The sequence below is a fragment of the Canis lupus genome, chromosome 1, assembly GCF_003254725.2.
Source record: "Canis lupus dingo isolate Sandy chromosome 1, ASM325472v2, whole genome shotgun sequence".
Classification (NCBI taxonomy): domain Eukaryota; kingdom Metazoa; phylum Chordata; class Mammalia; order Carnivora; family Canidae; genus Canis; species Canis lupus.
The window spans coordinates 97,781,949-98,070,306 of record NC_064243.1 but is presented as its reverse complement, the minus strand read 5'-3'; the positions used below and the strand labels follow the sequence as shown (position 1 = coordinate 98,070,306).

At 44.5% G+C, this 288,358-nt stretch overlaps 5 protein-coding genes, 5 long non-coding RNA genes and 2 pseudogenes across 50 annotated transcripts; 6 read left to right on the top strand and 6 right to left on the bottom strand.

Annotated features, from left to right (window-relative positions):
* Positions 1–44,283: 44,283 nt before the first annotated feature.
* ZNF169 (zinc finger protein 169) lies at positions 44,284–90,077 on the top strand. The gene is made up of 4 exons (XM_049092782.1): positions 44,284–44,369; positions 67,638–67,764; positions 68,229–68,324; positions 85,432–90,077. The coding sequence occupies exons 2-4, from the start codon at positions 67,644–67,646 to the stop codon at positions 86,946–86,948; spliced, it is 1,734 nt and encodes a 577-aa protein (XP_048948739.1). The 5' UTR covers positions 44,284–44,369; positions 67,638–67,643; the 3' UTR covers positions 86,949–90,077.
* On the top strand, positions 68,228–112,312 carry LOC125752346 (60S ribosomal protein L26-like; annotated as a pseudogene).
* A 19,479-nt stretch (positions 112,313–131,791) lies between these two features.
* Positions 131,792–138,708, bottom strand: LOC112644888 (uncharacterized). 3 transcript variants are annotated; one of them, XR_003126859.3, is made up of 5 exons: positions 135,813–138,431; positions 135,345–135,547; positions 133,014–133,327; positions 132,487–132,599; positions 131,792–132,390 (listed from the first exon to the last, which is right to left on the bottom strand). It is a non-coding gene; the product is annotated as an uncharacterized LOC112644888 (long non-coding RNA). The 3 variants fall into 3 exon arrangements; XR_003126858.3 differs by lacking the exon at positions 135,813–138,431 and adding an exon at positions 138,551–138,708 and having other exon boundaries at positions 131,796–132,390; positions 133,014–133,322; XR_003126856.3 differs by lacking the exon at positions 135,813–138,431 and adding an exon at positions 138,551–138,708 and having other exon boundaries at positions 131,797–132,390.
* A 3,340-nt stretch (positions 138,709–142,048) lies between these two features.
* LOC118351342 (uncharacterized) lies at positions 142,049–145,963 on the bottom strand. The gene is made up of 2 exons (XR_007401670.1): positions 142,506–145,963; positions 142,049–142,261 (listed from the first exon to the last, which is right to left on the bottom strand). It is a non-coding gene; the product is annotated as an uncharacterized LOC118351342 (long non-coding RNA).
* Positions 142,171–148,034, top strand: LOC112644884 (NUT family member 2G-like). The gene is made up of 7 exons (XM_025423622.3): positions 142,171–143,048; positions 143,396–144,116; positions 145,016–145,144; positions 145,515–145,654; positions 146,080–146,360; positions 146,848–146,964; positions 147,208–148,034. The coding sequence occupies exons 1-7, from the start codon at positions 143,033–143,035 to the stop codon at positions 147,937–147,939; spliced, it is 2,136 nt and encodes a 711-aa protein (XP_025279407.3). The 5' UTR covers positions 142,171–143,032; the 3' UTR covers positions 147,940–148,034.
* Positions 148,035–148,078: 44 nt separating this feature from the next.
* On the bottom strand, positions 148,079–150,313 carry LOC118351343 (uncharacterized). The gene is made up of 3 exons (XR_004806643.2): positions 150,186–150,313; positions 149,993–150,089; positions 148,079–149,897 (listed from the first exon to the last, which is right to left on the bottom strand). It is a non-coding gene; the product is annotated as an uncharacterized LOC118351343 (long non-coding RNA).
* An 8,524-nt stretch (positions 150,314–158,837) lies between these two features.
* On the bottom strand, positions 158,838–161,736 carry LOC112644883 (uncharacterized). The gene is made up of 2 exons (XR_003126854.3): positions 160,553–161,736; positions 158,838–159,119 (listed from the first exon to the last, which is right to left on the bottom strand). It is a non-coding gene; the product is annotated as an uncharacterized LOC112644883 (long non-coding RNA).
* On the top strand, positions 160,866–169,098 carry LOC112644881 (putative serine protease 47). Of its 4 annotated transcripts, none has more exons than XM_025423618.3 (5): positions 160,866–161,075; positions 161,926–162,088; positions 163,601–163,886; positions 164,280–164,446; positions 168,450–169,098. In XM_025423618.3, exons 1-5 carry the CDS (start codon positions 160,883–160,885, stop codon positions 169,081–169,083), a joined length of 1,443 nt encoding a protein of 480 aa, XP_025279403.1. In that variant the 5' UTR covers positions 160,866–160,882; the 3' UTR covers positions 169,084–169,098. The 4 variants fall into 4 exon arrangements, with proteins under 4 accessions (XP_025279403.1, XP_025279404.1, XP_025279406.1 ...); XM_025423619.3 differs by having other exon boundaries at positions 160,868–161,075; positions 163,601–163,878; positions 168,450–168,888; XM_025423621.3 differs by lacking the exon at positions 168,450–169,098 and adding an exon at positions 164,884–165,099 and having other exon boundaries at positions 160,868–161,075; positions 163,601–163,878.
* An 11,325-nt stretch (positions 169,099–180,423) lies between these two features.
* On the bottom strand, positions 180,424–186,284 carry LOC112644880 (NUT family member 2G-like). The gene is made up of 6 exons (XM_049092565.1): positions 184,338–186,284; positions 183,310–183,438; positions 182,800–182,939; positions 182,097–182,377; positions 181,494–181,610; positions 180,424–181,250 (listed from the first exon to the last, which is right to left on the bottom strand). The coding sequence occupies exons 1-6, from the start codon at positions 185,420–185,422 to the stop codon at positions 180,519–180,521; spliced, it is 2,484 nt and encodes an 827-aa protein (XP_048948522.1). The 5' UTR covers positions 185,423–186,284; the 3' UTR covers positions 180,424–180,518.
* Positions 186,285–189,399: 3,115 nt separating this feature from the next.
* Positions 189,400–250,073, top strand: LOC112644877 (uncharacterized). Of its 21 annotated transcripts, XR_007401291.1 has the most exons (11): positions 189,400–189,561; positions 192,641–192,843; positions 194,867–195,175; positions 195,590–195,702; positions 195,799–195,938; positions 209,122–209,294; positions 223,915–223,980; positions 227,195–227,289; positions 239,930–240,080; positions 245,024–245,717; positions 248,700–250,073. It is a non-coding gene; the product is annotated as an uncharacterized LOC112644877 (long non-coding RNA). The 21 variants fall into 21 exon arrangements; XR_007401339.1 differs by lacking the exon at positions 245,024–245,717 and having other exon boundaries at positions 189,402–189,561; XR_007401332.1 differs by lacking the exons at positions 245,024–245,717; positions 248,700–250,073 and adding an exon at positions 242,082–244,237 and having other exon boundaries at positions 189,402–189,561.
* LOC112644876 (serine/arginine-rich splicing factor 10-like) lies at positions 218,242–223,903 on the top strand (annotated as a pseudogene).
* CDK20 (cyclin dependent kinase 20) lies at positions 241,043–280,347 on the bottom strand. Of its 16 annotated transcripts, none has more exons than XM_025423602.3 (16): positions 280,039–280,344; positions 279,580–279,693; positions 277,461–277,649; positions 277,122–277,243; positions 276,871–276,933; positions 276,015–276,138; positions 275,591–275,746; positions 270,459–270,496; positions 262,999–263,162; positions 262,465–262,583; positions 258,842–259,051; positions 247,224–247,382; positions 246,530–246,740; positions 245,369–245,547; positions 245,157–245,284; positions 241,043–241,588 (listed from the first exon to the last, which is right to left on the bottom strand). In XM_025423602.3, the coding sequence occupies exons 1-16, from the start codon at positions 280,111–280,113 to the stop codon at positions 241,462–241,464; spliced, it is 2,178 nt and encodes a 725-aa protein (XP_025279387.1). In that variant the 5' UTR covers positions 280,114–280,344; the 3' UTR covers positions 241,043–241,461. The 16 variants fall into 16 exon arrangements, 13 of the variants coding, with proteins under 13 accessions (XP_025279387.1, XP_025279388.1, XP_025279391.1 ...); XM_025423603.3 differs by having other exon boundaries at positions 246,545–246,740; positions 280,039–280,342; XM_025423604.3 differs by lacking the exon at positions 241,043–241,588 and adding an exon at positions 244,410–244,684 and having other exon boundaries at positions 280,039–280,345.
* Positions 280,348–288,358: the final 8,011 nt, after the last annotated feature.

The window sequence follows — 288,358 nt, the reverse complement described above, 5'->3', positions numbered from 1 at the left end:
ACATTATCCTAAGTGGCAGGATTTCCTCCTTTCATATGCCTGTAATAGTTGGTGACACATACATACCGCATTGTGTCCATTCATCTGTCAGTGGGCACAGGTGGTTTCGATAACTGTGGCTACCGTGAGTATTGCTGCAGTGAGCATAGAACAGAAAGCTCTTCAAGATACTGATCTTATTTCTTTAGGATAGATAACCCGGAAGTGGGATTGATGGATCATATGGTAGCTTTATTTTAATTTTTTGAGGAACCCTCGTACTGTTTTCATGGTGATTCCACCAGTTTATATCCCTACCAACAATGCAAAGGGTTCTCTTTTCACCACATCCTTGCCAACAGTTTTTATCTATTGCCATTTAATGATGGCCATCCTAACAGGTGTAGGATATTTCATTATGACTTTCATTTGCATTTCCCTGATAATTAGTGATGTTGAGCACTTTGTCATGTACGTGTTGGCCATTTGTATGCCATCTTTACAGAATATCTATTGAATTCCTTTGTCCATTTTCTTAAAATTCTAATTCCAGCATAGTTAACATACAGTGTTATATTAGTTTCAGATATGCAATATGGTGATCAACAATTCTACACATCATGATAGTTCATGTTCATCATAAGTGTCCTCTTAATCCCTTTCACCTAGTTTACCCCTCCCTGCACCCACCTCCCCATCAATTCTCTATCGATAAGTGTTCTTTGATTTATCCTTTTTTTCTATTTGTCTATTTTGTTTCTTAAATTCCACATATGAGTGAAATCAGATGATGTTTGTCTTTCTCTGACTTATTTCACTTAGCATTATACCCTCTAGATCCCTTCCTGTTGCAAATGTCAAGATTTTCATTTTTATGGCTGAATAATATTCTATTGTATAAAGATACCACATCTTCTTTTATCCATTTCATCTATTAGTGGACACCAAAGTTGCTTCCATATCTTGGCTGCTGTAAATAATGCTGCAACAAACAGGTGCATGTATCTCTTTAGATTAGAGCTTTTTTAAAAAAAGGATTTTATTTATTCAGGAGAGACACACACTGAGACGGAGACAAAGAGGAAGAGGCAGAGACACAGGCAGAGAGAGAAGCAGGCTCCATGCAGGGAGCCCAATGTAGGACTCAATACCGGGACTCCAGGAGCATGCTCTGCGCTGAAGGCAGGCGCTAAACCACTGAGCCACCCAGGGATCCCCTGAAATTAGTGCTTTTGTATTCTTTGGATAAATACCCAGTAGTGAAATTACTGTATCATATGGTAATTCTATTGTTTAACTTTTTTTTGTTGTTTAACTTTCTGAGGAACCTCCACACTGTTCTCCAGAGTGGCGGCACCAGTTTGCATTCCCACCCACAGTATAAGAGGGCTCCCCTTTCTCCACATCCTCACCAATATTTGTTTCTTGTGGTTTCAATTTTAGCCATCCTGACAGGTGTGAGGTGATACTGTAGTTTTGATTTGCATTTCCCTGATGATCAGTGATGTTGAGCCTCTTTTCATGTGTCTGTTGGCCATCTGGATGTCTTTCTGTGGAGAGATGTTCATGTCTTCTGCCCATTTTTAAATTGGATTATTTGTTTTTTGGGTGTTGAGTTATAGAAGTTCTTTTTATATTTTGGATACTAACCATTTATCAGATATGTCATTTGCACACATCTTCTTTCATTTTGTAAGTTGTCTTTTAGTTTTGTTTATTGTTTCCTTTGCTGTGCAGAAGCTTTTTAGTTTGATGTAGTCCTAATTGTTTATTTTTGGTGCAGTTGTAAATGGGATTGTTTTCTTAATTTCTCTCTCTACTTTTCATTATTAGTGTATAAAAATGTAAATGATTTCTGTATATTGATTTTGTATTCTGCAACCTTGCTGAATTCAAGTAGTTTATTTGTGTGTGTGTGTGTGTGTGTGTGTGTGTATAGTCTTTTGGGTTTTCTGTATATAGTATCATGTCATCTGCAAATAGTGACAGTTTTACTTCTTCATTACCAATTTGAATACCTTTTATTTATTTTTCTTTTTGTTATCTGATTGCTATGGCTATGACTCCTAGTACTATATTGAATAAAAGTGGTGAGAGTGGACACATTCCTATCTTGTTCCTGACCTTAGGGGAAGAGCTCTGGTTTTGTTTTTTGTTTTTGTTTTTGTTTTTGTTTTTACCATTGAAGACGATGTTAAGTGTGGGACCTTTAAACCTACTTTGTTGAGGGTTTCTATCATGAAAGGATGTTGAACTTTGTCAAATGCTTTCTCTGAATCTAAAATGAAATGATAATGTCTTTTTTATCCTCCTTCTTCTTGATGTGATGTATCACACTGATTGATTTGCAAATATTGAACCACACTTGCATCCCAGGAATAAATCCCACTCGATTGTGGTGAATGACTTTTTTAAATGTATTGTTGGATTTAGTTTGCTAATATTTTGTTGAGGATTTTTTTGCATCGGTGTTCTTTGGAGATATTGGTGGATAGTTCTCTCTCTCTCTTTTTTTTTTTTTTGTAGTCTCTTTTATCTAGTCTTCATTTTGGTATCAGGGTAATCTTGACCTCAGAATAAATTTGGAAACTCTTTGTCGTCGTCATCGTCCTCCTCCTCCTCCTCCTCCTCTTCTTCTTCTTCTTCTTCTTCTTATTCTTTTTGCATAGTTTGAAAAATTAGATATTACCTGTTAAATATTTTGGTAGAATGTTTGGTAGAATTTACCTGTGCATCTGCCTGATCCTGGATTTTTGTTTGTTGGGAGTCTTTTTTTTTTTATTACTGATTCGATTTCATTGTTGGTAATTGGTCTGTTCAAATTTTCAATTTCTTTCTGATTCAGTCTTCAGAGGTTATATGTTTCTAGATATGTATACATTTATTCTAGATTGTTTAATTTGTTGACTTTAATTTTTCATAATATTCTTTTATAATCCTTTGTATTTCTGTGGTGTTAGTTTTTTTCTCCTCTTTCATTTATCATATTGTTTGAGTGCTTTCTCTCCATTTTGATGAGTCTGGCTAAAGGTTTATCAGTTTTGATCTTTTCAAGGTATAGGATGCTGATTTCATTAACCTGTTCTATTGTTTTGTTTGTTTGTTTTTCAGTTTCAACATCGTTTATTTCGTCTCTACTCTTTATTTTTATTTTTTTAAGATTTTATTTATTCATGAGAGACATAGAGAGAGAGAGAGAGAGGCAGAGACACAGGCAGAGGGAGAAGCAGGCTCCCTACTGGGAGCCCGATGCAAGACTCAATCCGGGGTCTCCAGGATCACACTCTGGCTGAAGGTGGCACTAAATCACCCAGCCTGCTGGCTGTACTCTATTATTTCCCTTCTTCTGCTGGCTTTAAGCTTTGTTGTTGTTTTTCTAGCCCCTTGGTTATAAGGGTAAGATTAGGTTGTAAGATGTAAGGTTAGGTTGTTTATTTGAGATTCTTCTTGCCCCTTGAAGTAGTCTTGTATTGCTATATACGTCCCTCTTGGGACCACTTTTGCCACATCCCAAAGTTTTGGACCATTGTATTTTTATTTTCACTTATTTCCATTTTTAAAAATCTCTTCTTTGATCTTCTGGTTGACCCATTCACTGTTTAGTAGCTTGTTATTTAACCTCTATGCATTTGTAGTCTTTCCAGATTTTTTCTTGTGGTTGATTTCTAGTTTCATAGCATTGTGGTCAGAAAAGGTGCATGGTATAACTTTGAGCTTCTTAAATTTGCTGAGACTTGTGGCCTAATATGTGATCTATTCTGGAGAATGTTTCATGTACACTTGAATGTGTGTTCTGCTATGTTAGGATAGAACATTCTGAACATGTCTGTTAGATCCATCTGGTCCAGTGTGTACTTCAAAGCCACTGTTTTCTTGTTGATTTTGTTTGGATGATCTGCCCATTGATGTAAGTGGAGTGTTAAGTTCTCTATTATTGTATGAGTATTGATTAATTTCTTTATATTTGTTATTAGCTTCTTTATGTATTTGGGTGCTCCCATGTTAAATGCATAAATAGTTACAATTGTTATATCTTATTGTTTGATTGTTCCCTTTGTGATTATGTAGTGTCCTTCTTTCTCTCTTATTCCAAGTATATTTGTTTTAAAGTCTATTTTGTCCAATATAAGTATTGCTTCTCCAGCTTTCTTTTGGCATTCATTTGCATAATAAGTATTTCTCCATCCCCTCACTTTCAATCTGCAGATGTCTTTAGGTCTGAAATGAGTCTTTTGTAGGACAGCATATGGGTCTCGTTTTGTTTGTTTTTTTAACCCACTCTATAAACTTGTGTCTTTTGATGGGAGTGTTTAGTCCATTTACATTCAAAGTAACATTTTTTTTTTTTTTTATTTATGATAGTCACAGAGAGAGAGAGAGAGAGAGAGAGAGAGAGAGGCAGAGACACAGGCAGAGGGAGAAGCAGGCTCCATGCACCGGGAGCCTGACTTGGGATTCGATCCCGGGTCTCCAGGATCGCGCCCTGGGCCAAAGGCAGGCGCCAAACCGCTGCGCCACCCAGGGATCCCTCAAAGTAACATTTTTAAAAATTCCAGTATAGTTAGCATACAGTATTATATTAGTTTTAAAATGCTAAAAGGGAAAAATCTACAGAAAAGTCATTATTGATAGGTATGTATTTATTGCTATTTTATTACTTGTTATAGTTGTTTTGAAGTTCTCTGTTCCTTTCTTCTCACTCTCTTTTTTCTTTGGATATCCATTGCTAGTTTTTTTTTTTTTTTTTTTTTGTGGTTACCATTAGGTTTATATGTAACATCTTCTGCATATAGCAATCTATATTAAGTTGATCATTTAAGTGTGAACATTCTTTACTCATACCTTACATCCCTTTGTTTTGTGACTCTTTTGATTGATTTTCACAGAGATACTTATTTTCAATGCTTTTGTGTCACCTACTTTTCTTACTCCTACTTATGGTCTTTCTTTTCCACTCAGAGTCCCCTTTAACATATTTCGTAGGGCTGGTTTAGTAGTTTCTAATTCCTTTAACTTTTATTTGGGAAGTCTTTATTTGTCCTTCTATTGTGAATGATAGTCTTGCTGGATAGGGTATCCTTGGCTGCATGTTTTTTCCTTCAACACTTTGAATATATCATACTACTATTTTCTGGCCTGCAAAGTCCTGCTGAAAAATCAGCTGATGGTCTAATGTCCTTTCCCTTGTATGTAACTGTTTTCTCTCTTGCTGCTTTTAAATTTTCTTTATTGCCACTTCCCCCCCCCCCCCCCACCATTTTAGTTCCTTGCTGTGGACTTCCTTCGGTTGATTTTGTTGGGGGTGCTCTGTGGCTCCTGGGGGGGGGGGCGCTCTGTGGCTCCTGAATTTGGATTTCTGTTTTCTTACCCAGATTTGGGAGGTTTTAAGTTATTATTTCTTCAAGTAAAATTTCTGCCCCCTTTTCTTTTTCTCCTCCTTCTGAGATTCCTATAATGCAAATGTTACTACTCTTGATGGTGTCATTGAGTCTGTTTTCATTTTTTATTATTATTTTTTCTCTCTTCTGTTCAGCATGATTGCTTTCCATTTCTCTGCCCTCCAGGTCAATGATCCTTTCTTCTGCTTCCTCTAGTCTAATATTTATTCCATTGGGTGTATTTTTAATTTCAGTTATTCAGTTCTTTATTTCTGGTTTGTTCTTTTTTATGTTTTCTCTTTGTTTAGGGTCTCACTGAGGTCTTCTACGCTTCTCAATTGAACATACTACTTATCACTGTTTATTTTAGCTCTCTTGCTATGATTTTGTTCTTTTTTTTTTTTTTTCCATTTGAGATATATCCTTCTCTCTCCTTATTTTGTTTAACTCCCTGTGTCTGTTTCTCTGTGTTAGGAAATTCAGCTGTGTTTCCTGCTTTTGAAAGTTATGGTCTTATGAAGAAGAGAAGGGCCCTCCTGTAGAGCCCTGCAGTGTAGTGTCCTCTGCTCACTGAATCTGGTGCTTCAGAAGTATGTCCTATGTGTGTTGTGCATGCCCTACTGTTGTGGCTTGTGCTTGTCTTTAGACCAGTCACCTGCAGTGGATCTCTTTGCCATTGTTGAAGGCAAGGTTTGGTCCCTTGTTGTTAGTGGGTCAGCCTCGGGCTCCCTTGCAGTTGAATTGAGTCAGACTAAGTCTTTGCCAGAGATTCAGTAGCACAAAACTGCAGGGCCTGCAGTCAGAGCCGGTGTCTGATCCTACCTTACTGCCAAGACCTCAGTTGGACTGCTGTGTGTGGTTTTCTTCCCCTCTCTCTAGGGCAGGAGTCACTTGGGAGTGGTGCTGGCCCCTATTAGGGCTGCTTGCACACTGCTAGGTTTGTGGCATCACTTTGGATGGGCTTGGCCAAAAGGTGTATTTAAGAATGCAGGTCCACAGGAGAACATGAGGGTAGGATCCAGTGCTAGCAAGGTCCACTGGTCTGCTGTGAGAGGATACCTGGAACTGAGGCCTGGCTATGGAGGGCAGGTCCACAGGAGAATATAGGGCAGTGCATGCAGTGTTAACAAAGTTTGTGCTCGTCTGCTGTGGGAATGAGGTCAGCTGGAGGAGCTGTGTCCCCTGGGGATCACAGGGGCATACTGTTAGCAGGTAAGGGGGAGCATGTTGGTGCTTCACTGGTTCCCAGAGGTGTCTGTGTGTCAAGGCTGGGGAGGGGGGGTTTGGGAGGGAAATGGCACTTGCCAGCTCTTTTTTTCTTGGAGAAGTCTCCCAATGATCCCTGTCCCCTCAGCACATGCCCTGAGAGGAGTAAACAAATGTCCCTCCCGTATACCCCAGGTGTTTATCAAACTGCTACTTTTTTACTCTATCTCCACAGGGCTGTAGGTTGTGCTATCTTTTTAAGGCCAGGGACTCAGTTTTCCATCACCCTCTAGCTCTTCCAGAGATGAGACTATGATTTTTAAAGTCCCAGGTGCTAAAATCCACAGATTGTAAAAACTCATGAAATTCAGCCGCTCTGGTTTTCAAAGCCAACTATTACGGGATTCATCTTCCTCCTGTGGGTTCCCTGTGCCTGGATACCTGGTGTCAGGTCTGTTCCTCTCCTTTCTCTGCACCCACACCATCTCTCCCTTCTAAGGACAGTCCTGTGTGTCTGCCTTTCCTACCCTGCTCCATGTGGCCTCTTCTCTACATTTAGCTGTGGAGAGTCTCTTCTACCAGGCTTCAGGTCATTTTCCGGATTATTTACACTCATTTGGGTGTAATCTAGTCATATCCATGGAATAGGGTGAGCATAGAGTCCTACTTTGCCATCTTCCCTAAAAATCTCCTCTGCCTATTTTTTAATCAGAATATTTTGCAATTGAGTTCCTTCTGTATGTTGGATATTGACCCTTTGTCAGATAGATGGTTTGTAAATATTTTCTCCCATTCTGTAGGTTTCCTTTTCATTTTGTTGATTGTTTCTTTTGCTGTGCAGAAGATTTTAATTTGGTGTGGTCCCATTTGTTGATTTTGGCTTCTGTTACTTGTGCTTTCATGTCATCCAGAAAAACACGGCCAAGACCAATGTTAGGTAATACTCAAATTTGTATGGAACCACAAAAGACTGTGAATAACAACCAAAGCAGTCTCGAAAAGAAGAACAAATCTGGAGGTGTCACAATCTCAGGTTTCAAGATATACTATAAAGGCACAGTAATCAAGACAGTATGATATTGGCACATTGATAGATCAATGGAACAGAATAGAGAGCCCAAAAAGAAACCATACTTATGTGGCCAATTAATCTATGTAAGAATATACGATGGGAAAAGACAGTCTCTTCAACAGATGGTGCTGGGAAAACTAGACAGCTACATGCAAAAGAATGAAACTGAACCACTCTTACACCATGCACAAAAATAAACTCAAAATGGACTAAAGACCTAAATGTGAGACCTGAAACCATAAAACTCCTAAAATAAAACATAGGCAGTAACTTCTTTGACATCAGCCATAGCAATGTTTTTCTAGATAGTTCTCCCGAGGCAAGGGAAACAAAAACAAAAATAAACTTGGGACTACATCAAAATAAAAAGGGTTTGCTTAGTGAAGGAAATGTAAAAAAAAGGCAACCTACTGAATGGGAAAAACATTTGCAAATGATACATCCTATAAGGGGTTAATACATAAAAATATAGGGGCACCTGGGTGGCAGAGTTGATTGACTCTTGGTTTTGGCTCAGGTCCTGATCTCAGTGTCCTGAGATTAAGCACTGCATTAGTCTCTAAGCTCAGCATGGAGTCTGCTGAAGATTCTCCCTCTCCGTCTGCCCCTCTTGTGCTCTCTCTTTCAACTAACTAACTAAATCTTAAAAATCTTAAATCTTAAAACATATATATATATATATATATATATTACACAACTCAACACCAAAAAACAACAACAAATAATTCAGTTAAAATGGACAGAAGACCTGAAGACACATTTTCTCCAAAGAAAACATCCAGATGGCCAACAGACACATGAAAAGTTGCTCAACATCACTGATCATCATCAGGGAAATACAAATCAAAACTGCAGTGAAATACCACCTCACATCTGTCAGAATGACTAAAGTCAAAGATAAGAAACAAGTGTTAGCAAGGATGTGGAGAAAAAGGAACACTTGTGCACTGCTGGTGGGGATGTAAATTGGTGCAGCCACTGTGGGAGACAGTATGGAGGTTTCTCAAAAAATTAAAAATAGAAATACCATATGATTCAGTAATTCCACTACTGGGTAAAAGGAAAACAAAAACACTAGTTTGAAAAGATATATGCACTCCTGTGTTTATTGTCTACTGTTATATATCTCACGTAATATATACATATATATCACATAATGGATATATGGAGCCATAAAAAATGATAACATTTTGCTATTTCTGACAACACAGATGGACCCAGAGGATGTCATACTAAGTGTAATAAGTCAGACTGAAAAAGATAAATACCGTATGATTTTACTTATATGTAGAATCTAAAACACAAATTAATACATACACAAAAAGCAGAAACAGATCCATAAATACAGAGCAAATTCGTGGTTGCCAGAAGGGAGGAGGATGGAGGGATGGGCAAAATGGGTGAAGAAGGTACAGGCTTCTAGTTACAGAATGAATAATTTGGGCACCTGGGTGGCTCAGTGGTTGAGCGTCTGCCTTCGGCTCAGGGTGTGATCTCAGGGTCCTGGGATCCAGTCCAACATTGGGCTCCTCACAGGGAGCCTACTTCTCACTATGCCTCTGTCTGCCTCTTTCTGTGTGTGTCATGAATAAGTAAAATCAATCTTAAAAATAAAAAAGAATATTCTCGGAGGTGAAAGGTACAGGAAATAGTCGGTGTGTGATAGTGTTATATGGTGACAGATGGTAGCTATACTTGTGGTGAGTATAGCTATAATGTCTGGAGTTGTTGGATCACTATGTTGTGCCCTTGAAACATAACATTGTGTGTCAACAATAGGAAAATAAAGTGACTCTTGTCAATGATCTGTGTCCCTCTGTTTCCTCTAGGAGTTTCACAGGGTCAGGTCTGTCCTTCTGTTTCAACTTGAAGGACTTTGAATGTTTCTCGTGGGCAGATCTAGTAGTAATGACCTCCCTCAGCTTGTTTGGGAATTCCTTAATTTCTTTCTTATTTTTAAGGAACAGTTATGCAAGACAAAATTCTCAGTTGAAATTTTTTTTAGTGTTTATATTGATCCTCCTGATGGTGTCCTGTAAGGCCCTCATATTCTAGTCACTTTTTCTTCATTTTTTTTCTTTTTGTCCTCAGACTCAGTAATTTCAAATGACTTGCCTCAAGTTCACTGATTCTTCTGTCCAAGTCTGCTGATGAACCTGTCTAGTGAATTTTTTGGCTCATTGTATTTTCAGCACTGGAATTACTTTTTGGCTCCTTTCTATTACTATTTCTTTGTTCAGTATTATTTTGCTCATATGTTATTTTCTTGATTTCCTTTAGTCTTTGTCCAAGTTTTCCTTTAATTCTGAGCACATTTAAGACACTTGTTTTAAGGAGCATCTGGGTGACTCAGTGGTTGAGCATGATCCTGGGGTCCTGAGATTGAGCCCCCTATCGGGCTCCCTGCATGGAGTCTCCTTCTCCCTCTGTCTCTGCCTCTCTCTGTGTGTCTCTCATAAATGAATGAATGAATGAATGAATGAATGAATGAATGAATGAATGAATAAAATCTTTTAAAAAGCCACTTGTTTTAAAGACATCGTCTAAAAAATAAATAAATAAATAAATAAATAAATAAATAAATAAATAAATAACATCGTCTAGTAAGTCCAGAACCCGTGTTTCTTCAAGGATGGCTTCTGGAAATTTTATTTTGTTGTTTTGAACATGCCCTTAGTTTCTGTGTATGCTTTGTGATATTTTGTTGGAAATTGGGTGGAAGGGAAAACAGCCACCTCTCCTTGTCTTTGCAGACAAACCTGGAAGAATTTGGTAATTAGCAAGGCATGTCCTTAGCCTTGAGATCTGTCCGACATGAAACTAATACCTTCTCCAGGTTTTTTTCTGACATGCATATTGCTTCAGCCATATGTGTGCAAATTTTCCCTCCAATTTCTCCAGAATAAATGACTGCTCTTAAATATGTTAATTTCCCAAAGGGTCTCACCAAAGCCTCTTAGGGCCTTAGATGTTCTTTTGCCCATAATTCTTGCTGCAGTGTCCATGGTTCTGCATTTTCATGTGTTATTGTGTCCTCCACTACCTTCAGTGACTTCTGCCAATTCTGAGCTATGCTGTTCCCTCTCTGTGCTCTGACTCAGGCATGACAAACCAGTCAGTCAGGTAGCCCACAGGCTAGTCCTTCTGGCTTGAGGGAGGGAATAGAGGATTGGTTTATTTCCTCTAAAACAGGCTATGAAAAAAAATAAAAAATAAAATAAAATAAAATAAAATAAAACAGGCTATGCACCTGGGAGAAGATGGGGTGAGAATGAGTTTAAAATGCCACAACATTTCCTACCATTTCAGTGTGTTTTTTTCTTCACTGGGCATTTGCTTGGTTGTGGTAGTTCAGTTTCCAGAGCTCCTGTAAAATTACATTAATCAGTCTCTAATTGTATTTTTAATGTTTCCTTGGGAAGATGAGGGCCTGGAGCTTCCTAGTCTGCCATCTTGCTAACACTGATTTATTTCAGCCATTCTAGTTGGTATAGTTATATTTTCTTGTGATTTTAATTTGTATTTCTATAATTAATAATGTTGAACATGTTTTCATGTGCTTATGTATCATCATCATTTCCTATTTAATGAAATCTCTATTCATATATTTTGCCCATTTTCTAGTTGGCTTGTTTTTCTAATTTCAGAATTTTAAAATATATTGTAGATAGGAATCTTTTATTGAGTACATCATTACTAAGTATATTCTCCCATCGGTAGCTTGTCTTTTCTTCTTTTAACAGGGTCTTTCACTAAAGCAAACTTTTTTATTTTGATAAACTCCAATTTATCATTTTTTAAATTATTTTTATCAACATATTTAAGAATTATTTGCCTAGCCCTAGATCTCAAAGATTTTATCCTATATTTTTGGTAACATTTCATAGTTTTATATTTTACATTTTAGTCCATTATCCACTTTGAGTTAATTTTTGTGGAAAGTGTGAGGTTTGGGTTGATTTTATTTTTGTATTTTGCCATTCCTTTACTTTTCTACATAGTCTATAATGAGTTTGTCTAAGTCTTCAAAACATACAGCTGGGATTTTGATAGGGATTGTATAGATCATTTCGGAAAGAATTGATATCTTCACTATTTTGTGTAACCAGAACATTTAAAAAATCTTATTTATTTCCCTTAGCAGAATACTCTCTAGCTCCATCCATGTCATTGCAAATGGCAAGATTTCATTCTTTTATGGCTGAGTATATTCCATTGTTTATGTATACCCCACATCTTCCTTATCCATTCATCAGTCAATGGACATTTGGGCTATTTCCATAATTTGGCTATTGTAGATGCTGCTGCTATAAATATTAGGGTTATTGTATCCCTCTGAATGAGTATTTTTCTAACCTTTCAGTAAATGCCTAGTGGCACAATTGCTGGATTGTAGGGTAGTTCTATTTTAATTTTTGAGGACGCCCCTCCACACTGTTTTCCAGAGAGGCTGCACTGGTTTGCATTCCCACCAACACTGCAAGGGATTTTCCTTTTTTCCTCATCTTTGCCAACACGTTTTGTTTCTTGTGTTGTTGACTTTAGCCATTCTGACGGGTGTGAAGTGATATCTCATTGGAATTTTTTTTCCATTGGAGTTTTTTTTTTTTTAAGATTTTATTTATTTATTCATGAGAAACACAGAGAGAGGCAGAGACACAGGCAGAGGGAGAAGCAGGCTCCCTGCAGGGAGCCCGACATGGGACTCGATCCTGGGTCTCTAGTATCACGCCCTGGACTGAAAGCAGCAATAAACTGCTGAGCCACCGGGGCTGCCCTCTGTTGGGAGTTTTGACTTGTATTTACCTGATGATGAGTGATGTTAAGCATTTTTTTCATGTGTCTGTTGGATATCTTTTTTTTTTTTTTAAAGATTTTATTTTATTGAGAAAGAGAGTGAGTGGGGGTGGCAAGGGACAGAGGGTGAGGGAGAGAGAGTCCCAAGCAGGCTCCACACTCCACACAGAGTCTGATGAGGTGTTCAATCTCATGACCCTGAGATCATGACCTGGACCAAAATCAAGAGTCAGATGTTTAACCTACTGAGCCACCCAAGCACCTCCATCTAGATGTCTTCTTTGGAGAAATGTCTGTTCATGTGTTCTGCCCATTTTTTATTGGAATATTTGTTTTCTGGATGTTGAGTTTTGTAAGTTCTTTATATATTTTGGATACTAACCCTTTGTTGCATAGATCTCTTGCCAATATATATCCCCAGTCAGTAGACTGCCTTTTAGTTTTGTTGATTGTTTCCTTCACTGTCCAGAAGCTTTTTATTTTTATGAAGTCCTAATAGTTTATTTTTGCTTTTATTTCCCTTGCCTCAGGAGACATATGTATAAAGAAGTTGCTACAGCCAGTGTCAAAGAAGTTACTGCTTGTGTTCTCCTCTAGGATTTTTATGGTTTCAAGCCTCTCATTTTGGTCTTTAATCCATTTTGAGTTTATTTTTGTGTATGGTATAAGAAAGTGGTACAGTTAATTCTTTGCTGCCCAGTTTTCCCAACATCATTTGTTGAAGGACTGTCTTTCCCATTGGAAATTCTTTCCTGCTTTGCCAAAGATTAGTTGACCATATAGTTGTGAGTCCATTTCTGGGTTTTCTCTTCTGTTCTGTTGATCTATGTGTTTATTTTTGTGCCAGTGCCATGCTGTCTTTTTTTTTTTAAGATTTATTTATCTATTTGAGAGAGAGAGCGAGAGAGAGCGCACATGAGTGGGAGGAGGGACGGAGGGAGAAGGAAAGAGAGAATTCCCAAGTAGACTCTCCACTGAGCACAAAGCCTGACATGGGGCTCAATCCCATGACCTGAGATCATGATCTGAACTGAAATTACAAGTCAGACACTTAACAGATTGAGCCACCCAGGCAACCTAATAGCACTCTGTCTTGATTACTAAAGCTTTGTAATATAACTTGAAGTGTGGAGCCATGATTCCTCCAGATTTGCTTTTCATTTTCAATGTTGCTTTGACTATTTGTGGTCTTCTGTGGTTCCATATAAAATTTAGGGGATGCCTGGATGGCTCGGCAGTTGGGCGTCTGCCTTTGGATCTGGGATCGAGTCCTGCATTGGGCTCCCTGCAAGGAGCCTGCTTCTCCCTCTGCTTATGTCTCTGCCTCTGTGCATCTCTCATAAATAAATAAACAAATCTTAAAATAAAGATGAAATAAAATTTAGGATTGTTTATTCTAGTTCTGTGAAAAATGCTGCAGGTCTTTCGGTAGAGATTGCATTAACTCTATAGATTGTTGTGGGTAGTATAGACATTTTAACAATATTTCTTCCAATCCATGAGCATGGAATGGCTGTCTTTTTTTTTTTAAGATGCATTTATTTATTTTAGAGAGAGAGAGAGAATGTGAGTGGGGGGGGGAAGGGGGAGAAGGAGAGGGGGTAGAGAGAGAGAATTTTAAGCAGGCTCCATGCCCAGCATTGAGTCCAACACAGGGCTTGATCTCACAACCCTGAGATCATGACCTGAGCTGAAATCAAGAATCAGATGCTTAAAAAATCTTAACACTATTTTTTCACTCTTTACCTTTTGTGTTTTGATTTGAATATTTTCTGTTGATTTGCATTGAGTTTTCTATTCTTTCCTCTGCTTGTATAATGCTGGTACGTCTGTTGAAAGGTTTTTTTTTCTTCTCTGATGTATATTTTATTTCTAGTGTTTCTTTTTGGCTCTTTTTGAGGAAAAGACGTTTTCAACTGTATGCTAAAATTCCCCACTGTTTCTGTTGTCCTCTCTTTCCACTAGATTCCTTAAAATAGTCGTCGTAGTTATTTTAGTTCCTGTTTGTTCCACTATTGGGGCCAAGAATCTTTCCTGTGTTGAACTTAACAGCTGTAGAGGCTACTGCCTCCCATTTCTTGTAAGACCCTGAGTGTCTCAGAGCCCCTTCAGCCCTCCCACTGTGCCCAGACTTCAGCAAACACTGCCTGCCCCCTTGGCCAATTTTCTTGGCTCCCTGACCTAACCCCCACTCTGTGGGCCACCACTGCCCCATACCCAGTGTGATGGTCAGAGTTCCTGTGGAGTTCTTCTGTTTTTTTTTTTTTTTTTTAGGAGTCTCTGAGTGTCTGTGCCTCAGAGGGAGTCTCGTTTGGTTCTGTTGCTCGCCCCCAATCTTTCTCAGGAGCACTCAGTGAAAGCCTATTGAAAACAGCTGTATGATGGCTGTAGGCTCCCTTTATATCTGGGCTGCTGAAGATTCTGAACTGTTAAACCAGCCCCATTTGGCCTTTGGAAACTCTTCCTACCCATGCTTATGGCACCCTTCTCCTCTTCTTGCTGCTCTTCCAATAATAAAATAACGGGAATGCCTTTTCTTTGAAGAGGACACTGTCACTTTTTGTATTTTAGCTTTAGGTTTCTTGGTGACCTCAGCCTTCTGATGAGCTAAGCCACCATTATGTTGTTGTTATTGTTTCAAATTTTTGCTTAAATTCTGGTTACTTAACATATAGTGTAATATTGGTTTCAGGAGTAGAATTTAGTGATGCATCACTTACATACAACACCCAGTGCTCATTACATCACATGCCCTCCTTAATGCCCATCCTCCAATTACCCCATCCCCCCATGGACCTCCCTCTGTCACTCCTTAGTTTGCTCTCTATGGTTAAGAGTCTCTTATGGTTTGCTTCCCCTTTCACTTTTTTTCCTTCCCATCATTTTTTTTTAAACCTATAATTTTGTAGCGTATCTGGCTTTTGTTGTTATTGATCTTAAGGGTAGGAGGGATGGTTCTCCATGACTTTATGTCCTAAGCAGGAGTGGGCGCTCCTGATGTCTCCCGAGTCTAAGTCCCAGTTGATGCTGAAGTCCAGGTGCTACTGCCACCCCATCATCCTGCCATCTTTCCCTTTCGCTTAAACTGAGGAGGGTCTGGTTGACCTCACTACAACCCCATGAGCCCTAAGAACAGTGGGAAAGCACTATGGAAGGCTGTGCAGGAGTGGCACTGCACTCCACCACAAATACCTCTGCTTCTGCTTCTCTTCTTGCAAAGCAGGGAATTTAAATTCTGCTTACAGATCTCTTGGGAGATTCTTCTGGAGTATAGATGTGAATGAGCTCTATAAAATTTACAGTCCACATATATATGTTACTGATAATGCTAGAGTGCTTTTTTTTCTGCTGCTGCTTCACAATCCTTAGAGTCCTGGTCTCCTCTCCACTGGTACTTCCATGTTTTGGTTCAGGCCCATCATTTCTCACTTGAAGTTTAGTATCTGATAGATGCCCTGGATGAGCACATTAGGCATCTGTGCTATTCTTATTACGGATGTGGCCTATGGATTCCCGCTACCACCTTTTACCAGCTGTGTGGTGTTAGAGAAATTGTGCAACATCCAAAAGCCCTGATTTATTTGTAAACTGGGAATAAAAAGTAGCATATAATCCCACAGAGTAATTGTAAGAATTAAGTACTATGTTTGCCACACATGTCTGTCACATTGGAAGTGACCTGCCCAAGGCCATGTGGTCAGTTTGCATCAGGACTAGGCTGGAGCCCACATCTGGGAAGCCTACAGCATCATTTGGAATCACTGAGTTCTGTGGTCTCTGATCGGCTTCCCTGGGCTCTCTGCCTCACCTTTGCCTCCTGTTCCAAAAGACCATGCTTTTTAGGTCTTTCTCCTGCCTCCAAACCTTTGCTGGTTCTTCAATGCAGGAGTCTCTCTAGCTTAATTATCTTAGCTTTCAAGTGCCCTGACAGTCCTGCACAAAACTTACCTGTCCGTTAAGCATGCTTTGTTGTTAGGGTTAGTCCACGCATGCTCTGGCTGTGTCTCAAACAGTTGGCAAGCTAAGGTCAGGCAAAGACAGAGGAGCCTGTCGCGGGTTGTGTGGGAGAGAGCATTTCTAGGGGAGAAATAATGGGAGCAGAGGCCAGGAGGCAGGTAAGCAAGGGGGCATGTGTGGGAAGCAGGGAGTAGGCTGCGGTGGTACATGAAAGATGTGTGTCATGGAAGGTGAGGCTAGAGTATCACCCTCAGCTGGACTGTTTGGACCATAAGTGCAGGTCTAGGATACCCAGCTCTTAATAGTAGGTGAAGAGGACGTGGTCTGAAAGGAAGATACGTGGCCCTCTGTATTCTCCTAGTTTTGCTCCAACTTTCTCAGAGGTCACTCAGCCAGAGTAGATTCTAGATGTCCCCCTCCTCCTTTGTTCGCCTCGTGGGCTCTGCGAGGCCCAGCCTCACCCATCATCAGAAAGATGATGTCTGTACACTCACATTGCTGAGACACCGTGGCCTGAAGACCGAAGAATGGCACAGACTATGACCAGAAGGTCTCAGCTTCTCCTGCCTGTCCACATAGATCTCTCTATGCCTCAGTTTCCTCAGTTGTAAATTGGGGCTAGCAGCACCTGCTTTGGAGGGGCCCTATGTGGATTAAATGAGATAATTTAAGAAAAACACACAGCATAGGGTCTAGCATGGAGCCAGCCTCCAGGAAAGTCTTCTGCCCTGGGCTTCCCATGGCCAGTCTCCCCTCCAGCATGTCCCACTCACAGTGTAGCTCGAGTGCACGAACCAGCTTCTCTCTCCTTGTCAGTGTGTGGGCATCGCCTGAGAGGGAAGCTACTCCATTCCTGCCTTCAAGAAATCACACGTGACCCATGCGCAGAGCAGAACTGAGATGACTGGCTGTCCAGGTTTCTAGCTCAATCAGGAGCGTGTAGAGCCTTCCTTCCTCTGCGGTCTCGATAGATTCGCTAGAATGGCAGTGTGACACAAAGGAAGGCACAGCCTGCATCTAGTGACATCTGTGACAGCTCTGTGAGTCACTGCTGGGGAACTTGGGCAGATCTCTCCACTTCTCCTATTTCTTCACTGAAGTTGGGTTGATGTCAGGGCTCAGTGAGGGAATACAGGAAAAGTGCTGCATGTTGGCTGGCCCAGCATCCAGTGGGGCGGCCTTCTCCCAGGCGGATTCCCCATGAGCCCGGACTGCGTCGGAGAGGGGTGGTCAGGATGGTCAGAGGCTCTGTGGTGATCTGGGGTCTTGCTGTGACCTGGACCTCTGTGATGGGGAAGGGGTTCTGTGACTTCCAGGTGCTATGTGGCTGCCCATCTTGGGGCAGAGGCAGGGGAACAGGCTCCTTGGCTCTGTGTGAGGAAGGTTCTACAGGGCGTCTAGCACAGCACTGTCCAGTAGAAATAGAATGTGAACCACATGTGTAATTTCACATTTTCTAGTCATCACATTAAAAAGAGTAGTAAGAAAAAGGTGGAAATTTTAATGTATTTTATTTATACCAGTGTATCTAGAATATTGTTTCAATATGTAACCAATGTAAAAATATTATTAATGAGGTGCTTTATGCTCTTTTTTTCATATTCAGTCCAAAATCCCATGAGTGTTTTCCATGTAAATCTTAATGAGGCCTAGCCACATTCCAGTGCTCAATAACCATCACGTGGCTATTGGCTACCATATTGGACAGATCCAGCGTGAGATCTGGCCTCGGGTACAGAGCCATGCTGCCATCTGGTGGTTACGCCATCAAATAGCAGCCTGCGCGCCCCCGACCCGGGCCAGGTCCTGCCAGGCACCAAAGACGACAAAAGTTACTGCTTCTTGCCGGGGTGCCCTCAACCTAGTGTGACAAAAAAGGTGGCAGAGAGAACCAAACTTCAGAGGCTACCCTAGGATTTTAAAAAACCGAGGATGATACTCAGCAGAGATAGACTCTAGGAGTCACTTCACAGATGAAGTGGATGAAGAGGAATGACCTGCTTGGGGTCGCGTGATAAATAAGCAGCCGCCCCAAGGGGAGGAATCCCTTCACCAGGATGCCAGCACCTCTCACCTGGACCATGGAAATTGCTAAAAATTCTCTTTCTTTCCTTCTTTCTCTCTTTCTCTCTTTCTTTCTTTCTTTCTTTCTTTCTTTCTTTCTTTCTTTCTTTCTTCATCATTTTTATTTTTTTTGTTTTTTTATTTTTTTATTTTTTTATAATAAATTTATTTTTTATTGGTGTTCAATTTGCCAACATACAGAATAACACCCAGTGTTCATCCCGTCAAGTGCCCCCCTCAGTGCCCGTCACCCATTCACCCCCACCCCCCTCCCTCCTCCCCTTTCACCACCCCTACTTCATCATTTTTAAAATAAAGGTTTTACTTATTTATTTGAAAGGTGGGTGGGGCGGAGGAGAAGAGGGAGAGGGACAAACAGACTCCATGCTGAGTGCAGAGCTGATGTGGGCCTGGATTTCCTGACCCTGAGATCATGACCTGAGCTGAAATCAAGAGTCAGATGCTCAGCTGATTGAGCCACCCAGACACCCCAATACTGTTTGTTTTTAAACTAATTAAGAGTACATTCAATGATTCCAAATCCCAAAAGTACAAAAGCAAACAGTCTCCCTCCCATTCCCACCACTAACTACCCTGTTCCCCTTTAGTGAGGCATCCCCAACAATGCCGTGAGAACCCTATGCACAAGCTATACCATGTGTGCAAGTATATCTGTAGAATGTTTCCTGAAATGGAATTACTGGGCCCAAAGATATGTGCATCTATAATTTTGATAGCTGAGGAATAGCTTTAAAAAACAGTTTTATTTAGATATAATTTACATACAATAAATTTGTGGTTTTAATTGTATCATTTGATGAGCATTGAAAAATATATATAGTTGTATAGGCACCACCATAATCAGGATATAGAACACTTCTACCTCCCCATAAAGTCACCTCATGGCCCTTTACAGGAAATTTCCTCACCGCGACCTCAGCCTCCGACAACTACCGATCTGATTTCTGCCCTATAATGTGGCCTTTCCAGAATATCACACAAATGGGAAAGGATATGGAATGTAACCTTTCCTGTCTGGATTCTTTCACTTAGCATATGGATTGTGTGATTCATCCATGTTCTTAGGCATCGTGTGTCAAAGTCATACTCATTTTTATTGTTGATTTGTATTCTATTCTATGGATCCATCACAGTTTATCCACTCAGCAGTGGATGCACATTTGGGTTGTTTCCAATTTGGGGCTATGATGAACATGCAAGTATAAAATCTTTAAGTGCTCCTGGATAAATACAGAGGAGTGGAATTGCTGGGTCATATAGTAAGTGAATGTTTAACTTTATATAAGAAACTGGTATACTGTTTTCTAAATCACTTGTATCATTTGGCATGGCCACTAGCAGTGAGAGCTCCAGTTGCACTACATCCTTTCCAACAGTTGGTACAGATGGTCTTTTTAATTTAATTTCAGCTATTCTAGTAGTATCTCATTGTGGTTTGGACTGCCCTTCGACTGATGCTGCACACTGTCCATGTGCTTCTTTGCTGTTTGTATACATTCTTAGGGGAAGTACATTTCCAAGTCTTCTGTCCATTTTTAATGGAGCTTCTTGTCTTCTTGGGTGATAAGATATCTTTGTATGTTCTTAGATACAATCCTTATATATCCTTTGCGAGCATTTTGTGTCTGTGGTCTATTTATAATCTTTTAAGATTTTGTTTATTCATGAGAGATACAGAGGCAGAGACACAGGCAGAGGGAGAAGCAGGTTCCCTGCGGGGAGCCCAATGCGGGACTCAATCCCAGGACCCAGGATCACGACCTGAGCTGAAGGCAGATGCTCAACCACTGAGCCACCCAGGAATCCCTGTCTATTCATAATTTTATCAGTGTCTTTTGATGAACAAATGTTTTCAATTTTGATGGAGTGATTTTCTGGTTTTCCTCTCTGTTGTCCTTGGGTTGCGTCATCACTCTGGGGCAAGAAAACCTTTGTTCTGGTTCTCACTGTGCTGGGTGGAATGCTTCTGCATTGGTTCTGGGCTGCGGCTGTTGTCTGAGGCCATGGTTTCCATTAACTCCTCCTTCTCAGAGTCCTCTGTTTTCAGAGTTGTCACCTTTTATGGTCAAGAGATAATATTCTCTTTTTTCAGGTTTCATGTTATAATTTTTAAAATTGATAGTCATTGCCCCAAAACCATCAGGAACACACCTGCAGTCAGAGTCATATTTGTTACTCTGCAAAAGTGGAGAACAGAGATCATATGGAACTGCATGGGGCATCTCAGGGTGGAGCAGGGTGTGGGCTGGGAGGGGACGCCTGGGGGCTGGAGTTGGTCATAGATGGTATTGGCAGGGATTATTCAGAACTTATAAATTAGAGACTTGACTATAACAAATAGTGTTCTATTTTTTAGAATGCACAAGTCTCTAGGTCACTCTTGGGCTCATTCATCTGTGGTTCTATCTTAGAATACATGTGGGGTCAGAACAAACAGGTGTTACAGAGTTGCAGAGTTAGTAATGGACATCATAGTTTGGGTTTGGTAGTTTCTTTTGTGAGTCAGAGTGTGTTTTGCAAGCTGTGCTTTCTTCATTTTTATCTATTTTGGAATTCCTGTGGAGTTTTTAAAAATATTTTATTTATTTATTTGAGAGGGAGTGAGAGAGAGCACATATGAGTGGAGGGAGCAGCAGAGGGAGAGGGAGAAGCAGACTCCTCACTGAGCAGGGAACCTGATGCTCCTTGGACCCTGAGATCATGACCTGAGCTGAGGACAGATGCTTCACTGACTGAGCCACCCAGGTGCCCCTCCTGTGGAGATTTGGTTACTGAAGTGCAGGGCTCAGGAATATAAGATTAAGAAAACAAAAATAAGTGGTAAAGACCCAGAGGTTGGTAGAGGCTACTGGGGCAAGTGGATGGCTATTTGGAAAAAAATATATTCACATCTCTACTATCTGTATTCATGATTCACCCCATATATAATGGATTATAAGTAAAGTATCTAAATGAATTAGAAGAAAATATGGGAGAATATTTTTAATGTCAATGTGAGGAAGGTATGTCTAATAGTCACAAAAGCTAGGATACATCTATACAACAAAAGATTAGAAATAGTAATATATTAAAATATATAAAATATATAAATATATATGTGTATATATTTCTTGTTGCTAGTGCTTTTGGAATCATACTCATGAAATTGTGCCTAAAACCAATGTCATGAAACTTTCCCCAACATTTTCTTCTAAAAGTTATACCCATTTAGTTGTTATGTTTAGATAGCTGATCTACTTTGAGTTAATATTTGTATGTGGTATGAGGTAAGGATACAATTTCATTCTTTTGAATGTGGATATTTAGTTTTTCTAGCACCATTTGGAGAAAATATTATCCTTTATTCATTGAATGGTCTTGGCACCCCTGTCAAAAATCAATTGATTATATAAGTGAAGGTCTATCTCTGGACTCTACTCTGTTCCATTCCAATAATCTCCACCTGTCCTTCTGCCAGTACCAAATGATTTAGTTACTGTAGCTTTGTAGCAAATTTTGAAGTTGAAGTTGAGAAGTATGCATCCTTCAACTTTATTCTTATTTATTTGAAAGAGTTATTTATTCATGAGAGACACAGAGAGAGAGGCAGAGACACAGGCAGAGAGAAAGCAGGCTCCCCATGGGACCCTGGGATCATGCCCCAAGCCGAAGGCACATAGATGCTCAACCACTCAGGTGTCCATCCCCTTCCTTTTCAAAGGTCAGTTTTTATGGGTATAGAATTATTGGTTAACATTTTTTTCTTTTAGCACTTTGAATTTTCGACCCACTGCCTTCTGCCTTCCAATGTTTCTGATGAAAAATTGGTTGATAATCTTACCAGGAATTTCTCATATGTGATGAGTTGCTTCCCTTTGTTCTTTCATAATTATTTGTCTTTTTCTTTTGACAGTTTAATTATAATGTATCTTATGTGGGTCTTTTTGTGTTTATCCCACTTAGAGTCCATTAAGCTTTATATTTTATCTTTTATTGATATTTTCATTTTGTTCATACCTTGTTTTCCTGTCCTTGTTCATGTATTCCTTTAGCTCTTTGAATATCTATCTTCAAGACAATTTTTAACAAGTATTTGTCTAGTGAGTCTGATGCCTGTGTTTCTTCAGGGCCACTTTCTGTTAATGTTGTTCTCTAAAATGGGCATATTTTCTTTTTCTTTATGTGCCTTGTGATTTGTTGTTGTTGTTGTAGTTGAAAATCAGACATTTGGCTCTTATAATATGGTAACTCTGAAAATCATATCCTCTTTCTTCCCTAGAGTTTGCTCAAGAAAACCCTGTTCTGCTAGTCAAAGGACTGAAAAAATATGGCTTGAGAGGATAGCAAAACAGTTTTAACAATATATACCTTACCCCAGCCAAACACCATTAAGACTCTCCTCCACCATGGACTTAGTGGGCTGAGCAAGAAGTTGATCTTCCATTCCATGTAGCAGGAGGTGGCATTCTTATCTCACTATTTATCCTTTATTTTTGAAGGATAAATTCACAAGGTAAAAAATTATAGTTTAGTATTTTATTTCTATCAACACTTTATATATTTCTTTTTCTTTTTAAGATTTTATTTATTTATTCGTGAGAGACAGAGAGAGGAGAGAGAGAGAGAGGCAGAGACACAGGCAGAGGGAGAAGCAGGCTCCATGCAGGCAGCCTGATGTGGGACTTGATCCCGGGACTCCAGGATCATACCCCAGGCCAAAGTCAGGCTCTAAACCACTGAGCCAACCAGGGATCCCCAACACTTTATATATTTCAAGTCACTTTCTTCTTACTTGCATGGTTCCTTGAAGAGAAGTCATATGTAATTCTTGTCTTTTTCCCTCTGGCCTCTTTCAGAATTTTTTCTTCATCTTTGATTTTCTTTAATTTGAATTACAGTACCTCATGCTTCCACAGGGCAGAGGATGAAATATGGTCAGCCTGACACCACCGACAAGAATTTAAAGCAGCGACATAAAAATGCTTCATCAAGAAATTACAAATTCTCTTAAGGCAAATTAAAAAAAAAAACAAACAGAAAATATCAGCAGAAAAATTCGGAATGCTGAGTGAAGTAAGTCAGTCGGAGAAGGACAAACATTATATGTTCTCATTCATTTGGGGAATATAAATAATAGTGAAAGGGGATATAAGGGAAGGGAGAAGAAATATGTGGGAAATATCAGAAAGGGAGACAGAACATAAAGACTGCTAACTCTGGGAAATGAACTAGGGGTGGTAGAAGGGGAGGAGGGCGGGGGGTGGGAGTGAATGGGTGACGGGCACTGGGGGTTATTCTGTATGTTAGTAAATTGAACACCAATAAAAAATAAATTAAAAATAAATAAATAAATAAAGCAGCCATGCAGCAAGGCCACCAGGTGGCAACTGATGCATCAAATGCCCTGTCAATGACAAAAAAAAAAAAAAAAAAGAAAAAGAAAAAGAAAAATTCGGAATCACAAAAAAAAAACAAGAAATTATTGAACTGAAATACAATAACTGAAATTAACAACTCATTGATGGGCAGAACAGTCTGCATGTTAGAAGGAAGAATTAATGAAGTCAGTGAAAGATAAATAGGAATTACACAGTCTGAACAACACAGAGAAAATAGAAATGAAATGAAAATATAAATAGAAAAGAATGAGCAAGGTCTCAATTCTTTGGGACAATAACAAAAAACCTTGGTGGTAAGCAATTAAGAGGAAGCGGATAGCCATATAAAAGCAAGAAGCTAATTATAGGCCAGATAGTTTACTAGAGAAAACCAGAGGGAAAACCAGCTCTGAAGAAGCTTCCAGGGGTTAGAGCAAATTGCAAATACTGGCCCCAAAAAATAACTCTTCCTGAATTTAATTATATCTGCTGTGCAGCAGTTTTTCCCGCAGGAATTTGTTGAAAACAATAGAGTGACAAATAGCAATTAGTGGAGTTTAATGGATGGGTGTAATGCCAGTCAAGGGGAACAGTATAACAAAGAGATTGGCAAAGCTTTTCCTTTTCAGCAGTTAACTTCCTAAAACTTTTGTTATCCCAGGGTAACTGTGTGAATGCCCAGGACTATACCCTCTGAGGAGTGACATCAGAGTCTTCAAAGTTCAGAGGCAATAGAATAATCTACTCATTAAATTTATCTAGCCAAATCACTAAAAAAATAAACAAGTAAACAACAACAAAAGAAGCCATAGAGAGGAGGTAGGGTAATTAACATTCACTTATTACAATATATTACCTAAAGTGTTCAGTTTTCAACAAAAAAAAATTATAAAACTTGTAAAAAAATATTACTATGACCCATACACAGAAAAAAATAGCAAGGAAAAAAACTGAGAGAAACTAGATGTCAGATTTAGCAAAGACTTCAAAGCAGTCATTATAAATATGTTCAAAGAACTAAAGAAAAAAACTATGCTTAAAGGAAACTATGATGGCAATGTCATCAAATAGAAAATATCTATAAAGAGAAAGAAATGACCACATAGAAATTCTGGAGTTGAAAAGTCCAATAGGGAGAATGTAAAATTTATTAGAAGGACTCGACAATACATTTCAACTGGCAGAAGAATCAGCAAACTCAGAAATATATTTATAGGGGTTATGCAATCTGAGTAGCAGAGAGAGAAAAGGATGAAGAAAAGTGAACAAAGCCTTAGAGAAACATTGAACACCATTAAGTGCACAAAAATATGCATAGTACAAGTACCAGAAGAGAAGTGAGACAGAAAGAAGCAGAAAACAATTAGGAGAAATGGCTGAAAACTTTCCAAGTTCGATGAAGAACATGTATTCACATAACCAAGAGGCTTAACGAACTCCTAGTAGGAGATTTATACCAACTGCAAAATAGCTAAAATCTTGAATGACAAAGACAAAAATTAGAAAGCAGCAGCCCCCTACCCCAACTCATTACGTGTAAAGGAACAGCAATAAGATCTAACTAGGGGACTTATCAGTAGTAACACTGGAGGTCAGAGCAAATTAACACATTCAAAGAAAGAGTCAAAGGAAAAAACCTGTGGCCAAGGTGAAAGAGGTTGCTGCCTGGGTTCTCCTCTAGGATTCTGATGGATTCCTGTCTCATATTTAGGTCTGTCATTGATTTTTACTTTTGTGTATGGTATAAGAAAGCAGTCCAGTTTCACTCTTCTACATGTGCCTGTTCAGTTTTCCCAACACTATTTATTGAAGAGACTGCCTTTTTTCCAGTGGATATTCTTCCCTATTTTATTGAAGATGAGTTGACCACATCACTGAGGGGCCGTTTCTGGGTTCCCTATTCTGTTCCATTGATCTATGTGTCTTTGTGGCAGTACCATACTGTCTTGATCACTATAGCTTTGTAATATAACTTAAAATCTGGAATTGTGATACCTCCATATTTGGTTTTCTTTTTTAATATTACTTTGTCTATTTGGGGTCTTTTCTGGTCCCATACAAATTTTAGGATTGTGTATTCCAGCTCTGTGAAAATGTTCATGGTGTTTTGATAGGGATTGCATTGAATGTGTAGATTGCTCTGGGTAGCATAGACATTATAACAATATTTATTTCCCAATCCATGAACATGGAATGTTTTTGGTTTTTTTTTGAACATGGAATGTTTTTCCATTTCTTTGAAGGCTTACTTTTATATGGAATGTACAGAATTGGTTAATCCATAGATTAGCTAATAGTCTATCCATAAAGATAGAAAGTAGGCTAACATAGGCCCAGCAGCAGTAAATTTTATTTGTGAATCTGAATCAGCCTCAAGGTGCCTGAATGTTTTGTAAAATATTATTTTGAGTGTTTCTGCAAGGGTGTTTTTGAATGAGATTAATGTTTTCCTTGGAAGAGTAGAGAAGATTGCCGTTCATAATGTGGGTGGGCCTCATCCAGTCAGTTGGAGGCTTACACAGAAACAAAATCCTGATCTTCACCAAGTAGGAGGGAATTCTATGGCAGATTGCCTTCACATTCCATCTACATTACCAGCAATTCTGTCTACTGGACTTCAGACTGGAACTATACCACCGACTCTCCTGGGACTTGAGCCTTCTGGTCCCCACTGCATAGTTTGAACTTTCCAGCCTCCATAATTATGTGAATCAATTTCTTCTGTGCAATGTGTGGGTGTGTATACATAAACGTACATATACATACATATCCTATTCTGTTTCTCTAGAGAGCTCTAATAATGATTCCTGTAATGAGAATGGTTCTGGAGGAATAGAATATTTTTTCTTCCTTTTTAAATTGAGTTAAAATATGCATAAAAATTTACCACCTCCACAGTTTTTAAATGTATAGTTCAGTGTATTAAATATACTCACAGTTTTTTTTAAGATTTTATTTATTTATTCATGAGAGACACAGAGAGAGAGAGAGGCAGAGACACAGGCAGAAGGAGAAGCAGGCTTCATGTAGGGAGCCTGACGTGGGACTCGATCCCAGGACTCCAGGATCACGCCCTGGGCTGAAGGCAGGTGCTAAACCGCTAAGCCACCTAGGGATCCCCACTCACATTGTTTTACAGCTGTCACCACCATCCAAACCTATGACTTTTATAAATGAGACTCTGTACGTGTAAAACAATGACCCTCTTCTCCTCTCCCCCTAGCCTTTGAAAACCACCATTACGCCTTCTGTCTTTATGATTTTTGACTATTCTAAGTACCTCATATAGGTAGAATCATATAGTATTTGTCTTTCTGTGAATAGCTTATTTCACTTAGCACAATGTCCTCAAGTTTCATCCCTGTTGCAGCACATTGCAGAAGTTCCTTCCTTTTTAAGGCTGAATAATGTTCCATTGTATGTATGGATCATGTTTTGCTTATCAGTTCATTAGTTGATGGAATCTTGGGTTGCTTCCATGATTTTCCTTCCACAAAAGGCTGTTGTGAATGTTGTTGCTATAAAAATTGGTATGCAAATATCTCTCCAAGACCCTGCTTTCATTTCTTTTGGTTATGTACTTAGAATGGAATTTCTGGGTAATGTGGTAATTCTATTTTTAGTTTCTTGAGGAACTTCCATACCGTTTTCCATAGTGGCTGCACCACATTGCAGTGGGGCGCCAGGGTTTCAATTTACCCATATCCTTGACAATACTTGTCGTTTTCTGTTAGGTTTTTGTTTGTTTGTTCTGTTTTGTTTTTTTTAGTAGGCATCTTAAGGATGTAGGGTGGCATTGCATTGTAGTTTTGATTAGCATTTCCCTAATGATTAGAGATATTGAGTATCTTTTCACGTGCTTATTGGTCATTTGTATATATTCCTTCGAGAAGTGTTTATTCAAGTTCTCCACCAAGTTTTGAGTTGAGATTTGTTGTTGCTGCTGAGTTTTAGGGGTGTATATTATGAATATTAATCTTTAGGCAGATACATGACTTGCAAATATTTCCTCCCACTAGGCAGCATTTTTACTGTGTAGATAGTGTTTCTTGAAGCACACAATTAAAAAATTTTCATGAAGCTCAGTTTGTCTATTTTTTCTTTTATTGCCTACACCAAGAAATCATTGCTAAATCTAATGTGGGTTTTTTTGCTTTATTATTTTAGATTCTTAGGTCCTTTTTGAGCTATTTCCCTGATCTATTTTGATTTACTCTTGTATATGGTGTTAGGTAAATGTGCATATGGAAATCCAGTTTTCGCAGCACTATTTGTTGAAAAGACTGTTCTTTTCCCATTCACTGGTTTTGGCACCCATGTCAAAAATCATCTGATAATATATGAAAGAGTTTATTTCAGGCTTTGACTTTATTTTATTCCAACATAGTTAAAGACAGTGTTAGTTTCAGGTGTAAAATATAGTGATTCAACATTTCCATACAATACCTGGTGCTCATCACAAAAAGTGCATTCCTTAATCCGCATCTTCTATTTTCCCTAGCCCCCCACCCACTTCCCTTCTGCTAACCAACACTGTTCTCTATAGTTAAGAGTCTGTTTCTTGGGCAGCCCTGGGTGGCTTAGCCGTTTAGTGCCACCTTCAGCCCAGGGCCTGATCCTGGAGACCCGAGATTGAGTCCCACGTCGGGCTCCCTTCATGGAGCCTGCTTCTCCCTCTGCCTGTGTCTCTGCCTCTGTTTGTGTGTGTGTGTGTGTGTGTGTGTGTGTATCTCATGAATAAATAAATAAAATCTTAAAAAAAAAGAGTGTTTCTTGGTTTATCTCTCTCTTTTTTCCTTGCGTATATGTTTTGTTTATTAAATTCCACATATGAATGAGATCATATCGTATTTGTCTTTCTCTGACTGGCTAATTTCACTTAGCATAATACCCTCTAGCTGAATCCAAGAGGTTGCAAATGGCAAGATTTCATTCTTTTTATGGCTAAATAATATGCCATTATATTCTTTATTCATCTATTGATGGGCACTTGGGCTGTTTCCATAATTTAGCTATTGCAAATAATGCTGCTATAAACATAGTGCATATACTCCTTTGAATTAGCGATTTTTAAAAAATTGGGGGGGGGGGTGGTAAATACCCAGTAGCATGATTACTGGATCATAGAGTAGTTCTCATTTTAACTTTTTGAGGAAACTCCATACTGTTTTCCAGAGTGGCTGCACCAGTTTGCATTCCCACCAACAGTGCAAGAGGGTTGGTTTCTTTTTCTCTACATCCTCACCAACACTTGATGTTTCTTGTGTTTTTGATTTTAGCCATTCTGACAGGTGCAAGGTGATATCTCCTTGCAGTCTTTTTTTTTAAATATATATTCGATATTTAATAATACACAACTTATTACATATAGCAGAACCCAAGATTTTGGTCCAACTAACAACGTGAAATATTATCACAATATCTTATTCTTTGGTGATATTCAAATGTCGTAAGACACAATTCTGGTTTCTAGGAAAGAAATGAACATACACCTTTCGGGAGAAAATTGTCCATGGGTCTCTCACATGTCTGCGTGCATTATGAACACAGACACTGACACCCTTTGTTTGGGACTGTCCTTTCAGAGAGACATTCTATAGCAAACGGCCTTGGAGGACAGCAACAGTGTCTCCTTCTGGAACAAAAACAAGATTTACTCTCCAGTGTCTCCTTCCAGTGCAAAGGTCAGGCCAGTTTCCCTCCCATTATAAAAGATGCAGGTTCCTTAAGCTCGGGGTTCTTCTCTGGTGCAACCCACTGGATGGACAAGAGTCCCCTGATCTTGATTTGCATTTCCCTGATGCTCAGTGATGTTGAGTAACTTTTCATGTGTCTGTTGGTTATCTGTATATCTTCTTTGAAAAAAAAATGTCTATTCATGACTTCTGCCCATTTTATAACTGGGTTATTTGTTTATTGAGTGTTGAGTTTCTTAAGTTCTTTATATATTTTGGATACTAACCCTTTATCAGGTATGTCATTTACAAATATCTTCTCCCATTCAGTACAGATTGTCTTTCAATTTTGTTGATTGTCTCCTTCACTGTGTAGAAGCTTTTTATTTGGATGTGGTCCCATTGGTTTATTTTTGCTTTTATTTCCCTTGCTTCAGGAGACATATCTAGAAAAATGTTGCTGCAGCTCATGTTGGAGACCTTATTACCTGTGCTGTCTTCTAGGATTTTTATAGTTATGGGTCTCATATTTAGGTCTTTCATCCATTTGTGAATTTCTTTATGTGTATATAAGAGAATGGTCCAGTTTCATTCTTTTGCATGTTACTTTCTAGTTTTCCGAACACCATTTGTTAAAGGGACAGTCTTTTTCCCACTGCATATTTTTTCTTCCTTTGTTGATGATTAACTGACCACATAATTGTGGGTTTATATCTGGGCTCTCTATTCTGTTTCATTGATTGCTTTGGCTATTTGGGGTCTCCTGTGGTTCCCTATAAGTTTTAGGGTTTTTGTTCCAGCTCTGTGAAAAATTCTGTTGGTATTGTCAATTTTGTTGATCTTTTCAAAGAATGATATATTGGTTTCATTGATTATCTCTATTGTTTTTTCTATTCTCTATTTTATTTTTCTCTGCTCTAATCATTATTATTTCTTCCCTTCTACTAGCTTGGAGTTTGGTTTGTTCTTTTTCTAGTTCCTTAAGTTGTAAGGTTAGGTTGTTGATTTCAGATTTTTCTTTCTTGTTTGTTTGTTTTTAATGGCATGGAAGCGCTTATAGCACTTCTAATCTCTCCTTTAATCCTGCTGTTGCTGTGTCCCATAGATTTTGGTTATGTTGTGTTTTTGTTTTTGTTTATCTCCATGTTCTAATTTCCCTTGTGATTTTTTTTTAAATCCATTGGTTGTTTCAAAGTTTGTGGTTTAGTTTCTACAGTGTCATGAATTTTTCAACTTTCTTTATGTTATTGATTTCTAATTTATCCTCTTGTGGTTAGAGAAGATACTTTATGCAATACGTATCTTTTAAAATATAATAGATTAAATTGTAGCCTAATGTATGCTCTATCCTGGAAAATGTTCCAGGGGCACTTGAGAAGAGTGTGGGCGCTGTTGTTGGTTGAGTGTTCCTTACGTGTCTGTTAGATCTATTTGGTATGATATGTTAAGTCCTCCATTTTCTTATCTTCTAATTTTTGTGCCCATTATGATAATTGGGGGATTGAAGACTCCAATTGTTATTGAAGAACTGTCTATTTCTCCCTTTGATTCTGTCAGTTTTTGCTTCATATATTTTGATGGTCTGTCATTAGGTATGTAAATGTTTATAATTGTTATATTTTCTTACTGTTTTGAGCCTTTTATTAATATATAATGTCCTTCATTGTCTCTTGTAAACTTTTTAAAAATAATTCAGGGTAGTTAACATATGGTGTATTATTAGTTTCAGGGTAGAGTTTAGTGATTCATTAGTTGCATACAACACCCAGTGCTCATTACATCAAGTGCCCTCCTTAATGCCTATCACCTAGTTACCCTATCCCCCTCCATCTCCCATCTAGCAACCCTCAGTTTGTTTCCTATCGTTAAGTGTCTCTTAAGTTAACCCTCTGTCAGGACACTTGGGTGTTTCAGTGGTTGAGCATCTGCTTTTGGCTCAGGTCATGATCCTGGGTCCTGGGGTCGAATCCCATGTTGGGCTCCCTGCAAGGAGTCTGCTTTTCCCTCTGTCTATGTCTCTGCCTCTCTCATGAATAAAATAAATAAAATCTCTTTAAAAAGTTAACCCCCTCTCTGTGTTTCTAACTTTATTTTTTCCTTTCCTTCCCTTATGTTTATTTGTCTTGTTTCTTAAATTCCATGTATGAGTAAAATCATATGGTATTTGTCTTTCTCTGACTGACTTATTTTGCTTAGCATAATATCCTCTAGTTCCATTCACATCATTGTAAATGGCAAGATTTCATTCTTTTTCATGGCTGATGAATACTATATATATATATCATACCATATACCTACCATATACACATGTATATATATACCACATACATATGTATATACCATATACCTACCATATACATATGTATATATCATACCATATACCTTACCTATGTGTATATATATATACTCTCTCTCTCTCTCTCTCCATATATATATATATATATATAATACCATATACCTACCACATACATACGTATATATACCACATCTTCTTTATCCATTCATCCATCATTGGACATCTGGGATCTTTCCATATTTTGAGCTATTGTGGACATTGCTGCTATAAACTTTGGGGCGCAGGTGCCCCTTTGAGTCACTATTTGTGTGTCCTTTGGATAAATACTTAGTAGTGCAATTGTGGTGTCATAAGGTAGTTCTATTTTTAACTTTTTGAGGAACCTCAGTAAATAATCAACAAAACTAAAAGTCAACCTATGGAATGGAAGAAGATATTTGCAAATGACATTTCAGATAAAGGGCTAGTATCAAAAATATATAAAGAACTTATCAAACTCAACACCCAAAACCCCAAAATCCAAAGAAGAAATAAGCAGAAGATATTTCTCCAAGACGACATACAAATAGCTAACAGACACATGAAAAGATGCTCAACATCACTCAGCATCAGGGAAATACAAATCAAAACCACAATGAGATATCAACTCCACTGGTCAAAATGGCTAAAATTAATAACTCAGGAAACAACAGATGTTGGTGAGGATGCAGTGAAAATAGAACCCTCCTACATTGTTGGTGGGAATGTAAACTTTTTTTTTTAATTTAAAATCTATTTTGTCTGATATCAGTATAACCACTTCTTTCTTTTGGGTATTTTTTGCATGAAATATCTTTTCCCACCCTTTCACTTTCAACCTGTTTGTGCTTTTGGATCTCAAGTGAGTTTCTTATAGGCAGTATATGTGTTTTTATCAATTTTGCCAATCTCTGGCTTTTGATTTGAGTTCAATTCATATTTAAAACAATTACTGATAAGGAGGGATTTATTTCTGTTATTGTGTTGTTTTCTATATGCCAGATAGTTTTCTTGTTTCTCATTTCCTACATCCCTGTCTTCTTTTGTGTTTAGTTGATTTTTTTTGTTGTCGTGAACTGTTTAAATTCCTTCTTAATTTCCTTTTGTGTATATTCTGTTGCTATTTTATTTGTGGTTACCATGGGGATTACATTTAATATCCTTAAGTTAAAACATTCTAATCTGAATTTATGGCAGCTTAACTCCAATAAGACAAAAAACTCTGTTCTTTTACAATTCTGTCCCCATCCTGATGTCACAAAATTACATCTTTATATACTGTGTGTCTGAAACCCTGAACTAATAATTCCTTTAAGTGTATTAGTCTCCTAAATTATGTAAGAAACAAGATTTGGAGTTATAAATCAAGGTTATAGTAATACCAGCTTTACATTTATAATTGTTTTTTCTTTAAATGCATTAATCTCAAATCATGAAGAAAACAAAAAAATATAGTTACAAGTCATTGTTACAATAACATTAGCTTATATAACCGTATATGTGCTTACCTTTATGGAAATCCTAATTTCTCCATATGCCTTTGAGTGAGTCTAGTACCCTTTTGTTCATCCTCCAGTGCTCCCTTGAGTATTTTTTGCAAGGCAGGTCTAATGTCATAAATTCCCTCAATTTTTTGTTTATCTGGGAATGTCTTGATTTCTCCCTCGTTTTCATGGACATTGGATTCTTAGTTGACAGGTATTCCTTTTAGCACTCTGAATATATTGACCCACTATCTTCTGGCCTCCAAAGCTTCTGATGAGAAATCTGCAAATGTTCTTACAGAGTATTCCTTGTATGTAATGATTCGCTTCCCTTTTACTGTTTCAATATTCATTCTTTGTCTTTGGGGTGCCTGGGTGGTTCAGTCAAGTTAAGCGTCTGACTCTCGGTTTCAGCTCAGGTCATGATCTCAGGATTGTGGGATTGAGCTGGTGTGAGGTGGCATCTCATTGTGGTTTTGACTTGTGTTTCCATGATGATGACAGATGGTAAGATAAAGAGAACACTGATAGTCAATTATGTGATTTGACAACAGAGCTATATAAAATATTATCACTGGATACTTCTTATTTTATCTTTTAAAATTCCAGCATAGTTAACATACAGTGTTATATTAATTTCAGGTGTACAATATAGTGATTCAATAATTCCATACATTAATCAGTGCTCATCATGATACATGTAGTCTTAATCCCCTTCACCCAGTTCTCTTAGCCCCCTTCACTCGTCCACACGCCCACCTCCCCTCTGGTAACCACTGGTTTGTTCTCTATAATTAAGAGTCTGTTTTTTTTTTTTGTTTGTTTGTTTCTTAAATTCACACATGAATGAAATCACATCATCACATCAAATCATTCATCACATCTAATCAAAATTTATAAGAACTAAGAGTCTAAGTGGTAATGTTCATATTTTCAAACATTTTTGTCAAACTAATGAGTATAATGAATTCGGCTGGTTGCTCCTAATGTTACTGAAGGAAATGGAGGGAAAAAAGGATGAGCTCAGGGATTTAAATTTCTAGCTCAATTGCCACACAAATGACTGAAGAGTGTCTATGTCTTCCCTGTAGGAATCTCTTATCTCCTGTAGCCACAGGGTTAGGAATGCTGGAAATTGAGCCCAGAATTGCATTTTGCAATTGGCTGACTTAGAGTGCACATTGAACTTCCAGCTTTTCAGGATGTCTATTGTTAAGGTGGGGGCATTGATTAGGAAGAAATGGGATCCTTAAAGTTGGCATGGGGATGTATGGAAAGACCTTGATGAAGCTGGGGACACTGAGCCCCTAAATTCTTTTTTTTTTTTTTAGATTTTATTTATTTATTCAAGAGAGACACACACACACAAAGAGAGAGAGAGAGAGAGAGAGGCAGAGATACAGGCAAAGGGAGAAGCAGACTCCATGCAGGGAGCCTGATGTGGAACTTGATCCTGGGTCTCCAGGATCACACCCTGGGCTGAAGGCAGCGCTAAACTGCTAAGCCACCAGACTGCCCTTGATGAGTCTATTTGCCAGTAGAAGCAGCCTCTCTACCCAGTCTGAGGGGTTAACTCTGCATTATTTGAGGAAACTGTAATGGTCTCTCTTGGGGCAGTTGCCTTGCAAAACAATGCTGATTCTCTTCAGAATCCACCACCACCACCCTTCTCTGCTTCCAGACCTATGGCTTTGTCTAGTTGATTGCGGTGTCTTTAGAAGTGAAATAGACTGGAAGCCTACTCCATTCTTAGTTGGTCTGTATAAGTGAGAGAAGTTCTAGATCAAGTGAACAAAACTTGAACATGAATCATGAAAACAGAGAATCACAGTCCCTGAATCCACTTCTAGACTGGAGCCAGATCCAGAACTCCTTGAGTGAAGGGGAGGATGGGTTCCTTTGAGGAAGGACATGGATATACTGCCAAATTTTGTTAGTTGTTCTCCCAGCCTTCCCAAAGGAACCTGTAGTGTTTACCAGGGTGACTGCATTGGGGAAAAGGGAATAATAATAATAGGTATTTTGAGGACTACTGGGCACTGGCTCTGAGCTGACACCAATTCTGGGAGACTCCATGTCACTCGTGTCCACCAGTCAAAATAGGGGGCTTATGGAGGTTATATGATAAATGGAGTTTTAGCTCACACCCTTCCTGCAGTGGGCCAGTGGGTCCTCAAAACCATCCTGTGGTTATTTCCCCAGTTCCAGAATGCATAACTGGAATAGATAAACTCAGCAACTGGGGAATTCCCACATTGATTCCCTGACCTGTGGAGTAAGGGCTACTATGGTGGGAAACAAATCAGAAGCCACTAGAACCACCTCTACTTAGAAAAATAATAAAATAAAAGTAGCATTGCATTCCTGGAGGTATTGCAGCGATTAGTGCTAGCATCAAGGATTGGGAAGATGCAGGGATGGTGATTCACACCTCATTTCCACTCAGGTGGCAATACCCTTCAGGAATGAGACAAGATTCTTCCAAAGGTTGAATATACTCTGAATCAGCATTCAGTATATGGTGCTATTACTCCCATAGCCAGGATTCACAGGTCTGGGGATCAAGGGGTAGAATTGGGAGTGATACCACTCACAACTACTCCTAGTAATGTGCTAACAATAGTCTTGCTTCCTGTACCCATAGTCTTGTGCTCTGCTGGCCTAGAGGTCTTAGTTCCAAAGGCAGGAATGCTCCCACTAGGAGACACAGCAATGAGTGTATCGAACTGAGAGTTAAGACTGTCATCTGGCTATTTTGGACTCCTCTTGCCTCTGAATCAACAGGCAGAGAAAGGAATTGCTATGCTGGCTGGGCTGATTGATTTTGATGACCTAGAGAAGCTGAACCACTACTCCACCGTGGAGATAAGAAAGAGTATGTCTGAAACAGAGGAGATTCCTTGGGGTGTCTTAGCATTGCTATGCTCTGTGATTAAGGTCAATGGAAAAATACAACAATGCAAGATAGGCAGGACTGCTGCTGGCTCAAGCCCTTCAGGAATGAAGGTTTGGATCACCCCACTGGGCAAAGAACCATGACCAGCTAAGATGTTCGCTGAGGGCAAAGGGAATATGGAATCAGTAGTGGACAGAGGTAGTTAGCAATACCAGCTACAACCACGTGAGCAGTTACGGAAATGAAGACTATAATTACCATGAATATTTCTTCCTTATTTTGTCATGAACACATGTGTGTTCTGTGCATGTATATACATAATACAGCATACTTTGCTTTATCACTCTCTTACCCTTTTATCATGTAATGTAAGCTGCATTGACTTTACATTATAGCATTTAAATATTGTTTTGTTTACACTATAGTATTTAAGTTATAGGATATAGCATATATATATATATACACATATATATATTTAAGTTAAGGAGAAGAGTGAACATTATTTAAGGTCTTTGCATCATCTTCTTGAAAAAGTGTTAGTGTCCTCATTTGTATGCAGGATAATTGTATATTTGGGGGAAGTATGGCCATATCATTCCATACTTATGCATGCCTGAGATATAAATTTTCTAAATATTGTCATTTTGATAACCCAAAGCTGTTTTGCTACCTCTGGGCTCTTGTCCTCTCCAAGTTATACAGTGAAACCCATGGAAAATAGGAAGAAATTCAGTATTTGTTCCTCCCTCACAATCCTCACTTCCTCCATTCCTCCTGAACTATAGTTCTCTTCACCATATGGTCCGCCTATGTTCCTACTATCACCAAAATGACCACTCTTCCTTGGACCTTAGTTATAAGGCTGCTAGTTATAATAACCAAAATCATTGTAATTTCCACTGCATAATTTCTTCCTACATCATCGAAACCACATCCTGGTTCCCACAGCCTATATCTCTACCACCATATCCTCATTTTTCTCCTTCATAACCATGCTGCCTCCAAAAATGCCACCTCCAAATCCTCTTCCATACCCATTATAGCCATCCCCAAGTCCACATCTTCTTCCATGCCCATCAAAACCTCCCCCAAACTTACCTCCTGATCCACTGCTTCTGCATTAATCATTCAAGGCAAAATACCTTCATCTGCCACTCCTAGAACTTTTGACTCCCTGCATTTCTTGTCTACACAAAGCCTTTCTTATTTCTGACTACAGATGGTATGGTATTTTCACAGTACAATTTTATCCATAGGGTCATGATCATCAAAAGTAATAAAACCAATGCCTCTCTTCTTTCCAGACTGCCTACCAGTAATGATCTCAAGTGGTATCAACCTTTCTATACACATTTCATAATCTCTAAGGTGGTGTTCCTTAATATCTTCTTTAATTCCACCACAAGTAGCTTCCTTGTAGTTACATGAGTGCCAGGTCTTCCAGATTCTCTTGCTACAGTACACTTTGACTCAACTGCTCTCCCATCAATTGAATGACATCTTGCAGCCATGACAGCACCAACCTCTGCCGTGTATGAAAGTTACAAAATGCAATACTCTAGCTCTTGCTTGCAGGATTCCTTATTGTCACACAGTCTGTAAATTTTCCCCATGGCTTGTAGTAGTTCTTCAAACTTTCTTCTGTGGTTTCAATACTTAAGTTCCAGAATGTCCCTTCTCTTTCCCCATAACAGACTCAGTCACTTCAGCTGGACTTCAGCCCAGAGCAATGAGAGAGAACTCTGCCCATGAGCATGCTTGTCCTGGTGCTACTGTATTGGCCTCCTTTTCTTGTCTCTACTTTGGTGTAATTCATACAAAAACCTTCCATACTACAAGGTAGTTTTCAAAATCATTTATACTCCATCATATAGTATCTTTGATTTCTCTTTTTACATTTGTTTTGTGATCTAGCTTAACTTCCCACAAACAACTATTTTCTCAAGCATTTCAAACCAATTTGAAATCATTCTCACTTTTCTTCTCTCTTTCTACTTCTCCCTTCCTAATTGCTTTACTGACTTTCCCTTTAGTTCCGTTCAGCAGATTTGCACCATCATCACACTGATTATTATAGTTTTATATTGAAATGCTACTAATACAGGAAGTTAAGCTTTATTGTTTATCACCATTGTATTTGTAAATATAGTAATCCAGATAAATATTAGAATTACTTTGTGGGGTTGAAAAGTATGCAGATGTTATTTTAATTGGATCTTATTAAACGTACAGCTCACTTTGTGGAGACCATGAATTTAGGCTTCTTTAAAATTTTATTTTTATTTATGTGTAATTTTGCATATGTAATTCATGCAAAAATGAAAGCGACTTTTAGGATCCCTGGGTGGCTCAGTTGGTTTAAGCGTCTGCCTTCAGTTCAGGTCATGATCCTGGAGTCCAGGGATCAAGCCCCATGTTGGGCTCCCTGCTCAGTGGGGAGTCTGATTCTCTCTTTCCCTCTGTCCCTCCCCTTGCTTATTCTCTCTCCCTCTCAAATAAATAAAATCTTTTAAAAAATGAAAGCAACTTTTAAGATTTCTAAGACATATGTTTTCTCTCCCCAAATTTAATATAACAATTATGTCTATCAAGCATTCAAGCCTAATTTTGCCCCACTATTGAGGCAAAACCCTTTTGAGTACTTTCCTCCATGCCCATGTGAATTATGAAGGTTTTTCAGTCTGAGGGGAACAGGCACTATTCCTGGACTATGTGAGCTCACAGTATTTCCTCCTAATCCTGTCCAAGGGTTCTTTCCTAAGGGTTGCACAAGTGTGACTTGCTCAGCACTCAGCTGATACTTGAAGAGGGAGAGCCTCCACTTGGGTTTCCCTTCTCTGGCTTATGACCTGAAATTTCTCTCCATCCAGGGAAGTTCAAGTGCTTATGTGATTTATTACTTATTCATTTCTCAAGGTCACTGCTCTTCATTGTCTTCTATCAACCATCTTCAAACCTATCTCCTCATATATTTTGTCCTTTTAAAATTTATTATAGGCAGGAGGCTAAATCTGGTTCCTATTACTTCATTTTGATCCAAAGTTAATAGGAAGTAATTTGAAAACATTTGTCAAACTCCTAGAAAAAGAATGTGTGTTTCTTTATAAACACCTTGATATTTCTGAGCTCTCTGTTCTGTTACAACTAATCAATGATTTTTGTATAAAAATAACTTTAAGGGACACCTGGTGGCTTAGCAGTTGAGCATCTGCCTTTGGCTCAGGGCTTGATCCCAGGGTCTGGGGTCAAGTCTCACATCGGACTCCTTGCAGGGAGCCTGCTTCTCCCTCTGCCTGTGTCTCTGCCTCTCTCTCTGTCTCTCTGCTTCTCATGAATAAATAAATAAAATCTTTTAAAAAATAATTTTAATTATTATAGCTTTAAGTGTTTTCACATTTACTTTGTAAATATTGAATAAAAGGAAACCTGGTTTAGAATAGAGTCAGAAGGACAGCAGGGAGCACTCTCACACCCTCCCACATTACCACTCATGGGCGTTGGCAGACCCAACAGGAAGAGATGTATCTTGTAAATGGACTCCTTTACTAATCCAGCAGGAGGAAGGAAGGTTTCTTCTTTCTCTGCCACAGCTCAGCCAATGAGAAGTCACTACGCTGCCAGCTCCCTATTTATTCCAATGGACTTTTAGTTTACAACAATCCCTCCCAAATTCTCCTTTCCTCTATAAAAGGACCTTTCTCTCCTTTGATTTCTGGATTCACTGATGGTTTGCCACAGCTTGCGTGTCCTGGGTTGCAATCCTTTGCTATTCCCAAATAAACCTATATTTTGCTGGTAAAATAACTGACAGTTTTATTTCTAAGTTTAGCATTACTTTTGATCAGAGGTGAGATTCAGCAATGACCCTCAATCACTCCAAGGCTAGTGAGCAAACAGGTGCTGGTGCCCACACAGCCAACTGGGCTCACTGGGTCCTGCTGACCATTTAGTTTGAGTTTAAATTTTTTCCTGGGTTTTGAGCTCTGCTCTGTGTTCTAGCTCTCTGGGCTTTATTCAGGCTCAGTTGTAAGGTTTTGTTGTACCTATTAAGCCTCCAGTCTGATCCCTTTTGGGAACTGGGCTGTCCTTACTGGAACCATGCTGGCCTTTGGTCTGATTCCTTTTGGAGCCAGACTGTTCCTGTTGAAACTGTGTTGTTTCAGGATTTTTCTTTATACTCTAGATAAAAACCTCTAAGAAATGGGATCTCAGTACTTTGAGGGTACCCACTCACCCCCACAAACATTGGGACTCCAGCTGCTTTTATTTTTAAAAAGACTATGATCCTTCCTCATGTGCACCGACTTAACCCAAAAGTAATTTATTTTACCTTTTTTATTTGAGGATAGCTAACACACTCTGTTATATTGGTTTCAGGTGTACAACATAGTGATTTGAAAAGTTTATACAAAAAAAAGAAAAGTTTACACATTATGCTATATTCACCTTAAGTGTAGCTACCATCTGTCACCATACATCACTATCACAATATTATTGACTATATTCCTTATGCTGTGTCTTTTATTCCCATGATTTATTCATTCCATAAATGGAAGTCTATATGTCCCACTCTCCTTCACCCATTTTGCCCATCACTTCACCTTCTTCCTTTCTGGCAACCAACAATTTCTTCTCTGTATTTATAGTTCTGATCCTGCTTTTTGTTTATTCATTTGTTTTTTTTTTTTTAAAGATTCCACATATGAATGAAATCATATGGCATTTGTCTTTCTCGGTCTAATTTATTTCACTTAGCATAATACTCTTTAGATCCATCCATGTAGTTGTGAATGGCATGATCTTATTTCTGGCTGTGTAATATTCCATTGTATGTATGTATGTATGTATGTATGTACCATATCTTCCTCATCCATTTGTCTATTGATGGACTCTTAGGTTGCTTCCATAACTTGGCTATTGCTGATAATGCTGCAATAAATATAGAGGTGGATGTATCTTTTCAAGTTAGTGTTTTAATTTTCATTGGGTAAATACCCAATAATGGAATTATTGGATCTTATAGTATTTCTATTTTTATTTTTTTTTGTGGAACCTCTATACTGTTTTCCACTGTGGCTGTACCAGGTTATACTCCCACCGAGAGTGGATGAGGGCTCCTTTTTCTCCACATCCTCGCCAACGCTTGTTATTTCTTGTCATTTTGGTGTTAGCCATTCTGACAGATGTGAGGTGATATCTCATTATGGTTTTGACTGACATTTCCCTTATGATTAGTGATGTTGAGCATCTTTTTGTGTGTCTTTTGGCTATATTTATATTTCTTTGGAAAAATATCTATTCAGGACATTTATTTGTTTATTAATATTTATTAAATTGGATTGTTTGGTTTTTTGGTGTTGAATCATACAAGCATTTTTTTACATATTTTGGATATTAACTCATTATTGGATATATAATTTGCAAATATCTTCTCCCATTCAGTAGGTTACCTTTTTGTTTTGTTAATGGCTTCCATCACTAGACGAAACCTTTTTATTTTGATATAACCCCAATAGTTTATTTTGGCTTTTGTTTTCCTTGCCTTGGGAGACATGTCTAGAAAGTACAGATTTCCCAGAATGGAAGCAGACGGCACCTGACCACATAGATTTCCCACGATGTCTGGACCAGGCCAGGATACCTTCTCACTGTTGTTTCTTCTCTCTTTTGTAGGATGACAATGCCCCTTTCTGCTTTATCCAGTCCTTGTGAAAGAGGGAAACCTCTTCTTTGTGTCTTTTTAAAACGGCCTCATTATGATCCCAGGACAAGTTAATTTTCACTTGCTTTCTTCAAAGGGTTAGAAGATTCAGAATTCACAAAAGCCTTCTTTCTCCTGAACTGTTAACTGACTTTGGATTCTTATCCAAATTCATGGTCTCTGAATTGGCAGGCTTATAAGCTGTATCATCAATAGCAGATTTGATTCCAAACAGTTCTTTTGAGATAACAACACTGTTTTAGAATGTCTTTGAGTTGTGCTGGTTTTGCAAAAAGTTCATCAGCTGTTGTTTCATATTTATATCTGCATGGTATCTTCCCAAATGTACTTGGTTAATTCTTTCCGTTTGCTCCTGCGCTATCCATGAATCAACTTTTGTGGTTGCTTCTGGCAGAAACTTCCAGGAGGTATACATGACCCCACATTTGCCTTTGTGAGAACCACTCTTCTCTAAGTTGGAATAAATGCCGATAGATATATCAGTTGGCTACTTTTAGACCTAGATTCCTGGTTTAGAACCATTATGAATTGTTATCTTACTTCTGTTGTGTATAATTAAGTTTCATATCTTGTTGCCTGTGAAACCTAAAACAAACAAACAAACAAACAAACAAATTTGATGTACTCAAAAAAGCAATGCAGGCTCAGCCCTTCAAGGTGAGCTTCAACACTTACGATCTTGAGAAGATATGGACTTCAGGTTAGAGTACCTGAGAGTTCTCCCTCCTAAGCTTTCTTGTTACTCAAATGTGGCCTTAAGTGGTCTCCAACTGCTATGCATTTTCCCTCTGATGTAGGCCATGACGACCAGGAAACATTTTTCCTGGCAGAAAGGGACAAAACTACTAAACACAAAAAACCTGACTCTTGATCAGCAGTGCTTTTGAAGAAAGATCTTGATCAAAAGAGGCAAAGGTGGGGCACCTGGGTGGCTCAGGAGTTGAGAAGCTCCCTTTGGCTCAGGGCGTGATCCTGAGGTTCTGAGATCGAGTCCCGCACCTGGCTTCCAGTAGGGAGCCTGTGGCTCCCTCTGCCTATGTCTCTGCCTCTGTTTCTCATGGATAAATAATCTTTAAAAGAGGGGGGAACGTGAAAATAAAAGGAAATCTCATTTAGAATAGAGAAAAAAAATAAAAAAGAATGGAGCCAAGAGGCTGGCAGGGGGAGCTCTCAATTCTTAGCTCTCATGGACAATTGGAGATCCAATATGAAGAGATAAACATTGAGATACTTCTTTACTACTCCAGGAGGAGTTAGTTTTCCTCCCCTCCCCTGCCCCCTGTAGCATCTGTGCCAGTAAGAGATGATCACAGCTCAGCCAATGAGAGAAGGTGACAGCCCAGCCAATGAGAAGCCGCTACACTTCCGGCTCCTGATTTTCTCCAATGGACTTTTACTTTACAACAGCCCCTCCCAGCCTCCTCTCTTCCATAAAAGAACTTCCTCTGCTTTGCTCCTGGACTTAATGGTTTTCCCAAAACCTGCTTGTCTGGGATTGCAATTCTCTATTTCTCAGTGAACCCGTTTTTGCTGGTAAAATAGCAGTTTTATTTATGGGCTTGAGCCCATTGTGGGACTTGAACTCACAAGTCAAGATCAAGATCTGAGCTGAAGTCAAAGAGTCTTACTTAACCGAGACACCCAAATGCCTCTGGCAGTTTTATTCTTTTTTTTTTTTTTTAAGGAATGAATTTATTCATTTGTTTTAATTAATAAATTAATTTAATTAATCAATTAATTAATTAAATTTGAGAGCGCACGCATGGGTGCGCAGGAGCCAGGGGTAGGGGCAGCGGGAGAGGGAGAGGCAGACCCCCTACCCAGCTTGGGGCTCCATCCCAGGACCTCAGGATCATGACCTGAACTGAAGGCAGATGCTTAATCGCCCCTGGCAGTTTTATTTTTAAAGTTAGAATTTTTATTCCATTTTTGTTCTAATTACTATTTTTTATGATCCAGTATCTTCTTTGAAAGAGAACAATGCCAGTATCTTTGGCATTTTTTAGAAGTGCTCTCATTTTTACTGTAATTTAAATGTAAACACAGTGGTGAATCTCTGCAGGATGGACAAGTACACAGTCATGTAACTATTTTATTATTCAGCAAAAAATACAAGGGCCCTAGAAATCAATAAGATTTTCCAGTCACGTGAACCACCCTTCTCTTGTAGGGGAAAGTCAGGTTGACTTGACCTGCCTCATGACTTCCCCACGTCTGCGAAAGCCCAGGAGACTACGCGAGTCCCGGAGTGGAGGGGTCCGGCGAGCGCTGCCCGCAGCCACCGCCTGGGGTCGCCCGCGGCGCGGTGCAGTCGGGAGGCGACGGCGCAGGCGCGCTGCGCACTGAGGCACTGTGGGTAATGACGACCCGCGCCCGGGGCGCTGCGGGTAGCGCCGCCCCCCCGGCCGCCGGCGTCGCTTAGGCGGGGGAGCGCTGGGGCTCTGAGGGTGAGCTCGTCAGCCGCGGCCGCGGCCCGGGGAGGCGGGGGCTCGGGGTTCTCGGCGGGGTCGCAGCGGTCCGCCTGGGAGGGGCGGTGGGCGGCCTCCCCGCGGGCGGGGGTGGGGGTGGGGGCTGCCCGGGCGACCTGCTTGGGGGCGCGGGGCGGTGGAGCCCGTGCGCCCGGACGTGGGGGAAGGTCGGCCCGGGGCAGCCTGGAGACGCTCGGGCCCGCGTGGCCTCGGGCCGGCGGGGTCCCTGGTCGCGGCCCCCCAGGCCCCGCCGCTGGCCGCCCCCGCCGCTGGCCGCCCCCGCATCGCCCGGCGCGGGGGCCGCGGAGGCTAAGACCCCGCACCGAGGTCATGTTTGAATTTCGTTGTGAAAGTGAAAGGAGGCGTAGGCGCGTGCAGGGTGCCAGGGTGCCCGGGTGCCCGCCGTCCTGGAGCCGGCGTCGCGCGCGTCCTCCGACCGCCAGCGCGTCCCGGGGGAGCTGCGGGCCGGCACCCGGTGCGGCGGCGGTGCTGCGGCGGGCTCGGCGGTGCGTGGGCGCGGAGCCGCAGGGGGCAGGCCGGCTTCAGTCGCGAGCTTCCAGCGTCTCGTAGGTGCCCTCCGCCGTGTTCGCAGGGCTTGGGCAGCGAGGGCAGGACCAATACGGGAACAGTGCTGTTTCGGGGACGGTGGTGTGTGTTGGCCGCATTGGGATTTCCGCGGCCGCCCTGGGGACCGCGCGGGGAGCGGGGGTGAATGGCGCGGTAAGGACTGCCGAGGCTCTACCTCACCTCCAGAGTTGATAAAAAAAATTTAAAAGAGGTGCTCTATTTTAAAAGATTATCTCATACATTTAATGCTGATTTAAACATTGATTTTCTCCTGATCCTTGGTCGCCTCCCCTAATGTTACTAACAGGAACCAGGCCGTCCAGTGTTTGCAGTCTGCATATCCCGCCCTTTGTTTATTCATTTTTTTAAAAAAGATATTCCCTTACTTTTTTTTTTTTAAGATTTAACTTATTTATTCATGAGCGACACAGAGAAAGGCAGAGGGAGAAGCAGGCTCCGTGCAGGGAGCCCGACGTGGGACTCCATCCCCGGTCCCCAGGATCGGGCCCCGGGCTGCAGGCGGCGCTAAACCGCTGCGCCACCCGGGGCTGCCCATATCCCCGCCCTTTAAAGTTTCTCCTACTTATTTTGGGGGATGTGGAGGGAGATGGGGTTATTACATTTAAAATTTATTGTGAAAATTTTACAAACACAGCCCAAAGTAGCAAGAATATTGAAAGATCGTGTCTCTACCCCTCACTCAGCTTCAGTATTTGTCAACGTTCTCTTTTTTTCTCCCTTTTGGTTTTCTCTGCTCAAGTGTTTTGCAGCAAATCCCGCACATCATTTTACCTGTGAATACTTCAGTATGCATCTCTTATGAATAAGGAATTTTTTAAAATGTTTATTAAAATTTGTATTAAAGTATAATAAACATAGAATGTTATATTTGTGTACAGCATATTGACTCAGCAATTTTCTACACGACTAGATGCTTACCTTGATAAGTATAGTTACTGTCACTATACAATGTTATTGCAGTATTATTGGCTATATTCCGTATGCTGTACTTTTCATCTCTGTGACTTATTTTATAACTGGAAGTTTGCACCTCTTAATCCCCTTTATCTATTTTGCCTATACCCCCACCCCCACCATTTTGTTCTCTGTATCTTTGAGTCTGTTTTAGGTTTGTTCATTTGTTTTGTTTGTACATTGGTTCATCTATCAGTGGACCCTCAGGTTGCTTCCATATCTTGGCTGCTGTAGATAATGCTGTAATAAACAGGAGTGCGTGTATCTTTTTGAATTAGCATTTTCATTTTCTTTGGGTAAATACCCAGTAGTGAAATTACTGGATCATATGGTAGTTCTATTTTTAAGTTCTCTAGGAAGTTCTTTTTTTCACGTAGACAAGTCTTTTTAACACTAGCCATTCTGACAGGTGTGAGGTGGTATTTCATTGTAGCTTTGATTTGCATTTCCTTGATGAGTGATGTTGAGCATCTTTTCAAGTGTCTGTTGGCCCTCTGGATGTTGTTTTTGGAAAAACGTCTATTCAGATCCTCTGCCAATTGGAAATTTTTTTTTTTTTTTTTTGGTGTTGAGTTGTGTAAGTTCTTATGTATTTTGGATTATTAACCACTTATTAGATATATCATTTGCAAATATCATCTCCCATTTAGTAGAGGTTGTCTTTGTTTTGTTGATCGTTTTTTACTATACAAAAGCTTTTTTATGTTGATGTGGTCAGAATAGTTTATCATTACTTTTGTTTTTCTTGCCTGAAGAGGCATATTTAGTAAAATGTTGCAACAGCTGATGTCAGAGAAATTACTGCCTCTGTTTTCTTGTAGGAATTTTATAATTTCAGGTTTCACATTTAGGTATTTATTTATTTTTAAAGATTTTATGTATTTATTCATGAAAGAAACAGAGGCAGAGACATAGAGGGAGAAGCAGGCTCTTCACAGTGAGCCTGATGACATTTAGGTGTTTAATCCATTTTGAGGGTTTTTCTCTTTTTAAAATTCCAAGACAGTTAACATCAGTGTTACATTAGTTTCAGATGTACAATATAGTGATTCAGTAATTCTATACATTACTTAGAGCTCATCAGGATAAGTGTATAATGAATCATTTTCACCTATTTCACCCATCTTCCCCTCCCCTTCTTCTCTAGTAATCATCACTTTGTTCTCTATAGTTGAGTCTGTTTTTTTGTCTTTTTCCTCCCTTTGTTCACTTGTTTCTTAAATTCCACATATGAGTGAAATCATTTTGTATTTGTCTTTTTCTGACTGGCTTATTTCACTTAGCATTATACCCTCTAGATCCATTCATGTTGTTATGAGATTTCATTCTTTTTTTTTTTTAATGTCTGATAATTCCATTTTTTTCTGTGTGTGTGTATCAAATCTTCTTTATCCATTCTTCTGTCATTGGATAATTAGTTTGCTTCCATATTTCTGCTATTGTAAATAATGCTGCAGTAAACAGGGGTACATATATCAGTTCAAATTAATGTTTTCATATTCTTTGGGTAAATACCTAGTAGTGAAATTACTGCATCATGTGGTAGTTCTATTTTTTTTTTTTTTTTGAGGGACCTCCACACTGTTCCACGGTGGCCACACCATTTGCATTCCCACCAACAGTGGAACCCTGCTTGAGGGTTCATTTTTCACCACATCCTTTTTAACACTTGTTTCCTGTATTTTTTATTTTAGCCATTCTGACAGGTGTAAGGTGGTATTTTGTTGTGGTTTTGATTTACATTTCCCTGATGATTAATGATGTTGAACATCTTTTCATGCATCTCTTGGCCATCTGTCTTCTTTGGAGAAATGTGTTCTGCCTATTTGTAATTGGTTTATTTGGGGGCTTTCTGGTGTTGAATTGTACAAGTTCTTCATATATTTTGGATATTAACCCTTTATTGCCTGTATCACTTGCCAATATACCCATCCAGGATGTGTTTTAGGTTTGTTGATTGTTTCCTTTGCTGTGCAGAAGCTTTTTATTTTGATGTAGTCCTAATAGTTTATTTTTGCTTTTGTTTCTCTTGCCTTAAGAGACATATCTAGAAAAACGTTGCTGTAGCTGATATCAGAGAAATTACTACATGTGCTCTTACCGGATTTTTCGGTTTCAAGTCCCACAGTTAGATTCTTAATCAATTTTGAGTTTATTTTTGTGTATGATGTAAGAAAGAGATCCTGTTACATTCTTCCACATGGAGCTGCCCACTTTTCCCAACACCATTTGTTGAAGAGACTTTTTCCCATTGCATATTCTTTCCTGCTTTGTTGAAGATTAATTGACATTCTAATAATGGGTTTATTTCTGGGTGTTCTTTTCTGTTCTACTGACCGATGTATGTGTCTATTTTTTGTGCCAGTACAATGCTGTTTTGATTACTACAGCTTTGTAATATATCTTGAAATCTAGAATTGTGATACCTCCATTTTTGTTCTTTCCTAAGATTGCTTTAGCTATTTGTAGCTTTTTTGTGGTTCCATACAAATTTTAGGATTTCTTGTTCTAGATCTGTGAAAAAGGCTAATGATGTTTTCATAGGGATTGTATTTAATGTGTAGATTGCTTTGGTAGTATGGAGATTTTAACAATAATTATTCTGATCCATGAGCATGGGATATCTTTCCATTTATGTCATTTTCAATTTCTTTCATCAGTGTTTTATAGTTTTCAGAGTATAGGTTTTTTACCTCCTTGGTTTAGTTTTTTCCTGATTTTATTATTTTTCAGGCAATCATAAATAGGATTGTTTTCTTACTTTCTCTTTCTGCTACTTTTAGTGTGTAGAAATGCAACAGATTTCTGTATATTTACTTTATTTCCTGTGACCATACTGGACTCATTTATCAGTACTAGTAGTTTGTGTATGTGTGTGTGTAGTTTGGCTTTTGTTTTGTGGTTTTTTTGTTTGTGTGTGTGTGTGGAGTCTTTAGGGTTTTCTGTATATAAGTTTCATGTCATCTGCAAGCAGTGCAAGTTTTACATCTTTTTTACCAGTTAGGATGCCTGTTATTTCTTGTCTAATTGGATTGCTATGGCTAGGACTTCCAGTATCATATTGAATAAAAGTGGTGAGAATGGATATCCTTGTCTTGTTTTTGATCTTGGGGGAAAAGCTTTTAGTTTTTCACCATAAGTATAATGTTGGCTGTGGCCTTATTATGCTGATGTATGTTCCTTATAAACCTGCATTGGTGAAGGTTTTTATCATGAATGGATGTCGTTCTTTGTCAAATGTTTTTTTCCTTTTTGCATCTGCTGAAATGATTATATGGTTTTTGTGCTTTCTCTCATTGATGTGATATATTACATTGGTTGGTTTGTGGATACTGAACCACCCTTGCAGCCCAGGAATAAATCCCACTTAATTGTTGTAAATGATTTTTGTAATGTATTGTTGGGTTTGGTTCACTAATATTTTTTGAGAATTTTTGCATCTATGTTCATTAGAGATGCTGGTCTGTATTTCTTTTTTCTTTTTTTTTCTCTTTCTTTTTGTGGTGTCTTTATCTGTTTTTGGTATCAGGGTAGTGTTGGCCTCATAAATGAATTTAGAAGTTTCCTTCTTCTATTTTTTGGAATAGTTTGAGAAGAGTATTTATTCTCTTTTAAATGTTTGGTAGAATTCACTTGTGAAGCTGTCTGGTCCTGGACTTTCGTTGGTTGGGAGGTTTACCAGTGATTCAGTTTCACTGCTGGTTAAATGAATAAGATGCTGGTTTCATTGATCTGTTCTATTGGATTTTGTAACTTCTATTCCATTTACTTCTGCTCTAATATTTATTATTTCTTTCCTTCTACTGGCTTTGGGTGTTTTTTTTTTTTTTTTTTTTTCTTTAGGTGTAAGGTTAGGTTGTTTGAGATTTTTCTTCTTAGAGGTAGGCCTGTATTGCTGTATACTTCTCTTTTGGAAGAGCTTTTGGTGCATCTCAGAGATGTTGGACTGATATGTTTTCATTTTTATTTGTCGCCATGTACTTTATTTTTTTCTTAAAAAATTTTAAAGCCTATTTTTTAAAAAAGATTTTATTTATTTATTCATGAGAGACTCAGAGAGAGAGGCAGATACACAGGCAGAGAGAGAAGCAACCTCCATGCAGGAAGCCCGGTGCAGGATTTGATCCCAGGACTCCGGGATCATGTCCTGAGCCAAAAGCAGACACTCAACTGCTAAGCCACCCAGGCGTCCCATTGCCATGTACTTTTTGATTTCTTCTTTGATTTCTTAGTTCACCCATTCATTAGTAGCATGTTATTTAACTTCCATGTATTTGTGCTCTTTCCAGATTTTTTTCTTGTGGTGATTTCTATTTTCTTAGTGTGTGGTCAGAAAAGATGCATGGTATGATTTTGATCTTATTGAATTTGAGACTTGTTTTGTATCCTAACATGTGATCTCTTCTGGAGACTGTTCCATATGCACTTGAAAAGAATGCATATTTGTTTTAGGATGGAATGTTGTGGATAATTCTGTTAGATCCATCTGGCCCAATATGTCAGTCAAAGCTAATGATTCCTTGTTGACTTTCTGTTTGGGCAATCTATTCATGTAAGTGGGGTGTTAATTAAGTTCCCTTACTATTATTTTATGACTATTAATTTTCTCCTTTATGTTTATTAGTAGCTGTTTTTTGTATTTGGGTCTTCCCATTTTGGGTCACAAATATTTACAATTGTTACATCTTTTGTTGGATTGTTCCCTTTATGATTATGTAGTGTCCTTCTTTGTATCTTGATTTTGTCTGTTTTATAGTCTGTTTTGTCCTAATATATATATATATATATATATATATGTGTGTTTTTATATATATATATATATATATATTGCCACCTTGGCTCTCTTATCACTTCCATTTGTGTGATAAGTGCTTCTCCATCCCTTTTTTTTTTTTTTTAAGATTTTATTTATTTGACAGAAAGAGAAAAGGAGAGGGAAGCAGGGAGGGAGGCAGGCATAAGCAGGGGGAACAGCAGGCAAAGGGAGATGAAGAAGCAGGCTTTCTGCTGAATAGGGAGCCCAAGGCGGGGCTCCATCCTAGGACCCTGAGATCACGATCTGAGTCAAAGGCCAACACTTAACCAACTGAGCCACCCAGGCGCCCCTCCATCCCTTAACTTTCAATCTGTGTGTGTGTCATTAGGTATGAAATGAAGCTCTTGTGGACAACATGTAGATGGGTCTTGTTTTTTATCCATAATGCCATCCTGTGTCTTTTGATTGGTGTATTAGTCGATCTACATTCAAGGTGATCATTGTCAGGTATGTATTTATTGCCATTTTGTTACTTCTTTCATGGTTGTTTTTGTGGTTCTTGTCTGTTCCTTTTTTCTTTTTGTCTCTTAGTTTGCTGGCTTTCTTTAGCAACATACTTCACTTTCTCTTTGTTTTTTGCTTATCTGTTACTGGCTTTTGATTTGTTATTATTAGATTTATAGATCTCATGTATATAGCAGTTTATGTTAAGTTGATGGTCGCTTAAGTTTGAACCTGTTCTTTATTCTTCTCCCTACCATGTTTTAGGAATATATATCATATTTTACACTCCTTTATTTTGTGAATCCTTTGATGTTTTTTAAAGATTATAGTTTTATTTATTTGAAAGTGAGAGTATGCAAGTTGGGAGAGAAGTAGAGGGAGAGGGACAAGCAAACTCTGTACTATGTGCAGAGTCTGACATGGGGCCTGATGTCTTGACCCTGAGATCAGGACCTGAGCTGAAATCAACAGTTGGACACTCAACTGACTGAGCCACCCAGGAGCTCCTCCCTTGACTGATTTTTATAAATATACCTAGTTTTACTGCTTTTGTGCTTCCTACTTTTTTTACTCCTTCTTATGGTCTTTTGTTTCCACTGATAAAGTCCCGTTTAATGTTTCTTGGAGGGCTGGTTTAGTGGTCATGAATTTTCTGTAACTTGTTTGTCTGTTAAACTCTTTATTGGTCTTTCTATTCTGAATGATAGCCTTCCCAGACAGAGTATTCTCCGTTGCAGATTTTTTCCTTTTAGCACTTTGAATATTTTATGCCACATTCTCTGGCCTGCATAGTTTCTGCTGAAAAATCAGCTGATGGCCTTATGGGGTTTCCTTATTTGTAACTGTTTTCTTTTCTCTTGTTGCTTTTAAATTTCTCTCACTGCCTTTTGCCATTTTAATTACTATAGGTCTTGGTGTGGACTTCCTTGGGTTTATTTTGTGGGAGACTCTATGCCTCCTGCATCTGGATTTCTCTTTCCTCCCCTAGATACAGTAAGTTCTCAGCCATTTTTTTCTTCAAATAAATTTTCTGCCTCCTATAATCTCTCTCTCTTCTCTCTCTCTCCTTCTGGGATCCCTATAATACAAATGTTACTACTCTTGATAGTGTCTCTTTGTTTCCTAAGTCTGTTTTCATTTTTTGTTGTTTTTTCTCTTTCTTGTTCAGCTTGATTACTTTCCATTTCTCTGTCCTCCAGGTCACTGATCCATTCTTTTGCTTCCTCTAGTCTACTGTTTATTCCTTCTGATGTATTTTTAATTTCAGTTATTAAGTTTTTCATCTGTGATTAGTTTTCTTTTATGTTTTTTATCTCTTTGTCAGGGGGTCTCATTGAGCTCCTCCACTCTTTTCTCAAGTCCAGTGAGTATCCTTATGACCATTGTTTTAAATTCTCTACCAGGCATATTATCGCCATTTCATTTAGCTCTTTTGCTGTGATTTTGTTCTGCTCTTTCATGTGGGACATATTTCTCTCATTTTGTCTAACTGTTTTTGTGTGTTAGGAAAGTCAGCTATGTCTCCTACTCTTGAAAGTCATGGCCTTTTTTTAAAAAAAAATTTTATTAGAGAGCACAGGATGGTGGGGAAGGGCCAGGAGGAGGAGAACCAGACTGCCCACTGAGCAAGGAGCCTGCTGTGGGACTCGATTCCAGGACCCCAAGATCATGACCTGAGCTGAAGGCAGACGCTTAATGGACTGAGCCACCCAGAGGCCCCTGAAAGTCATGGCCTTATGGAGAATAGGTTTAGTGGTGTCCTGCTGTGTCTCCTGTTCACCAGAACCTGGCACTTCAGGGCTCTCCTGTGTGTTGCATGCACCCTGCTACCGTGGCAGAGCCGCTCTTACCTTTAGATTAGTCATCTGCGGTGGCTCTCTTTGCCTGTTGAAGGCAGGGTTTGGTCCCTGTGTTGTTGGTCAGCCAGTCTGGGCTGCCTTGGGCTTAGTTGAGTCAGACCAGGTGTCTGCCAGAGCTGTGGTAGCACCAAACTGCAGGGTGCCTCTCTGTGTTGTCCCCTGAGAAGCTTTTGTTGGTGGATGGGCCCTGCAATGTGACCAGTTGTCTTACTCCAGCCCTCTGTTGGGGCCGCAGTGGGACTTGTGTGGCTATCTTTCTTTCTCTCTGGGGCAGGAGTCACTGTGGAGGGGAAGCTTGCCCAGTCCCAGGCTTGTGGCACCAGTTTGGATGGGCTCTGCCAAGAGTGTATTGGAGGGGACAAATTCGCAGGGGAATGTGGATATAGGCCCTAAGGTCTCAGCAAGGATTATGCAGGTCCATTGAGGGAAGGGACCTGGAGCTGCTTTAGAAGACTGCTGCCTCACTTCGGGGAGCATGGTGCACAGGGCCAGCAGGAGGGACCAGCATCCCCTGGGCCTGAGGTCAATTGGGTTGGAGGGGATGGATCCTCAGAAGAGTGCAGGGTCAGGCATGGATTGTTAGCAAGGGTTGTGTGGGGCTGTTCTGGGAGAGCTGCAGCAAGGCCCGGCCTGGGGACAGGGGTGGACAGATCTGCAGGAGAACACGGTGGGATGGTGCTTTTAGCACATTAGGTGGCTCGTGTTCATGCTGTGCTGGTTCCTGTAGATGCTCATGTGCCTAGGCTGGGGGGTGAGGAAGGAAATGGTTCTAGCCAGCTCCTTTTTCCTGGAGAAGCCCCCAGAGATCCCTGCCCCTCCAGCACCTGCATGAGATTAGTAAACAGATGTCCCTCCCTTATCTCAGGCATTTCTCATAAAGGTGTTTCCATGCTGTATCTCCGAAGGGCCATTTATTGTGCTATCTCTTTAAGGACAGGGACTCAGTTTCCTATCACCCTCGGCTCTTCCAGAGCGGAGCCCACGGTTTTTAAAGTTCCAGGTATTAAGCTCCACAGGTTGATTGTAAGAACTTGAGAAATTAGGCTCCTCTGGCTTTCAAAGCCCAATGTTACCGGGACTGGTTTTCCCTAGAGGGTCCCCCATGCTTGGGGTGCAGAGTGTGGGGCTCTGTTTTCCTCTCCTCTCTGTGTATCTCTCTGTGTATATGTGTCCCTCCCTCCCACAGACCATCCCGCTGGTCTGTTTAGCGCCTGTCTGTGCCTCCAGCCTTCCTATGCTGTTGGATGTGGCCCGTTCTCTACATGTATTTGTTCTGCCGGTCCTTGGATCCTTTTCTGGGTTATTTGCACTGATGTAGGTGTTATCTAGTTGTGTCTGTGGTACGAATGGAGCTTAGGACCCTCCTATTCCTCCATCTTCCCCAGAACTCTTGACTATTACATTTCCCTTTTGCCAACACTGTGCTCTTTTTCATCACTGCAGCTTTATAGTTAGTTGTGGAATCTGGTCACGTTAGGCTCCTGACTTTGTTCTTCAGTATTGTGTTGGCTCTTTGGGGTCTTCGGCTTCTCATATAAACTTTAGAACGGGTTTGTTGATACCTCAAGATAATTTGCTAGGATTCTGATGGAGATTTCACTGGATATATGGAGCAAGTTGGCCTGTCAACAACATCCTATCTCCCTATCCATAACACAGACCATCTCTCCATTTATTTAGGTATTCTTTGATTTCTTTCAGAAATTTTGTGGTTTTCCTCATAGAGATTTTGTACAAATTTGTTTTAGATCTAAGTATTTTATTTTCTGGGTGCTAATATAAATGTTGTAGTGTTTTGAATTTAAAATCCCGTTTGTTCTTGGCTGGAACGTAGGAAAGCAATCGATTTTTGTATAATAACCTTGTATCCTGAAGCCTTGCTATGCTCACTTGTTAGTAGTGCCAGAAATTTTGTATTGTTTTGTATTGTATTGCTACACTCACTTGTTAGTAGTGCCAGAAATCTTTGGTATTTTCTAAATAGTCAATCAGGTCATCTGCAGACAAAGATATTATTGTGTTTCTTCTTTCCCATCTGTGAATCTTTTCTTATTTTGTATTGACTCGTACTTGCAGTGTGATGCTCATAGGAGAGGCGAGAGGGAACATCCTTGCTTTGTTCTTGACCTTCAGGGACAGCAGCTACTTTCTCAGCACCCAGCAGGGTATGAGTGGTGGCTTTTCCACTCTTTCTTTAAGCACAACCACAGTTATCTGCAGAGGCTGTCAGCACAGCCTGTTCTTAACTTGAGCCTGACAAAATTAGTATCACTTCTTTACTGTTCTCTAACATCTAGCCAGTGTTCATATTTCCTGGATTGCTCAAAACTGCTAACATGGTCTCCACATGTTGCATTTGGTTGCTGGGTCTCTAAAGTCCCCTTTTATTCCATCAGAGTTCTCTCTTTTCATGTTGTTAACTTGTTGAAAGCTTCACATTTTAAATAGATTACACGTATGTCAATTCGCCCCTCAGTATTTCAGCACCATTTCTTAGTAACAGCTTGTTTTTCCCATGTGCAGAGTATCATGATCACAGCTCCCAGTGTTCACAGTGGTTCTCTAATACCCGGTTCATCCTGAACTATCCTCTGTAACCCCCCAAATGCTTTCTAGTTCATTTGTGCAAACTAGGACCTGGCCAAAGCAAATAATCGTAACCGAAGAGTGGTTATCTAATCTTTGCATTCAGGAAAGTCTCTCCTCTTAATAATTTCTTCATGACACTGGCTTGTTGAAGCCCTGGGCCATGTGCTGACTTCTTGTTTCTTAAATTTCAAATCACATTTAAAATCTTGGGAACTCAATCTTGGATATATAAATGGGGGTGGAGGGGCAGCCAGATGTTGGCACCAACCCTTCTTCATGTCCCTGTCCTGGCCCCCCCTCCTTCCCCCCAATCTGCATTCTTTGGAGACCTGTAGCACTCTTTCTGGTTGGGTTTCCTGCAACTTGCCCTTTGGCTTTAGGGCAGATGTGGGTGGGGAATTTCTTTTTTCCCTCTGATGGGTGACTGTCTCTCACCATGAGTGCTCTCCTGTGCCTACTCTGAGGCCCTGTCCTTAATAGAGTCTCCACAGTGAGAAAAGTCTCATCTACCTGCAGGGGTCTGGGCTTTAATTCCTAACTTGAGATTGGAACTGAGTTTACTGCTGATCTGACTCTGGGGGCCCTTTTTAAAAATAGGACACTGGTTACAAATGGGCAGCTCTGATGCCCCCTGCAACCTGCCTGCCTTATCTGTGCTCCCCCGCTGAGCTGGGAGGCTAGTGGAAGGGTACTTCTCCAGAGCGCCCCTTCACCTCTGTTCTTTTCCTCAGCTCTGCCATCTAGGAACGGCACTCAGCTGACCAGGAATATGGCCCCAGGGCTCCTGACAACCAGGGATGAGGTGAGTCCTGAAATTTTTTCTTAGTTCTTGGCAGGATGGACTGATTGCCTTTCTTGGTCCTGGGATTGCCCTGATGGTGTTAGGTCCTATCTAGCCGTGATTTTGGGGGTGTGGCCCATCTTGCCTGGAACCATTTCTCAGATTCCTCTGCCCTATTCATGACTCAGGCATTCACCGAGTAGCAAACCATAATCACAGTTAAGATACAGATACTTACTGGGCACGTAAGCATGGACATACATGCTTACATGCCCAGTGATTCCCAAGGCCTAAAAAAGTGAAGGAAGACTTTTAGGAGACAGCTCTCTTCCGAGCTGTCTGAGCTGCCCCTGATGGACTTGGCAGGTTGAAGAACTTCCAGTGGGAGTATGACAGGAAGTCTACTGTGTCTCAGAAACCGGGTGACTGGCAGGCCGTCCCTCTTCATTTAGAAAGCTTTGAGCAGCCAGTGGCCTTTAGTCACATTAGTTTTCTGTGTGGTGGTGAGGGTGCTGACCTGTTGTCTGTCTGCTTGTGACTCAGGATACATTTAGTTTGGCCAGTCTTGTGTTTTATATATATGTACACACACACACATAAATTGTGTGTGTGTGTGTATTTTTTTAAGATTTTATTTTACTCGAGAGAGAGAACAAGAGAGAACACAGAGGGAAAGGAAGAAGCAAACTCCCCCCTGAGCAGGGAGCCCAATGCAGGGCTCAATCCCAGGACCTAAGATCATGATCTAAGCCAAAGGTGGATGCTTAAGTGACTGAGCAACCGAGGCGCCCCCTGTAGTTTATATTAAATGAGTTTTCCACACTTAAAAATTGGAAGATTATGTCTGAAAGTGTAGATTGCCAACTTCTCTGAGAATAGGTCGTTCATTCACCACTCTCCAGAGTCCACTCTCTTGGCAGATGACAAATAGTTGAAGCCAAACAGTGTCTCCACAGTGTGGTTGTACTCACTTTCACTCCCAGACCCCAAGGCTGAGGAGACTGCTTCACTCATTCCTTTCCTGTCTCCTGAAGGCTTTGCCTTCACCTGCTCTGAGCCTGGACAGCCAAATCACCAGAATCTGGAAAGCTAGGCTGAGGATTGTGGGCCTGAACTTGGAGCAAGCTGGATTTTGAGGATTTTGCCATGTCAAAATCAAGGATTAGGAAATAAATAGTATAGTTGATCCTTGAACAATATGGGTTTGAATTGTGTGGGTCCATTTATATGTGGATTTTTTTCAGTACATACAGGACAGCACTTTAAGTGTATTTTCTCTTATGAATTTCTTAATAATACTTTTTTCTCTAGTTTATTGTAAAAATACAGTATATAATACACGTAACATAAAATATATGTTTATTCATTGTATCAGTGAGGCTTCTGGTTAATCATAGGCTATTGGTTAAGTTTTTGGGGAGTCAAAAATTATACGCAGATTTGTGACTGTATGGTGGATCGGCACCCCTGTAGCCCCGTGTTACGGATCAACTGTAACTGAGTGAATATATATCCTAAAGGAAAGATTTTTATAACCTGTAAGATTAGGCAACAGGTGAACTTGACATAATTGGATAAAATTAACATTTACTAATCACCTAAATAGAGAGCAGGTGGGCTATCTTGTGTTGATTATATCAGTTACACAAAAATAGTGTCAATTGGATTCAGTTTTTCATTGCCTGTCATATCAAATATAGAATTTTTTTGCAAGAAGATCTGAACTTGATCTTAGTACTGGGTTTGTATGGTGGTTATTTGTATGTTACTGTACAAATTAAAATTGATTGGTTATCAGAATCATTAAGAGCTGTATGTCCCTCAGTTGTCAAATATTTTATACCTTTGAGGGAAAATGTTTATGTAGTATATTTAATTCAGCGTGTTACTTAAAGTAAGAGAAAACTTTTGTATGTTTTACTTTACCATTTATGATGTTAATAGAGAAGCATTCCTGGCCAAAATGGAATGTGTCACTGGCTCAATTTTTCTGTCCCTACTGTGCCACTTCCTGTGGGATCCTTAGCACACCCTGAATCTTATCATCCTGTTATCCAAGTGGGGAGGGGTTGAGGAGTGGGCAAATAGGTGAAGGGGATTAAGAGGTACAAATTTCTAGTTATAAAATAAATCATGGGGATGCATTGTATAGCAGGGGAAATATAGTCATAATACTAGAGTATCTTTGGTGACAGATGGTAACTAGATATTGTGGGGATATATTTGTAATGTATAAAAATATTAAATCACTATGAAGTACAATTGAAACTAAGGATATTGTGTGTCAATTATATTTCAATTTAAAAGGAAAAGTTACAAAAGATTAAGAAGGGGGGCAGCTGGGTGGCTCAGTGGTTGAGTGTCTGCCTGTGGCTTTGAGTGATCTCAGCATCCTGGGATCAAGTCCTGCATCAGGCTCCCCACAGGGAGCCTGCTTCTTCTCTGCCTATGTCTCTGCTTCTCTGTGTGTGTCTCTCATGAATAAATAAATAAAATCTTCTTTTAAAAAAACAACAACAAAAACCACGAAAGACTAAGAAGAATATCATATGTTGATAAAAAGTTCACTATGGAGAGAAGATATAACAATTATAAATATGTGCATACCTAGCAGTATAGTCTCAACATATATGGAGTAAAAATGGGCAGAATTAAAGGGAAAAAATGGTTCTACAATAATGGGTGTAGACTTCAATACCCGCCTTTCTATAATGAATAGAACAGCCAGATGGGAGAGCAAAGGAAATACACAATTTGAACTACACTATATATCAGTTGCAACTAATAGGCAAACAACACACACCACCACCACCCAACAACAGCAAAGTAAATATTTCACTCAAGTGCACCTAAAACATTTTCCAGGCTAGACATCTATTAGGCCACAAGGTAGGTGAATTTGAATTTGAAATGATTGAAGTCACACAAAGTAACTTCTGATCGCAGTAGGATGAAACTAGGAATGATCAGAAAGAACTCTGGAGGGCACCCCTGGTGGCGCAGCGGTTTAGCGCCGCTTGCGGCCCGGGGTCTGATTCTGGAGACCCAGGATCGAGTCTCTCGTCAGACTCCCTGCATGGGGCCCGCTTCTCCCTCTGCCTGTGTCTCTGATTCTCAGTCTCTCTCTCTGAATAAATAAATTTAAAAAACCAAATACTTATCTAAAAAAAAAAAAAAAAAAAAGAACTCTGGAAAATTCACAAATATGTGGAAATTAGGTAGTACACTCAAGCAACCATTCTACCCAAGAAGAAAAATCAAGAGAGGGTAGAAAATACACTGAGACAAATAGACATGAAAACTCGACATTCTAAAACTTACGGGATACAGCAAAAATGATGCTTAGAGGGAATTTTATAGCTATAGATGCATAATGTAAAAAGAAGAAAGATCTAAAATCAGCAACCTAATTTTACAATTTAAGAGCAAACTAAACCCAAGCTAGAAACAGGAAGGAAATAATAAAGATGAGATAAAATAGAAAACAGAAACATGATAGAGAAATCAACAAAACTTAAAGCTGGTTCCTTAAAAAGATCAACAAAATTGACAAACCTTTATCTAGATTGACTAACAACAAAATAAGTAAAATAAAAAATGAACTTGGAGACATTACTGTCATTTTTTTTTTTTTTTAAGTAAGAAGGGTTATAAGGGAATACTTACATAAGAGAATAGCTGTATGGCAACAACTTGGTTACCCAAGGTGAAATGGATAAATTTTTAGAAATGCACAATCTACCCAAACTGACTCAGGAAAGAATAGGAATTCTGAATAGACCTAGAAATAGTGAAGATATTAAATCAATAACCCCCCCCCCCCCCAACAGAGAAAACCTCACAACCCGGTGGCTTTGTTAATTCTACCAAACATATAAAAAAAGTTAACAAAATCTTTCTCCAACTATTCCAAAAGATTTAAGAAGACACTTCCTAATTCATTCTATGAGGACAGCATTACTTTGATACCAGGTCTCAAACAGAGACACTACAAGAAGACTATAGGCTAATATCCCTTATGAGCACAGATGGAAAAATCTTCACCAAAATATGTCTAAAGCTAATTCAGCAGCATATTAAGAGTTGTACTTCTTGAGCAAATGAGGTTTACTCTCAGAATGCAAGAATGTTTCAACATGTTAAAATTAATTCTATAATATACCACATTAGGAGACAGCAGGGTAAAAATCACTCATCATCTCTTAGTTGAAAAATCATATGACAGGGACACCTGGGTGGCTCAGCTGTTGAACATCTGCCTTCGGCTCAGGGCGTGATTCTGGGGTCCTGGGGATTGAGTCCCACATCAGGCTCCCTGCGAGGAGCCTGCTTCTCCCTCTATTTCTCTGCCTCAGTCTCTGTCTATCATGAATGAATGAATAAAAATTTTTTTTAAAAAAAGAAAAGTCATGTGACACAACTAAACACCTTTCATGAAAAAACATTCAGCAAACTAGGAATAGAAGGGAACTTTCTCAATGTGATCAAGGCCATATATGAAAAATCCACACTAACACTGTTATTGGTGAAACACTGAATGCTTTTTTCTGAAGAACACAAATGAAATAAGGATGCCAGCTTTTGCTACTTCTGTTCAACACAGTACGGCAGTTCTAGCCAGAATAATTGGTGAGAAAAAGAAAACAGGGCAGCCCTGGTGGCACAGTGGTTTAGCGCCACCTGCAGCCCAGGGCGTGATCCTGGAGACCCTGGATCGAGTCCCATGTCGGGCTCTCTGCATGGGGCCTGCTTCTCCCTCTGCCTGTGTCTCTGCCTCTCATTCTCTGTGTTTCTATGAATAAATAAATAAAATCTTAAAAAAAAAAAAAAAGAAAAACACATCCAAATTAGAAAAGAAGTAAAGTGATCTCTTCACTGAAGACATTCTCATATTCATAAAGCCTTAAAATCCACACAGGTTAAAAAAAAAAGTCAGAGCTAATAAATAGATTTAGTAAAGTGGTGGGATGCAAAATCAACATCGAAAAGCCAGTTTTATTTCTGTATGTTTTCAACAAACTATCCAAATAGAAAATACATATATTTTTAAGTTCCAATAAAATAAATTCCAAAGAATAGATTGCAATAAAGTTTCAAATTACAATAGCATCTAAAAGAATCAAATACTCAACAATAAATTTAACTAAGGAGGCAAAAGACTTGTTTACTGACAACTACAAAATAGCGTGGAAATTAAAGAAGACCTAGGTATATGGAAACACTTCCCTGCTTATGGACTGGAAGACTTAGTATTGCTAAAATGACAGTACTACCCAAAGTAATCCATAGATTCAGAACAATACCCATCAAAATTCTATTCATGATTAAAAAAAAAACATAAATAGAAGAAGCTATCCTAAAATTCATTTGGAATATCACAGGATCTTGAGTCTTGCAGAAACAAGTCTGGAGGAGTCAACTGCCTGATTTCAGTACTTAGTACCAAGAATACAAACAGTGGCAAAATAGGTTCTCACTGACTTAAGGATAAATATATAGAACAATGGAATACAACTGAGAGCCTGAGCGGGGAAAAAAAAACAACCTTCACATATATGGTCAATTGATTTTTGACAAGAGTGCCAAGATCATTCAATTGGAAAGGGATGGTCCATACAAATAGTGCTTAGACAACCGGGGATCCACACTAAAACACATGTGATTAATGAAAAATTAGCCTCTGAAGAAATAGAGATACAATGAATAAACATGGAGATTTCAGAACAAAAAATACATACTTGAAAGATAAAGCTCAATAGATGGGCTTACCAGATTAGAGGTTACAGAGAAATCCGTGAACTAGAAGATAGAACAATGGAAATTACCCAATCTGCACAACAGGGAGAAAATATGCTGGGAAAAAATAATGAACAGAGCCTCAAAAACTGGGAACATAACACAATATCTAATATTTGTGTCATTGTAGTTCTAGAAAAAGGAATGAAAGTAGGCTGGGCTGAAAAAGCATTAGAAGAATTAGTGGCTGAAAACTTCCCAAATTTGGCAAGAGATGTAAACCTACAGATTCAAAAAGTTTGAACATATGCCAAATATGACAAACTCACTGAAATCCATGCCAAGACACCTTATAATGAATCTTCTAAAGCCTAAAAATGAAGAAAACATCTTGAAAGCAGCCAAGGAGAAACAACACATTTCTCATAAAGGAAAAGCTATTGGAATAGTAGTAGATGTCTCATTAGAAACCAAAGAAGTTGGGTGGAAGAGGTGTGATGTTCTTTAGGTGCTGAAAGAAAAGAATTACCAACCCCAAATCCTGTGCCAAATGAAAATACCTTCCAGGAATGAAGGGGAAATTGGATATTCTTGAAAAAGAAAAAACCTGAGAATTTGTCTCCAGGAGTGTGGATAGAGGTGATTTTATAAACAAAAAGGAAACCATAAAAGAGGGAATCTTGGAACATCTGTGTGTGGGAAAGTGTTAACATAACAGGCTATTCTTAGGAAATCCTGCTTGCAAGATTATCCGTTGGCTGGCATTGGGATCTTGCATTTCTGGAGGGTTAGCACCATTCCCAGAACTGATAAGGATGTCTCACCGTGCCTAAAACTATGCAAACTGTAGGGTTTATGCTGAAAGTGCCTGTGTGACCAGACCCCACTAAAAAAGTTGGACACAGCCTCTAATGAGCATCCTTGTTAGACAATATTTAACACGTCACAAGTCCTTGGTGGAGGAGTTAAGTGGGTCATGTGTTATTCTACTGGGAGGGGATTCTTGGAAGTTTGTTCCCGGTTGCCTTTGGACTTTGTCTCTTGTACAATTTCTCTTTGCTGATTTTGCTTTGTATCCCTTTGTTGTAGCCATGGGTAAAACTATGTGGATGAATCTTGCATATCCTAGTAAATATCAAACCAGGGATTGGTCTTGGGGACCCCGACACAATCAGAAAGAAAGAAAACATGGAGAAAATATGGTTATATAGAGGAAACACTCCTTTACACATGAATTTTCTTTTTTTAAGATTTTATTTATTTTTTCATGGGAGACAGAGAGAGAAAGAGAGAGAGGAGAGGAGAGGAGAGGAGAGACACAGGCAGAGGGAGAAGCAGGCTCCATGCAGGGAGCCCGACGTGAGACTCAATCCTGGACCCCCGGATCATGTCCCAAGCGAAAGGCAGACGCTCAACCACTGAGCCACCCAGGCTTCCCTACACATGAATTTTCTAAACTAATTTTGATGGTTGAAGGAAAAATTATTACAGTCTGATGTGATTCTAAATAAATAAAGAGGAAATACTTAGAATTATTGGAAGGGCAAAGGATGTAATGGGAGGTAAAGTTTCTATATACTTCATTCAAACTGGAAAATGAAGATACCAGTAGACTGATTAGTTATGTGTACATAAGGTAGCTCCTAGAGTAACCACTAAAAGAACCTATACAAACAAATATACAGAAAGCACTGGATAAATAAAAGCAATTCTAAAGAAAAGTCCAAGTAACCCAAAAGAAGTCAATAAATAGAAAACAGACCAAAAAGAACAAAATTATCTAATATACCAACCAAAAGAGACGGGTAGAATAAGAAAAAAAGCCACAACAAACCATATATGCTATCTAATGAAACTTCAAATATAGCATAGGCCAGTTAAAAGGATAAAAAGAAACATCATGCAAATATTAAAGGATAGCAGGAGTAGCTATATTAAATCAGGAGTAGCTATATGAAATCAAGTAAGGTAGATTTCAGCACAAGGAGAGTCATCAGACACAGAAGGTGATAAATGGTCAATTTCCAGGAAGATAGTGACCTAATATGTATGCATCACATAACAATTTCACCGTATGTGAAGAGGAAAATGCAAAGAAGGAATAGACAAATCAACAATTGGAGACGTCGACACCCTTCTCTCAATGATGGAAAAACTAGACTCCAGTAAGAGTTTGTTAGCATCATCAACCAATGAAATCTAATCTTTATAGAATAAGAGCAGGATACATATTCTTTTTAGATACCCACGAAACATACACCAAGATAGATGTATCCTGGGCCATAAAACAACACATAGAACATAAGAATTTGTCTTAACAAATATAAAGAATTGATACCATACAAGGTGTTTCTCAGACCACAATGGAATGAAACCTGAAGTCAGTTGAGAGAGAGTTGACAGAAAGGTCTATAAACACTTAGAAAATAAACTACATGCTTCTAAGTAATCCATGCATCAAAAATGAAGTTTCAAGGGAAATAAAAACATACATGAAAGAATGGAGAAGAAAATACAATATATCAAAGGATGTGGAATACAGCTAAAGCAGTCCTCAGAGGAAAGCCTGTAGCACTGAATATGTATGAAAAAAAGTCTCAAGTCAATAAGTTTGACTCAGGAACCTAGAAAAATAAGAGCAAAATAAACTCAGAGGAAACAAATAGAAGGAAATAATAGTGATAAAAGCAGAAATCAGTGAAATTGAAAATAAAACTAGAGAAAATCAGTTAAAGAGCTGCTCTTCTGAAAATAACATTGAAACAACCTCTAGTAAGACTAAGAAAAAGAGTAGACACAAGTGACCATATCAAGAATGAAACAATATCTCTACGCACTCTGAAGCCATCAAAAGAATATCCACCCATAACTCTCACAGCTTAGATGAAATGACTGCTTCCTTAAAAAGCCCAAACTACCAAAACCTACCCAATATGGAGTAATTTGAACAGCTCTGTAATTCTTCAGTCCAATTTACAATCTAAAAATTCCTGCAGAAGAAATCTATCGGCCCAGACGTTTTTACTGTGGAATTCTCCCAAATCTTTAAAGAAGATGTGACACCAGTGCTATGTGGTTTCTTGCAGAAAATAGGCGAGGAGGAAACACTTCCCAGCTCACTCTGGAGCAGGTGTTGGGTTGATAGGAAATAATCATATGTGGGCAGCCCGGGTGGCTCAGCGGTTTGGCGCCGCCTTTCGCCCAGGGCATGATCCTGGAGACCCAGGATTGAGTCCCACGTCGGGCTCCCTGCTTGGAGCCTGCTTCTGCCTCTGCCTGTGTCTCTGCCTCCCTCTTTCTGTGTCTCTCATGAATAAATAAATAAAATCTTTAAAATACTTCATCTTAAAAAAAGAGAAAGAAAATAATCCTATGCTATTACCAAGTACAGTTTACTTTAGAAACGCAAGATTAGTTCCATACTTGAAATTTAGTGTAATCCACCATATTAACAGACTAAAACACCACATGATTGTATCAGCTGAAGTAGTAAAAGCATTTATTTGACAGAATTCAAGAACCACAGTGGGAACAAAAGGCCTGAGAACAGAAGGAAGGTAGGGGAACTCCTCTACTTGCATACGGATATCTACAAAGATATCTGTATCTTTTTTTTCCCCTCAGCAAGGCCTTTCCTGATTACTTATCTAACATTTCTTTTTTTTTTTCTGACATATACATAACATAAAATTTACTGTTTTTAACTATAAGTGTACAGTTAAATAAGTACATTAGTTCATTAAGTACACTCGCACTGTTGTGAAACCGACCCCATTCTCCATCTCCAGCACTGTTTCATCTTCCTGGACAGAAACTCTGTCCGTTAAACACTGACTCATCATTACCCACTCCTCTCAGCTCTTGGTAGCCTCTATTTTACTTTGTCTCTTAGGTTTGCCCATTCTGCATACCTGCTGTACACTTTTTGGCCTGTTACTGGCATATTTCAGTTAGCGTGTTTTCAAGGCTAATCCTCGATGTCAAATATCAGTTTCCTTGCTTTTTTAAGGCTAAATATATGCCAGTGTATGCATATACCACATATTCTTTATTTATCTATTGATAGGTATTTGAGCTGTTGTTGGATAATGCCATTAGCAACGTTGGCATACAAGTATAGAGAGGTAGATAGATAGGAATGGAATTGCTGGGTCATAGGGTCATTTGTACATTTAATGTTAACGGACTCTTCCACAGAAACCACACCAGTTTACATTTCCCACCAGAAATGCACAGAGGTTCCAGTGTTTTTTCACACTCTGCCAGAATCTCTTCTTTCCTTTTTCTTTGGTAATAGCTATCCCAGTGGGTATGGCATGGCATCTCACCATGGAGTAGTATTCTTAATGCTGTGAGACATAACGCTTTCCTCCTTATGTGAAAAATAAAGCAAAGATGTCTGCTTTTACCACTCATTCTTTATTATGCTAGAAGTTCTGTAATAAAGCAAGAAGAAATAGAATGCATACAGATTGTAAGGGAAGAAGTAAATCTGTCCCTATATGCAGACGCCATGCTTGTCAATGTAGAAAATCTCAAGAAATCTAGGAGGAGGAAAAAAAAACTCCTAGAACTAAGTGAGTTCAGCCAGGCTGCAGGATTTAAAATAAACACAGAAACAACTGTATTTCTGTATCGTAGCAGTGAACATAGTGTCACTGAAATTAAAAATATAATACCATTAAATTCACTTAAAGAAGTTCTTAGGCAGTCACCTGGGTGGCTCAGTGGTTGAGCGTCTGCCTTTGGCCCAGGTTGTGATCTCGGGGTCCTGGGATTGAGTCCTGCATCGGGCTCTTTGCAGGTTGTCTGCTTCTTCCTCTGCCTGTGTCTCTGCCTCTCTATCTCTGTGTCTCTCATGAATATATAAATAAAATCTTAAAAAAAAAGTTCTTAGGCATCAGTCTAATAAAACATGGATTTGTCTGCTATAAACCACAAAATGCTGATGAAAGAAATTAACGTCTCAATAAATGGAGAGGCACATCGTGTTCATGGATTTGAAGAGTCAAAAGTAAAAATGTTAGGTCTCCACAAATATAAAGGTTTAAATACATTGTCAAAATTCCAACAAGGTTTTTGGGTAGATACAAATTAAGATTATAAAATTTATATGGAAAGGACATGTCTTAGACTAGCTAAAATAACCTTTAAAATTAAGAATAAGCAGGAGAAATCAGTCTCCCTGATTTCAAGACTTAGTGATATAGCTAAACAAAACTGCATTTCTGACAGCATCACAGACATCCAAGAGAAGAGAGGAGGGGACCCTTAACTAGACCCATGAGCAATGTGAGAAGGGGATTAACAGTCTTGAACACATGGCACTAGAGTTTGAGTTAAAAGCAGGATCTGTGAATCTCCCCCAGGGTGCCCCACACCAGCATTCTTCCTGCCTTGGCCCTGGGTAGTGGTTTGGGTTTGGCCGACTAGTGCATGTGGCTGGCTTCTGGGTGAGCAGGAATGTGTTTATGTTACAGGCAGTAATGGCCTTCAGGGATGTGGCTGTGGCCTTCACCCAGAAGGAGTGGAAGCTACTGAGTTCTGCTCAGAGGACCCTGTATCGGGACGTAATGCTGGAGAACTACAGCCACTTGGTGTCGCTGGGTAAGGATGGCTTGTCTCAGATCTCAGACTCCCTGTGAGCACCTTAGGGTTTTATGTAGCAGCTGCCATGCTTTTGGCTCAGAAAGAAAAGCAGTATTTTCCCTATACCCCCAGAGAACGTCTGGATTCTGTAGAGTTGAAACAGTAAAGGTGTTTGGGGAGGTGTGGTCTGACCCTGAATTGCCATGCCTCTTCCAAGGCTGGGCCTCTGTCCAAAGTGATCTTTCCTCAAATTTGGGAATACTGGTATTCACTTACCCACAGAGGAGAGTTAGTGTACTGCCTTTAGATCGGGATCCCCACCCCCCCTTAGTCATCCTTTCTCGGCACTCTGGCAAGCCTTTGCACATCGTCCTGCTGCCCGGCCCCCTTCTGAGTTTTTGCCTTCGCCTGCTGACCGAGTTCTGCCATTGCCTCTTAAGCCACTAACCCAGGGTCACCTTGGTTTCTTTCCCTGTGAGCAGGAATTGCCTTTTCCAAACCCAAACTCATCACACAACTGGAGCAAGGCGATGAGCCCTGGAGAGAGGAGAACGAATGTTTTCTGGACCTTTGTCCAGGTGAGTGGGAAGCAGTGGGCAGAGTAGGAGACCGGGCAGTGAGGCACTTAGCAGATGAGGAAGGAGAGCCCATGAGCTCCTGGGGAGGGCTCTTCTGCTAGCCTCCCTTCCATGCCTTCTCCACTCACCCAGAGAGTGCATCCCTGGCAGCCTCCCCTCTCCCAGCAGCCTCATCCCACTCATGTGGTGTCTCTTTTCCAGCACCTTTTCTAGTTCTTTCATCTCCCCATTCTTGGGCTTTTATTGGTTGGCCTGATACTCTGCATAGTGTTTGCCCTCTGAGACCGAGTCTGCTGCCCCTGGGAGACACTGTCCAATTTCTCTTCTTAACCTGGTAACATCTTAGTGCATCAGTTCTACCCCACACATCCCCATAACCTTGTTTCTTTTATGTTGATTATTTAAGATTACAACAGGGTGTGTAGAATTATATGATGCCTGTGTGCCTTCCCTGCGGCCTAGAAACAGACATGAAAGACCTGAAAACAGTCCCTGCACCTTCTTCCAGGTGTGTCCTGCTCCTCTGCACTAGCATTCTCATGTGCCTTTCTTTCCCCACTTGATGAGTCCTTCAGCCAGATAGTGTCATTTTGCATGTTTATAAACTTCTCTGCACATAGTATTGTAATATATACATCCTTCTGGAACACGCTTTTTTTTTTTTTTTTTTACCACCTTAATGTGAGAATCATGAGAAAATGAGTAGATTTATACTTTTAAAAACTGTTATATTGATTTCATTGTGAATATTTCAAATTTTTTTTTTTTTAATTTTTATTTATTTATGATAGTCACACACAGAGAGAGAGAGAGAGAGAGAGAGAGGCAGAGGGAGAAGCAGGTTCCATGCACCGGGAGCCTGATGTGGGATTCGATCCCGGGTCTCCAGGATCACGCCCTGGGCCAAAGGCAGGCGCCAAACCACTGCGCCACCCAGGGATCCCTCATTGTGAATATTTCAATTCAGTGCAGTTGAATTATCAGTTCCCTTCTTTTGGATATTTCCAATTTTTGGCTTTTAAATAATGCTGCTATATATTCTTGTTATTTCCATGGAAATAAGGGTAAGAGTTTGTCCAGGATGCAGCACAAAATTTGGTAAGTTTTGACATATGAAGCACAGCTGTGAAACCATTGCCACAATCCAAATACCAAGCATATCTATCACCCCAAAGTTTTCTTGTGTGTTATTATAATCCCTATCTCCTGTCCCTCCCTGTCTTACTCCTTCTCCTCCCTCTCCCCAATACCCAGGTAACCACTGATCTACTTTGTGTCATTACAGACCAGTTCACATTTTCCAGAATTAATATCAAATAATACAGAATATATACCAGATTCTTTCACTCAACATAATTATTTTGAATTCCATCCATAATGTGTGTATTATAGTTCACTTCTTTTTACTGCTGAATAGTATTCCATTATATAGATATTGCAACTTATTTAACTATTCACCTATTGAAAGATCTTTAAATAGGCTCCAGTTTTTTTGTTTTTTTATTTTTTTATTTTTTAATTTATTTATTCATGAGAGACGCAGAGAGAGAGAGGGGCAGAGACGCAGGTGAGAGAGAAGCAGGCTCCACGCAGGGAGCCCGACATGGGACTCGATCCTGAGACTCCAGGATCACGCCCTGGGCTGAAGGCACTTAGGCACTAGGGTTCTAAACCGCTGAGCCACCCAGGAATCCCTCCAGTTTTTTTTTTTTTTTTAATTGGAGTTCATTTTGCCAACATTTAGCATAACAGCCAGTGCTCATCCCGCCAAGTGCCCCCCTCAGTGAAATAGGCTCCAGTTTTGACGAATACAAGTAAAATAAGTGTGAACCTTCATGACAAGTTTTTTATTTCTTTTGGATAAATATCTGGGACTGGAAAGGCTAGGTTATAAGAGGCTTTTCATGGAACTCAAAAACTGTTTTCCAAAGAAGCTATACCTACCATTCACATTCCCACCAGCAGAGTGTAAGGGTTCAGATGCTCCACATCTTTGTCAAAATTTGGTATTGTTATTTTAATTTTAGGCATTCACATAGCTGTAGAGTGGCATCTGTGTTTTGTTTGACATTTACCTAGTGACTGATGTTGAGAATCTTTTCATGTGCTTATTTGCCTTCTGTATGTCTTTACATCTGTATGTATGTCTTTGGTGAAACGTCTTCTCAAATCTTTTGCCCACTTAAAAAACTGGTTTCTTATATTTTTGCTATTGAGTTCTGAAAATTCTTCATATGTTCTGTATAGTAGGTCATTATCAGACGTTTGATTTACAGATATTTTCCCTATGGCTTTCTTTTCATTCTTTTAATAGTGTCTTTCAAAGAAATTCTCAATTTTGGTGAAGTCTAATATTTAGTTTTTTATCTCATGAATTTCACTTTTGGTAGTGTATTTAAGAAAACTTTGCCTGATCTAAGGTGAAACAAATTTTCATATATTTTTTCTTCTAAAAGTGTTATAATTTTTATTTTATATTTAGCTCCATATTTAGAGTAAATTTTTATACTTAGTACCAGCTCTGGATTTAAGTACATTTGTTTGTTTTGCATACAAATACCCAGATTTTCCAGCGCCATTTACTGTAAAGGCAAGCTGTTCTTTTTTTTTTTTAATTTTTTTTAAAGATTTTATTTATTTATTGAGACAGAGAGGCAGAGGGAGAAGCAGGTCCCCAGGATCACACCCCAGGTTGCAGGCGGCGCCAAACCGCTGCGCCACTGGGGCTGCCCAAGCTGTTCTCTATTGATTTGCTTATTTACCCTTGTGGTAAACTAGTTGACCAAATGTATAAGCGGTCTATATTTGGACTCTCTTTTTTTTTTTTTAAGTTGGCTCCATGCCCAGTGTGGAGCCCGGCACAGGGCTTGAATTCATGACCCTGAGATCAAGACCTGAGCTGATATAAAAAAAATCAGATGCTTAATCGAATCGAATCGGTTAAGACTGAGCCTCCTAGGTCGCCCTGGACTTTTTTTTTCCACTCCTTTTTCTTTTTTTTTTTTTTTAGATTTATTTATTTGAGAGACAGAATGGGGTGAGGAGCAGAAGGAGAAGTAGACTCCCCGCTGAACAGGGAGGGCCAGTAAGGGGCTCGATCACATAACTCCAAGATCATGATCTGAGCTGAAAGCAGACACTTAACCCACTGAGTCACCAGGCGCCCCTCTTTGTCTTGATGTCTGTACCACATGGTCTTGATTAATGTAGCTTTTTAAGTCTGGAACTCAGTATAAATCTCCAACATTTTTTCCTTTTTAGTTTATTTTAATTATTCTAGATTCTTCATATTTCCATATTGATTTTAGAATCAGCAACTTTACAAAGCCTGCTGGGATTTTGATTTGGATTGAGTTAAATCTACCTCATTTTAAATATCATTAACATTGTATCACCCAATATGTGAACACTGTTTATCTCTCCATTTTAATTTCTGTCAGCCTTGTTTTATAATTTTTTATTATACAAATCTTTACATCTCTGGTCAGATTTATCCCTCTATATTTCATATTTTTGATACTACTTAAATTAAGCTATTTTCAAGTTTAGTTTGTAACTGTTGAAAGTTTAGAGAAATACATTTAACTTATGGTTAAGGATCTTGTATCTGATAAATTTCCAAAACTTACTTTTTAGTCCTAATAGCTTTTTTCAAAAATTCTATAGCATTTTCTACATAGATGATCGTGTTATTTGTGAATAAGTTTTACTTCTTTACATTCAGTATATTTTTCTTTTTTCTTGCCTCATTGCACAGGCGAGAACATCCAGTGCAATGATGAATTTAAATGGTGAGAGTGGACATCCTTTCCTTGTTCCTAATCTTTTGGGGAATGCTTTCTCCTAAGTATAAGTTTTATAGCTGCCCTTTATCAGCACAACAAATTTCTATTCTTTATTTTCTGAGAGTTTATTGGGAATGGATGTTGGATTTTTGCCAGATGTTTTTTGGGCATCTTTTAAGATGATCATATCTGGGGTTTTTTTAGTCTTTGATTTTTTTTTTTAAGTTTTAGTTTTAATTTTATTTAACATACAGTGTTATAGCATACAGATTCAAGTGTACAGGGTAGTGATTAAGCAATTCCATACATCACCCTGTGCTCACCTCAACAAGTGCAGTCATTTTTTTTAATGTTTCAAGTTTAAAATCTAGCTAGTTAACATATAGTGTTAACATATAGTATAGTATTGTTTTCATCACTTACGTATAACATCCGGTGTCATCACAACAAATGCCCTCCTTAATACCCATCACTCATCTAGCCCATCTCCTGCCTACCTCCCCTCCAGCAGCCCTGTTTGTTCTCTGTAGTCAAGCGTGTCTTATGGTTTGCTTCTCTTTTTTTCCCCCCTTCCTCCCCTATGTTCATCTATTTTCATTCTTAAATTCCATATATGAGGTAAATGACATTTCTTTTCTTGTTAAACCAGCCCTGTATTTTTGTTAACACAATGCAGTGATCTTACTCAGATTTCACCAGTTTTCCCTTTGCTCTTTTGTGCATGTGATGGGGTGTGTGTTTATCTAGTTCTATGAAATTTTATCCCATCTAAATTCCTGTAACTGCACTATATTCAAAGATACAGAACAACAGCTGCATCACAGGGATGCCTTGTGCTGCTTTTTTATAGTGACAGCCAACTCCCTCAACCACCCACCCCTTCCCCGCCTCTCCTACCTTCTGGCAACCACTAATCTGTTCTCTGTCTTTATGATTTCTGTCATTTCAAGAATGTTATATAAAAGAAGTCATATAGTATGTTACATTTGGGATTGCCTTTTCAGTGTAGTGCTCTTGAGATCCATCCAAACCTAGCACGTACCAATACTTCATTCCTTATATTGCTGAGTCATATTTGTATTAATGTACTACAGTTTGTTAAACTATTCACCCACTGAAGGACATTTGGATTGTTTGCAGTTTTTGGCTATTATAGATGAAGGTGCCTTACACATTTCTATATAGGTTTTTGTGTGAACATAGGTCTTATTTCTGGGATAAATGCTCAAGAATGCAGTTGCTGAGTCATATGGTAAATAAATGTTTAGTTTTATAAAAAAGTGGAATACTCATGTCTAGAATGGTTATACCATTTAAGTTCCCACTAGCAGTGTTGGTTTTTATTTATTTATTTATTTATTTATTTATTTATTTATTTATTTATTTATGATAGTGTCACACACACACAGAGGCAGAGACACAGGCAGAGGGAGAAGCAGGCCCCATGCACCGGGAGCCTGACGTGGAATTCGATCCCGGGTCTCCAGGATTGCGCCCTGGGCCAAAGGCAGGTGCTAAACCGCTGCGCCACCCAGGGATCCCCCCACTAGCAGTGTTTGAATAATCATTTCTCAATCTTCTTGCCTGCATCTGGTATCAGCACTACTTTTTATTTTGGCCATTCTGACAGTTTTTTAGCAAGATCTCCTTGGTTAGTAAGAGTGATAAGTTTAGTGTAAGCAGTTCCTCTTAGGGAGAGCTGGATAGCTGAGCATATCTGAGTAAGAGCTCTGTGTCAAGACTTTATTCTTCCTGGAAAAGAGACTATTGTTCTTTCTGTGGGTAGGTAAAGAGCTTATGATGTCCTGGTTATGGGTGGCTATTGCTGTCATTTTGTGAGGTCATTTGGGATGTCCTTGTTCATTTCTCCTTAGATGCTCTCTATCCCTCAAGAGTAATTGACAGATATAAGTGTGTCTAAAGATCTGATCTGACCACTGAATGGATCTGGCAAAGACATTCTAACAAGTGAGAGGAAAGAGAGTCTGCTCCTGAGTTGGCTCATATGGGTGGATGGCAAGCAGGGACCTATGGACTCAGGTCTAGTGTGTCCACTTAAGCATCTTCAGACACCACATTTTAAGAGGGCAGTCCCTGGTAGTTCATCTCAGCAAGGGAGTGCCATGAAAGGTGGTGGGTAGATGTGTATAATTACCTAGAGTAGTGTACTTGTTCTTTTTGGGTGGAATTTACTTAGAGAAAATACAAAGTCTTATGTTTGCTGGTGTATGAATCCAAATGATGTATACATCTCTAAAACCCAAACTCTATCAAAAACAGATCATTACCATCCCAGATAGCTCCCTTCTGACCCATTCCAGTAAACCCCCACCCTATTCCTCAGAGGTGCCACTGGTCTTGATTTTATTTCATGGTAGATTAACTTTTCCCACTCTAAAATTTTGTGTGAATATAATCATATGTACTCTTTTGTGTAGATTTCTTTTGTTCAGTACATAGTTTTTGAGCTTCAGCCATGTTGTTGCATCCATCAGTAGTCAGTTCCTTTTTAATGCTGAGTGGCATCCCATCATATAAATATACGACTATTTATCCTTTCTCCTCAGTAGACACCTTGATGGCTTTTAGTCCATAGTTATTGTGAAAAAGCTGTTATTAGTATTCTTATGCTATGTTTTTGTTTTGTTTTCATGAACCTATGTTTTCATTTCCTTTGGATAAATACCTAGAGTAAGTTTGGGTGTTTTAGTTTCTTAGCATTCCTATAACAAATTACCACAAACTGAGAGGCTTAAACAAAAGAAATCTATTCTATCACAGTTCAGAAGCTGGAATTCCTTCTGGGTTGACCAGGGTTGGTTGGTAGGGTTGGTTCCTTCTGGACATTCTGGGGGAGATCTGTTCCTCACCTCTCTCCTGGCTTCTGGCGGTTGCTGGCAATCCTTAGCATTCCTTGGCTTGTTGCTGTGTCATTCCAATCCATGTCTTTGTGATCACATAGCCTTCTTCCTTCTATGTATCTCTGTATCCAAGTCTTTTTCTCCTTGTGAGGATGCCAGTTGTTGAATTAAGGCTCACCCTAGGGCAGCCCTGGTGGCGCAGCGGTTTGGCATCGCCTGCAGCCCGGGGTGTGATCCTGGGGACCTGGGATCGAGTCCCACGTCCGGCTCCCAGCATGGAGCCTGCTTCTCCCTCTGCCTGTGTCTCTGCCTCTCTCTCTGTGTGTCTCTATGAATAAGTAAATAAAATCTTAAAAAAAAAAAAAAGGCTCACCCTAATTTAGTGTGACCTCTTCTTGTGTGACCTCTTCTTAACCTGATCACATCTGCAAAGACTTGATTTCAAAGTAAGTCTACATTCACATGTTCTAGGTAGACATGAATTTTGGTGGATACCATTCAACCTAATACACTGGGTTCTAGGGTTACAATATATGCAGTTTTATGAGAAGTGACCATTGAGAGTTCCTTTGCCTCACATCCTGACAGTTTTCATCGTATCTGTAATGGGTATGTAGTGGTATCTTACAGGGGCTTTAATTTCCATTTCCTTGATGGGTCAGTGTTGAGCACTTTCTATGTATTTTTTAATCATTCATATGTATATATCATATACTTTGTGAAGTATACATTCAAATCTTTCTCCAGTTTCCAGTTTATTGCATATTTAAAATTGTTGAATTTTGGGAGTTCTTTATTAATTCTGGACAGTAGTTCTTGGGCATATGCACATTTTGCAAAAATTTTCTTAGTCTGAAGCTTTTCTGTTCATTTTTTTAACAGTTACCTTTGATGAGCAGATGTTTAATTTTGATGAGGAAGTCTAATTTTTATTTAAAATTTATTATCATGAAAATACATTTTCTAAATGCTGTAAAGTTTTAGCTTTTACATCTAAGTCTGTGACCCATCTTGAAGTAATTTTTTGTGTATGGTGTGAGGCAGGAATCAAGATTTTTCTCATGCATATGGATACCCAGTGGCTCTAGCATTTTTTGTTGAAATGACCTGATTTCCCCTCCTTAAATTGCTTTGTTGAAAATCCAATGACTGGCTGGCTAAGTGTGGATCTGTTTTACATTTTCAGTTCTGTTTCTTTCATTAATAGGCCTGTCCTTAAACCACAGTCTATATTACTGTAGGACCATTGTCTTGAAGTCAGATAGTGTAAGTCTCTCCCTCTCTGTCAGGTTTTTGGTTTTGGTTTTTTTAAAGATTGCTTTGGGTAGTGTACATCCTTTGCATTTCCACTTATATTTTAGTGTCAGCTTCTCATTAAAAAAAAAAAAAAAAAAGAAAGAAAGCAAGGGGAAAGGAGGCAGGGAGGGAGGGATGGAGGAAAGACAAAGAAAACCTAGATAGTGTTTACTATTGATATTTTGGTGTATCTACAGATAACTCACCTTACCAATATCAAGTCTTATAACCCACTCTCTAGGTCTTTTAAAATTCTTTTCAGCAATGCCCCTGTGTGTTTACAGGGACATTGATAGCCTAAAGTGGTTATATTAGAAGAGAAGGAAGGTTTGTGATCAGTGATTTAAACTTTTTACCTTAAGAAGTCATGCTAAGCGAAATAAGAGACAGTTTTCATATGATGTCACTCATGTGGAATTTAAGAAACAAAACAGAGGATCATACAGGAAGACAGGAAAAATAAAACAAGACCAAATCAGAGAGACTCTTAACTCTAGGAAACAAACTGAGGGTCTCTGGAGGGGAAGGAGGTGGGGGATGGGGTAACTGGGTGATGGACATTAAGGAGGGCAGGTGATGTGATGAGCACTGGGTGTTTTATAAGGCTGATACATCATTGACCTCTACCTCTGAAACTAGTAATACATTACATGTTAATTAAATTTAAATAAAAAATAAAACCAAAATAATAAGTCATAGAGATGGTATGTTATGAAAGTTGTCTGATTTCCAGGGATTAATTCTGATTAATGTTGAAAACCTATCCCTTTTACCTGTGGACCAAGGCTCAGAATTCTGAAACTTGTTTAAAAGCAGTGAATGCATGGCATGCCTTCTCTCAGGGGCCAATGTCTAAGACCATTCACTTAACACACAACTACACTTTTCATTCCTCAAATGCAGCTGCAGAAGGAAAATTTTCTTTAAGGAACCATTAGGCATTGATCTTTTCTCTTTGCTTTGTAAAGTTTTGAGTTCATGTACAATTACTGAAGTATTTACTCGTCTAAAAAGTCAATTAGCACAAGAGCAGTTGGAGATTTTAACAGTTTATATGCTGCTTAATTTTCTTTTTCATCCTGAAAAATTTTATGATTAACTATATTTTGTTGGTAAAAATTGTTTTTATTTTTTAAAGAGGGAGGTTGGTGGGAAGAACAGAAGGAGAAGGAGAACCGTAAGCAGGCCAGCTATCATTTCCATAAAGGTGACACTTAACTATATTTAAATCAGCCACCATATGTAATTGGGAAGACACACAAAAGTGCTTCCTCCACTGGAAGGCTTTATGACCCAGTAGGGGTATAAGCAAGCCAAGGCAGACAGAACACTCTGGTTAGTTATTTGATCCCTTTCTTGTAGGAAAAAAAAAATCACTAAAGAAATTTGTAACAAGTCACAGTTACTTAAATTTTATTTAAATTCCATTTAGTTAATGTACAATATTATATATATATATATTTTACAGTATTATATTAATTTCAGGCTTACAATGAAATGATTCAGCAATTCCATATGTTACCCTGTGCTCATTACAAGTGCACTCCTTAATCCCCATCACCCATTTAATGCCATTCCCCTACTCCCCTCCCTTCTGGTAACCATCAGTTCTCTATAGTTAAGAGTATGTTTCTTGGTTTGTCTTTTTTTTCCTTTGAGCATTTGTTAAATTCCACATAGGTGAAATCACATTAATATTTGTCTTTTTCTCACTGATTTATATTTCACTTAGCATTATACCTAGCTCCATCCATGTCATTGCAAATGGCAAGTTTTAATTCTTTTTTTTGCTGAATAATATCCCAATTTTGTGTGTGTGTGTGTGAAAACACAACATCTTTATCCTTTTATTTGTCAATGAACAGGCTGTTTCCATAATTCTGTTGTAAATAATGCTGCAATAAACATTGAGGCACATGTATCCCTTGAATCAGTATTTTTGTATTCTTTGGGTAAATACCTAGTGGTGCAGTTGCTGGATCAGATGGTAGTTCTAGTTTTCAATTTTGAGGAACCTCCATACTGTTTTCTACAGTGGCAGCACCAGTTTGCATTCCCATCAAACAGTGCAAGAGGGGTGGGTGGTTCCTTTTTCTGCACACCCTTGCCAACACCTATTGTTTCTTGGGTTTTTGATTTTAGCCATTCTGACAGGTGTAAGGGGATATCTCATCATAGTTTTGATTTGCATTTCCCTGATGATTAATGATGTTGAGCATCTTTTCATCTGTCTTTAGGCCATCTTCTTTGGAGAAATGTCTGTTCATGTCTTCTGCCCATTTTTAATTGGATTATTCATTTTTTGGGTGCTGAATTTTAGAAGTTCTTTATATATTTTGGATTCTCTCCCTTTATTGCATAGGTCACTTGCCAATATATATCCCCATTCAGTAGACTGCCTTTTAGTTTGATTGTTTCTTTTACTCTGCAGAAGCTTTTTATTTTGATGTTGTCCTAATAGTTTATCGTTGCTTTTATTTTGCCTCAGGAAACATATCTATAAAAATGTTGCTTTGGCTGATGTCAGACATTACTGCCTATGCTGTCTTCTAGGATTTTTTATGGCTTCAGGTCTCACATTTTGGTCTTTAATCCATTTTATTTTTATATATGTTCTAAGAAAGTGGTCTAGTTTCATTCTTTTGCATATAGCTGATCAGTTTTCCCAACACCATTTGTTGAAGAGAACATCCCACTGGATATTCTTTAATCCTTTATCAAAGATTAACTGAGCATTTAATTGTGGGGTTATCTCTAGGTCCTGGATTCTTTTCTGTTGATCTATGTGTCTGTTTCTGTGCCAGTGCCATACTGTATTGATTACTACAACTTTTGTAACATAAGTTGAAGTCTGGAATTATGATACCTCCAACTTTGCTTTTCTTTTTCTTTTTTTAAAGATTTATTTATTTATGATAGAGAGAGAGAGAGAGAGGCAGAGACACAGGAGGAGGGAGAAGCAGGCTCCATGCCGGGAGCCCAACACGGGACTCGATCCCAGGACTCCAGGATCACACCCTGGGCCAAAGGCAGGCACCAAACCGCTGAGCCACCTAGGGATCCCCTGCTTTTCTTTTTCAAAACTGCTTTGTCAGTTTAAAGTCTTCTGTGGTCCCATATAGATTTTAAGATTGTTTGCTCTAGTTCTGTGAAAAATGCTGTTGGTATTTGGTAGGGAGTGCATTAAATGTGTAGGTTGCTTTGGGTAAGTATTGGCATTTTAATATTTGTTCTTCCAATCTATAAGCATGCAGGTCTTTCATATGTCCTTATGTTGTCTTCAGTATCTTTCATTGGTGTTTTATAGTTTTCACACCACAAGTTTTTCACCTCTTTGATTAGGCTTATTCCTAGGTATCTTATTTGGGGGGCAGATGTAAATTGGATTTTCTTAATTTCTCTTGCTTTATTATCAGTGTATAGAAATACAAAAGATTTCTTCACATTGATATTGTATCCTACAACTTTACTGAATTTATCTATCAGTTGTTTTTTTTGTTTTTGTTTTATCAGTTCTTGTAGCTTTCCGGTAGAGTCCTTATGATTTTCTAAATATAGTCTCATGTCACCTGCAAATAGTGAAATTTTTACTTCCTCCTTACCAGTTTGGGTACCTTTTTTTTCTATATATTATCTAATTGTTGTGTCTAGTACATCCAGTATTATGGTGAATAAAAGTGAGAGTGGGGTGGGGGGTGCCTGGATGGTTCAGTCAGTGTCTGCCTTCAGTTCAGGTCATGATCCCAGGATCCTGGAATCAAACCCCATGTTGGGTTCCTTCCTCATGCTCTCTCTTGCCCTTGCTCTCTTCTTCTCAGATAAATAAATCTTAAAAAAAAAAAAAATGGTTAGAGCAGACAGACATCCTTGTTTTGTTCTTGACCTTAGGGGGGAAAGCAGTCAGGTTTCTCCCCATTGAGGATGAAGTTAGCTGTGGGTTTTTCATGTATGGCCTTTATTATGTTGAAGTATATTCTCTCTAAACCTACTTTGCTGAGGGTTTTTACTATGAATGGATGCTGTACAAATGCTTTTACTGAGTCTATGGAAATGATCATACAGTTTTTCTTTCTCTTATTGATGTGATGTTTCATGTTGATTTCCAGTTATTGAATCACCTTTGCATCCCCAGAAATAAATCCCACTTGATCCTGGGTGAATGATTTTTTTTTTTAAATGTATTGTTGGAATCTCTTTGCTAGTATTTTGTGAAGGATTTTTGCATCTGTGTTCATTAGAGATATCGACCTGTAGTTCTTTGTGGTGGTGTCTTTATCTGGTTTTGGTATCAGGATAATAGTGGTCTCATAGAAGGAATTTAAGAAGAATATTAACTACTCTTTAAATCTTTGGTAGAGGGATGCCTGGGTGGCTGAGCTGGTTAAGCATCTGCCTTCGTCTCAGGTCATGATCTCGGGGTCCTGGGATCAAGCCCTGTATCAGTGGAAGTCTGCTTTTCCCTCTATGTGCTCTCACGTACTCTCTTTTTTTTTTTTTTTTTTTTTAATTTTTTATTTATTTATGATAGTCACAGAGAGAGAGAGAGAGAGAGAGGCAGAGACACAGGCAGAGGGAGAAGCAGGCTCCATGCACCGGGAGCCTGATGTGGGATTCGATCCCGGGTCTCCAGGATCGTGCCCTGGGCCAAAGGCAGGCGCTAAACCGCTGCGCCACCCAGGGATCCCTCTCACGTACTCTCTAAAATAAATAAATAGTCTTAAAAAAAAAAAAAATCTTTGGTAGAATTTGCCAGGGAAGCTGTCTGATCCTGGACTTTTGTTTGCTGGAAGTTTTTTTTTTTTTTTTTAAGATTTTATTTATTTATTCATGAGACACAGATTAAGAGAGAGGGGCAGAGACATAGGCAGAGGGCGATGTGGGACTTGATCCCAGGACTCCAGGTTACGCCCTGAGCCCAAGGCAGACCCTCAACTGCTGAGCCACCTAGGCATCCCTGTTGGAAATTTTTTGATTGCTGATTCGATCTCCTTGCTGCTAATTGGTTTCTTCAAGTTTTATATTTCTTCTTGCTTCAGTTTTGGTAGGTTATATGTTCCTAGGAATTTATCCATTTCTTCTAGATTGTATAACTGGTTAGTATATAGTTTTTTGTAATTTCTTAACTGTATTTCTGTGATGTTGGTTGTTATTTCTCTTTCATTTCTGAGTTGGTTTATTTGAACCTGAATAAGAGTTTGTCAATTTTATGTTTTCAAAGAACCAGATCCTGGTTTCATTGTTTTATTGTTTTGGGGATTTGGGAGTTTTTAGGGGGGAGGGGTCTCTATATCATTTATTTCTGCTCTAAGCTTTATTATTTCTTTCCCTCTGCTGGTTTTGGGTGTCTTTTTTTTTTTTTTTTTTTTTTTTTTTTTTTTAGCTCCTTTAAGTATATAGGTTAGGTATAAGGTTTAAGGTATAAGGTTAGGTTGTTTGAGAGTTTTCCTGCTTCTTGAGATAGGCCTGTATTGTATATACTTCTCTCTTAAAACGGCTTTTGCTGCATTCCCAAAGGTTTTGGACCATTGTTTTCACTTGTTTCCATGTACTTTTAAATGTATTCTTTGGTTTCTCAGCTGACCAACTCCTTGTTTAGTGGCATGTTATTTAACCTCATATATCTGTAGTCTTTCCAGATTTTTTCTTGTGGTTGATTTCTAGTTTCAAGGTGTTTTGGTCTGAGATGCACAGTATGACTTCAGTCTTTAATTTGTTGAGGCTTGTTTTGTGGCCTAATATGTGATCTGTTCTGGAGAATGTTTCCTGAGCCCTTAAAAAGAATGTGTGTATTGTGCTGTTTTAGGATGGAATGTTCTGACTATATCTGTTCCCCGTGCCATTCAAAGCCATTGGTTTCCTTGTTTTTGTTTGATCTATCCATTAATGTGTTAAAGCCCTCTATTATTTTTTTATTTCTACCAAATAGTTCCTTCGTGTTTGTTCTTAACTGTTTTAAATATTTGGGTGCTGCCATGTTGGGTACACAACTATTTACAATTGTTATATCTTCTCGATTCTATAGTATCCTTCTTTGACTCTTTTTACAGACTTTTATAGTCTGCTTTGTCTGATAGAAGTACTGCTACTCCAGCTTCTTTTGACGTCTATTTGTACGATGTTCTCCATCCCCTCACTTTCAATCTTCATGTGTCTTTAGGTCTGAGAGGAGTCTCTGCAAGGCAGCATATAAATGGGTCTTGGTTTATTTACTGTGTCATGCTATGTCTTGTGAGTGGAGCATGTAGTCCATTTTACATTGAAAGTAATTACTGGGGATCCCTGGGTGGCGCAGCGGTTTAGCGCCTGCCTTTGGCCCAGGGCGCGATCCTGGAGATCCGGGATCGAATCCCACGTCGGGCTCCCGGTGCATGGAGCCTGCTTCTTCCTCTGCCTGTGTCTCTGCCTCTCTCTCTCTCTCTCTGTGACTATCATAAATAAAAATTAAAAAAAAAAGGAAAGAGAGTAATTACTGATACATACGTATTGCCATTTTGTTACTTGTTTTGTGGTTGTATTTATAGCTTTTTTTCTGATTCTTCTCTTTCACAGCTTGTTGGTTTTCTTTAGTGATATACCTGGGTTCTTTACTCTTTATGTATTGCTTATCTGTTTCTTGATTTGTGGTTACCACTTGATTATATAGAACATCTTCTGCATATGGCAGTCTGTTTTAAGCTAATGGTCACTCAGTGTTGAACTCATTCCTTACTCCTCCCCTCCCTTCCATGTTTTAGGTGTATGGTATCTTAATTTACATCCATTATTTTTTTTGTACTTTTTCATACTCTCCCTTATCTTTCCATTGAAAAGTGTTCCCTTTCATCTTTCTTCTACAGTTAGTTTGGTGGTCACAGACTCCTGTAGATTTGATCTGGGAAACTCTTTCTTCCTCCTATCCTGAATGATGGTTTTGCTGGATATAAAGTATTCTTGGCTGCAGAGGTTTCCCTTTCAGCACTTTGAATATATAATGCCACTCCCATCTGGCTTACAAAATCTAATAGCCTTAATGGGGTTTCTCTGTGTATGCACATTTTCTTGCACCCTTTAAATTGTCAGTTTGATTCCTATGTGTCTTGGAGTTAATCTCCGTGGGTTGATCTTGTTGGGGGTTCTCTGTGCCTCCTGAATCTGAATGTTTCCCTTCCTAGATTTGGGAAACTTGGAGCTATTATTTCTTCAAATACATTTTCTTCCCTGCCTCTTCTGAGATCCCTATGTAGATGCAAATAGTTACTATGTTTGAGGGAGTCATGGAGGTCCCTAAGTCTGTTCTCTTATGTAGTGTTTTTCTCTCATCTGCTCAGCTTGACTGCTTTATATTCCTCTATCTTCCAGATCACTAATACATTACTCTCTGTCCTGTAGCCTATTTATTCCATCCATTGTATTCTTAGTTTCATTTGAGTTCTCATCTCTGGTATGTCATCTCTGTGTTAAGGGTCTCACTAATAACCAGTTTTTTTCCATCCAGTAGTGTCCTTATGGTCATTACTTTAAATTCTCTATTAGGCTACTCTCCTGCTGTGGTTTTATTATGGTCTTTCACTTGGGACATACTCCTTGGTCTCCTCATTTTGTTTCTGTTTCTACGTGTTAGGAAACTCAGCTGCATCTCCTCTTGAAAGTAGTGCTTCTATGAAGAAAAGGTCCTGCAGTGTTCCCTGTTCACCAGGACCTGGCGCTTCAGAGGTGTCTGTGTGTGTTACCTGCACCCTGCTATTAGCGTCTGAATAGCTTTTCCTTTCAGTCCAGACTTCTGCACTGACTCTGCCTGCTGTAGGATGTGCTTGCTGTCTGTGGTGTTAGGGAGACCCAGGCAGGCTGGCTTTGAAAGGGAATGACCATAGGAGGGCTCAGGGGTGGGATGGTGGCAACCTAATTTGCATGGAGTCACTAGTCCTAGGGCAGATTTCCCCACAGTGTGGTAGTGGCCAGGGGTGTGGCGTACATTAGCGGCAGTGGCCTGGGGGAAGCTCAAGCAGCTGAGGTACCAACAGAGGGCACCTGGGGAACCTGTGGTGGCTGGACATAGGATGCACAAGGTCAGCACAACTTGCACTGGGCCACTAGTTGTAGGTTGATTCCCCCAAAGCAAGGCGACAGCCAGGGGTCCAGTGCCTGGGGTGTGCAGCAACTGGGCAAGGCCTATGCAGGAGCTGCCAGTACAAAACCAGACCCCCTGAAGAAGCGCAGTGGCCACAGAAGTTCTGCTCAGCCCAGGCCTGGGGCTAGTGAACTTGGTGTGGCAGGAAAAGCAGCAAATGTCTGTGCTCCCATTCCCAAAAGGTGGCTGTGTTTCTGCCACGGGGGCCGGAGCAGGAGCAGCGCACCTGCCCACTCCCTTGTTCCCAGAGTCCCCCAATATGCTCCAGGATCAGTAGAAGCCGATCTCCCTCCCCTCGTGCAGGCTGTCGCTTCTATGCTGCTTCTCAGGCTGCTGTCATGTTAGGGCAGGCCCTGGCTTACTCACCACCCAGCGCTGAGTGGCTGACATTTAGAGCTCTAAATCCCACTGGTTACACAAACTCATGGAACTCAGCCCCTCTGGTTTTCAAGGCCCAACATGCTGGGGATTTGTTTGCTCTGTGTGGGCTCCATGGTGCTTTCTCCTCTGTGACCACAGCTCCCCGCTTCGAGCACCTTCCAACTGTGGTTTCCGCTTTCCATAACCTCTCTGATGCAGCTTCTCTGCATTCAGTGCTGGAGTCTGTTCTGCCAGTCTTTAGCTCACTCCCTGGGTTACAGACTAAGTAAGACGTGAGTGGTACCTAGTTGTAAACCTAGGCCTGGGTGTGATTCAGGTCCTCTTACTCCACTGTCTTGCTCTGCCTCCCCCATGAGTCATGTAGTTTTTCAGCAGAAGCACCTAGCTGTGGAGAACACTTGCATCACTTTGCTGACTCTGGCTTGCACAGCTGTACTAGGGGACGTGTGTAACCAACAGCAGTGATTCATAGGGCCAGGCTGCTCTTGATGCTTTCTTGCTGGGCTGGTGTTTGTTTGGAACTGGCTCATCACATGTGTCTTCTGTGCTAAGATATGCATGAGTGTCAGCGAGGGAGGAAAGGTGGGACTGTAAAGGAAGTCTGGGTTGCGGGAACAGCTAAGGAATGACCACTGGGCAGGTGGAACCAACCATTCTGACCAACATCTTCTTTCTAGCAGAACCAGGGCCAGAATTCCAGCCACGTGGCCACTCATGCCCAGTGACCTTTCCTGGTCCACGGTTCCTCCAACAGTATGTGCTGTGTGGTCACCTTCCTCGGATCTTCCCAAGCTCCTACACAGAAAGCCCCATCCCAAGCTGCTCAAGTGAACAAGCAGATGATGGAGAGAGGGAAGGGAGACTCCAGCTGAGTGGGGTTTCCAGGGTGCTCTTCAGACCTGCTCAGGGTCGGCCAGTAGACTGGGTGGAAATTGAGAGAGTTAGGTGTCCTGAGGAGGCATCTGAAGCAGCCATGTGTGGAAAATACCGACTGGCACTTGGTCCCAAATCTAGCCTCTTGAACCTCCAGAAGCATCACGTGTGCCCTGAGTGTGGCAAAGGCTTCTGTCAGAAGTCAGACCTCACCAAGCACCAAAGGACACACTCAGGGGAGAAACCTTACAGCTGTAGGGAATGTGGGCGAGGCTTTGGCCGAAAGTCCTCCCTCGCCATCCACCAGAGGAAACACTCAGGGGAGAAGCCTTACATGTGCGGGGAGTGTGGGCGCCACTTCAGGTACACGTCCTCACTCACCAACCACAAGAGGATACATTCCGGGGAGAGGCCCTTTGAATGTCAGGAATGTGGGCGAGGCTTTCGCCAAAAGATCGCCCTCATCCTGCACCAGAGGACACACTTGCAGGAGAAGCCCTTTGTGTGTCCTGAGTGCGGGAGAGGCTTTTGCCAGAAGGCATCACTCCTTCAACACCGCAGCTCACATTCGGGGGAAAAGCCCTTTTTGTGCCTTGAGTGTGGACGTGGCTTCAGGCAGCAGGCGCTGCTCCTCAGTCATCAAGTCACACACTCCGGGGAGAAGCCTTACGTCTGTGCTGAGTGTGGGCACAGCTTTCGCCAGAAGGTCACCCTCGTCAGACACCAGAGGACACACACGGGGGAGAAGCCTTACCTCTGTCCAGAGTGTGGGCGTGGCTTTAGCCAGAAGGTCTCCCTCATGGGACACCAGAGAACACACACAGGGGAGAGGCCTTACCTGTGCCCGGAGTGTGGGCGTGGCTTTGGTCAGAAGGTTACCCTCATCAGACACCAAAGGACGCACACAGGGGAGAGGCCTTACCTGTGTCCAGAGTGTGGGCGCACCTTTGGCTTCAAGTCCCTCCTCACCAGACACCAGAGGACACACTTAGAGGAAGGGGCTGATGTGTACGGAGTGTGTGAGCAAGGACTCAGCCAGAAGTCTCACATCACCTCTGACCAGAGATCACACTCAGGGGGCAAGCCATGTGTATGCGGTGAGTGCGGGCGAGGCTTCGGCTTCAGGTCGGCCCTTATCAGACACCAGCGCACCCACTCAGGAGAGAAGCCGTATGTGTGCAGGGAGTGCGGCCGGGGCTTTAGCCAGAAGTCTCACCTTCACAGACACAGGAGGACCAAGTCCAGCCATCGCTTCCCACCTCAAAGCTGTTCTCCTAATCTTTCCTTTCCTCATGAGTGTGAAGGTGGCAGGAAGCACTAGGAAATGTTTCACTTCCCTCAAATGCAGTAGAGGGAAAAAATGTATTCTTTCAGTGCTTGAAAGACAGTCGATTCATGGTTTATGTTCTGTGCTAGCAATGTGTCTTAATTTGCCAGGGCTGCCATAATGAAACACCACAAATTTGATGGCTGAAGAACAATTTCTCACAGTTCTTGGCACTAGAAGTCCAAGTCAATTTATGCATGTTGGTTTCTACTGAAGCCTCTGTCCTCGGCTGGCAGATGCCTGCACCCATACTGTGTCCTCACATGGCCTCCGTATATGCACTTTCCTGGTGTCTCCCCCTCCTCCTCCAAGGACACCAGCCTTACTGGATTAGGACCCCACTCTGTCACCAAATGAGGTCATATGTGGGTTGACTTCAACATATGAATTTGGAAAACTCAACCCCTGGGGCCCCAAATTCATTCTTCTTCAGGGTATGTTCTTAACAGCTCCCAAAGTGTTGACCTATCCCAGCACTGACTCTGTCCAAAATGTTATGTAAATCAAGTGTGGGTGAGGCTAGGAATAGGTTTCATCCTGAGACACAGTTCTCTCTAGCTGTGAACTAGACAAGTTACCACAGATGTAGAATTTGCATTCCCTTTCCACAAGGGGGAAGAAGAAAAGATGGGTCCCCTGAACATGTCTATGGCCTAGGAGGCAAATTCTATTAGATTTTAGGGCTTGATAATAATGTCTCGTTGGATGCTTTGCCCTATGGTCCTGCTGGGCAGCAGCAGTGTACAGCCCCCTGAGACCATGGACGCATTCACCCCCCGGGCCCACCATGGGAATGGCAGACCTACTGCTCTATTTCCTGTTGGACTCACAACTCTTCTGTGGTGCTACTCACTAAGAGGTCTTACAGCCAGCCTATGCTGTGTCCTATCTGTACCATCCTTAGTTCAGGCTTGTAGTTTCCACTGAGCATTAACTGGTTCCAAACTAATCTATCAAACGAGTGTCCAGCAACACCACTGGTGTTCTCTCCAGAACATACCTTCTCATTGTCGCAATAGGAATGAGCTAAGAATTCCCCAAATCTTCAAGCTCTGGCTCCTTTTTGCTCAACAGTTCCTTCGATTTACCTCCCTCCTCACATATTTCTATGAGAAGCAATAAGACACAGGTATACCTTTCAACCCCTTGCTTAGACATCTCAGCTAAGAAGTGGTCACTTGTCACCTCAGACTTCTACCCTCTACTAAACAATGGAGCACAACCCGGCCACGTTTTCACTGCCTCATAATCAGGACAGCCTTTCCTTCAATTTCCAGTAACCTTCCACATTTCTGTCTGAGGTCACAGCAGAATTTCTAATCTTCCTGTTCCTACCATGGCCTCTTTGAGGCAACCTTGGCTTTCTCCAGCAAGTACCTCAAGACTCTTCCCACCCTCTACCCATCACCCAGGTCTAAAACCATCTCCACAGTTTGTCATACTTAGTATGTGTTCTTTTGCCAGGGCTGCCATAACAAAACCTGGGACTGCAAGCCCACGATCACCCTGATCTACTGACCCCTGCCTGGCAGGTGGCACATTCTCCTTGCGTAGCTGTTCCCTTGCATGTGTGCTAGAGAGCAAGTGAACTCTGGTGTCCTTACTCTTGTAAGATCAGGGCTCCACTTTTCCAACATCCTTTATCTTTCAGTACTGCCTTAGGTCCTGTACCCAAATACTGTCACATCAGGAAAGGGCTTCATTATCAACTTTTGTTAGAAAATTTAGTTCATAACACTTGGCCCTATGGACCAGCCCCTCCCCCCCAAATTCCTACTTGCCCTGAACCCCCACCATAAAAGGTCATGACCTTTATGTGAAGCCAGCAGGAAGCACTGGGCAGTGCTATGCTTTCCTGAAGCAGAAAGCAGGAAGAACACTGTTCCTCTTGGCGGCCTGGGGGGGGGGGGGGGGGGGGGGGGGGCGGGGGCGGTGGTTGTCAGGGAGTGAGTTGGACACACCTGATTTCCAAGCCTTCCTCCACACCCAGGTCTGTTTAATAAACTGCTCCTTTATAAAGATGAACACCAACCATACACCCTCATTTATTCAGCTGTCAAGAATCCTGTGGTCCTAACCCTCAGGATACATAGAGGGTCATGGTCTATTTGTTCTGGACTCTGGCCCTGTGTGGGGGGAGGGCCTTCATCATCACCCTTTCTTAGGTCCTCCAGTAATGCTAGTGAGGGCATCTTTCTGAACCACCAACCCTGCATCCTATTAGCCACACACCAGTGATTCCACCTGAGGACTCCGGGCCTTTCTTCCACAACCCTCCCTAGTCCACCAGACAGGGGCTAAGGAGCTAGAGCACCTGTCTTTCCACCCAGCCCAAGGTACTGTCCCTTTAGCTTGCTTTGTGCCCAGCCCAGGGCTGGCCTTGTCCCTTTGCCTGGGGCACAGAATGGTCCCCACAGTCATTTTCCCCGGGCCCTGAGGCAATAAAAAATTAATACCCCCCAAATAAAATAACCAAAATTTTACATGGCAAAAAATATATATATCAAAAAACAAATGTCAACGTATTTCACAAATAAAAGGTCATTTAACAGACTTTCAAAAAATCAAAAGACCAGAAATGCCAAAGAAAGTGGACAAAAGACCTGATCAGTTTACCAAAAGAGGTATATTGAGAAGCTGCTGAGCTTCACTCATGATAAGATAAATGCAAACTACAACTACACTCAAATTATTTCACTCAGCTTGATGAAAACTCAAAAGCTGGACAGTACTCTGCCTGGTAGGGCTGCAGGAAAATGCATTTTCATACACTGTTGGCAGGAATGCAAAATGGCATAAGCCTTATATAGGTGAACCTGGCAATATTTAGGGTAACAAGACTATATGTACACCTGCCCATTGCCACAACAAGCACATTTCTGAAAATGTGTCCTGGAGAGTCACTGACAAGTGTATGAATGAATACACACATGCATAGTTATTTTTATAGCATGCTTTCTAGTTCCAAATTCTGAAAACTGCTTGACTAAGCACAGGAAATTGAATAAACAGGTACATACGATGGAGTAAAATGCGAGAAAAAAAAATGAAGATACCAACGAAATGTCATGGAATTATTTTTAAGAAATGTTTTAAGTAAAAAGAGCAAAGTGCCAAACCATATATAGTTTGTTGCCTTTCGTGTAAGAAGGGGAATAATGCACAGAGGATTTGGGCAGGGTTTACTATCCTAGTTTTCTTAGGATGACAAAAAACAAACATCCCTCACCCTTCAGTGTATTTTCTGTAGCATGATGGTGAAGCAGTTCTGGAGCAATCTCCTGCATCAGAGGAATGAGCACAGGCATACATGGGGCTATGCTGTAGTGAGACAGGGTTCTCACCAAGGAAGCAAAGTCATACAAATATACATTGGGGCAAAGCAAGAAAATAATCCTGTGAGCCATTGTGATGAAGTACGTATGTGAACATGAGATTCCTAAGTGCATATGTGCTCACGTGTGTGCGTGGACCTGTATGGGCAGATGTATTTGTGTGTATTTTCTAACCTCTGCTACAAGACCAAGAAGCAAGGGCGGCCCCATGGGCATCCACACATCCAGTGTGCAGATCTGAGTCTAGCACTGTTTTCTTTTGTGGAAATCCTGGCTTCCTGGGTTAATGGCAGCTTCAAGGTTAAGGCAGGGTAGGTATGAGGGGATCCTGAATGTCTGGTAATACCAGAAAGTGAGGAAGTGTTGAGAAACATGATGGAACATGACACTGGGGCCACAGGAGCCGGTCTGAAGGGTTTCCTACCCACTGTCCAAGTCTGGGGCAGTTTAAGCACCAAACTAATTCCATACACTCATGACTTAGAAACTGGGGGAAAATACCATGTCCAGGACAGTAGTAAGTATACAGGTTAGTAGTCTGCTGCTTACGGGAGAATGTCAAGGGCCGACTGGGAACTACATTTTTTCTCCTAATATTAATATCTTATCATAGTGTTATCAGAGCTAAGACATTAACTTTAGGACACTATTAGGAACTGTTCAGATTTTCCATAATTGTCCTTTTTGTGATCTAGGATCCAGGCTAGGATCCTATATTGCATTTGTCCTCATGTGTCTTTAGTCTCCTCCAATCTGTAACAGTTCCTCTGTCAGTCTTTGTCATCTATAACCTTGACAGAGAGCTCAAGTATTTTATAGAACCTCATAATTTGGGATTATCTATTTTCTCATTATTAGATTTGCATTACCAACTTTGTAGAATACCACAGAAGTGAAGTATCCTTACTATATTGTCAAATGGTACATACTAACCAGATTTATTCATGGTAATGTAACCTTGATCACTTGGTAAAACTGGTATCTGCCAGGACTTTCCACTGTAAACTTCCCATTTTCACTCTTTCCATACCCTATTCGTTAGAAGTAATCAGTGGGTCCAGTTCATACTCCAGGAGAAGGGAATTAGCTGTATCTCCTGGAGAATGTTCTATGGGGTTGGGGGGGAGGGGAGGTGTAAGAATCACAAGGTGCAAAGTGGCCCAGCATTTTCTGGCTCCCAAACTAGCAAAAGACAGCCCAGGTAGGTCCATTCCTCCCCAGATGGAACAAAAGTCCTGCTGACAACACTGTGAGTCCAGCAGCACCAGCAGGTGGGAATGATTAAGGGAAGTGCTTTTTAGTCTCACAGGGCTGAGACTCCCCACCCTCACCAGACCCAACACAGACTGGGAGGGTCCTGCCACAGACACACCTGTTCTAGGAACTGTTCTTTATCCCCAGAGACCTGAGACTTTCTATCTAGATGAAAAACACTTAGCAGATGGGTCACACCAGGAAGGCCATCCCTGCTACACTGCCCAGCCCAAGGAGAGACCCATCTCCCTTCTCGCAGACAACAGGTTGCCAGGAGGCACTGGAATATTAGCAGCTCCACCTGCGAAACCTTTGCTCCCCCTTTTGAGCCAGAGCATCCTTTCCCCTATCTAGAGACACCAAGCAGCCTGTTTTAGGGAAACCCCTTCCACGCTCCCAATCCCAGCATGAAAAGGTGGAAAGAACAATGGTACCAAATAAGCCAAGTAAACCTAAATAGCATTGCAAGAGCTCTGAAAGCTACACTGTCATTGGGTTAAGAACCACCTGCAAAATATAGGTTGCAATCTGGGAACTAACCTAAAAACAGGGTGACTGCCTGCTAAAGTCAGTTTTAAGTATGATCCAGAGTCTTAACAGCTAAAGGTGCAGAATGCAATAGAAAATTACTAATCATACCAAGAACCAGGATATCAAAACTTAAATGAGAAAAGACAATCGATACCAACAGTGAGATGAGTAGGATATTGGAACTGACAGGGATATTAAAGCAGCCATTAAAGAAATGCCTCAAGCAATCACAAGTTCTCTTGAAACAAATGAAAAAAGTTACAAGATCTCAAGAATTAAAAAAAAAAAAAACAACACAGAAGTTACACCAAAGTTCAAGGGGGAAGTTACAGAACTAAAAAAATAGATTCAAGAAGCCAAATGAACACCAAATAAAATAAATCCTAAGAAATCCACATTAAAACATCATTAAAATTCTGAAATCTAAAGAAAAAAACTTAAAAGCAACCCCAGAGAAATGACTCATTACCCCTAGGGAGTGACCAATTCAAATAACAGATTTCTCAAGAAATTATTGAGTTCATCACAAGGAGGTGGCACAACATTTTTCTTCCAATTTGTAAAAGAAGACTTAACTGCAAACTGAGTATCTGCCAAAACTATCCTTCAAAAATGAAGGCAAAATTAACACATTACCAGATGAAAGAAAACTTTAAGACTTTGTTGCTTGCTGACCTGACCTTAAAAAATGGCTAAACTGAGAAAGTTATTCAGACAGAGAAAATAATAAAAGAAATACTGAGCATCAGGAAGGGAAAAAAAAAAAAAAAACATGAAAAGAGCACAAATATGACATAAAGCAGGCCATCCTTCTACCTATCATTCAGTTTTTAAAATTACATAAGCAAAAGTTATATCATCTTATACTCTAGACAATGATGTTTAAAAGTGGGAAAAGTAATGGGACCTAAACAAAAACAGCATTTTCACACTTCATTCCAAATGGTAATATACTGACACACTATGATAAAGACATGTGTGTATTATAATACCCAGAGCAACCACTAAGAAAACTATACAAAGAGGCAAGATGGCAGAAGGGTAGGGGTCCTTGATTCATCTGGTCCCCCAAACTTACCTAATTTTCAAAACATCCTGAACACCTATGAATCCAACCTGATATGTAAAGAGAACAGCTGGAATGCTACAGAGGGAAAAATTATCACTTCTGACAAGGAAGAATGGTGGCAAAGAGGAAGGTGAGGGAGGGGAGGGGCGGGAAGCCAGGGCAGGAAGGCAGCAGAGCTGATAATCAGGAACTTTAGAATCCCTGACTGAAGAGTGTTCAGTGGGGAAACAGCGCAGAATCGCAGGAAGGGCAGCAAAGTTTCAATATTCCCAGTGACACAATAAGAATAGAGGTGCCAGGGAAAAAGCTCACTGCAAACTACAGTCGGATAACAGTAAAGGGCTGGAACACAGCAACCCTGCTAGAGCATCCGGGAGAAGCCTGCCAGTTACTCATGCCAGCACCTGAGCTCTCTTTACCCTACAGCCTGGCGATGGACAGAGGTAAGATGTCCTCTGCTCCCTTTGGGAGAGGCAGACCCCAGGAGTGCAGGTCCAGGGGCACAAGGCCCTCCCTCTAAGGGTCCATTCCCTCCAGGACAGGCAGAACTGGGGAGGGCACATGATGGCAAGAACTCTACTGCTGCTGGGCACCCTTCAGTTGGTGCAGATCAGTGCCCCGGTGCCTGCCTCCAGGAGGATCTAGGCCAGTGGGCACAGAGAGACTGTAATTCGGTACATGCAGGGAGCTTTTGGCTCCCAGGCTGGAGATCTGACTGCCACCATTTTTTAGTTTTTTCGTTTTTGAGCTGGAAGAAGGTTAGCCTCTAGGGAACAAAGGAATCACAGGACAGACAGCTTTGCACTTAGCCGACCACCTGGCCAGGAGTAGGGCATCTCTGCCCAGGCACAGACCCTTGAGAATCAGTGCAGCAGGTTCTCCTCCAGAAGAGCTGCTGGAAGAACAAAGGAAGACCAAGTTTATTGACCAAGCAGCACTGGAAAGCTCCAGGGATAAGAGAAAATAGTATATAGATCTCGAAGGTTTTTCCTTATGATTTGTTTATCTCTCAGGTTAAAAATTTCCAGTATTTTTTCTCTTTTCTTGCCTTAACTACAATATTTTACCAACTCTTTGTTTTTAAGCTTTTTCCTTTTTGACTTTAATATTTCTACAGTTACATGTCTTAGATATATTCTTCATTTTTTGGATTCCTTTCAACGTGTTCAATTTAATTTTGGTAGATACAAGAGTTATAGATTTTTGGTTCTTATTTTTTGTCTTGTTTTGTAATGGTGGATGTTAGTACCTTCTAACTCATGGACCAAGATACACCTAGAACACCAGGTTGGTTCATTCTGTGAGACTATATTCTCTATTCCTTCCCATTCTAACCCCCTTTTTAAAAATTTTATTTATTTATTCATGAGAGGCAGAGACATAGGCAGAGGGAGAAGCAGGCTCCATGCAGAGAGTGCAATGCGGGACTCGATCCCAGGACTCCAGGATCATGCCCTGAGCCAAAGGCAGATGCTCAACCACTGAGCCACCCAGGTGTCCCTTCTGCCCCCCTCTTTTATCTTGTTTCTGTTTTTGTGATCGATGTTGGATCTCTATATAAAAGTTTTGCTGGTTATATAAATTTGGAATTCAGCATCTTCTAACATACAGAACAAAATACACCTAGTACCAAGAGGATCACCCTCTAGGTCCACTCTGTGAGACTATATTCTCTCTCCACCACCACTTCCTCCCACTGTTTTCTTTTTTTTTTTAATTCTCACTATTTTAAAAAATTTTCACTTTCATGGTCCTTTTGTTTTATTGTGCCCTATTTTTTATTTTCTAGTCTCTGACCTCTCTGGAATTGTCTAGGGTATATTAGGTTGTGGCTGATATTTTTGACTCTGCTTGCTCATACAGCCATTCTGCACTGGACAAAATGACTAGAAGGAAAAAGTCACCACAAAAGAAGGAACCGTAGTAATACTATCACAAACCTACTTGATATGGATTTAAGTGGGATGTGAGAGATAACAATTCAGAAGTACAATTATAAAATTACTGTGGCTGTGGAAAAAAAGCTTTAGGACTATAGATCTCAATTCTGTAGTAAGAGAATCTCTAATCAGGCTGAAATTAAAAATACTTTAACTTAAATGCAGTCCAAATTGGATGCTCTAACTGCTAGGGTGAATGAGGTGGAAGAGAGAGTGACATAGAAGACAAGTTGATGGAAAGGAAGGAAGCTGAGGAACAAAGAGAAAATGAGGAAAGGCTTCAGGAAATAAATGATGGCATAAGAAGTAATAGTATTTGTCTTATTGGGATGCCAGAAGAGGTAGAGAGAGAGAGAATGACAAAGTGTATTTGAACAAATCATAGCTGAGAACTTCCCTAAACTTGGAATCTAGTTCCCTAAATAGGCATTCAAATCCAAGAGATAGAGGGTATCACCCCAACAAAAAAATATCAAAACCCGATCAAACACCTTGACGTGTAATAGTGAAGCTTGAAAATGTCTAAGATAAAGTTTATATGGAGAGAAATGCCAAATTAACAGCATACCTATCAACAGAGACCTGGCATGCCAGAAAGGGCTGGCATGATATATTCTTCTAAATGAGAAGAACATGCAGCCAAAAATACTTTATCCAGCAAGGCTGTCATTCAGAATGGAAGGAAAGATAAAGAGCTTCCAGGATATACAGAAACAAAGAATATGTGACCATCAAACCGTCTCTGCAAAAAAATATGAAGGGGGACCCTGTAAGAGAAAGAGGGAGCCCAAAGAAACAATCCACAGAAACAGGGGCTGTATAGGTAATATGATAACACTAAATTCATATCTTTCAGTAGTTACTCTGAACCTGAATGGGCTAAATGATCTCATCAAGATGCAGGGTATCAGACTGGATAAAAAAACAAGACTCATCCATATGCTATCTACAAGAGACTCATTTTAGACCTAAGGAACACCTCCAAACTGAAAGTGAGGGGGTAGAGAACCATGTACCATTCAAATGGTCCTCAAAAGAAAGCTGGGGTGGCAATCTTCAGATAGATAAATTAGATTTTATACCAAAGACTGTAGGAGGAGATGAAGAGGGACTCCATATCATACTTAAAGAGTCTATCCCACAAGAAGACCCAATAATCATGATATTTATACCCCTAATTTGGGAGCAGCCAATTACATCAACCAATTAATAACCAAAGTAAATAAATACATAGATAAAAATACATTAATAGTGGGAGACTTCAGCATGGCACTCTTGGCAAAAGACAGATCTTCCAATCAGAAACATTACCAGAGAGACAAGGGCCTTGAATGGCAAACTGGACCAAATGGATTTCACAGATACATACAGAACTTTCCATCCAAATGCAACTGAATACACATTCTTCTCAACTGCACATGGAACTTTCTCCAGAACCACACAGTGGGTCACAAATCAGGTCTCAACCGATACCAAAAGACTGGGATTTTCCCCTGCGTATTTTCAGACCACAATGCTTTGAAACTAGAACCCAATCACAAGAAGAAATTTGGAAGGAATTCAAACACTTGGAGGTTAAAGAATATCCTATTAAAGAATGAATGGGTCAACCTGGAAATTAGAGAAGAATTAAACAGATTCATGCAAACTAATGAAAATGAATGCACAACTGTTCAAAACCTTTGGGATACAGCAAGGAACTAAGAGGGAAATACACTGCAATGCAAGTCTGTCTCAAAAAATTGGAAAAACAAGCTCACCTTACACCTAAAGGAGCTAGAGAAAGAACAGCAAATAAAGCCTAAACCAAGCAGAAGAGAGATAATAAAGATTAGAGCAGAACTCAATGAAATAGAGACCAGAAGAACAGAACAGATTGGCAAAACTAGGATCTGGTTCTTTGAAAGAATAAGATCAATAAACTCCTAGCCATACCTATTAAAAAGAAAAAAGACAAATTAATAAAATCAGGAATGAAAGGGGAGCTCACAACCAACACCAAGGAAATACAAACGATTTTAAGAATATATTATTAGCAACTATATGCCAACAAACTAGGCAATCCGGAAGAAATGGATGTATTTCTGGAAACTTACAAACTACCAACACTGAAACAGGAAGAAATAGAAAACCTGAACAGACCCGTAACCAGCAAGGAAATTGAAGTAGTCATCAAAAACCTCCCAAGAAACAAGAATCCAGGACCAGATGGCTTCCCAGAGGAATTCTACCAAACATTTAAATAAGAAATAATGCCTATTCTACTGAAGCTGTTCCAAAATATAGAAATGGAAGGAAAGCTTCCAAACTCATATGAGGCCAGCATTCCCTGGATCCCAAAACCAAAGATCCCATCAGAAAGGAGAATTATAGACCAATGTCCCTGATGAACAGGGATGCAAAAATTCTCACCAAGATACTAGTCAATAGGATCCAACAGTACATTAAAAGGATTATTCACTAGGACCAAGTGGGATTTATTTCTGGGATACCAGGGTGATTCAATATTTGAAAAATCAGTGTGATAGATCACATTAATAAAAGACAAGATTAGAACCATATGATCCTCTCACTTGATGTAGAAAAACCATTTGACAAAATACAGCATCCTTTCTTGATTAAAGCTCCTCAAAGTGTAGGGATGGAGGGAACATATTTCAATATCATAATAGCCCACAGCAGATATCATTCTCAGTGGGGAAAACCTGAGAGCTCTTCTCTTAAGGTCAGGAACATGACAGGGATGCCCATTCTCACCACTGTTGTTCACTATAGTACTAAAAGTCCTAGTCTCAGCAATAAGATGACACAAAGAAATAAAAGGCATTGAAACTGGCAAAGAAGTCAAACTCTCACTCTTCACAGATTACATGATATGGAGAACCTAACGGACTTCACCCCAAAATTGCTAGAACTCACAGCAAATCAGCTATATGGCAGGACACAAAAATCAATGCACAGAAATCAGTTGCATTTCTAATAATGAGACTGAAGAAAGAGAAATTAAGGAATTGATCCCATTTACAATTGCACCAAAACCCATAAGATACCTAGGAGTAAACCTAACCAAGGAATAAATAATAAATAATCCTAAGATTTGTATGGAACCAGAAAAGACCCTGAATAGCCAGAGGAATGTTGAAAAAGAAAACCAATGCTGGGGGCATCACAATACTGGACTTCAAGTTGTACTACAAAGCTGTGATCATCAAGATAGCATGGTACTGGCACAAAAACAGACATGTAGATCAATGGAACAGAATAGAAAACCCAGGAATGGACCCTCAACTCTATGGTCTACTCATCTTTGACAAAGCAGGAAAGAATATCCAATGGAAAAAAAGTCTCTTCCACAAAATGGTGCTGGGAAAATTGGAAAGCCACATGCAAAAGAATGACCATTCTCTTACACCACATATGAAGATAAACTCAAAATGGATGAAAGATCTAAATGTGAGACAGAAATTCGTCAAAATCCTAGAGAACACAGGCAGCAACGCTTTTGAACCTCGGCCACAGCACTTCTTGCAAGACACATCTCTAACAGCAGGAAACAAAAGAAATGAATTATTGGGACTTCATCAAGATAAAAAGCTTCTGCACAGCAAAAGAAACAAAACTAAAAGGCAACCTACAGAATGGAAGAAGATATCTGCAAATGACATATCAGAGAAAGGGCTAGTATCCAAGATCTATAAAGAACATGTTATGGGCAGCCTGACTCAGCAGTTTAGCACCACCTTCAGCCTAGGGCGTGATCCTGGAGACCCGGGATCGAGTCCCACATTGGGCTCCCTGCAAGGAGCCTGCTTCTCCCTCTGCCTATGTCTCTGTCTCTCTGTCTCTGTGTCTCTCATGAATAAATAAAATCTTAAAAAAAAAGAATGTATCAATCTCCACACCCCCAAAAAACAAACAATCCAGTCATGAAATGGGCAAAAGACATCAACAGTAATTTCTCCAAAGACGACCTACACATGGCCAGTAGGCATACGAAAAAATACTCCCGTCACTTGCCATCAGGGAACTACAAAACCACCATGAGATACCACTTTATACCACTTTAGTGAGAATGACTAAAATTAATAAGACAGAAAACAACAAATGTTGGCAAGGATGTGGAGAAAGGGGAACCCTCTTACACTGCTGGTGGGAATACAAATTGGTGCAGCCACTGTGGAAAACAGAGGTTCCTCAGAAAGTTGAAAATAGAGCTACCCTACGACTCAACAATTGCACTACTGGGTATTTATCCCAAAGATACAGATGTAGTGAAACAATAGGACACCTGCTCCTCAATGGTCATAGCAGCAGTGTCCAAATAGCCAAACTGTGGAAAGAGCTGTATATCCTCTGACAGGATAATGGATAAAGAAGATGTGGTGTATATATAGAATGGAATATTACTCAGCCATCAGACAGGATGAATACCCACCATTTATATTGACGTGGATGGAACTGGAGGGTATTATGCTGAGTGAAATAAGTCAATCAGAGAAGGACAATCATATGGTTTTACTCATATGCAGAATATAAGAAATAGTGAAAGTGACCATAAGGGAAGGAGGAAAACTGTGTGGGAAAAAAATCATAGAGGAAGACAAACCATGAGAGACTCCTAGCTCTGGGAAACAAACAGGGTTGCTGGAGGGGAGTGATGGGAGGATGAGGTAACTGGGTGACGGGCACTAAGGAGGGTACGTGATGTGATGAGCACTGGGTGTTATACTATATGCTGGCAAAATAAATTTAAGTAGGGAGGAAGAGAGAAGGGAGGAAGGAAGAGACTTATAGAACAACAAAGATAGGATATATACATTCCCAATGCAGTATTATTCAGCTATAAAAAAAAGCGAAATCCTGCCATTTGCAATGAAATGGATAGAGCTATAGAGTATTATGCTAAGGAAAACAAATCAGTCAGAGAAAGACAAATACCACATAATCTCACTTTTCTGTAGAATTTATGAAACTAAAGCAACAAGCAAAGGAAAAAAAAAGAGAAAGACAAAAGAGAGAGAGAGAGAGAGAGAGACTCTTAACTACAGAGAACACACTGCTGGTTCCCAGAGAGGATGTGGGTTGTGGGAATGGGTAAGATGGGTGATGGAGATTAAAGAATACACTTAACATGATTAAAAAGAAAAATGATGGCTGAAAACTACCCTTACCTGGGAAAAGAAACAAATCCAAATGAAGGAAGCCCAAAAAACAACACAATGACTCTAAAGAGAGCCATAAAGAGACATTATGATGAAACTGTCAAAAGTTAAAAAAAAAAAACGCAAAGAATCTTAAAAGTAGCAAGAGAAAGTGGCTTGTTCCAAACATGGGACTCTCCATAGAGCTATCAGTAGATTTTTCAGCAGAAATGCTGCAGGCCAGTAGGGAGTGGGATCATGCACATTCAAAGTGGTAGAAGAATAAACTTGCCCTGAGCATACTCTATCCAGCAAAATTCTCAGAACTTTGAGACAGAGTTTCAAAGAGAAAAGCTGAAGACCCGGGTGGCTCAGCGGTTTAGCACTGCCTTCAGCCCAGGGCCTGATCCTGGAGACCCGGGATGGAGTCCCACGTCAGGCTCCCTATGTGGAGCCTGCTTCTCCCTCTGCCTGTGTCTGCGCGTGCCTCTCTCTCTCTCTTTCTCTTTCTCTCTGTCTCTCATGAATAAATAAATAAATAAAATCTTAAAAAAAAAAAGCTGAATAACTTCATACAAGAGTTTTTTTTTTTTAATTTTTATTTATTTATTTATGATAGTCACAGAGAGAGAGGCAGAGACACAGGCAGAGGGAGAAGCAGGCTCCATGCACCGGGAGCCCGACGTGGGATTCGATCCCGGGTCTCCAGGATCGCGCCCTGGGCCAAAGGCAGGCGCTAAACCGCTGCGCCACCCAGGGATCCCCATACAAGAGTTGTTAAAGGGAGACGGGAATTTGCCATTCTAAAATAAAACAACCATGAAAGTATTAAAGTGATAAATGTGTAATTCAGAATAATATTGTAAAGGTGATGGGTAAATCCATTATCACTTTAGTACAAAGACTAAAAAACAACAATAACTACAATACCTTTTTAAGGGATACACAATACTAAAAGATGCAAACAAAATGAAAAGAGTATTAAAATGTAGAGCTTTGTATTTGAAATTATCTCAAAATCATCAGTTTTAAGATGTTTTATCTAAATCTCATGGTACTTTCAAAACAAAACTCTATAGTAGATACACAAATGAGAGAGAATAGAATCAAAGAATACCACTATGGAAAATCATGAACTCACAAAGGAAAACAGGAAGAAATGAACAAGGGATTTCCTAAACAACCAGAAAACAATTAATACAATGCCAATCTGAGTCTTACCTATTAATAATTACTCTATGTGTAAGTAGATTAAAAACTCCAATCAAAAGACAGAGTAGCTAAATGGATTAAAAGAGAGAGAGAGACCCAACTATATGCTACCAAAAAGACTCACGAGCTTCAATGACACATACAGACTAAAGTTGGATAGAAGATATTCCATGCAAATGGAAACCAAAAGAAAGCAAGGATAGCTGTATTTGTATCAGACAAAACAGACTAATTATGTTGAATTAATGTGGCTACAGTGGGCCTATAGAAACAAAGAAGGTGATTATATAATGATGAAGAGGTAAATTCATCACGAGGACATAACAAATATAAATATTTATGCACCCAACACAGGAGCACCTAAATATATAAAGCAAATATTAACAGATTTGAAGGGAGAAACAGCAATACAATAACAGTAGGGAACTTTAATTCTCCACTTTCAACAATGGATACATACTTCAGAAAGAAAATCAGTAAGAAAACATTTGACTTAAACTATATAGCAGACCAGATGGACCTAACATATATACAGAACATTCCATCCAACAGCAGAATACACATTCTTCTCAAACATACATGGAACATCTCCAGAATAGATCATATATTAGGCCACAAGTCTTAACAAATTTTTAAAAACTTAAATTATTCCAAGTATCTTTTCCAATCATAATGATAGGACACTAGAAATCAACAGAAGGAAAACCACAAAATGCACAAATATGTGGAGATTAAACATGCTCCTGAACAACAAATGGGTCAAAAGAAGAAATCAAGGGGAAAATTAAAAAATATCTTGAAACAAATTAAAATGAAAATACAACATACAAAAATTTGTGAAACGTGTCAAAAACAGTTCCAAGAGGGAAGTTTACAGCAATAAATGCCTACATTAAAATATCTCAAATGAACAACCTAACTTTACACCTAAAAGAACATGAAAAAGAAGAACTAAGCCCCAAATCAATGATCCTAGTATAGGCCCACTGTAGCCACATTAATTCAACATAATTCTGGAAGTCCTAGCAAAAGAAATTAAGAAAAAGAATTAAAAGGGAACTAAATTGAAAAGGAAGATTAAATTGTACTTGCAGATGACATGATGTCATATAGAAAACCATTAAGATTCCACAAAAAAAACATTTAAATTAATAAATTCAGTAGATTTACAGAATGCAAAGTCCATATACAAAAAACCAGCTGCATTCCATACACCAACAGCATAGTTATGAAAAGAGAACTTAAAATATTATCTCCAATAGCATGAAAAAAATAAAATACTTAGGAATAAATTTATCCAAGGATGTGAAAGATCTGTATACTCAAACTACAAAACTGATGAAAGAAACTGAGGACACAAATAAATGGAAAGATATTCTGTGTTCATGGGTAGGAAGAGTATTGCGAAAATGTCTATACTATTCAAAATGATCTCCAGATTCAATGCAATCCCCATTAAAATTCCAATAGCACTTTTCCACAGAAATAAGTCCTGAAACTTGGATGGAACCACAAAGTCCCTGAATAGCCAAAGCAACCCTGAGAAAGAACAAAAGTGGAAGCATCACACTTCCTGATTTCAAACCATATTACAAAGCTATAGTAATCAAAGCAGTAGGATATTTGTATAAAAACAGATATATAAATTAATGCAACAGAGAGGCCAGAAATAAATCCACGCATATATATTCAGTTAACTTTCAAAAAGGAATCAAAAAGGCACAATGAGACAAAGATAGTTTCTTCAACAAATGGTGTTAAGAAAACTGGATAAACATATGCAAAAGAAGGATACTTGGACCCCTATCTTACACCATAGGCAAAAATCAACTAAAAATAGATTAAAGAGTTGAACATAGGAAAAAAAAAAAAAAAAGAGTTGAACATAGGCCCTGAATACTTAAAACCCCCAGCAGAAAATGTAGACAGTAAGCTCCTTCACAATGTTTTCAAAAATGTTCTTTTTGATGTGACAACAAAACAAAGGCAAGAAAAGCAAAACTAATAGGGAGGAGTCCTATATCAAACGAAAAAGCTGCTGCATAGTAAAGGTAACTACACACAAAATGAAGAAGCAACCTATGGAATAGAAGAATACAACTGCAAGCCACATATCAGATAAAGGTTAATATGCAAAATACAAAAACTCATACGACTCAATAGAAAAAAATAACCCAATTAAAACTGAAATATGTAAAATAACTAAGACATTTTCCCCCAGAAAAGACAAATTGTCAACAGATAAATAAAGGTGCTCAACATGATTAATCACCTGGGAAATGCAAATCAAAACCCCAATAAGATATCACCTGTTTGGATGTCTACTATCAAAAATATAAGAAATAACAAATGCTGGTGAGGATACAGAGAAAAGGAAATCTTTGTGCACTGTTGGTGGCATGTAAATTGGTATAGCCAATACTGAAAACAGTATGGAGATGCCCAAGAAATTAAAAATAAGACTATGATACAATCTAACAGTTCCACTTCTAGGTATATATATTCAAAGGAAATAAAATCATTACCTCTTGATTATCTCATGTTCATCACAGCATTATTCACAATAGTCCAGATATGGAAAGAACCTAACTGTTCCATCACAGATGAAAGGATAAAGAAAATTTTGTATATCTCTCTCTCTCTCAAACACACAGATATTATTCAATCTTAAAAAGAAGTAATTCCTGCCATTTACAATAACATGGATGAACCTGGAGGGCATTATGCTAAATGAAATAAGCCAAATGAGAAAGGCAAACACTACATGGCATCACTTATATGTGGAATCTATTAAAAAAAAAAAAAAAGGTAGAATAATGGTTCCCTGAGATGGGATGGTGGTGGAAATTGGAAGAGGTTTCTAAAAGGGTAAAACTTAAAGCTATAAGATGAATAAAGTCTGAAGATTTAAGTTATAACATGGTAACTATAGTTGATAATACTGTATGTGTCATTAAAATTTGCTAAGAGAGGGCAGCCCCGGTGGTGCAGCGGTTTAGCGCCGCCTGCAGCCCAGGGCATGATCCTGGAGACCCTGGATCGAGTCCCACGTCAGGCTCTCTGCATGGAGCCTGCTTCTCCCTCTGCCTGTGTCTCTGCCTCTCTCTCTGTCTCTATGAATAAATAAAATCTTTAAAAAAATATTTGCTAAGAGAGTAGAATTTCAGTATTCCTACACAAAAAGCTATATGAGGTGATGGGTGTGTTATTTAACTTGATTGTAGGAATCCTTTCGCAATATATACATGTATCAAAGCAACATATTGTATACTTTAAATCTATTACAATGAGAACTCAACAAGCCAGATAAGCCTACAAGACCAACAACAGGAGGAAACTTTAGCTAGATCAACTGTTGTCTTAAAAAAATTTTTTAAGTAAAATTGGAGTGCATCTATCCCTTTGAATTAGGATTTTTGTATTCCAGAAGTGCTGAATCACTATATGTATACCTGAAACAAACATCTAAATGAAATTTGAATAAAAAGTAAAATTGGAAATGACAAAGGGAACATTACTACCAATTTTATGGAGATAAAAGGCTTAAAACAGTATTATTCACAATTGTACATCAATAAATTTGATAACCTAAAAGAAAGGCACAAACTCTAGAAATTGCATTCTGCCAAATCTTTGAAGAAAGATGTGAAAGTCATAATATTGAATTTATTATCAAAAAAGCCTTGCAACAACTAAATTCTCTGGATTAGATTCCCTCATGTTGAATTCTAATAATCATTCACAGAATTAAGGTCATTCTTCACCAATCCTTCCAAACAACTGAAGAGTAGTGGATGCTTCCTCACTTATTCTAGAGGGTCCCTATTGTACTGGTTCCAAAGCCAGACAAAGACACTACAAGAAAAGAACACTATGGACTATATTTTATTTTATTTTTTTTTACTTATGATAACACAGAGAGAGAGAGAGAGGCAGAGACATAGGCAGAGGGAGAAGCAGGCTCCATGCACCGGGAGCTCGACGTGGGATTCGATCCTGGGTCTCCAGGATCGCGCCCTGGGCCAAAGGCAGGCGCCAAACTGCTGTGCCACCCAGGGATCCCGAACACTATGGACTAAACGTCCCTTATGAATACTGATACAAAAATCGTCTACAAGATAGTAAACAACTCAACAGCACATTAAAGGGATTATATATCATGGCCAATTAGGGCAATGATTATAAGGTTGATTCAACATGAAAACTTGTCAATGCAATATATATACTACAAAGACCAAATGAAGGAAAAAGGAACCCACATGATCACCTTAATGGATGCCCAAAAAAGCACTTGACAAAAGTCAGTGCTCTTTCTTGATTTAAAAAAAAAAAAAAAAAGAAGCCTCAAAAAAAATCAGGAATAGAAGTTATTGACTTTTAGCATAATAAAGGCTGTATGTGAAAAACCTACAGCTATTATATTTAATGGTGAAAGACCTAAAGCTTTCCTTGTAGATCAAGGACAAAGGAAAGATACCTGCTTTCACTACTTCTATTTAGCATAGTACTGAAATATCCTACCTAAAGAAGAAATACAAAAGCATAAAGTTGAAAAGAAAAATAACATTCACAAATTACAAAATCTCATATGTAGAAAACCTCAAGATTTCACAAAAACTACAATTAACATATTTACAAAGTTGCAGGATACAAAAACACTAAAAAAATACTGTGTTTTTATATAGTAAGAATGAAAAGTTTAAAATGGAAATTTAGAAAACAGTATCATTACAGAATTGTGAAAGAGTAAAAATCTAGGAAAAATTTAACCAGGGTGGAGAGGCATAAGACATCAACACCAAAAACTAGAAAATGTTAGTAAAAAATTAATAAAGATATTAATAAATGTAAGGAATCTTGTGTTCATAAATTGATGTTCTTAATGTCAGTACTACATATAAATGCAATCTCTTTCAACACTGTACAGATTAAATGCAGTCTCTTTCAAAATTTCAATTTTTTTCAGAAAAAGAAAAATCCATCTGAAATTTCATATGCTACAACATGGAGCATTATGCTTTTGGCATTACGCTAAGTAAAGTGAGCCAGTTGCAAAAGGACATATACTATATGATTCCACTTTATGAATTTAATTACTCTATGTACTTGATATAGAGACAAAAATATAGAATTGTGGCTTGAGGGTGGGGGAAATGTCAAATTATTATTTAATAATTATAGATTTTCAGTTTTGCAAGAAAACTGGGTGGTGTGATGGTGATAATAGTTGCACAGTGAAATGAATGTACTTAAGGCCACAGACTTGTGCTTTTTTAAATGGCTAAAATGGTAAATTTTATGTTATGTGTATTTTAGCAGAATTTTTTAAGTGAAGGGAAACATTCACATAAAGAAAAACTAAAGAAGTTCATCACTAATAGATCTGCTCAATAAGAAATGTTACAAAAAATCAAGAGAGTTGGCAATCCTTCAGCTAGATGGACCAAGAAAAAGAGACAAGACTCAAATTAATAAATTCAGAAATCAATGTGGAGACATTACCACTGACCTTCCAGAAAGAAAAAGGATTGTAGGAGAATACAATGAACAGTTTTATGCCAACAAATTGTATAACCTAGATGAAATCAACAACTTCCTAGAAACAGAGTACCAAAATGTACTCAAAGAAATAGAAAATCTCAACAGATCTATATCAAGGGATGCAATCTGTAATCAAAAACCCCCAACAAAGAAAAGCTCAGAACTAAAGGGCTTTACTAGTGATTTCTACAAAACATTTAAAGACTTATCACCAATCTTTGAACTCTTCCAAAAAATAAGAGGGAACATTCATGTCAATATTACCCTGGCATCAAAGCCAGATAAAGATATCACAGAAAACATAGACATGATTTCCCTATCCTCCACCCACAGATGTAAAAATCCTCATAAAGATCCCTGCTAGCCAAATCTAGGAGCATATTAAAAGGATTATCCATCATGATAAATTGAGACTTATCACATGAATAGAAAGATATTTCAAGATATGAAAATTAATCAATACAACAAATGACATTAATAGAATGAAGGAAAAAATAAACAAGGCTCTTCCCTTTTACTGCCATTGCTGAATTGCCAGTAGCCAAAATGAAATTCAATCCTTTTGTGACTTCCAACCAGAGCAAGAACTATATAACAGGCATTTTAATCCAGCTTCCCACATTCGCAGAAAGACTGTGTCTTCCTCTCTTTCCAAGAGCTGAGACAGAAGTACAACATTTGATCCATACCCATATGAAAGGATGATGTACAGGTTGTATGAGGACACTACAAAGGTCAGCAAATTGGCAAAGTAGTCCAGGTTTACAGGAAGAAATACATCATGTATGGTGAACAAGTATGTGAGAGAAGGCTGATGGCATAACTGTTCATGTGGGCATTCACCTTTGCAAGGTGGTTACTACTAGACTAAAACCAGACAAAGACCACAAAAAGATCCTTGAAGGTAAAAGCCAAATCTCACCACGTAGGAAAAGAAAAGGGCAAATATAAGGAAGAAACAATTGAGAGGATGCAGGAATAAAGTAATAATATATATGACTTTAGATAAAAACTCTTAAAGTAAAAAAGACATGATTATCTCAGTTAATGCAACAAATTTAATGAAATCACTATTTTTAATTCAGTTTGCCAACATACAGTATAATACCCAATACTCATCACATGCCCTCCTAAATGCCACTATTTTATGTAAATAAAACATATATATACACATATACACACATGTATAGGAAAAATATAATGTAACTAAGTACGGAAGGTAATGTCCAAAGAATACCTACAGAAAACCCACAGCTAACATTATACCCAATGGTGAAAGGATGGATGCCAGCTTTTGACTCTTCTATTGAACGCTGTACTGGGAGTTCCAGCCAGAATAATTAGGCAAGAAAGAGACATAAAACACATCCAAATTGGAAATGAAGAAGTATAATTATTTGTTTGCAGGTGACATGATCCTATATATAGAAAAGCCTAAAGAACTCATGAGACAAGACTATCTGATCTAATTAACAAATTCAGCAAAGTTACAAGATATTAGATCAGCACAAAAATCAGTTGTTTTCTATACCCTGGCAGTGAACAAAAAAGTTTAGAAAAATATCCACTTACAATAGCATCTAAAAGAATAAGATACTTATGGATAAGATGCCAGACTTGTACACTGTTAACTATAAGCCACCACTGGCTAAATGGATAAGCAAAATGTTGAATATTTATCCAATCATATGTCATATGTCTTTCAACCATAAAAGATCTAAACAAGGAGTGACAGCAAGACGGCCGACTAGGCAGTCACAACCTCATCCTTACACAAAACAATACTGTAACAACTACCCAAAATGAAAATAGATCTGGGAGAGTGCCAGATAAAATCAAGAAGCTGCAGTCAGTGGAGCACAAACTCCATGGATATACACACAGGAAAGCCAAGGAAACTTCTACCTGCATCATCACCTGGTCTCCTAGCCCAGGAGCTGGGTGCTCAGTGTGATCCACGTGGCAGCAACCTCCCTCTACAGGCCAATGGACAGTAGGAGGACCCGAGCAGCCCTCGCCATTCACCGCCAGGGACCAGTGCAGACCTCACTGATGCTACCCTAGCTGACACAACTGCCCAGAGTTCATGCCACTGCACTCCTTTGGAGCAGAAGCCAAGCTGTGAAGCCAATGCCCACCTCCCTCCTCCCCCTGGCCCTAAAATTACCACGTGTTCCCACGCCTCCGTCTAATGTGTGTCCATGCCTCGGATCCTGGTGCCAAGAGAGATTCATTAAACTGAGACCTCCTTAGGCAGAGGAAAGGGAGAGCAGGGGAACCCCAGCCACCCTCACTACTCCCACAGAAACCTTTGGGCTTTGATGATGCTGACTGAGCTAAGAAAGCTGAATATGGATTCAACACCACTGTGCCCTCTTAGAGCCAGAGCCACTGCTAGGAGACCCTGGAGCTGGGGCTGCCACAAACAACTCAGCCAGTGCCCTCATACCCACCAATGTGTGAAAGTCTTTCCCACCAAAGGCAGTACACAAAGCCTAGAAGAGGTGACTGCTCCTTCAAGTGTGCAGACAGCAACACAAGACTACAGAAAACATTAAAAAAAAAAATCAAGGGAATATGATACCATCAAAAGAACACAAATTTGCAGTAAATAACCTGAAAGAAGTTAAGTATCTATGAATTGCCTGCAAATACTTTAATTTTTTAAAAGAATCTCAGCAAGGGAGGGGCCAAGCTGGTGATGCAGGAAGACCCTGAACTCACCTCCTCCACAGACACACCAAATCTACAGCTATTTACAGAGTAATTCCTTTGGAAAAACTGAGGATTAAAAGATTCTTCATAGCAAAAGACAGGAAAACCATAGAAAACGGCAGCCATAAAAGTGCAAACTGCAGTGGGAAAGGATGGTGCTGAGGGACCATGAGCTGATTTGTCTTCCTTGAAGCAAAGGGAAAAAAAACAGAATTTAAAAGAGCAACTAGAATATAAAAGACCCAGTCCTAGAACTCCACTAAGTGGTATGAGAGCCACTGGAGCCCTCTCCAGGTTGGAGGAGCTGCCAAGCACCATGCCTTACATTCTCCTTTCTACCTTGATATATGGACAGGAGCAGGGTCTGTGTACCCTAGCTGACCTACTGTCTCAGTGGGCCCTGGGCCCTTAACCCACACAAGCCCCAGCCATCCCAAAAAGGGGGCCCCAGCAGAGCACACAATGGAACATTCCTGGTCAGTGCTCACTACAGCTCCAGCCATCCTGCCAAGGTGACATAGAGAGGAGGCATCCTGGAACATTCCAGGCCCAGACACTTTGGCTTCATCTCTCTTTCAAGGGCACCCCCTGTGCAGAGCTCTCCAGGGCCCCCAAACCCATGCCAGCCACTGTTCCAGCCAGCCAGCTACACACAGTCTACACACAGGAATACTGTACAGTACATTCCTACAATTTCAGGAGAAGTAGATATTCTAATTTATAGAAACAAAGAAAGCCAAGCAAAATGAGTAGATAGAGGAATATGCTACAAATGAAAGAAAAGACAAAACCTCAGAAAAAGAGTTAAATGAAATGATGGGGATAAGTAATCTACCTGATAAAAGTTCAGAGTAAAGTTCATGAAGATGCTCACCAGAGTAGAGCAAATGGTGGATGAATTCAGGGAGAACTTCAAAGGGAGACAGAAAACATAATTGCGTGTTATATGTAACTGATGAATTACTGAACTCTACATCTGAAACTAATGTACTATATGTCGCTAATTAAATTTAAATAAATAAATAATCACAGTTGAACACAATAACTGAAATATGACAGAGGGAATCAACAGTAGATTACAGGACACAGAAGAACAGGTCAGCTATCTGGAAGACAGGGAAAGGGAAGCCCCAGCATAACATCAAAAAGAAAAAAAGAATTTTTTTTTTTTAAATAATTGTGTCTCTGCTGATTGGTTTTGCAAGTCTAACTTACAAACGTTTAATTGAGTAACAGATTTAGGCTTGTGATTTTATTTTATTTTTTTATTTATGATAGTCATCAGAGAGAGAGAGAGGCAGAGACACAGGCAGAGGGAGAAGCAGGCTCCATGCCAGGAGCCCGACGTGGGATTCGATCCCGGGTCTCCAGGATCGCGCCCTGGGCCAAAGGCAGGCGCCAAACCGCTGCGCCACCCAGGGATCCCAAAAAAAGAATTTTTAAAAATGAGGATTACTTAAGAGATCTTTTGGACAACATTAAGTGAAAAGACATTAACACTATAGGGATCCCAGAATGAAAAGAGAGAAAGTAGAAAATTATTTGAAAAAAGGATAGCTGCAAACTTCCATAATGTAGGGAAGGAAACAGACATCGAGGTTTAGGATGCAGAGTTCAATTCCAAACAAGATGAACCCAAGGATGTCCAAAGCACAACACATAATAATTAACATTAAATTAAAGATAAAGAGAGAATTTTAAAAAGAGCAAAAGAAAAGCAACTAGCTATGTGTAAGGGAAACCCCATAAGGCTATATCAGCTAAGTATTCAGCGGAAACATAAGACAATCCCATGATATACTCAAAATGCTGAGAGGGAAAAACCTATAACCAAGAATACTTGGCAAGGTTATCATTCATAATTAAAGAGATCAAAAGTCTCCAAGACAAAAGTTAAAGAAGCTCTTTGCCACTAAACTGGCCTTAGAAGAAATTTTAAAGAAACTTCTTTAAGTGCAAAAGAAAATGCCATAATTAGAAGAAAATCATGAAAAGAAAATTTTCATGAGTAAAGCAAAATACAGTAAAGGCAGTAGACTATCACTTATAAAGCTATACAAAAATAGCAAAATCAGTTACATCTTAAAAATTAGTCAAAAGGATTCACCAAGTAAAAAGATGTAGAATATGACATCATATGCATAAAATGGGGAGGAGAAAGTAAAAACAGTTATTTTGGTATAGGTGCCAATTTAAATGACCATCAACCTAATATAGATTGCTATATACTTAAGTTGTTATATATGAATCCCAAAGTAACCACAAACCCAAAGCCTATACTAGATACACACAAAAAACTTTAAAAAGCCAAGCATAACACTAAAGAAAGTCATCGATCACAAAGAGAGAGTAAGAATGGAGAACTGCAAAACCAGAAAACAGTTAACAAAATAGCAATAAGCACATACCTATGAATGATTACTTTGAATTGAAATGATCTAAATATTCAATTCAAAGACAAGCGCATGTGAAATGATTTAAAAATAGGAAAGAAGAAAAAAATTAAAATAGGAAAGAAAGGAAAAGAAGATATATGCTGCCTAGAAGAGACTCACCCAGACCTAAAGACACATACACACTGAAAGTTAAGGAACAAAATACATTAAGAGGAAAGGAAGGAGAGGGGAGAGGGGAGAGGGGAGAGGGGGGAGGGGGGAGGGGGGAAGAAAGAAAGAAGAAAGAAAAGAAAAGGAAGAAAGGAAGAAAGAAAATATGTTCTCATTCATTTGGGGAATATAAATAATAGTGAAAGGGAATATAAGGGAAGGGAGAAGAAATGTGTGAGAAATATCAGAAAGGGAGACAGAACATAGAGACTCCTAACTCTGGGAAACAAACTAGGGGTGGTGGAAGGGGAGGAGGGTGGGGGGTGGGGGTGAATGGGTGACGGGCACTGAGGGGGGCACTTGAGGGGATGAGCACTGGGTGTTATTCTGTATGTTGGCAAAGTGAACACCAATAAAAAATAAATTTATTATAAAAAAAGCAAAAAAAAGCAAAAAGAAAAAAGAAAGAGAAAGAGAAAGAAAAAGAAAAAGAGAAAAAGCAAGCGGGATAGCAGTACTTACATTAAACAAAACAGACTTTAAAACAAAGACTGTGGGCAGACTGAGTGGCTCAGCAGTTTAGTGCTGCCTTCGGCCCAGGGCATGATCCTGGAGACCCGGGATCAAGTCCCACATCGGGCTCCCTGTGTGAAGCCTGCTTCTCCCTCTGCCTGTCTCTCATGAATAAATAAGAAATCTTTTTAAAAAAATAAAAAATAAAACAAAGACTGTAACAAGAGACAAGGGTATTACATAATGATAAAGGGATGACTCCAACAAGAGGATAAAGCAACTGTAAATATCTATGCACCCAACACCACAACACTTAAATACATAAAGCAAATGTTAACAGGCATAAAGAGAGAAACTGATGGTGATACAATAATCCTAGGTGAATTTAACACTCCACTTAACACTAATAGATATAAAATCCATGCTGAAAATCATCAAGAAAACAGTTTCTTTCAGTGACACAATGACTGGATTGGATATAAAACATGGACAGAAAACATTCTATCCAAAAACAACAGAATACACATTCTTTTCAAGTGCACCAGGAACATTCTCCAGAAAAGATCACTTCTTAGGCTACAAACAAGCCCAATAAATTTAAGAAGACTGAAATCATATCATGCATCTTTTCCAACCACAACAGTATAAAACTAGAAACCAATTACAAGAAAAAAAAAAACTAGGAAAAAGTATGTGGAGGCTAGACAATCTGATATTACATAGTCATTACGTCAGTGAAGCAATCAAGTAAATTTTAAAAATTCATTGAGGGGTTAGAAGATGGCAGAGGAGTAGGAGGACCCTAGGTCTGCCTCTTCCACAAACACAACTAGGTAATTATCGAATCATCCTACAGAACCCAGAAATAGACCTGAAGAGTAGCAGAACAAACTGCACAGCTAAAGGGAGGAAAGAAGCCACATCAGAGAAGGTAGAAGTGTGAAGAGGCATTTTGGGAGACAGATTGTGGCCACTGGTGGGGAGGAAGCCACTGTCATGGAGAAGGGCAGACTAGCACACAGCTCCGGGCAAAACCGAATCCCCATAGCAATTGGCTTGGAAAGCAAAATGGGCCAACTTCATGACTTCTGGCAACCAGTGGGGTTTAAAGCATGGAGTTTTAAAGGTCAGTGGGCTTGGCTGGTAATAGAGCCTGTAGGATGCAGCCCTGCTTTTGGAGAGAAGGCAGGCAAACAACTGCAGATGTACAGTGTGGAAACAGGGATCTGAAGAGCACCTGGAACACACAGTGGGAGCTTATGTGCTCATCTTAGAGCACATTCCAGAGTGGCAGCATTCATGGACAGACCTGTCTAGGAACAAACTGTCTGGGCCATTTTCCTCCCCCTGCCCCTTAGCATAAACACAGGGAAAACTATAGGAACCAGTGCAGCATCAGTACTTGCTACCTAATAACTTGCTTACACCAAGCCCTTCCCCCACACACTCTGGCAGAACCACCCTTCCCAGTCACCAGCCTCAGTCCCAGCTTGACAGGCCCACTCTTCTGGAGGTTTGCAGACTCTTGGTTCCTATGTCAGGGGTGACAGACAGGTCTCATTCCACAAGCAGATCAGAGCACATCTAGCTAAAATGAGCCACATTCAGGCCAGGGACCAAATATTGCCCATACCACACAGAGACAGCCTCTCCAAATGACTGGCCTAAAGGATAAAGTGGCCAGTACTCAACAGCAGAGCACATGCAGCACACACTAGAGACACTCCTGAAAGTGCCAGGCCCTGAGGAATATGGACACTATACTGCAGGGCATCACAGGATCTCTTCTTCATAAGGCCATTACTCAAGAGCAGGACACATAGCTGACTTTCCTAACACAGAGAGAAAAATGCACAGAGATGTAGACAAAATGAGAAGACCGAGAAATTTATCCCAAACCAAAGAACAGGACAAGACCATGGCTGGAGACCTAAGTAAAACAAAGAAGTAACATGCCTAAGGGAGTAATTATCATAAGGATACTCACTAGACTTGAGAAAAGAGTGGAAGATGTGAGTAAGACCTTTAACACAGAAATAATGAATCACATAGTAGAGATAAAGGGCTCAATAAACAAAAGGAGAAACACACTTGATGGAATGAACAGCAAGCTGGAAGAATAACCTAGAAGGTAGAGTAATAAAAAGTAATCAAGCTGAACAAGAGAGAAGAATTATACAAAATGAGAAGAGACTTAGGGAACTCGGTGATTCCATCAAGCATAGTAATAATTGCATTATAGGGATCACAGAAAGAAAAGAGACAGAAAAGGGGGCAGAAAATACATTTGAAGAAAATAATAGCAGAAAACGTCCCTAATCTGGGGAAGGAAATAGGTAGGAATCACAGAGAACCCCTACTAAAATCAATAAAAGCAGATCTACACCAAGATATAATTAAATTGGCAAAATACAGTGAGTAAAAAAAAAATTCAAAGCAATAAGACAAAAGACAGTAACAAGCAAGGGAACCTCCATAAGGCTATCTGGGAAATGTTTCAGCAGAAACTTTGCAGACCAGAAGAGAGTGGCATGATATACTAAAAGTGCTGAGTGGAAAAAAATTGCAGCCAAGAATACTCTATCCAGCAAGGCTATAGTAGAGATATAAAGAGTTTCCCAGACAAACAAAACCTAAAGGAATTCGTGACCACTGAACCAATCCCCCAAGAGATATTAAAAGGGGAATCTTTGGGTAGAAACGGGACCAAAAGTGACAATATAAAGGTGGGAAACACAAAATATGAGTATTTCTGTTAAAAAAACAGTCAAGACATTTTAACAATAGTTTTCTTCCAATCCATGAGCATACAATGTCTTTTCATAGTTTTGTGTCATCTTCAATTTTTTTCATTAGTGTTTTTCATCAGGTCCTTCACCTTTTTGGTTAGTTTATTCCTAGGTATATTATTATTTTGGCTGCAATTGTAAATGGGATTGTTTTCTTAATTTCTCTTTCTGCTGCTTCATTATTGGTTTATAGAAATGCAACAGTTTCCTGCACACTGATTTTTGTACCCTGCAAATTTATACTGAATTCATGTATCAGTTGAAGCAGTTTTTTGGTTGAGCCTTTTGTGTTTCCTGTGTATAGCATTATGTCATTTGTAAATATTGTTAAAATATTGTTAAACAATATTGTTAATATTGTTAAAATGTTTATACTATCCAAAGCAATCTATACATTTAATGTAATTCCTACCAAAATATCACCAGCATTGGGGCACCTGGGTGGCTCAGTTGGTTATGTGTCTGCCTTCAGCTTGGGTCATGATCTCAGGGTCCTGGGACTGAGCCTCACACCAGGCTCCCTGTTCAGCAGGGAATCTGCATCTACCTCTCTCACTACTCCTCTACCCCTCCACCCTACTTGTTCTGTCTCTCTCTCAAATAAATAAAATCTTTAAAAAAAATACCACCAGCATTTTTCACAGGACTAGAACAATTCTAAAATTTGTATCAAACCACAAAATAAGGGATCCCTGGGTGGCTCAATGGTTTAGCGCCTGCCTTCGGCCCAGGGCGTGATTCTGGAGTCCCAGGATCGAGTTCCGGATCTGACTCCCTACATGGAGCCCGCTTCTCCCTCTGCCTGTGTCTCTGCCTCTCTCTCTGTGTCTCTCATGAATAAATAAAACCTTTAAAAAAAAACACAAAATACCCTAAATAGGCAAGCCAATCTTGAAAAACAAAAGCAAAGCGGGAGGCATCACAATTCCGGACTTCCAAGGGAGTATCAAAAAGTTACGGCATTAAAAAAAAAAAAAAAAAGTTACGGTATTCAAAACAGTATGGTATTGGCACAAAAATAGACACATCAAAAGAACAGAAAACTCAGAAATAAACCCACAATTATACAGTCAATTAATCTTTGACAATGCAGGAAAGAATATCCAATGGGAAAAAGTCTCTTCAACAAATAGTGTTGGGAAAACTGGGTTCAACTTGCAAAAGAATGAAACTGGACCGCTTTCTTACACCACACACAAAATAAATTAAAAATGGATGAAAGACCTAAATGTGGGATCTGAAATTGTAAAAATACTAGAAGAGAACACAGGCATTATCTTCTTTGACATAGGCTGTAACAACTTCTTTCTAGATAGGTCTCCTAAGGCAAGGGTAACAAAAGCAAAGTAAAGCAAAACAAAACAAAAAACTACTGAACTACATCAAAATAAAAAGTTTTAGCACAGCAAAGGAAACAACCAACAAGACTAAAAGGCAACCTACAGAAATGGGAAAGACATTTGCCAATGACATATCCAATAAAGTATTAGTATCCAAAATATATAAAGAACTTATAAAACTCAATACCCAGAAAACAAATAATCCAATTAAAAATGGGTAGAAGACACAAAGAGACATTCCTCCAAAGAAGATATCCAGATGGCCAACAGACATATGAAAAGATGATCATTACTTATTATCATGGAAATAAAAATCAAAACTACAATGAAATACCATCTCACACCTGTAAGAATGGCTAAAATCAACAATCAAGAAACAGGTGTTCAATGATGCAGTTCAAGGATTAAATATATATACTCTTAACAAGATATTCATTTAGATTCATACCCATATAGGCTCAAAGTTAAGGGATGGAAAATAGATATGCCATTCAAATGATAAGCAAAACAAAGCATAAGTGGCTATACTTAGATAAAATAGACTTAAATCAAAAACTCCCTACAGACAAAAAAGGTCTGTATTATATAAAGGGTTCATTCAACAGGAAGATATAATAACCATATATGCACTCAATATCAGGACACCTAAATATATAAATCAAATATTGATCTGTGTAAAGGCAGAAACTGATTGCAATATAATGTTAGAGGACTTCGATAATTCACAATAACACATAGAACATCCAGACATAAAATTAGTAAAGAAACAGTTGACTTGAACAACACTATACATAAATGGATCTTATAAACAGAACACAGAACTCACATTCCATCCAACTGCAGGAAATACACATTCATTTCCAGTATACATGTAACATTCTCCAGGATAAATCATGTTAGGTCACAAACAAATCTTAAATTTAAGAGAATCAAAATTATTCAAAGGATCTTTTTTGACCACAATGGAATGAAGACAGAAATCAATAACAGCAAAAACAAATGAACTGGAAAATTCAATAGTATGTGGAAACTAAACAAGCAACCATTCTCTTTGTTGTTTCTGGCTAATCAGGAAAAGAGGAAATCAAAAAAGGAAATGAAAACATATATCAAGACAAACTAAAATGAAACACAATACACCAAAACTTACAGGTTGCAGCAAAAGCAGCACTAAGATGGAATTTTAGAGTCAGAAATGCCTACATTAAAAAAAATCTCAAACAACCTACCTTTATACCTCAAGGACCTAAGGAAAAAAAGAAAAAAACTAACCCTCAAGGTAACAGAAAGAAAAATAATACAAAAAGACTTACAAAGTGATTTTTGAGGTAAATTCAACACACCCTTAGCTCTATTAATTAAGAATACTCAAAATCATAAGGGAAAAAAGACTTGAAAAGTGATGCTGCAAAAATAAAAGGATCGTAAGAAACAACCGTGAAGTATTATGCACCAACAAATTGAATAACCTAGAAGAAATAAATTCCTAGAAACAGCCAACCTACCAAAACAGGATCAAGATGAAATGTAAAGTGTGAACACACCAATGACAAGGAGATTGAGTTGATTTTTAAAAACCTTCCCAGAGAGAAAAGTCCAGGATCAGGTTTCATGGGCAAATTTCCACCAAACAATTATAGGATTAATGTCAATCCTCAAACTCTTCCAAAAAACTGGAGAGAACGGAATATTCCAAATTCCTTTTATGAGGCCAGCATATCCTGATACAAAAGACAGAAAAAAACACTGCAAGAAAAAATATTACAGACCACTATTCCTGGTGAACACAGATGCAAAAATCTTATGATGATTTCAACAGATGCAGAAATAAAATTTGACAAAATCCAGATTCTTCCATGATAAATACTCAAAACAAATTGGGTATAGAAAGAACATTTAAAAAAAAAAAAGAAATAACATGCCTCAACACAATAAAGGCATATATGAAAAGCCCAAAACAAACAGTTTTTCAAAAGTGAAAAACTTCCTCTGATCTTAGGAAGAAGGAAAAGATGCCTACTCTCACCACCTCTATTCAACTTAGCACTGAAAGTCCTAATCAGAGGAATTAGACAAGGAAAACAAGTAAAAGGCTTCCAAATCAGAAAAGAAGTAGTAAAATTATGTTTGCAGATGACATGATCATATATGTAAAAAATTATAGAGTCAACAATCAACATACAACATACAAAAATCAATCACATGTCTAAACAAATATAAGGAACTACCTAAAAATGAAATTAAGAAAATCCCGTGCTCGATTTCAGTACAAAGAATAAAATACTTAGAAATATTCCTTCTGACTACTGGATTCATCATTCTAATGACTTCCTATGTTACAGCCTACAGTATAATTTTAAAGTTTATGCAGGAGAGCAGTGGTTACCACTACCTGCTCATGGCAGGAGACCTAAGTCCTCTACTATCTGCCACTGGCCCTACCTTCCAGGGCTGTTAACCTGTCCCTTAGCACCCAGTCCTTTACACTGTGTTAAAACAGACTTACCTCTCTGCCATTGAATTCAATAAATAAACTTGTGCATGAAAAAAAGAATGCTTAGGAATACACAAACTTAAGAGGTAAAAGACCTGTAAACTGTAAAGTATAGGTAGCTAATGAGGGCACACTGATAATATTGAAAGACATCCCATATTCATGGATTGGAGGACTTAATATTGTTAAAATGCCCATACTACCTAAGGTGAACTATATACTCCATAAAACACCTATTTTTTTTATTAGGGAGAAAGAGAGAGGAGGGCAAAAGGAGAGGGAGAGAGCATCTTAAGCAGGCTCCATGCCCAGCAGAGCCTGACATGGGGCTCAATCCCACGACCCTAAGATCATGACCTGAGCCGAATTCAAGAGTCAGACATTCAACCAACTGAACCACCCAGGTGCCCCCAATACAATCCCTATTAAAATACCAATGGAATTCTTTTTTTTTTAAAGGTTTTATTTATTTAGTCATGGGGGGGGGGGGCAGGAACATACGTGGAGGGAGAAGCAGGCTCCAGCTCCATGCAAGGAGCCCAATGTGGGACTCAATCCTGAATCCCGGGATCATGACCTGAGCCAACAGCAGATGCTCAACTGCTGAGCCACCCAGGCGTCCCAAAATCCCAATGGAATTTTTGACAGAAATAGAACAATCCAAAAAATCATATGAAACCACAAGAGATCCCGAAGAGCCAAAATAATTTTGAACAAGAGCAAAGCTAGAGGCACCATACTTACTGATTTCAAAATATATTACAAAGCTGCAATATATTAGCACTGGCATACAGATCTACAGATCAATAGAACCAAGAGCTCAGAAATAAACCCATCTATAGTGTGATCTTCAAGAAGGACTCCAAGAACTCAAAATGGGGGAAAGAGGAGCCTCTAATAAATGGTGATGGGAAAAAGGATCACCATATGCTCAAGAGTGAAACTGATCCTTTATCTAACTTCATCTACATAATTCATTTCAAAATGAATAAAAAAGACTTAAGACCAGAAACTATAAGATAAAAAATAGGAGCCAAACGTCATTGCCCAGAAATAAAATATAGGAGCCAAACGATATTTTTTAATCTTCTAAAAAAACCTTAACATTACTCTGGGCAATGACGTTTGGATCTGACACCTAAAGTAATGGCAATAAAAAAGTATAAACAGATGAGTGGATACGCAAACTAACCAGCTTCTGCACAGCAAAGGAAACCAACAAATGAAAGGCAACCTATGTAATGAGAGACAAGATTTGCAAGCTACATATCTGAAAAGGGGTTAATGTCCAAAATAGGAGGATTTCCTTCAACTCAACAATAAGAACTCAAAAAAAAAAAAAAATGGACAAAGGACTTGAATAGACCTTTCTCCAAAAAGACCCACCAATACGCTGCCTATAGGAGATTCACTTCAGCTTCAAAGACACACATTAGACAGAAAGTGAAGGGATGGAAAAAATAATCCACGCAAATGAGAACATGAGTAGCTATACTTAGATATATAGACTAACTCAAACACTGTAATGGAAGACTAAGAATAAGAAGGTCACTGTATAATGATGAAGGTATCAATTCCTCAAGAGAACATAACAATCATAAATTTTCACACACCAACATCAGAACACCTTAATATAGTACACAAATATGAACATATTGGAAGGGAGAAATAGACCACAATACGATAATAGCAGAAGACTTCAATACCCCTTCCATTGTTGAAGTCAGACAAAAACAAACAATAAGAGACATTGACCATACTTTAGACCAAATTTACCTAACAGATGTATACAGAACATTCCATTCAACAGGTACAGAATACACATTCTTCTTAAGTGCCCATGGAATGTTTTCAAGGATAGATCATATGCTGGATCACAAAAGAAGTCTTACTTATTAGCATATTGATGAAGATTGAACTCATACCAAGCATCTTTTCTAACCATAATGTTAATGGAGCTAGAAATCAGTAACAGGAGAACTGGAAAACTAATGTGGAAATCAATACACTTCTGAAAAACCAATGAGGCAAAGAAGAAATCAAAAGGAAAACAAGGTATCTTGAAACATATGAAAACGGAAACACAACTTACAGAAACTTAAAGGATACAACAAAAATTCTAAAAGGAAAGCTTATAGGACAGCCCAGGTGGCTCAGCGGTTTAGCGCTGCCTTCAGCCCAGGGCGTGATCCTGGAGACCCCGGATCAAGTTCCACGTCGGGATTCCTGCATGGGGTCTGCTTCTCCCTCTGCCTGTGTCTCTGCCTCTCTCTGTGTGTCTCATGAATAAATAAAATCTTTAAAAAAATAAAAAAATAAAAGGAAAGCTTATAATGATAAAATGTCCATATTAAGAACAAAGATATTAAATAACCTAATTTCACATCTCAAGAAACTAGAAAAACTATGCCCAAAGTCAGAAAAAGGAAGGGAAAAGCAAAGTTGAGAGCAGCAATAAATAGAGTAAAAAACCAACAACAGAAAAGCTCAAGGAAAGTAAGAGCTGATTTTTAAAAGGATGAACAAAATTGACAACCCTTTAGTCAGACTACGAAAAAAGGAGAGAAGACTCAAAATCAGAAATTAAAGAGGAGGGATCCCTGGGTGGCACAGTGGTTTGGTGCCTGCCTTTGGCCTAGGGCGCGATCCTGGAGACCCAGGATCGATTCCCACGTCGGGCTCCCGGTGCATGGAGCCTGCTTCTCTCTGCCTGTGTCTCTGCCTCTCTTTCTCTCTCTGTGACTATCATAAATAAATAAAAATTAAAAAAAATTTAAAAAAAAGAGGAAATATTACAACTGATGCCACAGAAATACAAAGGATCACAAGGGACTTCTGTGAATTATTATACACCAACAAACTGGATATCCTAGAAGAAACAGATAAATTTCTACAAACATACAACCATCCGAGACTGAATCATAAAGACGCAGAAGAGGGATCCCTGGGTGGCGCAGCGGTTTGGCGCCTGCCTTTGCCCCAGGCCGCGATCCTGGAGTCCCGGGATCGAGTCCCACGTTGGGCTCCCGGTGCATGGAGCCTGCTTCTCCCTCTGCCTATGTCTCTGCCTCTCTCTCTCTCTCTCTCTGTGTGACTATCATAAATCATAAATAATAATTTTAAAAAAGACGCAGAAGATGTGAATAGACTAATAGCATGTAAGGAGATTGAATCAGTAATATAAAACCTCCCAATAAAGAAAAGCCCAGGACCCAGGGTTTCCCAGGTGAATTCTACCAAACATTTAAGGAAGAATTAAATGTGAATCTTTCTCAAATGCCTTCAAAAAAAACTGAAGAGGACAGAATGCTCCCAAACTCATAAGACCAGCATTACCCTGATACCCAAACCGGGTTCAGAAGCCCGGTTTGGGTATCAGAGTGAGTGATCTGATCAGGTGAATAAGAGAAGCCCTTCTGAAAAATCATCATATAGTTTCACTCATACGGGGAATATAAGAACTAGTGAAAGGGACTTTAAGGGAAAGGAGGGGAACTGAGTGGGAAAAAATAGAGAGGGAGACAAACCATGAGAGACTCCTAACTCTGGAAAACAAAGGATTACAGAAGGGGGTGAGGGGATGGGGTAACTGGGTGATGAGCACCGAGGAGGGCACTTGATGGGATGAGCACTGGGTGTTATACTCTATCTTGGAAAATTGAACTCCAATAAAAAAAAAATATACAAAAAAAATATACAAAAAAAATGTGATAACATTTAGAAACAAAAAGAAAGAAAGAAAGAAAGAAAGAAAGAAAGAAAGAAAGAAAGAAAGAGAGAAAGAAAGAAAAAGAAAAGAAACACTAAAGAGGAGAAGACTTAGACCAATATCTGTGATGGATATAGGTGCAAAATTTCTCAACAAAATACTAGCAAACCAAATTCAACAGCATATTAAAAGTGTCACACACCAGGAACACCTGGTGGTTGAACAAGTGGTTGAACATCCAACTTTGGCTCAGGATTCTGGGATTGAGTCCCACATCAGGCTCCCTGCATGGAGCCTGCATCTTCCCCTGACCACGTCTATGACTCTGTGTCTCTTATGAATAAATAAAATCTTAAAGAAAAAGACTAGTTTGGCAGGCTTGCATTAAAAAAAAAAAAAAATGAAAGCGTCATATACCACAATCAAAGGGGATTTATCCCTGAGATGAAAGGCAGGCTCAACATATGAAACTCAATAATTTTAATTAATAAGCATTTATAAAAAGATAAAATTATATGATCTCAACAGATATAAAAAAACATATGACAAAACAAAATATCCTTTTACTATAACTATTCATGAATTGGGTGTAGAAGGAATAAAGGTCATTTATGACAAGCCCACAGCTAACATCACATTCAATGATAGAAGCTGAAAGTTTTCTTCTAAGATCAAGAACAAGACAAGAACATCTACTCTCCCCACTCCTATTCAAAGAAATTTTTTTAAAAGATTTTATTTTATTTATTCATAGAGACACACACACACAGAGACAGACAGACAGAGACAGAGACAGAGATACAGGCAGAGGTAGAAGCAGGCTCCACGCAGGGAGCCCAACGTGGGACTCGATCCTGGGTCTCCAGATTCACACCCCAGGCTGCAGGCGGCGCCAAACCGCTGCGCCACGGGGGCTGCTCTCCTATTCAAAGAAATTTTAAAATAATTTCACCTGCTATAGAATCGAAAACAATAAAGTGCTTTGGAATAAATTTAACCAAAGAGGTGAAAGATCTATATACACTTAAGACAGTAAGATTTTGATCAAAGAATTTGAAGAAACACACAAATGGAAAGATAACCTAGGTTCATGGACCAGGAGAATTAACATTATTAAAATATCTATACCACCCAAGGCCATTGTATATTTGATGCAATCCCTATCAAAATCCCGATGGCATTTTTCACAGGAATAGAAAAAATCCTAAAGTTTGTATGAAGTCAGAAAAGCCCAATGCAGTATAGACAATGAACAAATCTGGATATATCAAACTTCCTTATTTCCAACTTTATGACAAAGCTACAGTAATCAGAACAGTAAGGTACTGGCATTTAAAAGACACCCCAGAACACAGTAGACATCTCAGAAATAAATCCATGAATATTCAGAACAGAACAGAGAAGACATCCCAGAAATAAATCCATAAATATACAGTCAACTAACATTTGATAAGAGAGCCAGGAATACTCAATGGGGGAAAGTCAGTCTCTTCAAGAAACGGTGTTGGAAAAACTGGACAATTACATGCAGAAGAATCAACCTGGATCCCTATCTTACACCATTCACTAAAATTAACTAGAAATGGATTAAAAATTTAAATATAACACCTGAAACTGCAAAACTCCTAGAAGAAACTACAGGGAAAAATAATCTTGACACTGGTTTTAGCAATAAAGCCAGCAACAAAATCATAAAAAGATAGACACATCAGAGTTTCTGCATTAGCAAAGAAATATTCAACTAAATGAAAAGAGAACCTAGAGAAATAAGGGTTAGTATCCAAAATATATGAGGAATTCATACAACTCCGTAACAACCGCCCCCCAACATCCCAATTAAAAAATAGTCAAAGGACCTAGATACACAGCTTTCCAAAAAAGACATGTGAATGACTCACAGATATATGAAAAGAGGTTCAACATCAGTAATCATCAGTGAAACAAAAATAAAAAACACAGTGACAACTGATGGGTATTAAGGAGGACACTTGTGATGAGCACTGGATGTTATATGCATGTAATTTATTTATTTTTAAAGATTTATTTATTTATTCATGAGAGACACAGAAAGATAAGTAGAGACACAGGCAGAGGGAGAGGCAGGCTCCCTGCAGGGAGCCCGATGTGGGACTTGATTCCAGGACACCGGGATCACAGCCTGAGGTAGACACTCAAGCACTGAGCCACCCAGGTGCCCAGCTAACTAGAATTTAAATAAAAATTTGAAAAAGAAGAAAAAAAATCCACACACATGAGGTAACACCTCATGCCAGTTAGAAAGGCTATCATCAAAAAGACAAAAGATAGGTGGAGAAAAGGGACCCCTTGTGCACTGTTGGTGGGAATGTACATTGGTACAGCCACTATGGGAACTAATATGAATGTTTCTCAAAATCTTTTATGTTTTATTTTATTTTTTTAAATTTTTGTTTATTTATGATAGTCACACACACACAGAGAGAGAGAGAGAGAGGCAGAGACACGGGCAGAGGGAGAAGCAGGCTCCATGCACCGGGAGCCCGACGTGGGACCCGATGCCGGGTCTCCAGGATCGCACCCTTGGCCAAAGGCAGGCGCTAAACCGCTGCGCCACCCAGGGATCCCCTCAAAATCTTTTAAAAATAGCACTAATATATGACCCAGCAATCTGACTTCTAGGCATACATCCAAAGGAAATAAATCAGTATGTTAGAAAGATATCTCCAGTCCCATATTCACTGCAGCATTATTATCAATAGCCAAGACACAGAAACAACTTAAGTGCCCGTCAACAATTACACAGTAAATAGACACACACACACACACACACACACACACACACACACACAGAGGAATATTATTCAGTCATGAAAGAGAAAGAAATCCTGCCATTTACAACAACTTGGATGGACTTTGAGGGCATTACACTAAGTCAGATAAAAACAAATACTGTATGTTTTCACTTAGACATATAGTGTAAAAAAAGCTGAACTCATGGAAACAGAGCAGAATGGTGGTTGCCAGAAGATAGAGAGTGGGGGAAACAGGATGATGTTACTCAAAGATATAATCTTTCATTTATGAGACAAGTAAGTTCTGGGGATCTAATTTACAGCACCATATTACCTTGCCAAGAAGTAGATCTTAAATGGTTTAACTGTGGAAAAAACTGATGTGAATTGATGGAGGTATTAATTAATCCTCTTCTGACAACCACTGTATACTATATATGTGTAACAAATCATCACACTGTACATCTGAAACAATGTTATATGTCAATCATACTTCAATAGAAATGGAAAAAAAAAACCCAGTGGCCTACTACTGTTGGCTTTGATGATCAAATTCATATTCCAACACAGTCTAGTGTAGGAAGCCTCGCCTTACTCACGTTGGAGGAAGCCTCTGCCTTGTATGTTGGCCCATTATTCTAGTAATCTCTGGGGTCCCCAGCCCAGAAGCTAGGCATGTAGATCTCAGAAAAAAGACTGATGGGATCAACCCTCCTGAGAAAAGCATGAACTAGGGAGTCACAGCCCTTGCAGACCTATACTATAATAACTATCTTTAAGATGCTATAACAAGTTTAGCCGGAATGCCCGGGCAGCATACAGAGGACACAACACAGTGGTAGCAGCCTATGTACAACTGTGCCACCAGCTGGTAGTGCCAGAACCTACCCCGTGGTAATTGTTGGTTGGGAAGCTGAGAGCAGTCCAGAGGTAAGCCGCCTCCACTGAACACTGAATCATGCTGCTGGTTGTGCAAACTGTTCTAAAATTATGCCCAGGATTTAATTTATGGAGGTGACTGAATGATGAGACAAGCACCAATGCTATCGAAAGCAGAATTCATTACTTGCATTTCCCCAAACAGGAGGGCACAGCACACCATGCATGGCCATAGGGAAGCACCATGTTTGGACAGGAGGCAGAAGCAGGAGTAAGAGAAAGCCTATGCCAGATTCTTTATGGGAGTGTCCACAGGAAAGACAAGGCAGGGCAGAATGAACAATGTAGGACTGCCTGGTTTAGAGAGTTCTGGTGGGATTTAGGCTACAGGGCTTGTCTCTCCTTGCCTGGTGCCTAATCCTGGGATGATTTAGGTCAGGAGAAGTATTGGCTTAGTGTATGAGAATCAAGTAAAAGGTGTGGTTGGGGTTATCGGATGACATGAATGCTAAAGCAGTGTCCACCTGCCCACCATACGGACACCTGTGAATCCATCTGCATGAGGAGGAGCCAAAAATCACCAACATTACTGGGGGTGTTGTTTGGCCCTAAAGAACGGACCAACCAATTAGGAGCAATACAATGATTTGGAATGACCAGGCACACATGCCAGGGCCTACAGCCATAGATGATGCCCTGCTCACAATTCACGTAGAGACTCTCTACACATACCCACCAATGCCTGAATACCCTTGCTTCACACACACCAGTGGTAAATTATGGTAAATGTTTAATAAAATGCTCTTTAGGGGTATATTGTAAAGGTGATTGTGGCATTTAACAATTTACCTGCTGTTAATATTCTCAGCATGACTAAATCCACCTGATGTCACAGAATTGGGAAGAAATATGCACCATTAACTATCCCAACCTAGTACAAGCCAGTTGCAGTGCGCCCTATCCCCTTTCATATGAATGTACACACACCACTCACTTGTACCCCAAGTAATACCCTGATCTCTTACCCTGAATATACAAACTACACTACATATCTCTAGAACATATCTCAGAACGTACAAATCTTCCATACATCTGAACACATACATACAGTTGCTACTTGCACCCTGAATACACATATAAACCTTGTCTTACTAGATTTTTACAGACAAAATCCTGCTCACATGCCTCACCTACAACTACATAGACACAAACATGCCCAAATACAAACAAAACCTAACACACTACCCAAAAGTTTACAACTGGAAAGCCTAAAAATACAAGCTTCAAAAAATACCTCATATATGGTTGTTTCATAACCACCCAAAAATATTCCCACAATCTCACAACTCTAAAACACATACTCTACAATTCCTGAACACATACACAACCTACACAGACTATTTCCAAATACACACACTGAACCACCCACATCTTGTAGAATACACATCCCATAAGTCACCAATGAACCCAAATACTTACACAGCCCAATCTAACTTACCAAATCCATAGAAGACTATCCCACAAACACTGAAAGCATGTATAGAAGCAACTCCACCAAGTTCTTCAATCATTACATTCCAGAAGTGATAGAAGCAGATCCCTGAACCCACTAACATACACACTCATGAACTAGCTATAAATATACAATCCCCCTTCACACTCAGATATGCACAAAACAATCCTTGTACCCTACACTTGTGACCCCCGCACACCCATGAACACGCGCGCGCACACGCACACACACACACACACACAATTTCCAACTCTAAATACAGACACCACCCAAAACGCTACACATCATTCCTCACATTTCTAGAATACAACATTACCACCACAATCCCCAAACATTCCTAAAACTGTACAAAAACCCTAGCATTCTCCAAAGGAAATCACTGACTATTCCTGGAAACCCCAAACACTATGAGTAAAATACATAATTCACCCCTGTGCTGATAAATGTACATACAAAACAGTATACACTCCTACAACACAACATCTCTAGCACATCATTTATAAATGCATGTAAAACCCTTCCAAGTCCCAATTTAAAGGTCTCAAACTTCCACCTTCTTTCCTGTCAGCCAGCTTGTCAACTTTGTATTAGCTGATGGTTCCAGTTGATAAAAGGAATAAATCATACAAACTATTTCTTTGGTTCAGATGTCACACATACTAAACCGTGCAGAACTGAAATAACTTTCACTTTTTTCTGGAAAATAAAAAACAAAACCAAGAGCAGTTGCTTCTGGATAACTAAATATTAAATGAGAGAGCTCTTCAGGTTCTTAAGAATTGTCCGAACTAAGTTATGTTCTGTGATAATCAGTTTCAAAGGCACATGGTGCTCTGCTTTAGATTTATCCCATATGCTATTGTTTGATACTGGATTTATGTAACTGTGTTACTGCACAGTATTGAATTGGTATCCTTTGCACAGTTAGCAGTAAATAAAAATTAGCATTTAAAATTGCTAAAAAAAACCATATTACATATCCCAAGTACATACAAATACAATTCTGCAACTCTCCTGCATAAACATATAATCCCATTACTCTATCAGTACAAAAATACTCCCAGATATGTACTAATAACCTAATGAAAAATCCAAATACATACCACAAAAATATTCATCCAATCTTCCATGCTTCACAAATACACAAACGCACATTTCTTATCACAACCCCCAAATATACCCCAAATTACCCAGCACGCTACAAATAAGAAAACATACCTTATACCCTCAAATATATATAAAGCTTCACATTACTCACATACACATAATCAGTCTCAAACACTCTATGAAATAACTCTACCATCTTCCAGAATACAGATGAAGCCCACACCATACAACACATTCATCTTCTCGTGACATATTACCAATCCTATAAAATAGTCACAGACCTGCCCTCACATCCCCAGATATGTGCTCACAGCTCCTGAAAATCAACAAAAGAAATGCATGTAACCAGACAGCATGCCCCAAATGGACAAAGGATCCATCCACATTTCAAAATATCAGCCTTAAAAGTAAAACAGCTAGTCATTTTACGAGCAAAACAACTTCATTCAGGAATAGCAGAGGAAGTGCAATCTAGAACATGCCAACTATGGCGACCTACAGGCAAGTGCAGAGAAGGAGAGAGGGACTTGTTTTTATAAAGGAGGGGAGTAAGTTGGGAGGAGTGGTTTTGAATCAAAGTTGACTGGAGAAGATCCAGAGTCCCGGGTGGTGGCAGCTTTTCATCCACCGGGTGGCTGGAGCAGTCAGCAATGCTTCTACCAGAGTGAGGGGTAATGCCTGAGGGCTCCCAGAGTCCCTACTAAACGACATTACCTTTATCATTTTCATAGAAAATAAGCAGCCCCTACACCAAGATTAACAGGCACACCCTCCCCAACATTGCCAGTATGCACGAGCAGCTAACCCTTCCTAACCCGACCCTACACGCAAACTGCAAACATTCAGGGGGCAGGGCCCTAAATCACAAACACATCACCCAAACACATTGAACGTGCCTGAGTTACAACTCAAACCCTATAAATAAACTTAACCCCATCTACTCGCAGAAAAACACACTCCGGACTTCCACTGAGCCCCAAACCATCACAGAGACATCAGCAACCCACACAGGACGATGATACACTAGTCAGATTCCCTCCAACTCTGTAAAAACACAAATAAACCTCAAAAGTAGGAATTCATGTCAACAGATTCTCAGCAGACTCTCAAATAGGATGTGTGCAAAACCACACAGGGCCCATGGGTCCTCCGGGGGCGCAGGAGACTGCAAAGACACGAACCCACGACACCCTTCCAGGTGCACACGACCACCCACAACCCCTGCTTCCAAACACAAGACCCACCTTGACGTCTTTAAATAAACCCTAAATCTCCACAACCAACGCACACCCACACAGTCCTTTCACTCGCAAGGAACACAGCCACGCACCACCTCAGGTCCCATAAGAACACGGGTACGGCGCTGGCAAAGGCTTCTAACTACCAACCAGCTCCCCCCATGACACAGTGTAGGGCTAAGTGCACACACTTAACGGGCTGTGAGCAAGGACTTACCAATGATAACACAGGTACGACTCCCCGCGCCTGGTCCCGCAAACCTAGGGGTTACCTACAGCAGTCCTAGGTTACAGCTCCACTCCACAGCCACCCCTCCTGTACTCACTCCCTTCGCAGCATCCCCCCCAGGCACAGTAGAGCCTCCACACCCCACTCCCAGGGTGCCTCCACCCCTGCAGCTGACCCGCGGACCAAGACACCTGGACACGAAAAGGGACCTGCTGACCACCCGAGACCCCAGACAGTGAACCCAGGGCCCACAGGCGCCTGGAGCCCGGGGTGGCCAGGGACCCCTGAACACTGACTACCAACCCCTGAGCAAGGACCCTAGACTCCTGAGCGGTGACCCAAGACGTGCGGGCGGCCCAGGCCCCAGAACCCTGACCAACAACCCCTGAGCAAGGATCCCAGGCTCCTGAGCGGTGACCCCAGACCCACGGGCCGCCCCGACCCCCTGAACGCTACATATCTGAAAAGGGGTTAATGTCCAAAATAGGAGGATCTCCTTCAACTCAACAATAAGAACTCAAAAAAAAAAAAAAAAATGGACAAAGGACTTGAATAGACCTTTCTCCAAAGACCTACAAATGGCCAACAAATATAGGAAAAGTTGTTCAACATTATTAATTGTCAGGGAAATGTAAATTAAAATCACAATGAGATATTGCCTCACACCTGTTAAAATGGTGGGAGTGTTTCGCACTGCTCATCTACTACTGGGATGTATTTTGCATCTTCACCACATCGCATCCAGATGCATTGATAAGGGTTATGTTTAGTTTGTTGGGATGTGTTAACCAGTATGGCTGATATTCTGGCACATGCAAAGTGCTTGGTCATGACCACTCACCTCTAACACCTGAGAAGTGGAACGATAATGTACCCACCTAGCGGGGTTTTTTATGGATTCGGCAAGCATGAATATAAACGTTTTCCTCATAGTACCTGGTACCTACTAGAAACTATTTTATTTTTTTTTTTAAGATTTATTTATTCAGAGAGAGAGAGAGAGAGGCAGAGACACAGGCAGAGGGAGAAGCAGGCTCCATGCAGGGAGCCCGACATGGGACTCAATCCCGGGTCTCCAGGATCACACCCCGGGCTGCAGGCAGCACTAAACCGCTGCGCCACCGTGGCTGCCCACCTGCTAGAAACTAAGTGATGCAAATTCACATTCTCTATGGAGCCTGATGAACACAGCTGGGCACTCACGCTGGGTCTACTCTTCCCTCAACCGTTTTGGCTGTCAATATCTGGGTCACGGGAAACATGCTGCATTCTAAAGATCACCAGGCACTCATAATTTTACACCCAGTCTGTTTTAACTTATATTTCATGCCTGTTTCATTGCACTTGAACTATGAGCCATAGGAGTTTACTTCTTCCCTGAACAACATTTGTGTTTGGAACTTTGCAGGGTGCCCTGTGTCCTGTGTTACCTGGCTTAATTTATTCTGCCTGACAGTGATAGGAGCAGACAGTGGTCAGGCCTTGGATGTGTCCTGGAAGGAGGTAATGAAGACTCAGTGGTCCCATCCTTAAAGAACATGTGTGCCACGAGGCAGCAGGCTCACAGGTCCTGTTGACAGAGTGGACAGTGAAGCTCACCCTCTCATGGATGGCCTGAGTCTTTCATGAGCCAATGGTTACCAGTTGCCAGGGATACAATACTCACGTTAGTCTTGAGAGAGCACAACACTGCAGGATACTGAAGCAGGATGAGGGCCAAGGGAGTAACAGGGCAGAGCTCGGTCAGGAAGGCACTCCTTAAAGAGCTCCGGAAGCATTCTAGCAGGAGGAAACAGAGAATGCTAAGGCCCCAAGGTGCATTGCAAGAACAGAAAGAAGGCTGCTGCACTGGGGGGTCATGACCAAGGGCAGAGGGGCAGGCAGTGAGAGGGGGTTGGACCACATGGTGCCTGGGAAGGACACTGAGGAGTCTGGAGTTTGTTCTGAGAGCAGTGGGTGCTAAGGAGGGGAAATGAGAGGCAGGAAGGTGGTGTGAGATCATGGGGAAGAGGGATCCCCCCCCACCGGAGGAGGTGACTCACACACAGTGTCAGGGGAGAGAGTGGGATGGGCAGCAGGGCAGAGTGGGGAAGGACAGTGAGAACTGACATGCAGGGGGCCTCGTGCTGGTGTGACCCAAGGACACAGTGCGGTAGGACATATGGGCAGGCAGGACAGTCAGCAGGGCCAGACCTGAGAAGGGCCCTGTAGTGGGAGCCACTCAAGGAAGAAACCAGATTTCTCTCTCGGGAACTGTCCTCAGGTCTACTACTCTCCTGGCAGAGTCTATCCAATGGGTCAGCTCTGTTCGCACATTCTGGAGAGGACTGATCAAATGTGACGCCCTGGAGGAGAAACCATGACCTCCTAGCCACCCCACTGAGGACAGGATACCCACTCCTGTGGGGTGTCAGCCCCACCCTGCATCCAGCCACCAGATGTGATACTCCCAGACCTGTCCAGGTAAGCGTAAGAGGACCACAGACCATCCTAGGGGAATGGCTGCCCTAGAGAAGAGACAACATGAGTGTGAACAACAGATCATAACAAACAAGGGTCAGGCTCTCACAGTCATCAATATGCCCCAGGTCCCTCCCAGGCCAAAACCCTTTCCACCAAGTCACGGTGAGCCACTATCACACAGCCCCATGGAGCTCCACACATCCTCAAACACACAAACTCTCTACCTATCAGATGCCTGGTTGTGTACCCAGAACCCTCGTGCCCCAAGCAGACATACACCCCCAATCCCAATAAAATTACAGCTATGGTCTTGATGCAAAAATGCACTCCCAATCATACCCCACTAATCAAACACTTAAACACACACATCCTCATAGCCCACAAAAATCCATTCCCCCACCGTATCATTCCCCCATCAATCACACAAATCTTCAACAATAATGGACTACATTAAAACCAAACTCACATACTTAATATTAAACACGATCCCCTATTCCCAAATATACTGGAGTGTGAATGTCCACATATGTACAATGCCTCCAAAGCTCAAACACATAAATACCATCAAACGGACACACATGGGGTTTCCTACCTCTCCTACATACTCCCCAAAACAAACAATAACCTCACCACCCTGATACAAACACATACCGGTCTCCCTCTTGAGAACCTATAAATAGCATCTGTCTACACCCCCCCAATTATAGACACACAGCTCACAACACCCCAATTATAGACACAACAACAACACAACAGTTATATACACTGACAACCCAAATCTCCCAAGTCTCTCCACTCCCTAAATTCTTACCCTGACAAGATAGGTGAGTACACATATAGTGCTGAAGCCTCAAACACACAAATCTAACACACAAAGCATTAAAACACATGACCTTGCGTCTTCTCAAACGCATATATGCATATTCACAAGTCTCAAAATGCAGATCCAGCCACACACACACACACACACACACACACACACCATGCCACACCAACTGTATACTCACAGCTCTCATTGCCCCCAAATCACACATACGCAATCCCTACACATTCTTATTATGCCAAACCACCGCATACCCCAAACATAGACCCATAGGATCCCCCCATACCCGTTTATCCTGATTCATGTTTTCTCCCCAACCTCCTTCCAAACATGAAATACACACACACACACACACACACAACAATCCTTCCAACCCCTGTCCCCAACCAAGGTCTCCAGAAAAAAAAGTACTCATCAGATCATCTTAAACCTGAATGAAAAAAATATATATATATATTCATATATATGAATATATATATATCCACTTGCCTATATATATCCATTTGCCTATATATGTATCTCCAACACTTCAAGCCCCTCAAAATACACAAGAACACTTTAAAATTCATCAAATTCCTAGATACCTTACATAAATACACACACCTGCAACCTTTCATGCCCCAAACACATATACCTAAGCAACCCCCAATCCTCAAACATATAATGACTCATTAAACACTCTGAACTCACACCACAACTCAACCTGTGCGATATACACTCCACACACCCACATCAACATCCCACAAGACCATAAATATTCACAGGAACTCACACAAGCCCAGCGCATACACACCCTGCACCTCACTGGCACACACATGTACACAGAGCTCCAACCTCATGACGAGAGGTGCTGTCTACACGGCCTACAGCATGACAACCTGCTGATACCCAGTGTGGATGTTTCCACAAAGACCTGAGCTCAGAATTCTGACCCCAAGCTCCCACTTTGCTTTACAAGTAACCACTCAAAAGCTGAGCCCACAAAAAGGTAGTGACCTCCGCTTCAAGCATCTATAAGTACTCAGTGCTAACTGTCCTGCTCCCGATATCCTGCTTTCTGTGACCTGAGATGTATGATTAGTACACAGTCCTGTCATTTTATTGGGGACAGGTTATGAAGGAGACAGTCACTAGGAATCCACTCGTACGAAGAGAGGCGGTTCAAGGAAGTGATGATGGCACCTTTCCCTGAGGAAAGAGATTCACCATGAGGGAGAAAAGGCCAGTAGGAGACTCACCATAACAAAGGCCCAGAAATGCTGGGTGGGTTGTCCAAGGGAGGTGGGAGGCAGGAGGCAGCTATGTGGTCAGCTGGTGACCACATGAATCACACGGCTCCCTCTGGTGGGTTTGCAGCTCCACATGGACAGAGAGAAAGGGTCATCCCCTCTGAGAAACATGAAACTGTGATGAGCTTCCCAGCCCTAGGAGCATCTTGAACCTTCAGAAGAGAAAGGAGAGCATTTCTAATGGGTCGGGAACATCAACGCCATACCTACCCAGACCAGAACATCCAGCCTGTGGTCTCAGCCCCCAGCCCTTACTCATGGACAAAGCCTCTCCACCTCCGGCCTTGTCAGCTCACTGACCCCTAGAGGTCCTGCCCAGCCCTGAGGACTCAGGTTTCCACTGAGGCAGGCTGGTGGACAACTAGTGATCCCCAATACTCCCCACCACCCTGGGCACGTGGTTCTGCAGACTCTTACCTCCTGGACCCTGTGTGGAGGGTGTCCTTGCCTACCAATCATGTTCCAGAAAAGAGAGCTATACCTATAGCTGCCAAGGTGACTTGCAAGGGCTTGCCTGGGAGAGCATGCCCTCTGGCCTTCTGTCTAGGAATCCCTACAATGTTCTGAATACTGTCTGTCACACAACCTGACACGTGCCACCCAACATACTTGCAAAAGTTCTGCTCTGCACAGCCACAGTCCACCAGGCCTATCCATCTTGGGACCCAAATGCCAAGACCATAAATGCTGGAGGAGTGTCCACTTGCCTAACATACAGATGCCTCTGAACCCATCTGCATGAAGAACTGGAAATCATCAAATTTATGGGGGGTTCTTTGGCCTTAAAGAAGAGGCCAGCCTGATTAGGAGTAACGCAATGGTTCAAAATGACCAGAGTCAATGCACACACACAAGGACCCAAAGCTCTGGATGCCCCATTCACAATTCAGAGACACCCATATACACACCCAACGGTGCCTGCTTCAGACAGACACAAACACACCAGTGGTGTGCTGGTAAATGCTTAATAAAGGCTCTCAGAGGAAGGTGGGGAAAACTTTCATTTGAGGTTTTTACCTGGTATAAATATTCCCAGCATGACTAATTTCAAGCTACCTATCTAACATCACTAAACAGAATTAGAATAGATATGCGCCACTGACCTTCCCAAGTTAGTATGAGCCAGTTCTAGCACACCCCATCCCCTTCCATGCAAATATGTGCACACAGTCCACCTGTACCCTGAGTAGAAACTCAACTCACACCCCAGATACACACACACACAAAAACCACATGTCTATACATACACTCATATATACACACATATCATTCTCCTGAACATACGTGAACATTTTTATCCTCATTCTGACCTATCAGACACATATAGAAACACACTAGTCTTATCCAAAGAAATACGCTTTAAATACTCCTAACAACTTCATGCCCTATGAATAAACTTTGATAATTCATGCAGTTGGTGACGGATATATATACACAAACCAGCCTATATACACAAGACACATAGGAACATCTCCAGCAATCCGTTCATGAAGCAACTTCCAAATGCCAAACTGTCCCTGATGAGTAGCAGCCAGCTCTCACGTCTGCAAATACGAATAACCATATCACGTACTTCTAATACACAGAAATATAATTCTCCCACTCCCCTATAAACAGAGCCCTATCTCCCCATCAGATACAGACCTACTCACTTCCCAAAATACATAAGTAAGCCTAATGGCTCCCTCCTAAAAGTACAAACACATGGCCCCAGCAAATACTCCTTCAAATGACCATGCCCCTCGAATAAAGACACACATCCCTCCACAAGCCCCAATTATACCTACAATAATCCGGTACACAACTATGCTAACACATCACCCACACCCTGTTTCACATACACCTATAACACCACGTGACCTGCACCTACATGACCTCACACCCCTGAATTCTCACACAGAATCAACTCTTCCGTCTTGGACGATACAGATTCATACAAAACCACATCACACTGGCATATGAAGCATCTGCCAGTGCCACAAAATAGTCACTGGCTTTCCCTCTGCACACCAAAATACAAACAGGGCTCCTGACAATCAGAAAATGGAATACACAGAACCATGCAACAAGCTCTTAATACACAAATGATCCCCCTACATCGCCCACATATACAAAACCAGTATACCTAAACGAATACAGGCAGGCACCTCTCCAAACACGCCCCTCCTCACATGCACATAATCTTCCCGAATTTGCCGTTACTCACACAGGTCCCCAAGTCATGGGGGGAAATCCACATGCATCATACTCCCCCAAACAGCGAACCACCAACTCCTTGAGCCCGTATGCACTCTGACCTTAACTCCCTCCAAAACAACCCTCAACCGGCTTTCACACGCACAGGCTCCACACCCGCCCCCTCATCACAGAATGCACCTACCAATTCCCACCTGACAGCGCCTTCGAGCCCTACCTGTGCTCCACTCCCCTTGCAGCCCTACGGTCACAGCAGAACCGCCACGGCTCGCCCCACCGCCACCCAGGTCCCCCCCACGCACCGCACCAGGTCCCGCGGCTCACGACACTGAGACACAGAGGGGGACCTGTGGGCTGCGGGAGAACCCGGAACCCTCGGCGCAAACCCGAGACTCCCAAGGGCTAAATCCAGGCCCGAGGACCCCCCAGACCCCCAAACGCAGACCCCAGACCGGAGGTGCCTGATACCCCAAAGCCCTGGGCGCAGACTCCATTCCCGCAAGCACCCACACACCCGAACGCACCCCAGAGGTGCAGGCTCCCCAGGCCCCTGAGAGCAGACCCCAACCCGACGCCCTACGGCCCTCGAGACCCGCGAGGGTGGACCCCAACGACGGAGCGCGGACGAGAGACCCTGATGCAACCCAGGACCCCCAACCCGAGGACGTCCGGACCACAGACCCAAAGGGCCCCTAAGGCCCCAAATCCCCAAGCACAGACCTCAGAAACGCGAGCTCCTCAGGTCCCGAGGATGGACCCATGCATGCAAGACCCACAGACCCCCAAGGCTCTAAAGGGAGACCCCAACCGCTGAGCGGTGACCCCAGACCTGCGGCCGCCCCGGCCCCTGAACGCTGACCCCCACCCCTGAGCGGAGACCCCAGACCCGCGGGCCGCCCCGGGCCCCGCCGCCGACCCCAGGAACCGGCCTCAGCCCCGCGGGGTCCAGGCGCGCACACCTTGAACCTCCAGAGAGTCGGCCCCGGCCCGTCCCGTCCACGCCGCCAGCGCCGAGGGCCACACCACCCGCACCCGCACAGCCGCGCACGGAACACCACCCTCGGCGGCTACCCCCGAGAGCCCGGGAGCACGCCCGGCCCTCCACGCCCCACCGCGGGAGCACGAGGCCGCCCCGCGCCCCCCCCGCCCCCCCGCGCACGGCCGTCAGGACCCGCCCCCCCGCCCACGCATGCGCGCCTCCCCCACAACGAACCGACTAACGAACGCGGGGAGCCGTTGGGGGCGGGCCCAGGGCCCAGGCGTCCCGTCCCCGGTGCGCGTGCGCGTGCGGGCAGGCGCGGGGCACGTGCGGGGGAGCCCAGGAGTCCCTGCCGGAGAGGCCAACCAGAGGGTCAGGGCGCCTCGGGCCGGCACCGGGACTCCCGCACCCCGCACTCCTTGTGGCCGGGTCCCCTCCAAGCCAGCGCTCGGGAAGTGAGCCCTCGCGGTCATCACGTCCTGGACGTGCCCTCTGTAACCTTCCTCGGGACGCGGGCAAGTGCCCCTGAGCCCGAGGCCTCGCGTGTGCACAGTGCTGCTCAGCGGCCGCCCGCGTCCTGCTGCAGGTGCCCTGCACCCGCCGCGCCCCGAGCCCCGAGTTCCACGGAGGCCCTGTCCTGGCGGAGGATCCAGACCCGACCCGGAGCACTCGCAGGGGTCCTCCCGCCTCCACCGACGCAGCCTGTTAGCCTAGGGTTCCCGGTGGGCTGGTCCCGAGCTGAGCACCCGCCAGGGTCCCCGGTGGGCTGGTCCTCGGCTGTGCACCCGCCAGGGTCCCCTGTGCGGCTCTTCCGGGCTGTGCACCCACCAGGGTCTCCGGTTCGGCTGGTCCTGGGCTGTTCACCTGCCAGGGCTCCTGGTGGGCTGGTCCCGAGCTGTGCACCCGCCAGGGTCCCCGGTGCAGCCGGTCCTCGGCTGTGCACCTGCCAGGGTCCCCTGTGCGGCTGTTCTGGGCTGTGCACCCGCCAGGGTCCCCGGTGGGCTGGTCCCGAGCTGTGCACCCGCCAGGGTCCCCGGTGCAGCCGGTCCTCGGCTGTGCACCGGCCAGGGTCCCCGGTGGGCTGGTCCTCGGCTGTGCACCGGCCAGGGTCCCCGGTGCGGCTGTTCCAGACTGTGCACCCGCCAGGGTTCCTTGCAGGCCGTCCTTACACCGCGGGCGCCCACGGGGCACTCCTGGGGATATTGTAGGTGGCTCAGCAGCAGTCTGGAGCTCGCTCCCTCTTCTGTTGGAATACCCGGATGTTCAGTGGCAGTAGAAAAGGACTCAACTTTTTAATATTTGTGGAAGAAGCTCCCGTCGTCACAGCTCTTGCTGGTGCCTTGGGAGATGAGGGCTATTTCCTGGCACCGCAAACCTCCTAACCTCACACCACACACCTCCAAGCGCACGGCAGGGAGACTCCCCAGCGCTCAAGCCCCGTGTCTCCCCTGCTACCCGTAGGGTTCTGTGATGGCTGGGAGGTCATCCCTCTTCTCAGACCCGTGACCCCTGTCCACAGGTGGTTTATTCTCAGAGGTCACTGCAGGAATGCTCAGAGATCAGGGTCCAGAGATTTCTGTCACTCCCTCTACCACGAGTCCTCCCCAATTACGTTGGGGCTAATTTGCCTCCATGTGCTGCTGGACTCCAGGGAGTTCCAAGTGGTACCGAACTGACTGCAGATTTGAGACCAGATAATGTTTCCAAGTGTCATGTTTCTATCGGTGGCCCCAAGACGGCTCATTCAGAGTGTGCATCTGAGCCATGAGTGAGAATCTTGTAAAGACTTGGTCGAATGACTGGACAAGGGGGGCGGGGAGTACAAAGGACACTGCTTGCTCGAGTGCCTGAGGGCGACATTTTGCCTCAACATCTCTCTAATGGGAGGTTGTTGGTCGAAGACCGTTTCAGGCTTCCCGTGATGAAAGTTCAAGGCCTGAGAAGCGTCTCCAGGTTGTCTATTGTTTCAGTCCCCAACAGGGACTTTTGAAATAAAGTTCACTGTGATTTGCTTGAATTGCTCTCAGCTCGTGTCCCCAGCGAACGTCGAGGAAGAGGGGATAGACAGAGGGGTGCGCCTGGAGGGCCTTTTGGGCTGCGCGGTGTGCACGGCCTGGGATGTGTCCCAGAGGGACATCCTGCGTGTCTCTCGCTCCCTCAGGTGGCCGGTCGATGACTCGGACACTCGGGAAGTACTCTATGAATACTCCCTGGCCCCTGTCAGGGTGCGAGCGGGGGGAACACCGAGAAACCATGAGGAAGTTGGACGGGAATTGAGAAAATACTTTCTTACACAACTGCAGCACAGGGTGGGGGTGCGGAGGAACCCCAGGCCCGGGACTCCCAGTCCACCACCCTCCCCTGCAGGACGGCCCCTGTCACGTGTTCACACATCCCTGCCCTCCGGAGTCCACTTTCCTTTGCAGGGACAAGGAACGGTTTCAGCCCCTTCTCAGGAGTCTTGTTCAGGGCCTGCCCAGCGTGGAGCCTGCCCTCCCTCTGAACCGCCCTCTCCTTCCCCAACACCCTGCCCTCATAGGAGCTCTGCCCCCGGGACAGCGGGAGCGAAGCTGCTCTCCCAACACCCTTGGGTGCAGCCTCTGAAGTTCGCACACCTCGTCACCCTCGGCCAATCCCTAACAGTCGTCGTCTCACAAACAAAACACCAACGCTCCTTCATCTCATTGTGGCCTTGAGAAACTGACGGTGATGTGCAACATGAAAACCCGCATCGATGCGATTGTTCCTGAGGTGATACCGTGACTCCACATGCAGTTGAGCCTGGATTGCGGAAACAGGGTCTGTCCCGCAGACGGGAAACCCGCGGGCCCGTGAGCAGGGCTACCGGGGCAGACGGGCTGAGAGGAGGCTGGTGCTGAGGAAGGGATACATTCCTGGCTTTGACTCAAGGCGCACAACCATTTCACAGGTACTGATTATAACACCTAGAAAAACAGGGCTAGAGGGTGTTTTTGTGTCCTTTAGTGTCAGGAAGAGGAAGGTTTCCTGTCCCTTATTTCAGTAGTTAGCCCCACTGAGCCTAGACCGGCAGTGACGTAGGACGTGCCGAGGTCTCTTCGTGACCAGGAAGAGCCGAATGCGTTACACCTTCCTGGTGCAGATGCCGATATAATACAAAGCCCAGCTCAACGCAAAATTAGATAGAGGAGGAACAGATTTGCACTCAGAGTATATCAATAATGCTGCATGAGACACAGTTGTGGAAATAGCTGATGCCCTGTTTATCTAAAATTCCAATTCAACTGAGTGTCCATTATTTTTATTTGCTAAATCTGGCCGCCCTATTCTACAGGGTCCTCTGAATTGTAAAGGATGGGAGCGCTGCTGCTTCTACGATCTAACCTCCAGGAATACGGACAAGAGCCGCAGTGGCAGAACAAAGACAATCACTGTGCATATGAAACATATTTGGGAACCTGTATCAACGTTTAACCAGAGAGAAATATGCTTTCAGGTGTCAAAAAAGCAGAAATAGTTGCATTTACTTTTAGCCACATCCTACATGTCTCTCAAGATTTAAAGGACCAGGTGACACTGGTTTCCTGGGAGAAAGGGGCTGCGTTGCCAGGAGGAAGAGGCGGGAGGAAGAGGCGTCACAGTCCTTCCACGATGTACAGTTTGACTTTGAACCAAACAAAGGTATTGGGTATTGCTGGCTTGAAATTTTACACTAAAATAATTAAAGAGGTTAAAAATCAGTATCTGACAACAGCATCATAAGCCGGGGAACAGAACCTAGTGATGTGGGATCTCCTGTGTGTAGGCTGTGCATCCCCTTAAGAGACGGGCCTTCCCGCCCAGGGCCTCACAGGGAGGCTGGCTGGTCCCACTGCAGCCGCACAGCCCCTGACACCTCAGGGCGGTGGGCACACGGCCCGGGGCTGGAGGCCGACCTGCAGCTACACCTGCGGTACCTGCTGACACAGGCTGATTTGACACCCTCGGGTCCCCGTGGCCTTCGTAATCAGGGTCTGTGTTCCAAACTGGGTTCAGACGGTCCAGCCCCTGTTGACGTAAGTCAGGAGCCAGGTAGGAAGCGGAGTGGCCGCAGGGACTCCAGCCTGGGTTCATGGACGCCGACTGGGAGCAGGGAGGGCACCGAGGCACACGTGGTGCTGTGAATGTGGAGCACAGCCTTCCCGTCGCCCGGGAAGGCCCACCCCCGGCAGGGTGCCCCGGTATCATTTGAAAAGAACTCAGGGTTCTTGCCTACCTGCCAGAGCCTGGCTCCGGAATGTCTCCCCACCCCCACCCGGGGCCTGGCCCTCGGCCCCTCCCCCGGGCAGAATGTCCTGAGTCCTACATTCTACCCGTTTAAATTCAAACTTTTCACTCCTCAACCTGCATCCTGAGCGTCTGCTGCAGCAGGTCACAGGGTGGGTCCTGCACGGGACTCCTCTGACTGTGGAGGCTGCCCTGCGGCAGCAGCCCTGCTGGGGGGATGGCGACAGGAGGAGGTAAGGCTGTAGGCGGGTGGATGGGGCAGATCTGGGCGGGCCTCAAATCCCTGGGATCCAACTGTGACGCTGGACCGGGCTGTGGGTGGGGTGAGGTGGAGGAAGGGGAGCTTGCTGGGCTGCGGGGGTCAGAGTCAGGGTCCCCGAGGCTGCCTCTCGTGGGCAGGCCGGAGCCCGGAAAGCTGTGGTCTTCCCTCCCAGGCGGCAGGGGAAAGGGGCTGCACATCCTCCCTATAGAGTCCCCACGTGGGAGGGTCCCTGCTCTGCCCCCGGGGACCCAGGGGCCCAGGGGCCCTCGGAGCCGGCTGCCACTCCCTGACTCCATCGCCCTTTCCTTCTGTCCACAGCGTTTCCAGTGCTGCGGCCCCACGTGGCCACGGACATGGGCGCCTTTGCGTCTCCTTTCCCATCCCAGCCGTTTCCCGCACCCCGTCACGGCATACCCCACCGGTCCTCCTGGGCGCTGCCCCCGCCGCCCCTCCTGAACCTGCCCTTCCCCGCCAGTGGCCCCCTGGAGCTGCCATCCTTCCCCAGCATCCCGCTGGTGGCAGGAGACGCTGGCCACGGCCCTGGGGGCCCCGGGACCTGCAACGTCATTGTGCAGGTCGGGTCAGAGCAGGGGTCATTGGAGCCCCTCCAGACTCAGAACATCGTCCTGACCCAGGCCCCCCCCACCTGGAACTCGGCGGGGACACTCTGTGGGGGCGCTGCGTGTCCCACACCCGTGTTCCTGGCGGCCTCTGTGATGGTACCCGGCGTACCCGCCTCGGCCTTTGGGGGCTCCCAGGTCGGCCAGGGAATCTCAGCGCCAGGCCCTCTGGCTGCGGCTCTGCCACCAGCGGCCCCGCTAAGCGCCCTGGAGCACTTCGTAAACACCGGGCCGCCGCCCCCCGGGGCTGGCAGGGAGGGCAGCGGAGCCAGCAACCCGAGCACTGCGTCGTCGCCCAAGGACTCCTGTAACCCCAGGAGCGTTTATGAGAACTTCAGGCGCTGGCAGCGCTTCAAGTCCCTGGCCCGCAGGCACCTGCCACAGAGCCCCGACGCCGAAGCTCTGTCCTGCTTTCTCATGTGAGTACCTGGGGCCCGTGGCATCCCCCCCACCCGGGGGACCTGGGACAATGCGTGGCGGGCAAGGCGTGAGGGGGGGCCACTCCGGGGAGGCACCTCTGGTCCGGTGACCATCTCAGCGGACCCCCAACCCCGGGGAGCCTAGCCCACTTGACCTTGACCTTCCATGGGCCTCATGGTGCCATTGGCTGGGGCCTCGGGGGCCAGAGGGCCCCACAAGAGAGGAGGACCCCCAACCCCCGGGGAGCCTAGCCCACTTGACCTTGACCTTCCATGGGCCTCATGGTGCCATTGGCTGGGGCCTCGGGGGCAGAAGGGCCCCACAAGAGAGGAGGGCCTCTGTAGTCCTGTCTCCTGGGAACACAGGATGGGGCCTCTCATGTGGAGGGGATGGCCCATCAGGTGGTATCGGCCACCAGGCCCTGCAGAGGCCACATGCAGCCCCATCCTCGATGTCCCAGAGGATGGCAGTAGGAAGGGGAGGCCCAGGCTTGGGAGGGGTCAGGGCGTGGGCTCCCTCCTCAGGGACTGGCACCGGCCTGCCTGCCTCTCTGTGGCCTCTGGGTCCCTCCTGAACTCAGGGGGACGGCCCTTCCCTCTGAGGACGGGGCTCCTGTTCTGGCCCAGGAATGTCAGGACTGTTGTTGTGAAAGGCAGAGGCCAGGAGGAACGAGCCCCGAGCCCCGAGCCCAGCCCGGCATCCCTGCCGAGGGGGCCAGGGGATGGTCAGCTGTGCTCCCGGGCAGGGGTGGGGGCGGGGCCGGCCAGGACGGCTGGCTGCTTCGTGCAGTCACCTGCCAGCTCTGGGCCACGTGGGTGGGGGTGCGCTCTGCTGTCCTGGGGGCGGGGCCTGGATCCATGGAGCCCTGAGCCCTGAGCCCTGACCCCATGGCTTGCAGCCCGGTGCTGCGGACCCTGGCCCGCCTGAAGCCCACGATGACGCTGGAGGAGGGCGTGTGGTGGGCCGTGCAGGAGTGGCAGAGCAAAAGCAACTTCGACCGGCTTATCTACTACGAGATGGCGGGAAAGTGAGTCAGGGTCCCCTGCCCAGGGCTGGGGGGGAGTCCAGGCCCAGGCCAGGGTCAAGGGGTGCCGGAGCTCGGCCCAGTGGGGCCCCCTCACCTCCCTTCCTGGATCCCACCCTCCCCTGCTCTTGACTCACCCCTGCTTCCACCAGCTGGCCTGGGAATGGGGGGTGACCCCAAGTTCCCCATGGTCGGACTCCCTGCGAGGGAGCGTGGGGGAGGGGCTGCACATCCAGCTGACTGCCTCCTTGGGGGCCGGGGTCACGGCCTCCCCTCCAGGCCCCGCCTCTCCTGGTCCCTCCACCTGCTGCCAACTTAGGGGGCTCCCCGGGGGGCCCCCCCCCTCAGTGTGGCTGGGCCTCCTCACCCCCAGGTTCATGGAGTTTGAGGCGGAGGAGGAGATGCAGATTCAGAAGTTGCAGTGGGTGAAGGTGGCCCAGGGCCTGCCTCCTTCAGCCCCCCTGAAGCCTGAACTGCGGGGGCCCCCGGCCCGAGGGACGGCCCCACAGCCAGGTACGGACCCACATTCCCATGGGAGCTGTGGCCACAACAGGGTCTGGGGCAGCCGCTGTCCCCCAGGCCTGTCTTCTCCCTCACGTGGACGTGGCCACAGAGAGCCTGGAGTCTCAGTGCCCGGTGTCAGGACGGGTCCCAACCTGGAGAACTTCTCCTGTCCCCCCTCCCGTAGGGGGCCCTCCAACAAGTCTGCCTGGGACGTGGGCTGCGTGGGGAGACCCTTGGAGCATTGGGGGGGTCACATCCGCTCCCCCTATGGCTCTCAGATGCTCCCCCCTCCGGTCCCCCGTCCCATGGGGGCTGTGGTCTCAGGAGGTCCCGCCCCCCCCACTTACCTCTGAGCCCCCCCCACCCCCCCGCCGCCCTCCCAAGGCGCTGCTGGAGCCCCTCACGCCCCCTTCCTCCATCCTGCTCTGTCTCAGCGTGCATTCCCAGGAAGGCGGGTTCCAGGGCCAAGCCATCCCGCCGGCAGCCACACAGACCCCGGCGGCCCCGAGACAACAAGGCGCCCAAGGAGATCCCCCCTGAGGCCGTGAGAGAGTACATGGACATCATGGACGGGCTGCTGGGGCCTGCCCTCTCTGCCCCGGGGGGCCCAGTGGCTGAACGGGGAGAGGACGGAAAGGAGCCACAGTGGGACGGGGACCCGGGTCTCCTGAGCTACATTGACCAGCTGTGTTCCCAGGAAGACTTCATCACCAAGGTGGGTTGGCCCGCAGCCTGCTGTCTAGAAGGTTCCCGGATTGGCCTCCAACACGGGGATCGGGGCTGCGCCCAGACCTCTGGCACAAAGCTCCGTTCCGTGTTCCTGAGCTGCGTGTGTGCTTGTCTGTGTGCCTGTGCATGCGTGTGTATGCCTGTGTGTGTCCATGCAGGCATGTGTGTATACTGTGTGTTTGCATGCATGTGTGTTCGTGCACGTATGCCTATGTGTGCATACGTGTGTGTACCTGTGTGCATGCAGGTGGGCGTGCAGGTGTGTGGGTATGTGCTTGTGTGTGTGTGTGCCTTTATGTCTGTGTGCACACCAGTTTGGGGGTGTGTGTGCATGCCCGTATCCACTGACTGTGATGTTAAATCATCCGGCCTTTGGAGAAGAATGGGGGGATCCGCACCTTCCAGGGTTCCTGCAGCACATCCTGGCCCCAGGGGCTCCTGCCAAGCTTACCCACACCATTCCTCTGTCCCAGGTGGAGGCAGTCATCCACCCTACGTTCCTGGCGGAACTGCTTTCCTCGGAAACTCAGCTGGACCTTCAGGCCCTCGCTGAGAAACTGGAACAGGAGGAAGGATTGAGCCTTGCAGAGGTGAGCCTGGGGAGGGAGGGCACCAGGTGAGCCAGGGGAGGGAGGGGACCAGGTGAGCCACAGGAGGGAGGGGACCAGATGAGCCTGGGGAGAGAGGGGACCAGGTGACTGGGAGGGAGGGGACCAGGAGGATGTCAGGAGAGCCACAGCCCCCAGGGCCCCTCTCCCCCTCCCCCTGATGCCACCATCCCCCCTCCCCCCTCACACCTGTGTGGCCACCTGATATCACCTCCTTCCTTCCAGCTGGTGGAGAAAAGACTGGCGGCCTTGAAGGTGGAGGCTGGCGTGCGGACCCCCCCGCATCACTGCACAGCCGGGTGGGGCTCCGGTCCTGAGTGTGAGGCAGGTGCCCAGCTGGGGGCGGGCGGCGGAGCCTGCGCCCCGGAGACGGCCGGCCAGGAACCCCAGAGGCACAGCCGCGCGCACACGCACCTGTCGAGGCCCAGAGCTTTTGCTGGCTCCCCGCGACGACCAGAGCCCCCTGCGCCGTGGGCCTCCCCTCCCCAGGGTCAGAGGGGCGCCTCCCTTGGCCCCAGCTCCCGGGGAGCCCCCGTTCTCAGGGAGTCCCCTCCCTCCCGGGACCCTGGGGGGCCCGTGGTGGGCTCCAGTGAGGACGAGGAGCTGCCCAGCCTGGCCTTCCTCCTGGCCTTGCAGCACAGCCTGCTGCCCTGGGAGTTCTCCCAGAGTCCCACGCCCGACCGCCACCTCCCCAGCCCCGCACGGCGGAGGACCCCGTCTCCCCAGAGGAGAGGTCTGGGCCCCGCCGCTCCCTTGGCCCCCAAGTCCTGGAAGCGGGCTCTGTGGGGGGGCCCAGACCCTGCAGGGAAGACACCCCTCCCTGGGGCCCACCTCAGGGGCTCTGGGCAGCCGGCCAAGGCCAAGGCCGTGAGGCCGCTTCACCCCTCACAGCCTCCAAAGAGAAGGTGTGACCCCTTTCCGATGGGGAGCAGGAGGAAGCGCCACTGCAGCCAGTAGGGGGGGTGCCCTCTGCCCCTGCCTGGGGCCCCCTGCAGCCTTGAGCGGCCTCCTCACCTGGGCTGGTCCTGCCCAGGGGGGCAGAGAGAAAGGGAGGGAAGGAGGGAGGGAGGGAGGGAGAGGAAAAGGGAGGGAGGGAGGGAGGGACCCGGTGGCAGCCCCCTGGGCACTGTGTGCACATTGGGAATAAAGATGGTTGTTTTGGGAAAGGCTCCACGCTGCCTTCCTGGGGGCGTCCAGGTTGTGCCCGACAGGGGCCCACACACGAAGGAAGGGCCTGAGGGGGCCTTCTGGGGCTTCGGTCACCATTCCACTTCCCCACCAGGGAGGATGAGGCAGAGCCTCCAGCCCGGGAATCCTCAGCTCCTGTGGGGCTCCTGGCGTGGGGGCCTCTGGCCTTCTGGTTGGAGGAGCATCTTCTAGTCCCGGTGCGGGGGTTGCTACAACAGGAGGGACTGTGGGGGATCCTATGGTCCCCAAGAGGACGGACACGGGGATGGATGAGGGAGGCTTGGGGGGGGGGGTGGCGCTGCCCCGCTGTGCATGCAGGAATGACTGCCCTGGGGTGGACACCAGGGCCCTGGCGGGATTTCTGGGCCACACCATCTCCTCCGGCCACGTGAGGGGCCCATCATGCTGTGGTGGCAGTGCAAGGGGACTGGCCAGGGTCCCTGGGTCTTCAAGGACACTCCTGGGTACTGCTCCCCCTTCCTGGGGGCCCCCTGCATGAACAGATGAGGACACACACTTGTATTCACGCGGGAAGCAGTTCCTACTGACAGCCCGTGACCCACACACAGGAGCACAGCCCACCTGGAGGGCGGTGGGGCCAGGCGTCCACAGCTCCAGGGCCGGTGGGGGCTGGGACCCAGGCTGAGAGGCCCTCCTCATGGCCCCCCCGGTATACCCCGCTGGCACAGACCCCCCCACATACATCAGAGAGGGCTTCTGCTTAGCTGGTGACAGTGAGCTGAGCAGAGACTGGGAGACAAAAGACCCCAGGAGGAGATCCCACTGCCCCACTACTGCCCTGCTCTCCTGTCCCCCATCTGCTCACCACCCTCACCGGGTGCTCTAGCTCCCTCCGTCCCCTGCCCTCCCCCAGATGCTCTGGTCCCAGGAGTGAGCACCCTGGCCCTCAGCCTGCTTCCCTCCTGGCCGATGCCTCCCGTCCAGGGTCTGGGTCCTGGGGCCTGTGTGGGGTTGAGCGTGGCCCCTGACCGCTCACCACACACAGATGTGCTGGCCCTGCAGCAGGATGGGCCGAAGGCCTTCCAGGTCCTAGGGACACTTGGCTCTCTGCCTGCCCTCCTCCCCACCCCCAGCCAAGAGCTCGGTGAACATAGGGACTCGTGCGGGGCCTTGTCCTGCTCCACAGGATCCGCAGGCCGCCCCCAGGGGCTCCCCCACGTCCTTCCCTTCCTGTCCAGGCAGGCAGTGCTGGCAAGGCCCCCACCCTCCTGTCCCCCCAAAGGGGAAGTTTCCTCTGGGCCTCACTCCCCGCTGCTGCTCTTCCCCATCCAGCTGGGTCTCCAGAGAGAGGACTGGGCTCAGGCGCCCAGCAGATGCACACCATGTGGGGGGCTGGTCGGAGGTGCCCCCTGTGCGTGTCACCCCACTCTGTCCCCGCCCACAGCGTGCACACAACAGGTGCTGGATCCTAATGCTGTGGGGGAAGACCTGCCTGATTTCTTTAGGAAATAGGAGATCGACCCAGGTGCTGGATGTGACTCCAGGAGTCCCAAGGGCCCTTCCCTCTGGGATGCCTCGTGTGCACGCCTGGGCCCTTGGTGCTCCTTTCAGTAGCATGTCCTGGGATTGGGCTGTGCCGTCTCAGGGCTCATCGTCCCATCCTCCCCGAGTCTCTGAAGCTCAGATTCCTCCCTCATTCCATGGTCTGTCCTTTGGAATGTACTTTGTCTTGGTTCATTCTGAAGGTCACGTTTCAGGGACATGTGCTGTGGGGGAGCGTACAAACCATATGGGCATTAAGTGTTGTTCCCCAACCACACACACCAACTACAGAGGCTCCCCTGTCTGTAGGGCTCCTAACTGATTCTTGCAGGGGGTCATCACCGTCAGCCAATCCCGTCCTGTTGCACAGTCTGCGAGCAGGAACCAAGCAGATGCTGGTTCTCTCGTGCTCCTTCCTAATGAAGAGAAAGAGAGCCCCTGAGGCACTAATCCCACAGCCCCCTGCCAATGCTGCCCTGTGGAGGCCCCAGATCCAGCTGCTGGACACTGACCTCCCCACTCCGTGATGCGTTTGCATCTCCTCCCCATGAATCTAGGGGATCCAACCAGGGTCCACAGTCACCGTCGGCCTGCATCACGCTCATGTGTTATTTTCTTCTTTAATGAAAATGGGTAAAATGGGCCTTAAGAGATGTTTTTGACCACAAACGCAAACTACAGAGGGATCCTTAAGAATGTTTATATTATCAGGTTCTTGAAAGTATATAAATAGAATAATTTTTCTGCCATCTAGCAATATGTTAATATGAAGCCAATCAAATGTAGATTCTTCCCCTATGTATTGTGCTGAAGTAAAGTCTCAAAAGCATATACAAACACCAACCTGTGGTGCTGGGAGCATGGTGGTGTCATCGAGCCAACTGGGCGTTTCAGGTCACACCCCATTCTTCACTCTCTATATACCTGGATGTTGGCTTTTCGGGATCCCTTGTGCTGTCCTAGAAAGAAATGGACCTTCTACTGCTCTTGTCTCTGTACTTCTCATAAATATGTGTCTTGTAGCCTGGGGTTCATGTTTTGGGGCATTCCCTGTTCATTACTTAGCAGGTGCAAAATATTGAGCATCTCTAGATAAAATGACATTAAATAGTTTTCTCCAGGGTCCTCGATGTCTAGTTGGTTAAGCATCTGCCTTTGGTTCAGGTAATGATCTCAGGGTCCTGGGATTCAGTCCCATGCCGGGCTCTCTGCCTAGTGGAGAGTCTCCTTCTTCCTCTCCCTCTTTCTCTATTATTTCTCTCTCAAATAAAGAAATTTTTAAGAAATAAGAGTTTCCAGGGATGAGGCAAGATGGCAGAAGAGTGGGGAACCGCGTTTCATCTGGTCCCTTGAATTTAGCTGGTTAACTATCAAAGCATTCTGAATGGCCATGAATTCAACCTGCGATGTAAGAAAAGACTATCTGGAATTCCACACATAGAAAAGGGACCATTTTTTGCAAGGTAGGAGATGCAGAGAAGTGAATTTGAGGGGAGATATCAGAAGATAAATGGCAAGTGTGGAAGCCTCTGTAAGCCCACTACTGTAAAGTGATATAGCCCCAGAGGGCAAGATCAGACCTCTTAGAAATCTGCTGTAGTGAGAGACATCTCTGCCAAAAAGGTGCTCAGGTGTTGAAAGGGCAGAATTCTAGGTGGGACAGTGGGATCTCGGGATCTCTGGAGTCACAGAATTAGTGGGATTACCTGAGCTGGTGGAGTCCCCAAGCAGTAGTGTGGGAGACTGGTTGGGGTCCAGGATCATAGAAGGGGGCTCTCAACTTGGTTCTCCACAGATGTAGAGCCAGGGCCAATCAGGTGACCGCTCTGCACTTGGGGAACCTGCAGAGTGCTGGAATGTGGGGATCCTCCACCATCCCCTGTGAAGTGTGGAGCGGGTGCACAAGTGACCAGGCAACAGCCCCAGGGTGGAGGCCCTGAATGGGGTCTATGCCAGGTGACTCTCTGCCTTCCCCTGGGAGGGACAGAGCAGGTGCACACAGGATTTGGTGACCATGTGCATTAAACACCTACAAAGTGCATTAAGGCAAGACACTCTGGCTTCCCCCCAGTAAGATCAGTGTGGGCACACCCTGCAGGAGTCTGCAGACTGTGGCACACACAAAGGTGAAGACCTGAGGATTTACTGAAGAGGGAATCTGTGATCTTTTAGCTCTGGAGCTAGAGATTGGGATGCAACCATTTTTATTCTGGCCTTCTAAGGAGGTAAGGAAAGCCTTCAGGGAACAAAAGCCACACTGAGGACCAGCTTACACTGAGTGCAGGCCCCTTGCAAGGGGCAGTGCAACTCTTCCCAGACACAGACACCTGAGAAGCAACACAGCAGGCCCCTCCCCCAAAAGGCCAGCTGGAAAAACAGGTGCACAGCAAGTTTACAGACCCCACAAGAATGTAAAAATCCAGCGCTAGGGAAAATAGTATATAGAATTTGATGTTTCTTCTCGTGATCTGTTTATCTCTCTGTTTAAAATTTTCCAATTTTTTTCTTTTTTCCTTTTTCCAATAGTTTCTTATTTTACCATCTCTTTGTTTTTTAATTCTTTTTTTAATTTTCATTTTTTTACCACTACATTTTATAGATACATATTTCATTTTTGGCTTCCTTTCACTCTGTTCAATTTTATTTTTGTGTATATGTAAGTTTTGCTTTCTTTGTAGTTTTGGGATTTAGTTTTGAGGGCATTGTGTATCTTGTAGCATACACACCAAAATGTAGTAAGGAAGAAGCGGATCACCCTGTTTTGTCTAACCTGTGAGGTTACATTCTCTCTTCCCTACTTTTTTTCCTTTTCATTTTTTTATCATGCTTTTTCATCGTTTTTCTTTTTTTCTTTTTATCGTTTTTCTGTTTTGCTTACTGACTTCATCAGATTTGTCTACTGTGTAACTTGTTTGAGTAGTGGTTGATATTTTTGATTCTGTTCATTTGTTCATCCAATCTTCTTTGGACAAAATGACTAGGAGGAATTCACAACAAAAGAAAGAACCAGAGGTAAAACTCTGCCACATATCTAATCAATATGGATTTAGGTGAAATGTCAGAGATGGAATTGAGGATAACAATTATAAAGTTACTAGCTGGGCTTGAAAAAAGCATAAAAGACACTAGAGAATCTCTTACTGTAGAAATGAGATCTAATCAGGCAGAAATTAAAAATACTCTAACTGAGGTGCAGTCTAAACTGGATGCTCTAACTAGGGTAAAAGAGGCAGAAAAGAGAGAGAGTGGCATAGAAAACGAGTTGATGGAAAGGAAGGAAACTGAGAAAACAGAGAGAAACAACTAATAGCACATGATAAAAGGCTTCAAGAAATCAATGATGCCATGAAAAGAACCCACATCAGAATTATTGGAGTGTCTGAGTGAAGAGAGAGACAGAGACAGAAAGCATGAGCACCAGAAGGTATATTGGAACAAATCACAGCTGAGATCTTCCATAATCTGGGGAAGGAAACAGGCATTCATATCCTAGAGGTAAGGAGGACCCCTCCCAAAATCAACAAAAGCAGACCATCACCCTGACATACAATAGTGAAGTTTGCAAATTTCAGAGATAAAGAGAAAGTCATAAAAGCAGCTCGAGACAAAAGATCCCTAACCTACAGGGGTAGGAACATTAGATTGACAGCAGACCTATCAACAGAGATCTGGCAGGCCAGAAAGGACTGCCCTATATTTAGGGCACTAAATGAGAAAAATATGCAGCTAAGACTACTTTATCCAGGAAGGCTTTCATTCAGAAAGGAAGGAAAGATAAAGAGATTCTGTCCAGGATAGACAGAAACTGAAAGAATATGTGACCACCAGAGCAGCCCTGCAAAAAAAATAAAAAAAATTAAAAAAATTAACAAGGCTCTCATAAGCAAAGAGGGAGCCCAAAGAAACAGAGATAATCTGCAGAATCAGGGACTGTACAGGTAATACAATGGCACTAAATTCATATTTTTCAATGGTTACTCTGAATGTGAATGGGCTAAATGCTCCAATTAAAAGACACAGGGTATCAGAATGGGTAAAAAGCAAGACCCACCCACCAGTTAAATGCTATCTACAAGAGACTCATTTTAGATCTAAAGATACCTTCAGGCTGAAAATGAGGGGGTGGAGAACAATTTACCATGCAAATGGACCTCCAAGCAAAGATAAGGTAGTGATTCTCATATCACATCATTTACATTTTAAACCAGACTGTAATAAGAGATGAAGAAGACCTAACAATTATATTTATGCCCCTGATGTGGGAGCAGCCAATTATATCAACCAATTAATAACCAAAGTAAAGAAACACATAGATAAGATTACATTATAACAGGAGACTTCAACACTCCACTCTCAGCAAGGGACAGGTTATCTAAGCAGAAGATCAACAGATAAACAGTGCTTTGAATGACACACTGGACCAGATGGGCTTCACAGATATGTACAGAACTTTCCATCCTAAAGCAATGGAATACACATTCTTCTCAACTGCACATGGAACATTCTCCAGAACAGACCACACCCTGGGTCACAAGTCAGGTCTTAACCAATACCAAAAGACTGAGATTATTTCCTGCATATTTTCAGACCACAATGCTTTGAAACTAGAACTCAATCACAAGAAGAAATTTGGAAGGAACTCAAACACTTGGAGGTTAAAGAGTATCCTACTAAAGAATGAATGGGTCAACCTGGAAATTAGAGAAGAATCAAACAGATTCATGCAAACTAATGAAAATGATTGCACAACTGTTCAAAACCTTTGGGATACAGCAAGGAACTAAGAGGGAAATACACTGCAATGCAAGTCTGTCTCAAAAAATTGGAAAAACAAGCTCACCTTACACCTAAAGGAGCTAGAGAAAGAACAGCAAATAAAGCCTAAACCAAGCAGAAGAGAGATAATAAAGATTAGAGCAGAACTCAATGAACTAGAGACCAGGAGAACAGAACAGATTGGCAAAACTAGGATCTGGTTCTTTGAAAGAATAAGATCAATAAACTCCTAGCCATACCTATTAAAAAGAAAAAAGACAAATTAATAAAATCAGGAATGAAAGGGGAGCTCACAACCAACACCAAGGAAATACAAACGATTTTAAGAATATATTATTAGCAACTATATGCCAACAAACTAGGCAATCCGGAAGAAATGGATGTATTTCTGGAAACTTACAAACTACCAACACTGAAACAGGAAGAAATAGAAAACCTGAACAGACCCATAACCAGCAAGGAAATTGAAGTAGTCATCAAAAACCTCCCAAGAGGGATCCCTGGGTGGCGCAGCGGTTTGGCGCCTGCCTTTGGCCCAGGGCGCGATCCTGGAGACCCGGGATCGAATCCCACATCGGGCTCCCGGTGCATGGAGCCTACTTCTCTCTCTGCCTGTGTCTCTGCCTCTCTCTCTCTCTCTCTCTCTCTCTGTGTGACTATCATAAATAAAAAATTAAAAAAAAAAAAACCTCCCAAGAAACAAGAGTCCGGGACCAGATGGCTTCCCATTTATTTTTTTAAAAGATTTTATTCATTTATTCATGACAGAAACACACACACATACACACACACACAGAAAGAGAGAGGCAGAGACACAGGCAGAGGGAGAAGCAGGCTCCATGCAGGGAACCCGACATGGGACTCGATCCTGGGTCTCCAGGATTACACCCCAGGCCAAAGGTGGCGCTAAACTGCTGAGCCACCAGGGCTGCCCTCTACCAAACATTTAAATAAGAAATAATGCCTATTCTACTGAAGCTGTTCCAAAAGATAGAAATGGAAGGAAAACTTCCAAACTCGTCTGAGGCCAGCATTCCCTGGATCCCACAACCAGACAAAGATCCCATCAAAAAGAATTACAGACCAATATCCCTGATGAACGTGGATGTCAAAATACTCACCAAGATGCTAGCCAATAGGATCCAACAGCACGTTAAAAGGATTATTCACTAGGACCAAGTGGGATTTATTCTTGGGATGCAAAGGTGGTTCAACATTCACAAATCAATCAATGTGGTAGATCACATTAAAAAGAAAATATAAGAACCATATGATCCTCTCAATTGATGTAGAAAAAGCATTTGACAAAATACAGCATCCTTTCTTGATTAAAGCTCCTCAAAGTATAGGGATAGAGGGAACATACCTCAATATCAGAAAAGCTCACAGTGGATATCATTCTCAATGGGGAAAAACTGAGAGCTTTGCTCCTAAGATCAGTAACACAATAGGGATGCCTACTTTCACCACCATTGTTCAATATAGTACTAGAAGTCCTAGCCTCAGCAATCATATGACACAAAGAAATAAAAGAAATTTAAATTGGCAAAGAAGAAGTCAAACTCTTACTCTTCACAGATGACATGGGACTGTTTGTGGAAAACCCAAAAGATTCCACCTCAAAATTGCTAGAACTCACTCAGCAAACCAGCAATATGGCAGGATACAAAATCAATGCACAGAAATCAGTGGCATTTCTATACACTAACAATGGAATTGAAGAAAGAGAAATTAAGGAATTTATCCCATTTACAATTGCACCCAAAACCATAAGATACCTAGGAATAAACCTAGCCAAAGAGGTAAAGGATCTGTGCTCTAATAACTACAGAATAATTATGAAAAAAATTTGAGGAAAACACAGAGATAGAAAAACATTCCATGCTCATGGTAGGAAGAACGAATACTGTTAAAATGTCTATGCTTCCCAGAGCAATCTACATAACCAATGCCATCCCTATCACAATGCAATTGACATTTTTCAGAACTGGAGTAAATAATCCTAAGATTTATATCAAACCAGAAAAGACTTTGAATTGCCAGAGGAATATTGAAAAAGAAAACCAGAGCCAGGGGCATCACGATGCCAGATTTCAAGCTGTATTTCAAAGCTGTGATCATCAAGACAGTATGATACTGACACAAAAACAGACACATAGATCAATGGAACAGAATAGAGAACCCAGGAATGGGCCCTCAACTCTATGGTCAACTAAAATTTGACAAAGCAGGAAAGAACATCCACTGAAAAAAGGACAGTCTCTTCAATAAATGGTGCTGGGAAAATTGGACAGCCATGTGCAGAAGAATGAAACTAGACCATTCTCTTAAACCAGACACAAAAATAGACTCAAAATGGATGAAAGATCTAAATGTGAGATAGGAATCCATCAAAATCCTAAAGGAGAGCATGGATAGTGACCTTTGTGACTTCGGCCACAGCAACTTCTTGCAAAACCCATTTCTAAAGGCGAGGGAAACAAAAGTGAAAATGAATTATTGGGACTTCATCAAGATAAAAAGCTTCTGCATGGCAAAGGAAACAGTCGACAAAACTAAAAAACAACCTACAGGATGGGAGAAGATATTTGCAAATGACATATCAGATAAAGGGCTAGTAACCAAGATCTTAAAGAACTTATCAAACTCCACATACAAGAAACAATTCAGTCATGAAATGGGCAGAAGATATGAATAGATATTTCACCAAAGAAGACCTCCACATGGCCATCAAGCACATGAGAAAATGCTTCGCATTACTTGTCATCAGGGAAATACAAATCAAAACCAAAATAAATGATTACTTTATACCAGGGAGGATGGCTAAAATTAACAAGACAGAAAACAACAGATGTGGAGAAGGGGGAACCCTCCTGCACTGTTAGTGGGAATGCAAGCTGGTGCAGCCACTTTGGAGAACAGTATGGAGGTTCCTCAAAAAGTTAAAAATAAAGCACATGTGAATAGTATAAGCCCTCCAATTTCAACATGGAGACGGACAGACCATGAGAAGAAAAACAAGGTCCTTATGAATATGGTCTCTAAGGGGAAGAAGGAAAGAAATAAGAAATTACAGTAACCCAACTTTGATTAGAATAAGTAGAACTTCTACTTGTATAGGACATGATCCTCTACATAGAAAATTCTAATGAACCCACCAAAATAAAACAAAGGAGACTAGAATTAATAAACGTTGGAGATCCTAAGGAATAATATTTCTTTCAAAATAAACAGTATTTCTGTACACTAGCTGTGGAAATATGAAAAGAAAGTAACAAAATAAAAATCATTCACAGCAGTATGGAAAATATTTAGATATAAATTTAATAAAGACATACAAGATCTGTACACTGAAAACTATAAAATACTGCTGAGAGAAATTAAAGATTTAAATAAATGGAGAAACATTTCTTGTTCATGGATTAGGAGATTTCATATTATCAAGAAGGCAACTGTCATATTATCAAGGTCAACTGTAAATTTAACGCAGTCTCTGTGGAAATCCCAGCAGACTTTCTGGGGTATAAATTGACCATCCGATCCTATAATACATATAAAAATGTTAAAGACCTAAATAGTTTGGAAAAATAAGAAATCTGAAAAACTTGCACTACCTGGTTCAAAATTTGCTACAATGCATGTTAGTCTAGACAGTGGAAATCTGGCATGAGACCACAACATCTAGGACTATGGCGCAGAATTGAGAGTCCAGAAATAAAATCCTATCATTTATTATGAGTTGATTTTCAACAAAGGCCCCAAAACCATTCATTGGGGGAAGGACTAATCTTATTTTTTTAACTTAGAAATGGTGCTGGGACGAATGGATAAGTTATTAGAAAATCCAAAAAACAAACCAACAGAGAAACTTACATCACACTAGACAACAATGAAGTAAAAATCAATCCAAATGGAAGGACCAATCCTGAAAATTTCTCAAGGAAAACAGTAGAAAGCCCTCATGACCTCTTAGATATGACATCAAAAGCATGATTCACAGAAAAATCAAACTTACTAAACATCATCAAAATTAAAAACTTTTGCCCTTGGGGCACCTGCGTGGCTCAGTGGTTGAGCATTGGACTCTTGATTTTGGCAGGCTTGGGTCATGATCTCAGGGTCCTGAGATCAAGGTGGGCGTGGGGCTCTGCGCTGGGTGGGGGACTCTGCTCTAGGCGGGGAGTCGGCTTGAGATTCTCCATCTCCCTTCACTGCTCCCCCCGTGCTGCATGCACCTGCACCTGCACTTGCACCAGCACTCTCTGTCAGTATGTGCCCCGGCATGCAGGAGCTTCAAAACCAATGTGCTACTATTGCTGGGCAGAACTGGGTCCAAAGCCAGGTTCGCCTGCTCGCCTTTTGAAAATCAACACTGGAGAGACAGGTAATAGTGGAAAGAGAGAGGTCACTTTATTCAGGAAGCTGGCAACCGGAGAAGACAGTGGACCCTGTCCAGGCAAAAAGGGAGGGTTTAGGGAGGAGGTGCGGGGATGGAGAGGGAGCTGCGGGGATGGAAAGGGAGCTGCGGGTTGGACACCCAGCATCCAGGCAGCAGGCTCCACATCCAGGGCATCCTGACAGACTCGCTGGAGTCCTTGGCAGGTGTTTGTGGATGTGGTCCGGCCTCATCTCCTGGGAGCGTGTGGTCCTGCATTCTCGAGGCCAGTTGTCTGAAGATCCAAGGAAGGTGGTTAGTTGTGCTGCATGGACCAAGGGGCAGCAGGAAGGAGAGCAAGCATGCAGCCAGCTCACCCTGCAGCCTCGGAGTGCTGTCCTACTGAGTGAAAGAGGCCAGACTTGAAAGACTACACGTTGTGTGGCTCCATTTACATGAAACGTCAGAAAACACACCTGAGGGAGACGCAAAGCAGACCAGTGGCTGCCTAGAGCCAGCGTCGGAGCAGAGGTCAGAGGCAGACCTGATGATCATCCCACCACTCTGGAAGCGAATTTTGCGGTCTATAAATTATATTTCCGTCAGGCTGCTTCAGTGGTGGGTAAGAAACCTTAGAGCTGCGTGACTGAGTCAGGGGTTTACTTTCACCCCAGCCAGTCCTTGGTTTCTTGCTGGCTCCTGTTCTTTATCTGTCTCCCCAATTTGGTTCTATATGTTTCTTTCAATGATTTTATCCACTTCCACGGCCTCAACTGTTGCCTAGAACCATAAGGTACTCTCTATTCCCAACCCAAGACATCCCCAAGTTCTAAATTGGTGCTTCCACGTGCCTGTGGGACAAATCCAACTGCCTGCTGCACGGATGCAGCAACCTCAACTCACTCAGTACGGTCCTCCCAATCTCCGCCTCCCCTTCGCCACGCAACCCATACTCCCTTTTAGAGAGTTCACCAGTTACTCAGCCTGGATATTGAGGTATACATGCTTTTTAACACAAGTATAGTTTCACCAAAACCTAAAATTTGGGTTTTTTAATTTATAGTAGAATAAGTTCTTAGCCAAAAAGTAAAGCTGAGTGCCCCTCAGCTCCTGTGTTCAATAAATAATAATAGTAATTATTAAATTGCTATTTCAGGGGCGCTGATGGCTCAATCAAGCGTCCGACTCCTAGTTTTGGCTCAAGTCCTGATCTCAGGGTTGTGAGGTCGAGCCCCATATCCGCTCTCCACTGGGCGTGGAGTCTGCTTGGGATTCTCTCTCCCTCTGCCCCTCTCCACTCATGCACTTTCTCTGTCTCTCCAAACAACAAAACAGAAATGATATTTCAGTGTATACTGTGTGTAGCTGTTATTCCCTTACTCTCTTGCCCCCAGACTCTGTGATGAATAAAATAATTTCCCTGTACACATAAGGACATGAGTGTGGAATGGTAGGATCTCACTCCAAATACCAACACATGCAGGATATCACATTGTGGAGTAGACAGACAATGAGGAGCATGTCTGACGTCTGGATGTTCCCTTTATGCTACAGAGAAGTCACTGACTCACAGAGGTTTAGGGGTCTTTGTCATCTCAGAAAATGTTTGCAATTTGATGGTTGAAAATGACAGACTGTAATGTTTCACTCCTGCTTTCTCCATTATCAGTTCCACTAAGTGTGTGTTCCTGCCTGTGGATCCTTCACATCCCCTCTCCCCTGAATTACCTGCTCACACATTTCCCACTTTTCTATAAGGAGTCTACTGTCTTTCCTCTTGAGTTGGAGGAGCAACTTGATTGTATTGAGGTTGGGTCATGCCGGGAGCAGCTGGGCAAGAGGGCAGCCCTGAGGGTCAGGACCAGGTGTGGAGAGGAGTCCAGGCCTGGGTCCAGGCTGGTCTGTGGTCTGGGCAGGGTCAGTACCCAGAGTTAGGAGGAGATGGTGCTGGGGTGTGGAAGGCGGTGGGGTGGGGCCAGGGGCAGGGTCTGGGATCAGGACGGGGTCAGGGCACAGGGTCAGGTCAGTCAGGTCAGGCCGGGGTCAGCGGCCCCCACGATGGGTACAGAGGCGCCGGCGCCCCAAGGCCGAGGCTGGCTGGTGGCTCTGCTCTGGCTTCTGCTGCTGTCCGCGGGCACGCCAGGGTCCTGGCCGGTGACCTCCCACGCCCCGGCCCCCGCTCCAGACCAGGCTGCGGCCCAGGAGCCCGGGCGGCCGGCGGGCGGAACGCAGCGGTTGGCGCCGGGAGCAGGTACGTTAGGCGGCGGCTGGGGGCGGAGGGGTTCCCGGAGGGGTGGGGCAGCGGAGGCTTCATCTTCTCTCTGCGCCTTCCCACTTGGAGGCCCTGGGACACCCCAAACCCCCACACGGGCAGCCACAGGCCCCACTGTGGACCCCCTGGAACGGGGCAGGTAGCAAGGCCCGGCCCTGGGATGGGGGCTGGGTCGGGGAGGTCTGCTGCTGAATGAGGGGCCCCGGCAGGCCGCCTCCCGGGGGTCCCGGCCATACCCCTGCCCTCTCGCCGCCCCCCATCCCCTCCCCGTGTGAGTCCCAGACCCAGGGCTGTTTTCCTCGGCCCCCTTCCTCTTCTGTGAGAAACAGAGCATCCTGAGTCGGGGGAGAGGCTCATAGACTCCTGCCCGGGAACCTCCCTCCCTGAGATGCTGGGTGGGGTGGCCCCGGCCACAGGAGCCCCCTGGGACTGGGCACATCATCACCAGCAAGTCCATCAACCGGTGAGACCTTCAGCTCTTTGGTCTGCAGAGTAGGGAGGAGATGGAGGCGTGCTTGCTGAGGGAAGCGTCTGGGATGCGCCCAGTCCCCGGCAGGTGCGATCAGGGATGTCCGTGTGCCTGGAGACGCTGCTGAGGCCACCCTTGGTTGTCTGGCCCCGCCCTGCCACACCTGGGCCCTTATCCCCACAGGGCTTGCTGGCCAGTCCTCAGCAGCAGCCCGAGGCCACCCTGCCATTTTGGCCAGACCTCCTGACCCTTGGCCTTGGCTTCTGCATCTGCGAAGGGGAGGAGGGCCTCAGTGATCGCATCATTTGCGGTCGCCCGTGTCTCTATCATGCACATGGGGTGGCGGGGGTGTCTCCACAGTGTGTGGGAAGCCCAAGGTGACGGGGAGGATCTTCGGTGGCCGGAATGTGCTGGCAGGCCAGTGGCCGTGGCAGGCCAGCCTGCTGTACCAGCGCTCGCACCTCTGCGGAGCCGTCCTCATTGACTCCCTCTGGCTGGTTTCCACGGCCCACTGCTTTCTCAAGTGAGTCCTCCTTCCTGGTGCAAGCAGAGGGGCCGTAGGGCAGCGGGATGCAAGGGGCAGAGCCGTAAGGGGTGACAGGTGTCCAATGCCAGCTCCTCTGGGCAGTGCTCTGGAGCAGTGTGTGGCCTCTAACCTGTGTCTCCTCCACCTTGCAAGTGCTCCCTGCTCACCTCACCCTCTGCCCTCAGCCCTGCCTGTCCCCCAGCACAGACATGGCCTAGGGCACTAGCAGGGTCTGTCCTGGCTGCCATGTGCCATGTGGCACAGACCAGCTCCCTGCCTCCTCGGGCCAGGGGTCTCCTCAGCATATTCCTGGGAATCAGGCTTGGGTCTGCACACATAGCCAGCAGCTGGCTGATTTTTCTTATCACTTCTGCAGAACTGCATGCCCAGGAGGAGCTGTGGCTGCCAGGACCCCCTGCCAGGCTGCCAAGGTGGGAGGTGGGCTCCCTGACCTTGACTGGCTGCTCAGGAGGCTGACTCCTCTGGCCCCCTGGGCCTGGCTGGGTGCTCAGCTTCTGACCAGATGAGGAGGGGTCTCAAGGGAATGGGGGCATCCCATCCCAGGTCAGGGAGCTAGAGCTCAGGCACTGACTGACTCTCAGGCCCCTCAGAATCTCCCTGTGCCACACAGGAGCCTCTCCATGGCAAGGGGGTGTCTCCATGATGGCAGGAGAGAAATCCAATGTAGGTGAGAAGGGTGGCCCCATGGGATCCCTGGATGGCTCAGTGGTTTAGCGCCTGTCTTCGGCCCAGGGTGTAATCCTGGAGTCCTGGGATTGAGTCACACATCGGGCTCCCTGCATGGGGCTTGCTTCTCCCTCTGCCTGTGTCTCTGCCTCTCTCTCTCTCTCTCTCTGTCTCTGTCTCTCATGAATAAATAAATAAAATCTTAAAAAAAAAAAAGAGAGAGAGAGAGAAGAGTGGCCCCCTAGACAGGGAGGGAGGTCAGGAGATGTGCGGTGCCCCCCACCCAGCGGGCATGGCCCAGAGGGAAGGGTCTGGGCCCCAGGAGAGAGGAGGGCTTTCCAGGTGGTGGCCTTGCATGGTGGGATGTTCGTCACTCACGTTCAGGGCACAGGGTGACATTCCATGTCCTGAGCTCATTTGCTGGTGTAACAAATCTCCTGTGAATGCTTATGACCAAGTGGACAAGCACCTGTCAGGAGGAAGGGGCCTATGGGAGGAAGGGCCAGGAGGAAGGCTGAAGCTGGGCCGTGGGGAGCTTGCAAGTGTCTGGGGAGAGCTAGGTTGGAGCTGGAGCTCCTCTGTGGAATGAAAGACCTTGATGTGAGGCCCCACAAAGGAGCTTTGAGCTTGAGGAGTTGCTCCTCCAAGGTGAGGTGGAGTGGGGAAGGTATGGGGCTGACGCTGGGGAAGGAGATCCATTGGCCTCAAGACAGTTGGGAAGAGGAGACAAAAGCTGCCTCTGGAGGGATGGGCACTTAGATGGGGGTACGGAGTGCGCTGGCCCTGCTCAGAGGTGAGAGTGACTGTGCTCTCCTCCACCAGCAAGTCCCACGACCCAGCGGACTACCAGGTTCTGTTGGGAAGCACCCAGCTATACCAGCACACCCAGCACACACAGGAGATATCCCTGAGCCGGATTATTGTGCACCCAGACTTCGAGAAGCGTCACCCCTTTGGGAGTGACATCGTCATGCTGCAGCTGCACCTGCCGCTGAACTTCACTCCCTACATCGCCCCCGCCTGCCTTCCGAGCCCTGGCATGCAGCTGTCAGGCAACCTGTCTTGCTGGATCACCGGCTGGGGGATGCTCAGCGAGGACAGTGAGGGGGTGTGCAGAGTCGGGAGGGAAGAGGGTGGCGTGGCTCTGCCTCAGGGGTCTGCAGGCCAGGGACCACGGGACCTGGGGCCTCTGTGGGGCCCCTGTGCCTCGTTTCTAGAGGCCTGGGCCATGGCGGTTCTGGTTCTGAACAGTGTGTGATTCTAGCTTCTGAGTTCCCTGCGTCCGAAGGACTGTCCCAGTCACAGGGCCACCCAGCCTCTCTCTCTCTCTCTCTTTTCTCTCACTCTCTCACTCAGTGTCTCTCTCACTCTGCTTCTCTCACTCTGTCTCTCTCTCTGGCTGGTTCTTTCTTGAGGGCAGGGACCAGGTTTTGGGGCAGAGGGCGTGGTATGGCTGGGCCTCCCCACAGCACGTGTCACCCGCCCCTTCTCGTTGACACAGAGCAGCTGCACTCGCCCTTCCGCCTGCAGGAGGGGAAGGTGGGCCTCGTCGGGAACGAGCTCTGTAACGTCCTATACAGACAAAGACTTAGCAAGAGCGCGGCCTACTCTGTGCAGGACGAGATGCTGTGCGCCGGGGACTTCTCGACAGGGAAGGCCATCTGCCAGGTGAGTGAGGCTGTGTCTCTTTCTCCCCTGCCTGCGCCGGGCTCTCCCTGAGCGAGGACAGCCCCCGGGATCCCCACCACATTTCTTGTAGGGCATTTTGGGCTTTCTAGTGAAGTGTAGCAGGTGCGTGCAGTGGCTCGGCTCAGTACACATGTGACCCACTTATGTTGGTCACCTTCTGAGGTTGCCTTGCACACCTCAGATCACACTCGGAAGTGTCCCCATGTGGGGCTCCTTGGCGGTGGGTCTGTGACTCGGCTGTGCCTGTCACTCATGCTGGGCGTCGTCTGCTCCCACTGCGCTGTGGGGCTTGGTCGCGTGTGTTGGGTCCTGTCGCCGCTTCTGCCCTTGAGGACGATTTTCGGAACTTCTGAGTCTTTGGTCCCCTTCATTCCAAGTGTTTCATCTACACCTGGTCCTCCTTGTATCCACAGCAGCCCATGACTAGAGTAGTCCCAGTGAAGGTGTGCAGAGACCCGGCTCTGGCAGGTGTTTGCAGACCTCGCACCACAGACGGGACGGACCCCTACCAACTCCGGGCTCTCTCCACCTTTGCTCATTTCGCTGTGCAGGCATCGTGGTATCTTACAGCAGCCTAATTTGTGCTTTCCTGTGACTAATTAAGTTAAATAAATTCTCCTGTGTTTCTCGTCCTCAAGTGTCTTCTTCGGTAAAGTTTCCCTCCTGGTTTTTCCTCCTCTGACTTTTCTGTTGGGCTGTCTGTCTTTTTCTTTCAGGAGCTCTTTGCACTTTTGTATGTTCTGTGTATGCGTCCATGGCTGGGTGTGTGGACTGTGAGGGTCTCTCCCCTGTGCACGAAGCCCCATCCTACAGGTGGGCCAGGAGGCCAACGAGGAAGCATGGCCAGCCTGATATAAGGCAGCTCGGCCGGTCCTGCTGCTGCTCAGATTCCAAGCCCACCCGGCTTCCGAGCTTGCTCCCAGCCGATTTGCACTTCGGGCTCCTTCACGGAAGGGACCCAGGAGGGGAGGGGAAGAGGGAGGAGGGGAGAGCTCTGCCCTGGTGCTCCGGGGGCATCTTCCAAGCCTGTGTGGGATTCTGAGGCCTCCTTCATGGGAATGTTGAAAGGATGGTGTAATGGGCTGGATACTGTCCCCCAAATGCGTGTCCCTTTGGAACCTTAGGACGTGACCTTACTGGGAACTATGCAGGTGGGATTAGAGTCTCTAGATGAGACCGTTCTGTGTTCAGAGGGGCCCTACATGCAATGACTGGTGTGGAAAGATGGAAGGAAAGGCACCGAGACACTGAGCTCAGGCTCTGGCCTCCAGAGCAGGAGAGGTGAGTTTCTGAAGCCCCCCTGGTTTGTGGTTGTGCGTGACGGTGGCCACAGGAAACAGAGGGGAGGTGAAATGGGCCTGGGGGAGGTCTCACTGACCACGCTCTCGCTGCTGAGCCAGAGGAGGAGGCCCAGCTGCCTGCCCTCCTGCTGGGAGGTTGACCGGGTTTCTGGGTTCCCGGGTCTCAGCTGACAGCATGGATGCTCCCATGCCACCTCCTCACAGGGCCAGCTGCACCCAAAGCTGAGGCAAAGGGCCCAGCCTGCGTCCCCACTTGGCTGTCACCCTGGCCCTCCCTTCTGACCCCTCCCCGCACTTGCCCTCTCCTGTGGAGGCCCTGCCTGTGGAACTCGGAGCCGATGCTCTTTGTCGGCCAGTGGGCTGGATGTCCCTAGTGCCCTTGGCCCAGCTGATCGGGACACCCAGGAGTCCCCTCCTCCCTTAGTCTGCCGGTCACACAGCCTGTCCATGAGATTCTGTCTGGACATAAGATTCCGTCTGGACCCGTCTGCCAGGCCAGCTGCTCTGGGGCCCACCCTGCTCTCTTCTTTCCCCTGAAGTGCCCCTCCCCTGCGCAGGGCACTGGAAGCTGCTCTGAGGGCAGGATGGGGTGGGGGGCGCTGCAGGGTGACTCCGTGCTAGATTGTGGTGGATGGACCCGTGTCTGGTCTCAGTCTGTCGTTTGTCAGTGCTGGGACCCCAGCCAGCTTTCCTCACCCAAGAAGGGGGTGCTGAGCGCATCCCCCGCTTGAGGCTCTGGAGACAGTTCACTGTGGCGCCTGTTCCGTGGGAACACGTGTTGGCCTGCGTTCTCCAGCTGATCTGCCTCCCGGATCTGAGCTCCATGTGTCCTCTTGGCCCCCGCCAACACGCACGCACCCTGGCTCTGTCCCTGCACTGGTGCCAGCCAAGGAGCGCTTGGCACGGGCTACATTGGTGTTGGGGTTTCCTCTGCCTGCTGAGAGCCCCGTGGGAGCCAGGAGGCCCTCCTGGTGGGGGACCTGAGGGTGGGGGCGAGGTGTCACCACTCTGCCGGGAGCCTCTGCAAGAGTCTGGGGGCTGCAGTAATGCACCACCTCAAACTGGGTGGCTAAAGCAACAGATGGTCATCTGACATTTCTAGGGGTCCACAGTCTAGAATGGAGGAGGGGGTGCCGCTGGTTCCTTCAGGAGGCTCACAGGAAGAATCTCCTTGCCTTTCTCAGCTCCCGGGCCACCGGCACCTCGTCCTCAGAGCACACGGCTCCTTATGGGACTGTTTCCTGCCCACCTACCCAGACACCCCAGGGCAACCTTCCTGTTTCCAGACCCCCAACTGGGCCACGGTCCCTTTGCTGTGTGTGGTTGCAGGTTCCAGGGATGAAGCCGTGCACCTGTCAGGGTCGTGAGATGGCCACACCTGGTGCCCCTGTTTCTCCCTCAGGCGACCTCCCCCAGCCCTCTGCCTCAGCCATCACCGTTGAGCCCAGCGGCCTTCCCCGCCTGCCTCGCACTGCCTGGACCTCCTGGGCTCCCACAGGGGCCCTGCCCACCCGCTCTGCTCCCTTCCCTTAAAGACCACCCCCCACACCACTGGATGGTACTGAGTCTCCCTAACCCACTCCTCCAGGAGCGTCCACCCGCTGCCACCCACATCCCCAGCAGCTTGGGTCCTGCCAGAGCCCAACAGACCCGAGTCCTCACATGGGCACATGCGCGGGTCTCCCTCCCAGTTCCTGGCCGCCCCCTCCCACAGGGACCCAGGCCGCCTGCGCAACCTGCGACTTTCTCTCCCTGCCCAGCACCAAGAAAAGCTCTGATTTCCTCCTCAGGCCCTGTGGGCTCCTTTATCCCAGATCTGACTGTGACTCTGGCCGCCCGGGCTCCTGCCCACTGGGAGGGAACCTCCTGCAGCCCCAGCAGCAGCTCCTGTTGGCTTGTGCCGGAGTGTTCCCAGGCCCCTCCACCACTGCCTGCACCACCAGGCCGCCCCGCCTTCCGGGTCCTTACCGTGTCCCTCCCTGCATCCTGACCACTCCCCGTGCCCCTGAATCCGGCGGCTGGGTTGTCTATTCTTCGGTGTCTCCGCTCAGGGAAGCCCCATCTGACTGGTTCCCCAGCTGACCTCCCCACCCTGTCAGAGAGCTCACGGGCCTGAGGGAGGGGCCCCAGCATGAGAGCCTTCCTTTGGCCTGTGAATTAAAGGGATGTCCAGCTGGATGACCCTGCCCGGCCAGCATTCAGGGCTCCAGGGACTCCCAGTGGCCCTTGGGGGACCCCGCCTGCTGCCCCTGCCCCCCAGCAGTGTGGGCTGTCTCCACCAGGCCTGGCCTGGGCATTTTTAGGACATGCTTGACCAAGAAGCTGAGAGAAAACCGAAGTCCCACGTGGATGAGAAGGCGGGGTACCCAGGGGGATGCGCTACAGCTCCGACAGGGTTGGGGAGGCCTTGGCTGGCCAGGCTCCACTCGCAGCCAGCCCCCCTGGCCTGTCCTTGAAGCTGCCCCCTCTAAGCCTTGAGCAGAGCCTTGTGCCAGTGGCCAGCCACTCCCTGGGCGCATGGCAGAGGGCACAGTCGTGGGGGCCGTCGTAGCCCCCTGAAGCACAGTTCCCAGGCCCACCCCAGTGGACCGGACGGTACACAGACTCTCAGGCTCATGAACCCCACCTGCCCACTGCTCCCAGATTCTGCTCACTCACACTAACTACCCTCTCTTTCCCAGGGTGATTCCGGGGGCCCCCTCGTCTGCGAGCTCCCCACGGCCTGGGTTCTCGTGGGGCTGGCCAGCTGGGGCTTTGACTGCCGCCACCCCATCTACCCCAGCGTCTTCACCAGGGTTGGCTACTTCTCCGACTGGATCCATGAGATCCAGATGCTCACACCTCCCCCTGATCCCACATCTGCTCCTCAGACCCCGTTTCCGGGCCAGCATCTGTCGACGGCCAGCTCCTCTGGGCACCCTGCAGCCCTTGTGCCTCCCCAGACCTGGCTCCTGCTGCTGTGTGCATTCAGAGACCCCCAGTAGGCCCTGCAGTGACCCCTCCCCCCTAGCCCCAGCCAGCTGTCTGCCTCGGGCCCCAGTCTGGTCACCAGAACCTTCCACACCTCCCTACTTCAGCCCCACTGGCTCTCAGCAATTCCCTCTCCTGGACTTTCCCACCCATCAGCTGCCACCCGCCAAGCCAAGCCAGAAAAAAAACAAAAATACAAAAATAAATAAAAGACTCATCCTGTTCCTGTCTTGGGACCACACTGCCCCTTCCCTAGAGGTCAGGCATGTGGCTCCCAGTGCAAGGAAAGGGGACTGGTCAGGAGACCTTCCCCAGATGGAGCTAGGGCTGCCAGCTGGGAAGTGAGCAGGCCGTCTCCACTCAGACTCTGCTCCTGTCTCGGGGAGCACGGAGAGCGTGGAGAGCACTGAGAGCATGCAGGCCTTCCCACGAGGTGCATCAGGCAGCTCGGGCCTCATAACACCCGAATCCTCGGCTGAAACAGCAGAAACAGATCTTCTCCCAGCCCCAGGGGCCGAAAGTCCAAAGTGCTGCCTGGGCAAGGCTGGTTTCCCTGAGGCCTCTCTCCTGGGCATGCAGACACTGTCCTCCCTGTGTCCTCACCCGGTCATCTCTCTGGGCCTGTCTGTGACTAGATCTCCTTAGAATGACACCAGTCATAGGGGACTAGGGCCATCCTAGTGACCTCGTCTACCTTTAACCACCCCTGCAAAGACACATTCTGAGGCACTGGGAGTTAGGACTCCAATATAAGAATTTTGGAGAACGCAATTCAGCCCATAATCAGAAGTCAGACACTTTATGGGGTGTCCTCAGAGCAAGAGTCTCCTCCAAAGTAGAGAAATGTCAATCCGGGGCTTTGGGGGAGGGACTCCCAGTGCAGGTGGAGGGAAGCTCCTGGACTGCAGGTGATTCACGGGGATTGGGGTGCATGGCTGTGAGGAGGGGAGTTCTGGAGGCAGCAGGAGGTCTCTCGGACTCAGGGTCTAGGAGTGAGTCAGGAACAGAGGAGGCCGATGCCAGGCTGAGCTGGCGGTCCTCAAGCCTCTGTTCCTAGAGTGGACTCCCAGGACCTTCCTCACCTCTCCCCATGGCCTCCCTGCCCCCACTCGGAGGGGGCCTGACTCCATGCGAAACCCCTGCTTCCTGGGTTCACCAGCCAGTCTGCCCGAGGTGTCTACACACTTGAGCAGCTGGATCCTGCTGTCACTGTTCCTGCTTAGCTGACCCAGGACCTTGCAGCCAGGTGATAAGCTTTGAAGCAATGTTCTAGGGTATCCTTCCTGCCATCTGCCCGGCAAGGGCCCTGGTGCCGCCCACAGAGTTCCAGCCTCACAGTGTACCCACCCCGGCCCTCACACCCACGGTAGGGTGGGAAAGCTCCCATTTATGCACATCCAGTACAGACCAAGTGCAGATTCTTTCCAGTTCTGGCATCATCTAACTACCCTGGATCCCTCCTGATTGATGGGCAAAAATGGACTCACGTCCCTTTAACACCATTACAGGCACTGCCTTCCAGGATGATCTTGAGAGGCCCCAAGAAGGTGTGTCCCCAGGGCTCACACCTGAGTGGGCATTGCTGGCATTCCCTGCCCTAGCTATCCCTCAGGCCGCAGCCCCTCCAGTGAGGGACCCTGTGTCCAGCTGTGTGCCTGGCACTGGCTCAGCTATCTCTGGAAGGGGGAAGGTGAGCTTTCCCTCCCTTGGTGGGAAATTCACTTCTGGGGCCCCAAGTAGAGAGCTGTTCAGGCCCCCAGACACCGGTGAGTCCTCTTGCTCTCACAAGCTCGGGGCAGCTTGGGCAGCTCTGCTGGAGCCCTGGCCTCTGCGGTGGTCCTAACTTTCTCTCCTGCCAAACGTGGCAGCCGCAGCTGGCTGAGCTCTGGAGTTGGATGCTTCCCTGCACCCCCCTCCCCACTCCTGGCAGGCACTCAGACCTCATCCCACACATACCTCACCTGCAACCAGCTTCGTGCTCAGGATTATTATCTTGCTTTAGTCTCCTTTTAAAGATAGTGAAGCCTTAGAGGATTCTGTAGCATTTCAGAGGTGGCACGGGTGATAAGTAGCACAACAGGAACACAAACCTACTTCTGTTTGTCGGGAAGTTGGAGCTCCTTGCTGTTTCAAATCCCAGCAGGCTGCCCTCAGGTGCTGTCACTCTGCCCACCCTCCCCATGGACCTGTCCCAGAGTGGGTCCCAGACACCCACTCCTGAGTCGGCACACTGAGGCAGGTGTGGAGGCAAGGGGCCAAGTGGAGGAGCCAGGAGCCTGGGAGTGGGGCCTGGAGGGGCACTTGCGGCATCAGTGGCCAGAGGCACTTGGAAGACCTGCCACTGGGGACTCCCTGCCCCCTAGATGGGACACTGGCGTGGTGGGGCCACCAACTCTTGGTGCCAAGTCAACTCCAGACACATTACAGAAGTGAGAACAAAGCGATAAGAATCGCTTAGAGGCTTTCCGTTTCCAGTCTGGAGTCTAAGGAACTCCCAAATCCACAAAATATGAAAACAATTGAACAGACTAAACAACAGCTCTTCTTAGACCCAGCAGAGAACTGAGGTCACAGGGCAAACCATGGCCCAGAAAATTGGAGACACCAGCACATCAGGGATCCCAGCTTGCTCATACTAGCAGAAGAGCTGCTGGAGAGCCCACATGGTAGCTGGTAGCTGGTGGCCCGCCAGAGGCCTGCGTGGACCAGCCTGGGAGTCAAAGGCACTGGGGCCCAGCCTGGGCGGGGGTGGGGGGTGGGGCTGGTACCACACTTGCACAAGGGTTTCCTCCAGTAGCCTTATTATGTTCTCAAGAGTAGGTCAGAGAAAACCCCTTCCCGATTCTGGTAGGGCAGGTAGCTTCTCCAGACCTGTGGCTTCTTGTCTCTAACGGCCTTTCCTACAGGAAACGTTTTCATTTTGATGAAGTCCAATTTTTTCTTATTTCTTTTATGGCTGATGCTTTCGCTGTAGGGTCTAAGAGATCTTCCACAAGCCCTGGTTCCCAAAGATGCTCTCCTACCTTATCTTGTAAAAGGTTCAAAGTTTTACGTCTTGCATTTAAATTGCTTATCCATTTTGAGTTATTTTTGATATTTGCTAGTAACGCAAAGTAACTCTTTCCATCATATCACTTTTGCATTTTTCTGCAATACCAGTTTACTGTATCTATGTGTGACTGTTTCTGTAGTCTCTGTTTCTCTGTCCTGTCCATGGAGCCACATCCCTATCCCTCCACCAACACCACACTGCCTTAACTATAGCTTTATGTCAGGGTTTAAAATCCTCCAATTGTATTCTGCTTTCTCAAAACAGTTTTAGCTATTCTGGTTTATTTACCTTTCCTCTATAAATCTTGGAATAAACTTGTCTAGATTGATGAAAGAATTCTGTGGAAAGTAGACATTTTACTATATGGTCTTCCAATCCATGAATGCGATGTATCTCTATTTATTTAGGACTTGTTTGGTTCCTTTCATCAGAGTGTTATTGGTTTTAACATACAGATTCTCTCTTTTTAAAAAAATTTATAGCCAGATATTTCATTTTTTGGAATTATTGCACATGGCATTGTGTTTTTAATTCTGGTTTCCAATTGTTCATTGTTAGTATTAGAAAATACAATTCATGTTTCTGTGTTGATCTTGTATCCCAAGACTTTCATAGAGTGATTGTCATTTGTTAAGCATTTTCTTGTAGATTTCTTTGGATTTTCTATGTGAACAGTCATGTCATCCATGAATATGGACAGTAATACTTCTTTTCTTTTAATTTGTTTGTCTTTATTTCTTTTTCTTGCCATACTACATTGGTTGGTACCTATAGTACTAAGCTGAAAAGGAGAGATGAGACAATGCCCTGGTCTTGTTTTTGAATTTAAGAGAAAAACATCCATTCTTTCACCATTAAGTATGATATCTTCTGTATCTTTTTTTTGTAGGATTTTTTTTGTAGATATCCCTTGCTAGGTTGAGGTAGTGCCCTTCTGTTCCTAGTTTTCTGAGTGTTTACCATAAATGCATATTGAATTTTGTCAAATGTTTTATCTGCATTAACTGCTATGACCATGTGGGTCTTCTTCTAATATGGTGGATTACATTGATGATTTTAGAATATTGAACCAGGCTTGCATTCCTAGAATAAACTCCATTTAATCATAATGTATTATTATTTCCTTCCTTCTTCATGTGTTGGTTTTTATTTTGCTAGTTTTTTCTAGTTTTCTATGGTGGAAACTTAAGTTATTAATTTGAGAACGTCCTTCTTTTCTGATATGGGCATTTAGTGCCATTTGTTTCCCTCTTGGTGGTGTTTTATCTGGATCCTACCATATTTTATATGTTGTATTTTCATTTTCATTTAGTTCTGTGTATTTTTTAAAATTTCCTTGAGATCCTTACTTTAACCATGAATTATTTAGATGTATGCATCTTAATTTTCAAATATTTGGAGGCTTTCTTCTTATTATTGTCATTTTTATATTATTTAAAGCTTATACTTTGGACACAGTAGAGTAAAATGCAGTTATGTTTCTTTTAGCTACTTTAAATGCATTCTTCAAATATCATTGGAGTAAACTTTTCAAATACTAATATTACATAGTAGTTCTCAGTCTTTTGTATTAGAGCAACCATAAGGGAATGCCCCAAAAATATAAACTCCAGGCTGCCAGAGACATGTTTATCAGGGGAAGAGTGGGAGTTTGTGGGTCTCCATTATCCTTGCTTTCTGGGCTAGTACACAGGATCCAAGGATCCAGAATCCAGGACCCAGAAAAGGGGCCAAACCGTCAAGCTCTGGTGCTTTCTGGTGTCTCATCAGAGAATCCTAGGCCCTGTGTGGGCAGGGATTAGAACTAGCACCATGATCCACAGGACTCAGGCCCAGTCAATCCCATCTAGTGAACACTCAGAATGAGGGGAACACCAGCCTCTCCCTTGCTGGTCAGCATCTGATTCTGAGCTTGTGGTTGTAGCTGTGATGTTCAGTAGGCCCATGGCTGAGCCACCAGGCAGGGCTTACCACTTTTGACAGCCCTGGGCCTTGGCTATGGCTATGGGCAGTGTCCATGAAACCTTAGGGAGGCTGGTCCACAGGGAAGCAGTCTTGGACAATTTAACCCTGCTCTCTTGCCACTTCAACAGTCAACATGTTCATTATGACCCCTGACTCCTCCAACCCAGATAAAGGTGCAATTTCTCATGAGGTTGCCCATCTTTTATTTTTCACCATCATTTCATAAGAAAGGACATCCTAACCCCAATTGACTAGAAGCACATCTTGCAAAACAAGCAAGCTTGCCCTAAAACGAGACTTTTAGTAACCTTTGGTTTACCTTGATCTGTATTATATACAAAAGGTCGCCCAGTACCTGCCTCTCTCTCAATCAAGCCACCACCATGCTGCACCTAGGATGAGGTATCTCCTCTGCACACCCTGTATGTGGTGGTCACTTCCCTGATTCCACGAATGTGTCGTCCACTTAAACTATTATTTCTTGACATTCTTTGCAACTTTCAATTCCAAAGAAGGGGAAGTTCTTTTTGTGGATCAGAGAAGAGCAGGAATACATCTCGTCTTGCAGCCCATGCTCCTAAAACAACCCAGTCTCTTTAAAGTCCTTGGTCTTTGGGGATTCCTGGGTGGCTCAGCGGTTTAGTGCCTGCTGTTGGCCCAGGGCATGATCCTGGAGTCCTGGGAGCGAGTCCCACATCAGGCTCCCTGCATGGAGCCTGCTTCTCCCTCTGCCTGTGTCTCTGCCTCTCCCTTTCTCTCTCTCTTTGTGTCTCTCAGTAATAAATAAATAAATAAAATCTTTATAAGTCCTTGGTCTTTCTCTCTTGAAGGCCTTCTTGGGTTCTACACCAGTGGGCTGGTGACTTAGGCAAGATGTCACTTTTCCCAGGTGTGGAGACCCCCTCCAGTGTCTGGGGGCAGATGGTGGGGATCACTGGATGTGACACAGGAATGCAAGTCAACTTCAGGGGTGAACCCCAGGGAAGAGTCAGTACATCAGATGCAGGGCACAGAAGTGAGAAGAGGCCCCTTAGTGTGGAGTTATGAGCAGCCACTCTCAGAGAGGGTGAGTCTCCTCAGCTCTGCTTCCCATGGTGGCAGGTGGAGCCCCAGGTCTCCTGCACACAGAGCCTGGGGCTTGCTGGGAGCACCTGCCAGAACCTCTGTGGGGATCAGGGACCAAAAGCACCTTGGGAAGTCGCTCCTGGGAGGATTTACCTGTCCTGAGCCTGTGGCGTCCGTCCCCCAGGCCAGCACCCCCACCTGTCCTGGGGCTCCGTGCCCACAAGCTGCAATCCTGACTCCTGTGTGTACGATTTCCCCAGTGTATGCAAGCCAGGCCTCAAACACCTGGCCTGAGGATATAGATAAGCAGGCAAAGCCCTCTGATCCACTGGTGAAGCAAAGACAGCAGAAAGGTGGGCTCTTCAGAGCAGGGCCCAGGGGGCAGGGAAGTAGAGGCAGAAACCTAGGGAAGCTGGAGCCTCACAGACAGACGTGTCACTTGTGCCCACCTCGTCTCCCTCAGTGGTACCCGTCAGGCTCTGGTGTTGGCTCTGGGCTCACAGGGCCCCACAGCACTGGCTGTCACAGCCATTTGCCTCCCAGGATGAGTGAGGTCCCGAGGACATGGAGCCTTACATGACAGGTGCGGTGACAAGGAGGTGCTTCCCGGGCCACATGACAGGACACAGCTTCTCGGGGCACCGGGGGCTCCAGACTCAGCATCTATGTCCGGATTGTGAGTCCATTGATTCTGGGGAGCACAGCAACTCATGGGGAGCAGATGATCATACTGTGGCCACACGGCCAGGAGCTGCCAGCTGCCATGGCCAGGCACACGACGGGGTTCTATTTACGGTGCAGCCTGTAGACGCCCTGCACGGGAGGTGACCCAGGGTCACCGCTGCCTCCTGCCCGTCTAAGCCAGAGGCTCTTAAACCCTTACTGAAATCTCTGAGCCTACCCCTACAGCCCAAATCTTGCGCAGATTGTGGAGGGGTTCACGGGCTTTTTGACAGAATTATTAATCAAAAAGTAATCAGAATGTGGAGATTTTGAAAGCTCTCGGCCTCCTTCTCCTCCAGGGCGAGGACAGGAAAGCTTGCTCATGGGGTGGCTGGGCCACATTGCAAAGAGACAATGGGGGTGGCTCATGTGTTTAATCAGTTGCCCCACAGATGCCAGCGCCAGCGCCAATGACAGTGCCAGGGATAGGGAAGGCTGACGGGATTCTTGGGCTCTTTACACGGGAGAATAGAGCAACTGGGCCATGAACTTGTGCTTCCCTTAGAGCAAAGGGAAAAAGGACCCGAAGGCAGTACAGAAATCATCAGGACAGCAAATCTCAGCACGGGCCCACAGGACCCAGGCCTGGGGACCTCAGTTTCCAAGGACGAGACTGCCCCCGTCCCAGAGCTGCAGGGTGAGCAGCATCCCACAAGCTGAGGGCCTGCGGCTGCTGCCACCATATTCCTGCCTCCCTGGTCCTGGAGTAAAAGCTTTGCACCCAGAGGGTTACACTCACACATTAAGGTCTAATGGGATTTGCAGAGCTGAGCTTGGACCTGCTTGGGGCCCCTCACCCCCTCCCTTCTTCCCATTTCTTCCTTGTGGCATGAGAGTATCTATCACATACCTGTCTCACCAGCACATCTGGACAAAGGAAAACTACCCTATGATTGCACTCACACAAGTATCTGTGGTAGTCTGAACCATAGAGACAGAAAGCGGAAAGGTGGGGGCTGAAGCCTGGGGGAGGGGGAGGCGGTGAGAATCCGTGCTTAACGTGTGGAGAGTTTCACAATTGGAAAAAATTCTCAAGATCTGATGCCAAAAGCACAAACAACAGAAGAAAAAAAATACATACATTGGACTTCATTAAAATTAAATGCTCTCTTACTATGAGGGACTCTATTCACAAAGTAATGGGCAGCCCACAGAAGGGGGGAATATTTTTGCAATTATCTCTCTAAAAAAGACTTTATCTAGAATATATAAGGAACTCTTACAATTCGATAATACAGGACAAATTAATGAATGGGCAATGGATGAATGCACATTGCTCCAAACCAGTTACAGAAAGGCCCATAAGCATCTGAAAAGATGCTCCACATCAGGGAAATGCAATCCAAAACCACACTGAGATGCCATGAAGATGGCTTCAGAACCACAAAGATAACAGTTGCCAGGAAAACAGATGATGGCGGGGAGGTCGCCTGGGTGGCTCAGCTGGCTAGGTGTCCAACTCTTGGTTTTGGCTCAGGTCATGATCTCAGGGTCCAGGGATCTTGGTTTGGGCTCAATGTGGAGGCTGCTTGAGATTCTCCCTCTCCCCCCACCCTTCCTCCTGTGTGTGCTCTCTCTCTCTTTCAGTCTCTCAAATAAATAAAAATATCTTAAAAAAAAAAAAACCCCAGATGATAGCAAGCATTGTCTAGAAGTGGAAAGAAAGTGGAATCCTTCTCCACTGCCGATGGAGACATTTAAAATGGTACAGCCACTTTGGAAATAGTCCGACAGTTCTTAAAAAGGCTGAATATACAGATGCCACATGACACAGCCTTTTCCACTTCCAGGTGCGTCACCACGAGAAATGAAACCTGTGGGATGCCTGGGTGGCTCAGTGGTTGAGTGTTTGCCTTTGGCCTAAGTCGTGATCCTAGAGTCCCGGGATTGAGTCCTACATCAGGCCTCCTGTATGGAGCCTGCTTCTCCCTCTGCCTGTGTCTCTGCCTCTCTCTCTGTGTCTCTCATGAATAAATACATAAAATCTTTAAAAAAGAGAGAGAGAAATGAAATGTGCATCCCCGCAAACACTTGCACACACACATTCGCAGCAGGATTTTCATATTAGCCAAGTGGTAGAAATGACCTAAGCAAGTCAGCCAATGAATGGGTTTGACAAAGAGTAGCATCTCCACATGATGGGATAGTATTGGGAATGTGTGAAAGCACATGGCACCCCTTGGAATCACTGTCCTAAATGAAATGTGAAGAGATATGAAAGGCCACATGTTGTATGACTCCACTCATATGGAAGCGCAGGGTACGTGGGTCTGCGGAGACAGAGGGGGATGAGCCATTGCATAGGGCTGAGGCCCAGATGGGGGAGACAGAGTGACTGTGACAGGGGATGAGATTTCTTTTGTAGCTGATAAGTTCTAAAATTTATAGTGGCAATGGTAAAAACTCTATAAAGAGGCTAAAAGCCATAAACCGTACACTTTAAACCAGTGAATGGTATTACATGCAGATGTCTTAATACAGCTTTTATATTATAATTGACTGGGTTCAAAATAGATGTTAACATTGCTTATGTCTATGGATTGTCTATACTGCTTCCTATTGCATTTACACATTTTTCTATAAGGTTGAAACATTTAGATGACTTTACCCATTTTCATTAAAGAGAAAATAACACATGAGCGTGATGCAGGCCGACGGTGACTGTGGACCCTGGTTGGATCCCCTAGATTCATGGGGAGGAGATGCAAACGCATCACGGAGTGGGGAGGTCAGTGTCCAGCAGCTGGATCTGGGGCCTCCACAGGGCAGCATTGGCAGGGGGCTGTGGGATTAGTGCCTCAGGGGCTCTCTTTCTCTTCATTAGGAAGGAGCACGAGAGAACCAGCATCTGCTTGGGTCCTGCTCGCAGACTGTGCAACAGGACGGGATTGGCTGACGGTGATGACCCCCTGCAAGAATCAGTTAGGAGCCCTACAGACAGGGGAGCCTCTGTAGTTGGTGTGTGTGGTTGGGGAACAACACTTAATGCCCATATGGTTTGTACGCTCCCCCACAGCACATGTCCCTGAAACGTGACCTTCAGAATGAACCAAGACAAAGTACATTCCAAAGGACAGACCATGGAATGAGGGAGGAATCTGAGCTTCAGAGACTCGGGGAGGATGGGACGATGAGCCCTGAGACGGCACAGCCCAATCCCAGGACATGCTACTGAAAGGAGCACCAAGGGCCCAGGCGTGCACACGAGGCATCCCAGAGGGAAGGGCCCTTGGGACTCCTGGAGTCACATCCAGCACCTGGGTCGATCTCCTATTTCCTAAAGAAATCAGGCAGGTCTTCCCCCACAGCATTAGGATCCAGCACCTGTTGTGTGCACGCTGTGGGCGGGGACAGAGTGGGGTGACACGCACAGGGGGCACCTCCGACCAGCCCCCCACATGGTGTGCATCTGCTGGGCGCCTGAGCCCAGTCCTCTCTCTGGAGACCCAGCTGGATGGGGAAGAGCAGCAGCGGGGAGTGAGGCCCAGAGGAAACTTCCCCTTTGGGGGGACAGGAGGGTGGGGGCCTTGCCAGCACTGCCTGCCTGGACAGGAAGGGAAGGACGTGGGGGAGCCCCTGGGGGCGGCCTGCGGATCCTGTGGAGCAGGACAAGGCCCCGCACGAGTCCCTATGTTCACCGAGCTCTTGGCTGGGGGTGGGGAGGAGGGCAGGCAGAGAGCCAAGTGTCCCTAGGACCTGGAAGGCCTTCGGCCCATCCTGCTGCAGGGCCAGCACATCTGTGTGTGGTGAGCGGTCAGGGGCCACGCTCAACCCCACACAGGCCCCAGGACCCAGACCCTGGACGGGAGGCATCGGCCAGGAGGGAAGCAGGCTGAGGGCCAGGGTGCTCACTCCTGGGACCAGAGCATCTGGGGGAGGGCAGGGGACGGAGGGAGCTAGAGCACCCGGTGAGGGTGGTGAGCAGATGGGGGACAGGAGAGCAGGGCAGTAGTGGGGCAGTGGGATCTCCTCCTGGGGTCTTTTGTCTCCCAGTCTCTGCTCAGCTCACTGTCACCAGCTAAGCAGAAGCCCTCTCTGATGTATGTGGGGGGGTCTGTGCCAGCGGGGTATACCGGGGGGGCCATGAGGAGGGCCTCTCAGCCTGGGTCCCAGCCCCCACCGGCCCTGGAGCTGTGGACGCCTGGCCCCACCGCCCTCCAGGTGGGCTGTGCTCCTGCGTGTGGGTCACGGGCTGTCAGTAGGAACTGCTTCCCGCGTGAATACAAGTGTGTGTCCTCATCTGTTCATGCAGGGGGCCCCCAGGAAGGGGGAGCAGTACCCAGGAGTGTCCTTGAAGACCCAGGGACCCTGGCCAGTCCCCTTGCACTGCCACCACAGCATGATGGGCCCCTCACGTGGCCGGAGGAGATGGTGTGGCCCAGAAATCCCGCCAGGGCCCTGGTGTCCACCCCAGGGCAGTCATTCCTGCATGCACAGCGGGGCAGCGCCACCCCCCCCCCCCAAGCCTCCCTCATCCATCCCCGTGTCCGTCCTCTTGGGGACCATAGGATCCCCCACAGTCCCTCCTGTTGTAGCAACCCCCGCACCGGGACTAGAAGATGCTCCTCCAACCAGAAGGCCAGAGGCCCCCACGCCAGGAGCCCCACAGGAGCTGAGGATTCCCGGGCTGGAGGCTCTGCCTCATCCTCCCTGGTGGGGAAGTGGAATGGTGACCGAAGCCCCAGAAGGCCCCCTCAGGCCCTTCCTTCGTGTGTGGGCCCCTGTCGGGCACAACCTGGACGCCCCCAGGAAGGCAGCGTGGAGCCTTTCCCAAAACAACCATCTTTATTCCCAATGTGCACACAGTGCCCAGGGGGCTGCCACCGGGTCCCTCCCTCCCTCCCTCCCTTTTCCTCTCCCTCCCTCCCTCCCTCCTTCCCTCCCTTTCTCTCTGCCCCCCTGGGCAGGACCAGCCCAGGTGAGGAGGCCGCTCAAGGCTGCAGGGGGCCCCAGGCAGGGGCAGAGGGCACCCCCCCTACTGGCTGCAGTGGCGCTTCCTCCTGCTCCCCATCGGAAAGGGGTCACACCTTCTCTTTGGAGGCTGTGAGGGGTGAAGCGGCCTCACGGCCTTGGCCTTGGCCGGCTGCCCAGAGCCCCTGAGGTGGGCCCCAGGGAGGGGTGTCTTCCCTGCAGGGTCTGGGCCCCCCCACAGAGCCCGCTTCCAGGACTTGGGGGCCAAGGGAGCGGCGGGGCCCAGACCTCTCCTCTGGGGAGACGGGGTCCTCCGCCGTGCGGGGCTGGGGAGGTGGCGGTCGGGCGTGGGACTCTGGGAGAACTCCCAGGGCAGCAGGCTGTGCTGCAAGGCCAGGAGGAAGGCCAGGCTGGGCAGCTCCTCGTCCTCACTGGAGCCCACCACGGGCCCCCCAGGGTCCCGGGAGGGAGGGGACTCCCTGAGAACGGGGGCTCCCCGGGAGCTGGGGCCAAGGGAGGCGCCCCTCTGACCCTGGGGAGGGGAGGCCCACGGCGCAGGGGGCTCTGGTCGTCGCGGGGAGCCAGCAAAAGCTCTGGGCCTCGACAGGTGCGTGTGCGCGCGGCTGTGCCTCTGGGGTTCCTGGCCGGCCGTCTCCGGGGCGCAGGCTCCGCCGCCCGCCCCCAGCTGGGCACCTGCCTCACACTCAGGACCGGAGCCCCACCCGGCTGTGCAGTGATGCGGGGGGGTCCGCACGCCAGCCTCCACCTTCAAGGCCGCCAGTCTTTTCTCCACCAGCTGGAAGGAAGGAGGTGATATCAGGTGGCCACACAGGTGTGAGGGGGGAGGGGGGATGGTGGCATCAGGGGGAGGGGGAGAGGGGCCCTGGGGGCTGTGGCTCTCCTGACATCCTCCTGGTCCCCTCCCTCCCAGTCACCTGGTCCCCTCTCTCCCCAGGCTCATCTGGTCCCCTCCCTCCTGTGGCTCACCTGGTCCCCTCCCTCCCCTGGCTCACCTGGTGCCCTCCCTCCCCAGGCTCACCTCTGCAAGGCTCAATCCTTCCTCCTGTTCCAGTTTCTCAGCGAGGGCCTGAAGGTCCAGCTGAGTTTCCGAGGAAAGCAGTTCCGCCAGGAACGTAGGGTGGATGACTGCCTCCACCTGGGACAGAGGAATGGTGTGGGTAAGCTTGGCAGGAGCCCCTGGGGCCAGGATGTGCTGCAGGAACCCTGGAAGGTGCGGATCCCCCCATTCTTCTCCAAAGGCCGGATGATTTAACATCACAGTCAGTGGATACGGGCATGCACACACACCCCCAAACTGGTGTGCACACAGACATAAAGGCACACACACACACAAGCACATACCCACACACCTGCACGCCCACCTGCATGCACACAGGTACACACACGTATGCACACATAGGCATACGTGCACGAACACACATGCATGCAAACACACAGTATACACACATGCCTGCATGGACACACACAGGCATACACACGCATGCACAGGCACACAGACAAGCACACACGCAGCTCAGGAACACGGAACGGAGCTTTGTGCCAGAGGTCTGGGCGCAGCCCCGATCCCCGTGTTGGAGGCCAATCCGGGAACCTTCTAGACAGCAGGCTGCGGCCAACCCACCTTGGTGATGAAGTCTTCCTGGGAACACAGCTGGTCAATGTAGCTCAGGAGACCCGGGTCCCCGTCCCACTGTGGCTCCTTTCCGTCCTCTCCCCGTTCAGCCACTGGGCCCCCCGGGGCAGAGAGGGCAGGCCCCAGCAGCCCGTCCATGATGTCCATGTACTCTCTCACGGCCTCAGGGGGGATCTCCTTGGGCGCCTTGTTGTCTCGGGGCCGCCGGGGTCTGTGTGGCTGCCGGCGGGATGGCTTGGCCCTGGAACCCGCCTTCCTGGGAATGCACGCTGAGACAGAGCAGGATGGAGGAAGGGGGCGTGAGGGGCTCCAGCAGCGCCTTGGGAGGGCGGCGGGGGGGGGGGGGGCTCAGAGGTAAGTGGGGGGGGCGGGACCTCCTGAGACCACAGCCCCCATGGGACGGGGGACCGGAGGGGGGAGCATCTGAGAGCCATAGGGGGAGCGGATGTGAACCCCCAATGCTCCAAGGGTCTCCCCACGCAGCCCACGTCCCAGGCAGACTTGTTGGAGGGCCCCCTACGGGAGGGGGGACAGGAGAAGTTCTCCAGGTTGGGACCCGTCCTGACACCGGGCACTGAGACTCCAGGCTCTCTGTGGCCACGTCCACGTGAGGGAGAAGACAGGCCTGGGGGACAGCGGCTGCCCCAGACCCTGTTGTGGCCACAGCTCCCATGGGAATGTGGGTCCGTACCTGGCTGTGGGGCCGTCCCTCGGGCCGGGGGCCCCCGCAGTTCAGGCTTCAGGGGGGCTGAAGGAGGCAGGCCCTGGGCCACCTTCACCCACTGCAACTTCTGAATCTGCATCTCCTCCTCCGCCTCAAACTCCATGAACCTGGGGGTGAGGAGGCCCAGCCACACTGAGGGGGGGGGCCCCCCGGGGAGCCCCCTAAGTTGGCAGCAGGTGGAGGGACCAGGAGAGGCGGGGCCTGGAGGGGAGGCCGTGACCCCGGCCCCCAAGGAGGCAGTCAGCTGGATGTGCAGCCCCTCCCCCACGCTCCCTCGCAGGGAGTCCGACCATGGGGAACTTGGGGTCACCCCCCATTCCCAGGCCAGCTGGTGGAAGCAGGGGTGAGTCAAGAGCAGGGGAGGGTGGGATCCAGGAAGGGAGGTGAGGGGGCCCCACTGGGCCGAGCTCCGGCACCCCTTGACCCTGGCCTGGGCCTGGACTCCCCCCCAGCCCTGGGCAGGGGACCCTGACTCACTTTCCCGCCATCTCGTAGTAGATAAGCCGGTCGAAGTTGCTTTTGCTCTGCCACTCCTGCACGGCCCACCACACGCCCTCCTCCAGCGTCATCGTGGGCTTCAGGCGGGCCAGGGTCCGCAGCACCGGGCTGCAAGCCATGGGGTCAGGGCTCAGGGCTCAGGGCTCCATGGATCCAGGCCCCGCCCCCAGGACAGCAGAGCGCACCCCCACCCACGTGGCCCAGAGCTGGCAGGTGACTGCACGAAGCAGCCAGCCGTCCTGGCCGGCCCCGCCCCCACCCCTGCCCGGGAGCACAGCTGACCATCCCCTGGCCCCCTCGGCAGGGATGCCGGGCTGGGCTCGGGGCTCGGGGCTCGTTCCTCCTGGCCTCTGCCTTTCACAACAACAGTCCTGACATTCCTGGGCCAGAACAGGAGCCCCGTCCTCAGAGGGAAGGGCCGTCCCCCTGAGTTCAGGAGGGACCCAGAGGCCACAGAGAGGCAGGCAGGCCGGTGCCAGTCCCTGAGGAGGGAGCCCACGCCCTGACCCCTCCCAAGCCTGGGCCTCCCCTTCCTACTGCCATCCTCTGGGACATCGAGGATGGGGCTGCATGTGGCCTCTGCAGGGCCTGGTGGCCGATACCACCTGATGGGCCATCCCCTCCACATGAGAGGCCCCATCCTGTGTTCCCAGGAGACAGGACTACAGAGGCCCTCCTCTCTTGTGGGGCCCTTCTGCCCCCGAGGCCCCAGCCAATGGCACCATGAGGCCCATGGAAGGTCAAGGTCAAGTGGGCTAGGCTCCCCGGGGGTTGGGGGTCCTCCTCTCTTGTGGGGCCCTCTGGCCCCCGAGGCCCCAGCCAATGGCACCATGAGGCCCATGGAAGGTCAAGGTCAAGTGGGCTAGGCTCCCCGGGGTTGGGGGTCCGCTGAGATGGTCACCGGACCAGAGGTGCCTCCCCGGAGTGGCCCCCCCTCACGCCTTGCCCGCCACGCATTGTCCCAGGTCCCCCGGGTGGGGGGGATGCCACGGGCCCCAGGTACTCACATGAGAAAGCAGGACAGAGCTTCGGCGTCGGGGCTCTGTGGCAGGTGCCTGCGGGCCAGGGACTTGAAGCGCTGCCAGCGCCTGAAGTTCTCATAAACGCTCCTGGGGTTACAGGAGTCCTTGGGCGACGACGCAGTGCTCGGGTTGCTGGCTCCGCTGCCCTCCCTGCCAGCCCCGGGGGGCGGCGGCCCGGTGTTTACGAAGTGCTCCAGGGCGCTTAGCGGGGCCGCTGGTGGCAGAGCCGCAGCCAGAGGGCCTGGCGCTGAGATTCCCTGGCCGACCTGGGAGCCCCCAAAGGCCGAGGCGGGTACGCCGGGTACCATCACAGAGGCCGCCAGGAACACGGGTGTGGGACACGCAGCGCCCCCACAGAGTGTCCCCGCCGAGTTCCAGGTGGGGGGGGCCTGGGTCAGGACGATGTTCTGAGTCTGGAGGGGCTCCAATGACCCCTGCTCTGACCCGACCTGCACAATGACGTTGCAGGTCCCGGGGCCCCCAGGGCCGTGGCCAGCGTCTCCTGCCACCAGCGGGATGCTGGGGAAGGATGGCAGCTCCAGGGGGCCACTGGCGGGGAAGGGCAGGTTCAGGAGGGGCGGCGGGGGCAGCGCCCAGGAGGACCGGTGGGGTATGCCGTGACGGGGGTGCGGGAAACGGCTGGGATGGGAAAGGAGACGCAAAGGCGCCCATGTCCGTGGCCACGTGGGGCCGCAGCACTGGAAACGCTGTGGACAGAAGGAAAGGGCGATGGAGTCAGGGAGTGGCAGCCGGCTCCGAGGGCCCCTGGGCCCCTGGGTCCCCGGGGGCAGAGCAGGGACCCTCCCACGTGGGGACTCTATAGGGAGGATGTGCAGCCCCTTTCCCCTGCCCCCTGGGAGAGAAGACCACAGCTTTCCGGGCTCCGGCCTGCCCACGAGAGGCAGCCTCGGGGACCCTGACTCTGACCCCCGCAGCCCAGCAAGCTCCCCTTCCTCCACCTCACCCCACCCACAGCCCGGTCCAGCGTCACAGTTGGATCCCAGGGATTTGAGGCCCGCCCAGATCTGCCCCATCCACCCGCCTACAGCCTTACCTCCTCCTGTCGCCATCCCCCCAGCAGGGCTGCTGCCGCAGGGCAGCCTCCACAGTCAGAGGAGTCCCGTGCAGGACCCACCCTGTGACCTGCTGCAGCAGACGCTCAGGATGCAGGTTGAGGAGTGAAAAGTTTGAATTTAAACGGGTAGAATGTAGGACTCAGGACATTCTGCCCGGGGGAGGGGCCGAGGGCCAGGCCCCGGGTGGGGGTGGGGAGACATTCCGGAGCCAGGCTCTGGCAGGTAGGCAAGAACCCTGAGTTCTTTTCAAATGATACCGGGGCACCCTGCCGGGGGTGGGCCTTCCCGGGCGACGGGAAGGCTGTGCTCCACATTCACAGCACCACGTGTGCCTCGGTGCCCTCCCTGCTCCCAGTCGGCGTCCATGAACCCAGGCTGGAGTCCCTGCGGCCACTCCGCTTCCTACCTGGCTCCTGACTTACGTCAACAGGGGCTGGACCGTCTGAACCCAGTTTGGAACACAGACCCTGATTACGAAGGCCACGGGGACCCGAGGGTGTCAAATCAGCCTGTGTCAGCAGGTACCGCAGGTGTAGCTGCAGGTCGGCCTCCAGCCCCGGGCCGTGTGCCCACCGCCCTGAGGTGTCAGGGGCTGTGCGGCTGCAGTGGGACCAGCCAGCCTCCCTGTGAGGCCCTGGGCGGGAAGGCCCGTCTCTTAAGGGGATGCACAGCCTACACACAGGAGATCCCACATCACTAGGTTCTGTTCCCCGGCTTATGATGCTGTTGTCAGATACTGATTTTTAACCTCTTTAATTATTTTAGTGTAAAATTTCAAGCCAGCAATACCCAATACCTTTGTTTGGTTCAAAGTCAAACTGTACATCGTGGAAGGACTGTGACGCCTCTTCCTCCCGCCTCTTCCTCCTGGCAACGCAGCCCCTTTCTCCCAGGAAACCAGTGTCACCTGGTCCTTTAAATCTTGAGAGACATGTAGGATGTGGCTAAAAGTAAATGCAACTATTTCTGCTTTTTTGACACCTGAAAGCATATTTCTCTCTGGTTAAACGTTGATACAGGTTCCCAAATATGTTTCATATGCACAGTGATTGTCTTTGTTCTGCCACTGCGGCTCTTGTCCGTATTCCTGGAGGTTAGATCGTAGAAGCAGCAGCGCTCCCATCCTTTACAATTCAGAGGACCCTGTAGAATAGGGCGGCCAGATTTAGCAAATAAAAATAATGGACACTCAGTTGAATTGGAATTTTAGATAAACAGGGCATCAGCTATTTCCACAACTGTGTCTCATGCAGCATTATTGATATACTCTGAGTGCAAATCTGTTCCTCCTCTATCTAATTTTGCGTTGAGCTGGGCTTTGTATTATATCGGCATCTGCACCAGGAAGGTGTAACGCATTCGGCTCTTCCTGGTCACGAAGAGACCTCGGCACGTCCTACGTCACTGCCGGTCTAGGCTCAGTGGGGCTAACTACTGAAATAAGGGACAGGAAACCTTCCTCTTCCTGACACTAAAGGACACAAAAACACCCTCTAGCCCTGTTTTTCTAGGTGTTATAATCAGTACCTGTGAAATGGTTGTGCGCCTTGAGTCAAAGCCAGGAATGTATCCCTTCCTCAGCACCAGCCTCCTCTCAGCCCGTCTGCCCCGGTAGCCCTGCTCACGGGCCCGCGGGTTTCCCGTCTGCGGGACAGACCCTGTTTCCGCAATCCAGGCTCAACTGCATGTGGAGTCACGGTATCACCTCAGGAACAATCGCATCGATGCGGGTTTTCATGTTGCACATCACCGTCAGTTTCTCAAGGCCACAATGAGATGAAGGAGCGTTGGTGTTTTGTTTGTGAGACGACGACTGTTAGGGATTGGCCGAGGGTGACGAGGTGTGCGAACTTCAGAGGCTGCACCCAAGGGTGTTGGGAGAGCAGCTTCGCTCCCGCTGTCCCGGGGGCAGAGCTCCTATGAGGGCAGGGTGTTGGGGAAGGAGAGGGCGGTTCAGAGGGAGGGCAGGCTCCACGCTGGGCAGGCCCTGAACAAGACTCCTGAGAAGGGGCTGAAACCGTTCCTTGTCCCTGCAAAGGAAAGTGGACTCCGGAGGGCAGGGATGTGTGAACACGTGACAGGGGCCGTCCTGCAGGGGAGGGTGGTGGACTGGGAGTCCCGGGCCTGGGGTTCCTCCGCACCCCCACCCTGTGCTGCAGTTGTGTAAGAAAGTATTTTCTCAATTCCCGTCCAACTTCCTCATGGTTTCTCGGTGTTCCCCCCGCTCGCACCCTGACAGGGGCCAGGGAGTATTCATAGAGTACTTCCCGAGTGTCCGAGTCATCGACCGGCCACCTGAGGGAGCGAGAGACACGCAGGATGTCCCTCTGGGACACATCCCAGGCCGTGCACACCGCGCAGCCCAAAAGGCCCTCCAGGCGCACCCCTCTGTCTATCCCCTCTTCCTCGACGTTCGCTGGGGACACGAGCTGAGAGCAATTCAAGCAAATCACAGTGAACTTTATTTCAAAAGTCCCTGTTGGGGACTGAAACAATAGACAACCTGGAGACGCTTCTCAGGCCTTGAACTTTCATCACGGGAAGCCTGAAACGGTCTTCGACCAACAACCTCCCATTAGAGAGATGTTGAGGCAAAATGTCGCCCTCAGGCACTCGAGCAAGCAGTGTCCTTTGTACTCCCCGCCCCCCTTGTCCAGTCATTCGACCAAGTCTTTACAAGATTCTCACTCATGGCTCAGATGCACACTCTGAATGAGCCGTCTTGGGGCCACCGATAGAAACATGACACTTGGAAACATTATCTGGTCTCAAATCTGCAGTCAGTTCGGTACCACTTGGAACTCCCTGGAGTCCAGCAGCACATGGAGGCAAATTAGCCCCAACGTAATTGGGGAGGACTCGTGGTAGAGGGAGTGACAGAAATCTCTGGACCCTGATCTCTGAGCATTCCTGCAGTGACCTCTGAGAATAAACCACCTGTGGACAGGGGTCACGGGTCTGAGAAGAGGGATGACCTCCCAGCCATCACAGAACACGGGTAGCAGGGGAGACACGGGGCTTGAGCGCTGGGGAGTCTCCCTGCCGTGCACTTGGAGGTGTGTGGTGTGAGGTTAGGAGGTTTGCGGTGCCAGGAAATAGCCCTCATCTCCCAAGGCACCAGCAAGAGCTGTGACGACGGGAGCTTCTTCCACAAATATTAAAAAGTTGAGTCCTTTTCTACTGCCACTGAACATCCGGGTATTCCAACAGAAGAGGGAGCGAGCTCCAGACTGCTGCTGAGCCACCTACAATATCCCCAGGAGTGCCCCGTGGGCGCCCGCGGTGTAAGGACGGCCTGCAAGGAACCCTGGCGGGTGCACAGTCTGGAACAGCCGCACCGGGGACCCAGGCCGGTGCACAGCCGAGGACCAGCCCACCGGGAACCCTAGGCTAACAGGCTGCGTCGGTGGAGGCGGGAGGACCCCTGCGAGTGCTCCGGGTCGGGTCTGGATCCTCCGCCAGGACAGGGCCTCCGTGGAACTCGGGGCTCGGGGCGCGGCGGGTGCAGGGCACCTGCAGCAGGACGCGGGCGGCCGCTGAGCAGCACTGTGCACACGCGAGGCCTCGGGCTCAGGGGCACTTGCCCGCGTCCCGAGGAAGGTTACAGAGGGCACGTCCAGGACGTGATGACCGCGAGGGCTCACTTCCCGAGCGCTGGCTTGGAGGGGACCCGGCCACAAGGAGTGCGGGGTGCGGGAGTCCCGGTGCCGGCCCGAGGCGCCCTGACCCTCTGGTTGGCCTCTCCGGCAGGGACTTCTGGGGTCCCCCGCACGTGCCCCGCGCCTGCCCGCACCCGCACGCGCACGCGCACGCGCACCGGGGACGGGACGCCTGGGCCCTGGGCCCGCCCCCAACGGCTCCCCGCGTTCGTTAGTCGGTTCGTTGTGGGGGAGGCGCGCATGCGTGGGCGGGGGGGGCGGGTCCTGACGGCCGTGCGCGGGGGGGGCGGGGGGGGCGCGGGGCGGCCTCGTGCTCCCGCGGTGGGGCGTGGAGGGCCGGGCGTGCTCCCGGGCTCTCGGGGGTAGCCGCCGAGGGTGGTGTTCCGTGCGCGGCTGTGCGGGTGCGGGTGGTGTGGCCCTCGGCGCTGGCGGCGTGGACGGGACGGGCCGGGGCCGACTCTCTGGAGGTTCAAGGTGTGCGCGCCTGGACCCCGCGGGGCTGAGGCCGGTTCCTGGGGTCGGCGGCGGGGCCCGGGGCGGCCCGCGGGTCTGGGGTCTCCGCTCAGGGGTGGGGTCCTGGCTCAGGGGTGGGGGTCAGCGTTCAAGGCTCGGGGCGGCCCGCGGGTCTGGGGTCTCCGCTCAGGGGTGGGGGTCAGCGTTCAGGGGCCGGGGCGGCCGCAGGTCTGGGGTCACCGCTCAGCGGTTGGGGTCTCCCTTTAGAGCCTTGGGGGTCTGTGGGTCTTGCATGCATGGGTCCATCCTCGGGACCTGAGGAGCTCGCGTTTCTGAGGTCTGTGCTTGGGGATTTGGGGCCTTAGGGGCCCTTTGGGTCTGTGGTCCGGACGTCCTCGGGTTGGGGGTCCTGGGTTGCATCAGGGTCTCTCGTCCGCGCTCCGTCGTTGGGGTCCACCCTCGCGGGTCTCGAGGGCCGTAGGGCGTCGGGTTGGGGTCTGCTCTCAGGGGCCTGGGGAGCCTGCACCTCTGGGGTGCGTTCGGGTGTGTGGGTGCTTGCGGGAATGGAGTCTGCGCCCAGGGCTTTGGGGTATCAGGCACCTCCGGTCTGGGGTCTGCGTTTGGGGGTCTGGGGGGTCCTCGGGCCTGGATTTAGCCCTTGGGAGTCTCGGGTTTGCGCCGAGGGTTCCGGGTTCTCCCGCAGCCCACAGGTCCCCCTCTGTGTCTCAGTGTCGTGAGCCGCGGGACCTGGTGCGGTGCGTGGGGGGGACCTGGGTGGCGGTGGGGCGAGCCGTGGCGGTTCTGCTGTGACCGTAGGGCTGCAAGGGGAGTGGAGCACAGGTAGGGCTCGAAGGCGCTGTCAGGTGGGAATTGGTAGGTGCATTCTGTGATGAGGGGGCGGGTGTGGAGCCTGTGCGTGTGAAAGCCGGTTGAGGGTTGTTTTGGAGGGAGTTAAGGTCAGAGTGCATACGGGCTCAAGGAGTTGGTGGTTCGCTGTTTGGGGGAGTATGATGCATGTGGATTTCCCCCCATGACTTGGGGACCTGTGTGAGTAACGGCAAATTCGGGAAGATTATGTGCATGTGAGGAGGGGCGTGTTTGGAGAGGTGCCTGCCTGTATTCGTTTAGGTATACTGGTTTTGTATATGTGGGCGATGTAGGGGGATCATTTGTGTATTAAGAGCTTGTTGCATGGTTCTGTGTATTCCATTTTCTGATTGTCAGGAGCCCTGTTTGTATTTTGGTGTGCAGAGGGAAAGCCAGTGACTATTTTGTGGCACTGGCAGATGCTTCATATGCCAGTGTGATGTGGTTTTGTATGAATCTGTATCGTCCAAGACGGAAGAGTTGATTCTGTGTGAGAATTCAGGGGTGTGAGGTCATGTAGGTGCAGGTCACGTGGTGTTATAGGTGTATGTGAAACAGGGTGTGGGTGATGTGTTAGCATAGTTGTGTACCGGATTATTGTAGGTATAATTGGGGCTTGTGGAGGGATGTGTGTCTTTATTCGAGGGGCATGGTCATTTGAAGGAGTATTTGCTGGGGCCATGTGTTTGTACTTTTAGGAGGGAGCCATTAGGCTTACTTATGTATTTTGGGAAGTGAGTAGGTCTGTATCTGATGGGGAGATAGGGCTCTGTTTATAGGGGAGTGGGAGAATTATATTTCTGTGTATTAGAAGTATGTGATATGGTTATTCGTATTTGCAGACGTGAGAGCTGGCTGCTACTCATCAGGGACAGTTTGGCATTTGGAAGTTGCTTCATGAACGGATTGCTGGAGATGTTCCTATGTGTCTTGTGTATATAGGCTGGTTTGTGTATATATATCCGTCACCAACTGCATGAATTATCAAAGTTTATTCATAGGGCATGAAGTTGTTAGGAGTATTTAAAGCGTATTTCTTTGGATAAGACTAGTGTGTTCTATATGTGTCTGATAGGTCAGAATGAGGATAAAAATGTTCACGTATGTTCAGGAGAATGATATGTGTGTATATATGAGTGTATGTATAGACATGTGGTTTTTGTGTGTGTGTGTATCTGGGGTGTGAGTTGAGTTTCTACTCAGGGTACAGGTGGACTGTGTGCACATATTTGCATGGAAGGGGATGGGGTGTGCTAGAACTGGCTCATACTAACTTGGGAAGGTCAGTGGCGCATATCTATTCTAATTCTGTTTAGTGATGTTAGATAGGTAGCTTGAAATTAGTCATGCTGGGAATATTTATACCAGGTAAAAACCTCAAATGAAAGTTTTCCCCACCTTCCTCTGAGAGCCTTTATTAAGCATTTACCAGCACACCACTGGTGTGTTTGTGTCTGTCTGAAGCAGGCACCGTTGGGTGTGTATATGGGTGTCTCTGAATTGTGAATGGGGCATCCAGAGCTTTGGGTCCTTGTGTGTGTGCATTGACTCTGGTCATTTTGAACCATTGCGTTACTCCTAATCAGGCTGGCCTCTTCTTTAAGGCCAAAGAACCCCCCATAAATTTGATGATTTCCAGTTCTTCATGCAGATGGGTTCAGAGGCATCTGTATGTTAGGCAAGTGGACACTCCTCCAGCATTTATGGTCTTGGCATTTGGGTCCCAAGATGGATAGGCCTGGTGGACTGTGGCTGTGCAGAGCAGAACTTTTGCAAGTATGTTGGGTGGCACGTGTCAGGTTGTGTGACAGACAGTATTCAGAACATTGTAGGGATTCCTAGACAGAAGGCCAGAGGGCATGCTCTCCCAGGCAAGCCCTTGCAAGTCACCTTGGCAGCTATAGGTATAGCTCTCTTTTCTGGAACATGATTGGTAGGCAAGGACACCCTCCACACAGGGTCCAGGAGGTAAGAGTCTGCAGAACCACGTGCCCAGGGTGGTGGGGAGTATTGGGGATCACTAGTTGTCCACCAGCCTGCCTCAGTGGAAACCTGAGTCCTCAGGGCTGGGCAGGACCTCTAGGGGTCAGTGAGCTGACAAGGCCGGAGGTGGAGAGGCTTTGTCCATGAGTAAGGGCTGGGGGCTGAGACCACAGGCTGGATGTTCTGGTCTGGGTAGGTATGGCGTTGATGTTCCCGACCCATTAGAAATGCTCTCCTTTCTCTTCTGAAGGTTCAAGATGCTCCTAGGGCTGGGAAGCTCATCACAGTTTCATGTTTCTCAGAGGGGATGACCCTTTCTCTCTGTCCATGTGGAGCTGCAAACCCACCAGAGGGAGCCGTGTGATTCATGTGGTCACCAGCTGACCACATAGCTGCCTCCTGCCTCCCACCTCCCTTGGACAACCCACCCAGCATTTCTGGGCCTTTGTTATGGTGAGTCTCCTACTGGCCTTTTCTCCCTCATGGTGAATCTCTTTCCTCAGGGAAAGGTGCCATCATCACTTCCTTGAACCGCCTCTCTTCGTACGAGTGGATTCCTAGTGACTGTCTCCTTCATAACCTGTCCCCAATAAAATGACAGGACTGTGTACTAATCATACATCTCAGGTCACAGAAAGCAGGATATCGGGAGCAGGACAGTTAGCACTGAGTACTTATAGATGCTTGAAGCGGAGGTCACTACCTTTTTGTGGGCTCAGCTTTTGAGTGGTTACTTGTAAAGCAAAGTGGGAGCTTGGGGTCAGAATTCTGAGCTCAGGTCTTTGTGGAAACATCCACACTGGGTATCAGCAGGTTGTCATGCTGTAGGCCGTGTAGACAGCACCTCTCGTCATGAGGTTGGAGCTCTGTGTACATGTGTGTGCCAGTGAGGTGCAGGGTGTGTATGCGCTGGGCTTGTGTGAGTTCCTGTGAATATTTATGGTCTTGTGGGACGTTGATGTGGGTGTGTGGAGTGTATATCGCACAGGTTGAGTTGTGGTGTGAGTTCAGAGTGTTTAATGAGTCATTATATGTTTGAGGATTGGGGGTTGCTTAGGTATATGTGTTTGGGGCATGAAAGGTTGCAGGTGTGTGTATTTATGTAAGGTATCTAGGAATTTGATGAATTTTAAAGTGTTCTTGTGTATTTTGAGGGGCTTGAAGTGTTGGAGATACATATATAGGCAAATGGATATATATAGGCAAGTGGATATATATATATTCATATATATGAATATATATATATTTTTTTTTTCATTCAGGTTTAAGATGATCTGATGAGTACTTTTTTTTCTGGAGACCTTGGTTGGGGACAGGGGTTGGAAGGATTGTTGTGTGTGTGTGTGTGTGTGTGTATTTCATGTTTGGAAGGAGGTTGGGGAGAAAACATGAATCAGGATAAACGGGTATGGGGGGATCCTATGGGTCTATGTTTGGGGTATGCGGTGGTTTGGCATAATAAGAATGTGTAGGGATTGCGTATGTGTGATTTGGGGGCAATGAGAGCTGTGAGTATACAGTTGGTGTGGCATGGTGTGTGTGTGTGTGTGTGTGTGTGTGTGTGGCTGGATCTGCATTTTGAGACTTGTGAATATGCATATATGCGTTTGAGAAGACGCAAGGTCATGTGTTTTAATGCTTTGTGTGTTAGATTTGTGTGTTTGAGGCTTCAGCACTATATGTGTACTCACCTATCTTGTCAGGGTAAGAATTTAGGGAGTGGAGAGACTTGGGAGATTTGGGTTGTCAGTGTATATAACTGTTGTGTTGTTGTTGTGTCTATAATTGGGGTGTTGTGAGCTGTGTGTCTATAATTGGGGGGGTGTAGACAGATGCTATTTATAGGTTCTCAAGAGGGAGACCGGTATGTGTTTGTATCAGGGTGGTGAGGTTATTGTTTGTTTTGGGGAGTATGTAGGAGAGGTAGGAAACCCCATGTGTGTCCGTTTGATGGTATTTATGTGTTTGAGCTTTGGAGGCATTGTACATATGTGGACATTCACACTCCGGTATATTTGGGAGTAGGGGATCGTGTTTAATATTAAGTATGTGAGTTTGGTTTTAATGTAGTCCATTATTGTTGAAGATTTGTGTGATTGATGGGGGAATGATACGGTGGGGGAATGGATTTTTGTGGGCTATGAGGATGTGTGTGTTTAAGTGTTTGATTAGTGGGGTATGATTGGAAGTGCATTTTTGCATCAAGACCATGGCTGTAATTTTATTGGGATTGGGGGTGTATGTCTGCTTGGGGCACGAGGGTTCTGGGTACACAACCAGGCATCTGATAGGTAGAGAGTTTGTGTGTTTGAGGATGTGTGGAGCTCCATGGGGCTGTGTGATAGTGGCTCACCGTGACTTGGTGGAAAGGGTTTTGGCCTGGGAGGGACCTGGGGCATATTGATGACTGTGAGAGCCTGACCCTTGTTTGTTATGATCTGTTGTTCACACTCATGTTGTCTCTTCTCTAGGACAGCCATTCCCCTAGGATGGTCTGTGGTCCTCTTACGCTTACCTGGACAGGTCTGGGAGTATCACATCTGGTGGCTGGATGCAGGGTGGGGCTGACACCCCACAGGAGTGGGTATCCTGTCCTCAGTGGGGTGGCTAGGAGGTCAGGGTTTCTCCTCCAGGGCATCACATTTGATCAGTCCTCTCCAGAATGTGCGAACACAGCTGACCCATTGGATAGACTCTGCCAGGAGAGTAGTAGACCTGAGGACAGTTCCCGAGAGAGAAATCTGGTTTCTTCCTTGAGTGGCTCCCACTACAGGGCCCTTCTCAGGTCTGGCCCTGCTGACTGTCCTGCCTGCCCATATGTCCTACCGCACTGTGTCCTTGGGTCACACCAGCACGAGGCCCCCTGCATGTCAGTTCTCACTGTCCTTCCCCACTCTGCCCTGCTGCCCATCCCACTCTCTCCCCTGACACTGTGTGTGAGTCACCTCCTCCGGTGGGGGGGGATCCCTCTTCCCCATGATCTCACACCACCTTCCTGCCTCTCATTTCCCCTCCTTAGCACCCACTGCTCTCAGAACAAACTCCAGACTCCTCAGTGTCCTTCCCAGGCACCATGTGGTCCAACCCCCTCTCACTGCCTGCCCCTCTGCCCTTGGTCATGACCCCCCAGTGCAGCAGCCTTCTTTCTGTTCTTGCAATGCACCTTGGGGCCTTAGCATTCTCTGTTTCCTCCTGCTAGAATGCTTCCGGAGCTCTTTAAGGAGTGCCTTCCTGACCGAGCTCTGCCCTGTTACTCCCTTGGCCCTCATCCTGCTTCAGTATCCTGCAGTGTTGTGCTCTCTCAAGACTAACGTGAGTATTGTATCCCTGGCAACTGGTAACCATTGGCTCATGAAAGACTCAGGCCATCCATGAGAGGGTGAGCTTCACTGTCCACTCTGTCAACAGGACCTGTGAGCCTGCTGCCTCGTGGCACACATGTTCTTTAAGGATGGGACCACTGAGTCTTCATTACCTCCTTCCAGGACACATCCAAGGCCTGACCACTGTCTGCTCCTATCACTGTCAGGCAGAATAAATTAAGCCAGGTAACACAGGACACAGGGCACCCTGCAAAGTTCCAAACACAAATGTTGTTCAGGGAAGAAGTAAACTCCTATGGCTCATAGTTCAAGTGCAATGAAACAGGCATGAAATATAAGTTAAAATTATGAGTGCCTGGTGATCTTTAGAATGCAGCATGTTTCCCGTGACCCAGATATTGACAGCCAAAACGGTTGAGGGAAGAGTAGACCCAGCGTGAGTGCCCAGCTGTGTTCATCAGGCTCCATAGAGAATGTGAATTTGCATCACTTAGTTTCTAGCAGGTGGGCAGCCACGGTGGCGCAGCGGTTTAGTGCTGCCTGCAGCCCGGGGTGTGATCCTGGAGACCCGGGATTGAGTCCCATGTCGGGCTCCCTGCATGGAGCCTGCTTCTCCCTCTGCCTGTGTCTCTGCCTCTCTCTCTCTCTCTCTGAATAAATAAATCTTAAAAAAAAAATAAAATAGTTTCTAGTAGGTACCAGGTACTATGAGGAAAACGTTTATATTCATGCTTGCCGAATCCATAAAAAACCCCGCTAGGTGGGTACATTATCGTTCCACTTCTCAGGTGTTAGAGGTGAGTGGTCATGACCAAGCACTTTGCATGTGCCAGAATATCAGCCATACTGGTTAACACATCCCAACAAACTAAACATAACCCTTATCAATGCATCTGGATGCGATGTGGTGAAGATGCAAAATACATCCCAGTAGTAGATGAGCAGTGCGAAACACTCCCACCATTTTAACAGGTGTGAGGCAATATCTCATTGTGATTTTAATTTACATTTCCCTGACAATTAATAATGTTGAACAACTTTTCCTATATTTGTTGGCCATTTGTAGGTCTTTGGAGAAAGGTCTATTCAAGTCCTTTGTCCATTTTTTTTTTTTTTTTGAGTTCTTATTGTTGAGTTGAAGGAGATCCTCCTATTTTGGACATTAACCCCTTTTCAGATATGTAGCGTTCAGGGGGTCGGGGCGGCCCGTGGGTCTGGGGTCACCGCTCAGGAGCCTGGGATCCTTGCTCAGGGGTTGTTGGTCAGGGTTCTGGGGCCTGGGCCGCCCGCACGTCTTGGGTCACCGCTCAGGAGTCTAGGGTCCTTGCTCAGGGGTTGGTAGTCAGTGTTCAGGGGTCCCTGGCCACCCCGGGCTCCAGGCGCCTGTGGGCCCTGGGTTCACTGTCTGGGGTCTCGGGTGGTCAGCAGGTCCCTTTTCGTGTCCAGGTGTCTTGGTCCGCGGGTCAGCTGCAGGGGTGGAGGCACCCTGGGAGTGGGGTGTGGAGGCTCTACTGTGCCTGGGGGGGATGCTGCGAAGGGAGTGAGTACAGGAGGGGTGGCTGTGGAGTGGAGCTGTAACCTAGGACTGCTGTAGGTAACCCCTAGGTTTGCGGGACCACGCGCGGGGAGTCGTACCTGTATTATCATTGGTAAGTCCTTGCTCACAGCCCGTTAAGTGTGTGCACTTAGCCCTACACTGTGTCATGGGGGGAGCTGGTTGGTAGTTAGAAGCCTTTGCCAGCGCCGTACCCGTGTTCTTATGGGACCTGAGGTGGTGCGTGGCTGTGTTCCTTGCGAGTGAAAGGACTGTGTGGGTGTGCGTTGGTTGTGGAGATTTAGGGTTTATTTAAAGATGTCAAGGTGGGTCTTGTGTTTGGAAGCAGGGGTTGTGGGTGGTCGTGTGCACCTGGAAGGGTGTCGTGGGTTCGTGTCTTTGCAGTCTCCTGCGCCCCCGGAGGACCCATGGGCCCTGCGTGGTTTTGCACACATCCTGTTTGAGAGTCTGCTGAGAATCTGTTGACATGAATTCCTACTTTTGAGGTTTATTTGTGTTTTTACAGAGTTGGAGGGAATCTGACTAGTGTATCATCGTCCTGTGTGGGTTGCTGATGTCTCTGTGATGGTTTGGGGCTCAGTGGAAGTCCGGAGTGTGTTTTTCTGCGAGTAGATGGGGTTAAGTTTATTTATAGGGTTTGAGTTGTAACTCAGGCACGTTCAATGTGTTTGGGTGATGTGTTTGTGATTTAGGGCCCTGCCCCCTGAATGTTTGCAGTTTGCGTGTAGGGTCGGGTTAGGAAGGGTTAGCTGCTCGTGCATACTGGCAATGTTGGGGAGGGTGTGCCTGTTAATCTTGGTGTAGGGGCTGCTTATTTTCTATGAAAATGATAAAGGTAATGTCGTTTAGTAGGGACTCTGGGAGCCCTCAGGCATTACCCCTCACTCTGGTAGAAGCATTGCTGACTGCTCCAGCCACCCGGTGGATGAAAAGCTGCCACCACCCGGGACTCTGGATCTTCTCCAGTCAACTTTGATTCAAAACCACTCCTCCCAACTTACTCCCCTCCTTTATAAAAACAAGTCCCTCTCTCCTTCTCTGCACTTGCCTGTAGGTCGCCATAGTTGGCATGTTCTAGATTGCACTTCCTCTGCTATTCCTGAATGAAGTTGTTTTGCTCGTAAAATGACTAGCTGTTTTACTTTTAAGGCTGATATTTTGAAATGTGGATGGATCCTTTGTCCATTTGGGGCATGCTGTCTGGTTACATGCATTTCTTTTGTTGATTTTCAGGAGCTGTGAGCACATATCTGGGGATGTGAGGGCAGGTCTGTGACTATTTTATAGGATTGGTAATATGTCACGAGAAGATGAATGTGTTGTATGGTGTGGGCTTCATCTGTATTCTGGAAGATGGTAGAGTTATTTCATAGAGTGTTTGAGACTGATTATGTGTATGTGAGTAATGTGAAGCTTTATATCTATTTGAGGGTATAAGGTATGTTTTCTTATTTGTAGCGTGCTGGGTAATTTGGGGTATATTTGGGGGTTGTGATAAGAAATGTGCGTTTGTGTATTTGTGAAGCAAGGAAGATTGGATGAATATTTTTGTGGTATGTATTTGGATTTTTCATTAGGTTATTAGTACATATCTGGGAGTATTTTTGTACTGATAGAGTAATGGGATTATATGTTTATGCAGGAGAGTTGCAGAATTGTATTTGTATGTACTTGGGATATGTAATATGGTTTTTTTTTAGCAATTTTAAATGCTAATTTTTATTTACTGCTAACTGTGCAAAGGATACCAATTCAATACTGTGCAGTAACACAGTTACATAAATCCAGTATCAAACAATAGCATATGGGATAAATCTAAAGCAGAGCACCATGTGCCTTTGAAACTGATTATCACAGAACATAACTTAGTTCGGACAATTCTTAAGAACCTGAAGAGCTCTCTCATTTAATATTTAGTTATCCAGAAGCAACTGCTCTTGGTTTTGTTTTTTATTTTCCAGAAAAAAGTGAAAGTTATTTCAGTTCTGCACGGTTTAGTATGTGTGACATCTGAACCAAAGAAATAGTTTGTATGATTTATTCCTTTTATCAACTGGAACCATCAGCTAATACAAAGTTGACAAGCTGGCTGACAGGAAAGAAGGTGGAAGTTTGAGACCTTTAAATTGGGACTTGGAAGGGTTTTACATGCATTTATAAATGATGTGCTAGAGATGTTGTGTTGTAGGAGTGTATACTGTTTTGTATGTACATTTATCAGCACAGGGGTGAATTATGTATTTTACTCATAGTGTTTGGGGTTTCCAGGAATAGTCAGTGATTTCCTTTGGAGAATGCTAGGGTTTTTGTACAGTTTTAGGAATGTTTGGGGATTGTGGTGGTAATGTTGTATTCTAGAAATGTGAGGAATGATGTGTAGCGTTTTGGGTGGTGTCTGTATTTAGAGTTGGAAATTGTGTGTGTGTGTGTGTGTGCGTGTGCGCGCGCGTGTTCATGGGTGTGCGGGGGTCACAAGTGTAGGGTACAAGGATTGTTTTGTGCATATCTGAGTGTGAAGGGGGATTGTATATTTATAGCTAGTTCATGAGTGTGTATGTTAGTGGGTTCAGGGATCTGCTTCTATCACTTCTGGAATGTAATGATTGAAGAACTTGGTGGAGTTGCTTCTATACATGCTTTCAGTGTTTGTGGGATAGTCTTCTATGGATTTGGTAAGTTAGATTGGGCTGTGTAAGTATTTGGGTTCATTGGTGACTTATGGGATGTGTATTCTACAAGATGTGGGTGGTTCAGTGTGTGTATTTGGAAATAGTCTGTGTAGGTTGTGTATGTGTTCAGGAATTGTAGAGTATGTGTTTTAGAGTTGTGAGATTGTGGGAATATTTTTGGGTGGTTATGAAACAACCATATATGAGGTATTTTTTGAAGCTTGTATTTTTAGGCTTTCCAGTTGTAAACTTTTGGGTAGTGTGTTAGGTTTTGTTTGTATTTGGGCATGTTTGTGTCTATGTAGTTGTAGGTGAGGCATGTGAGCAGGATTTTGTCTGTAAAAATCTAGTAAGACAAGGTTTATATGTGTATTCAGGGTGCAAGTAGCAACTGTATGTATGTGTTCAGATGTATGGAAGATTTGTACGTTCTGAGATATGTTCTAGAGATATGTAGTGTAGTTTGTATATTCAGGGTAAGAGATCAGGGTATTACTTGGGGTACAAGTGAGTGGTGTGTGTACATTCATATGAAAGGGGATAGGGCGCACTGCAACTGGCTTGTACTAGGTTGGGATAGTTAATGGTGCATATTTCTTCCCAATTCTGTGACATCAGGTGGAATTAGTCATGCTGAGAATATTAACAGCAGGTAAATTGTTAAATGCCACAATCACCTTTACAATATACCCCTAAAGAGCATTTTATTAAACATTTACCATAATTTACCACTGGTGTGTGTGAAGCAAGGGTATTCAGGCATTGGTGGGTATGTGTAGAGAGTCTCTACGTGAATTGTGAGCAGGGCATCATCTATGGCTGTAGGCCCTGGCATGTGTGCCTGGTCATTCCAAATCATTGTATTGCTCCTAATTGGTTGGTCCGTTCTTTAGGGCCAAACAACACCCCCAGTAATGTTGGTGATTTTTGGCTCCTCCTCATGCAGATGGATTCACAGGTGTCCGTATGGTGGGCAGGTGGACACTGCTTTAGCATTCATGTCATCCGATAACCCCAACCACACCTTTTACTTGATTCTCATACACTAAGCCAATACTTCTCCTGACCTAAATCATCCCAGGATTAGGCACCAGGCAAGGAGAGACAAGCCCTGTAGCCTAAATCCCACCAGAACTCTCTAAACCAGGCAGTCCTACATTGTTCATTCTGCCCTGCCTTGTCTTTCCTGTGGACACTCCCATAAAGAATCTGGCATAGGCTTTCTCTTACTCCTGCTTCTGCCTCCTGTCCAAACATGGTGCTTCCCTATGGCCATGCATGGTGTGCTGTGCCCTCCTGTTTGGGGAAATGCAAGTAATGAATTCTGCTTTCGATAGCATTGGTGCTTGTCTCATCATTCAGTCACCTCCATAAATTAAATCCTGGGCATAATTTTAGAACAGTTTGCACAACCAGCAGCATGATTCAGTGTTCAGTGGAGGCGGCTTACCTCTGGACTGCTCTCAGCTTCCCAACCAACAATTACCACGGGGTAGGTTCTGGCACTACCAGCTGGTGGCACAGTTGTACATAGGCTGCTACCACTGTGTTGTGTCCTCTGTATGCTGCCCGGGCATTCCGGCTAAACTTGTTATAGCATCTTAAAGATAGTTATTATAGTATAGGTCTGCAAGGGCTGTGACTCCCTAGTTCATGCTTTTCTCAGGAGGGTTGATCCCATCAGTCTTTTTTCTGAGATCTACATGCCTAGCTTCTGGGCTGGGGACCCCAGAGATTACTAGAATAATGGGCCAACATACAAGGCAGAGGCTTCCTCCAACGTGAGTAAGGCGAGGCTTCCTACACTAGACTGTGTTGGAATATGAATTTGATCATCAAAGCCAGCAGTAGTAGGCCACTGGGTTTTTTTTTTCCATTTCTATTGAAGTATGATTGACATATAACATTGTTTCAGATGTACAGTGTGATGATTTGTTACACATATATAGTATACAGTGGTTGTCAGAAGAGGATTAATTAATACCTCCATCAATTCACATCAGTTTTTTCCACAGTTAAACCATTTAAGATCTACTTCTTGGCAAGGTAATATGGTGCTGTAAATTAGATCCCCAGAACTTACTTGTCTCATAAATGAAAGATTATATCTTTGAGTAACATCATCCTGTTTCCCCCACTCTCTATCTTCTGGCAACCACCATTCTGCTCTGTTTCCATGAGTTCAGCTTTTTTTACACTATATGTCTAAGTGAAAACATACAGTATTTGTTTTTATCTGACTTAGTGTAATGCCCTCAAAGTCCATCCAAGTTGTTGTAAATGGCAGGATTTCTTTCTCTTTCATGACTGAATAATATTCCTCTGTGTGTGTGTGTGTGTGTGTGTGTGTGTGTGTGTGTGTGTGTCTATTTACTGTGTAATTGTTGACGGGCACTTAAGTTGTTTCTGTGTCTTGGCTATTGATAATAATGCTGCAGTGAATATGGGACTGGAGATATCTTTCTAACATACTGATTTATTTCCTTTGGATGTATGCCTAGAAGTCAGATTGCTGGGTCATATATTAGTGCTATTTTTAAAAGATTTTGAGGGGATCCCTGGGTGGCGCAGCGGTTTAGCGCCTGCCTTTGGCCAAGGGTGCGATCCTGGAGACCCGGCATCGGGTCCCACGTCGGGCTCCCGGTGCATGGAGCCTGCTTCTCCCTCTGCCCGTGTCTCTGCCTCTCTCTCTCTCTCTCTGTGTGTGTGTGACTATCATAAATAAACAAAAATTTAAAAAAATAAAATAAAACATAAAAGATTTTGAGAAACATTCATATTAGTTCCCATAGTGGCTGTACCAATGTACATTCCCACCAACAGTGCACAAGGGGTCCCTTTTCTCCACCTATCTTTTGTCTTTTTGATGATAGCCTTTCTAACTGGCATGAGGTGTTACCTCATGTGTGTGGATTTTTTTTCTTCTTTTTCAAATTTTTATTTAAATTCTAGTTAGCTGGGCACCTGGGTGGCTCAGTGCTTGAGTGTCTACCTCAGGCTGTGATCCCGGTGTCCTGGAATCAAGTCCCACATCGGGCTCCCTGCAGGGAGCCTGCCTCTCCCTCTGCCTGTGTCTCTACTTATCTTTCTGTGTCTCTCATGAATAAATAAATAAATCTTTAAAAATAAATAAATTACATGCATATAACATCCAGTGCTCATCACAAGTGTCCTCCTTAATACCCATCAGTTGTCACTGTGTTTTTTATTTTTGTTTCACTGATGATTACTGATGTTGAACCTCTTTTCATATATCTGTGAGTCATTCACATGTCTTTTTTGGAAAGCTGTGTATCTAGGTCCTTTGACTATTTTTTAATTGGGATGTTGGGGGGCGGTTGTTACGGAGTTGTATGAATTCCTCATATATTTTGGATACTAACCCTTATTTCTCTAGGTTCTCTTTTCATTTAGTTGAATATTTCTTTGCTAATGCAGAAACTCTGATGTGTCTATCTTTTTATGATTTTGTTGCTGGCTTTATTGCTAAAACCAGTGTCAAGATTATTTTTCCCTATAGTTTCTTCTAGGAGTTTTGCAGTTTCAGGTGTTATATTTAAATTTTTAATCCATTTCTAGTTAATTTTAGTGAATGGTGTAAGATAGGGATCCAGGTTGATTCTTCTGCATGTAATTGTCCAGTTTTTCCAACACCGTTTCTTGAAGAGACTGACTTTCCCCCATTGAGTATTCCTGGCTCTCTTATCAAATGTTAGTTGACTGTATATTTATGGATTTATTTCTGGGATGTCTTCTCTGTTCTGTTCTGAATATTCATGGATTTATTTCTGAGATGTCTACTGTGTTCTGGGGTGTCTTTTAAATGCCAGTACCTTACTGTTCTGATTACTGTAGCTTTGTCATAAAGTTGGAAATAAGGAAGTTTGATATATCCAGATTTGTTCATTGTCTATACTGCATTGGGCTTTTCTGACTTCATACAAACTTTAGGATTTTTTCTATTCCTGTGAAAAATGCCATCGGGATTTTGATAGGGATTGCATCAAATATACAATGGCCTTGGGTGGTATAGATATTTTAATAATGTTAATTCTCCTGGTCCATGAACCTAGGTTATCTTTCCATTTGTGTGTTTCTTCAAATTCTTTGATCAAAATCTTACTGTCTTAAGTGTATATAGATCTTTCACCTCTTTGGTTAAATTTATTCCAAAGCACTTTATTGTTTTCGATTCTATAGCAGGTGAAATTATTTTAAAATTTCTTTGAATAGGAGAGCAGCCCCCGTGGCGCAGCGGTTTGGCGCCGCCTGCAGCCTGGGGTGTGAATCTGGAGACCCAGGATCGAGTCCCACGTTGGGCTCCCTGCGTGGAGCCTGCTTCTACCTCTGCCTGTATCTCTGTCTCTGTCTCTGTCTGTCTGTCTCTGTGTGTGTGTGTCTCTATGAATAAATAAAATAAAATCTTTTAAAAAAATTTCTTTGAATAGGAGTGGGGAGAGTAGATGTTCTTGTCTTGTTCTTGATCTTAGAAGAAAACTTTCAGCTTCTATCATTGAATGTGATGTTAGCTGTGGGCTTGTCATAAATGACCTTTATTCCTTCTACACCCAATTCATGAATAGTTATAGTAAAAGGATATTTTGTTTTGTCATATGTTTTTTTATATCTGTTGAGATCATATAATTTTATCTTTTTATAAATGCTTATTAATTAAAATTATTGAGTTTCATATGTTGAGCCTGCCTTTCATCTCAGGGATAAATCCCCTTTGATTGTGGTATATGACGCTTTCATTTTTTTTTTTTTAATGCAAGCCTGCCAAACTAGTCTTTTTCTTTAAGATTTTATTTATTCATAAGAGACACAGAGTCATAGACGTGGTCAGGGGAAGATGCAGGCTCCATGCAGGGAGCCTGATGTGGGACTCAATCCCAGAATCCTGAGCCAAAGTTGGATGTTCAACCACTTGTTCAACCACCAGGTGTTCCTGGTGTGTGACACTTTTAATATGCTGTTGAATTTGGTTTGCTAGTATTTTGTTGAGAAATTTTGCACCTATATCCATCACAGATATTGGTCTAAGTCTTCTCCTCTTTAGTGTTTCTTTTCTTTTTCTTTCTTTCTCTCTTTCTTTCTTTCTTTCTTTCTTTCTTTCTTTCTTTCTTTCTTTCTTTCTTTCTTTTTGTTTCTAAATGTTATCACATTTTTTTTGTATATTTTTTTTGTATATTTTTTTTTTATTGGAGTTCAATTTTCCAAGATAGAGTATAACACCCAGTGCTCATCCCATCAAGTGCCCTCCTCGGTGCTCATCACCCAGTTACCCCATCCCCTCACCCCCTTCTGTAATCCTTTGTTTTCCAGAGTTAGGAGTCTCTCATGGTTTGTCTCCCTCTCTATTTTTTCCCACTCAGTTCCCCTCCTTTCCCTTAAAGTCCCTTTCACTAGTTCTTATATTCCCCGTATGAGTGAAACTATATGATGATTTTTCAGAAGGGCTTCTCTTATTCACCTGATCAGATCACTCACTCTGATACCCAAACCGGGCTTCTGAACCCGGTTTGGGTATCAGGGTAATGCTGGTCTTATGAGTTTGGGAGCATTCTGTCCTCTTCAGTTTTTTTTGAAGGCATTTGAGAAAGATTCACATTTAATTCTTCCTTAAATGTTTGGTAGAATTCACCTGGGAAACCCTGGGTCCTGGGCTTTTCTTTATTGGGAGGTTTTATATTACTGATTCAATCTCCTTACATGCTATTAGTCTATTCACATCTTCTGCGTCTTTTTTAAAATTATTATTTATGATTTATGATAGTCACACAGAGAGAGAGAGAGAGAGAGAGAGAGAGGCAGAGACATAGGCAGAGGGAGAAGCAGGCTCCATGCACCGGGAGCCCAACGTGGGACTCGATCCCGGGACTCCAGGATCGCGGCCTGGGCCAAAGGCAGGCGCCAAACCGCTGCGCCACCCAGGGATCCCTCTTCTGCGTCTTTATGATTCAGTCTCGGATGGTTGTATGTTTGTAGAAATTTATCTGTTTCTTCTAGGATATCCAGTTTGTTGGTGTATAATAATTCACAGAAGTCCCTTGTGATCCTTTGTATTTCTGTGGCATCAGTTGTAATATTTCCTCTTTTTTTAAAATTTTTTTTAATTTTTATTTATTTATGATAGTCACAGAGAGAGAAAGAGAGGCAGAGACACAGGCAGAGAGAAGCAGGCTCCATGCACCGGGAGCCCGACGTGGGAATCGATCCTGGGTCTCCAGGATCGCGCCCTAGGCCAAAGGCAGGCACCAAACCACTGTGCCACCCAGGGGTCCCTCCTCTTTAATTTCTGATTTTGAGTCTTCTCTCCTTTTTTCGTAGTCTGAGTAAAGGGTTGTCAATTTTGTTCATCCTTTGAAAAATCAGCTCTTACTTTCCTTGAGCTTTTCTGTTGTTGGTTTTTTACTCTGTTTATTGCTGCTCTCAACTTTGCTTTTCCCTTCCTTTTTCTGACTTTGGGCATAGTTTTTCTAGTTTCTTGAGATGTGAAATTAGGTTATTTAATATCTTTGTTCTTAATATGGACATTTTATCATTATAAGCTTTCCTTTTATTTTTTTATTTTTTTAAAGATTTTATTTATTCATGAGACACACAGAGAGAGGCAGAGACACAGGCAGAGGGAGAAGCAGACCCCATGCAGGAATCCCGACGTGGAACTTGATCCGGGGTCTCCAGGATCACGCCCTGGGCTGAAGGCAGCGCTAAACCGCTGAGCCACCTGGGCTGTCCTATAAGCTTTCCTTTTAGAATTTTTGTTGTATCCTTTAAGTTTCTGTAAGTTGTGTTTCCGTTTTCATATGTTTCAAGATACCTTGTTTTCCTTTTGATTTCTTCTTTGCCTCATTGGTTTTTCAGAAGTGTATTGATTTCCACATTAGTTTTCCAGTTCTCCTGTTACTGATTTCTAGCTCCATTAACATTATGGTTAGAAAAGATGCTTGGTATGAGTTCAATCTTCATCAATATGCTAATAAGTAAGACTTCTTTTGTGATCCAGCATATGATCTATCCTTGAAAACATTCCATGGGCACTTAAGAAGAATGTGTATTCTGTACCTGTTGAATGGAATGTTCTGTATACATCTGTTCGGTAAATTTGGTCTAAAGTATGGTCAATGTCTCTTATTGTTCGTTTTTGTCTGACTTCAACAATGGAAGGGGTATTGAAGTCTTCTGCTATTATCGTATTGTGGTCTATTTCTCCCTTCCAATATGTTCATATTTGTGTACTATATTAAGGTGTTCTGATGTTGGTGTGTGAAAATTTATGATTGTTATGTTCTCTTGAGGAATTGATACCTTCATCATTATACAGTGACCTTCTTATTCTTAGTCTTCCATTACAGTGTTTGAGTTAGTCTATATATCTAAGTATAGCTACTCATGTTCTCATTTGCGTGGATTATTTTTTCCATCCCTTCACTTTCTGTCTAATGTGTGTCTTTGAAGCTGAAGTGAATCTCCTATAGGCAGCGTATTGGTGGGTCTTTGGCGGTGGGAGGGGGTGTCTTTTTTTAAATCTATCTACTCTGCCTTTTTTTTTTTTTTTTTTTTTTGGAGAAGTTAATCCATTTACATTTAGAGTAACTACTGATAGGAGGGAATTCCTAATGCCATCTTATTAATTGCATTCTGGCTGTTTTATAGCTCCCTGTTCATCTCTTGCTGTCTTTTCTTGTAAACTGATACTTTTTCATAATGGTGTGCTTTAATGCTCTTCTTGTGTTTTGTGTATCTACAGTAGATTTCTGCCTTGTTAACATGCGGCTTACCTAAAACATCTTACAGATGTATCAGTCTATTTTAAGCTGATAACTTAATTTCAATTACATACAAACCTCTGCCCTTTTACTCATCACACTTCATGTTTTTGGTATCAAAAAATGCATCTTTTTGTTTTAGGTATTCATTAACAAATAATTCTAGCTATTGGTATTTTTATAGTTTTATTCTTTAACCTTTATACTATAATTATTTTCACAATACCATATTACATTATTACTCTATTTTAAATTTGTATACTTACCTTTACCAGCATGTTTTATATTTTCACTTTTAATTTTGTTAAGTAGTACCATTGTGTTTCAACTTTAATAACTTCTTGGGGTACCTGGGTGGTACAGTCAGGTAAGCATCTGATTCTTCGTTTTGGCTCAGTTCATGATCTCAGGATCTTGTGATCAAGCCCACTGTCAGGCTCCACACTGAGCATGGAGTCTACTTGAGATTCTCTCCTTCTGACCCTCCCATTCATGCTCTTTCTCTCTTTAAAAAAAAATCTTAAGGGCAGCCCTGATGGCGCAGCGGTTTAGCGCCGCCTGCAGCCCGGGGTGTGATCCTGGAGACCCAGGATCGAGTCCCATGTCGGGTTCCCTGCATGGAGCCTGCTTCTCCCTCTGCCTGTGTCTCTGCCTCTCTCTCTCTCTCTCTCTCCCCCCCCTCTGTGTGTGTGTGTGTGTCTCAATAAATAAAATCTTTTTAAAAAATCTTGAAAAAGAATTGTCAGCATTTCTTATGAGTAGGTCCAGTTTATTTGTTTTAAGATTTTATTTATTCATTCATGATAGACACACAGAGGCAGAGATACAGGCAGAGGGAGAAGCAGGTTCCTTACAGGGAACCCAGTGTGGGACTCGATCCCGGGACTCCAGGATCATGCCCTGAGCCGAAGGCAGATGCTCAACATCTGAAACATCCAAGAATCCTGCACGTCCCATTTAGATCAATGCCCTCAGCTTTTGTTTTTTTTTTTTTCTTTTGGAGAAAATATTTATCTCTTGTTCACTTCTGAAAGCCATATTTTCTGGGTAAAGTATTTTTGTTTGGCAGTTTTTTCTTTCTGCACTTTGAACTTGTCATCTCACTCTCCTGGCCTACAAGATTTCTGTTGAGAAATCCACTGATAACCATTTTAGGAGGTTCCTTTATATATGAGAGGGTTTTTTTTTTTTCCTCTTGATGCTTTTAAAATTCTCTCCTTCCCTTCGATTGTAGACAGTTTTATTATAATGCATCTTTGAGATCATTTGGGGTTGTTATATTGATGTAATAGCTTCATGAAATTGTATGTCCAAATCTCTCCTTAGGTTGGAAAGTTCTGAGACTTTCCATTTTTTCTTGTTCTTTCTTTTCTTTTTTTAATTTAAAGATTTTATTTATTTATTCATGACAGACGCAGAGAGAGAGAGAGGCAGAGACACAGGCAGAGAGAGAAGCAGGCTCCAAGCAGGAAGCCCAGTGTGGGACTTGATCCCAGGTCTCCAGGATCACACCCCAGGCCGAAGGTGGCGCTAAACCCCTGAGCCACTGGGGCTGCCCTTGTTCTTTCTTTCTTTGGCTTAAAAGGTAAATTGTTAAATTATTTTAATTCCAGTGTAGTTAACATACAGTGTGGTATTCATTTCAGATGTACAATATAGTGACTCACAAATTCGATATATTACTCAGTGCTCATCAATATAAATGTACTCTAAAACCCCATCACCTATTTCAACCATCCCCCACCCACCATCACTTTGTTCTCTAGTTAAGAGTCTGTTTCTGGGCTCTTTCCCCCCAATTTGTTTATTTATTTTGTTTCTTAAATTCCACATGTGAGTGAGATCATTTGGTATTTGTCATTCTCTGACTTATTTCACTTGGCATTATACTCTCTGGATCATCCATGTTGTTGCAAATGGCAAGATTTCATTCTTTTATGGTTGAGTAATATTCCATTATATGTATATATAACTTCTTTATCTGTTCATATATCAATGGACACTTTGGCTGCTTCCATAATTTGGCTATTGTGGATGATGCTGCTATAAACATTGGGGTGCATATATCCCTTTGAATTAGTGTTTTTGTATTTGGGGAGTAAACACCCAGTAGTAGAATTACTGCATTTTAGGGTAGTTCTATTTTTTATCCTCGTGTTTTCTTTTTTTTTTTTTAATTTTTATTTATTTATGATAGTCACAGAGAGAGAAAGAGAGAGAGGCAGAGACACAGGCAGAGGGAGAAGCAGGCTCCATGCACCGGAAGCCCGACGTGGGACTCGATCCCGGGTCTCCAGGATCGCGCCCTGGGCCAAAGGCAGGCGCCAAACCGCTGCGCCACCCAGGGATCCCTATCCTCGTGTTTTCTTATTGTGTGTTCCAGAAGCCAATTTCTTAGATTTAGGGTTATAGTTAGGACTATAACTAGGATATGTGCCTGTTATTTTTCAGCTCAATGATCTCTCTAAAGGATTAGGGTTGGGTTTAGTGTTAGGGTTAGGTTTAGGACTTAAGTTAATAAGTTTAGGTTTAGGGTTACAGTATGAACCTGGTATTATGCTGTTCAGTGATCTCTCTAGAGAATAAGATCCCAGAATTCTGCTTGGGTGAGAATAGACATGGCAGCCATCTACAAAACTGAGGCAAGGAGGGGATTAGGGACCCTAAGTATTCTTTAAATAGTCAAATTGGTCCTTCCATTTTTATGTCTACCTTCACATACATTTCCAGAAATACTATGAATTCTTAAATGTTTGGGGTCTTCTCCAGGATAAGTAGGCTGCTTCTCAGCTTCCTTATCATATGTTCAGGAAACTACTTTCTCATATCTAGGATTAGAGTTAGGGTTGGGATTAGGCTAGAGTATGTGCTGGTATTCTGCAGTTGAGAGACTTCTCTAGAGAATAAAACCCCAGACTTCTGCTGAGGTTATGATTAGGGTTTAAGGTTAGCCATTGGGGGTTATTGGTTAGGGGTTAGGAATTAGGGTATGTGCCTGGTTGTATCCTGAAATTCAGAGACCTCTCTGGAGTTCTAGGCTTTGTGTTTAAGTTAGGGTTTAATGTTAGGGGTTAGGGATTAAGGGTTATGGGTTAACTGTTATGGATTAGGATTAGTGTTAGAGTTCAAGTTTGGGTAAGGATATGTGTCTTGTATTTTGCAGTTCAGAGAACTCTCCACATGGTTAGGGTTAATGTTAGGGTTATGGTTAAGGTATGTGCCTTATATCCTGCAGTACAGAAATATTTTCAGAGAATAAAACCGGAGACTTCTTCTAGGGTGAGAATAGACATGGCAGCCATCTAAGGTAGTTCTATTTTTAGTTTTTTGAGGAAGCTCCCTACTGTCTTCCACAATGCCTGCACCAGAAAGGGTTCTTTTTTCTCCATATCATCTCCAACACTTGTGTTTTGTTTGTGGTTTTGATTTTAGCCTTTCTGACAGGTGTGAGATAATATCTCATTGTGCTTTTGATTCCTATTATTTGTTGAGTGTATGTTGAGCATCTTTTCATGTGTGTGTTGGCCAGCTGTATATCTTTGGAGGAATGTCGGTTCATGTCTTCTTCCCACTTTTAAATTGGATGATTTGGGGGTTTTTTGGTGTTGAGTTGTATAAGTCCTTTATGTATTTTGGATACTAAGTCCTTATCATACATGTCATTTGCAGGTATCCTCTCCCATTCAGTAGATTATCTTCTAGTTTTGTTGATTGTTTCCTTTGCTGCACACAGATTTTTATTTTGGTGTGGTCCCAATAGCTTAATTTTGCTTTTGTTTCCCTTGCCTCAGAGAGATGTCTAGAAAAAAAGTTGTTATGGCCAATGTCAGAGAAATTACTGCCTGTGCTCTTCTCTAGGACTTTTATGGTTTTAGGTCTTACATTTAGGTCTTTTAGTCCATTTTGAGTTTATTTTTGTGTATGGTGTAAGAAATTAGTCCAGGTTCATCCTTTTGCATGTTGCTGTCCAATTTTCCCAACTCAATTTGTTGAAGATCTTTTCATGTTTAAATTCAAAAATCTATACTATTAACTTCCCATTCTTTTCCCTCTCCACACCTGGCAACCATAATTTTTTCTGTGTTTGTGATTTTTTACTTCTCTGTGTATACAGTATATAAGTGGAATTTCAAAGTATTTCTCTGTATTTTATGACTGGCTTATTTCATTTAGCATAATGTCCTCAAGGTTTATCATGTTTTAGAACATTAGAGAATTTCCTTCCTTTTTAGAGCTAAGTAATATTTTATTTTAATTAGATAGATAGATAGATAGATAGATAGATAGATAGATAGCACATTTTGCCTATCCATTCATTAGTTGATGGACATGGGTTATCTTAGATAATGTGACCAATGCTGCTATGAACATGAGTGTACACATATCTCTTCCAAGAACTTGCTTTCATTTGTTTGGGGTATGTTCCCAGAAATGCAAGTGTGCTGGGTCCTATGGTGATTTTTATTTTAACTTATTGAGGAACTTTCATACTGTTTTCTACAGTAGCCATACCATTTTACATTCCAGTAGCGCACAAGCGTTCCAGTTTCTCAAGTTCTTGCCAATGCCTTTTTTTTCCTACAGTAGCCATCCTGATAGGTGTGAGGCAGTATCTCACTGGAGTTTTGCTTAGCATCTCCCTAATGATAAGTAATGTTTGCCATCTTTTCATGTGCTTACTGGCCATTTGTATATCTTCTTTGGAGAAATTCTTTTATTATTATTATTTATTTATGATAGACAGAGAGAGAGAGAGAGAATGGCAGAGACACAGGAGGAGGGAGAAGCAGGCTCCGCACCGGGAGCCCGCCGCGGGACTCGATCCCGGGACTCCAGGATCGCACCCTGGGCCAAAGGCAGGTGCTAAACCGCTGAGCCACCCAGGGATCCCCAAATTCTTTTTTTTAAAGATTTATTTATTTATATATTTATGATAGACACACACACAGAGAGAGAGAAAGAGAGAGAGAGAGAGGCAGAGACACAGGAGGAGGGAGAAGTAGGCTCCATGCCGGGAGACCACCGTGGGACTCGATCCCGGGACTCCAGGATCATGCCCTGGGCCAAAGACAGGCGCTAATCCACTGAGCCACGCAGGGATCCCCCCTTTGGAGAAATTCTATTCAAGTCATTTGCCCATTGTTGAATGTTTGTTGTTGTTCTTGTTGTTGAATTTTAGGAAATCTCTATTCTGGATAGTGATCCCTTATCAGATATATGATTTACATATTTTTCTCCCATTCTGTGTATTCCCTTTTTACTTGGATAAGCAAGATGTGGATAGTCTCTTAATGTCAAAATGTGATTTCACTCATACATGAAATTTAAGAAAACTTGTGGGACATAGGGAGAGGGAAGGGAAAATAAAATAAGAAGAGAGGCATAAATAAATAGGGAGCAAACCATAAGAGACTCTCAGCTGTAGAAGATAAACAGAGTTGCTGAAGGGGAGGTGGTTGGGGGGATGGGGTAACTGGGTGATGGGCATTAGGGAGAGCCCTTGAGGTAATAAACACCAGATGTTGTATGCGACTGATGGATCACTAAGTTCTACCTTTGAAACTAATAGCAGTGTATGTTAATTAAATTTAATTAAAAAAATAAATTGAATTTAAATTTTAAAAGTTTTTAAACTTTATAATGTCTAATTTGTCTATTTTTTTGTTGTTGTTGCCTGTGCCTTTCGTATCATATCGAAAAAATCATTGCCAAATAAAGTGCCATGTTCTGTCTCCCCTTCTGATATTTCCTACCCATTTCTTCTCCCTTCCCTTCTATAAAGACTCCTAACACTGGGAAACGAACTAGGGGTGGTGGAAGGGGAGGAGGGTGGGGGGTGGGGGTGAATGGGTGTCGGGCACTGAGGGGGGCACTTGATGGGATGAGCACTGGGTGTTATTCTGTATGTTGGCAAATTGAACACCAATGAAAATTAATTTATTATTAAAAAAAATAAAGTGCCATGAAGCTTCAGTCCTGTGTTTTCTTCTGAGAGCTTTATGTTTTAGGTCTAACATTTAAATTTAAGTTCTTTGTTCAATTTAAGTTAATTTTAGTATATGGTGTTAGATAAGGATTTAGCTTCATTATTTTGCACAGGCATATCCAGTTCTGCCAAAGAGCCTGTGCATTCTTTATTAAATAGTCTGGGCATTCTTGTCAAAAACCATTTGACTGTATATGTAAGGGTTTACTTCTGGGCTCTCTATTCTATTCTGTGGGTCCATATGTGGTTTCTTTATGCCAGTTGCACACTCTTTTGATTTACCATAGCTTTGTGGTAGGTTTTGAAGTCAGAAGGTATAAGGTTTGTTCTTTTTCAAGATTGTTTTGGCTATTCAAGGTCTCTTGAGATACATATAAATTTTAGAGTAGGTTTTTCTATTTCTAGTAATAATATCATTGAGACTTTGGTAGGTATTGCATTGAATCTGTAGATCACTTTGGGTAATATTGACATTTGAACAATATTGGCTTCTAATCTAGGAACATGGAATGTGGTTTTTTTCATTCATTTTTGACTTCTTAATTTCTTTCAGTGATGTTTTGGAATTTTCATTGTATCTTACACCTCCTTGATTAAGTTAATTCCTAAGTAATTTATTCTTTTTGATGCTATTGTAAACAGAATTGTTTTTGTAATTTCCTTTTCAAAATGTTAATTTCTGTGTATAGAAATGCAAATTATTTTTGTGTGTTGACTTTATATCCTATTACATTGCTGAATTCATTTATTCTAACAACTTTTGTGGAATCTTTAAGGTGTTCTACATATATTCTCTGCAAACAAAGATAATCTTATTTCTTTTTGTTGCCTAATTGCTCTGGCTAGGTCTTCCAGTTCTGTGTTGAATAGACATTTGTGAAAACAAGGATCATTACCTTTCTTTTTTTGTCTTGTCTTCTCTTCCTCTCCCCCTCCCCTCCCCTCCCCTCCCCTCCCCTCCCCTCCCCTCCTCTCCTCTCCTCTCCTTTCTTTTTGATAGAGCCAGCCAGGGAGGGGGTGAGGGAGAGAGAAAATCTTAAGCAGACTGCTCACCCAGTATGGATCACAACACAGGGTTTGATCTCAGGAGGCAAAATCAAGAGTTGGACGCTTAACTGACCGAGACATGCAGACACCCTGTCCTTGTTTCTGATCTTAGAAGAAAAGTTTTCATTCTTTTGCCTTTGAGAATTATGTTTACTGTGGGTTTTTCCTATATGGCTTTTACTATGTGGGATTGATTTCCTTCTATTCCTTTCTTGTTAAGTGTTTTTATTATGAAAAAATGTTGAATTTGGTCAATGTGTTTTCTCCATCAATTCAGATGATCACAGGGGTTTTTTCCCTTCTATGGTGTATTGACTGATTTTTCTTTGCTGAGCCATCCTTGCATTCCAGGAGCTCTCACTTGGTCATACTATATAATCCTTTATATATGCGGCTGAATTTTGTCTGCTATTATTTTGAGGATTTTTGCATAAGTGTTTATGAAGCATATTAGTCTCTAGTTTTCTTCTGGTGTCTTTGGCTTTGGTATCAGGCTTATGTTGACCTTATAGAACGAGTTAGGAAGTGTTTCCCTTCTCTTCAATCATCATGGAAAAGTTTGAGAAAGATTAATATTGTTCTTTAAATGTCATCAGGTCCAGGGTTTTATTGGTTGGGCAAGTTTTTTTAGTTTTTTAAAACCTTTATTTATTCATGAGAGACACAGGCAGAAGGAGAAGCAGGCTCCCTGCAAGGAATCCCATGTAGCACTGGATCCCAGGATCCTGGGATCATGCCCTGAGCCAAAGGGAGATGCTCAACCATAAGCCACCCAGGTGTCCCTGTTGGGCAGCTTTTTACTACTGACTCAATTACCTTACTAATTATAGATCTATTCAAATTGTTTTCTTCATGGTTTCATGTTGGTAGGTTTTGTGTTTCTAGGAATTTATTTCATACAGGTTAGCCAATTTTTTTTGTTGTACAGTTGTTCCTGTTATTCTCTTATAATCCTTTTTATTTCTGTAAAATCAGTATTGTCCCCACTTTCATTTCTGATTATATCAACTTGAGTCTTCCCTTTGCCTTAGTCCACCTAGCTAAAAGTTTGACAATTTGGTTGATTTTTTCTTTCTTTCTTTTTTTTTAGTTTTTATTTATTTTATTTATTTTTTATGTATATACTTTATTTCTTTGTTTACTTTTTTTATTGGAGTTCAGTTTGCCAACATATAGCATAACACCCAGTGCTCATCCCACCAAGTGCCTCCCTCAGTGAGCATCACCCAGTCACCCCCACCCCACCCACCCACCTCCATTTCTACCACCCCTTGTTTGTTTCCCAGAGTTAGGAGTCTCTCATGTTCTGTCTCCCTCTCTGATATTTCCCACTCATTTTCTCTCCTTTACCCTTTATTCCCTTTCACTATTATATTCCCCAAATGAATGAGACAATATAATATTTGTCCTTCTCTGATTGACTTATTTCACTCAGCATAATACCCTCCAGTTCCATCCAGGTCGAAGCAAATGGTGGGTATTTGTTGTTTCTAATGGCTGAGTAATATTTGGTTGATTTTTTTCAAAGAACTAATTTTTCATTGTCTCTATTTTTCTTTTGTCTATTTCATTTATCTCTTTATTATTTCTTTCCTTCTGCTAGTTTGAGTTTAGTTTGTTGCTCTTTTTCAAGTTCCTAAGTTGTAAATTTAGGTTGTTGATTTGAGATCTTTCTTGTTTTTTAATGTGCTTCTACTTAGAGGTTTACCCCTTAACACTGTTTTCATTGTGTGGCATAAGTTTTAGTATGTTATGTCTTCATATTCATTCACAGCTAAATATTATCTAATTTCTCCTGTGATTTCTTCTTTTATCCACAGGTTGTTTAAAACTGCTGTTTAATTTCTACAATATTGTGAATTTTCCATTTTTTAAAAGATTTTACTTATTTATTCATGAGACACACATAGAGAGGCAGAGACACAGGCAGAGGGAGAAGCAGGTGCCCCTGGGGAGCCTGATGGGGGCTCAATCCTGGGAATCCAGGATCATGCCCTGGGCCGATGGCAAGCACTAAACTCCTGAGCCACCCAGGTGTCTCGAGTTTTCCTTTTTTTTTATGTTGTTATTTCCTACCTCCATCCCACTGTGGTTAGAGTATAAACTTTAATGTCTATTTCTTTAAATCTAGAGTCATAATTTCTTTCCTAGCATAGGACCTATCCCAGAGGAAAAATGTGCACTTGAGGAAAAATGTGCATGCATTTGTTGTTGGGTGGAGTGCTCTATATGTGTCAATTAGATCTAGTTGGTTTATTATGTTAAATTCTCTATGTCTTTACATTCTGTCTGGTGGTTTTGTGCTTTATGTGAGAGGAGTATTGAAATGTCCAACTATTATTTTTATTTATATTTATTTATTTTTTAATAAATAAAGTGCGAGGCTTGAACTCATGACTCTGAGATCAAGACCTGAGCTGAGATTGAGAGTCAGACGCTTAACCAGCTGAGCCATCCAGGCACCCCTAAGTCTCCAACTATTATTGTAGAATGATTTCTCTCTTTAACTCAGTTTTTGCTTCGTATACTCTAATGGTCTATCATTAGGGGCATTAATGTTTATAATTGTTTTATCTTGGTCTACTGAACTTTTTATTAATATATAATATCCCTCATTGGTCTTTTAACTTTTTAAATTTAAACTATATTTTGAGAAATAACAAGTGTTGGGGAGGATGTGGAGAAAAGGGAACCCTCATGCACCATTAGTAGGATTGTAAATTGGTGCAGCCACTGTGAAAAACAGTATGGAGATGGCACACTCCAGCTCTCACTACCACTCAGTTGATGGCAGGTGGCAGAGGAATACCAAGAACATTGTCTATCACTCACCTCTAGGGAAGGTGTGAGGATCCCATCTGGAAAGTGTTGTGATCATTGTTTGTAAACATTAAAGTGGCAAGTGGGAAATGTTATAAAATAATACAAGAGACCCAATTATCATAAAAGTGATAGACCTATACATCTATGATACTCAGGAAAGGTTCATTAGATTAGCTAGACTTTATGAAGTGGATTTGCATTTCTAACTGCAGTTGCCTAATTATTGGTTGAGATTTTACCATTTTGTATATTTGGCCTATATTTTTGTTTGGTCCTAGATAACTGATAATATAAATTCTAAGGCAATAAAAAACTTAGTTTTCTTATTTTATGGACATTCTTAATAATTATAGACATTATATAGAATAATTATAGACATTCTTGGAAAATTATACAAATTTAAAATTTTAAAATAATTTTGGACAAAAAATAATCAGTTTTAATTTTTCCACTTATCTGCCAACTGAGTAGTTTTGGAGAATAGAAAATTACAAACATTCTATGAATAGCCTCGACACAAACAGAATGCTATTTTGGATTTCTTTTTTTCTTATTTGAATTCAATTAGCATATAGTACATTATTAGTTTCAGAGGTAGAGTTCAGGGATTCATTGGTCTTCAATAATACCCAGTGCTTATTATATCCCATGCCCTCCTTAATGCCCATCACCCAGTTACCCCATATCCTCATCTCCTCCCCTCCAGTAACCCTCAGTTTGCTTCCTATGATTAAGAATCTCTTATAGTTTGTCTCTGTCTCGGATTTTGCCTTGTTTTATTTTCTCGGGTTTATTTCTTTTAGTAACCATTATCATGCTGTATGTATTGTTCTTTGATGTGCCTGTTGGAAATGCTCTCAGCCTAGCACACTCCTTTTATCCTTTATGTCTTTCACAGAAATGGTGTCACTATTTGGGTTGCTTCATTCTGCTGTTATAATTAGGCCCACTTTTGTGCACAAACTTGAGCACAGGGGTTGGATTTTGAGGGGAAGTGTGTCAGCTTGAATCCTTATCGAACTGAAGTGAAGGTGTATTGACTTTGAGCAGGTAGCCAGTAGTGCATGCTGACTCAGGCAGGAGGGCAGCTGGACTATGGATTTGGGACTCATAGGCTGATGGCATTGTGTGTGATGGGAAATAACTGCTTTTGCTCCTGGTCATGAATTCCTTTAACTTCTGTTTTTCCCAGAAACTATATAACCTTCTATTCTGAATGAAAGCTTTGCTGGATAGAGTATTCTTGGCTTCTGATTTTTTCCTTTTAGCACTTTGAATATATCATGCTACTGTGTTCTGGCTTGCAAAGTTTCTGCTGAAAGATCCACAGATAGGGATTTCCCCTGTATGTAACTGCTTTCCTTTCTCTTGCTGTTTTTAAAATTCTCTCTTTATCATTACTTTTGGCCATCTTATTCGTTTATTGGTGCAGACCTCTTTGGGTTGGTTTTGTTTGGGGCTCTCTGTGCCTCTTGGATGTGGATTTCTCTTTCCTTTCCCAGATTCAGGAAGTTTTCAGCTATTCTTCAAAGAATCTTCTACCCCCTTTTCTCTCTCTTCTCCATCTAGGATCCCTGCCATGTGACTGTTACTTGACAGTATTGCAGAGTTCCCTGGGTCCATTCTCAGTTTGCGTATATTTTCCCCTATCATCTGCTTAGCTTCATTACTTTCCATTACTGTGTCCTCCAGGTTGCTAAGCCATTCTTCCTTTTGTTTGCTATCTATTCCAGGTGGTCTATTTTAAATCTCATTTACTGAGTTTACTATCTCTAATTTGTTTGTTTGTTTGTTTGTTTGTTTAGGTCTCCTATCTCTTTGTGGAGGGTCTCAAGGATGTCCTGCACTCCTTTCTCAATTCTAGCAAGTATCTTTACGAGCATTACTTTAAATTCACTATCAGACATAATACTTATCTCCATTTTGTTTAGGTCTCTTGGTATGATTTTGTTCTGCTCTTTCATTTGGAACATAGTCCTCTGGCTTCTCATTTTGTCTATTACTATGTTGGTTTCTCTGCATTAGGAAAGTCAGCTTTGTCTCCCACACTTGAAAGTAATGGCTCTATGAAGAGGTCGTGTAATGCTGCACAGTGCAATGTCTCCTTTTCACCAGAAAATGGTGCCTCAAGGGTGTGTGTTGTTAAGGGGTGTTCTACTGTTTCCCTGCAGTCTGGTCTGCAGTGGCTCTCTGCCTGTTGTAGGCAGAGTCTAGTCCCTGTGGTGTTAGTGGGCCAGTCCAGGGCTGCCTTGGGCTTATGATGAATCAGACCAGGTGTTTACCAGAGATGAATTAGTACCAGACTGCAGGGTGCTCTCCCTGTGTTGTCCCCTGAGAAGCTTTTATTGGTGGGGCCTACAGTCAAACCAGCTGCCTGCCCCAGCCCACTGCTGGGGTCACAGTCAGACTGGTGTGTGGTCATCTTCCCCACTCCCTGGGGAAGAACTCACTTTGGAGTGGGGCTGCCCCTTGTCTGGACTGCTTGCACACTGCCAGGCTTGCACTGCTTTGATGGGATCTTGCCAAGAGCATATCGGAGGGGGTGGATTTGCTTTGCTGTGGCCTCTTGTCTACAAGAGAGTCTGTTCTGCCTGTCTTTGGGTGGTTTTCTGGGTTATTTATGCTGATGTGGGTGTTCTCTAGGTGGCCACACCACAGGAGGTAAGCCCAGGGTCCTCCCACTCCTCAGAATGCCATTTTAAGGTAAAAATCTTCTTTCATAACTGATCAACCAGAGGATCTCTCAAATCTGAGAGATCTTAGGACTTCTGACAGAGCTGTACCTTGGATGCCTTAATAATCTCAGTCACTCCTGAGATTAATAGTGCAGTGATGCCCTGCCATGTCATTCATCTCTTCAAGTCCAAATCCCAGAGTGACCCAGCTGAGCGTAGGAATATGGTTTTTCCTACATTCATTGTTCTTTTTTCTTCTTTTAAGATTTTATTTGACAGGGAACAAGAGAGCACAAGAAGGGGGAGCAGCAGAGGGAGAGGGAGAAGCAGGCTCCCCACTGAGCAGGGGGCCTGATTTGGGGCTCAGTCATGGAATCGTGACCTGAGCTGAAGGTAGATGCTTAACTGGCTGAGCCACCAAGGTGCCTTTCATTGTCCTTTTTGTAAACAAATCTTTGAGAATGGCTTGTAACTCTAAGTGTGTAGGACTTTTCTCTTTTTTTTCATTTTTACTTTTTCTCTTTCCCCAACTGTCCCTTTTTCTTTCTTTCTTTCTTTCTTTGGGTGTTCACCTATTAGCTCCTAGTGGTCCTGAGTAGCCCCTGTTTGAGTGTTGACTGCCCTTTCTTGGTCATCCCAGTCAGCCTCAGATGGGCTGGGGTCAGCATCCTGATTTTCCAGCAGTGGTTTTGAGAAGGAAACACTTAGTGTGCTAATGGGCACTGGCATTTAGAAGTGCGCAAACACATCAACTGGGAGATTTGTGATCTTAAGTCAGTTGATAAACCTCCTTGGGTATCTTGAGGAATAATAATGAAGTGCTGCTTCCCCTTGATGAAGATCCTGTCCTGGGAAGATTCTGCTCAAGCTCTTCTAAACTTTCCAGTCGGCATTTTTCTGAGTTCTCTGCATTGTCCAGTTTTAGTAAGAGTCCTGCTACGTCAGTTCAGCCACAGAGTCCTCACCCTCAGGATCTGGTCAGGTTCCTTTTAATTTTCTAGCATCCCCCAGGTGATTTCTGGTCACCCTGGCCTGCCTCCAGCAAGAATCCTATGGGGTCCATTTTGCTCTGTCAAGGACAGGCTGGGATCGTATACATGCTTCTCATGTCCCCTTCTTACCAGAACTCTTGGTGACTTGGAGCTTTGTATGATCTCCCCCCATGCTCCAGATCTGGACTTTGACCTCTGTCATAGCAGCTTTGAGTGACAGAGGGCTTGGTAGTCAGGCTGGAGACTGGAATGTGGGATGAGTAGGGGGGCAGGGAGACCACAAGCAGACACAGAAAGGTTTAGTGGTTGGAAGACATGGCAGAGAAGCACACGTTTGTCCTGCAAATGCTTTCACATCTTCTTCTAGTCCAATACAATCCTGCAGGAATGTATGTCTTAGGGAGACATGCCTCCTCCTCCCTCAAGGGGGAGTGGTCTGGCTTCCAGTGAAGGGTTGATGCTACTGTCTCTGCCCATATTTGGACTGTGGGTGCACACAAGACCCCCTGTGTGCACACCTGAGGGATTGAGGGGCGGAAGAGTGCAGTATGTCTGTTTGGTTGTAACTGTGTGCCTGAAGGCACAAGGGCTTCTGTCTGTGTCTGTTTTTAGCATGGCATGGTCCTAAGGACATGTGCATATGTCACCACCTATAAGTCTGGACCTTTGTTGTCCAGTATGATAACCACAAGCCACATAAACTATTTGAATTTAAATTTAATTGAAATTAAACAAAATTTAAAATTTAGCTCCTCAGTCACATCAGCCACATTTCAGAGCTCTCAATCCATATATCATGGTGGCTACTGTATTGGACAGCACAGATCTAGAACATTTCCATTATCACAGAGACTTCTATAGACAGCCTTGCTCCAGCATATGTTTGTGCACCCACATATTTATATGTGTCCTAGTTCATGAATGCATCCTAGTCCATGAAATCATCCCAATGATGAATTTTCCTGAACATCTCTAGTGACAAATATGTTATTAATGGGCACCTCCAGATACTGGGAGAGATGCTCACTACCCTGAGCTGTAATCTTCCATCTCTACCAGCTCACACTAGTTCTTCTGTCAGGGTGCGCACAATCTTTATCCTATGATAGTCCTTGAGTTATTTGACAGCAATATCTTGTCTTGTCCAAATTATCTCAACCAGAAGTTCACTTCCACACTCCTTGCCAATCTGATTGTCTCTTCTGGTGGGTCATATTTGTAAAGATGCCTTTGCTTCTCGCTCCCAAATATATGGACCCATCAGACTCCCTTAAGAGTGTGGTCTGGGGGGATCTGCCACTGGATCCGCAGATGGTTTACTGAGCTCCTGCTGAGACTCACGTCACCGTCATGTCCCACTACCTGTGCCCCTTCCCCCAACACGTGTCTGTTCATAAAGAATGTAGCTGATGATGCCAAGTCTGAAGATTTACCATGGGAATCTGGTCGTTATCGTCCTATAGTTGATGTGTATGTTCCAGTTGATTTCTACACACGCTACCCAAGAGGACTTGCTTATGTGTTCAATTTGAGGATGTCCATGATGCTGCAGATGCTTTACATAATTTGGACAGAAAATAGATTTGTGGACATGAAATTAACATACAGTTTGCACAGAGGCATTGGAAGACTCCAAATCAAATGAAAGCCAAGGAAGGGAAGAATGTGTACAGTTCTCCATGCTATGATGATTATGACAGATACAGACATTCTAGGAGCTGAAGTTATGAAAAAGGTCAAGAAGCTGGTCCTTTGACTACAACTATAGAAGATCTTACAGTCCTAGAAAAGTAGACTGGCTGGAAGACCACAGTGCAGCAAAAGCCATTCCGACAATGATAGCCAAGTAAGCAAGAAGAAAAATTAAGATAATGCTGCAGTGAGAAAGGAAGGCACTACATAGAGTATGCGCTAAGTTTAGAACCCAGGGAAAAGACCTGGAAACTATTGTACTATTCTCTCAAAAATTTGGCACAGTTAACTGCTACATCCAGTTCAACTAACAAAATCCTGTATACCACAGAGAAGAATAAGGAAAACCAAACTGGCAAACATCCATCTTTTATTTAAGACCAAACTGCAGCTGGAATGCAGTTCTGCTTCCTACACTTCAAGGAAGATCTGACAAAGCGGAGAAAGAACCAAAGAAGGGCAGTTGAAGAGACCAAAGGGTGGGTGGAAGGTGCTGCAGTATGAATACTGTATGAATATTTTAACTCTGGTCTGAAAAGAAAAAAGAATGTTACTGAAACTATATGGAATAATTGAACTCTTTTCAAGTTTGAAAGTAAGCATTTTAGGACAAATAAAAGGAAATTCAACTTTGTACTTGTAGAAACTAATTCCTAAATCTGAATAAGTTTATATTGATTCATGGGTAACAGGTCCATAATAAATGATTGGAAACTAGAATGTCTGACTCTCGAGGAAGACAGCCATAGTCTCTCACAGTGCCTCTGTTGGTATGTCTCAGACTGAATTGGGTGAGAAAACATATGGTCCGATATAAACTTTCTCTTGGTTATCTCTTAAAGTCAGTTCCATTTTAGCTATTGGCAAATCTTGCCATTGTTCATTTCAGTGCCAGTGTTTTTCTGCTTAATGGTTTGCTTTGTTGGCATCTAAGTTTATTGACTTGTATGCCATGTGCAGTTTACATCTTCCTTACACTCTCTTTCCCAGGTAAATTCCAATTCTGATACTTGACATCTAGCTAAGAGAGTCCATCTCTTCTCACCTCTGTCCTAAGTAAGTATATTCAGCAAACATTTATTTACAGAGCCCTTATTATGGGCAAAATTGTATTGGGTAATTGGGGAGAAAAACAGAAAATTCATTTATTTAATGTCTAGTGAGCACAATTTAGTGAATCATTACAGTATGGCCTCATTGTTTCGAGGTGTAACATAACTATTTTACACCATTTGTATCTTAATGTAAAACCCAGAATACTATCAAAGATAATTTTGTGGTTATCTGCCATTTAAAAGTATACATTATGGGCAGCCTGGGTGGCTCAGTGGTTTAGCGCTGCCTTCAGCTGAGGGCGTGATCCTGGAGTCCTGGGATTGAGTCCCATGTCTGGCTCCCGGCATGGAGCCTGCTTCTCTCTCTGCCTGTGTCTCTGCCTCTCTCTGTGTGTCTCATGAACACATAAAATCTTTTAAAAAATAAAAATAAAAGTATGCAGTATTTCTGTTTGCATCCCATTAATACAAATAATGAAAATTTAATGTTTTAATATGTAATAAACAGATTTATTGTGCAGTGACTGCAATATACTAGAGTTATATTAAATTGTTAACTCTGCCTCCTCAAACACATATTAGGAAATAATCCCCAAAATAAGTATTTAACTTTGCATTAGATATAAAGGAGACTCTGGGTGCTACAATTAGATTATTTTGAGGCAGATAGCTGTTATCCCAACTAATTTAGTATGTTCTGTAATTGAGAAAATGTTCACCAGATTATACTTTTTAGTGATTTACATGTACATTTTGTAGGGGACATGTTCTGTGTATGGTGAATAAATAACTTTTATAGTATCACAAAAAAAGAGTGTGGTCTGATTGGGCTATCAGTATTTGTACTCATTAGTAGTTGATGATATGAACAAGTTTTGCTAAATTTTTTGATGGTTTCCAAAGGCCAGAATTCAAAGTTAAAAATTTGTAAAATTCTCTTGTTAGAAGAAAAATAAGTGCTTTTCTGTTAGAAAAATTCCATATTGCTCAAGTTTTCTCCTCCTGATTAAAAAGGACTGGAACAAATATACATATGTCTGCTTCTAATGAAGTTAAAAGGAATAAAGCGATGCTATCAAAGCTTATGGAAAGTCATGGCTAAAATCTGAAAATAAAACCATAAAACTTGTTATCTTCTCTTGCCAGAGGGAATTTTGAGTTCAGGAATAAATGGGGCTCAGACCATGTTGGGGAGAGTTTCACTGTCTTTAAGTCATCTTTGAAGACCAGAGTTTCTAATGATCCAGTCTTCTTCACAAGAATTCATACTGACTTATAGAACTGTGAATCCACACTGATTGTAGAACTGTATCATCCTGGTGTCTCCAGTTCCAGTCCAGCACCACCACAGAGTACATTATAACCTTTCTCCTTTACATTTTCTATAGTTTCTTTCTCCAACAGAGAGAACCTGGCTGGCATTATCCACAATGTTTACTTCTTTCTTAATTCTAGAATTTACATATGGTGTGGGATACACAACCCCCATTCCTTTTTGATTTTAATGATTTTTGAGGATTTGAAAACCAAACACACTTATAAACGTAAGGACAATTAAAAGGTATACCTAGGTGTTCCTCTTATTGTTCCTCCCAACCTATTCCCATTTCCCCATCCCCACCCCTTGTCCATTCCCATCTCTAACATCCCATTAGTTTTTAGTTTATATTTCCTGTGGGTTTTTTTCACATATGATAGATACATGCATATTTTCCTGTTTCCTATCCTTTCTTGTATTAAAAGTAGATACTTCATGAGGAACTTCTTTAAGTCCAGTCCAATATCTAGAAAATTACAGAATCTCAAACATTTAACAGCTTCAAGTGAATACGTAAGGAATGAAGAAAAGCTTCTAAAACTAAGCTGAATTATGGACTCTATTTTCTATTGTTCTTTGTCTGCAAACATTCTTGTTTTGCCTATGAGTGTCCAAAGACACTTACTGTTCAACCTATGTGTAACCACAAAACAGTAGCGGATATTCGTTTGCCACTCTGGTCTGTTGAAACACTCATCTTTGTTTCTAACTGAAGAGTAAATGCAAGCTTAGAAACTTCTGATGGGCAAATACAAGAGTTCAGGCTGAATTGATGTATCTCTGATACCACTCAGCCCCAAGATTCTGAGTCTCTGTTCCCACGGTGTAATGGTTCGAATATTCCAAACTGCAGGAGAATCATTTTGCGGAGACATTTACGGGAAACCTCACTCCTGTCTTGACCTTCCTCTCCCAAAGTTTGGCCATGGGTGGAATGAGCTACACACTGAAGAAGAGGACCTTGGAAATAGGAGACCGCATATACCTGCGGAAGGCCCTTGTGAACAACCTTGGGGAGGAGAAAAGGACTAAGCTCCATATTCAGAAACTCCAGAAGGCTTTAGATATCCGGTTCAGGGAGATTGAGAAAGAAAAAGCAGCACTGAGGAATTTTTTGGGAAAGCTTCATAAGACAACTGGCTATTTCGCTCAACTGCCCTTCTGGTGACCAGTGCCACTATGGGTGAGGAATTCATGGAAAAGGCTCAATACAGAAAACATCTGCAACCCCTGCTATCTCTATGTGACCCAAGAAAACAGAATAAGGAACCACTGAGACAAGGTGTAAAAGGAAAAAGACTATACAATTGAAGATCCAAGTAGAATGTCTATAAGAGAGTCAACAGATATCTCCTACAAAATAGAATAAGGCCTTGTTGTTTCCAGATGATCCCATACCTTTACAACTTGAAGTGGTAACATGCAGTGCAAACACTATTTCCATTCAAACTTTCCTTGAGACAAGAATAAAGCTTAGTTATTGGAGAGATCATTCTAATATTGATCACAGAATACATCATGTATTTGCCTTCTGTTCTTTTCTCACTGAAGCAATTATTTTCCTGTACTTTAATAGCATGAATAAAAGTTGAGGCAAAAATTAGAAAAAACATAGAATCTTGAGTCTAAATAAAGAACTTGACTCAAATCTAGGCTTTGCCATGTATTACCTGTGTGATCCTGGACTTAGAAGCTCCTTCCTTTTGTTCCAGATGGAGATGACAACATCTCTATTAAAAGATTGCTTTAAATGTTAAATGAGATACTGTTACTACAGGGCATATTGCAGATGCCCCAACACAGTAATAGCTAGTATTTATTGATTCTGTTTTAATTATTTTTATTACTGTGTAATGGAGCTCTGGTTCTGTTCCTACCCTTCTTACTAACATTCTAGGTCTCCAGGCAAGTCTGTTTCCATCCCGTGGCCTTAGATTTTGCAAGGCTGTAATGTGAGAACTGGATGGACCATCTCCAAAGCCCCTTCCAACTGTGAGTTTGTCAACACAGTAGTACTGCAGAGGGTGTCTGCAGCACAGAGAAAGGATCCAGCAGTCAGAAAGCATACCTAGGTGACTTTAGGAGCTTGGATGCATCTTCTGCTTAGTGACTTACTTACCAATCATATGTTTAAAGATACATGTTATACAAGTATATATATTCTTAGGAGCCTCTTGTGATGTATTTTCTGGGTGACTGTAGAGTAAATGTAGTCTACTTCTTGAAAGCCTTTGGGATTAAGTTGCTTGTTTAGGCTCTGGTGTCCAGCAGACATGGATTCTGCTGGACAGTGTTGTTTGATACTAGGCCAGTTCGCTAACACTTAAATACCCTCCGTGTATCATAAGTTGACTAGATTTTTTTACCCGCACAATGGGAATAATAGTACTTCATGCAGAAGACAGTTGTGATGTCTTCCTGTAATACTGTGTATATGTCTTAGCACAACATCTAACACATGGTTGGAATTCATTGCTGTGGTCATTTCTGGGAATAGCAGCAGCTGGAGCTTCTGGGCTGAAGAAATGGCATTTGGACTCTGTCAACACTCATATGTGAGCCATTACTCTTGGATCTCAGTCCTTTAGCTAGATCTCAATCACTTGCAATAGAAATGTGTGTATATGTAATTTTTTAAAAAAGATGAGTGATATCTAGAGCTCTGATTTGGAGCTACTATGACACTTTTATGAACAATCTTGTTCATGTGTGCAAGCGCTTCTCAAGGTGGATATTCCTAGAAGTGGTGATACGAGTATCTCCGACTTTACCATTTAATAACAAACTGTTTTCCTAAGGAACAGATCAGGGATCCCTGGGTGGTGCAGCGGTTTGGCGCCTGCCTTTGGTCCAGGGCCCGATCCGGGAGACCCTGGATCGATTCCCACGTCGGGCTCCCGGTGCATGGAGCCTGCTTCTCCCTCTGCCTGTGTCTCTGCCTCTCTCTCTCTCTCTCTCTCTCTGTGTGTGTGACTATCATAAATAAATAAAAATTAAAAAAAAAAAAAACACCCAAAAAACCCCCACAAAGGAACAGACCAATTAATATGCACTGCCTCCAGTGCTGAGTACCTGTTGTAATATATCTTCATATTTGTTACTCTCAATCTAAGTTTCTTGCCAATCTGAGGGTTTAGAATATCTCACCATACTTTATTTTTTATTTTTTAAAAGATTTTATTTATTCATTCATCAGAGAGAGAGAGGCAGAGACAGAAGCAGGCGTCCCGCAAGGAGTCCGACGCGGAACTCGATCCCGGATCCCGGGATCACGCCCTGAGCCAAAGGCAGACGCCCAACCGCTGAGCCACCCAGGCGTCCCATACTTTATTTTCTTTTTAAAGATTTTTTATTTATTCAGAGAGAGAGAGACAGGCAGAGGGAGAAGCAGGCTCCATGCAGGGAGCCCCACGTGGGACTCGATCCCCTGTCTGCAGGATCACACCCCGGGCTGCAGGCGGCGCTAAACTGCTGCGCCACCGGGGCTGCCCTCTCACCATACTTTAGTATGCACTTCCCTGAATAATTTTAATTTTCATATGCATATTTGGCGATTTTTATTTATGAAGTACCATATTTTCTAGCCTGCCTGCCCTTTCTTATTAGAGACTTTTAAATGTATTTTTAAATCTAGAAAATAATTATATATTTTTTTGTATTTTAACCCTTTGTTTATATCTGTTGCAAAAATTTTGACATCCCTTTTTCAATTTTTAAATGGTGCTTCTAATGTACAGAGCTTTTAAATTTTAATATAAATTATAAATCTATTCCTTAATGATTTCTTTTATGACTGATTTAAGCAATTCTAACACCACACAGTAAAAGCAAACTCTTCCATACGTTAACTCTTCTAAATGCTTTATAGTTTATTTCCCATGGGTCACGGAATTGATCCTTGCATGTAGTTTGAGAAAAATTCCATTTTTTCCCCCCAAATGGCTACCCAGTTACCCCAACCCTATTTATTTCTAAAAACTGTCCTTCCCTCTCAATGCTCTTCAGTATGACTTCCCTGTTCTGTGTATATGTCCATGGGTCTGTTTCCAGGCTCGACCTTATTTCCTTAATCTTTCTCACCCTCCTCATCCCACCAATACTGCACTATCTTAATCTTCATAAGTGTTCATATCACACCTTAATTTCATTTTTGACTGTGCCTTAGCTAGTCTCAGCCCTTGGCATCTGTGCAAATTTTAGAATCATATTGCCAAGTTACAGAAAAAATATGTTGAGATTTTGTTGGGGTTGCATTGGGGGAAAATATAAAATCTGACAATACTGACATATCTTCACCACTCAGTTCTCTGACCCAAGAATATGATATTCTGCATTTACTTGGGTCTTCTTTAATAGATCTAATTAGAGATTTATTTTACTTGAAAATTTTGTATACATATTTTGTTGCATTTATTCCTAGGCACTTAAAACTTTAAAAATTGCATTTTAATTAGTATCTCTTCTTCCATTTTGTAAATTCCTAGTATGTAGCAGAACAATAGATTTTAACTCAATTTGTATCTAGGAAAATTGATAAAATATCTTATCAGTGCTAATAGTTTATTTGAAGACTATTTGGGATTTGCTACATATATAATCATTTTACTTGCAAAAAGGATAGACTGTTGTTTCATCCTATCCAATCACTATACATTTATCTTTATGTACCTTCCTGCCCAGGCTCAGTTCTCCATTAAAAATGTTAAACAGAAGTGGGTTGTTTTGTTCCTGATCATAAATACAAAGATTTCAATGGGGACGCCTGGGTGGCTCAGTGGTTGAGCATCTGCCTTTGGCTCAGGGCGTGATCCCAGGATACAGGATCAAGTCCCAAATCGGGCTCCCTGCAGGGAGCCTGCTTCTCCCTCTGCCTGTGTCTCTCCCTCTCTCTCATGAATAAATAAAATCTTAAAAAAAAAATTCAATGTACTAGTAAGGATGCTTTGTGGTAGATCTAATATAGATACATTTCTCAGTATGTTACCCTTTATTCCTTGCTTGCTGGTTATTAACGTAAATATTAAATTCTATTAATTTTTCTGCATCTTTTGAGGTTTATTATTTTAATCCTTTAATCTGTTAATGTGGAAAATGGCATTAATAGATTTTCTAAAATTATACCAACCTTACATTCCTAGGATAAACCTATCTTGACTATGATATACTTTCCTTTTTAAAAATGTATCACTGGATTTGTTTTACTGATATTTTGTCATTTTGTACCCATGTTTATAATGGACACTGGCCTAAATTTTCTATTCTTTTAATGTCTTTGTCAGGTTTGACTATCAAGTTATGTTAGCCTTTTAAAATGTTGGGAGTGTTCACTTATTTCTATTCTCTGGAAATGGTGTAAGATTTGGAATTGCTTTTTCATTAAAGATTTAGCAGAACTCACCAGTGGAGTCTAGAGTTTCCTTTTGGGGAAATCTTTTAAGTCAGGCTTACTGAGGTGTAATTTATATGCAGTAAAATTCGCTTTTTATGAGCGTATACTTGGGTGGATTTAGACAAATGTCTATATCCTATCACCACTACAAGATGTAGACCATTAACAACCAAAAATCCTATTGTGCCCCTTGGTGTTCAATCCGCTCTTCTTACCGCCAGGCCCAGGAGACTGCTGATTTGGCTTCCATTCCTATAGTTTTGAATTTTCAAGAATATCCTCTAAGTGGAATATTCTAAGTAGAATCATCAGGCTGGAGGGGAAAGCCTGCTGCTCTAAGTGGCTTCTTTCACTTAGCCTAACACTTTCAAGGTTCATCCATGTTTTTGCATGTATCAGGATTTTGTTCCTTTTTATTGCCGAGTAGTATTTCACTGTGTATGTAGACAAACGCAATTTGTTTATCCGCTCACCAGATGATGAACATTTGGGTTCATTCCTGGCTTCTGGTTATTTTCAATAAAGTTCCTATAAACATTCACACACAAGCTTTTGTGTAGATTTGGTGGCCACCTCGCAGAAGCAGATTTGCCATGTTCGACTTGGTTGTCCACACTGATGATGTTACCACAGACTAAGACTTTTTTTATTTACATAACAAGGCTTTCTTGGGAGAGCAGGATGGCTACCAAGCAAAAGTAACTTGGAAGATCAAGGAAAGGGCACTGGTGTGGAGGTTTAGGGTAGTTGAGATTGGGGCCAAGGGAAGGTTCCTGAGCATGGGCAGGGGCTTGTGTGGCTTGAGCCTCGTATCTTCACCATTGGAACAGGCACCTGTGCTGAGGTCTTGGCAGCCTGCCCAAAAGTGAGCAGAAAGGGAAGAGAGAAGTGGTAGGCTTAAAAGCTGTCAGCAAACAACAAAGTTTTTACACTCTTCCTTATGTACACATATATTTTTATTATTCTTGGGTAAACATACAGAACTGGCATGGACTGCTGGTCTGTGAAGTGATGTGTAACTGGATAAGAAACCGTCAAACTATATTCCAAGCAGGAGAAACCATTTTCCCTCTCAGCAGTGGGCCAGGCGAGTTCCCATCGCCCCACATCCTGGCCAACATTTGGTATTCTTGACATTTTCCTTTAAAGTTTTACCTATACTAGCAGCTGTGGTTTTAATTTGCATTCCCTGATGACTAATGATCCTGAACATTTCTCATGTGCTTACTTGCCATCCTATCTTCTAATTTCTGAGGAAACTCTCAATTCTGTTCAATTCTATTTTTAATGACTATAGAACCATTCAGCCTTCCTATTTCTTCTGCAGGGTAGTCCCTTTCTTAGGTTTATCCATGTCATCCAAATTAAGAATTTACTGGCCTACCATTATTCACAATATCCTCCACATTCTCCTTAGTAATGTCCTTTCACGTTCTCCCTGTTCACCTTTTGTGCTGTTTCTGTTCCTTAGTCTTCATAGGGAGTTGGAAATTTTATTAGTCTTGTTAAAGAGCTAAATGTTAACTTCTGTTTTTCCTCTTTTTTTTTAATATATTTTATTCATTCATGAGAGAGAGACAGAGACACAGGCAGAGGGAGAAGTAGACTCCACACAGGGAGCCCGATGCGGGACTCGATCCCGGGACCCCAGGATCACACCCTGGGCCGAAGGCAGGTGCTAAACTGCTGAGCCACCCAGGGATCCCCTGTTGTTCCTCTTTATTATATATTTTTTGTTTTATAAGTCACTATTTTTATAATTTCATTTCCATTTTTATTTTCCTGTTATTTTTTTCTAACATTTTAAGATGGTTGGAGGTTCACTAATTTTCAGCTTTTTTTTTCTTTCCCAAAATAGGCACTTTTGGCTATAAATTCCACATACTGGGTTACCTGCATTCTGCAAGTTTTGATTCATAGAATGTTTTCATCATTTGATCAAAAATGATTAAATTTATTTTTCAGTGTATTCTTTGACATGTGGTTATTGTAATAAACTTCTTTTCAAAACATGGAAATTTCTGATTATATCTTTATCATTTATTTCTAAAATAACTTTATTGTGGTCAGAGAACATACTTTGAATAATATTAATTCTTTAATATTTATGGAGACTTGATTTCCCAGTGTATTTCTTTTAATTTTTTATTTTATTTTATTTTTTTTAATTTTTATTTATGATAGTCACAGAGAGAGAGAGAGAGAGAGAGGCAGAGACACAGGCAGAGGGAGAAGCAGGCTCCATGCACTGGGAGCCCGACGTGGGACTCGATCCCGGGTCTCCAGGATCGTGCCCTGGGCCAAAGGCAGGTGCTAAACCGCTGCGCTACCCAGGGATCCCTCTTTTAATTTTTTAACACACACTGTGTACTTGCAAAGAAAATATATTCTGTAATTGTAGATGTGATGTCCATACTGGGATGGAAACTCTGTGTACCTTTTTAAATAAAATTTTTTATTTAAATTCAATTAATTAACCTATAATGTATTATTAGTGTCAGAGGTGGAGGTCAGTGATTCATCAATCCTCTAACAGTGCTCATATCACATGCCCTCCTTAATGCCCATCACCCAATTACCCCATCCTCCTACCCACCCTCCCCTCTATAAACCCTCAGTTTGTTTCCTATGATTAATAAGAGTCTCTTATGGTTTGTCTCCCTCCCTAATTTTGTCTTATTTTTTCCTCTCTTCCCCTATGATGTTTTGTTTCTTAAATTCCACATATAAGTGAGATCATATATTTGTCTTTCTCTGACTGACTTATTTCACTTAGCATAATACCCTCTGGTTCTATCCATGTCATTGCAAATGGCAAGATTTTTTTTTTTTTTTGATGGCTGAGTAGTCTGTTGTATATATATATACCTCATCTTCTTTATCTAGTTATCTGTGATATCTGGGCTCCTTCCACAGTTTGGCTATTGTGGACATTGCTACTATAAACACTGGGGTGCAGGTACCCCTTCAGATCACTACATTTGTATATTTGGGGTAAATACCTAGTAGTGCAATTTCTGGGTTATAGGGTAGCTCTATTTTCAACTTTTTGAGGAACCTCCATGCTGTTTTCCAGAGTTGTGCACCCTCTTAGATTCTCGAGTACTCCTGCTTCTTTCTCTTGGTCTATGACCCACCTGAATTAGTTTTCCCTCCAGTAGTTGGATGAAATTCAATACCATGTCAGTTTACAAAAAGTAAATGGTAGACATCCTCCAACTTAAGAAAATATCTGAAAACAAGAGAACCTTATCTTCTGCCAGCACAGGTCGGAATGCAAAGTAGTCTGCATGTACAGCCTCAGCAGGTCTTATGTGAAAATCAGGCCCAGATGCAGGATGAGTAACACTCTAATATTTGGGATTGGGATATTTTCGTGGACAATTGAGAATCCTGACATATACACCCATTTCCCTGAACCCTTCCTGAAGGCAGGAACAGTGCCTTCCATGTTAGCCTCATCTGAGGTGGATTCCTTGAATGATGATGTTTGTCCTTCTCAGGACCTCCACCTAACTACTCATTGCCTCTAGGTTGATATCGAGAGTCAGGTACCAACAGAGCCTGGAGAGAGAAATACAAACCCTGCTTTGGAGAAAAAGTGCCTACATAACAAAGGAATTACAGGACCTGCCTAATAATAGAGCCTGGAGAGTGTGTTTGTAAAAATGGATCCTGGTGTTAGATGAGGGAAGGAAAATTTCAGAACCAAGAGACCATTTAAGTTGACCTGGGGCACTCACCTTTGATTCACAATTTTTACTTGAGTAGCAATATCCTAAGTCATCCCAGCAGACTAAGGATGGGCAGAGTGAGAGTGGCAGTCAGGATGGCATGACTTGCAGGGATGTGAGGCAGTGGCTATTATATCATAACTCCTGAGGGTGCTAACTTATTCATATAAAAAGGAAAGAAAAGGGGATCCCTGGGTGGCTCAGCAGTTTGGCGCCTGCCTTTGGCCCAGGGCGCCATCTGGAGTCCCGGGATCGGGTCCCACGTCGGGCCCTGCGTCGGGCTCCCAGCATGGAGCCTGCTTCTCCCTCCTCCTGTGTCTCTGCCTCTCTCTCTCTCTATCATAAATAAATAAATAAATAAATAAATAAATAAATAAATAAATAAATAAATAAATAAATAAAAATCTTAAAAAAAAAAAAAGAATTCATGAACTGTCTTCCACCTTAATGGATAATTGGGGTCCCCACACCCAGTTCCCAGCTCTAAATTTACAGACGCAGAGCACGCTGAGTGAAAGAAATTCAGTTCTACCTCAGAAACTAACATGCCTTTAACTCCACTGCAAATGTACACAGTAGGTATTCTTTCAGTCATTTCTCAAAGGAACCTATGGCCATTTGCCAGGTAACCATGCACTAGGAAGGTCAAGGGCATATCTTCTCAGGTGAAGGACAAGCTGCTGCACTTCAAATATCTCTCCACTTAAAAACAATGAAAATAACACTTTGTGGATCTCTCTGGAATCTGAATTTGGAGGCAGCAAGTACCAAGCTGGGAATACTCCTGTGACTCACTTACTGGGCAACCCCAGAGGCTGCCAAACTGTCAGGGGCCCAGAGCCAGAGCAGGCCCTACAGTGATCCTAGCTGTGGCATAAGATGTCCTCCTTGACAAACATTATATGGTCTCATTCATTTGGGGAATATAAAAAATAGTGAAAGGGAATAAAGGGGAAAGGAGAGAAAATGAGTGGGAAATATCAGAGAGGGTGACAGAAAATGAGATACTCTTAACTCTGGGAAACGAACATGGGGTGGTGGAAAGGGAGGTGGGCGGGGGGTGGGGGTGACTGGGTGACGGGCACTGAGGGGGGCACTTGATGGGATGAGCACTGGGTGTTATGCTATATGTTGGCAAATTGACTTCCAATAAAAAGAAATTAAAAAAAAAAAAAAAAGATGTCCTCCTTGATCCTAGAACTCAGCAGGTCAGAAGGTCTGTGACTGGTAAGGATATAGTATTCTGGAGTAACTCTGTGCCTTCTAGAGGAGAACCGGTAGTCTGAAGAGCAGCTCCTATGTCCTGGTAGCAGAGATCACCCAACAGCAGGACACAAAGTGAGAACTGATCAGAGTTTCCCATCATAACTAGATGTGATATGATCCACCCACCACAGAATCTGGTGTACACAGCAGTGATCTATTGTGCTATGGTAGTGGCCCGTGTGAGGCTGGCATAAGCGTGGCTATAAGGCCTAAGTAAATCACAGGAACAGATGATCCAGATTCCTACCTGTGCTGCCTCTCCCTCAACCAGCACCTGTGCTTCATAGGGGAGAGGAGAGGGGCAGTTTCTATGACTAACCAGCACGAGGAAAGGACTCAGAGTGAATCACAAGTAGGCTGGCTTGTTATATGGCTGTTGGCTGAAATGGCCTCCTACCACACTGCTGCCCCATTATAGCACCACTTGGGATATCTTTGAAAGACACTGTGAAAGGAAGTCCTTCAAATAAACCAAGCTGAGAGTGGCTCGTTCATTCATAAGAAAATGCCTGGAGGTAGAGACATACATGGACTTTTGGCAGAGACCATGTAGTGCAGGGAAGGCTCGCAGTAACATAGGTCACAGGATGACCATCCTCTGGCTGCCAGGCACTCTTCTCACCAATCCAGTCCTTGTGCAAAGGTCCATGGACAGCATCAGGGATAAGGGCTAAGCACAGGCTCGATGGCAAGGATTTCCCATATCAAGACTCACAGTTGCCACCATAGCTGAAGGATTGTCCAGTGGACAACAGATTGATGCTATCAACTTGGTACCATTAATCATGGGCCAATATTCTGTCCTCCTGACTCCTGGCCATGGTTCTGCCAGGGCAGAACCCAAAGACTTACAGAATGCCTTACCTGTGATATCCCACAGTACTGCCACAGTATCCCACAGTACTGCCTCAGAACAAAGGACTCATTTTATACCAAAGGAGATGTGACCATGAGCTCTTGGCAATAGAACGCACTGGTCTTGTCCCATACCCATCATCCAAGATTAACTGGCCTGTTGTGATGGGGACATGGCCCACTGACAGTTCCACTATGGTGCTGGCCAGGGATCAACACTTAGTGAGGCCTGGAGACCATCTTCCAATCCAGGATGGGGCATACATTCTGAAGCAATGACCAATGACGGTGCTACTACTGCTAGAATACATGAGTCTGAGAACCAACAGGTAGAAGAGTGGCCCCACCTATAATGATAGCCACCAATCCTGCATATTTTGTTGTTTGAGCTCTTGGGGATTACAGATAGGTCCTAGCTCCTGGAGATAGGAGTGGAGGCAATTTAGGGTCACAGCAAGCATCCCTCTTACGGGGAAACTGTAACTACCACCTGAGTTTTATCTTGTTCTTGGCCAGTGGCCCAACAGGCAAAGAAAGGACTGGCTCTGATGATTGGGATCGTAACTGACGAACATCAGGGATGAAGGTGGCTGGTAGGTAATGAGGTAGAGTGGAGTGTCTACATCGCAGGTAAGTAACTGGGTATCTCTTAACTGTTAAACCCAGCAATGACTTTCAATGAGCAACCATTACCTTGGGGATGAAGATCTGAGTCACTCCACCAAACAACTCAGCCCAAAGTGCTGCTTAAAGGGAATCCTGCAGAGGGATTCTTGCTCGTTTCACTAGTGCTCTTGTCACAGGTGTCCAGAACAGGTCTTCTTCAACTTTGGGACACCAGTCACACTTGCAAAGACTAAGGACACCTTTGTTCTTGGCAGATGGGGGCTCAGGGATGGCACGCCCCACAATGACATCCAAGGGCTGTCCTCAGTGGGAGGGAGTGGTGCAAAGGGTGGACTGAGCTGGGACGCAAAACTTATACACCTCCAATTCCCTCAACCAGATCCCCCTCTCCCTCAGGGCATTAGAGCTGACTGTCAGCCACCTAGGAGCTGGATGGTGTATACTAGAGGTGCACACAAGTGAGCCCCACACTGAGCTAGGACCACAAAGAGCTACACCCTCAGAGCAAAGGAGATTAGCATCTAAACCTGCCCCATCCTGAAAAGTGCTGGGAATAAGAGAAGGCAGCCTTCTGCTGAACAGAATAGGGGATGTTGGGGGGTGCTAGGGAGCTGAGACACTGTTACCCTGAACTACAGGACTGGAATACATACCTTGGATTGGCCAAAGACGTCCAGATGTGACCAAGATTGAGGCAGCTTCCATCACTGGGTCCTGTGTCCATGTGTCTGTAAAGAGCATCATCCAGCTTTCTGCCCCCCCCCCCTTTTTTTATGCCAGCCTAATAGTGCAAAGTGATAGGTCATTATTGTTCTACTCTGCTGTGGTTACTACTGATTGTGAGCATTTTATCCTGTACTTCAGTGTTTGGTTTCTTCTGTAAATTATGTTTCCCCTTAGTTCGATTTGGGGGTTGCTGTCAACAGCATGTCTTAATTTTGGTTATGGTGTCACTTGTACAAAAGATTTAAATTTTTATAGGGAGTATTTTGCTATGGGCTTTAGTTTTGTATTATTTAATCATGCTTTAGAAGCCTCCCCTTTTCTAATTTTCCACCATAATGTTAAAAAAAGTTATTTAGATCCTTCATACATAAAAAACTTATTTTTGTGCACAGTATGAGGAAGGAATCTGACTTTATAGCCAATCCTTCCAAGATCACTTGCTGAAGCATCATTTCTCCATTCTGACTTCAAATGTCACTTATAAACCAAATTTCCAAATACACATGGGTCTGTTTCATCTATGGTCTATTCACGCACTGATGCTACTTGTCTCAATGATAAAGTTTAATTTTGTTTTTATAATTCACAGGGCAAGTCTATCCTTTCCTTTGCCCTTTTGTTTCTGAAAAAAAAAACAAACAAAAAACAGAAAAAGGCTACTCTTGTATTCTTATAGCTCCATATACAACCGATATCCATCTTTCTACATTCTCTTTTTAAAATGGTAGCCATTTTCAATATATGGCCTCTTTAAAGTAGCAATTCTTCTATGAACATGGGCCATCTCTATTCTTTATTCCTTTAGAAAAGTTGTGTTTTTTCTTCATAAATTTTCTTTGTGGATTCCAAGATATTATAGTTTCTGGTGTTATTGTGAATGGGATAATTTTTCTATCTTATTTTCTAATTGTTACACTGATTTCAGTGTAACAATCACCAATCATGATTTGCTACTTCTAATGATTTTCTTAGGGTTTTAAAGGAGATAGTACTGTTTAGAAATTATAGCACACATACTCATTTTTATTTTTTTTAAATTTAATTTCAAAAGTATTAATTATAGTGGTGATCCATGTCAAGTTTACCTTCTCATGTCAGAAATGTTTCTGATTACCTGTCATTAAGCATGTTTGCAGTCTTTTGTATTCCTTTTATCCAGTTAAGAAAATATCTTCTATTCTTATTTTAAAATTTAGTAATTTCTGCGGAGATTTTCTCTTATTATTTAAAAGTGAATTTTAATGAGGTGTGTGCATGTTTGGTGTGACTGTCTTTTGAAAAAAATTATTATAGTTAGCAATTAATATTTTGGAATTTGTTAAGACTTCACTTGTGGTCAAGTACTAGGAATTCTTCAATATTTTCTATCTACTTCTCTACTTAATAGAGTATCTTGGGCTGCATGTGGGGTAATAGAGGCTCTGAGGAAGGCTCAAATCTGCCTGCTGGCAGGAATGAGAGGTGCCGTTAAGGCCCCCATGCTCCCCCAGCAGCCGCAGTCCTCACCACATGAGAGGAAAGCCTCAGAACTTGGATTCAGAGGACCAGAGAGCATGACACACACTGTTTCCCCCAGGCAGTGGCATCACATCTCACAGACCTCACTTTCCTGTGAGGAGCCCGTCTGTAGACTCAGCACACACCTTCCGCAAGAGCTTCCTGTGCTCCCATTAGGACTCCCTCTCCAGGCCTCCCACACCATACCCAAAGCAGGTGTCCACGGAGCTGTCCGCGGGCAGGGCAACCAGAGCCAGCACACGCCAGGCCCTGGCTGCTGCTTTCCCTTCGCACTGACTGCACTGCTTTCCCACGTCCACACCGCTCAGGTGGCCATACACTCACCATTCTCTTATCTGACCTCCCCTCTTTTGCCAACACTCCAACCTCTTTCCATGCATCTTCAGTAAAAGCTCCTGTATCTCAACTTACCTGAACTTTCCCTTCATCTTCTGAACGAAACAGCTATTTCCTTTTTGCTGTGTCACATGTGTGTTTATTTCAGCTAACTTCTCGTCTCCTCTCCATTTCCCCCAAGGCTGTATATGCAGGATGCACCAGGACTGCTGAGTACCAGAGAACAGTAATAGGACTAGCAGAGAGTTCTGACTTCAAGATGACAAAGACCTTGGGTTTCCACATATCTTACGTTATGTAAGATATTCACACCAGGGGAGGCTGGGCAAAAGGTATGTGGAATCTGCTGCAGTGTTTGCAACTTTTCTGTAAACCTAAAGTTATTCCCAAATAAACCTTATCTTAGATTTAAAAGGGGGTTGGATATAGATTTTCTCCTTTTGAGGAAATGACTGCATCTGGGCTTTTCTAAATGGGGCACAGATGCTCTGTTGGGTATGAAGTATATATATTAGGAAAAGGAGGTATTGGTACTGGACAAAAGGACAGACTGTAGTAAAGAGCTTTTCATCTTCATTGTTTCTCGATAATTTTTTCCTATTTTTTTTTTCTTAAAGATTTTATTTATTCACAGGAGACACAGGCAGAGAGAGAGAAGCAGAGATACAGGCAGAGGGAGAAGCAGGCTCCATGCAGGGAGCCCGACATGGGACTCGATCCCGGGTCTCCAGGATCACACCCTGGGTGGAAGGCAGGCGCTAAACTGCTGAGCCACCCGGGCTGCCCAATTTTTTCCTATTTTTTAAGAATTTCTCACTGTGAGTCTTGACTGGGAGCTGCTCAATTGAAGCTAAAGGGCTGAGATTCTCCCATCCTGGCCCAGGTGGTGTGCGCATGTGGCGAGTTGGAAAATCAGACACATGCTGGTGTTCTGAGCCTTGAAGTCCCACTTTCCTGGGCAGCTGGCATGTTTTCAGACAGCGTCAGTGCCATGTGTGCAGTGGCGGCCATACGGGAGTGCTGGGGGAACATGACAGCAGACACGATCTTGCTGGAACAGGCCATGGTTGCTGCCTGCTGCCCCACTTTCTGTGGTCCCATGTCTGCTTCTCCAGCCTTCCTATTGACCCAGTGCAATGCTCTATTTCCTTCCAGAAAATTCCTAGCTAGCTTTCTGTTCCTGTTGCTTGCAGTTGAGAACTCTAATGATACGCCTACCAAAGCAGCCAGGGCTTCCCTGTGGACCAACTCCAGGGATGCCACTTGCACAAAATGCAGAATGGTACCCCTACAGTTATGCAATGGTTATACAACCATTTATTAACGTCTGACGCATGTAACAGAAAAGGAAAACAAACACAGTTCCTTACTTCATTACATATCTGAACAAAAAAACAATCAAGGTACAAACTCAGCACCCTGGAACATGGGCCTTCTTGAATCCACTCTTCTCCCACTTTACTGAGTAAGCGTGGGCAGGTGGCATGGCAGCTGAACAACAGGTCAGTAATGGGTTAACTGTTACTGGTCATGCTTCTTGTCTGACAAACAGAAACACTATACGTCCTTCATTGGCTTGTTGTGAAAATTAAAGTCACATAGCACTGTGCCTGTCTCATAAGAGGCATTTGAGAATTGCTTGCTCCTTTCCCAATGTTGATAAAATAATTTAGTTTGTATGTAGACAAGCTCTTCACCAAAGTGAGATTATCTTCAATCGACGCAATCATCTGAACCATGCTGCACGTTGAAGCAATATGACCTCAGAATACTCGTCCCAATGCTTCTGGCTTCTATACCTACAATGCTCATACTGTCGCTTTCCACATGGGTGAATCCACTGCGAAAGGAAGGGACAGGCTGCATGTTAACTTGAGAAAGACATACTTTTAAGTAGTTAAGCTTTTATATGGGGGATCCCTGGGTGGCTCAGCGGTTTGGCGCCTGCCTTTGGCCCAGGGTGTGATCCTGGAGACCCGGGATCAAGTCCCACGTCGGGCTCCCTGCATGCAGCCTGCTTCTCCCTCTGCCTGTGTCTCTGCCTCTCTCTCTCTCTGCGCCTCTCATGAATGAATAAAAATCTTAAAAAAAAAAAAAAAAAAAAAAAAAGCCTTTACATGAAGATGGAGCACAACCTCTGGACCTTCTCCACCCTCGAGCACCCCATCTATGTTGAGATTGGTGTTCATTCCTAACAATGAGCAAACATGCTCATGCTTTGGAGTGGGCATGTCAGCTGTGGGCCCTCCTAATGGTAGTTGCCTGAATCACGATTCCAGCAAGTCTAGAAACTTCTGATAGAGGAGAATGGGTAACTAATCCAATCTCTGCAGGGTAGTCATTTTCCCAGCACTGAGAATCAGCCCATCAACTCCCGACCAGCCTTAGTGAAAGACACCAGCGTGGAACTGATGGGGCCAGCACCTTCCATGATGCTATATTTGCCCAGCAAGACAGACAATGCCGCTCTGAGGCACGACAAGGAGTGAGCAGGTGTGGAGAGAACTGAACCAGCCAAATCACACAGGCCTCGAGTTTTCTGTGGAAGCTGGTTTGTGCAATAGATTGCTTCTAAAATATTGCCACTTTGGCTTTCAGGAACTACCTTCTAGCTTAGAATAAATTCCACACTGAGTTTAAGTAGCAACTGAAGTTCTACTAACTTAGAAATTAGTAACAAGAGTGGAAGGTGGCATCTCCAGGATCTCAGAAACCTGCAGGGCTGCTAGCCTACACGGGGGCCAGGTGTGCAGCAGGTGGCATGCCAGTCAGCCAGTGGTCCGCACGGTTTGCTGGCAAGGAAGGTTGAACTAGCATGTTTCCTTCTCATTCTCTTTGGAGAATTCCTTAGTCTTTCCTCAACTGATTTCTGGTAAATGATGTGCAGAGCAGTCCAACCATCAGCACCAACCTATTTAGATTTCCATCACTCCAGGGGATCTGTTGTGCCCATCTGCAGTGAATCCCCACCCACACCCAGCCGCAGGAAGCCAAGGTTTCCCTTGTTTCTAGAGACTTGCCTTTTCTAGATGGGTCATGTAGTTGGAATCACACTACGTGGGCTCACACATCTGGCTTCCTTCTTGGAACACAATGTTTTGTGGCTCACCCACACTGAGTGTACAAAAATACTTTTCCCTGTCATGGTGCAGTCAGATTCCTGTCTGGGCGAATCCATTTACCAGCTGATGGGCACTCTGGGGTTATGTCGAATAAAGGTGCTAAGAACATTCACATACATGTCCTTGTGTGGACATTTCTCTTCGTTTGATCCCTGGGGATATGTAGCTAGGTTGCTGGTAAATTTATATTTAACAGACCCATTTTCCCTATTTTCTTGAGCAAATTAATTTATGTATTATGTATTCACAGATGAAACTGAAAAGCTCTCAGAAAGTACTGGTTATATCTTGCAGTATTCAAAAAGGTGCTAGAAAAAAACCTATGGGGAACAGCATGAAGCAAGATTGCTGGGTTTATTGTTGCCAAATGAAGCTCCCCCCACAAAAAAAATTACCACTAAACTACAGATTTCTGGAGGAATCTGTTCTGAATTAGGAAAGGAGCATAATTTGGGACGCTGGGGGAGCAGGGAGCTCAGTTCAGCTCAGGTCGTGATCCCAGGGTCCTGGAATCGAGTCCCATATCAGACTCCCCACAGGGAGCCTGCTTCTCCCTCTGCCTGTGTCTCTGCCTCTCTTTCTGTGTCTCTCATGAATAAATAAATAAGATCTTAAAAAAAAAAAAAAAGGAAAGGGGCATAATTCAACATCATGATCCATTCTGGGGTCCTGATTAAAGCACATTGCTTAAAAGAATTCTAAGTGTGTTACTTATTTGTCACATTGAGAATGGGGTCATTTCAGTGAAGGAGAATTCTTTAAAGACACATATAGAAAAGAGGGGGGAAGGTTGAGGCCAACATGGAAGCACAATTCCCTCCTGGGCAACCTCCCCACCTGGCCATCTTCCAGCGACCATGAAAACAAGCATCTACACTGTGTGTCCCTCAGAGGAGGAAGCCATCATGACAGTCTGAGTGGTTGTGGCATCTAAGTAGGACCTCTCCTGCCTGAGAGGCTTGTCACAAAGGCCAGCCTCTGGTCACACAGACTCAGCATGCCCCTAAGGGCAGGTAAATGAAGGGGCAAGTGTGCCGGGGTGTTAACTAGCAAAAATAGAGCAGTGTAGATGCAAACGTGGCCTCAAACTTCAGAGGAATTTAAGGAGGAATCCTGAGTGAGGAAGCAATGGATACAAGTCCTTCTCAGAATGAGAGCATCAGGCTGTCCACTATGCTTTGTTCAGGAAGTTAAGAGAGGCTGTTAGAATCTACTTACAGGGCCAGTTATCCTATGATTTAAGTTGAATCTGTATCTTATCAGAAAGTTGAGCTTCTAAAAAGGAATGAAAGGGAGAAGAAATGTGTGGGAAATATCAGAAAGGGAGACAGAACATAAAGACTCCTGACTCTGGGAAACGAACTAGGGGTGGTGGAAGGGGAGGAGTGCGGGGGGTGGGGGTGAATGGGTGATGGGCACTGAGGGGGGCACTTGACGGGATGAGCACTGGGTGTTATTCTGGATGTTGGCAAATTGAACACCAATAAAAAATCAATTTATTAAAAAATAAAAATAAAAATAAAATAAAAAGGAATGAAATTTTTCTGTATTAATTAGGAATTTACTTTAGTAATTATCTTCAAATGACAACTGATTAAAACTCAGAAATAAGATAGATTTGTTACAGAAATCTGTAATTTTTTGAATATTTGGTTTTGGGCTTGGTATTTTTCCACTGAAAACAATAAAACATCTGCCACAGGAGGCTGAATCTACTCAGACCTCATCAAGTCACTGACAGCTGTCTGTGATCTCAGCGTGAGTGGCCCCGCAGGGTAAGGCCTGTACGCCCTGGCCATTTTGCAGAGCTCCATCTGGCAAGAAGAAACCTAAGTGATTTCAAGATCCTAACTATAGAATCCAAAGTAAAACTGCAATCTGAGGACTGTTCCCATCTAACCTGCACCGACCACACCACCACCTGTGTTTGGTAACTGGTTTTGGAATTGGCAGCTTAGGGTGGGGGCAAGAGTAGGGCTGCAGGCCTGAGCTGGCCCACCGTCACTGTGCTTCTCCGTGGGACTGTACATAAACAGCCTCATCTCAGAGCCTCTGCTTCATCTGGGAAGAGCAGCACCGCGTGCAGGTGGTGGTTTGTACATTAGAGGAAGTCATGCAGATGATGCTTAGCATCTTTTTTTTTTTTTAAGCAGAGGAGAAAATGGCATCTGAGTGGCAACTTGCCTCAGGTTCCTGGATCGTCCCAGACACCCCCTGTCCAGATGCTGCTCGCGGGTCAGGTGAGGTCACTTCACAGGTAAAGTGGAGGAAACTGGGAGCAGTTACCTGGCCCATCTGTGGGAGCCCCCAAGCAGGTGATAGCAGCTCTTGAGGACAGGAAACTTATTTTCCTTATTCCACACGTAGACTCGCAGAGAGAGGTCGAAGGAAGCCGTGAGGACTCGGCTCTGGTCCTTGAAATGAGAAGCCCAGTGAGGCGGGGCCGCAGGCTCTGGGAGCGGGGCCGCGATGCAGGTGCATGGCGGGCGGGCACTCACCACCCACATGGATGTGATGGGCTTCTGGTGGTCCTGGAAGGCTGCCAGCTGCAAGCCCTGGATGGTGAAGAGCACCAGCTCCAACCCAGACACCAGCAGGACCACCTGCGAGCCATGGCCCTTCATGAGGTGAGGAGGCATCATGTTGTCTGGCAGGAGGAAACTTGCAATCTGTTGTACTTTTTCAAATAAAAACACACAGATTGTCATCTCTCAATAGTGTCTGGGAGTGGAGCACACATGCCTCATCTAAGATGACAACGAGAGGGTGACACTCTGTGATCGCACCTGCATGTACCCGGGAAGCCTCCCTTTCATCTGCTCTCCAGCACTGATGACGGTGCCCTAGGTAAGGGGACTACAAAGATTCGCAGCAAGGTGCACATGGAAGTGATACTATCTGGCACACACCTTCTGGGGGATGGGCTCCCTGCCCTTCCCCATCTACAACAGGGGCAAGAAGTGGCCTCCTGAGAACTAACATTTGTAACATCTGCCAAGAACTATTACTGAAGATACTGTCTTTTATACTGCATAGCATTCCTTGTTTAGAAAAATTAACTGGATCATTTCCTTATGGTTTAGCACCAGGAAAAAAAAAATCACCTCTTTTGAAGAATTCATGCTCATACCGAACAAGGGATTATAATAATACACACCTTGTTTCCCTTTTCTCCTCAGCTGCCAGGAAGCTCAGAGTAAAACTTAGAGCCAAATGATTATATGACTGTAACACAAAAGAAAAAATGCCAAGGGCCACAGGGCAGGCCAGTCACAGTGACATGCAGTCCGGGAGACAAAGGAGGCAGAAAAAGAGATAACTATAGGTCTTATTTTCCTGCTGGCCGGGAGCAACCTGGGAAAGAAATGGTGTGGCTTTTACTCATCCGCACACTCAGCATCAAGAAGAGTGTGTTTGCCATAGTTGTGACAAAACACTGAGGAGGGGTGAGGCCGTATGTGGCCAGTGGTTGGTGTCTGGATCCCAGGGCCACACAGAGGACCCGGCACACGGCAAGCACTCAACCATGCGGCCAGTACAAATAATCACAAACAAGACACTTGTTGGGAGGGAAGAAAAGTGTCCCAAAGGAAAGCGGAGGACTCTGTACTGGAAGCACCACAGTGCAATAGTGACTGGCCTGCTGCGGGGACCCTTACCCACAGCGTCCACACCTTTCTGGGACTGCTTGGTCCCCAGCTCGTAGGTGGTGATGGCCAGCCGCATGTTGTCACTGTTTCTGTGCATCACCATCAGCCTGGCTGTCTCGTCAGGGGCCCAGCAGGCTCTGGACGTCAGCAAGACGGGCAGAGTGCTAGAGACGGGAGGCTCATCCTCCACCACACACCGCAGGGACTGAGTGTAGAACACCTGGGGAAACATGGCCACATGGTCCCTGTGCTGACCACCACCCAGAAGGGCCACAGACCCACGCCTGGTGATCTCGCTGAGTCTCACAGGGCTGCCCATGTCACTTGTGCACCCTCTTTTCCACATAGCTCGGATGGGCCTGTCTGGCCCCACTGGAAACACCCGGCACACCAGTCCCGGGTCAGTTGGTGTGACAGGACAACCACATCAACGGCTCTGGTGGTTTTGGGCAGCGTACGTCACTGATGTGGCTTTTGCCGCCAGCGTCTTGCTCTGTATTCCTGTCCTACACACTTCGAAGTCTGTTCCAGGTGACTCCTCTGGCCCTGGACCATCCTGTCTGAAGGTCCCAGTGCTTCCGGCAAGCTTGGTCCTGCCCTGGAAGCCACCCCCCCAGACACATCCATGAGCCTGGGTACAGAACCCACCACCTTGCATGAACAAAGCCAGCCTCTGGAGCAGAGGACACAACCCACCACTGACCTTTGGGCCGAGGTCTGAGTCCTGGGTTGAGGCAAACACCCACTGGCTGTCGGGAGAGCAGAGGAGACTGGTGGGGCTGCTGGGAAACACGCTGGTCCAGGAAAGGAGCTGCAGCTGGGGCACAGTCAGCGTATACATGACACCCTCAGCAGAGGCCACCTGCACAGCAAGGGCCGTGGTCAGCACAGGGCCTCCCCCAAGGGGAGAGGCCAATTGCTCAACTGCCTCCTTGCTGGGGCAATGCCACCTCCTTACGCCTGAAACAAATGTGTTTGAACAGCACATGTGCCTTTGGGGCAAACCGTCTGCTCCTCCAGAGCTCCCTCCATCTGTTTTACTGAAGTGGCATCCGCAAACAGCCTTGCTGTTTTCAGCTTCAAATGCTCCTTGGAAATAGTTATTGTCTGACATTTCCCACAACTTTTTGCTTTCTCTCACTGATGGAAATCTAAGTTGTTCACAAATGTTGTCACTGCAGCCCTGAGCATTCCTGCACACAAGCTCCATGAACCATGCCAGCCCTCTCTCTGAGAGAGCCCCAGAGCCTGCCTCATTGGGTCAGACTGTCATACCGAAGACTCAATAGGAAAACAAACTTTTCAAAAAAAGCACAGATCTTCTTTGCCATGTGTAAAACATACCTACTTACCCTCATCTAACTTACTGTAATGCTGGTCTTTGAAAATGTCTGCTCATCTAATAGGTGAAAGCCTCATCTTAATGTCACTTTCTTGATTAGCAGTTAGTAATTGCATATTATTGGCCATTTGTACTGTTTCCAATAATTGACTATTTTTCAACTAGATTCATATAATCTGGAATCAGTGCTTTTTAAAAATATTTTATTTATTCATGAGAGACAGAAACACAGGCAGACGGAGAAGCAGGCTCCATGCAGGGAGCCCAATGTGGGACTTGATCCTGGGACTCCAGGATCATGCCCTGGGCTGAAGGCAGGCACTAAACCCCTGAGCCACCCAGGGATTCCCCTAGTATCAGTGCTTTGTTAAAGAAAATACAGTGTTTTCTCACAATTTTCATGAATCTTAATGTTATAATATTTTCCAATTCAGATGTTTTGGATTTTTTTTTTGATGTTTTGGATTTTTAGTAAATCAAGCCTATATCATTTTTCTTGATTCAAAGATCATTTATATATATATATATTTTAATTTATTTATTCATGAGAGATACAGAGAGAGAGAAGCAGAGACACGGGCAGAGGGAGAAGCAGGCTACATGCAAGGAGCCTGATGTGGGACTCGGTCCCGGGACTCCAAGATCACACCCTAATCAAAGGCAGATGCTCCAATCGCTTAGCCACCCAGGCGTCCCTCATTTATATATTCTTCAGATTATTTTATACTATTGTCTTTTACATTAGTTCTTAATTACCGTAAGTATATTTCTACAAACAGAGTGACATGGGAGTAACCTGTTTTTCCTTCCTGTCCATATGTTCCATTTCTCCAACAGCTTGTCCTTCACCTACTGCACTTCTACATGGAGCACTCTCTGGACTTTCTATTCTGTTCAATTTATGTAAAGAAACCTGTTCTTACTGGCCAAGAAAACAAAAACTTCAAAATGCTCAGAAAATGGCAGCAACATTCAAACAAAGTCATTAGAAGTGAAAGAAAGAAACAAAACATTTTCGCTGTTAGAACCATTCCCCAAAGGACCATCAACAATCAGAGATCAGTAGCCACACCCCGACATGAATCAAGTATCATAAAATAAGCATATGCAGAAGGACCACTCTGAATTGGAAATTCAATGCTTAAACTGAAATGGACAAAAAGATGTGAAATGAGAATTAAATTAATTCAGGAAATACACTGAAAAAAAATTATCTTAAGAAAAACCAGCAATATGCCTAAGAGAGAATATATTCTACTGGACCAATAAGGAGTCTAAAAAAGAAAACAAGTAAGAGAACAAAGATGGAATAGAGAGCTAAGATGAATCCAAGAGCAGGTGTTCAAGAAGACGGGCAAAGAAGATCTAGTAAACATAGAAGTGAAGCTCCTGCAGAAGAAAAGTAACAATTAACAGACTAATACTTAAAACTCACATACAATGAAACTTTCTGGAAAAAGGAAAAAAGAAAAAAAAAAAAAAACCTGAATCCATATATCAACAGGGTACATATGTTCCTGGAAAAGTTAATCCAGGATGGTCACCGCAGACACCTCCCAACAAAACTACCAGACTGGAAATATTTCAAAAATCCTTCATGCCTTTGATTTAAAAGTCCAAGTGTCTAACAAGGAAAATGGAAAATAAGTCAAGATGGAAGTAGACTTTTCAACAGACACATACACAGTGAAATAGTATTTTCACAAAACTCAAGAGGAAGATGAACCAGGGATTTAGGGCCCCACCAGGCCATCCTACAAGCCTCCAGGCTACAGAAAAGTGGTGTCAGTCCCACAAGGATGGATCCAAGAGACTTCTTCGGGGATCTACTAAAGGATGGGCCCCACTAGACCATGAGATACAGGGAAAATGTCACCAAGACTGATGTGACTACTAAGTACAGTACACACTATAGGTCAAAGAGTTTTTAAAAAGTGAGATAAGGAAGAACAGTGTATAATGTTGCATGTTCTCAAAGAGGAGGGAGAATAATCAAAATACAGTAAGTTCACTGAGGGGATCCCTGGGTGGCTCAGCAGTTTGGCACCTGCCTTTGGCCCAGGGCATGATCCTGGAGTCCCAGGATCGAGTCTCATGTCGGGCTCCCGGCATGGAGCCTGCTTCTCCCTCCTCCTGTATCTCTGCGCCTCTCTCTCTCTATCATAAATAAATAAATAAATAAATAAATCTTAAAAAAAAAAAAAAGAATAAGTTCACTGATCACCATGGAAGGAAAGGGATACCATGGAAAGCCAACACATAAAACAGTATATAAGCCTGAATAAGGAAAATGGAAACAAAGTATTAAGACAAAGGTAACTACCCCAACACAAATACAAACCCTCCTAAATAACAAAAGATATCACCTTTACCCCAAAACTCATACATAAAACAGGGAAAACATACTTGGGGAAAGGAGCCCAGTAATGTGCCACATCACACCAAAAACGTGTCATAAAACAAAAGCTGAGATCAGGCACATGTGTGTCTTCAATGTAAATGGCTTAACTAACTTTATCAGAATAAAAAAGTTGATCACATTGACAAACAAAAGAAAACCTGACTGCATATTCACGAGGTTCCATCAAAACAGAAAAGTTAACCATGACAAAAGGGGAAAGGTGTGTCAGGCACACAGAAATCTTAGGAAGGAAGGTGAAGTGGGTCCTGATACCAGAAAGGGAGGACTCAGGCCCAAAGCAGGAAATCCAGCAACAGACACTTCCTACCCCTGTGAAAATTAATAAAAGTAAACCTCCACTAGAATGGAGTCAGGGGGCCAGCAGGGAGAGGTTTCACACCAAGCACAGACCCTCCTGGAAGAGAAGGACTGCACAGGTGGATGCAAACTTACTACCCCAGCAGGAAGCTTTCTTCCTTCCCAGCAACAGCCCAGCCAATGAGAGGCAGCCACAGCTCAGCCAATGAGAAGCCACTACATGTCCAGCTCCCAATTCACTCTGGGGACTTTTATTTTACAATAGCCCCTCCCTACACCCCCTTTCTTCTCTAAAAGAGCCTTTCTCTTTCTTTGTTTTGTGGACTTCTCTATGGTTTTGCCACAACTAGCTTGTCCTGATTCAATTCTCTGCTATTCCTAAGTGAATTTTTGCTATTAAAATAACTGGCAACTTTTTTTCAAGGTTAACAACACTAAAGGCTATAATTCACAATGAAGAAATAAAACCTCTGATACCTATCAAAGAAACACCCCAATCACCTTCACAAAGCAGACATAAGGAGAAACATGGTGACACAATAATAATGATAATACTTAAATATTTATGAATTAAACATATTATTATATAAAAATAAATAATAGTAATGCTCTCAGTCTAAGGCCAAGTAGACATAAAGTAAATATAAGACTTAACAATATAATTGGGGCACCTGGGTGGTGCAGTCAGTTGAGCCTTGGACTCTTGGTTGCCGCTCAGGTCATGATCTGGAGGTTGTGAGATTGAGTCCTGTGTTGGGCTCCATGCTCAGGGTGGAGTCTCCTCCCTCTCTCTCTGCTCCTCTCCCTACTGTGCTCTCATTAATAAAAAGACCTAACAATAATATTACTAATGACTATATTAGATCATTGTATCCCAATAATGGAGAATACACCTTTCTTGTAAGCACACACAAATGTTCACAAAAATTAAATGTATAATCACAAAGAAACCTCAGTAAATCCAATATGGTAAAGTAATGCAACATTCTCTGATCACAGTGAAATGAAACTAGAAATCAATAGAAATATTAAATAAAACAGACAAGGCACTAGCTAATATAATCATGAAAAAAAAGGGAGAAAGCACATATACACACAAAAAAATGCAGGGCAATAAAGAAGATGTATTTATATACAACGGAATATTACTCAGCCATCAAAAAGAATGAAATCTTGCCATTTGCAACAACGTGGATGGAACTAGAGGATATTATGCCAAGCAAAATAAATTAGAGAAAGACAATTATATGCTCTTACTCATATGTGGAATTTAAGAAATAAAACAGATGAACATAGTGCAAGGGAAAGAAAAACAAAACAAGATGAAATTAGAGAGAGAGACAAACCCTAAGAGATTCCTAACTCCAGGAAAAAAACTGAGGGTTGTGGGTGATGGGCACTTGATGTAATGGGCACTGGGTGTTACATAAGATTGATGAATAACTAAATTCTACCCTTGAAACTAATAATACATTATATGTAACTAAATTCAACTTAAAAATATTTAAAATAACAGGGCAGAAACAAATGTTCAAATAGGGCAAATTTAAAGAAAAAAATCTCTGAAGAGTATTCTAGACAATTGTATGCATAAAAAGTCGAAAGCCTAGATACAGTGGGTAGTTTTCTAGGAAAACACAATAAATTAAAATTAATCCTAGCAGAGAAAGAAAAGCTTGAACAGACCAGTTTCCACAGAAGATGGTGAGAAAATGGTTTTAAAACTTCTCCACATAAAAAAGCACCCAGCACCAAATAACATAAGAAAAAAAAATTGTATCAAACTGAAAAACTAGGTAATTCCACTGAAACTTAAACTGTTCTGGGGGATTAAAAAAGAAGAAAAATGTTCACATTCCTTGAATGAATTATAGCATTTATATGTAAACCTGGTAAAGGAAGACCAAAAAACCCACAGACCAATCTCACATAGATCCAAATCCTAGTAAAACACCATCATTTAGAATGCATCAGCACATTAAACTGTGGAAGGAGCCATGATGTCCTCTGACAGATGAATGGATGAGGAAGATGTGGTCTATGTATAAATGAAATAGTAGTCAGCTATCAGAAAGGATGAATACCCACCATTTGCTTCGATGTGGATGGAACTGGGGGGTATGATGCTGAGTGAAGTAAGTCATTCAGGGAAGGACAATCATCATATGGTTTCCTTCATATGGGGAATATAAGAAATAGTGAAAGGAATTATAAGGGAAGGAGGGGAACTGAGTGAGAAAAATTAGAGAGGGAGACAAACCATGAAAGACTCTTGACTCTGGGAAACAAAGGGTTGCATAACAAACCTAAGGAGAAAAATCCTGTAATTATATCTGCATACTGAAAAGGCCTTCTGCAAAATACTACACCTGATCATGATTTTTGAAAACTAATAGTAAAATGTCACTCTTTCATTAACATCAGTCCTGAAACCAGCACCCATCCCCCCACAGTGAAGCTCTAGGTCATTCCCTACGGTCAACTACAAGGAGGAATGGCCAGCAAGGCCACCACTAATTAACTAGTATCATACGGGAAGTATGAGCCAGAGCACTCAGAGAACAGAAAGCAACGGGATGCCTAAGGCTTGAAAAAAATAAATATCTCTACCCATGGATAATAGGGTTTACCTAAAAAAATTAAGTGAATCAATTATAAAATAAATGCAAACAGGAGAACTGAGTAAGATGAAGAATTTTATAAAACCAACAACAGCTTTCATTTAAATAAATACCACCCAGTTAGAAAACAATGGAACAGAAAATATTTTCACCTATTGATGGAATAACAACAAATGATAGAATACTCTGGAATGAAGTTAACAATAAGAAATGTGCAAAATGGGGATCCCTGGGTGGTGCAGCAGTTTGGCGCCTGCCTTTGGCCCAGGGTGCGATCCTGCAGACCCAGGATCGAATCCCACATTGGCCTCCCGGTGCATGGAGCCTGCTTCTCCCTCTGCCTATGTCTCTGCCTCTCTCTCTCTCTCTCTCAATCTGTGACTATCATAAATAAATAAAGATTTTTAAAAAATGTGCAAAATGTATCTGAGGGAAAATGTAAATCACTGAAGAGCATAAAAAGCAAACTTGAACCAGTGGAAATACATGATCTATTCTTGGAAAGACTGACTTGGCATCAAAGGTCATGTCCAGGGCAGTCCAGGTAGCTCAGTGGTTGAGCGCCGCCTTCAGCCTAGGCGTGATTCTGGGGATCCGGGATTGAGTCCCACATTGTGCTCCCTGCATAGTGCCTGCTTCTTCCCCTGCCTGTGCCTCTGCCCCTCTCTCTTTCTCTATGTCTCTCATGAATAAATAAAATCTTAAATAAATAAATGTCCATTTCTCCATGTGTGTATTTAAACTGAACCTGCCATCAGTGAAAATACCATTTTCTTTCCAGGAGACAGAAAATTTGATTCTATAGTTCATGTGGAAAAATAAACATGAAAGTAGCTAAGGAAACCTTGAAAAAAATAAAAAGTAAGGGAAGGCAGCCTTCCTAGATCTCACAAGCACAGTCCAGTTCTGGAACATCTCCAGCATCCCAGAAGTCCCCGTGTCTCAGCAGCCGCCTCCATCCCGGGGACCTTGGTCTGCTGACACTGCAGATTTGTTCTGTCAGGACTGCATCTCCCAGAAATGGAATCACATGACAGAGACATACTCTGTGTCCTCTCCTCCTCTTAGGAGGGCACTAGTCATTGGACAGAGGGCCCAACCTAAATCCAGAATGATTTTGCATGAGATCCTTAACCGGACACCATTTCCAAATAAGATCACATTCTGAGGCTCTGAGTAGGTGTGAATTTGGGGACTGGGGAACACCCTTTCCATTCCCTACCCGTGCACGTACAGGGTGAGCAATCTCCAAATCTGAGCCAAATCTTGGCAGGGGATGATCCTGCCCCATCTCCCTACAGGGCAACCCCAAGAAAATGAGTGCTTCTGGACAAAGCCTGCTGTCCTACAACAGTCCAGTAAAGGCTGCCGGCCACATCTGGGTCTCCAACTTCCCATGTAGGCATTTTGCCTTGGGATGTGGAGAGGCACCTTGCGGGCTGTGCCTGGCCAAGAAGGCTCCCTGCTGAAATAAAAATGGCATTGTCAGGATGGAGGCAGGCATGGGCCGTGCTGGGTCTTCCCTTTGTGGGAGGAAGTAGCTTCCTGTTGTCCTCAGACCCCTGCCACATGCAAGGACACTGGAGAAGGCCACTCTCTGAGTAAACAGGAAAGGGAGTTTCCACACTGTCCAGGTAGCACAGCTGCCACCACACTGCACGGTCCCTCCGCTACCTGGAAGATCCCTGATAAAGAGTGGACCCAACAGTCAGGACAACTCGCCAAGCTTCAGGCAGTCACCTTAAGTTAGCTCTGGAAGCCCCAGCTAAGGACCAGCCACAGGTGCACATTTACACTCACGGGCCATAGCCAGTGCTGCAGCCACACGGCCTGAAACAAAGCTTCTCATCCACAATTCTCCCTCTAGGCAAAGACCTCAGGAACTCTTGCCTCCCACAAACCCCAAGGCATAAATGGCAACCACACACATCTCTGCACACATCAGACACCTTCATCCCCTTTGGAGACCCAGACATACCGACAGTGACCAGGCACTCACTTCACTTCTCAAATACACAACAGTTGGGGCAGCCCAGGTGGCTCGGCAGTTTAGCGCCGCCTTCAGTTCTGGGCCTGATCCTGGAGACCTGGGATCGAGTCCCACATTGGGCTCCCTGCATGGAGCCTGCTTCTCCCTCTGCCTGTGTCTCTCCCTCTTTCTCTCTGTCTCTCATGAATAAATAAATAAAATCTTAAAGTGAGCTCCTGAACAAGCCATACTAGAGAACTTCCCTTCATGTGCCAGCCTTAGCATGCAGTCTCTCCCAGAGCACCACGCACATGGCCGGCATACACAAGTCCAGGTTCAAGAAGATAAAGCGTGCACATGTCACCAATCAGCCTGAACACAGAATTACAGTACACTCACCAGAAAGGAAGCTTCCTGGAGTCTGACTCTATCTTTGATGTTTGCTGACAGCTTCTTGGCCTGCACATCCCACCCTCTGTTCCACATCCAGGTAAGCAGACAAAGGCCACTCGTGCAGAATTCAAACCACAGAAACCCGGCCCCTCCAGGAGCCCTCCCTCCACCCTACCACAACACAGGAAGAGCAAGCCAGTCACTCCCTCTTGCTGTCTCCAGCCATTCAGGCCCACCTCCTGGAAGCCTCTGTCCTGAAAGCCTTGTTATATGACACACATACCCCCCTTGGAGCTCATGTGGCTTCAATATTCTTGATTATCAAGCCAAATTTGGGGTCAGGGTTGATCCTACCCCTGTTCATCTTAGGACTTAAAGGCTACATGCTCGTCACTTGAGTTGTGTAAGAGGTTGCTGCATGCAGCCTTGCTTAGAGACATTATGGCCCATCAACATGTGAACTGTACAGACAATTCAAAATCTTGGGCATTTAGTTCCTCATAACCTTCTAACATAAATGCTAATGTCCTGTGTTTCTTTTCTACATGTCATTTTAAACCCACAAGACGTAGTTCCTGCTGTTTTACTGTTGATCCCCTCAGATCTCATCCTCACCAGTGCTGCTCATCACATTCTCCCACCACCCTAGGATTCCAGCTCTGCTCATCTTCCTTCTGCTTCAAGTCCCACACCTGCTCCTAGTGGTGGTGTGGCCATTGCTAATTCCTCATTTTTAACCAAGATGCCTTTATCCCCCTTCATTCCTGGGGGACACCTTCTATTACGGAATTCCTGGCTGGTAGTTCTTTCTTTCCGGATACTATTCTTGATCTGTGAGATCCCACTGCTGCCGGTAGCATGTCAGACCCAAGAGGAGTCTACGTCCTCTGGCTGCTCCGTTAGGCTTTCTAGGTCCTCAGACAATCTCAGCTCACTTTAATGGGCCCATGTGCACATTTATTTTTAGTCCACTTGGAGCTTGTAGGCCTTCTTGATTTCCATGGATTAATGTCCTTAATCTATTTTGGAGAAATATCTGCCACTATCTCTTCAAATGTTCTTTTGACCTACTCACTCCCTCACCTGCTCCTGATACCAAGTACTAGAATTTTCCATGGATCCTCTATGGCCTTGCTACTCAAAATGTCGGCTGCAGACTGGCAATACCAATACTACCAAGATGCTCATTAAAAAAGTCAGAATTCAGGGAGTGCCTGGGTAGCTTAGTGGGTTAAGCGTCCAACTCTAGATTTCAGCTCAGGTCATGATCTCAGGGTCATGAGATCGAGCCCTGTACTGGGCTCTGCACTCAGTGGGGAGTCTGCTTGAGATTCTCTCTCCCTCTCCCCACTCCCTGCTCTCTCCCGTGCACTTGCCTGCTCGCTCACTCACAAACAGACACACACAGGTCAGAATCCAGGGATCCCCAGAGATCCAACGAACTGGAATCTGCATTTAAACATCCCCAGTGGTTCACATGTCATTAAAGCCTGAGAAGCACTGGTCTATATCTCCTACCCTCTCCTTCCATTTACTTCATTCAGTATCTCTATTTCATTCCAGGTAACCTCTGTCTTAACTTTCTCATTGATGCAGAAAATATCATACAGAAAAGTGCACGAAACACAAACACGACACTCAAGGCATCATTATAAAGCCAATACTCACGTCGCCACCAAAGTTAAGAGATGGGATGTTGCCAGAGGACCACAAGCTCCCCTCTGCCCCATCTCAGTGTGCTTCCACTATCCATCCTACTATGAAACTCACCCACCGAGTCGCTTTTGTACTCAAGTGTTTCTATTTTGGAATTTCTACTTGGTTCTTTTCTAAAGCTGTTACGTCATTTTTCGCAGCTTTGATCTCTGCTGAAATCCACCTCCCTAAACACAGCAACCGGAGGGGTCTCAGCGTGTAATGACTGCAGTACCTGAATTCCTGTGGCTCTCCTGACCTCATCTGTGATTTACCCTGCCACTTTAGCTGCTATCACATCTCTCACATGCCGACTTAGCTCTAAGTGTTGGGAGTGCTGAAAACTGCATTTCAGATCAGAAATAACATGCAGACTCAGGTACATTATCCTTCCCCAGGAAGGAGTCACTGCTCCAGGTGGCTGGGGTGCTGGGCTGTACCCCAATGTCCCACCCAGTGTAAGGGGAGGTACAGGGCTTTGCCCTCAGGGGCCTACCACTCCAACTAATCCCCTTGGTGGTCAAAGGTCTGCAAGCCTCTCAGCTGCCCTGGGATAAGTGTCTCCAGGGCAAAGTAGCCCATGTTGGGCTCCCCTCTGACTTCTGCTAAATCTCCTGAATCTTGGGCTAGACACTTGTTCTTTCTAGTTCTCTGATGTTATCCAGGAGATGGATGCATTCTAACTTTTCTAACTGTCCTTCGCAGACCAATAACTGGGACTCACATGGCCTACCACTCCCAGAGAGAACCACAGTGGCCTCTTCATCTATGCAACAGATTCTCAAACTGATCTGGGGATGCCACTTACACTTACTCTAAAGTCTTCTACAACAACTGCAGTGTGGCTTACGTGAAATCCGTTTCATCAGATGTTACGTGTTTGCCAAGCTCAGTTCCTTTCCTGCCGATTCTGTGTGCACGTGAAGCTATTCCTGCACATCTGCCCCTTTTGATATCGGCGATGCCACCCTGCCCACCCCTTCCAAGGCCTCCTACCCCATAGGTGGGGACACTGCCTCCAGGTGAGAGCCACTTCCTGCACCTGCCACCTCAATATTCACGTCTCTCCAAAGCCTCCCCGTGCCCAAGAGTCACTTCTAAATGGACACTCTGGTAACAGAGGCTTTTGGAATCCTGGGGAAACACTCAGGTTTTGTCAAATGCGCCTCAGTTTCTCCTGAGTTGGGCCTTAGCTGGGATGTGAAACAGGGGGAGGGGAGTAAGCATGTAGAGAGAAGGAACTGAACCACAGGGAGAAGATAGGCTGCAAGGAGGTCAGGGGACAGGTAAGCTAGGGCACGTGAGCAAGATCCATGGGCATCTCACTGACGGCTGGGGGAGAAGTGGAGATAGGGGCTAGGGGGCAGCCTCTGTGGGCAGCTGAGCTAGAGGAGGGCGGGGGTCTCCGCCCTCTGCAGCTGGACAGGAGGAGATGGGGAACCAAGGAGCAGAATGATCACTCGATCTGCCACATGGAGCACGGGCTATCACAGCGGTCTGGGCCCCAGAGCGTCCCGGGAGACACTGGAAGACTCTCGGAGTCAGCAGGACCTGCACAGGATCCCGAGAGCCACTCACTCACCAGCAGAAAGGGGGTCTCCGGGTGGTCACAGGCCTGCAACGCATACGAGGACGTAGGCAGAGAGAAGGAGGCCCACTCCCTCCCGTTCTCCGCTTTCCACGTCTTGATCAGCCCCTGCTTGTCCACGGTGACAACCAGCTGCAGCCGAGGGTAGGCCGCCAAGTTCACCAGAGCAGCAGGCTGCAGGGGGCTTGACCAGATCTCCGTGCCCTGGGCAAAACAGAAGGAAAACAAGGACTTCTGTGGGGGCCACAGGGGCTGCACAGGCAGAAGCAGCACCATCCCCTCCCCTCCCAGGCCCCAGAGTGGTGAGTCCATGGCAGGTCATAGAGGTGGTGCTTCGGGGCAGAGCTGTGACTGAACTGGGGGTGTGTGAGTGGCACCACCAGGACTGGGGGGCGGGGGGCCCAGCATGCACACAGCAGTTACCCCGGCCCCACTGAGGAAGGTTGGGCAGGGGGCTGGGGCTATCCCGGCTGCATCCAGAGAACCTCCATGCAGAGCAGGGCAGCCCCAGCTCACAGATTAGCTGACTCGGGCATGCGGGTGTGAATGGTTCACATAGCGGGTCCGCACCGCCCTGCTCAAAAGACGCCCCCTCCTGTGGTTCATCCTGGCCAAGGCCTGAGCTGGGTAACTCCTTGGGCTTTCTCAGGACCGTAAAAACTGGAAGGGGTGGAAGAGCCAGTGCGCGTGGGCCCTGGGCAGCAGAGAACCACCCCTACGTACCCTTCCCAGTCTCCTAGCACTGCCACTAGGGCCTCCTTTCCCATCCTGGGTCGTCATAACCCTTCTTCTATCACGTCTTCATTTCCCATCATCTGTGTCTGTTCCCAACTGAGATACCTCAGGACTCCTCTATGAGTCTCTTCCTTATTTGATTTCTGTTGCTTGAGCAGCCAGGTGAGCATCACTGGAAGGAGCTCGGCATCAGTGACACCGGGGGACAGCCGGGAGTCTCAGGGAGCACGGCACATTCACCAGTGCTCGTGAAGAAGGTGAAAACTCCCTTTTGGTTTCACAGTGGAAGCAGGTCAGGGGGCGGTGCACAGACATGCGTTGACCAGTGACTGCCCTGCAACATGCCTGCAGGAAGGACCCTGATACCAGAAATAAACTCAAATCCTAGGACTCTCCAGGGATGGTGGGTAAGGCAAGGCATAGAAAGTCAGAGCAGAAACCAGTACAACCAGTCAGAAGCATGGTCTTAAATACTGTGAGAATGTGGAAACTGAGAACGTTTTTGAAAAGGAGTATTTATTGGAGCGCCTGGATGGTGCAGTCAGTTGAGCTTCTGGCTCTTGATTTCGGCTCAGGCCATGATCTCAGGGTCATGGGATCAAGCCCCGTGTCCGGCTTCACACTCAGCAAGGATCTGCCTGAGATTCCCTCCCCCTCTAACTCTCTTGGTCACTCATATGCACACTCTAAAATTAATAAGTAAATCTTTTTTAAAAAAGGATTTATTTATTAACCTTTATTAACCTCAGGAAAAGTCAAATGTCAGTTTGCCTCATGACTCAGTGTGATAAGCACTTACACAATTATAATACTACCAACAACAGAGAATTATTTGGGGACAGGAAGACTGCTCTGTGTGGAGAAGGGAGGAGGAGGGGGGTTTTCTTCTACAGATCTGCTGGTGAAGAGTATGCGCAGACGGCTCTGGACTCTGAAAAGAAGCCCATGCTGGAAAAACAAACCACGCTGAAGTAATGTTCAGCAAACTACAGATGTCAGCCAAACCCAGCCCACTGCCCATATCTGTATTTTCGTTTAAAAAAATCCAAAGAAAAAATAAAAATAAAAATAAATAATAAAAAAATCCAAAGACTATCTCACGAGCCATGAAAATGTGTGCACATCGCATGTCAATGAGCATCACCGGCTCTGCTCGGACATGGCTTTCGGCTCCTGCACGGCGCCAGCAGAGCCGAGTAGGTGCAGCAGGACCATGGGGCACTTGACGGAAAACATCCACTGAGCCTGTACCCAAGTGCTCTCCTGGTCCAAGTTGTGACCTGGTCATCTGGGAAACTCCTGGCCACCCAGCCACCAGGCCGTCCCCTGCCAAACCCACACCTTGAGCCTACGTGGACAGCAGTCCGCAGCCGAGGTCAGTCCTTCAGAGAGGCTGCGGGGAGGTCGGTAGCCTCCCTCACCAGCAACTACAGGGCCTTCCTGTGAAATGACCTTCCAATACTGCCTGGTAGGAGGAAAGACTAAGCACAAGAGGAGGAAACCATCAACAACAACCGAAAACTTGACCATGGAGCAGAGAAAAATGACGCAAACTCTGTACCTTTTAAACAAGAGAGCAGAGTGGATATGAATGGGCTCCTGGAGTTAAAGACATTCCTGTGAAGTGGGCAGACAACCAACACACCCTCAAGTATGTGCATGGAGGATCAGTCTCCTGGCCTAAGGGCTGGCCCCAGGGAAAGTGAAATCAGACAGGACTTAAAGTGGGGTCTTCCCTGGGAAGGGCTGCTGAGGAGAGCAGGCAGGGGAGTGTGTGCACTCATGAAATATCTTCTGTCCTACTTTTCAAAACCATCAACACTGCTTTACTTTCATGATTCAAAAGCAAAACAAACGTAAGTGAGCAGGTGTAAGCACTGTCCCTGAAGTGCTCCCATGTGGCACCCCTCTCCCCATCCCAAGCCCCATCCCAGCCCCAGCTCCTGGGCCCCTCACGACCCAGGTGGGAGCCCAGCTAGGACTCTCAAGACTTGTCACCACCTGTGGCCTCTCAGGTGTCCCTGCATCACCAAACACAGCACATGCCAACTCCCTCCCAGACTCTTAACAGGTCGTCGGGGTTGCAGGGATGCAGCTGGGAGCCAGGGTGCCCTGTTCAAAGGAGCCAGGGAAATCCAGGCAGCCCCATTGGCTCTCTGTGCACGAACTGGACACTTCCAACAGGCCTGGCTCACAAGGACATAAGCAGGCTCCTCACTTAAGTAGCAAGGACCCAGGGGTACCTTCGCTTGTCCACGGCTTTCAAAATCAAGAGGTAGTTTTCTAGGAAAAAATCCTTTCTAGGAGGTTGGGTTCCATATGTGCAGAACCCCTGAATTTACAGGGAACTACATGGTTCAAGACTCAGAGACACTTCCCTCTCCATCTTAGACTGATCATCTGTAAAATCAGGAGGCTAATAACGCATCCTTTGCTCAGCTGCTGTGAGTACCAAATGAGAAAATGGACTGCAAAGGTTTTGAACTCTAAGTGACAACCAACTGTAAAATACCAACTGAGTTATCAAAATCTCAACACTTAATAGGCACAGGGGGTAACTAAAAGAGGCAACTGTTTGGGCAAAACCACCCAATTGGGCACTAGCTCCAACGCGGACACCACAAGACTGGGAGCAGGTGCTGCCACCTGCCACAAATGTCCACCTCCCTGGGCAGGCAGCACAGAGTCAAGTGCACATCAGGCTCCATCTGCAATCAGACCCGAGTTCCATGTATGATCTGCCTCTTGTAGCTCAGAGTTCTCGTCTATACCATGGGAATCCCACCACCTAGAAGGTGCCCACAGGGGATGAATGAGCTAGCAAAGGGGATGGACCTCACTGAGATCCAGTGCGTTGCACCTTGGTCCCACCCCTGGCTCACCTCCTGCACATCCCAGGCACGCACAGTGCTGTCCGAGGACACGGTACACACCACTGACTTCTCCTGCCCATCAAACCGGCACTCGTTGGTTGAGATGTAGGCTAGTTCATCTATACCTCCTGGAAGAAAACACAGACTGGCCGTGAACACACACACATATACCTGGGATGTGGATATGCAGACTGGGGAAGGGCAGACAGGACATCCTTCCTTTCTCTCTGGAGAGCACACAGGTGCTCCTTAGGGGCAGTAGTGGACATAGGGCTTCATACCCAGGACTGCCCCTTCCACCAGCCACAATTGGCTCCCTACTCTCTTGCTTTCTGTTTCTTCTACCCTGAAATAAATATAACCATTCCTTTTTCACAAGATTACCTCGAGCACCAAGAGACACAGCAGGAATACAGAACCCAGCAGGGCATGTACTCATCAAGCAGCACCTACCCACTCATTGGCTAAACACCAAATCCCAGGACACTCGACCAGGGCAAGTGAGCAGTACGAAAGCACACAGGACGACATTCCCCACCATACCATTGTGCCCAGCAATGGCTTTGCAGATGAAGTCCTTCTCTGGCCGCCCAGATTCCATTCGGAACTCCAGCTCAGATCGGCAGAGATAGTACTCTTTCCATGTTTGTGTGCCCAAGGTCATCTGAGGGGCTTTATATGATGACCAGCGTCTCAGACACAGTTGCCTGGAAAACAGATGCATGATCCCAGGTAGGATAGGGCAGGTGTTAGAAGAAGGTACTAGGATGTTTACGGGTCTAGCTCTGACTCCTGCCTTTACCATCTAGTAGCTTCGACAACTCACTCTGCCTACAGAACCCTCACCTGCCTCCACTGTTAAATGGGGATAATGATGAGATGACACTGAACAAATGTTCGCCACCATCAGGCATCATCATTTCTTGTGCATCCAGCCAGTTTTCTGATACCTTCATGAAGTAGATCCTGATCCCCTTGTACACAGTGGCTTTAACAACTGACTCAAGGCCAAAGGCAATAAGCTTTGGTCACGCAATTGTAATTCAAGAGTATATTTCTTGAAGTCTCCAACTCTTATTGCTGAACTATTTTTCCCTCAGTTCTGTCAGCCCTTCGTGTATTTTGCTACTGTTATTATGTACATATGCATTTATAATTTTTAGATCTTCTTCGTGGATTGACTTATCATCATAAAATAGCCTTGTTTCTAGTAATTCTTTCTTACAGTCTACTTTGTCTGGCATTAGCGTTGCTGTTCCAACTTTCCTTTGCTTACTGTTTGTATGGCATACCTGTTTCCATTCTTTTAACTTATCTAAGTCTTTGAATGTAAAGTATGTCTCTTGTAGACAGTATAAAGTTGGATATTGTTTATCCCTTCTGGCAATCTCAGCCTTTTTTTTTTTTTAAGATTTTATTTATTCATGACAGAGAGAGAGAGAGAGAGAGAGAGAGGCAGAGACACAGACAGAGGGGGAAGCAGACTCCATGCAGGGAACCCGACATGGGACTCGATCCTGGGTCTCCAGGATCACACCCCAGGCCGAAGGCGGCGCTAAACCGCTGAGCCACCGGGGCTGCCAATCTCTGCCTTTTTATTGGAGTGTACACTTAATACATTTCACACAACTAATGATAAAGCATTGATTTATATGTTAACTTACTACTCATTTCTTTTATATGCATTTCCCCTCTACTTTTCTGGTACTGCCTTCTTTTGCATTAAATACCTTCTTTTTTTTTTTAATAATTTTTTTAATTTTTTTTTTTTTTATTTATGATAGTCACAGAGAGAGAGAGAGAGGCAGAGACACAGGCAGAGAGAGAAGCAGGCTCCATGCACCGGGAGCCCGACGTGGGATTCGATCCCGGGTCTCCAGGATCGCGCCCTGGGCCAAAGGCAGGCGCCAAACCGCTGCGCCACGCAGGGATCCCGCATTAAATACCTTCTAATGTCATTTCTTCTACCATATTTCTCGAGTTCTTAAGGGTTACCTTGGGGATTAACCTAGTTTTAATTAATATCAGCCTAATTTCAACAGTATCCAAAAATTTTGCTCCTATGTAGCACCATTTCCTGCCCCTCTCCAATTGCATGGCTATATCTACAAATGAAGTTTTATATATTATATGTGCATCAACAGAGATTTACAGTCATTGTTTTATGCAATTGTCTTTTAAGTCATAAAGCGGAAAAACAGACTAACAAATAAGAAATACACTTAGATTGCCTTTTATATTGCCTATAGAATTACTTCACCAGTGTTCCTTATTTCTTCATGTAGATTCAACTAACTGCCTAATGTCCTTTCATTTCAATCTGAAAGACTGCCTTCATTTCTTGTAGAGGAAGTAGGGAAACAAACCATCTCAGCTTTTGCTCATTTTATTTATTTTTTATTTTTTTAGCTTTTGCTCATTTTAAAAGGTCATTTTTTCCTTCGTTTTTCTAGATATTCAATTCTAAGTAATAATCTTTTAACATTTCCAATGTCATCCCACTACCTTCTGGGTTCCATGTTTTTAAATGAGAAATCAACTGTTAATCTCATCTAAGGTTCCTTGTACATGATGAATTACTTCTCCCTTGCTGCTGTCAAGGTTCTGTGTCTTCAGATTTCAAGTTTGATTACAATGTGTCCTTTCACATTGTTTATGTTTTTAAAGTAATCTCTACACTCAATGTGGGGCTTGAGCTCAGGACCTCAAGATCAAGAGTTACATGCTCTACCCACTAAGCCCTACAATGTGTCCTGGTGTGGAACTCTTTGTGAAACTGATGTGCTGCTTACTGCACTAAGATCCTGGTGATGTGTAACTCTTTTGAATTTATCCTACTTGCAGTTCATGGAGCTCTTGCACATGTAAATTAACCTCTTTCATCAAATCTGGGAAGTCTTCAGCCCTTATTTCTTTAAATACTTTATTCCTTCTCCCTTTCCCCTCTCATTCTGGGACTCCTGTTATGCAATGTTAGTGTGCTTGATGGTGCCCCACAGATCTCTTAGGCACTGGGATTCTTCCTTCTTCATATTCATTGTATTCTTCAGACTGGATAATCTCTATTGACTTATCTTCAAAGTCAGTGATTCTATCTTCTGTGCTCAAATCCTGCCTACGTTTTTGATAGTATAATTTTCTACTCTATAATTCCTAGTTATTTTATAGTTGCCTTCTACTGATATTGTCTATTGGATGAGACATTGTCCTACTTCCCTTTAGTTCTTAGAACATAATAAAAATAGCTGATTTTAAGTCTTCATCTAGTAGTTCCAATGCCTGGGCTTTCTTAGAGACAGCTTCTGTTGTTTGCTTTATTTCCTGTGCACTTTTCTTATTTCTTTGCACAACTCATAACTTCTGTTGAAAACTGAACATTTTAAATAATGTGGAGTTCTGGAAATCTGAACCCCCTAGGTTTGTTGTTTCAGTCGGTTTACTGTTGTTATTTTTTGTGTAGTGGCAAATTCTGAAAAGCCTACATTCTTTGTTATATACGGCCTCTGAAATCTCTGCTTAAATTAGAGCTAATGATTGGATAGGGATTTCCCAAATGCCGAGAACTACTAAGTCTTCTGGTCATCACCAAAGGGATATGTGCACCAAAGGCATGCATTCAACACTCAGCAAGGCAGCTGACAACTATACACTAGCCTTCACTTCCTATGTGCACAGAATCTCAGGGTTAGCCAAACACATGAGTTTACAGCATTCTTAGGTCTTCTCTGAATTTGTGCACACCCCTGTTACACGTGCCTTGGCTTTCAGATTCCTAGGACAGTATCAGGGCTTTTCAAAGCCCAAACCCCCAAAGACATCACCTTCTCAGCTTTCCCTTTTAAGCTTTTTGGTTAGCCTACTATTTTCTCAACTACTGTCCATCAGCTCTGAGAGCCACAAAGGTAATCAACTGTCTGTTATTGTTTTGACAAAAGTCCCAAAGTAAAGGCTTTCCACATTGAATGAACTCCAAGTCAGACCAAATAAAAACAGTTTGCCCATGAAGTCTTCCAAGAAATACCAGACAGGTTAAATAATGACAATTTTCTGGGAATGAAAATCCAATCTCATTTTTTCCCCTTCTAGTGACTGCCAGGATTCTGGTTTCACTGTGTGAGCTTTTTTTTTTTTTTTAATTTTTATTTATTTATGATAGTCACAGAGAGAGAGAGAGAGAGAGGCAGAGACACAGACAGAGGGAAAAGCAGGCTCCATGCACCGGGAGCCCGATTCTCCGGGATCGCGCCCTGGGCCAAAGGCAGGCGCCAAACCGCTGTGCCACCCAGGGATCCCTGTGTGAGCTATTGATATATTCAAGGCTAACACAGAACTGGAAGGGTTATAGGAAGCAGTCAAGAAAACTTGCTGTTCTAAGCTTCCAATTTTCTTTTCTTGAACACTTCCTAGACTACTACAAGTTTCTCGCTCATTTCCAGTTCTGAAAAAGTTGATTTTGACAATTTGTGTCAGTTTTCTCACTGCTTTTATAAGAGGAGAAAATTTTCAAATCCACAATTTTCCAAGAGTCTGCATTCTGAGCTTCCATGTGACTACTGTCAATTCTATGACAGCACCTCTCTCATCAGGTTTTTAAGAAGAAAAATGGTACCCACACTGTAGAAAACTACAGAATCTCCATCTACTCTGTGGTCACCAAAGTGAGTGAGACATGGCTCTTGCCATAGGGCACTCTGAGCCAGGAGTTAGGAGGATAAGCAAAACAAAAGTTCATGGGAGAAGCATGACATTTCAGAAGGGGCAACGTGTGATATGGGAAATGAGCAGAGAGAGTGGACTTCTGGCTGGGAGAGGGCGGGGGGGGGGGGGGGTGCGGGGCGGGCTTCATGGGCAGAGGCTTCCAGCATGATAGTCCCCAGAGCTAATGTGGCATCATGTGGCTCCAGCCAAGCACTCCTATCTCACAGAGAACACAAAAGGGGTTAGGTGGGAAATTCATGGCTCATAGCCCATGGCCGCAACAAGTTCAACACACAGTCATCATAGCTTCTCCACTCACTGAGCACCTCCTGCCTGGCCCTGTGCTAGCACTAGGGACCTTCTAACACGCTAAGAAGAATCCAGTGCCCATGCTGGATGAAGGTTTTACTGTGCTTGCTGGAACTCCAGTAGTAGAGTAGTATAGTATACTGGCAGCCTCTGGGCACAACGGACAGACGCCCCTGGATTATTTAGTTTGGGTTGCAGAGGATTAACCCACATGGACTAGCAGCCACACTTAAAAAATCCTAAATTTTCACATAAAAATCAGGAAAAGGCAGGTGGCCTGGCTATACGGAACCTAAATTCCCACCTGATAAAATTTGTCTGGAGCTGCATAAACCTGTCCCCTTTAGATAAAAACAAGCTCTCAACTTCACCATCTCTTTTTATCTTCTCAACGTTGAGACTGTCAATTACCTCATATCACCACTCCTTATGTCATTGGTTTTGAGTTGAAACAAAGGAAATTTCTTGTACCTGTATCTCAATCTAAAGAGTGTGAAAACAAAAACTAAACCAAGAAGATAAAGTGGCTTAAGAAAAAGGGAAGAAAAAAAAAAAAGAAAAAGGGAAGGCGGCACAGTTCTTTGCGGAAGTAAAGTCTATTTCTATGTATTTATGGCTATTATATACACATCAAACCTTAAGTAGGAACCATGACCATTATTTAGAAAAAATAAAAAAACAAATGATTTGGCAAAAAAAAAAAAAAAAAAAGGAAAGACAGTTGGTCAAATGGTTGACTCTTGATCTCAGTTCAGGTCTGGATCTCAAGGTCATGACTTCAAGCCCCACACTGGATTTAAAAACAAAACAAAACAAAACAAAACAAAGGCAGACCATCAAAAAGCCTGAAGTATGAATATGAATAAAATATGTGATATGCCTCTGATTTTCAATATATCAAGTGAAAAAAATACTGATACCAAAACTTTTCAGATAGCAATAACAAAATGATCTGTTGTACACAACAGAAATTATGTACCTTAAACAAAAGCAAATATTTGTTTTGTGATCTTACTTCTAACCAAAAGCTAATGTTCAGTGTGTTTAAGAAAAAGCAGAATTTAAAAGGTTATAAGGCATTAAAAAAAAAAAGGAACTTGCAGCATTCTTAGTTAAAATTATACAGGACACATTAAAAACATACGACCAGTTAACTACACTCATTTGCTGTCTCCATAAGAATTTCTAATGGGTCTAGAGAACTTAGGGGCCTGGTGGACATCACAGACACAGCCTCAGAAATGATACATGAGGGACACCTGGGTAGCTCAGTGGTTGAGCATCTGCCTTTGGGTCAGGTCATGATCCTGTGTCCTGGGATCGAGTCCCACATTAGGCTCCCTGAAGAGAGCCTGATTCTCCCTCTCCCTGTGTCTCTGTCTCTCTCAGTGTATCTCATGAATAAATAAAATCTTAAAAAAAAAAAAAAGAAATGATATATGCATGTGACCACAAAAGACAATGTTCCTGAAATGCTGTTGTCCCAGCTCCAGAAACATAAACCCAGTGTTTTTATAAAAACACAGTTCAAGGACACAATGCTGAGGAATGACTTCATGCTAAAAATTTTAGCACCAAACAGTATGAAATAGTAATAAACTGAAACCCATTTGTGACCTGGCTCACAGAAGCCAAACCATCTACCTGAGACACCAGAAACACAACATAGTAACAGGACATATGGGTGGAGGGTAGGTGGTGAGCTGCTGAAAGTATGTTTTGAACTTACTCCTGCCAAAAAGAAATTCCTCTCCTAGCTTAGCAGCAAAGATGAGAACAAACCCCAGGGCTGGGGCTGGCATCTTATTTCAACATGTGAATACTGCTCCACTAGGTCTTCCACGAATGCCCACACCAATCAATGAGTCAATTCATTTATTTCCTATGACACAAAATCATTAAGAATCATATTTGAAGAGACATAATCTTGTCCACTCCATAGAGAAATTAATTTCCAAAACTGAATGTTCTATCTAGAGTACATTCTCCAAACTGTAGTGATGAAGACTGAAGCCCAACAAAAGTTCTCAAAACTAAAGGAATTAGTATCATTTTTCTAGCTAACATTCATTAGCAATAACAAGTGAATGAAAAGCAACAGACGCTGTAAGACACAACACTAAATGTGGCAAGAATTCCCAAATATCTCAATGCACAGTTATTCTGAAAACAAAACCCATCAAGCAAGGATTCCCTCCATGTAGGCCCCTTCATGTAGGAACAGCTATAGTGGCTAAAACGAAATACAGCTCCCAGTTAACAATCAAGGCTACAGTCTGTCTTATATTTAGCAACAGATAAACAATCTGACAATCTGACACTCCTTTCTTGGGACAAAGGCAGTCATGTGCCCAAGGAAAAATAATGAGTAAGAAAATGTAATAAATTAATGATTAAAATATTTTTTATCTTCAAATTTAATTTTTGATTTTTTAAAAAGATTTGAGAGTGAGTGTGCATGCAAGCAAGAGCACGATTGAGGGGTTGGAGAGGCAGAAGGAGAGGGAACAGCAGACTTCCCACTGAGCAGGGCACCTGACGTGGGGCTGGATCCCACAATCATGACCTGAGCCAAAGGCAGACACTTCACTGACTGAGCCACCCAAGTGCCCCTTGTTTTATTTTATTCTAATTTCGTTTGTGCTTATACAGCTATGTTGTTACACCAAAGATGAGTTCAAATAAAAGCAGTGTATAGACTTGCCTTCTGTCAGCCAACTGTGTTCATTTGCTATATATTTCTGCCCGAGTCTGGTACTCCCACTGTATGTCAATCTCCCATGTGATTTAAGAAAACTCTTACATTCCCACATACCATTTAAAAAAGAGTATCACAGGCCTCGTGACTGGGGGAGGTGGTTTCCTGCTGCTAGGTGCTTGGATGGTCCTTTCTTGTGTACTCGTCAAAGCCAGAAATGCAGTGCTCAGAACACTTATCCAGGACACCCCTCACCTGGAACACTCTCCTGACCACGTTTGGCTTTTCCTTCACTCACCTCCACAGTTCTTTGGTCCTTGAAACCTCATTCCAGACCTAGAACAAGAGGGCAGAGAAGAGAATGGTCAGGCTTGCTTGGTGCCTCGCTTGCTAGGCACTGAAGGGGTGGAGAGCTAAACCAGACTCACTGTCTGCAGGCAAGAAAATTCATTCTTGGGAATCAAACATATTTGCACGATCCAATAAAAACAACCAAATGAATGGAAAAGGAGAAAATGGCCAGTTCGGTGGAACCAAGGGACTCAGAAGTGACTACAGATAAAGTCCCCAGAGGCTGAAGCATTCCGGGGAGAGCCAGGACCGACCACTCGGCAAAGATGTGAAGGAGAGAGTGTTCTGCCATAACTGGAGTGCTGGGTTCTGGGGAAAGGAGCGAAGATCTGCTTAGACCCAAATCCCCAAGTCCTATTGTTAAAACCTGGGAAGCCACTTGGGAATCAGGGATGGCGGAGGGCAGGGTTAAGCTGTTGGAGGAAGATCGCCCGCAGCTGTCAGAAGTTAGAGCTGGAAGCCAGGGCAGAGCAACAGGCCCCAGAGGCTGCTGCAGGGAGGAGGTGAAGGCCCAGGCCTGGAGGACACGGAGATGCCCAGGGGTAGAATCGCGCGTGGCCTGGGGCGCGATGGGGCGCTGTCAGCCCTGCTCGGTTAACTGCCCCCCCCCCCCCGCCACGCGCATGCACTGCGGAGAGGCTCCGGTGGGTCGGGGGGGGGGGGGGGGGGGGCCGCAGCCCCGTCCTGGTGCTCCCTGGCCTCTCCAGCCTGGATTCTGAAGCTTCGATGGGAACCACTGCGCGGTTGTCCGCGGTCCCGCCCCACGGAAGGCCTCATCCCTGGAACGGTGAAAGGAAGCCCCCTCCCCTGAGCCCAGGCCCCACTTCCACTTCACTTCCACAGCCCTTGCTCATTGGCTGGGTCAAAGGTCCTCGGTATCTTCAGCAGGAATGTGAAATGTCTATTTTGCAAAAATCAAGCCAAGTCAGGCACGAAGTTCAACACGTTTTCCTTCTCTGTAGCTCCCGGTTCAAAACCCAACTGAGACCCCTTCCCCAGCTACGGAACACGCCCCCCGCCGCCCCAGGCAGCCCCAGCGGTGCGAGCAGCCAGATCCAACCCCAGCCGGTGGGGACCATCGGGAACACGCAGGGTCCTCCCTAGTAAACGGGATAGAAACCCGGTGTTTCACGTGACACACTCTAAACGGGTCAGAGAACTCAAGTAAAAGCCTGCGTAGGGACCTCTCCGTAAAGGACGTGAAGACGCGCGAGTTAATGAGGGCCGGCCCGGGACGCCGGCGGGGCGGGGCGGGGCGGGGCGGGGCGCGGCGGGGCGGGGCGGGGCGCGGCGGGGCGGGGCGCGGCGGGGCGGGGCGGGGCGGGGCGGGGCACCGCACCTGTCACCGCGGAGCCGACGGCAGCGGCGCTCGCCGCAAACCGCCCCCGGCCCAGCCCCCTCCCGCGGGGTCAGAGCCCTCCGTCCGCCAGCAGTCCTACGGCCAGCGCCGGGCCCCCGCCGCGAGCCCCGCTCCCCGCGCGAGCGCAGGCCCCGACCGACCCTCACGCGCGCGTTAGCCCGCCGGGGCCCGACCCCCGCTGTGGGCGTCCTGACTGGACCCTGCGGACACTGCGGGGTCGCTCGCGGGCCCCGCGGCGGAGACTCCAGGACGTTCCAGGAGCAGCAGCAGCAGCAGCAGCAGCAGGGGACGCGTTCCCCCAGCTGGTCCCCGCGCCCGGGGCCGAGGCCGAGGCCGGGCGCTCGCTGTCCGCGCACCGGGCAAGGAGGGTCTGCCATCGCCGCCTCCCGGGGGGAAACAGGCCCGAGGAAGGGCCGGCCGTGAGCACGCAGGGACTGTAAAGCACCGCCTCCGCCCGGGACACAGCGCGCTACCTTGTCCACCTGGGCAGCGCGGAGCAGGTCCCGGGCCTCCAAAAAGGAGAAAACGTGCAGCAGCTCGTGGAGCCCAAGCTGCGGCTCCATCTTCCGGGCCGCCCAGCCTTTCCCGCCACGCCCTCTCGCGCTGCCGCTCCACCCGGCCAAGCCCCGCCCGCCCGGCGGCACCCCGCTTCACTCGGCCAAGCCCCGCCCAGCCCGCCGCGCTTCCGCCACCCACCCAAACCCGCCCATCCCGCCGCGCCTCCGCTCCGCTCGCCCGAACCCCGCCTATCCCAGCGCACTTCCGTCCGGCTGACCGACCCCGCCCATCCCGCTGCACTTCCGCTCCGCTCGCCCAAGCCCCGCCCATCCCACCGCACTTCCGCTCCGCTCGCCCAAGCCCCGCCCATCCCACCGCACTTCCGTCCCGCCAGCCTGAGCACCGCCCATCCCGCCGTGCTTCCGCCACTCAGGCAAGTCCCGCCCATCCTACGCACGTCTGCCCGGCCGACCAAACCCGCCCCGCCCCGCCCCGCCCCCGGCCGGCGGCCTGCTTCTCCGCATCCCGCAAGACTCCTGCTCCTCCGGGTCGGCCCACTTCCAGGCAGCTCTCGGCCCTGGGCAGTGGTCGGTCCGCCCGCTTCTCCCCTGTCTTCACTTGCGCCTGGCCGCCAACCTCGGCCCTCGCCCTGACCCGGGCCGGGGACTTGGCTCTCTCACCAGGTTTGGTCCTGCCCCCGCCCCTCCGCATCTAACCTCAGGCCCGCTGTCACCTGCCATCCACCCTACCGGAGACCCCGACCTTCCTTCCCCTGAGCCTGGCACGGCAGCCTCACACTCCCAAGTCCTGGTACCGCAGTGGTCGAGGTGCGGGGGACAGGCTGGAATCCACGGAGCGGACGGAAGCTGCGGCTGGAGACCCGGGCTCGCAACCCCCGAAGGTTGCAGCGGGGGCCGCCGGGTCGTGCCTTTACCCATGGGCTTGGATGGCCAGTCACCCGCCCTCAGTCCTCAGCCACCCACGTGAAAAGCCAAAAAGAGGTTTAGGAATAAGATGGCTACGTTGCCCCGCTGTTGTCAGCTCTTCTTGACTCAAGGCGGCACCGTCCCAATCTCCCGATCGTTGGTTGAGCCCTATAGGAAGCCTGAAGTCTAATGGAGTCTTTCCCTCTTTTTTCTCTTCTGTGCCCTCTCCTAACCCTTCTATTTCCGTAAATATTGTACAAACAGCTGATCTGATCTTGTAAGACAACAAACAGGGCTGACTGGGCTTGTATTTGGAGTTACTGAATTAACACAGGAGCTGCTTAGATATAGAGCTTAGACACAGAGCAAGACAGCTCTGTATCTAAGCAGGTGGCACCTCTGGTCCTGGTTCACCCTCATCCTCAGTGTAGAGATGTTTGTAAACCGGCTCAAACCTGATCAGTCCCCCTACCTGAGCCATCCCTGGGCTTGACTTCTGTCCCCTCGCCTCCAAACAGGAGCACGTGCCACTGCATGAAGCCCCCAGGACCAGAATAGCCCTGAGCGGGGCCACTTTCCAGGTGACCAAGGAGAATAACAGCCAGGATTCCAGGCCACTGTGGCCACATCCCACAACAGGAACAGAAGAGGGGCAGACACTAGGCAAAACTGCCCGGGCTTTTCATAACAAATCTCAAAACTGAACTAGCTTTTAATGCCTCTGAAAACAGAAACAAAACAAACCTGCCCTCCCACTCATTTCAGTATGAGGACATCTTACAGGCTGTGCTCCTCTGATGGCTCCAGCAGGACGGGCCCTGACCCCGGCGGCAGGGCGCCTGGAGAACCAGTACCATGGCAGGTACAGTCTCTGTCCAATGGCTGAGTCCATAGCACCCACAGGGGAGGCCAACGGTGTAGGCTACGGGTCTGCTCTGCTGGAGCCGGACCGGACATGGAGCAGACCTAGCGTGGCTGGGTGGAGGCCATGGGAGGTTGAGTCAAGCTAGGCAGACTGAGAAACCTGAGGGGCCCAGAGTCTCAGCCCTCTGGAATGAAGGGCCGAATCAGCTCTGGGTTCAACAGCGACTCTTCGAGAGGCCGGTCCACACGGAAGTCATGGACGTGGGGCGGCCCTGAGTGGGCTTTGGGGGCAGGTCCCCCTGGGCGCTGGGGAATCGGCAGCTCCGAGGGGTGGGCAGGCAGGGGAGCTGTGAAGAAGTACTGGTGCAGGAGGGCCTGGCAGCAGCAAGCAAGAGACAGCAGAAGGCAATCAGTCACCTCCCCGTCCCAGCCCTAGCTCACTTCCCTCTGAGGGGTGAGCTGAGCCTCCCGCAGATGCTTGTTCCCACATGTGCACGTCTGCTCAGCTGGCCCACAGCCCTCTAGTGCTTAGCATCTGAGCATGTTCCAGAGGCTGGCAAACAAAGAGCTGCCCTCAAGTCTTCCGCGGGTCCCGGGTGCGGGTGACCAACAAGATGAAGAGGAAAGAGACAGGGTGTGTCATGTGACTAGTGCTGCGGCAGCGGGGACAGCTGAGGGTGTGGGACACCAGGGAGGCTGCCAGCCTGCAGAGCTGTGCTCAAGGCCCAAGGACACGGAGGGCCTGAAGCCCAGGGGAATGAATGAGCATGGGGCAGGAGGTGGCAGGGCCACAGAAGTGTGTGACCCCTGCGGACCCCTAGAACCTGGGCCTCTGCTGAGAGGGTGCCCCAGGAGAACCGCACAGGGGGTATGTGCAGCCCGCCAGGCAGAGGGCACCCTGAACAGGCAGCAGGCCATGCGGGGTGAAGGGGTGCTGGGCTCACTGAAGGAAGCACTTAGACAGCCTCCACCCACGTTAGAGGGACTGATGACGACAGAACACACCCTGTCTATGCGGGTGCTGAGGGCAGGGTGGGGACATGGGTACACCGGAGAGCAAGGCCCCCTGCACTACTGGCTGTCAGCCCATGATCTTCCCCTCCTTCCCTGCCACACAACCTACCCTTCTAGGTCCCCTGCCAGACCTCTGCTCATCATTTCTCTTTGAAAAACACCTCTGGTGCTTACATCTCAGCTCCCCAAAGTCAAGCCCAATCCTCCGCCCAAGGCCTCAAGACGACACAGGTGTATACAGAAGTGGAGCAGCAGCAGTTGAAGGGATGAGGGAGCCAGTCACTGGTAACCCAATGTGCTCTTCTGCAAGGTGGGCAGTGCCCCTGGCCTGCCCATGACCCCATGGTCCTAAGGGGCCTCCCCCCTTGGCTTCCAGGGCCCCAAGTGAGGAGGCTCGGGGGAAGCAAGTACCAGTACCTGGGAGGCAGAAATGCGCTGGTGTGGGGGGTAGAGGAGGAACCGCCCCAGCAGGTCCAAGGCCTGGGGAGACGCATCGGGCAGCACCTCCTCCAGGGGCACAGGCGCCTGCTCCTTGAAGGAGATCTTGTTGTAATCGGGCAGCTCCGTGATCTCCTAGAACCACCATCACCAGCTTATGGCAGCCGCCTGCCCACCCTCACCCAAGATTCCTGAGGTCCCACACCCCCTCCTGGACTCAGGCCCCTGCGCCAACGCCGGTGTGAGAAGTGCGAGTGTGCTGGGGACACAGGGACAGGCCAGGAGTATGTGGGGCCAAGGAGGCATGGGGCCAGGAGGAAGAGCGTGGGGACGGGCAGTCCTGGCTGTCAGGGGAAGGGAGGACACCTGCCCCCACCCTTCCCCACCAGGAACTCCTGCAAACCGGCCAGACTTGAGGGCTAGGGGTGCCCAAGATCCGAAGCACGCAGCAGAGCTGTTCGATATCATTCTCCCCAGGAAACAAAGGCGACCCGTTCAGCAATTCCCCCAGGATGCAGCCCACAGCCCTGTGGATACAAACTCAGGAGCTCGGTCACCTCACACCAGGACACTGGCCTCCCCATGCCAGCTCGGTCACCTCACACCTGGACACGGGCCCGCCCACACCAGCTCGGTCACCACACACCCGGACACAGGCCCACCCACGCCAGCTCAGTCACCACACACCCGGACATGGGCCCGCCCACGCCAGCTCGGTCACCACACACCCGGACATGGGCCCGCCCACGCCAGCTCGGTCACCACACACCCGGACACAGGACCGCCCACGCCAGCTCGGTCACCTCACACAACACACAGCACCCACATCCCATCCTAGGGCCAAGGAACCACAAAACAGCACAGATGCTTCATGTCTAGAAACAGACTTATACACACACACCACAAGCCTAGAACACAAAACACATCCACCTCCCGATGAGCTTACTCTCCTCAAGCCTAAAACACACAGCAACACCCTTGACAGTTCTGAGACTCCCCAGAGCCTCAATTTCTGGGACACAGAGCTGCTGCCTCACCTTCTGAGGCACACTTCTCAAACACCTGCTAAATCTCAAGCTCCTAGGCATGTCTACACCATCCGCCCCCGAATAAAGGTCAGGCCTCTGGACAGCTCCCGTCCTGGGATAGCCATCCCTATCACCTGCGTAGAGGATCCACAGGCCTTGAGCCTCAGACCACCCCCCGATCCCAGCCCAGGAGCTTCCCATCTGATCACACTTGACCCCCACCCAGCTCACCATAGGTCGACACCCTGGTCATACTGGCGGGCGCCATACAGCAGCTCAGGAGCTCGATACCACCTGTGAGGAGGAAGGCAGGCAGTTACAACCAAGCGCTGGCCTGCCAGAGGCTGTCTGGAACAGTCACCCAGCCCCACAACAGCCTGATTAGCAAGGTCTGAACTGAAGGTCCAGAAGCCTCTCATCTCCAGTGAGGAGGCCGGGGCCCGTCCATTGCCACGTCCTGCCTGGGAATCAGCCCTCCCTACCTGGTGGCCACCTGGTGCGTGTAGAGACGGCTGCCATCTGGGGAAAAGACCCGGGCCAGGCCGAAGTCCGCTATCTTGAGCTGGCCTGAGGCACTGATGAGCAGGTTGGCTGGTTTCAGGTCCTGAGCACACCAACGGAGGCATCAGTTCCTCCAGATCCCCCAGAGGGCAGGAGGGCCTGGCAGGCTAAGCACGGGTCAGCCAGGCCCCCACCCTCTCCACGACCACTTACTCTGTGGTGTGGCCAACCCACAGGTCCTGTCCCCCCAACCCCCTCCAACCATGTCTTCTTCAAGGGCTGGGCCTGCAGGTCCCACCGCAGCAGGCACGGAGACTGACCCGATGCACGATGTTGTTGGCATGACAGAATGCGACACCCTTGAGCAGCATCTGCAGGTAGCTCTTGACCTGCGCCTGGACCAGTGGCCTCTGGGCGTGGCGCACCACCTCAGCCAGATCCGACAGCATGAACTCGAAGGCCAGCACAAAGCCCGCGCCGTGAGGGAACACAGCCTTCAGCTGCACCACCTGCAAGCCAGGCATCTTGTCAGCCTCGGACCCACATGGCCCGGACCCTCTCGGGGACCCCCAGCCCTGACACAGGACACAGCAGGTGAAGTGATGTGAGATCTGAGGTCAGAAGGGAGTTCAGGGCTCCCTAGGTGCTCCCCTCTCTGGAGAGAAAGCAGGTCCCCACCCAATGCTGCACTCATTCAGAGGAGGAGGCTGTAGGAAGGGCACCAGGGCAGTGTCCGGTGCTCCCCAGGCCAGGAACTGGAAAATCACCCAGGGTGTCTGTCTCTCTAAAACACGCATATGCACAGACACACACACACACACACACACACACACACACGCACGGAACAGGGCTCCTGCGGTTTCCTCTACCTAGGGCCATCCAAGAGCCACATCCCATAAACATCCCGAGGGCCCACGGGTGGCAGGGACCAGGTGGCACAGCGGGGAGTAGGAGCCAGGCCTGGCAGGTCCTGAGGGCCAGAAGGAGCTCACAGCACAGGGACACAGATAGATGACACGTAAGCAAGCAAAGTGCCTTCCCCTCCCCACCCAGTCTATCCTGGTTCTGAGGGCAGAGAGAGCATAGAAGGGTCAGAATAGACCCTGAATAGAAGGTCAGAGCAGAGGCAAGAGAGACAAGCACAAAGCCTGAGGTGGGAACAGGAGGCTGGAGGGACAAGAACATGTACGATCCTTTAGGGGAAGGACATCTGCTCTGCTCTGTGCTGTGGCCCGGACAGTGCTCATCACAGGAGACATTCCACAAGTTATGTGGAATGAATGAAAAGAGGGGCTGGGGTTCTCTTTTCATGCAGGGATGGATTCCACCAACACTGACAGTGGGGAGGGTGGCACAGTGAGGAGGCAGCTCTGGTGACCGGGGCTCAACTGTGGGCAGTTTTACGGTAGAAACTGCAGGGCTGCTGATGCAAGCTAGGAGCCCATGTCACCAGCCTTCTGACAGACCCTCCACCCCTCCCACATGTGTGGTCTACAAGCCCTGGAACTTTCCTCAAGAAAATGCAAATAGCCTTACTGCTGGTTGTCACGCTTTGAAAGTAGCACACAATCATTCCGCAGATTGCACACATACATCCAGATAATAAATTATAAAGAAAAAAAAAAACCAGAAAAATCCTATCACCTACAATCCACCTTACAAGTACTTTCTATCCCACTTCACAACAGATACAGCAGATACGAACACCTATTCAGATCTATATACACATTTTTATACAAAACTAGGACATACTTTTAGATGTGTTTTATAAAAAGTTTTACAACATGCTTTTGTCATATATGATACATACATCATGGACATCTCCAGAGAATAACAAACAAGTAGGAGCAGGACAGGGTTGTCACTCCCCAGGAACAAGAAAAAGCCCCAGGAAGAGTAATGAGGTTGGGGGTGTATGAGTCCCTCCCCCGTGCCCACAGTGCCTCCAGCCCCATCACAGCACAACGAGGCCACATGGGCCCTGCCATCGCTGTGCATCTCCCCCAGGAGCCCAAAGGGGACCCATGCCCAGCACGAGGTAGGGCCTATGGGCGGACCCCAGGCTAGAACACCTGGACTCCTCCAGCAGAACCGGGCCAAAGCCTCCACGGACCGCTGCGCGTCCACAACAGGTGGATGAGCCTCCTCCCCTGGCCTGAGAATGCGAGATCCTGAGATGGGCCTTTCGGAGAGCAGAGAGCTCAGAATGACACCCAACCTAACACAGGTAACCCAGCCTGCAGAACAGAAGCTCAACAGAGGCTGTTATTATCATTACAAATTACCAAATGTTTTATATAAAGAAGTCAGTGACTAAAGAAATGAACGGGGAATGACATTAAGTGGGGGGATGAGGTGGACAAGACAGGGAGGGAGGCAGCGGCGCAGGCGGAGCCCTTCGCAGCCCAGGGCCCAGGGCCGGAGCCCAGCGCCACTCACGTGCTGATTGTCCTCGATCTCCTGAAGCGCCTTGATCTCCCGCAGGGCCTGGTTGGGGATGCCATCCTCCAGCCGCCGCAGGGCCACCTTCTTGAGGGCCACGATCTCCCCGGTCTGTGCGGGACAGAACGGGACACCGCAGTCCATCCCCGGCTGGAGAAGCGGGTGCGCCGACGGGGCGGGCGCCGTCGCGGGGGTGGGAAACGCCCCCACCCGGTCCGGGAGGGACGCGAGGTCCAGCCCGGGCCCCAGCTGATGGCAGCGCAGCGCTAACAGCTCCGAGGCTTGGACTCCCCGGGGCCCTCGTGGGTGGCTGGGCGGCCGACGGCGCCCGGGCCGGCCCCCACTCAAGGGGCCAAGTGGTGGGCGCAGAGCCCGAAGCGGGGCAGACGCTGGCCCGGAAAGCGGGGGCGGGGCGGGCTCTCCGGGCCGGCAGCTGCCGGAAGCGGCCCAGCTCACCTCCACGTGCTTGGCCTTGAAGACGACGCCGTGCGCGCCCTCCCCGATGCGGCCCAGGATGCAGTACTGGTCCATGCCCGCGGCCCGCAGGCCCCGCCCCGCCGGCCACGCGGCTGCCTAGCAACGGGCTGCCTCCCGGCGCCCGGCCGGGGAGCAGACAGCAGCTGGGGGCAGCGGCCGGGCCTCGTTGGCGCCTTCGCGGGCCCCCCCGCCCAGGCCAGGCCGCGGCGCACTTCACTCGGGGGCAGCCTTCGTGCGCGGAGGGCGCCGGCGCGGGCGCGGAGGAGCAATGGCGCCCGGGGGCCCCTCCTCGCACCTCCCAGACGTCACGTGACCAGCGGCGCGGGACACGCAGCGGGGGCGGGGCCGCGCAGCCCGGGGCGGGGCTTCGCGGCCAGTTGTGCGGGGCGGGGCCGCGCGATCGCAATAGGAGGGCATCGTAAGTGGGCGGGGCTGCACCTCTGGGGCGGGGCCTCCTGGCGACGGGGCGGAGCCTCCCGGAGAGGCGGGGCCAGCTCTGCACTGCAGGCGAGGCTCTCCACCCGGAGCTGGCCTTGCCAGTTCCAAGGACACTCTGCAGCCAGTGATGCTGGGAGCCCAGTCCAGGGCCATGTTGTGAAAGAAGCGTTAGTGGGACCTCCCTTCTGGAAGGTTAGTTGGCCACACGTAGAGACATCTTTTAAAAAGTTCGAACTCTGACCTGAAAGTCCCATGTCTAAGGCTTCTCATGAGGAAACATTTGGAGGAATTTGCATGAGTGATTCTAAGGAAGTGCATATCATCGAAGGATGTTGACAAAAAACACAAGTTGGTCTTAAACCCCTGAAAAGATGCTCAATCTCACACACAACATAAATGCAACATAATCTCCAATTTTCCACCTAACAAATGACTAAAGATCCTAGCTCCAAGTCTATTAACCAGGCTATGGGAAAACATATGAGCTTTTATACATTGCTGGTAGAGGAGTGTGACTTGGAAATGCTGATCAAGTTACAGATGCATATCCCCTTGGACTCAGCAAGTCTACTTGTAGAAATCCCCCAACAGATACACTGCACACACCTGAGATGACATACGCAAAGTTACTTATTGCAGCCTTGTGTGGAAGGCAAAAAATTGGAAACACCACAGATGTCCATCAGCAGAAGACTGCCTAAATGGTGGTATACCCATCCAATGGAATATATGGCTTTAAAAATTAATGAGGATGCTTTTTTTATGTGCAGTAATAAGACTTCTAAGATATATTGTTTAGTTAAAAAGGCAAGATGCAGAACAGAGCATACGGTGTGCCCCTACTTGTGTAAAGAAAAGAAGAAAAAGTCTAAATAATGCCTATTCATCCATTACAGGGTATCTGCAACGATACTCCAGATTTCATGATTGCAATCACCTGGTGGAGGGCCTAGAAGGATTGGGTACAGGGTAGGAGGTAAATTTTTCACTGGCCCTTTTGCATTCTCTGATTTTTGAACCATGTCATTTATCATTTTTTCAAAAAGACAAATATTGAGATGCCTGGGTGGCTCAGCAGTTGAGTATCTGCCTTCAGCCCAGAGCATGATCCTGGAGTCCCAGGATTCAGTCCCACATCTGGCTCCTTCCATGGAGCCTGCTATGTCTCTGCCTCTCTCTTTGTGTGTGTGTCTCTCATGAATAAATAAATAAAATATTTAAAAACAACAGCAAAAACCCAAAAAGTAAATATTTTCTGGCTCAGAAGTTCCACTTTTGTTTTAAAAATTGCAGAAGAATGCCTTGATATCCATACAAAGATGTTTACCCTGTTTGATGATAGCAGAGGTCAGAAAATAACCCAAAAATCCCATGGAAGAATGGGTAGATAAGTTATGGGAGTACCTTAGAATGGAAGGCTTTATAGCTATTACAAATGGTGAGGATAAATACAATGTGCCATGGGAAAAGAATGGTCTTCAAAAAATAGTCATTTGAAAAGTTGTATTAGGAAAAAAATGTGTATTGACCCAAACCTCACAACACACACAATAACTGATTCCAGATGGACTGAAAAACTAAGTATGGAAGGTAAGCAATGAAGTTTTAGAAAAAAACCCAATATCTTTATGACTTTGAGTTAGGTAAGATTTTTCTTAAAGAGGTTATAGAAAGTACTAAAAGGGAAATTGAAAGCACATAAAATGAGAAATTGGACTTTACCAAGAGTAAGAACATCTGTTCTTCAAAAGACACCACTAGAGAATGAAAAGGAAAGCCACAGAAAGGGAGAAGATACTAAAATACATACATATATAATATATTTATTATACTAAGGCTCCTATCTAGAACTTATAAAGAAGCAGACAACCTTACTGGAAAAATGGGCAAAACCTGCAGTAGGCACTTCACAAAAGGCAATACCCATATAGCCAATATATGTTTGACAAGGTCTGTACTAACTTCACTAGTCATCAGGAAATTTCAAATTAAAACCATTAATTTTACTGGGGCACATGGGTGGCCCAGTTGGTAGAGCATCTGGCCCTTAATTTCAGCTCAGGACATGGGATTGAGCCCAACATTGGGCTCTGTACTCAGCAGTGAGTCTGCTTGCCCCTCTCCCTACCCCTACTCAGGCCCTCTCTCTAAAATAAATAAATAAAATCTTAAAAAGAAAATCATAATTTTACTGTAACCACCAGAATCATTTAAATTAAAAAGATAGACAATACCAAATGCTGGCAAAGATGTAAAGTAGCCAGAATTCTTATATGCTGCTGATAGGAGAGCAAGTTCATACAACCACTTTGAAAACTGTTTGATATTATCTTTTCAAAATCATGTGGAGATTTTACATATTTATAGATAGATGAGAGAGAGAATGCACATACATATAAATAATCTAGTAATTCTACTCCTAGGAATTTAACTTGGCTGAAGTACATATGTATGTTCACTATAGACATACAGCACAGATCCATAGTAGCAGTCTTTAATAGCCCAAACCTGGAAACAACCCAAATGTCTACAGTAGAATGGATAAATAAATTGTGAAATATTTGACAAATGGAGTACTACACAGTAATGAGAATAAACAAAGCATCACCCCTGGCAACAACATGAATGAATCACAAACCCAATGTGGAACAAAGAAGCTAGACACAAAAGAATGTAAAATGGTGTGCCCACTGTGGAAAATAGCTTGGTGGTTCCTCAAAAGATTAAAAGTAGAATTGCCATATGATCTAGCAATTCTACTTTTGGGTATATATCCCAAAGAATGAAAGTGAGATCTTGAAGAGATATTTGTACATCTATTTTTATATCAGCATTATTCACAATGACCAAGAGGAGGAAGCAACCCAAGTGTCCATGAACAGACGAATGGATTTTAAAATGTGCTATATATGTACAGTAGAATATTATTTGTCCTTTAAAAAGAAGGAAATTCTGACACATGTTACAGCATGGCTAAACCTTGAGGACAGTATGCTAAGTGAAATAAGCCAGTCACAAAAAGACAAATACTGTGGATTCCACCTAGAATAGTCAAAATCTTAGCTATAGAAAGTGGAATGGTCAGTGCCAGGAGCTGGGAGGGAGTGGGATGGGAAATAGGCAGTTATTGTTTAATGGGTATAGAGTTTCAATTTTGCCAAATGAAAAGTTCTGGACATTGATTCCTAATGATATAAATACACTTAACACTACCGAATTCTACACTTAAAAATGGTTCAAAAAAAAAAAAAAAAAAAAAAAAGAAAGAAAGAAAGAAAGAAAAGAAATCATCCAGATGGTAAATTGTGTATTTTTTTTTTTCTCCACAATGAAAACTTTTTAATTAAAAATCTATGAATTGAGTATGAGGGAGCTGTAAGACAATAATAGTGCTTCTAACTTTTAGGAGGAGAAAGAGCACAGGGCTGAAAAAAATTACAATAAATAATGACAGAAGGCTTCGCAAATTTTGGGGAAAAGATAATGTACAGATCTAAGAAGCCGAGTGAGCCCAACCAGAATAAATTCAAAGAAATCCATGCCCAGAAGCATCATAATCAAATTTTTGGACACTAAAGGGAAAAGAAAAACACTGGAAAGCATCCATAGAGAAATGTTACATTGCCCACCCAGCGCTCCCAGAGCACATCTCTAGTCTCTGTGATATCTCATTTATATCATTTATCCATAAAAAGGGAATGAGGCCCTGATGTAATGATATGGATGAACCTTGAAAACATGCTAAGTGAAAGAAGTCAGATGCAAATGTCACATACCATATGATTTTCTTTTTAATGTGAAATGTCAGACTAGGCAAATTCATAAGAGATAGAAAGTAGATTAGTGGTTGTCCAGAGTTGGGAGAAGACAGGAATGGGGAGTGACTGCTAATGGGGAGGAGGTCTTTTTGGAGGGTGATGAAAATATATTCTGGTTTAGATAGTGGAGATGGTTGCAATCTTGTGAATATTTAAAAATCTTGTCAATATACCAAACATCACCTAAGAGTACACTTGAAAAGGGGAATTTTATGGTATGTGAATTATATTTCAATTTAGAAAACAAAAACTTTGGCCATCCTTTTTTAGGTCTATCCCTGAACTCTGATCTGTTCCGTTGATTTTTGCATCTATTTGCCTGCCATTACCACACTGTCTTGATGGCTGCAGCCATATACAACTCCTTACAATTGAGAAGGGTGGTTCCTCCCTCCTGCTTTATTCTTCCTTTTCAACACTTTTGAAAATAGCTATTCTAGGTGTGCCTGGCTGGCTTAGTCGGAAGGGCATGTGACTCTTTTTTTTTTTTTTTTAAGATTTTATTTATTCATAGAGACAGAGAGGGAGAGGCAGAGACATAGGCAGAGGGAGAAGCAGGCATCATACAGAGAGCCTGACGTGGGACTCGATCCAGGGTCTCCAGGATCACGCCCTGGGCTGCAGGCGGCGCTAAACCGCTGCGCCACCGGGGCTGCCCCAGGCATGTGACTCTTGATCTCAGGTTTGTGAGTTTGAACCCTGCATTGGGTGTAGAGTTTATTTTTAAATAAATAAATAAACTTTAAAAAATAGCTATACTAGCTTCTTTGCCTTCCCATATCTGTTTTTTTAAAGATTTTATTTATTTATTCATGAGAGACACACAGAGGCCAGAGAAGTGGCATTACATTGTTCAGATACCAAGAGAAAAATTCTGTATTCAGTGAGAAAATCCTTCAGAATAAAAGGGAAATGAAGACTTCTCAAAAGAAGGAAAACAGAGATTTTGTTGTTAGCAGACCTCATCTAGAGGAATTGCTAAAGGAAGTCCTTGAGACAGAAGACAAATGATAACAGAAGAAAACAGGGAATGTTGGGAGTGAAAAAGAGGAGTAGAATAGGTTAATATTTGGTGAATATGATAGCTGTTTCTTTTCCACTTGGACTTTAAAAATTGTTTGATATTTGAAAGCAAAACTTATAGCTTTGTTTGAAGTGGTTCTCAAGGTAGTCACAGATAATATTGAAAATGAAAAGTAAACAATTGTTTAAAAAAACTTTTTAAACAATTGTTTAAAAAAAACCTGGGTGGTTCTGTTGGTTACATGACTGCCTTCGGCTCAGATTATGATCTCAGGGTGCTGGGATTGAGTTCCACGTCGTTATCATCGTCTTCCTCATCGCCATCCGCTCCCTGCTCAGCGGGGAGCCTGCCTCTCCCTCTGCCCCTCCCCTTGTTTGTGCTAAATAAATAAAATCTTTGGGGGAAAAAAGTGCAAGGAGCCAACCGAAAGAGCTCCCAATGGCCAAAGCTGTACCTATTCGACCAACAAAATAAATAATGTAGTATTGGATTATAGCCCCAAGTAAATGTCCATGGGTCCATAGTAATATAAATAAATGATTGAATAAAAAAACAGTTGGGGGATAATGGAAAGTATCTTGTGCAGGAGAATTCCAAGTAATTTATGTCGATGCTCTGATCTCAGGAGGTGCAGCCTGACTTTGCAGTCCTTAGTGTGGCTGGTACATTGTGTCTTAATGTCAGAGGACAGTATGGAAAGGGAATAAGAGGACAGGAGACCATCTCAGCCAGGATACCAAGGTCAACATCACCAGTGATAAGTCACACTGATGGTACATATCACTGATACATGGAGAGAATAGAACTTTACCTCCATGGTCGACCCCCTACCCCCAATCTCATAACCTCCATCTAACCATGAGGAAAACAACAGGCAAATCCCAATTTGGGGCAATCTACCAAAATGCTTGACTAACACTCCTTGAAACAGTCCAGGTCATCAAAAGCAAGGTAAACTGTCATAGCCAAGAAGAGCCTAAGGAGATGTAACAACTAAAAGTAACTTGTATCTTGGATGAAAACTTGGAAGAGAAAAAACACGTTAGGATAAAACTAAGGAAATCTGAATAAAATATGGGCAGTGTATCAATATTGTTTATTATTTGTGATAGATGTACCATATTAATATAAAATGTTAATATGCAAACTTCATATTATCTTTGCAGTTTTTCTATAAATCTAAAACTATTCTAAAATTTTAAAGTGTCCTTTAAAATATATACATAGGGGATCCTTGGGTGACTCAGCATTTTAGCGCCTGCCTTCAGCTCAGGGCATGATCCTGGAGACCGGGGACCGAGTCCCAAGTCAGGCTCCCTGCATGGAGCCTGCTTCTTCCTCTGCCCATGTCTCTGCCTCTCTCTCTCTGTATCTCTCATGAATAAATAAATAAAATCTTTAAAAAACAAAACAAAACAAATATATATATACATAAAAACATTAATCCAAGACAGCCAAAGTGGTGATATTAAAATCAGGCAAAATAGACTTCAGAACAAAGAAAGCAGCCAGTGTCAAAGAGAAGCATTATCATGATTAAAAAGGGTCAATTCATTAAGAAGATGTAATTTAAAATGTGTATGCACTAAGGAATAAAATTGACAGAACTGAAAAGAAAAATAGACATATCTTCAACTATAGTTGGAAGCTTTAACACTTTTTTCTCATAGTAATTAATAGAACCACCAGACAGAAAATCAGCAGACGTAGAAGAACTGAGCAAAACTATCAACCAGGTACCCCTAAGAATGTTTAGAGGTAGACAAGCTGATGATAAGGTTGATATGGGAATGCAGGAACGCCTGGGTGGCTCAGCGATTGAGTGTCTGCCTTTGGCCCAGGGCATGATCCTGGATTGCTCGGATCAAGTCCCACATCGGGCTCCCTGTATGGAGCCTGCTTCTTCCTCTGCCAGTGTCTCTGCCTTTCTCTGTGTGTCTCTCATGAATAAATAAATAAAATCTTAAAAAAAAAAAAAAAAGATATGAGAAGGCTATTTTTTAAAGTTTATTTATTTATTTAAAATAATGTCTACACCCAATGCAGGGCTCAAACTCACAAACCTGAGATCAAGAGTCACATGCCCTTCCGACTAAGCCAGCCAGGCACACCTAGAATAGCTATTTTCAAAAGGGTTGAAAAGGAAGAATAGGGATCCCTGGGTGGCGCAGCGGTTTGGCGCCAGCCTTTGGCCCAGGGCGCGATCCTGGAGACCCTGAATCGAGTCCCACGTCGGGCTCCCGGTGCATGGAGCCTGCTTCTCCCTCTGCCTGTGTCTCTGCCTCTTTCTCTTTCTCTCTCTGTGACTATCATAAATAAATAAAAAAATAAAAAATAAAAAAAAAAGAAAAGGAAGAATAAAGCAGGAGGGAGGAACCACCCTTCTCAATTGTAAGGAGTTGTATATGGCTGCAGCCATCAAGACAGTGTGGTAATGGCAGGCAAATAGATGCAAAAATCAACGGAACAGATCAGAGTTCAGGGATAGACCTAAAAAAGGATGGCCAAAGTTTTTGTTTTCTAAATTGAAATATAATTCACATACCATAAAATTCCCCTTTTCAAGTGTACTCTTAGGTGATGTTTGGTATATTGACAAGATTTTTAAATATTCACAAGATTGCAACCATCTCCACTATCTAAACCAGAATATATTTTCATCACCCTCCAAAAAGACCTCCTCCCCATTAGCAGTCACTCCCCATTCCTGTCTTCTCCCAACTCTGGACAACCACTAATCTACTTTCTATCTCTTATGAATTTGCCTAGTCTGACATTTCACATTAAAAAGAAAATCATATGGTATGTGACATTTGCATCTGACTTCTTTCACTTAGCATGTTTTCAAGGTTCATCCATATCATTACATCAGGGCCTCATTCCCTTTTTATGGACAAATGATATCCATCATATGAGCATAACTCATTTTGTTTATCCATTCATTAGGTGATGGACATGTTTTTTTAAGATTTTATTTATTTATTCATGAGAGACACAGAAAGAGAGAGAGAGAGGCAGA

Coding starts and splice junctions, on each gene's coding strand:
- ZNF169 (XM_049092782.1), top strand. CDS start 67,644: ATGGCCTTCAGGGATGTGGCTGTGGCCTTCACCCAGAAGGAGTGGAAG. Junction 67,765..68,228: donor CAGCCACTTGGTGTCGCTGG/GTAAGGATGGCT, acceptor CCCTGTGAGCAG/GAATTGCCTTTTCCAAACCC. Junction 68,325..85,431: donor TTTTCTGGACCTTTGTCCAG/GTGAGTGGGAAG, acceptor TCTTCTTTCTAG/CAGAACCAGGGCCAGAATTC.
- LOC112644881 (XM_025423618.3), top strand. CDS start 160,883: ATGGGTACAGAGGCGCCGGCGCCCCAAGGCCGAGGCTGGCTGGTGGCT. Junction 161,076..161,925: donor GCGGTTGGCGCCGGGAGCAG/GTACGTTAGGCG, acceptor GTGTCTCCACAG/TGTGTGGGAAGCCCAAGGTG. Junction 162,089..163,600: donor ACGGCCCACTGCTTTCTCAA/GTGAGTCCTCCT, acceptor CTCCTCCACCAG/CAAGTCCCACGACCCAGCGG.
- CDK20 (XM_025423602.3), bottom strand. CDS start 280,113: ATGGACCAGTACTGCATCCTGGGCCGCATCGGGGAGGGCGCGCACGGC. Junction 245,548..246,529: donor GAAAGGTGTGGACGCTGTGG/GTAAGGGTCCCC, acceptor TATTTGAAAAAG/TACAACAGATTGCAAGTTTC. Junction 245,285..245,368: donor CCATCACATCCATGTGGGTG/GTGAGTGCCCGC, acceptor TCTCATTTCAAG/GACCAGAGCCGAGTCCTCAC.
- LOC112644880 (XM_049092565.1), bottom strand. CDS start 185,422: ATGGCGACAGGAGGAGGTAAGGCTGTAGGCGGGTGGATGGGGCAGATC. Junction 182,940..183,309: donor TACTACGAGATGGCGGGAAA/GTGAGTCAGGGT, acceptor CCTCACCCCCAG/GTTCATGGAGTTTGAGGCGG. Junction 182,378..182,799: donor AGGGACGGCCCCACAGCCAG/GTACGGACCCAC, acceptor GCTCTGTCTCAG/CGTGCATTCCCAGGAAGGCG.
- LOC112644884 (XM_025423622.3), top strand. Junction 145,655..146,079: donor AGGGACGGCCCCACAGCCAG/GTACGGACCCAC, acceptor GCTCTGTCTCAG/CGTGCATTCCCAGGAAGGCG. Junction 146,965..147,207: donor AAGGATTGAGCCTTGCAGAG/GTGAGCCTGGGG, acceptor CCTTCCTTCCAG/CTGGTGGAGAAAAGACTGGC.